The sequence below is a fragment of the Drosophila hydei genome, unplaced genomic scaffold (assembly GCF_003285905.1).
Source record: "Drosophila hydei strain 15085-1641.00,03,60 unplaced genomic scaffold, DhydRS2 tig00008144-arrow-arrow-pilon, whole genome shotgun sequence".
NCBI lineage: Eukaryota > Metazoa > Arthropoda > Insecta > Diptera > Drosophilidae > Drosophila > Drosophila hydei.
Window position 1 is genome coordinate 749733 of NW_022045849.1, and position 257958 is coordinate 1007690.

General features: G+C 40.8%; 22 protein-coding genes and 1 non-coding gene across 36 annotated transcripts; 12 read left to right on the forward strand and 11 right to left on the reverse strand.

Annotated features, from left to right (window-relative positions):
* Nucleotides 1-6381: 6381 nt before the first annotated feature.
* On the forward strand, nt 6382-35853 carry LOC111596412 (tachykinin-like peptides receptor 99D). Of its 2 annotated transcripts, XM_023310623.2 has the most exons (11): nt 6382-6465; nt 20265-20544; nt 24378-24610; nt 28124-28298; nt 29322-29451; nt 29520-29608; nt 30671-30821; nt 31091-31287; nt 34766-34905; nt 34981-35046; nt 35111-35853. In XM_023310623.2, the coding sequence occupies exons 2-11, from the start codon at nt 20384-20386 to the stop codon at nt 35299-35301; spliced, it is 1533 nt and encodes a 510-aa protein (XP_023166391.2). In that variant the 5' UTR covers nt 6382-6465; nt 20265-20383; the 3' UTR covers nt 35302-35853. The 2 variants fall into 2 exon arrangements, with proteins under 2 accessions (XP_023166391.2, XP_023166392.2); XM_023310624.2 differs by lacking the exons at nt 30671-30821; nt 34766-34905; nt 34981-35046; nt 35111-35853 and having other exon boundaries at nt 31091-31190.
* A 4936-nt stretch (nt 35854-40789) lies between these two features.
* Nucleotides 40790-53380, reverse strand: LOC111598234 (vacuolar protein sorting-associated protein 13B). Of its 3 annotated transcripts, none has more exons than XM_023313395.2 (15): nt 51927-53368; nt 50421-51792; nt 49599-50335; nt 49341-49542; nt 48512-49140; nt 47992-48452; nt 46604-47923; nt 46383-46539; nt 46091-46315; nt 44916-45958; nt 44490-44855; nt 43671-44432; nt 43124-43611; nt 41125-43058; nt 40790-41057 (listed from the first exon to the last, which is right to left on the reverse strand). In XM_023313395.2, exons 1-15 carry the CDS (start codon nt 53205-53207, stop codon nt 40836-40838), a joined length of 11199 nt encoding a protein of 3732 aa, XP_023169163.2. In that variant the 5' UTR covers nt 53208-53368; the 3' UTR covers nt 40790-40835. The 3 variants fall into 3 exon arrangements, with proteins under 3 accessions (XP_023169163.2, XP_023169164.2, XP_023169165.2); XM_023313396.2 differs by lacking the exon at nt 51927-53368 and having other exon boundaries at nt 50421-51443; nt 51502-51701; XM_023313397.2 differs by lacking the exons at nt 40790-41057; nt 41125-43058; nt 43124-43611; ... (8 more) ...; nt 49341-49542; nt 49599-50335 and having other exon boundaries at nt 51313-51443; nt 51502-51792; nt 51927-53380.
* Nucleotides 53381-53385: 5 nt separating this feature from the next.
* On the forward strand, nt 53386-54973 carry LOC111598236 (translation initiation factor eIF-2B subunit alpha). The gene is made up of 6 exons (XM_023313400.2): nt 53386-53455; nt 53636-53738; nt 53797-53898; nt 53961-54327; nt 54386-54656; nt 54722-54973. Exons 2-6 carry the CDS (start codon nt 53705-53707, stop codon nt 54866-54868), a joined length of 921 nt encoding a protein of 306 aa, XP_023169168.1. The 5' UTR covers nt 53386-53455; nt 53636-53704; the 3' UTR covers nt 54869-54973.
* Nucleotides 54974-55029: 56 nt separating this feature from the next.
* LOC111598238 lies at nt 55030-55517 on the reverse strand. Its single transcript, XM_023313402.1, has 2 exons — nt 55359-55517; nt 55030-55293 (listed from the first exon to the last, which is right to left on the reverse strand). The coding sequence occupies exons 1-2, from the start codon at nt 55503-55505 to the stop codon at nt 55048-55050; spliced, it is 393 nt and encodes a 130-aa protein (XP_023169170.1). The 5' UTR covers nt 55506-55517; the 3' UTR covers nt 55030-55047.
* Nucleotides 55504-56208, reverse strand: LOC111598237. The gene is made up of 2 exons (XM_023313401.2): nt 55859-56208; nt 55504-55797 (listed from the first exon to the last, which is right to left on the reverse strand). Exons 1-2 carry the CDS (start codon nt 56088-56090, stop codon nt 55520-55522), a joined length of 510 nt encoding a protein of 169 aa, XP_023169169.2. The 5' UTR covers nt 56091-56208; the 3' UTR covers nt 55504-55519.
* A 129-nt stretch (nt 56209-56337) lies between these two features.
* LOC111598235 (conserved oligomeric Golgi complex subunit 7) lies at nt 56338-59066 on the forward strand. Its single transcript, XM_023313398.2, has 3 exons — nt 56338-56482; nt 56560-57202; nt 57258-59066. Exons 2-3 carry the CDS (start codon nt 56747-56749, stop codon nt 59064-59066), a joined length of 2265 nt encoding a protein of 754 aa, XP_023169166.2. The 5' UTR covers nt 56338-56482; nt 56560-56746.
* Nucleotides 59067-59159: 93 nt separating this feature from the next.
* On the reverse strand, nt 59160-65625 carry LOC111598232. Its single transcript, XM_023313394.2, has 2 exons — nt 65067-65625; nt 59160-65013 (listed from the first exon to the last, which is right to left on the reverse strand). Exons 1-2 carry the CDS (start codon nt 65503-65505, stop codon nt 59183-59185), a joined length of 6270 nt encoding a protein of 2089 aa, XP_023169162.2. The 5' UTR covers nt 65506-65625; the 3' UTR covers nt 59160-59182.
* A 1829-nt stretch (nt 65626-67454) lies between these two features.
* Nucleotides 67455-81978, forward strand: LOC111599848 (broad-complex core protein isoforms 1/2/3/4/5). The gene is made up of 3 exons (XM_030225819.1): nt 67455-67724; nt 77301-78227; nt 81088-81978. The coding sequence occupies exons 1-3, from the start codon at nt 67520-67522 to the stop codon at nt 81729-81731; spliced, it is 1776 nt and encodes a 591-aa protein (XP_030081679.1). The 5' UTR covers nt 67455-67519; the 3' UTR covers nt 81732-81978.
* Nucleotides 81979-82037: 59 nt separating this feature from the next.
* On the reverse strand, nt 82038-83428 carry LOC111600024 (26S proteasome non-ATPase regulatory subunit 6). The gene has a single exon (XM_023315941.2). The coding sequence runs from the start codon at nt 83295-83297 to the stop codon at nt 82128-82130; it is 1170 nt and encodes a 389-aa protein (XP_023171709.1). The 5' UTR covers nt 83298-83428; the 3' UTR covers nt 82038-82127.
* A 142-nt stretch (nt 83429-83570) lies between these two features.
* On the forward strand, nt 83571-85321 carry LOC111600018 (AP-2 complex subunit mu). Its single transcript, XM_023315929.2, has 3 exons — nt 83571-83812; nt 83881-84319; nt 84380-85321. Exons 1-3 carry the CDS (start codon nt 83636-83638, stop codon nt 85075-85077), a joined length of 1314 nt encoding a protein of 437 aa, XP_023171697.1. The 5' UTR covers nt 83571-83635; the 3' UTR covers nt 85078-85321.
* Nucleotides 85322-86325: 1004 nt separating this feature from the next.
* LOC111600039 (protein D3) lies at nt 86326-87481 on the forward strand. Its single transcript, XM_023315966.2, has 3 exons — nt 86326-86538; nt 86679-87114; nt 87177-87481. Exons 2-3 carry the CDS (start codon nt 86714-86716, stop codon nt 87313-87315), a joined length of 540 nt encoding a protein of 179 aa, XP_023171734.2. The 5' UTR covers nt 86326-86538; nt 86679-86713; the 3' UTR covers nt 87316-87481.
* Nucleotides 87482-87551: 70 nt separating this feature from the next.
* LOC111600049 (protein D3-like) lies at nt 87552-88203 on the forward strand. Its single transcript, XM_023315978.2, has 2 exons — nt 87552-87997; nt 88059-88203. The coding sequence occupies exons 1-2, from the start codon at nt 87603-87605 to the stop codon at nt 88192-88194; spliced, it is 531 nt and encodes a 176-aa protein (XP_023171746.1). The 5' UTR covers nt 87552-87602; the 3' UTR covers nt 88195-88203.
* Nucleotides 88204-88205: 2 nt separating this feature from the next.
* LOC111600033 (valacyclovir hydrolase) lies at nt 88206-89250 on the reverse strand. Its single transcript, XM_023315953.2, has one exon. It carries the CDS (start codon nt 89130-89132, stop codon nt 88281-88283), a length of 852 nt encoding a protein of 283 aa, XP_023171721.1. The 5' UTR covers nt 89133-89250; the 3' UTR covers nt 88206-88280.
* Nucleotides 89251-91240: 1990 nt separating this feature from the next.
* LOC111599724 (neurexin-1) lies at nt 91241-107282 on the forward strand. 6 transcript variants are annotated; one of them, XM_023315472.2, is made up of 13 exons: nt 91241-93059; nt 93493-93966; nt 94026-94337; nt 94398-94514; nt 94571-94955; nt 95022-95392; nt 95464-95584; nt 99804-99951; nt 100016-100773; nt 100848-101198; nt 101263-101498; nt 102835-103177; nt 105248-107282. In XM_023315472.2, exons 1-13 carry the CDS (start codon nt 92115-92117, stop codon nt 106276-106278), a joined length of 5592 nt encoding a protein of 1863 aa, XP_023171240.2. In that variant the 5' UTR covers nt 91241-92114; the 3' UTR covers nt 106279-107282. The 6 variants fall into 6 exon arrangements, with proteins under 6 accessions (XP_023171240.2, XP_023171258.2, XP_023171274.2 ...); XM_023315490.2 differs by having other exon boundaries at nt 102856-103177; XM_023315506.2 differs by having other exon boundaries at nt 101263-101453; nt 102856-103177.
* Nucleotides 107283-110330: 3048 nt separating this feature from the next.
* On the forward strand, nt 110331-111214 carry LOC111599893 (probable prefoldin subunit 5). Its single transcript, XM_023315719.2, has 3 exons — nt 110331-110551; nt 110705-110914; nt 110975-111214. Exons 1-3 carry the CDS (start codon nt 110453-110455, stop codon nt 111173-111175), a joined length of 510 nt encoding a protein of 169 aa, XP_023171487.1. The 5' UTR covers nt 110331-110452; the 3' UTR covers nt 111176-111214.
* Nucleotides 111215-111232: 18 nt separating this feature from the next.
* On the reverse strand, nt 111233-112194 carry LOC111599884. The gene is made up of 3 exons (XM_023315707.2): nt 111885-112194; nt 111397-111819; nt 111233-111337 (listed from the first exon to the last, which is right to left on the reverse strand). Exons 1-3 carry the CDS (start codon nt 112098-112100, stop codon nt 111269-111271), a joined length of 708 nt encoding a protein of 235 aa, XP_023171475.1. The 5' UTR covers nt 112101-112194; the 3' UTR covers nt 111233-111268.
* Nucleotides 112195-112328: 134 nt separating this feature from the next.
* On the reverse strand, nt 112329-114718 carry LOC111599876 (T-complex protein 1 subunit alpha). Its single transcript, XM_023315694.2, has 4 exons — nt 114532-114718; nt 114132-114285; nt 113185-114075; nt 112329-113118 (listed from the first exon to the last, which is right to left on the reverse strand). Exons 1-4 carry the CDS (start codon nt 114602-114604, stop codon nt 112563-112565), a joined length of 1674 nt encoding a protein of 557 aa, XP_023171462.1. The 5' UTR covers nt 114605-114718; the 3' UTR covers nt 112329-112562.
* Nucleotides 114719-115005: 287 nt separating this feature from the next.
* Nucleotides 115006-117229, forward strand: LOC111599839 (origin recognition complex subunit 2). The gene is made up of 3 exons (XM_023315637.2): nt 115006-115591; nt 115651-116499; nt 116609-117229. Exons 1-3 carry the CDS (start codon nt 115132-115134, stop codon nt 117043-117045), a joined length of 1746 nt encoding a protein of 581 aa, XP_023171405.2. The 5' UTR covers nt 115006-115131; the 3' UTR covers nt 117046-117229.
* A 1622-nt stretch (nt 117230-118851) lies between these two features.
* Nucleotides 118852-166543, reverse strand: LOC111600083 (protein roadkill). Of its 3 annotated transcripts, XM_023316044.2 has the most exons (9): nt 166081-166543; nt 165154-165260; nt 121242-121392; nt 120440-120561; nt 120191-120352; nt 119813-120108; nt 119555-119733; nt 119293-119435; nt 118852-119223 (listed from the first exon to the last, which is right to left on the reverse strand). In XM_023316044.2, exons 3-9 carry the CDS (start codon nt 121317-121319, stop codon nt 119079-119081), a joined length of 1125 nt encoding a protein of 374 aa, XP_023171812.1. In that variant the 5' UTR covers nt 121320-121392; nt 165154-165260; nt 166081-166543; the 3' UTR covers nt 118852-119078. The 3 variants fall into 3 exon arrangements, with proteins under 3 accessions (XP_023171812.1, XP_023171794.2, XP_023171801.1); XM_023316026.2 differs by lacking the exons at nt 165154-165260; nt 166081-166543 and adding an exon at nt 127935-129202; XM_023316033.2 differs by lacking the exons at nt 165154-165260; nt 166081-166543 and adding an exon at nt 121531-121826.
* A 139-nt stretch (nt 166544-166682) lies between these two features.
* LOC111600096 (dnaJ homolog subfamily B member 12) lies at nt 166683-168677 on the forward strand. The gene is made up of 7 exons (XM_023316059.2): nt 166683-167055; nt 167126-167329; nt 167398-167560; nt 167627-168023; nt 168083-168195; nt 168265-168428; nt 168489-168677. Exons 2-7 carry the CDS (start codon nt 167197-167199, stop codon nt 168599-168601), a joined length of 1083 nt encoding a protein of 360 aa, XP_023171827.1. The 5' UTR covers nt 166683-167055; nt 167126-167196; the 3' UTR covers nt 168602-168677.
* Nucleotides 168678-169341: 664 nt separating this feature from the next.
* LOC111599854 (huntingtin-interacting protein K) lies at nt 169342-170216 on the reverse strand. The gene is made up of 3 exons (XM_023315676.2): nt 169780-170216; nt 169606-169713; nt 169342-169539 (listed from the first exon to the last, which is right to left on the reverse strand). The coding sequence occupies exons 1-3, from the start codon at nt 169951-169953 to the stop codon at nt 169441-169443; spliced, it is 381 nt and encodes a 126-aa protein (XP_023171444.1). The 5' UTR covers nt 169954-170216; the 3' UTR covers nt 169342-169440.
* Nucleotides 170217-179174: 8958 nt separating this feature from the next.
* Trnas-gcu lies at nt 179175-179256 on the reverse strand. The gene has a single exon. It is a non-coding gene; the product is annotated as a tRNA-Ser (tRNA).
* Nucleotides 179257-187941: 8685 nt separating this feature from the next.
* LOC111599783 (forkhead box protein O) lies at nt 187942-235154 on the forward strand. Of its 4 annotated transcripts, none has more exons than XM_023315574.2 (11): nt 187942-188032; nt 189059-189528; nt 197600-197872; nt 197956-198170; nt 224277-224569; nt 225864-226091; nt 226265-226523; nt 226585-226771; nt 226870-226985; nt 227687-228220; nt 235119-235154. In XM_023315574.2, the coding sequence occupies exons 3-10, from the start codon at nt 197668-197670 to the stop codon at nt 228053-228055; spliced, it is 1872 nt and encodes a 623-aa protein (XP_023171342.1). In that variant the 5' UTR covers nt 187942-188032; nt 189059-189528; nt 197600-197667; the 3' UTR covers nt 228056-228220; nt 235119-235154. The 4 variants fall into 4 exon arrangements, with proteins under 4 accessions (XP_023171342.1, XP_023171334.1, XP_023171326.1 ...); XM_023315566.2 differs by having other exon boundaries at nt 187951-188199; XM_023315558.2 differs by having other exon boundaries at nt 187951-188192.
* Nucleotides 235155-257958: the final 22804 nt, after the last annotated feature.

Below are 257958 nucleotides of genomic sequence, written 5' to 3' on the forward strand. Positions count from 1 at the left end.
ATAAAAACAGCAATTAAAAAAGAATTTATTAAACCTTTTTAAATTTCTTTTTTAAATATTTTTTGAATTATTTTACTTCTAGCTTTTCAGATTTCCCTCGTAGCGGAATATGCATTGTTTGACTCGGATAAATTTCTCCTCCTGCTCTTCATAATTTTTTTCTTTTACTTTCTCCAATATTTTTTGGACTCTTCCCAAAGGCTTTTATTTATTATTTTTAAAATATAATAAAAAATGACAAAAAATATATAAAAACTTTTTTATTTTTTATTTTTAACATGTCCTTAAACATTTTTAATTTTCTGAAATATTATCAATAAGTATTTTTCAACTCAAAAAATTAAAATAAAAATTCGTTTATTTTTGTACTATTCTTGAATATTTTTTTTAAACATTTTTCGGCTTACCTTCAAATTTATTTGATTCAATTCTTATTTATTTTTCAGATATCTTAAATTTTTATTTCTAGCATTTCTTCAAAAGGGGTTTTAACTTCTTTATCAAACACAAACATATATATATATATATATATATATATATATCATGTTTATATATATCATGTATCATACAGAGAGAGAACTTTTAGCTAGAAGTCTCTAAGCTTTCTCAAGATTTTGATTTTGTTTCTTGTTTCCTTTTTTAGCATTAAGAACTTACCAAATATATAGTGATTAGTAGAGTAGAGTAGAGCAAGCAAAAGTGTAGGGTATACAATATTCGGCCTTTGACATATTCCCGTTATCTTTCAACTTGTTTTATTTGGTTTTAAATTTGAAAACTTTGCACTTCAATTTGGAGTTTTGCATGCAAATATTAAGTAGAACAAGCAGCAACTGTGGCAGCAGCTAAACAGAGAGAGAGAGGGAGATAGAGAGAGAGAGAGTGAGACAGACACAGGGTCACAGTTGGTGGCTTGTGTGGCATTTGGTAATTCGCATTGATTCGCAGCGGCTGGCATATGGAGTCTAAGCTTGATTGGATGCTTAGACTTTGGGGCTGGGGGCTAAGATAAATGGCGCACATTATACACACGCACACACACTATGTGTGGCTGTGTCTGTGACATAAATATGGTTTAACAGTTCAAGGTTAAGCTTGAGACTTGCGCTGCAACGAAACGCAACAAGCGCACGCTGCTCGGTGTCCCTGAGTCACAAAAGTCACGTAGACGCATAATTAACAGGAGCCAGCATAAAGTATGCTTCAGGCAGCCAGCGGTGGCAAGGATAAAGGATACACCTGGCTGCCAGGCAGCCAGGCGGCGAGCTTGGCAGCCAGATTACAGCTTACAGCGTTGTCCCCCAAAAGGTTTACTCCGGCATATGCGCACGCGAGCTGAAAAATTAACAGCGCCATACGGCGACACCTTTATTTTTCACTTACACACACCCACACACATACACACACACAGTCATGTGTGTGTATTGCCGAAAAAGTTTTCGTGTTGCGCCTTCATTTGGTATTTGATTTGCTGCTTCCCTTTTTTCTATGCGCCGAGCTCAAGGGAAGTGCCTGAACAGGGTATATGGGCTGTGGGAAAATGTATGTAACATGCCTGAAGAAGGCGTGGCCGAAGTCATATATATATATTAAATATAGGCTTGATTAGGTGTAACTGTCTATCTGACTGTCTTTCAGACTGTCCCTCCGACTGTCTCTCTGAATCTCCTTCTTACTATTCGTCCGACTGTCCTTCCTACTGTTCCTCCGACTGTGCCTCCAATTCTCGGTCCGATTGTCCCTCCGACTGTCTATCTGACTGTCTTTCCGACTGTCCTTCTTACTATTCGTCCGACTGTCCTTCCTACTGTTCCTCCGACTGTCCCTCCAACCCTTCGTCCGATTATCCCTCCGACTGTCTGTCCGACTGTCCTTCCTACTGTTCCTCCGACTGTCCCTCCAATTCTCGGTCCGATTGTCCCTCCCATTGTACGTCTAACTGTCTGCATCTAACTTTCTGTGTCCGTTCCACTATCCATTCCGCCATCCATCCCTCCGACTCTTCCACTGTCCATACATGACTCGAAGAATCTCAGCGCAGTGCAGGGCATCAACTCGTCATGCACACCCGACTAGAGCACTCCAAATTGTTTGTTTTGGCACAGCTTTTACTTTTTACGAGCCACGCCGCTCTCCAGCCGCCGCCACGCCACCTCTCTGGAACTAAGGCAAACTTTATGGTTTATGGAAATTGAACCTTTGCTAATGAAGCTGCAGCAAAAATTGAGAGTGGCAGAAGGGGATCAACAGAAGCGAGCGCCCTCTTATTGACACCGATGCATATTTTAATAAAGTTTCCTCACTTGGTCCTGTTTATGCCTTCATGCAGTTTATTAGCCGTAAATCAAAGTGTTTCGGAGTTTTCAAATCGCACCTGCACACCTGGGCACACTCAGCCCACCTGCCCGCCTCGGAAAACTAACAGATGGCGACTTTAATAGCCGACTGGTTGCCAGGCAGCTAAGTCCCGGCCAAATATAAGCAGCTTTTGCCTAAATCGAAGGTTGCTAGGCCATGCTCTAGGCGGGTATGCTCGACTGGGCCGCACCCTGAGCCCAGTGAAGAGGCTTGCTATATATATCTGGGCGAAAGGCTCAAGCTGCTTAAGTCTGAAATTATCCTTATCTAGAGACCAAATTTTATCCCTTAGCTTGTTTAATCTTCGAGTTAAGCTAAGAACTAGACATCAATGTCCATTTGATCGGTATTACGTAAATAGATTGAGTATTATGAATAAGACATTCAAATGCATGTTGGTTAGATAGAGTTAGCTCCTCTCTAAGCATATGCCAAGCTAGTGTGTAGACCAGCCTCGCTGTGGGGGCATATGAATAGAAATTTTCAAAAGTGAAACAATCTTACTATGGCTACACTAGTTAATAGTCTACATATCAAATTGCATGTTTCTATCTTCAGTAGTCTTCGAGCTATGTACAAAGAATCAAAACTCAAAATCGAATTTTGTCGATGTTAGATTGACAAATGTGCTGTTATCGATAACAAATAATTATTAGGTCTTTCAATCTATGATATATATATAGATGTATACATTTCGAGCTATTCCTGACTCATTTTCTTCATTATCATTTTGTGATCCCACTCGTATGTGTTGGTATAGAGTCTGGTATTTCAAAAGTGAAATATTCTTAGTAAGCCTACGATACACAAGAGGCTACATACCAATTTTCATATACCTATCTCCAATAGTTTTCCAGTTATGTGCAAAAAATGAACTCCAAATTGAAATATCGATAGACAGACTGTCAGACATAGCTTAGTTAATGAACTCATTAGGCAATCATGCGTCACAAATATATTTCCCTGCTAACCGTTACGTGCATACCCAAGATAACAATATACCCCTTGCTGTTCGCGTATGTCTCGAGGGCATCTAAAATAAAACGGAAACAACAGATTATTATGAAAGTTGTTATTAATTTGATTAAATCTGGGGTAATGAAACGCGTTGGCATTGAATTTAATTGTAAACATATTCTATATTAAATTACTGCCGAATTTCGCTGAATTTCACTGAATTTCACTAAATTTCGGACTAAGTACTTTATTTATGAGTGCTGAGAGGAGCGCAACAGGATATCCTGTTCCAAATTAAATTTTTATTATTTTATGATTTACGTAAGTCTCTATGAAAGGCCATCAGGCACAGAAGCCAGGCCAAGCGACAAGCCTGCCCATCAATCAAAAACATGTTGAGCTGTCCCTGTCACGTCACACCCTGTCGCTATTTAGCACCCAAAAAGGAAAAAACAAAGGCGAATTGCCGTGCTCCAGTGGGGAGTGCACGACTAAGATACCTCACTGAGGTCTGCTTAAAGCTGTTGCTTAGACTTACATACTCTAGTTAGTCTTACATTCTATGAGACTAGTCTGATTGAACTTGGCTTCTAGTTGTTTGATCTTAATGAAAATTTCCCAGCGTAATTCTGACATTCGGGCGTTTGCGTATACCAAAGCTCAAGTCTCTAGTATATGAAATGCGCTTTGAATTTTAATTATTTGAGAAATGGGCGCGGTATACCAAATCTGAAACACTTCTACTCTGTCTATTCCTTAGCGTAAGCTACAAAGTACATTTAAAGTCTCTAGTTATTGTGGTCTTCAATTTATGCTTAAAGAACTAAATTTAAATATCGATATTTATCGATATTGAGCAAATGGAATGAGTTATCCATAAAAGTGATGAATGTGTGCTAAGCTAATACTATACTTATAATAGATAATAATAATATTTATAGATAAACAGACGGAGGAGCTTATCAACTGAGATAAATTAGCTAATCGATATATTATATATTATATATATACATATATATCAATATTTAATAAATTTTTTATCTGCTTTCGCCTAGAACCAATACACCTTGCAATGCCATATTTAATGAGCTCAGGGTATAAAAATGCTTAAAATTTTCCAAACAGATTATCATTAAGGACACTGATAAATGGAGTGGGTGGTGGGAGGGGGCAGGTTCAGGGCTGAGGGGTGGAGCAGTGCGAAGGCCAGTGCCATTACTGTTGATTAAATATGGGTCATCAGCGCAGCGCTGCAGAGCATCTGCCAGCAAGTAGCTAGGGGCAAGCTGCTAGCTTGACATTGCGCATACGCCACGTGCGCTGCATGAGATTTTGCACTTAAGTTGCAACTCGCAAAAAGTGCATATTGGGGCAGGTGATGTGGCGTGACCAAATGATTGATGATTGATGTATTGATGGATTGGACACTGTCAATGCGTCGACGAATTTGTCTTCTCAGCAGCCCAATCAGTGCCAGCCACGCGGCTGCAATGCGTTTTTCATCTCAGCCAGCACATTAAAAGCGCCTCAGGCAAGGCCACACACATCCAGTTCGAACTACTCGACGATTTCTGATTAGAACTCTGAATGTTTTCTTTATACTCTCTACTTGCTCGAAGGCTGGGTATATTGGTTCAACTGTGCACATATATCGCTGTTCATTGGGACCTATGGGATATTATAAATGGTACATAATACATTTGGTATATGATGTATGGTACACTTGAGAATGGTACATTTGCAAAATGTTATCAATGGTACATTGTATTAATGATGCTCTATAAAAGGTACACTTTTTAGTGCGATGTGTTTACGATGGTACATTTCGAATAGTAAATGCTTAGGTACGTTAAATACATGGCAACTTATGAATGGTACATGGAATGGTATACAATATATATGAATATTGAGGCACAATTTGTATATAGTAAATGCTGCGTATATATGGTGTGCATACATATAGATACATTGTCTTGTTTTAGGGTACATTTAATAGCCAGGAAACTTAAGGTACTTTATGAATTATTATTATTTAGATCCCTATTTGAGAGACTGTGAGAAGAAGTAACTAAAGGCGCACGCAAATTGAAGAACGAATAATTGTTAAGGCCTCGCCGAGCTGAATACAGGGTAGCTACACATCTTGAAGCGAAAAGTATTCTGTTTTTTTTTGTATTCTCATATGCTTTAATGTTGCTTACCTAAGGCATTTTTGGCTGTAGCCGCGCATCTGCAGCTGCCTTTTGCCAATGACACAAGACATTTGGTGCCGCCAGCAAAAGCAACAAACTCTTACACACGCGAACATAGAGATAGTTACACACACACATGCATATACAGCAAGCAGAAGCGCCGCATGTGGTTAGCAATTTGAATTTGCCTTTTGCTGCTTTTCACACGTGCTGGCGTGCTCTGTTTACGAATGTGCGTATGAAAACAGAGAGAGCGCAAAAAGCGTGCAGAGCTGAGCAAAGCGCAGACGCAGGCCAAAAAGTAGTAGGCAATGTGCGTGCAGCACGGCAACACTGTTCAAGTGTAACGGCATTCATTTGCATTTGGCATTACATATATGCAGTTCTTTTTAGTACTATTTATAGGCAAAATGAATTAGTATGTTGCGTTAGCGTGCTGGGCGGTAAGAAAGGGAAATTTCACTAAGTCTTTTGTTGGACAATTATTTGCCATAAAATTCCCAACAGCAGCAGCAGTAGCAGCAGCAGCAACAAGCGACAGCAAATAGTTAGCAACAAGCTGTCTCTGCCGCTGCCTCTGCTCGCCGTTCGCTGCTTGCTGCGCTGCTTCGTCTGCCTTGGCAGCATACCGAGCGCTGGCACTGTACGAGCATTGGGGCAGCGTTGGCGTTCGCAGTTTCATGGAAAACTCGCGCGCGAACAGTTCGAAAAGTCGGTAGACGCGTCTTATGGGAAAATGTACTTGACCAAGGAAAATGCCGGCGGCAACATTTCTCGAAACGTAATTCCATTTTTCAAATATTAAAAAAACAAACCTAAATTAAACATTTAAATAGTGTGTGAAAATTTGTTTATTTAATTTCTGGCTATAAAAATTACCAAAAAATCCCAAAAAAATAAGCAAAATAACCAAATTTATAAATAAAAAATGTGTTTAGCTTTCAAAGCAAGTTTTACGGTAAGTAAACGGAAAACCCGAGAAGAAAAACGAAAATTCATCACACAAAAAAATTAAACAAATTGGAAAAGAAAACTAAAAATATTTTTGTTTTTTTGCTGCGCAAATATTTTTATAGTAAATTTGAGGCAACCTGTACAGTGAAGCCTTCAGCAAGCTTTGCTAAACACTTCACAGAATTTGTTATTTGAGCAGCTTAAATTACACAAATAAAACTGACAATTCAAATGCAAAATTTAAATGAAAACGTAAAAAATATTCCAGCTCTCGACCCGACAGGAAGTGCCTAATAATGCATCCATAATCCACTCAAATTACTAGATAAATAATAACTGAGTTATTCAAAGATACAAAAAAATGTTGCAAAAGTTCAGCTCAGTGGAATTTTCACAGTTTCAGTTTTAGTTTCAGTTTCAATTTTCAGATTCTCAATCTGGTGTTCTCTTGCTCTTCCACTCGATTTGCCTTCCAATCGAGTGTAAAATCACCTGAAGCGAGCATCGAATATTAGATACGCCCCATCGCATCCTTGGATTCCTGTGGCTTCCCTTAATTGAGTGCAATTAGAAGAGAAATCAAGTGAGAAAATCGTCATTGAATTCTTTAACTTTTCAATTGACGAGCTCAAGTATTGATGAAGCCTGATAGGGGGAGCGAAAAGTGGGTATATTGGTTGAATTATACTCGTTCACGTTATCAAAAGACAGCATAGTTGCTATGTCACACTCAATCGAAGATTGAGTATTGAAACCGAAGAGTATTTCGAATTGACAGACTGAAAAGTGGGCATTTTGCATCGCTATGCTCGTTCGAGATGTAAAAGGAGAGTATTCGTTCTATGATGATCGTTTATTTTGAGCAGGAAAAGTATATAGGTATTGTGTTAAGAGTGAAAATCTGCATTGATTAACAGTTATTATACTACACTTGCGCCCATTGAGTATGCTAAGAGTATATTCATTTTACAATACTCGCTCAAAAAGAGAGCATATTTGTGTCCATTTGCTCGTTCACTGAGAGCGAAGAGATTTTGAAGGTTTTATTCCATTTCAGTGAAATGTCAAAACTGAGCATATTCATTTTCTGATACTCGCTCGAGCTGTGCCAGCGGAGTATATTGATTGTGTTGCTTTATCTATGTGGAATTCGAACTCCGATGACTCATATCTATCTCTAGATAGATATGCCCTCTATCGCTAAAGTGTTTCTCCGTTTCTGTTGCCACGCCCACTGGCCGCATGTGCATATTGAGTTTAGCTAAGCGCAGCTTTTTATTAGCCCTAATTGATGTGTAAATTCCGCGTTGGAAATAGTTTTCATTGGCGATAATTGCTCTATAATCATAGAGCTTGCCAAAAAGCTTACTGAAAGCGAAAAATAATGTAAAGCGGGCATAGCTGACTGCCTGTGTGCCACGCCCATAGATGTAGGCGTAGAATTCCATTTATAGATCTGACTGTGAAGGAGTCGAACTTGTATTCAAAGTTTTAATCATGGAGCTGGGCAATGTCGATTACAGTTGCCGTTAGCTGCTAAAGAGGCGAGTGCAGAGCAAGGCGGAGGTGCTAGAAAGCCAATATACTCACTTAACCATTTGTGAACAAATCTATGAAAATAGTGAAATTTGTTTCAAGTGAATTCAAATCAGTTTGAAATTTCAGGCAAATTGAACTCAAAATTAAAGTGTTTCTGTGAGTGGGTGTGTGTAGGTGTGTATGTGTGTGTGTGTGTGTGTGAGTCTTTTTCTATATATTTGAATTCTTGGTTTCGCGGAACGTTGAGGCAAAGCAATGGCATTGTCAATGGCAATGGCAATGGCAATGCCTTGCGCTACTTTCGCTAAGCCTTCTTAGCTCGTCAGCTGGAAGAGCTTCATCATAATTACAGTTGAAAAGGCGCCGCTGGAGCTTTAGGCTTGTTGCCTCACATCTGCTCGTTCCGATGCATAGACCCATTGCCTGTGCCAGTTGTTGGCGCTTCCAGCAGCTTTGGCAGCAGATGGAAGTTTCCCAAGGACAATTTCATATATATCGATATGCCACGCCCCTTTGAACACCTCATATAGTCCAAGTGTTTAACTGTGCTTAGAGTCAACTGGGAGCTGTCTACAAAAGTTGCCCCTAAAATAAGGGAAGCCGTGGAGAGTGCTTGCAGCTTACCACGTTCCCAAAGGCATTGATCTATATAGTGTATAGGCCAAGTCGGCTGTTATCTATATGCAGTATATCATATATGAAGTAGATATTATATGAAGTAAGTATTCCAAATTTCAAGTCTCCAACTGCAATTGCAGCGCAAAGGAAGTTATTCAAGGTGTGAGCGCTGGGCGCAGCTCGATCTCTGCTTTCCATGTCCCATGTCCTGTGTGTGTGCGTGTGTGTTTGTGTGTGTTTATTCTAGCTGACTTTTAGTGGCAACAAATCTCGTAAAACAATCAGAGAACAAGCCAGCAGCAGTCGCTCGTCTGCGCTCTAAATATTTAATGTGCTAAATGAGGGCCGTTTGCTTTGATTCCTTTTTGCAGAGGCAACTGAGCCAGTGGAACCACTGCGCACCACAAAACCACACACAGCCGAGCCACTAAACCACTCAACCGTGAACTATGGCTTCATTTAGGCAAAGCAGGCGGAGGGACCAATAGGCCAAACAAGCAGCAAGCCAACCAGGCAACCAGCCAGCGGACGAACCTAATGTGCATTGCAGTGGGGTCTGACCGACTGCTTGATACGCGCGCCTAGTACAAGCACAGCGTGATTGAGCTAAGATATATTTGTGTAGCTCTAGAGGAGTTCTATAACTGGGCCAGAGCCAGGCCTCTATCTAAGGGCGTGAGCATATAATCTGTGGGAGAGGTCGAAGGTGATTCCAGCTCTAAGCACGGCCTATCGTCAGCCATAAATAACTGAACAACAATATACCCGCTTTACCCTAGCCGCGAGCGGGCATCAAAACCACGAGCAGCTGAGCGCAAACGGAAATGCTTTCAACACGAATTGCTTTTTGGGCACCTAGTCGTGTGTCCATTGGTTGAATTTAATGCCTATGCCTCGGCCACTGGCTCGGCCACAGCCACGAAATACTTTCAGCAGATATTCAGTCAGCGGAAAGGTCCTTAAACGAATTAGAATGAATGCCGTATCGTGTGCTCGTATTTTCTGCTGCTGTCATGCATCAAAACATTTAATTAAATTGAAACTGAAACAGAAGCAGAAACTGAAGCAGCAGCTCAAGCCGAACCAGAAGCTTGAGCGACCCAAAAGGCAGGCAGAGCCGCACGAGTGGAGCCCGCTCCGTATGCATTTCAATGAAACCCTAAACAACTCTCTAAATCATGTGCATATATTTCAACGAATCCAGCTAGCTGCTCTTTTCATTATGCCCAGCAGCAGTTGGCGCTGTTCGAGTGGGGTATATCAGCTGTACATTTCTATTTGGTATCGATAACAAATCGATTTTAAGACTTGCTCTCTTTAACATAACTTGACAACTGAAAACGCTTAACTAACTTCCCCTATTTGATTGCATATCATCATTTATCTTTTAATTTGTCGCCTGTTCTCTTAATTGTAATATCGATAAAAATCGATTTTGGCATATGGCTTATTAAGCATAATTTGAGGTAGTACAAATTCAGACATTTATTCCTTCTTTCCTCACCATTGTCTATTATGTATCTATCTAATCCTCTTCTAGTTTTTTTCTATTATCGATAAGAATCGATACCAAATTCTTTGTTAGGCATAATTAAAGTCTTATGCATATTTAGAGCCTTCTTCCTGCTTTCCTCATCAGTGTTTATCATTCTTCTTTTGTCTTTATCATTTGTTGATCAATAGTTTTGCTCTTTATTTAAATATCGATAAAAATCGACTTAGAGCTTGGTTTGTTTAGCATTGCGCCATCTACCTTCTCATGAGTTGCCCGTTGTTTGCACAACATTTCTTTATCAATATGTTTTGTTTCTAGTTATTATAAGTTATCGATAAAAACCGATAATAAACATTTTTATTATTGATTTGAATATAAGTTCTTTTTCTTACTTCAACCTTACTCTTTATTTGCTTAACATTTCTTTTTTTTTCTATGAATGTCTTCTCTTTCCTTTAGATAATATCGATAAAAATCGATTTAGGTAATAGTTTTCTTAGCATAATTCAAAGGTAATTCCAATTTGGGCAAGTTTCAATCACGAGGTATCTGCCCATCTGGCATTGACAGCGAGAGCTCAGTTATTCGCTTTATTATTGAGTTTTCAAGTTTTGAAATGCCCGGATAGCAGCTCAGCAGCTCAGAAGCCGTTCATTGGCCCCCACTCCATTGACTTCTTATACGCCGCCGCCCACGCACCAGCTGCGGGCAGGCAGCCCGTGATGCGATGGTGACAAGTGCCTGGCGGGTGCTCGTTGCTTGCACTTGTTACTTGAGATCTGCGTCTGGATTGGCTTTGTGCCTCAATTTACACATAATTGCAATAAATTGATTCCGCTGGGCTTGGCCAAAGGCACGAGACCCGCTCCAGGCAAACTGGCGAAATATTTATTGCGTCCCACACACACAGAGGCACAAAGACCGCAGCTTCTTGAATATAATGTAATGCTATCGGCTACCCAGTTTACCCATAAATATCTATTGGCTTCTTCATAAACTCAAAGGCGATAAGATAACGCATGGAATAAAGCTTAACGAGAGCCTTTCTCTCTTCTTTATGCATAACATACATATGCAGAGGCAGTTTATTTGCTCCGTACAACGGGTCGTATGCGTGCTTTCACAATATTTATTTCGCTTAACTTTCCTGGTTATAGTTTCTGTGCCACAAGAGCTGTCAGCGGCAATTAAATAGAGTTTGGCAAATGAAGAGCGATGAGTGTGGGAGTTGGAGTTGGATTTGTCATTAGAAATCAATTGGGACTGGAATACCCTTAGTTGGGGAGCCCATGTTAAGCTGAATTCCCTAGAGATATTTTCAAGGGGAGTTGTTTGATATGGTAATTGAATTGCCACACATTCACTAGGTATAAACATTAGGATAATCGTGGGTGTATCCCAACAAAATTACTCAGAAACACAAAAGGCTCAATGCAAACGAAATCGAAACCCGAAATCTGATTTCATTCATGTGGCAAACCGAATTGAGGGGAAAACCACTCAATTTTCAATTTCCTTTGAGGTTTGTTTCCGGGAAAAATGGAAATAGAAAGAGTGAGAGAGAGCAAGAGAGGCAGAGAGCAAGGAAGAAACTAGCTTGAAGAGAGCACAAAGAGCAGGCAAAGATAAAGAATGTGATCGAAAATAAGGAAATCGAAATGTGTCTATGGAAATAGAGAGAGAGAGAGAGAGAGAGAGAGAGAGAGAGAGAGAGAGAGAGAGAGAGAGAGAGAGAGAGAGAGAGAGAGAGAGGGAAAGAGAGAGGGAAAGAGAGACAAGAAAGGAAAAGTGAGTGAAACTGAGACAGAGGGAGGTAAAGTGGAGGAGAGAAGGATATAGAGAACGAATGACAGAAAGATAGAGGAAGAGGGAGAGGGAAATAAAGGCAAAGCGAGAGAGAGAGAGAGAGAAAGAAAGGGAGATTGATGTATAGACAGAGAGAGAGAGAGGGGGAGAGAGATAGAGAGAGATAGAGAGAGAGAGAGAGAGAGAGAAATAAAGACAGATATAGAGAGAGTGCTAAAAACTGCGATAAAAATGAGATACCTAAAGAGAGTGAGATTGAGAGAGTGGGATGTAGAGAAAGAAGGACAAGGAGAAAGAAAAGAGAGAAAAACATAGATAAAAAGAGAAAGACAGAGAGAGAGAGTGAGAGAGAGAATATATGAGAAACAGAGAGGGAAAGAGAGACAGAGAAAGAAGTGAAAGAGACTGAGATAAAAAGATAGATATGGAAAAGTAGATACAGAGTGAGAGGAGAGAAAAGGGAATGAGATACAAATAAAGAGATAGAGACAGAGATAGAGAGCAGACGTGACTGGATTTTCTTAGCAGAGCGAGAGAGAGAGAGAGAAAGAGAGAGAGAGAGACACAGAAGAGGATTGAGTGACTCAGACTAAAAGATATTGATAGATAGAAAGAAGTCTGAGAGAGAGAGAGAGGGGCAGGGTAGCCCCGGCTATGTGAATCATCACCTCTTCATGATTTGAGCACTTTCAGACATCAGTGTAATCCCCTTTTTAACGTGTTCAACAACGAGGCGAAGAGACTATAATTGACAGCTCGAAAACTTGCATAGTTCGACTTTTAGAGCAGCTTAGATTGAATCGCATTTAAAGCTAATCCTCTCTAGTTGTTAAGCTGGAACTTTGTTGGCCTGCCCCGAGGCGAGGCACCTCAACTTCTGGGCAACTTCGGATTGACTTAACCGTTTGGGGCAAGAATTTCGGGCAACATTTCGTGGCAGCTGTGTCGGGTGAGCTCGACGTCTGCTGCGCGAGCTATTTCTATATTTAGTCGCTAAATCGCTGTCTAATCGCGTCTCGGCACATGCGTTAAGTAGTCCTTGATTGCCTATGCTGGGCGCGTACGCTCGATGCTTTAATTTCAAATATTTTAATACACACGCAAACAAATTAAAATCGCATAAACAATTTATCTCGCCCACGCAGCCAGCGCGAATCATAACAGAAACACATTGCTGCTCGTTTTCAATGCCCGCTCGCCAAGTGGCCAGAGCGAGTATATTCGCTTGAGCACTGAAGCAGCTGCAATTGACCAAGCTGAATCGAAAGGAAATTGCCAGCCAGTTGATGTTGCTCGCTTGGGCTACTTAAGGCGAGCATATTGGCTTTCTGCATAGTTAGTTGAGATCATCATTGCCAATAAGTGAAAAGCGACTTTTAATACCCGCTCTGCATGGAAACTACGAGTATATTGGCGTCTTGCATAGCTGAAAGGTTTCCAGATAGCTTTATTGCAACTATAAACAAGCATATAATTTATGGGAGCAGAGCAGAAAGATATTGCCAACAACTTTTGATGCCCGCTCAGCCTGGGAAAACGGGTATATTGGCTTCTTGCGTACCTGAAACGTTGTAGCTGTACTTGAGCGAGCAAATAATTGTTAAGTTCAGATCAGAAGTAGAGTGTCAACGACTTCTGATGCTCGCTCATTAAGCGAAGACGTGTATATTAGTTAAGCGAGTGCTGCAATTTCTGTTCCTTTTCTACACACATTCACACTAACGGCAGTTTGGCCAAGAAACCTCTTATCAATTAAGTTTTGAGCGAGTATTCGGCAGTCGTTGACGCGCAACTTACTAACCTTTTTCATGCCATTTTGTTGCCACAAACATTTATTTAACCGTACACATTTACATATATAGATATATATAGATGCATATATATATTTACATTTATCTGGAGTCTGTGCGTGTTTGTCTGCTTTGCTGGCCATTTTTATTTATATTGGCATTTGCGGCTATTGTTAAAATCTTTTTGGCTTGGCTTTTTGTTAGGTGCGAAAGCAGGCAAATAAACGTAAATAAATACTTTGGCCTGAGCTCACGGAGCTCATTAAAAAATCATTTTGATGAATTTTATGCGAATAATTTCTGTCTTCCTCTCACTCTTTCTCCTCTCGCTTCCTGCGCAGTTGAGGCAAGGCATTTGGCCAATTTGGCATTAAAATTAATTTTATTTAAATATGTTGCACATGCTTTCCGTTTTTTATGTGTGTGCGTGTGTATGTGTGGCAAATTAAAAAACATGCTTAGGCCTTGGCAATTACAATTTCAAGTTCATTTTATATGCCACTGTGTGCTAAATGCCTAAACAAAAGCCGCATCCAAAATTAAAAGCAAAAGTGTTTTGCTCTGCTCCTTCTGCTCCTCTTTCGCCTCTCTCTCCCTCTCTCGCTCTCTGCTGTTCAAGTTAAAGCAGCTGACCATGCCCACAAATGTGGGCGCTGCACATTTTTACATTAAATTGTTTTAGAACTTTGCCCAAGGCACGGGGTGGGTAGCACACACAGACAGAGAATGAGCGCAGCGGAGAAGGAGAGAGGCAGAGTGGGTGTGGGAGCGAGAAAGCGAAACCAAACGCGAAGAGAGAGAGCAAAGGCGGACAGCCAGCAAGAGCCTAAAAAGTAAACCAGCATAGCGCAGAGTTATTGACATACAAACACATGTAAGCACATGCACACACAAACACACACGCAAAGCTAACATCGTAGACACAGCTACACACACACAGACAGTCGTCGCCTTGCTAACATCATAGGCACAGTTAGACAGCTACAATGGCGCAACTCTCTTATATTATTATTATTCCTTTATTCTTCATATACCCTAACCCCATGTAGAGTGGTTCACAAAAAGGTATATTCGTGGCAATAGACAGAAGGCATAAAAAAGCAACATTGCTTTTTATTACTACTGTAATAATATTATTTCTATATTATTTTCAATTTGACATAATTTTAGCAAAGCTTGAGCCTAAAGAAAGGTCAGCGATAAATTCAGTTAATGTCCAAATAGACAAAAGTTTTTAGTACATACATAATCTGCCCGCATAGAGCCAAACAACGACTTTAAACAACAGAATAGAGCGACCAAAAATGTTGAAATAGAGCATTACTGACTGCATAATGCTCGCTTAAGTTTAAATTAGGTATACATCAAGTAAGCTATATACAATGATATGGCAGAAGAAAACGTTTATTATTAAGATCTAGTTTTTAAAGTATAAAACTAGCTTCATTTTTTCACCTAAGTTGTATTATCTCATGATTTGTAATTCATATACAACAATATATATGACTCTAGCAAACAAATGGACTCTTTTGATATTTGCTGAGCGAGCATCAAGTGTTAGGAACGTGACAGCTTCGCCATTTTTCAAGTGCGGCCAGCAGAAATAAAATGAAATTCAATTTTTGTGCGGCAATTGCTGAAAAGTGGAAGAAGCAGAAAGAGAGAAAATAATGTTAGCCGCAACATCAGTCAAACAGGGCGTGGACAGTGGGCGGCTAAAGTTATGACTCGCCTGCACTTTTCTTCAATACTCTAGCACGCTGCGCAAAGCGAGCATATTGGTTTTGTGTACATTCTGAAAGGCTGTTGAATTGCCCTCTTTTGAAGCTAGAGTTTTGAAATTTCTCTTTGCTCTTGGTGTTAAGATGATTTGTATATGATGAAAATGAAAATTGTATCTGAACGAGTATTATGCAGTCAGTTGCACTCGATTGCAATTGTTTGACCTTTTTTTTGTTGCCCATTTCGACAAATATTTTTTGCGCAAATATTTTGAGTCTATTTCGCGAGTTATTTCCTCTTAGCTCGACTCTGGCAACACTCTGGAACCCCATCTATCTCCCTCTATCTCTTACCCTATTGTATCTGCCCTCTCTTTCTATGTCTCCCCTACAATTGAGGCAATGCAGTTCCGGGCTGTCCGACTGCCTGCCAATTATAGCCAACATTCTTTTGAAGTTTGTTTACATTTCATTAAGACTGCGCCGCAACTGCAGCCACGCCCACCTTTAACAACTGGCCACGCCCCGCCCGCGCCGCCTTACAGCTGCTCTGTCAACAGCATATAAAATATTGCCATATGTTCCGTATAGACACAGATCCGATTCCCGTTGTTGCTGTGAGCGCCGTCAACTCGTTGGCTAATTGATTTTTGCATAGTTCCCACAAACAGTATTTGGCCCGGCAAACGTCATTCCGTTAATTGATGGACTCCCCATGGATGACGTTGACAAAATGGCCGAGCAGAGGGCATATTGGGTGTTGCGGAAATGTAAATAACGTGTGGAAGCGGAAGAGACTGAGCTCATAAAGTCTATTACGGATCACATAAGCAAAGTCTGTCTATGGGTAAATCTCTGCCCGCCTCTCTGTTCGTCTCTGTTTCTCGGGAACTACAATAGCTAGAAACTTTGAACTTTGAATATTTATATATTACTTAAGATAATTATATTTTTTCAATAACTCATTGCATTGCCTGATATCGATAAATATCGATATTGTTTTTTGGTTTTTTCAATATAACTTGAAGATTATTGAAGCTAGAGATATAAAATTTCGTATGTATGATTTAGTTCTATATATAAAATTTTTTTTAAAATTAGATTTGATATATCACTTTTTATTTACTGCATAATTGAAAAACAGTAGCGTATTTCAAATAGTAGCAACTTGAGCTTTAGTATGCTCATACATTTCGATGTCATAAATACACTCCAAAAATTTCATTACGATCATACACCTAGAAGCCAAGTTCCATGAGGCTAATAGTCATAGTATGGGTTCTGCGGTCTAGAGGCTGCAGAAAGTGCACAGTAGATGGCGCATGTGTGTTTGTGTATGCATACAAGGAGCTTAAAACAAGATTTAGGCTTAGGCAAGTTTCTAGGGCGTCTCCTAGTCAGGCACTGCCGACTAGAAGGCTTTTAACTTATTTCACAATTGAAAGAAAGAAAATTGTAGTTGGAAAATTCTGTTTGACATGTTAGAGGCAGAGTTAAAAGCTGCGCGCTTAATTTGTCGAATTTTTATTGACTGCTGCAGCATTCTTTCGTGGCAAGTGGCATGTGGCATGTGGCAGATGGCAAGTGGCATGTGGCAAGTGTGGCAAGGGCCAGCAATTGTCTCAATCTGTCAGAGCCAGCCTCAAACTGTTTTTCTTTTAGTTATCAGAGAAAACAAGTTCAGCTGTAATTCGAGATTTGGGTTTGGGGCCACAAGAAGAGAAGTGAAAAGCAATTTGCCTTACGCGTTGTCACAAACACACAAAGGAGCAGAAGAAGAAGAAGATGACGAAGAAGTAGCGGCTGGAGTGGGTGAAAATAAATAAATAGCTACAGGTGAGTTAATCTAGCTCTGGGGACACGTTGAAAGAACGTTTTCGGAGAATTGAATTAGTTTCGTTTTTTGTTTCAATCTGAGAGACCTCTCGCTGTTACCGCTATATATATATATTTGTATATATGTATATATGTATTTATTTATTTTTATATTGTGTCACAAACAAATTGAAAATTTTTATATTTAATGGCAACAAAGAAACAGGTGTAGTACATACAGGTGTATATATGGCAGAAATAAAGTTCTTAAATAGAAATTCAAGCATTATTTAGGGAAAAAGCTGAAATGTCTGATATGATGTATATCTATATATATCAATATAGCTGTATCTATATATCTATATATCTATTTATCTATATATCTATGTATCTATATATCTATATATCTATATATCTATATATTTATATATCTATATATCTATATATCTATATATCTATATATCTATATATCTATATATCTATATATCTATATATCTATATATCTATATAACTATATATCTGTATATTTATGTATCTATATATCTATATATCTATGTATCTATATAACTATATATCTATTTATCTATGTATCTATGTATCTATATATATATCTATATATATATGTTGTCTATATGCATTTAATTGACATCTGATATAGATAAAGAAATTTTTATTATATGTGCCATATCATATATCTACATCCGTTCCACTAGTTAGCCTGCTAAGCAGCATAACATCTGCTTGTTTGGATCATTTGCATGTACGAGAGTTGTTTGAAAATTATCCGGATAAAAATAAAGATAAATTGCTATCTGTATATATACATGATCAGTTTCAATTATTAAGTCGACTTAGGCCTCCAGCTGTTTGTCCAAGTCTTTACTCTCTATGATAGAGATATCAGAGTAGATGATAAAGATACTTCCAAGGTATATGAAGACTGTCTCTCTGTCTGTTGTCTCTTAGTAGGGTTGACTCGATTCTAACTTGCTTAGATTATGTCTGTGCATGATGAACAGCTGCGGCGATCTAGTCAATGTATGTGTATCTAGAAGTTTGCCTGCTTACGTATGTGATAAGAGCTCTACAATTATACATCTCTTGCTATTGATCAATTGAGAACATATCGATAACCTATCGACAAGGTAATCAATGTATGTTTTATAATTTTACAATTCTTGCTATCGATAACTCAGTCGATAATCTATCGACTAATGTTCTATAAATTTACAATTGTCGTCATCGATAGCTTATCGATAACTGATCCATAAATCAATCAATGCATGACTATCTAACGATCGTATATTGAATAGCCAAAACTGTTAAGGCATATGCGAGGGTAGTTTCTAACGTTATCAACTTCAGCCTGATGAAAAATAATTTTTCAATAATATTAATATTTTAGCTGGAAATCAAATTTCACTTCGATCTATAGATAAGCTTCTCAGACCCACTGTGCCGTGGGCATACCAAAGTCAGCTGCTCGCTCAATCGATCTTCATTCTTTAGTCACTTCTCTAATGCCAGTCAGGTTGCTATTAGAAGTGGTTTGCTCTGATAAGAAATGTACTTGATTTGATTAGATATCGTTGAACTGCTGAAATGTTTTGTGTGTTTAGTTTAGACAAACGTTTGCCATGAAAGAAACTCGATTTAAATAAAGTTCAAGTAAATTCTGTACATGAGCAGAAAAATAAATAATGAGCCACTGGATGAGCCCAGCTTTACAATGGGGCCCTAATTAAGTTTCCATTCACCTGGTCTGCTCTGGTCTGGGCTCTGCTCTGCTCACAACTTTTAATTGCCTTTGATGTGCGAAAGTTTTGTGTTAATTTAAAAGTTGCTGCGTTCAATGCAAATTGGTTTCGTTTTGCCTATTAAAGCAGGGCCCCGCCCACATGCGATGCGCGCCTTAAAGTCCTCTGGCATTCAATGTCAAACGGACCGCAAAAACCGCAAATGAGGCAAAAACCTTCGGCAAACACAAATCACAATCAATTTGAAAACCTTTGACAGGAGTCCAAAACCAAAAAAACTCGCCAATTTTTTAGAACTGACAAACTTTTTGGCCCAGCAACTGGCGATAAGCAAACAGAAGATATCGACCAAAAATATTAAGGAAAACACAAATCAAATCAAAGGAGTCTTGGGGTGTGCACGACCACGTCATACTCGTTCAAGCTCGAAAGTTTATAGTTTTGGAGTTAGTTAGTTCAATACGCAAGGGTAATGTGAGAAACCAATATACCTCTTTTGCAGCGCGAAGAACTATAATGTAACTTAAAGACTCTCTTTTTCACTCTATTTTTCCTTTCTCACACTCGAATATACTTTCTTCTTCCAAGAGCGCGCATTGTGAAACCAATATACTCGCTTTTCACATCATGAAAATGCAGTTAGTCAATTGAAAAGCTTCGCAATTAGCTTAATAATTCGATATAATAAACAACTCGAACGAGTATTACTTAACTTATATGCCCACTTTTCAGTCTGTCAATTCGAAATACTCTTCGGTTTCAATATTCAATCTTTGATTGAGTGTCATATAGCGAATATGCTGTCTTTTGATAACGTGAACGAGTATAATGCAACCAATATACCCACTCTTCGCTCCCCCTATCAGGCTTCATCAATACTTGAGCTCGTCAATTGAAAAGTTAAAGAATTCAATGACGATTTTCTCACTTGATTTCTCTTCTAATTGCACTCAATTAAGGGAAGCCACAGGAATCCAAGGATGCGGTGGGGCGTATCTAATATTCGATGCTCGCTTCAGACGATTTTACACTCGATTGGCACTCAAATCGAGTGGAAGAGCAAGACAAGAGAAATTTGAAAATTCTGCGACAGAGAAATTAACACGCTGCACAGCTGACTTAGCTTTTGATATATGTATGAGGGAACGAGACTGGGAGACTCTTGACATAAGGAATATGCTCGCCTTCGCTGCCTGAGCGAGCAACACAGATAAGCCCGAAACTCGGAAATTAGTTAAATGTATTATTCTTTGCTCTTGCAGGCATCGCAGCGCACATAAATGGAATCCAAATAAGAGGCATCCCAGAAAGGGACACGCAACATTAGTGAACGCAAACAAAGGCCAAAGGACAACAGCCACGACAACAACAAATAGACGAAATGGACAACAATGAGGAGCTGATGGACAGCAGCTACACTTGGAGCAATTGGAGCACTTATGCTCCAGCTCTGCTCTACACTGCGCTGAATAGCGTCCTGTTGGAGGGCAATCAGACGCCATCATCGAAGCAACTCGATCTGAGCAACAATCTGAGCAGAATGTAAGTGTCTAGTCGGGTATGCACGACTAGCAGATGCCCTGTCTTGTGCAGAAACACTGCTGCTGTGTCTTGCTTCTGACATACATAGAAAGGCGTGAATAGACACACACACACATTTATACACACACAATCACGCACTTATTCTATGGGCAGTGCTCTACGCTATGTGAAATAGCCTGATGTAACTTGGGCTCTGGTAGTGCGATCTTAATGAAATTTTTAGAGCATAATTGTAGCATTCAGTTGTATGAGCATACCAAAGCTCAAGTCTCTGCTAGTTGGAATTTTTGAATTACTTTCAATTATTATGACTTTTAAGATGGGCATCTAAAATTTCAGTTAGGCACAATGTATGAATTTATTACATAAGCTCACATACCAAATTTGATTTCAGTAGCTTGAAAGCTCTCAAAGTTATGCTACAAAAACTATTTCGATAAATCGATATTTATCGATATCTCGAAAATGAAGTGTGTCATCGCAAATACAGTAATAAGCAACACACTGTATTCTAAATGTGAAGTATCTCACTGTTGTAGTTGACGAAGAGATAGTTAGTCTCTAGTTAGACTCAGCTTAACCCACTGATCAGGAATAAATATCGATTTTAAGGCTCACATATCTTCATAGCAGTGCCAATATGCCCTGTTTGTCTGTAGTGTGCATAGCGCAATGTCTAATTATGATACAAATTGAATTAATGCCGAGCACACGCACAACATTCGACTCCAAATGAGGAGCGGACACGGTTCGAACTCATGCCCTAGATTTTGCTAGCGAATTTGAGCTTCAGTTCGGCTTTCGCCTTCCTTGGCTTTGTCTGTGTGTGTGTGCGTCGCCAACCATGCATATCTAATGATGCCTCATTGCGGCATCCATTCAGCGGTTCACTCACTCACCCACTCACCCACTCACACTCAGTCAATCAATCATTCAGTCAGTCAGTCAGTCAGTCAGTCATTCAGTCATTCACTCACTCGAGCATTTCCAGCTTTGGCTTTTTATTTCCGTTTCAAATACATTTCATTGATGGGCAAACATATACAAATACATCTGTATACATATATATAAAATACATTTCACATCTATCAATGTGTGCGTGCCCCGTCTCCTTCTCCGTCTTCTTCTTCTTCTGCTTTATGTGCCCTGTCGCACACTTAGAGCATTCCCAGTGGTAAGAAGGTCATATGTTTTACCATCAAGTAGATTTCATTTTCAATTTTTTGCAACCAGTTAAAGTATTGCTCTGGGCCGCTCAACTACGAAGGTGGGCAGCTCGAACCACTATGGTGGGCGTGGTGAGGCACTTCTTTAACCTTTTTAGAGCCTCGCATGTGTGGTATTGTTAAAGTAAATCATTTATATTCATTTGCCTTGGTTTATGGCTAAGCAATTGCCTTGGGCCTGCTAAGTTTGAGCCACAAGCATTCTTAGCCTCACTAACTGTACCTATGTACCTGATAACTGTACCTATGTGACTAATATATTGCATAACTATTTCTACTCATTTGATTTTTCAGCCACTAAAGTGGACAAAGAACTCTTTGCTTTACCTTCTCCATTATTCATCTGTCGAATACTCATTTTATTTTAGCCGTACCTTAAGGATTGCTCTTTGAGTTCTATTCAACCAACTCTCATTCATTCACCTCAAATCTGATATAGTTAGAGCTACTGCGAAGTGTGAAGCACTCTTGCATAAGACCGAAGACAATAATCTTTAATCTATGCTATAACAACTAAGACAATCATCATCATATCTTAGTTTACAGTTATACTTATATCATATTCAATTTATATGAATGAATTTCTGTTTGCTGCTGGGTATTTCAAAGTCGTGCATTCCTCTCATGCGACACTTTATATATTTTTTAACGACGATGACGACGACAGACGGCTTACTGCAGCACAAAATTTGTTGATTCCCCCAAGACACACTCACACACACACACACTCATGCACACTCATACACACACATACACTCACACTCGCATGCACAGGGAGCTGAATATGATAGTCCTTTATGGAGTATTACTTCCAAATAATTGCTGCGTTTGACGTACCTCAAGCATGTTCACAGCGTAGTCCATGGACAACTCAACTGGGTTCAATGACAGACTTTAAGTATAAAATGTATCTTTGGCAACTGCTTTTAGCTTCTTCCTCTTCCTCTTCTTCTCTTTCGTCTTCAATGTTTTCCTACTTTAGAAAAGTTTATTTTTTGTTTGGCTTTTCCAGCGCGTTGGCAGGCTTAATGCAAAATAAAGATGCAAAAACAAGCGAAATTAAAACAAGAAAAAAGATTTCAGGAATGTTTCGCATTTTCATTTCGTGTACGCATAAAATTGGCTTAAAATGTTCCCATAAACTTGCAAAAATATGTCTAAAATCTTGAGTGAAAGAATGCTGAAGAGGTGGAAGAGCGAGAGAGAGAGAGAGAGGGAGGTAGAGGAAGAGGGAGAGACAGGTTTCAAAAAAAGGGATATAAAGACAACTAAGCAATATCAAGAAAACTCCTCACTCCACAATGGAGCTCCATGTATTGCTATATATATCTCACAATTCCAATCCAAGTTCTTTCAAATACAAGGTATAGTTTAGTGCAGCACTCCCCCATGCAGCATGCAACATGCTCACTTGACATTTTCCTGTGCCTGCGGCTGCTGCTTCAAAATTGTTTTCTTTATAATTTCTTTACTTTTGATCAAGTTTTATTTTGTTTTTCTTTTTCTGGGTTACCCATAAAAATCGATAATCCTCTTTGCAACAGGCCAATAAACAAGTCAGTGGCTGGGGCGAGGGCGGTCACAGAGTATGCGGCGCATAGAAATTTGAATAGTCCAACGATGATGAAAAATTTTTTTAATTCTCTTGATACGACGAGCGAACGGACTAATGACTGGCGACAGCAGATGGCTACTGACTGGGCGCAGTCACGCCCACTTTCGCTTCAAATGTCATCAGAGGGAGAGGGGAGAGGGGAGGGGGCAGGGAGTGAGCTCACATATTAAATTACATGTACGCGTGGGGCTGCTAACGAGCCGAGTTTAACATGGGGCCCGATTTACGGACGTTGACAGCCCGTTGATGGCCCTGCAACAGCCTGCGAGGCCTCTTAAAACAAAACCACTAAATCTATGTGTCTATGTGTCCCTGTGTGTGTGTATCCGTGTGTGTGTGCCGCCTATTTAAACACTTCGAAACACACGCATACGCCCACACACGCTCTAAATAAACAATCAGAAAAGCAGAATATTAACAAATAAGAATTAGCCAAGCGATCTCAACTGACTGCTTAATACTCGCCCAAAGCCGTTTCGAGTAGATCAACAGCTATTGCTGCAAATCTGAATAGTTTCTATATAGATCCAATGATTATGAGAAAATACTGATCCATTTAAATATTCTAGCCTCAAACTGTCGTTTCTGTAATCCCCCCATTTTTCACGCCTCCCAAATTGCATAGCCTAAACTTCTCAATAGCATAAAACCCATATACTCACACTTTTCACTTCCAGTGAGCGAGTATAAAGAGATGGCGACGAGTGGGAGTCGTAAACCAGTCTGAACCTGAGCTTTTATGAATAACAACAAACCGACAAGGATTTGTTAACGCACGCACAATTACATACGCCTAATATCCTGCCAACAGGCACACACACACGCACACCCACATAGACATAGAAGCGTCAAGGGAGCGACCCACTTGGCACTCGCTACGTCTCCGGCTTGGCACACACATAATCTTCATGTCACTAATTCAACATTGTTTCTAACACAACTCTACTTCCTCCCCTCTCTCTCACTTTCTCTTCCCTCTGTCTCTTCCGCAGTGTACCTACAAGTATAACGGGCCTTCCTGTCAGCGATGCTTTGGACATGCTTATCGATGAGGACGGCGCTGCGCCAGTTGCCTCGTTCGCCTTCGTAATGCCCTGGTGGCGTCAGGTGCTCTGGAGCATACTCTTTGGCGGCATGGTCATTGTGGCAACTGGCGGCAATTTGATTGTTGTCTGGATTGTGCTGACCACCAAGCGTATGCGCACCGTTACAAACTACTTTATAGGTGAGTCTACGGGCCGTACGCGCTATCAGGTATGCATCACGCATACGCCATGTCGAACCCAAACAAGAGCTTCAACTATCTTGCTTTTCCTTTTTTGGCCGTAATTGAATGAGCTCTCAATTTAAGCCGAAAATTCGTGGCGCGTGCCAATGCACAGTTAATTCAATTATTTGCTTTATAAACTTCGCGCTGCACTTGCGGCACTGCAGCAAAATGTTTTAATGTGGCTTCCGAGGGCTTCAAAGGGCTGCATCAGTTTTTTCTTCTTATTTTTGTCCTGTCATATTCAATTTATTTTAAATTCATGCTCAAGTTCTTTCGACTTTTTGAAATGTATTTTTAGCGCCAATTAAAAGTCGGAAAAATATGAAGTGAAAAGTCATTCATCATATTCATAACGGCTGAATGATTGATTGACTGCATGATAGCAAATGAATGCACAGTTATATCTGCTTTATAATAGTATTTAATATTTAGTAAATTATTTAATTATATTTATTATTTAGCCTTGCTTGCAGCAATTGCTCCGTGTGCCTCATTTTATTTGAATCTTAATTACATTTTAAAGAACACTTCAAACCTAAGGTTACGCACTTGAAGTGTTTCGCCTACCACGCTCTCTCCCTCTCTCTCTCTCGCTCTCACTCGTACTTGTCTATTAATAATGATATTACTGACATTGCTCTTTCATTTTGAGTGGCTCTAAATGAAAGATTGCAGACTTCGCTGTCTCTCTCTGTCATGCATATGCATGCAAGCCGAGCTGTTTATATTATATGCAAAAAGTCGGTATGTTTTGCATGTCTGTCTGTCCCACTGGCATTGCCGAAACCATTAAAAACAAAGCGCATAAAAATGCAGGCAACCCCCGACCAACAACAACAAGCAGCAAACAATGACAACAACAAGAACTACGACTAACCCTGGCCAGATGCTGTCAGTTGACTGCCTTCCGACTATTGTCATACACACACATCCATACTTACATACTTACACATACACAGTGCACAAGCAAAAGCCCGCCGGCCTCATGCATGCACAACTTGACAATAAAAAGAAAAATGCAAACGCATTCAAATGTTGACTTCTAAATACCCTTGCACGCACATAAATGAAGTGGGTTGCATGTAAAACATAGTGCAAATGTTGTAAAACCGAATCTTCATTTGTGCTTTTCTTTTTTTAACAGCACGTCCTCCTTGCCTATAAAGAGGAATCGAAATAGAATTAGAAATACTCTTAATTGCGCGAGTCAATTAACTGTGGTGTCCTTGTATGCAATATTTTAACATACAGCGTATTTGCTGCATGCACAATCCCTTCTTCAACAGCTGCTAGGCTTTGCTCTCCTTCATTCGTTTGATCGTTGCTCTTATACGCACACTACATACAATACAGAGCGAGACAGCAGTATTGGTGCAGCCAATGTAAGTAAGCTGTCTTGCTCTCGCTAGGCGACTTCACGCCTTCAACTAATGCACTGTAAGGCAAATATAACGGTAAAACAATGACTTGACAAAAACAGAGCCAAGTAAAGAGAAATAGCATGAAATAGAATGAAATAACCACAAATGCAATGTAGTTGAGTGATATATGTATATAAATGGCCGATTTCATATCATGTTTTATCAGCTGTGCTTTATGCTCGTTCAAAAGTGTATCAAAAGGCAAACTAGTTGCATTGTCAGCCATAAGAACGTCTCTCACTTCCTCTTTCTCTCTCTCTTTCTCCTACCCGTTTTTCTCAACTGACCTAGCTTGAAAGTTGACTTACTAGCAAAATGTCTTCGGAACGGATGTTACCCCCTTTCACCCCCAGGGCATGGGCATCCAGCCAAGCCAGCTGTTATCTCTGAGCGCAATGATTATTATTATGTAAACGAAATGCCTTGAGGTCTCAGATGGCTTTGGCAGCTATTACAAAATTTGCATTTCTAAATAGACATTTCGCCGTTATTATTAGTTTAGCAAACTTCTGCTGCTTCTGAACAAATAAATTCCCAGTCACGCAACCTTTGCTGATAAGATGCCAGGTCTGTCTATGATTTGCAGTATCTTTTTCATACGCTTCGCCTGCCCGTGTTCATTCGGCATTGTTATTATGTCTTGATTAATTAAAACGATGCGCAATCGATATCAAAAAACATGGTCCAGGACAGCCTCTGCGTCGCCATCTTGAGTCGAGCGTGTGCCACATCGTTAGCCAAATTCGACACGTTTGTAGGCGTGACAAGAACTATACGGTAAAACAATGTCCATTGTTATTGTTATTGTTGGTTCGGGTGTTGCTTTTTATGCTTATTTCTGACACTGCTTATCTACATAGATAATGAAAAGTAAACAATGGCAACAGAAACATGCCAAAATAATTTTTATCTTTTTCTTTTTACCTTTTTCATACTCGCTTACCAAGTGAAAAGAAAGTATATTAGTTTCGTATCATCTGTAGATTGGTCCATTCCAATTGTAGTTAATAGGGGTAAACTGAATTTTTTTCTATATAAGATTAACTAGTTTTAATTGGCCTACTCTTTAGATGGACCTCTTCAGATAAGCCTACAAAACACATATGTTTAAATGACCGTAAACGAGTATTGTGTAGTCGACTGCGCCTCATTGTAATGATCCTACTTGTTATGTTTTCTGTCTGTGTGGGAGAGAGAGGGAGTGGAGGACGGTCTCCCATTGGAGAGCGACTGTGGTTATAGCCCACGCTGTTGTTAGTGATTCATTGGCATGTAAATCGTTAGACACTCACAAACCGAAATACAATAACAAATGTGCCAAGTAATAAATGTTGGCCGACACACGTACACAGAGGCAGACACAGTCAGACACACACACACACACGCACAGACAGCGAGGCAGACAAATGGCCGTTGTTCCATTTGCAGCCTCCATTTAATTATGCGCTGCCTGATCCCATCTTCCCCCCAAAGTCGATTGCACTGGCTTTCACACTAATTATAAATGTACAACGCATAAACAAACAAAAAATGGGTTACTTAAATTAGCTGGGCTCTTTCTCTGTTACCTTCTTATGCTCTTGCGCAAAGGGTACTTTAGTTAGCAACTTCAGTATGTAACGTCTACTGAAAGATCTTGTCATTGTCATTGTCATTGTCATTGTCATTGTCATTGTCATTGTCATTGTCATTGTCATTGTCATTGTCATTGTCATTGTCATTGTCATTGTCATTGTCATTGTCATTGTCATTGTCATTGTCATTGTCATTGTCATTGTCATTGTCATTGTCATTGTCATTGTCATTGTCATTGTCATTGTCATTGTCATTGTCATTGTCATTGTCATTGTCATTGTCATCATTAAATCTATAAGAGTGTTAACTATTCAGCAGTTGCCTCGGCTGTTCAGTCCCATGTTTACCTTGAGATATTTTTTCTGGCCATTCTTTATTTGCCATTTGGATTTTGGTTTGTTGGCTTTGTCACCTGATATTGTTGTTGAACGCACTTTTTGTGGACTTCTTGTCTGTTTGCTTGTGCTTGCAGTGAACCTCTCCATAGCCGATGCGATGGTCTCCAGTCTGAACGTGACCTTCAACTATTACTATATGCTGGACAGCGATTGGATATTTGGGGAGTTCTACTGCAAGGTATCGCAGTTCATTGCAATGCTCAGCATCTGTGCCTCGGTCTTCACTCTAATGGCCATATCAATCGACAGGTAAGTGAGGCATCATACCATGTATGTACATACATACCTTTGCACATATCTATGTACACAGCACATAATCAACAGCTTGAAAATGTGTTTGGCTTGTTTTGGACGCCGAACCCTTATCAATCTTGACTCTGTGAACCCATGGCAAAATCCTGCTCAATTTAATATTAGATATGAAAATCTGCAGCCCTCTCAGCGTACACAGATACTTACATACATATACATATCTTGTCTTCGACATGTTCAGCCGATGGGGTTACGACCGTGTAACTTGTCGCTTGTTCAATTTGGGTTAACCAAAGCGATGCCATCATTCATCCCCGATTAGCGTGCGGCACGTTTAAAGCAGAAACGAATTTCCCAACCTTAAACTCTTTGCGTAGCTCATCAAATTTCTGACAAGCACCTGTCATCCATTGACGCAATCAAATGCAATCAATTTATTGCGATATTCCCAAAAATGTACAAATAGAACAGTCATAGAACAGTCATTTATTTCTCATTTAATTTTATGGGTAAACAAATTTGTGATTTAAATATATAAAAAGGTATGAAAGGCAAATGCGGGGGGTCAAATAATCACCAGATGTGGAAACTACATCTCATTAGGGGGCTAACCTGACGATTTTAATTTGCAAAGTTAATTGAAGTTTTCGGCTTTGAGGGATAATAGAGATTTCTCGATACGAGCAAAATATTCGAATAGCAGATACACTACACATTCCATTAGAGCATTGGCATTCGCATTATCATTAGCATTGTCATTAGCTAAGCCATTCCTATACTTCCATTTACTGGTTCGAGCGCCATCTTTCACCCCATTGACTAGCATCTCACCTCACGTCGGTCTTAATTCCATTTGGATTTACTCTTTGGCCGTGTTTTCTGATATGAACTGTCAGAAGAGTGTCCATAGTTTCAGGCACAGCACGATAATGCGATGTTCGCTAAGTGTACTCGCACACCTAGACATAATCGGCTTACGGCCCACTTAGATTTGATTATTAATGGGCGTCGCCCTTGCAGGTATGTGGCAATTATGAAGCCGTTGCAGCCGCGGATGAGCAAACGTCGCAATTTGGCCATCGCAGCTATCATTTGGCTCTCCTCGACGCTCATCTCCTGTCCCATGCTGCTGTTCTTCAAAACGGAGGAGGTATACACAGCAACTCACCTTCACTCACTTTTAATATTAATGAATCCACTTTATTAAATGCTGCACAGGTGCCGGTGACCATGGAGAACAAGACACGCATCGTTTGCTTCTCAGAGTGGCCCGATGGACAAACGAATCACTCCAAACAGGAGCACATGTAAGTCAATGAGTGCCTCTGTGTGTGGGTGTGGGTGTGTGTGTGAGTGTGAGTGAGTGTGAGTGTGCAGAAGCAAACGAGCGCATTTTGTTACATGGGAAACGTCAGGAGCTATAAATCGACAAATTTGCGATGCGCACTGCAGCGGACAAAATCTGTGCTATCAGATTATAATGGATGAAATGCGCAGCTCGGCATGGCTCGAAATTTGCAGCCAAGCAATAAAAACCGTCACGCACAGCAAATAAAAAAAGTGCGGCAGTAGCCGACTGCCAAATACCCAACAAGTTGCAACAATCTGAAGAATCACGTATTAAAAGAGAGCGAGAAAGACGGAGGGATGATGAGGGAGAGAGAGAGGGAGCGAAGGAAATATTGCTAGAGGGAGAAAAAGCTTGTGGCAGAGAGTGAGGGAGAGAGAGAGATAGAGTGAGAAAGGGAGCTACCAGAAAGAGTCCAGTAACGAGACTAACAAAGCAAGTTAAGGAAAACTCACATTTATAATTCTGAACGATGTCTCTCAGCGATTTGAGTAAGCTTATAATGAGAAATTCTCTAGAGGAATACTAAAGAGTCTGAAACATTCAAGGTTTAAGCTTAAGAGCTTAAAGTATAGCAGCAGAGAGACGTATAAACAAACGGATAAGTCAACAAGCTTCCATGCAGCCATCAGTTGCACGCTCTTCCTCAGCCTGTCGGATAAATATGCTCAGAAAATAATAATATACCCTTTGTTTGGATTCTCATTTGGTATAGGAGCATCAGCCCTGGGGCTACGCTCATAAAAGACATGCAACTCTTTACAGTCGTTTGGCATGGTATATGTGACAAATTTGAAAGCAAATATGGGCAATCAAATAGGAGCTGGCACGCCTCAATGCATTCCGGGCATGCGAGACCATTAAATTGAGTTTTCAGTCATAAAAAAGGACAGAGGGTGCTAACAGCACAATGTAGAACCCAACTGGGATGTGTGTGTGGAAGTTGTAGACCATTTGATGAAATGCTCAAAGTGCTTAAGGCTTATCTTACTCATCTATTTGTCTATCTCCATTTGTCCAGCTACAATATACTGATACTGATACTCACCTACTTTCTGCCCATCGTCTCGATGACTGTCACCTACTCGCGCGTGGGCATTGAGCTCTGGGGCTCGAAGACAATTGGCGAGTATACGCCTAGGCAAGTGGAGAATGTGCGCAGCAAGCGCAGGGTAAGTCGCATCCCTCGCAGCGAGGGCAAGGGGTAGCTCGCACCTCCTTGCACCACACACGGACATCCCTTCCCACACCCACACACACACACACACGCACACTCGCACAGCTTGACATGCATAAGCATTCATTAATTTGAATACTGACCCAGCTCACGCCCCTCTCACATTCTTAACGTCATTAGCATCGTCATTATCACCGTCGTCATCATCATTGTACTTATTCAATTTTTGCTTATGTATATTTGAAATTTCAATTTTCCGCTTAGGTGGTCAAAATGATGATTGTGGTCGTCCTTATATTCGGCTTCTGCTGGCTGCCGTTCCACACCTACTTTATAGTCACATCCTGTTATCCGGCGATTACTGAAGCGCCATTCATTCAGGAGCTCTACTTGGTTATCTACTGGCTGGCCATGAGCAACTCCATGTACAATCCGATTATATATTGCTGGATGAATTCCCGGTAAGTACGAGCAACAGCTCCAATTTTACCATCAATTCCTATCTAGTCCTCGTCCTCGTCCCATCCCCGTCCACGTCCACGTCAACGTCCCTTCGAACTCATTGCAAATTATGTAATTTGCGTCGAGTAGGGCGTTATGTACGCTCGTGTGTTTGCCGTCGTTTTCCTTTGACGCAATCCACGCAGCTGGGTCCTGGAAAGTCACTTAGTCGCAGTTGGTCGTTTAGCTCGTTATCCAGAAATGAAGCGCGTCCATCATCATCATCGTCATTATAGGCGTCATGATTAACATCAATATCATTGACATTAACATTAACTTTCCCGTCACCTTGACTCATCCCACAGCATATTGGAGTTCTCTACAAGCGAGGGTAGTTCCGCTACCAAAAATCTAAAACTATATTTAATGCCAGCCATTATGCTTGAGGCGAATGTCCAATTGAAAGTTTTGCGCAGGGAATTTCAATTCCGACTGAAGGCTATTAGAATTGGTCTCTCAAAAAGGCTTAGGGATCGCACTTAGACTTTTTTTGAGTATCCATTCTTTAGCAAGAATTGTGCTCTTCTTATAACACATCTTGAGCCTTTAGTTCTTTGATGAGGAGTATTATTCTCTAGCTAAGTGTTCCATGTTCATTATATCTTTCTTCCATTACTTTTCTATTCCATTTATTTCAACTCCGTCTTATTCCAATTCCATTTCATTCTATTTTATTTTATTGTAATTCCATTGAGTACCATTTCCATTTTGTACCAATTCCATTTTATTCCAATTTCATTTCACTGTCAAATATATTATATTTAAATTCAGTTTTATTCCAATTTCATTTCGTACCAATTCCAATTAATTCCGACTTCATTTCACTATTATATCTCATATATTTAAATTCATTTTATTCCAATTCCATTTCCTTCCAATTTCATTTCACTGTCAAATATATTATATTTAAATTCAGTTTTATTCCAATTTCATTTCGTACCAATTCCATTTAATTCCGACTTCATTTCACTATTATATCTAATATATTTAAATTCATTTTATTCCAATTCCATTTCCTTCCAATTTCATTTCACTGTCAAATATATTATATTTAAATTCAGTTTTATTCCAATTTCATTTCGTACCAATTCCAATTAATTCCGACTTCATTTCACTATTATATCTCATATATTTAAATTCATTTTATTCCAATTCCATTTCCTTCCAATTTCATTTCACTGTCAAATATATTATATTTAAATTCAGTTTTATTCCAATTTCATTTCGTACCAATTCCATTTAATTCCGACTTCATTTCACTATTATATCTAATATATTTAAATTCATTTTATTCCAATTCCATTTCCTTCCAATTTCATTTCACTGTCAAATATATTATATTTAAATTCAGTTTTATTCCAATTCCATTTCGTACCAATTCCATTTAATTCCGACTTCATTTCACTATTATATCTAATATATTTAAATTCATTTTATTCCAATACCATTCCGATTCCATTTCATTTCAATATGACATGACTACTTATATGACTACTTGAGTCTCTAGCCCATTCTACTCATATGAAATATTTCAATACATATTAAATGTTTTTGGATTATGCGATAAAAAGAACTTGTCTTATGAAATATATTCACTATTTGCAATGCAAAGATTAGATTTGAAATAATCAGTTCATAGATAAGCAAAGTTACTCAACTATTATTGAAGTAACTTTGCTGTGTCAGTGGCTCATCAGAACTTTCGACTGCTTAAGACATGTAGGAACTCATCTAGTTGAGCTACTTTAATTATAGGAAGCCTCGCCTGTACATACAGGTGTATCTACACACACACACATGCACACATGCACACACACTGATGCACATTCGTACGTATGGTAGGTTCGTTTTCGTTTTCACAAATTGACTGTTGATGTTCTGTCGCGTCCGTGCGCCACATCCGGTTGGGGGAAAGCGTAACTGATTGCAATTAATTTGGCCCAGTCAACATGCCAATGACTGTTGCCACCGTCCGAGCTGTGGCAGGGGGAGGGGCGGGGAGCGCACAAAAGTTAAGCGCCAATAGTTCGACACGTGGAACTACGACCCCAGTTCCGGCGACGGGAGCTTTGCTGAGTCGGCGACGCCCTTATGTAAATGATGAGCGCCATCAAGGTGTTGTTTCCTTTCGCTTTCTTCTTCTTTATTATTATTGCAGTTGGTTGTTAACGGGTTGTTGCTCGATCCATACCTATACGAAGCATAGAGCTAACACACTGAAATACCAGAGCATAAATCAAGTTATTTGACATGTTTCAAGGCTTGGTTTGTGTTACTCTGACTCTGGCTCTGGCTCTGGCTCTGGCTCTGGCTCTGGCTCTGGCTTTTGCTACCAAATCATTCCAAGGGCGAAAGATTCGGTTGCAGGTGCAAATTCTCAACTTGACATAGTTGACAGACAGCATATACGAAACGTAACTGGCTAGGCAATACCCTGTAAAGTGCTAATTGTGGATTAGAAATACAAATGGAAGTGCTCGACTAGCAGAAGATAAGCTCTAATACATATATACTATATCATAAGAAGATTTTAACAAATAGACGCACCTTCTAGAACGCCTTTAGGATAACGTTTTATTGTCCCAATTCCATTTTTATATCTTGTTTTGAGTGTTGTTCTAATTCCATTTCATTCCAAAACCAGTGCATCTGAACGCTATTATTTTTCAATTCCATTTCATTCCAATTCCATTTCATTCCAATTCCATTTCATTCCATTTCGAATATATTCCGATTTCTTTTCATTTCCCTTCGATTCCAATTCTGTTGTATTCCAATTTCAGTTCATTTGAATTTTTTTCATACAAATTAAATATTTACTGTTTCTATTTTATTCCAAATCCACTCAATTTCTATTAAATGTATATATTTCAATTTCATTTCATTCCAATCAGTTTAAATTGTTTTTCATTCAAATTTGTTCTGTTTTTATTTTATTCGAATTGCACTCAATTTCAATACCATTTAATTCAATTCCATTATATTCCATTTTAATTTCATTCCATTCATTTTCAATTCCATATCATTTGAATTAAATTTGCATTCCAATCCCATTATATCATCCCTCTCTTGTCCACATAATAGCAATAAACACCCTGTTCCATTGTATCCAGGGTATTGAAACGAAACAACTAAAAATGTATGCAAAATGATAGGATTAGAAAATAGAGTCAGTTAGAGAGATAGAGCGATGACATAAGTGAATGGAATGCATTGCAGTTGTCCGTGCTAAATCGAGCGGGGAATGGGAATGAGAGCTACAAGGGCAGAAGGACAATTCCATTTGAGGATTGTTGTCGTGCAGCTCAATAACATTTTTGCTTAACGAGCTGTCGAGGCTTTGATGCTCTTTGATGGTTGTTAGTCTGCCATCAATATTCATATTTCATTTGTAATTGAATGCGATGTTTCCCCTTGTTTTCTTTTCTCTGATTGCAGCTTTCGCTATGGCTTCAAGATGGTCTTTCGCTGGTGTCCGTTTGTCAATGTGGGCGCCGAGTCGCTGAATCGGCGTGAGAATCTAACGTCGCGCTACTCCTGCTCCGGCTCACCAGATCACAATCGCATCAAACGGAATGGTATGCTAATGCACACACTAATGAGTCTCCCTCTCTCTCTCTCTAGCTCGTTCTCTAATGTGCTCCCCTTTGCAGACACACAGAAATCCATTCTCTATACCTGTCCCAGCTCGCCCAAGTCGCATCGCGCCTCGCATTGTGGTAAGCAGACGTGCGCCTGGCAAGGGGCTTTTCAGTTCATTGACATATGCCTCTGCTTTGACAGGTGTGCTGCGCAATTCGATGCCGCGTGCAGGTGAGAAGAGCAGCAGCAGTGGTGGTGGCGGCATCAGGACTAACGCACGTGCCCACAGATCGCCCTATCAACAGGAGCTGCAAGAGCGCTGGACCAGCGATAAGTCGAGCAGTTCCCTCAATTCGGCAACGGAATGCCGCACCACACAGCTGCTCTCCTGACAGCCAGTGCCCGCAACGGCCGAGCAGAGCTTGGAGCTGCAGATGCAGATTGTTGGCACCTCCAACAGCTACAACAACAACTACAGGCGCATCAATAGTGGCGCCCCACCGACGACAGCCGACGACAAGACTTGGCTCTAGATTTCATGCTCCTCTTATTAAGTCTCGAATTTATCCTTAGTGAATGACATAACATAATTAATCGAAACAAAAACAGTTAGCTAGCTGCATCCCATCTCAATATCTCAGCGACCCACGGAGCGTATGAGTAACATTTGAAATAGTAGTATACTAGATGGCGCTGCACAGATCTAAGCAGCTTGTGAATGGGAATCGCTATGTGGCGCTAGGTGGCGCCAGCTCAGCAAAGCTGTCGTATTGATCTTAAGAGCTACTACTGCCCACACAGGACGTGTAAGTTAGCTGTTGCTAGATATCTCCGCTAGATGGCGCTAATAACATGCGAAAACCTCGCTTCCTTTTCATATCCTATTACGAATATTTATAATATAATTGCGGCTTAATTAAATGCATATATTATCACAGTGAGTGTTAAATACAACAATTTTGATGATCTATATGTGTAAATGATATATAAATAAATATAAATAAGGTGTTCAAAGTCGAACTCGAATGCGATTTCAAGCAAATGAAGACTTTTCACAGTTCTTTACCCACATAATCACTGTACATAAGTTAAGGCGAAAGTTTCTGTACATATACTTAAGTTCGTTTGCCCCCTCGCTGTGAATTGTTAATAAAGCATCTTACTCAAGAGCCTAAAACCCACATATATTGCATTAACTATTTATACAATAGGGAGTTACACACACACACACACGCGCGCACACACAGAGATTGTATAATGCGCAACAGATTGATGAAATCTCAACCGATTAGCTATGCTCAGCTTTGAGCCCAGTTTGTCTGTCAAAAGATGAGAAAAAATCATATGTAAATATAAATAATTCCTTTGCCCAGCGGGCAAAACAACGTTTTGGCAACGTTGCAAAAAAATCTTTAACATACTTAAGGCATACGCACCCTATACCCTATGCGCACACACACACATGTGCTAGATAGACACCTTGAAGCTGTTTTCATGCTCGCTTAAAGCGAGAGCATATTCGTTTTCAACTATGTTCGTTTGCGACTATTGCTAGAGACTTGCAATTCTCGTTTGAGTTACTCGCCAACAGAGGGCGCGGCAAAGCGAACAAGTGGTTGACTGTCGATGGCCATGCAGCTAAGCTGAGCACTATATAATCAATGTATAGCTTTAATATAGGTAAGTCACTTTGGACGGCTTGACATATCGAGCTGGAGCTATATCTTCGTCATAAGCTCAACAAGCTGGTGTTGTGTTCTACAAATAAGTACAATAATGTATATAATATATATATATATATGTATTTCAATCTACTCACGCTTCTTGAGGGCGTGGCATATTAGTATAAATCTATAACTCAGTCAACAAAAAGTTTTGCTTATAGATAAACCTATGCATCATATACTTCGCCTACATTGAAGGCGTGTCACAAGGTAAAATATGAAATATTTTGTTGTTGAGCGCGTATGGGGCAGTCGTTAATGCTCAACTTTTGAGCTCTTGTTGTTGCTCTATAAATTTTTGATAAGTAACAAATTTTTGAATAAATTGCATTTGCCTTTATTTACTTTATGTGTGTGTGCTAGTGTGTGTGTGTGTGTGAGTGTGCCTGAGTGAGTGTGTCAAAGTAATTGAGCAGCTGAGCTCGCCTCGTGCGCCAATGCCAACGCCAGCGAAATCGCTTGAGGCCTGCGCCACTAATATTTGCATAGATGTGCGCACACAATATATGTCTCTTATGAATTTCCAAATACACCCATACACACACACACACACACACACAGACACAGGCATATGGCAAAGTAAATATATAGCAAAAATCATGCACTTACGCTGAGCGAAACGAATTTGTCGATTTCACATGTCCTTGCGGCGCCCCCCAACGCCCCAACGCACCAACGCCTCCTCCCCCTACTCCCACACAGCTTACATAGAGCATAAATATCGAACATATTGCCAGCTGTCATAACAATTTATTAATAAAGCCTTCATCGCTTCAAGCTAATTACAAATCTGAAACGTTGCAGCTCAAAATGCATAATAAATTTTGTAATTTTGTAATTTTGCACTTTGCGCTTTAAGCGAATTTTCATTTGCAGCTAGAAATGCATTAGCCTTAAAGCAAATTGAAGCCTTACTATGAATTCAATTTAATCTACTTATGCAATTAAGCTTCTGGCTGCCCAAAGAGCAGCCGAAGCATAGTATATTTGTATCTAGACTCAATTACTTTGAGCTACTTCAACAGCAAGAATATGATATTATTTCTATGACACACATATGTGTAAGGACAGCTCGTAGCAGCAAAAGGATTTAAGCCAAAAGCTGTTAAATCATGTTTTGGTAAGTCTTAAAAGAGTCTGCAGCAACTTGACTGCAAAGCTATAAGCCAGAGCTTAGCCTACAAATCTTTAGTGTTCGGCATTTGCAAAAGGGCTCAACTGCCGCAGCTGCGGCTCTATCATTAAAACTGCTTTTAATTAGTCGTGCATAAAGACTGCCTGCAAAAGAAACAAGTAAAAAGGGAAGTGCCTGACTCTGAGATACCTGGCCATAACCTGGTACAACACACACCTGATCAAGTCTATATATACATTACGGCTTCTGCCACGCCTTCTTCGGCTTTCACAACACATTTTCTGTTGTCACTGCTATCTTTCACTGTAACAGCCAAAAGGCTAGCTTTTTTGGCGGGGATGGTGGGGATGGCCTTACGCTAGTTGACACGCTCGTCAATGGGCCTAGATCTATCTACCATATACTTTTGATCTTGTCTTAACTATACGACATGTATCTAATCCACGTTAAGTAATAGCAGTGCCTGTTTGCCAGATCCTAGTATTTCTCATATCTTAATAGATTAAAAGACGAGAGTACCAGCCCAAACCATCAAGTCTCCAGCCGCCATTGGTCGGACGAATAGCAAGTTGAACAATGCACGAAATATACCTACTCCGTTCACTTCAAGAGCGAGTATATACTAGCTATACTACATACAACTCCCAAAGCCTTTTTATTATAGATCAAATACGACTGTTGAGTTAGACGTTCAGCTGACTTTGGCCAAACTGAAACGTGCCTTTGCCTTTGGGCAAGTCTGTAAAGTTGAAGTTGAGGATTATAAGAATTCTAAAATGAGATTTTGAAGAGCAGAAATAGTACTTTCCGAGACATTCTCGGTACATTTGGCAAACCTTTTTTAACTCGACTTTACAGTAGTTTAGGTATAGGCCTAAACACAGACTTTATGAACATTTTGAGAACTGGAACAAAACAAACATCCTGAAACATATATAACCTTCTGTTATCAACCGTCAGGCATTAACTGCTCTAATTGAACCTAAGCAACTTGAAATGTTAATCACGAACGTTTCAACAAGACTCACAATGGTCGAGTGAAACGTCATTCACAACTCCATTTTGACCACACAATGCTGCTCGAATTCATCGGACGCGATTATTCTCTCGCTCTCTCACTCTAAGCCTGCCTCAAGACGCAGGCCGTGAGTGGGTTCAAATAACGTCAAATCGCCTTTGAGCAGCTGGCGCCTGGCTGCTTGACCGTCTCAAGGTCAGCGTCAAGACAAAAGGTGCTCCTGTCGAGCCATAACTGAATTGATTCTGTTTCTTTTTTGTTTATTTTCACACATTTGCTTTATATTTATATAAATAAAAATCACTTTGCAAATCGAATTTGTGGCCTTTTGTATAGCTACGGAAAACTGTACAGGTCTACGTATATATTTTTATACAAATATTTCTATAATTCTTAAATTGCTGCAGCTGCCTTAACATAAGCAAGCCAATCTCCCACTCCCCCACACACACTGCTTTGTACAACGTTCAACTCAAAGGCAAAACGTCTGCGGCTGACACAATTCGTTGCCTACTTTTAAGCGCAGCGCAAGTGCAAGCTCACACACACGCGCACGCACACACACACACACATTCGCGCGCGCTCTGAGGCGGAACCGGAAGACAAAGGCAAGAGGCAAAAGTTTTGGTGCGAATGGCGGGCAAATGCACAGAGCTCCTTAAAAAAAACAATTGATGGCCAGATCTAATGTGCTTATAAGCAAAGGCAAGGCAAGCACATGTCACTGTGTATGTGTGTGTGTGTGAGTGTGTGAGTGCATATGTGTGTGTTTATAGAAATACATTAAATAGGCCAACTTTTGTAAAGTTTCTAATATGAGTAATGTTGGCCGCATGTATGCCGCAGACACACACACAGGCACACACACACACTCAGCCACCCACACACAGAGAGCCAACGAGCGAGCACGCGAGTGGTGCAAAGTGGTTTTTGGGTTTGGCTGGCGCAGCTATAATTGAATCCTACGGTTATGCAGCCGCGTAGCTTTGCACATTGCAGCGTAACTGTGAACCCAACCGCCAAGCAAATTATATTTTAAGCGAAAAAAAATGGGAAGCAATTTGCTGCGGGTGGATGCTGTGGCTGCGGGTGGTGCCAAGAACATTTTACAGCTTTGCTGCTGCTGCTGTTGCTGCTGCCATTGGCTTGTTTGGCTCTGTTTAATATACTAAATAAGTTCCTGCCTTGCATCGAGTCGCCGCGCCCTTCGCATTGCTTGGCCCCACTGATTGTGGGTATTCCTGCCGCCGGACGGCAAATAGTTTTATTGCTCTTCTTAGCTAAAAAGAAATCGAATTTCATTAAATTGAATTTCTACGGCATTGGCATGCACGTTCAGTGTCCAACCCACAGCCTGAATACGACTCGTACTAGCAGCACGTGAGCGGAAATTCCAAAACAACATCATAAACTTGAGCGCTTAATATCAAAGACAGGTATATTCATGCAGGTAAGCGGCTGACAGATATGGGTAAAGTTCAAATTGTCCAAATTCTCCAAGCTCCATGATTGATGCACACAAATTGTGGATTCAGCATAGCTCGCAGCAGCATCCCAGCATTCTTCCCCTTGAAGCCATCGAAGCTGCGTAACCAGTCATAGCTGAGGGTCTCATTGCTCACCAGCAGATCGTAGGAGTTGAGCTGATTGGAGGTTGAGTCGCTGCTGTAGGTAGCGTATCCAGTTTCAGAATCGAGCTGAAGACAAAGATGCGTCCCACGTAGTTCCAGGCTGGAATGCCCTCACCTCTTTATGATTCATTTATAAATATATTTAATAATTTTGTTTTGAATTTTACAAAAAGTTCAACCAGTTTCGAAGTTGCATTGAATTTAGTAGTGTCTTCATTTGGTGTTTGGCATAAAATACTAGCGGAATGACAAGTTCCACAACAATATGAGCTGGGCATTGGAATAAATATGTACATATATATACATAAATATATAAAATATAATTATATACATGTATACATATATATATATATATATATATATATATATACATATATATGTATAGTAATACATGGGAAGCCTATGGCCACTCGTTGGTTCACTGTGTTTGGCTGATGACCTTGAGATAGTGTATAAGATGCTGGCCAATGTTAGGTTTGATATAGAAGATGCACTGCGTCTGGCGGCGCAGATGAGTGTCCCGAGCCTGATCCTGGTCGTGCAGCTGCAGCAGGTCGCTCAACGAATCATTGCACGTGGGTCCGTGGACACGCGAGGCATTCAGAAAGCTAATGATGCGTTCGTTGGTGAACTTCATTTGCTGCGTGGATTAAACGGAAGAAGATTTGAGTAATATGACTTGAGCTAGGTTGGTAATGGATGCTTACGCCTTCCAGGTCATCGGATTGCTCTGGCTTCAGACTCAGGTACAGTTTGGAGGGGTCCTCGCGATCTGCCAGCACGTCGAGCTTTAGCACAGATGAGATGAACTTCAGATCGTCGCACTTGAGCTCCATTATCACCAGCACTGTGGACGTCAAATATAGCAAGGCTGGCTGCAGTTGATCCTTTAGCAAGAGCGTGATCTCGTGGAAGAATAACAACTGATCGCTGCTCAGCCTTTCGTGCAGGAAACGCCAGATGCGATAGGAGCTGGTGTGCAAGGCCACGTTGCGTGTCACGCTCGGCTCCACCTGCAGGGGCATGGTATTGAAGCCCACCGTATGCAGGACGCCCTGCCCGGTTAGTGACAACATTTCGGCAGCTCCACTGATGGGTTTGGTCAGAGCACCGACAATACCTTTGGTTAGACCCGTCAGCACGCCCACAGAGCTGCGTGCCTCCAATGTGTGATGGGCCAAGCCTCCAACGGCGCCTAGCAGGCTGATGCCCAGTCCGGTCAAGCCTAAGGTCAGACCATCGGCAAAGCCCTGGGGACGTGCACGGCGTCGAGCCTCTGTCAACTCCATGTGCTCCGCATCCAGCGTGAATCTATCCAGATTGCGTGCCACCGAGTCGGCCAGCTTGGTCACCGAGTTGACTGTGCCCGCCGTAACATTGCGCAGCAGCGAGGCCGAGCCTTGGGTAATGCCCACTAGAAAGCCCCACGGGCCACGAAACAGACCTTGCACGGGCATCGAAATGAAGTCGCGCAGGCCTGTGGTAAAGGAACGCGCCAATCCACTGGGACTGCCCAAAATCTCCAGCGAACCCACCACCCAGCCAGCGCCGAAAATAGCTCCGCTCAGATAGTGCACGCCCAGAGATTGGCCAAAGCGCAGGGGCACGGTGAGTATCTGCTGGCGCTCGTAGCGGGAGAACGATAGTGGCGAGTGGTCCAAGGCGATATAAACACGCGACGATGTGTGCACCGAGAGCAGCAGGCTGAGCGGCTCCACGATGAAGCTATGCAGACGCAGGGGCTCGGCAATGTACAATGCCTGAGCAACAACTTGCTCTGGCAACCAGACCTGGCCCGCCTCCAACTGTAGGCGCTTGCACTCCGGATGCGAGGTATGGATGCAATTGGAGGGCGCACACTCGACCAGCGTGTCCAGCAGCTGATTCAGATAAGCATCCTCGATGTAGACACGCAACGGCTGCAGCTTACAGCACACAGCCTGCAACTGCCTCTCATCCTGGTAGAGGACAAATGTCAGCTCTGAAATTTCAGCAGACGCCGCCTGACTCCTGTACAGCTCATCTAGTTCGTAAACCGGAGGCAGGCAGTTGCTGCGCTTGTACAATTTCTGTGCGCACAGCAGCACCGGGAAGTCATATTTGCCATTCGAATACAGCTGATTGTCGACCTGCAAATTGGGCAGCTGCAGATGGAGTTCGCGCCGTTCATCATCGTCGTCGTAGGCGATCATCACATCATCTGCGTACATGTTGCAGACCTCAGTCTTTAGAGAGTCTCGCTGTCGATCGTTTGTGTGCAGGCTGAAGACAAAGCTCTTGATGAACAAGCGAAAGGAAAGCTGAAGATTCGTTTCGCACTCCTCGCTCAAGTGAATGCAATCAATATTTTCGAGCTCCAGTTGCTTTTCGGCCCCATCCACTGAGTCCGACTCCTGTACAAGGGTCTCCTGCAGTAAGGGTTGCGTGGCCTCAGGCTCTTTCAGACGCGAGCGCAAATCCTTGACAGAAAACTCCAACTGCTGCGCTATATAGTAGATGTTGAAGCGTATCACTCGATGCTTATCGCAGATCACGACCTTGATATCGCCATGGTTGGGCACATGTATGAACTTCTTCCACGACTTGTCCATGCGTATGGGCTTCGACCAGCTGATCTTGTGCTTGCCACAGGCCACCAAGTCTGCAAATCAGAGAGGGATAACGAGCTAAGTCAAGAACTAAGCTTGTTTGTGGCCTAAATCTTACCAGTGTAGAGAGCTAGGGATAGATTGCACATGGTAAACTCCACGCCTGGAAAGTTGTCATACATTTGCGGCGGTGTATAATAGCATCGGCTATATGGCTCGATCAGCTGATTCCATTCGAAGTGCTTGCCCGAGAACTCAGGTGAGGTGCAACTGACATTGCTGTTGCCCGAGGCGCTGGTCTGAGCCACAATGAATTTTACATTTGTATTATTGTTGATGATTATCGCAGGCGCCGAGTCCGTGAACACATTCAAATAGTATACATTGTCCTTTTCGATGAGTGTGCTCATTAGGGGTATGGAATCTTTGCCATCCTGTATGTTAAAGCAGCGCCGCGTGAAGGGCATTGTCAGCGGTATGGGTATGGAGGTCCTCTCTTTCCCATTGACGGCAAAGCAAACGAAGTACTCAAATGCCGTATCACAGGTGTGCCTCGATTTGAACGCATTCAGATCGAGGAATTTCTCAATGGTGGCGCCAATGTTGCTGTTAAAGAAGAAGAAACAATTAGCTAAAGTAGACAGGTAAGTGTGTGCTGCCCTTACGAATCTTGCCTTTCCTGCACGGGTTTGAGTCTACGACTCATCGTATCGAACTGCAGCGAATTGACCTCGCCGCGTCCACAGGTTTCCTTATGGTCCATGGTCAGTGGCAGAGCAGTCAGCGTTAAGTTCGTAAAGTTAGCTATCACATATTTGGATCGCAGCTTGAAAATACGTCGTCCATCGTCAAGCTTAAAGTCGAGCAGCAAACGCATCACCTCGTTGTTGCGCACTAAGACTATGTCCACATAAGAATTGGCACGCAATAGCACATGACGCTTCGACCCGCTGGGCACTGAGCTCGCCTGGCCTTGTTGCTCCACACAAATGGCCATCGAAGATACCCAATTGGAGCCAAAGGGCGCATCGAGGGTGAAGTGGCTGCTAAGCACAGGCAACATTTCCAAACAGCTTGCACGTATCTTATGACGTACACCAGCCGCGACTAGGCAGATGCTGACATCCAGATTTGTATCATTGATGAACATGGCCCATGGGGCTATCTCCAGGCCCAAGGTGCAGGAGAACTCACGCGTGGCCTGCGCTCGATACTGAACATCCATCATACTAAGCAGCTCATGAGGACGCTGCACGCGCAGCTCCTCAGCATCATTCAATGGCCATTTGGATCTGATACTCCTGTCCAGTCGGTCCAACGTCGATTCGATGGTCCAATCCGCTGGATTGTAATGGAAGAACTTATGCCAATCCATGGACTTCAACATGAAAGTATATTCACTTTTAGAAGCGGAACCCAAGGCAGAACTAAAGGGAATTGAGAGAAGCATTAGGCATTATAAGTGAAAGATGTGTTAAACCTACGGATAATCAAACTTCACACAATGTTCCGTGGAATGGGTTGTGGCCGTATTTAGTGCTACACGACCGCCTTCGCCGGCAATGGCAAATTGGTCCTGATTGCTGCTCTCTGTTGCCTGCAGCTCACAACTAAGCAAATTGCAGATCTCGAATATGGGCCAGATGCTAACAAGAATGCGCTGCGGCTTAAAGTCATCAACATCGACGCCAGTGCCACAAACGACATCTTCCCTCAGGATGCGCACCCATAGGCTGACGAATTGCTGCGCCGTGTGGGTGGGCACCTTAACGAGCCAGGGCAAGCTGTTGTTCTGCTTGAGCGGTATATCGCCAGTGCGTCCTTTGGCATTCTGCGAGCTCAGCTTGAGTCTGGGAAAGAGAACTTCATTTAGAACTGAAAACTTGGTTTATCTATGCCCACTGACGTACCTCATGTTAACTTGTTCATTGCGCTGCACCTGCTGATAGAACGATATGCGACCTTTGGCCACTAGCAGATGCGGCAATGCGTTCGTAGCTTGTTCATCCAACTGCTTGCCCTCAGTGCGAAACTCAGTGAGCAGCTCGAATGGCACCATGCTCACGAGCTCAATCTGTCCCTTGACCAGTATATAGATCTGTGTGGTCGACAGCTTGCTCAGTTTTATGGTAATGCAATGCTGGCCAACACGCAGATGATGCACACGATGCTCATCTTCAAACTTCAGGGCAATGGCCAGTGATTCGCTGCTGTCCAGCTTATGCGATTCCAAATCTTCGATATAGAACATCAACTCCTGGCCACAGCCATCGTTGCTGAAGTAATAGGGACGCAGTTCCTGTGGCAGCACGGTGATGCGTTCGCTGGTGCCCGTCTGGCCGAAGACAAAGTGCGTTTGCATGCGATTGACAATGACACACCTGGGCATCAAGGTGTGCACATCGCGCTGCTGCTGCAGCTGCTCCAGCCAATGCTGCTTGGAGCAGAGCAGCGTGTGTATCACACAGGGGCCGCAATTGAAGCGCAGCTTGTCCAGCAGCAGGTTGGCATGCAGCACACGTTGCTTTCCATCAAATCGCAAATAGCTATGAAAGCTCATTGGCTCCATGATGTCCATCATGTTGAGCGATCCGTAGTCCAGGCACTTGATCCTGCTGCGAAAGTCCAGCTCGGCGCTGTAACTGTCGCGTGTGTAAATCGTCGAATGCAGTTGCAAGTCATCCATGTTGACGCTGAGAAAGGTCTGCGTTATGTTTGTGGTGCGTCGCAGAAAGTATTTCTGAAGCGGCGCAGGCAGCACATTCGATGCATCCGGCTGGTTAAGAAAGTTCAACTCCACATACTGACAGCTGAGCAGCAGCTGAAGCTTGGGCACCAGCTCCACCTGAAAGATGGTATCGATGCGCATGCAGCCAACCAAAACCTTTGGATTCAATATGAAATCACGGTTCGCGCCGCCTTTATGCTGCTGCATCACGTGACCGCTGTCGATCTGAAAGAAGAAGACTACTTTAGCACCCATTGAACAGACCGAAGGAGGCGTGGCGTGAGAGCGACTGCGCTATGCCTAGAATGGCAGCAGAAACAGCTCTACGCACACTTCAGGGTATCTCGTACTGCTCACCGAATGCATATCATCATCCTCCTCAGGCACAAAGCAGGTTCCATCCACAGAGACCAGCGACTGCATGATAACCACACGCCAAATGGTGGCGGTTATATTGCGATCCGGCGGTACCAGCTGCTTGGTGTCAATCTCCGAGAGCTCGAAGTCGCAGTAATGCAAAAAGGTTTCGTGTGTCTCACTAAAGTACTCCATGCGGCACTTTATATGAATGGGATTATCGATCTAGCGAGACGAACAAAGCAATTAACTAACTTGGGCAGAGGAAACACACATTTGCAGCTCAACCTACGGGCATTGGCACGGGGTAGATATGCAAACGGCTCATCTGACGCGGCTGTGGATAGCGCCAGCAAATGATGCCGTAGTTCTTCTTGATTATCTGCACCTGGTAGGGCATGGGCAGCACAGTGTCTGTGATCAGATCGACAAACTGGAAGGCGCCAGCGCTGTTAGAAGACAAATGTTTTAAATTAAATAATATAAGTATTTACAATTTACTGGAACACAAACCGTAAATCGTCCTGATAGAATTCCATCTTGGTTTTCGGCGTCGTCTTGGAGCGCACGATCTGTTCCTGGGATGGCGTGTACTTTAAAAGTTCACATGGAGATACCTTTGGTGGTTGACCGAGCATCGGACGATTTTGTAGAAACTGCTGCCATTGCTCATTAATATGTTGCTTGATCTTATCGAGTCCTGTTTGGGCTTGGCGCAGATACAAAATGTTCTCAATGCTCGCATCCACATGAAGGACATTCAGCTTGAGTGTGACGCTGCTCAGCAGCTGATCGCACCACGTCTCGCTGAGCAGATCGGCCGAGAGCCGCATGAGTATCGGATGCAACAATATCTTGTCGCCCACCTGCACATAGACGCAGCCCAGTGTCGACTTGACAGCAGCCTTCTGTGGTCGTGCAGCGAACTTGATGTGCGCATTGACGTCCAGGCAGACGGCGCTGCAGTTGTAGCTCTGCTCGTCATCATAGAACTTGATTGTGATGCGATCACAAGCCATGTGTAAGCGATCCGCATTGAAGCATTGCAACTTCAGCTGCTGCAACGGTGTCGCGCGCACCACAGGTCGTTCGCTGCGCTGTGGAAAATAGGGCGTGGCACTGAGCATCGAATAGATGCGAATCAAATCACTCGATAACATTTTGATGCTGCTCTCGCACAGACTCAACACCATCGGCTTGCGCAACTCAACGTCCAATTCCAACTGCTCAAAGCGATCCATTTGCGTGCGCACTGTCAGCAAGGGAGGAGGTATGCCCGAGCTATCCAGCGTTCCGGGCTGCGTATCAAATAGAGGCGCGCTGAACTGTTCACTCGAAGCTGCATCGCTCTCTGTATTCGACTTGGCCAAATAAATGTTGAAATTGAAAATTGAAGCTTGGGTAATGCCACCGCGTGGCGTTTGCGCAGCCATAAAACTGGGCTGCGACACGGTGACCAATAGAAGCGGCTGCAGCTTAAGCTGTCCCTGCTCCTCGAGCACATCATAGATCCGCAGCTCAAACTTGCCCGCCACAAAAGAAACGCTGCGTGGATAGATTGGCTTATGCCTGAACATTTTCTGTGATTCCAGCTGCGGAAACTGCAGAGGTCCACAGGTGGTCATTCCATACTTGGGCATGTTAATGCCAGAGTCGCTCTGACAGGAACCCAACATGATGTCGCTGCTGCTCTTGGTATCCAAAAATCTTTCTTTATCGCTACGCTGTGATGCACGTGATCCTTTGCCAAGCCTGTCTTTAGAACAGAAGCAGATATAATTAGCTGAATCTTTAGCCGCCGGACAGGTATTCGAACAGTGCTGCTCCACGATGCTAAGAAACAATCATTTTATAGTAGGTGGCATAATATAAAGGGGCGTGATCGACCCTGATCGACTTACCTGCGCCAGCGCTGCACGTGATTAAGAATGCCAGAAATCATATGAATCTGATGCGTATTCAGCGTGGCCAAAAAGTCTGTGACACAGTTGAACTCGACACTCTCGCCACAGATTAGAAAACGTTCGTAGCTGATGGCGGGCGCATAAACAATGATGAAGTCGAAGTCCTTGAATATGTCCATGTGCTCAAGCTCTGTGGATTGCGATTGCTTGTTCCATTCCAGGGCCGGATTGCAGTGCGTATCGGACAGCGTCTTCTCCAAACGAAACTTTTGAGTTTGCAGCCAATTGCCAGAGGATAATGAAATCTTGCGTACACTCAACTCGTACTGACGGTCCTCGACCAAAGCACCTGGCGTGCAAAGCATGTTCATCTCGGCTGCTTTATTGTAGATATCCTGGCGGATTGGCTGACGCACTAAAGGATTCTCCACACTTGGCGTTAGCTTAATGCTCTCGATCTGCAAAGAATATAAAATCAAATATAAACTCATTCTAAAGTATATCCTCGTTAACTTACCCTCAACAGCAATACGCTGCAGCACCTCTTATCCGTCTCGACAGGCACATAGATATAGATGCCCTTGCTGTTTAGATGCACTATGGGCAGATCCTGTACAGTTCTCAGACAATCCTGTGCTGCTTGCTTTGGAGGCGCTGCCTCCTCTTTAGGCGCAGAGCTGCAGAGCAAATCAACGAGCTCGCATTGCGACAAAAACAATTCGGAAATACGATCCACATGCAATATCATTTCTATCGGCTGCACCTCAATCAGCAGCTCTGAGATTGTGCGACGTTTATTGTGCAGATTGCGAGCACCAATCTTCGAGTGTAGGTCCTGCAGGTTGACCGTTGTAATCACAACATTAAACAGTGGCAAATTAGTGCTATCTCCGAGCATCTTGATGTGGAAATCATCCATGAGTCTCCAGTCGCCCGGGTCTAAGGCTTCGTAGAAGTTGAGGCTCACGTTCTCCAGTTTGGTGGTGATCTTTGTGAAGTCCTCATGTCTGTCCACATTCAGCAGCAGATCCTCTAGGCTTAACACCAGTTTCCGTAGCATCTGATCTCTACAGCTCTCCACTTCCAAGGAGATGCGCGGTATAGTCCATTGACAGAAAAATATCAAAATAGCCTTGGACTTGGGATCTACAAAAGCAAAGCGCAACACGAATTATAAACAGAGCTGAGTTATCTAGTCGGGAGTACCCGACTAGAAAATACCCGACGGACGGACGGACTGATAAACAGACATGTATACCATATGGGTTAAGTCGTGCATCGCCTATCTATCACATACATTGGCACAATGGATTCAGGGTACTATGTTGTCTCAAGTCTTAGCTCACCATGACTCTTAGCCATTGGCTCCACATTGGCATTGAGCTCGAGGAATTCCTTCAAGATGCCATAATTCTGTGCGCTGCCCGTGTAGATTTCTAAATTGCATTTGCGTTCCGTTTCACTGGATTGGCATGGTCGGCCTTTCAACGAACTTAACGAATTGATGACGGCATTCACAATTGTAAAATGCTCAAGCAAAACCTTTAACTGTAAATTGAAATACTTTAAGTTATTAGATCAATCAAGATTACTTAGCGACCTACGTGACATCCAAAGATATTTATTGGAGACATATCTACGTGGACATTGATTGAATATGTGCTGGACAACTGAGGATCCACCACTTGATCTGATTTCTTAGAGTCGAGGTCGTCTTCATTTTTCTTTTTCGTTTCATTAGTCGGCTTGTGAGACAAAGACAAGGCAACTGTTGTGCGCACGGGGCTCACAATAATATCCGCTGTTTTTGACGGGAGATGAAAGTCGACGGAGAAGTCATTCGCCTCCATTAGCCAATAGCACTGCTCCACCTCTTTATTCACATTGATCAGGTTGCGTATATTGCCCTGCACCACTTCGTCGCCGTTGCTGGACTTGATCCTGAGACGGGACAACCGAATGGTTGTGTACTCCACATGCAAGTCCTTGCTGCTTCGGCGCAGCATGACGCCACACACATCAAGGTTCACTTTTCTCAGCTCGAACACCACAACAATTGTACTCAATCGGTTGATCAGTTGAGCCAGACTCATGGAATCCACGTCAGCGTTTGTGTCGCTTTTCGCCACTGATTTGGCTGGTTCCGTGTGCGTGACGGGCTTCTCATCGCGCTCGGAGCTCGCGTGTATTGTCTCCGCCGGATTTGAGATCTTACGGCTGTTCGAGCGGCTAGCGCGACGCACATTCACTTCACTCTGCGTCAACTTTGGCACTGAAGTCATCGATGCGTAAGACGGAAATCGTTCCGATTGACTAAAACTATCAAAGTCGGCTTCCGAATCTAAAGCAAGCAAAACAACGTTAAGATGTTATTATTCTAATCCATTTAAGTGATTTCAAAATAAACTAGAAGACTTGACACTTACCATTTTCAACGCATTGCTCGGGATTGGCGAACGAGTTGAGGAACTGTATCAGATAGATGTCTAGAGTTATGCGAAAGCTATCTATCCAGGTACATATTGCAGTAGCTGGCATCACTTGGCTATCGGAGCTCGATGTCTGCAGCGGGAGTTGAAGCTGAAATTCCAGCCATTTGTTATTGCTCCCCTTGCTGGTCGATATGATCACGTTGCGTACATTCATCATGGTGTGATAAACATCGGTGTTTAGGTTACGCAGCGAAAACAACATCGCCAGATGCGTCTGATATTTGAGATAGTCAAGCTGCACTTTGGTAATCAACGTTTGCAGCTTGATCACATCGGCGGAGGCATTTGCCTGGGCAACCATTTTAGCCAATGCGGCCAATTGAGCTCCATTGTAGTCCAAGATCAAGGGTACGATGTTGCTCAGTATCACAAGTTCACGCTTGGAGAACTCCACGTTAATTAGCTCCGTTTGTACTTCAGCCTGTTGCGTGGGAGCCGTATTGAATCTCTCATCGTTAGGCAGAAGCAAGTTCTTGAAGTCCAGCTGCATGCTGGGTATATTCAGGAGCTTAGCCTGTCCCATTGCCGGCGTGGTATTCAGAGCCACCATCGTCACATTTTTCACATTGAATTTGAAAATATTGTAACAGGAATCAATTAACTCTCGCGGCTTCTCCTGCAGCTGTGTCATCAGCTGCACAAGACGCTTGGGATTCGCTGGAGTCGAAACAGAACCCTCGGCCAATGACAAGGTCAGCTGTAAATAGGGCAGTAGGGACTGATTGACAGTGATGGCTAAACGATGTTGGTTGGATGGCGTAGAGCTCTCGGCACTCTGCTGCCTTGGATACAGCTTCACAGTCATGTCACGCAGCTCGATCTTGTAGTTACAGGTGGGCATAAAACCGATCAGATACTCCAAATCCGCATAGGTCATATACTGGTTGTTGCCCGACTCGTTTTGGTCATTTCTCACTGGACTGCTGCTGGTGCTGCTGCTGTCTTTGGTTGGGGTTTCTGCAGTATATCCTGTATAGTCGTAAGGACGTAATAAATCACTAATTACATTTTTAACCTGTACAAGTGACTGCGAAAAGTGGAATGTGATGCCAGCAGACAGCACTCGATACTTCATGCGCAGACCCAGATCTCTCAGTTGCCCCTCCGCCGACTTTTGCTTCCTCAACGGCTTCGGTACACGACATTCGACAATGTCAATGGCGAGTACCGGACTCCGAAAGAGCATATAATCGTCGGTGTGGCGTGCGAAGTAATCGTCATGATTGTAGCTACACCAGACGCGATCCGCAGACTTGTACTGATCATCAAAGAGACTCTTGTCCACAAATGCCCGTACGTTATTGTTCTAAAAGCGAAAGAGCCAACAAATCAGACTTGAGTTGAAGAAGAGTGTTATAAGTATCTAGTTTGTGTAGTTAGCGAGATCGGACAGGGACAGGGAGACAGCAATGAAACGTTGCGGCTCGCTTTGCAACTAACCTGCTTGGTATTCACCAGATTTTGATCGATGGGATCCTCGCTGCGATAGATTCCCAATGGCTCCATGCTTATGCTGGACAAGCCCGCTCTCATATTGGTCCAGTTGTTCTCCTTCAGCTGCGATCGTTCATAGTAAATGCCGCCCAGACTGAGGCGCACGATTGGCGTATAACGAATGCGTTTTATGCCGCCCATGGCCTGATCGTTGATTAGCTCAGAGTTCTTGAGCTGAAAATTGAACTCCTCGGCATAGATACCCACATCGAACACATGACCAACTGGTTCCGCGGAGTTCGAGGTGTTTTCGTCAGAGTTAACCAATAGACTCCAAGCATTCCAAAACATGGAACCGGACGCTTCGTTGGGGGACGCGACATTTGCGTTAGCGCTACTTGACGATGTCACCGGTTGTTCCAGGTTAAAGACGTTCTCCTCCTCCTCAGGAACACTGGGCTTCAGTTCCATTAGCAGATTAACCAATTTCATGATCATGGGCAGCTGCAGCGAAGACACATTGATGTCCAGGGATTTGGTGAAGACACCAATGCGCTTGGTACTCGACGTGCTTACAGTGTTGATATTATGTTTCAGCAGCACACGTAGCTCCAATGTGCAACGATAGAGTATGGGCTCCTGGCAAACCTCAATACGTCCAGCCGTATTCCGTTTGTCCAGGCAAATGGTTAAGTCAGAGATTTGGAGCAGCTTGCGCAAATAAACCATCACCGGATGAACTTCTACCATGGCTGGCTGCCAACTCTCGTCGGCAGCGCTGAAGTTCAAGTACTGCACATTCATGGAGACGACAATGTCATCGTCCACATACTTCAATATGATATTGTGACATTGCAAATTGATGTTGTTGATGATCTTGTTGACAACAGACGATGTAGTGGGGGCTCCACCTGGCTGCTGTGGCTCGTCGCCTTCTGCTGAATTGCGCCTACGACGCTGTTCCTCCAGCAGTGAGGCACGTCTCTGCTTACTCTCCTCATTGGGCAGTTTGGCAACAAATTCAATTGTATTTATCTCAATGCGCACTGGCTCCGAAGTTAGCTTTGTCCAGGGCACTTGGATGGAGAGTTCGTGTATGTGGCCGGATACGAGTTCAATGGGTAGATTCAGCTCCTCCTCCAGGACGTCGAGTCGTAGATCTAAGTTGTGAAATGATGCCTCGCCCTCCCATAGCGATACCTGTGCATCTTCATCGCGTATGTTTTTAACATATTTCGCCACGTAGTTAAGCAAAATTGGTGTAATAAAGGACTCTAATTTAAACATTATCGCGTTGCCCAACGACGACAATTACACGATGATAATGCGCATTAACCAAACCTGCCTAGTTAATTGAACGTTTTCCTTTTAAATTTAATGCACATTTCGTTAATTTTGTTACGTTTATTATGCCGAAAAGCAAAATAAAAACAAAATAACATTTGCTATACTATTCAATTGTTTACTGTTGAGCACCGGCATACAGTGTTGGCTAATGCCGTAAACTGCCTGCGTTGCAGCACTATTTCTACAATGTAGGTTATTTAAATAGAACATTTAAAAACAATTTTTGATTATAAACTGTCTGAATTGATGTATTTAATAAGTTCTTAAATATATTCCTAACTTAGATATTTATATATTCTTATCTTAACATAACTAATCTGTTTTGGAACTTATTTACAACCTTATTTACAACCTGTCGTTACGTGTAGCTAGGCGCAATCAGCTGTTCGAATCACAATTGTTGACAACGCGGAACAGTTTAATATTTACTCTCAAAAATGCCACAAATTACAAAGTCTAACGAAGAATTTGGTAAGCAACAGGTAATTTGTATGTATTTCTTTCATATTCATCTTTTTCTGTTTCACAGATGTGGTCAAATACTTTCTACAGCTGCTCGACGATGATAAGGACATGTCATCTGGCATAGCGGCCATTAAAACGCTGCTCATGATCTTGGAAAAGAAACAATGTAAGCAAATATATTTCAGAAACATTTTCATTATTAAAAATGTATTTATTACGCATTCACAGTTGGCACCATACACATTTTGCATACTACAATGCGTGAGGCAGTGGCTGCCATGCGAAACACTGATCTGTCCATAGCAGCGATTGTGTCGGCGGGTGAGCTCTTCTGCCGTTTTATAACACTTAGCTTGGACGACAAGCATATGGAGGAGTGTCGTCAAATTATGTTAAACCGGGGCAAAATCTTTTTGACCAAGCTACAAAATTCGCGTCAGGTGATTTCACAACAGGCACAACGTTTCATCAGCGATGGCTGTCGAATCCTCACACACTCTCGATCACGTGTCGTCCTTAAAGCTCTGATAGCTGCATCACAAAACAAAAAGACATTTCATGTATTTGTAACGCAAGGCGGCATAGGGAACTCAGGGCAAGTACACAAACGAGAATATCGTTCGTCATTTAATAGAACCCTCTATTTTCATTAGGGAGGAGATGGTGCAGGATTTGCAAGCTGCTGGTATTGATTGCACGCTTATACTGGACTCGGCGACTGGCTATGTTATGGAATCGGTTGATTTTGTTATGGTTGGTGCTGAGGCAATCGTTGAAAGCGGCGGCATTATCAATCGCATCGGCTCGTATACAATGGGCTTGTGTGCTCGCGAAATGAAGAAACCCTTCTATGTACTCTCCGAGAGCTTCAAGTTCTCTCGCCTGTATCCATTAAATCAAAGAGATTTACCCAACGAGTACAAGGTAAGTCGAGACTTAAAGATTGCTCTGAAGAGCTTTTGCTATTTAATATCTTTTCTGGTTTTTAGTACTCGCGTAAGCATTTGAATGATATTTCAAAGGTGCATCCACTGGTCGATTATACGCCGCCTGCCTATATCACGCTGTTATTTACGGATTTGGGTATCTTGACACCATCTGCGGTTAGCGACGAATTGATCAAATTGTATATGTAAAGGTGGGCTAATAAAACGACATGTGACTCTGATCTACTTTCAAAATTGTGATTATACCGAAATATGTATACATAAATACGTTATAATATTGGCAATTGATGCGTATACTAAGCTAGTTACTCAATGTACAGGTTACTCTTAAAATTTATATATATGTGTATATATATTCGACGTGTTAGCTAAAAGCGCAATTCGTTTGCCGAGTAAGCATCAAGATCATTCTCAATGCCATACTCGGAGCCCAACTCATCATAGATATCTACGCTATAGTGAGACGTATCACTATTATCATCTCCGATCGTGTACTCGCTATTGTACTCCTCGAGATCATCCGTATAAACTTCGCTTTCGTCTTCCATTGCATAAGCGCCATGTGCCAATTGTTCCTCGAGGCCATCCCCGGGTTCTTCTAGATCGCTAGCATTCTGTAAGAGTAAATGTATACATTGAGTCAAACTAACTTTAATGTTAAAGTTAAGATTTCTGTTACCACTTGACCCGTTTGTATATTAATCTCGATCTGTAGGCGTATGTCCATGACCAGAAAAGCTGTTGTCACCAGCAGAGGTATGGTTAGACGACTCTTCCAAGCCAAATCAGTGAGGAACAGAAACACATTGCCAAACGTAGTATCCATTGTATATATATATATTAGTTTTGCTCTTCCTGCTCGGTTTGATGCTCCTCATCTACCTCGAGCTCGTCGTACTTAACAATCTGCAATGTTTCGCCTACTGTTACCGCCTGAACGGGCAGCAGATGACGGTGCAGTCGACCGCTTTCGATGGGCGTATCAAATTCAAGCAATTGCTCAAAAGTTGGCTCTGGCACAACGCTTGAGGCTAGAAGCGAGCGCATGCAATCCTGCTTCTTCGCCTGCAGCGAGTCCAACAGTTTTGTTCCCCTTTGAACTTTCTGCAGTTTTCGCTCTGCACATTAAGAAGTCACGATTAATATAATGCAGTTAGATAAATGTGTAGATATACTCACCTAACAATTGCAAGTAGTTTGCCGAATCTGGCAGCGGCTCAATTGGTTGTGAGCCTGTAACATTACTCTCCTTTATGCTTACGTCGAAATCCGTCCGTATTTTGGTGTCTCCTTTATTTATGGTAGTTGCGAAATTATCCTCAAATTTTTCAATCACTTTGCTATTTCCGTTTTCTCCTTGTTTGATGCTATTGTTTGTCACTTGCCAGGGATCGTCTTGGCAAACTGACATGTTTCACTTACTAAAAACGTTAACATCAGCTTTTAATCAAATCGTTATTGTAAATCGTTGTTGTTTTCACAAACGAAGTATCAGAGAATACATAAGTTAGAGATGAGCGCGTGTTGGTTTTTCCTAACACGATCTGATTTCAGGAATAAGAAAACACCAACGACATGGCATGCGCTGTTAATAGTTATATAAACAATATTTTTAAAATTGTATGTTTTATTAGAATTATATAAATATACCTCCTAAATAACAGTAATTTAAAATCTACAATTACGTGTCACGAAGAAAAGTACAATACGCGGTTTGTCGGAACTTACTTTGCTTGAGGCATTTTACCAACACTGCCAAATAAACAGCTATGCTCAAGAGGCTTAGGGACTTAACAACATTCCGTAAATTGCATTTCATATGGTTTCATACGATAGTACTTACAAAAATAATATTGCTAAAGTTTTATTATATTACACAGGGAACCTATAACTTGTATTAAGTAGCTTTGGTTTTCATATTGGCTACTGACGAAAGCTGACAGCTCCGTAAATCATATAGCACAACAACTGTTCAGCATTTACCAACACCACAAATTAAACAGCTGTGTGATCTAAGAACCTTTAAATTGAAAACATTCCTTAAACTGAATTAAATACACTTTTAAAATGGACATATCGGCGCTTTCAGAGCCAGTTGAATTTTCAGCCGCCGATTGGATTAATGCAAATTATAAGAAGTATACTGAAGAGAATAATAAAAAAGAGAGTGCCACTGCTACATCATTCATACAAAGCTACGTGGCTAAGCTGCAGCTGTATGTGCAGCAGGTTAACTATGCTGTCGAAGAATCTAGCCAGCAGGTTGTGGCCAGCATGCCACGCATTGCCAAGGAGGCTGCCACACTTCAGAGTGATGTGGCATTGTTGCAGCAAAAGATGAGCGCGATGCGTCAGGAAGTGGCGGCCGTTCAGGAAGAAACCGGCGACTGCATGGCTACCTTAGAGCGTTTGAATAGTTTGCAAAGCAAATTGCAGGCGGCCAAGGAATCTTTGCAAGAGTCGGATGGTTGGGGCAATCTGCTCTCCGAACTGGAAGACTGCTTTGAACGAAATGATATGAAGGTAACTCAAGTCTTACAGAATCAATGGAACAGCTATTTAAGATCTTTCGTTGCAGGGCGTTTGCGATAAGCTGCGAGCGCTGCAGAAGTCGCTGCAGGCTCAGGAACAGCTGCCTGGTCATGCCGAACGTCAAACGCAGGTGGAGGATTTCAAGAACCGCTTGGAGGCCATGGCATCACCTAGCCTAGTTCAATGCTTTGCTGAATCAAATCTGGAGCAGGCACAGCGTCATGTGCAAATTTTCAGCAGCATTCAGCGCTTGCCACAGCTGCAGCAGTACTATCGAGCTGTTCAAAAGAATGTGCTGCAACAGCAATGGAAGCAAACGCTCGAGCTGCAGGTCAGCGAATCACCCCAGCAGCACTTCCTTACACTCTTCTACGATCAGCTTTTGGAGCATTGCCAACGCCAATTGAAATGGTGTGTGCAGCTCTTTGCAGATGAATCGATAGACGTGGCTCAGTCCCAACCATTTTTGGTCATTGCCGAGCTGTTGCCAGCTCTGCAGCCAACACGCGATGCCCATATTTTGCAGCTGCTGAAGAGTTCCAATGAGCGACTAGAGCTGTTGGCACAATATTCTCAGGCCAACCAGAATTTCGTTTTGCATCTGAACTCGATGCTGAAGCAGTCGACAATTAGCTTGCCTGCCGAGCTGCATGGCCAGCTGGCTGAGGCGGTGTTTGAATACTTTCACAAGTTCATACAACAATATCCACGTCTGGAAGAGACTCAGCTGTCCACACAAGTTGATCGCTTGCTCTCGAATCAGTCGACGCCCAGTGATGCAGTGCGTCATCTGGAGGACAGCACTCGCAAGCTCTACGAGTGGCTGCAGCAGGCTTGCACACGCTGTGAGGCTATAACCAATGATTTAGCTCTGTGTAGGCTGATTACGGTGCTCAATGGCATATTCAAGCGGCAACTGGAGAACTTTAACCGCACCCAGCGCCAGCTCAGCCTCAGTCTGGGTAGCAGCAATAGCGAAGGCACAGCGCGCAGCGAGAATTGGGCGCTTCTGCAGTACACGATGTCCCAGCTGCAGTGTTTGACCGATTTCCAGTTGCAGCTGCATCAGTTCGAACAGCTGCTTCATTTGCGCATGAGCAGCTTAGCCAACAGGTTGCAGCAACCAGCGAGTGGACAGGAAATCAGCATCTATCAGACCTGTGAACGTGCTATGCACCAGCAGCTGCTCTCTACCATTGCCGATTACCAGCAGAAGAGGAGCGAGGCAACAACTGCTACTAGTTCCGATAGCCTGGGAATCTTTCCACAGATCTATGCCACACTGAAAACTTATCTGGAAGAAACGCACGATATTACGTTGAATATATTGCTGCAGCCCATCGAGGCGCACCTGGCGCATATACGTCCGCCCGTGGAGGCCTACTCGAGTTCATCAGGCATCAATATGCCCGCGTTTAGCTACGCTCCACAAGAGAGCATCACACAAATTGGCCAATATCTGCTAACGCTGCCCCAGCATCTGGAGCCGCTATTGCTGTCGCCATCAGCACTCCTGAAGCAAGCTCTCGAACTCTGCAACATTAAGTATACACAGGCTATACCCTGCGCTGATGTTCTGCTCTCTCTGGTCGTTGAGCAATGCTGTGTAATGTATCAGGCTCAAATATTGCAAATCAAATCGTTGCCAGCCTCGTCGGCCACACAGCTCAGCGTAGACATTGAATACCTATCCAACGTGCTCGAGGAACTGGGCTTAACAATCAATCTGCAGCTGTCGCAGATTCTAACTTTGTTGAAGGCTGCACCCGACCAGTATCTCAACCTAAGCTCCGGCTGTGAGCCGCGTCTGGTGGCTGCCATACGACAAATGAGAAATATTATATCCTCGCAATAATTAAATATATAATATAATATAATGTACAAAGTATTTATATATATATATTCAAAAGCATATATTACATTATTATTAACACTTTAACATCGTTGTTTAGATTTAACTATAAAAGGCCACTAAGAAGCCGGGGCCTGGACTGGATCTGGCAATGCCGGTTGCCGGTTGTGCGATTGCCACCAGTCGCTGACGTACTGCCGCAGACTGGATAGAGCTAACACCGAATGGGTATCCAGCTTTTCATCATTGGCCAATTGATCGCAGTACTCGGAGCGGGAACTGGCATAGGTGCCGCCAAAGCTGCGCAAGTAGCGTATACTTTCTGTGTGTTCCGGCCAGTGACGAGATACGCAGTCGAGCAACAACTCCAGCTGCTGGCCAGACAGTGCTCGGTACTGGCCACTGGAGGCGGCGGCGGTCTTTTGCAGTACATTGAGCAGACGTGCCAGACCGGGTACGGAGACGCGCGGCGAGACCAACGGCAGCAGCTGCAACACCAGACGTTGCACGCGCAACTGAACATGCGTGTAGTCTGGCAACTCGGATTCGCTGGCGGCCACAGCATACCAGAGATTATTGACAATGCTAATGATGCCCTCAATGATGTCGAACTGATGGAACTGTGTGTCGCGTATGACACCCATTAGCCAGGATAGAATGCCTACATGCTCCATCATAATCTTCACAGCGCCAGGTATTTTCACGCACGTGGACAGCACAGAGAGCAGCAGCAGATTGGTGTCGAGTGTGGCCAAATTGGAGCCATAGAAGCTGAGCAGCACCTTGAATGTGTTCGTGGAAACGAGCAGAAAGAGATCAGCGCTGCATTTGATGCCATTGCTCAGCAGCTGGACAATGAACTCTCTATACTGCTGATGCTCCGGCTCCTGGGAGTAGAAGAATATATTGAATTCGGGTATGGTCTGAAAGTTAAAACTCTGCTTCAGCTGCAAATACATCATGAGTCGCTTGTACAGCAGGTGCGAGGGATCTGTGCTTATGTTAAAGCTGTGTGCGATGAACAGCACGGGAATCAAAGGCACACGAGGTGTTCCACCATGCACACGACGCTGAGCCAGCCAAGAGTCACGCAGCTCGCCCAGACCCGATTGTATGTTGTCGTAAGCCTGCGTCCACAAGGGTTTCTCATAGAACTTGGATAGCTCGAAGTGGGTTCGATACCTCTGCTGACAACAGGCGGCAGCCAGTCTCATATCCTTATCCAAGGACGACAAAGCGCAAAAGCTGACAGCGAGTAATCCATTCTGTACAGGCCACTGCGCCCGCACCGCTGACTCCGGTGCAAAGCAGTGCATCATCAAGGGCAGCATAAAGGCTGGATCATAGCAGTGTTCGTAGATCTCCTCGCGCTTGGGACACAATCGACGCAAATGTTGCTCGAACTGCTTGCAACCCTGCTCGATGCGCTGCTCGAGCAGATTATCACCGAACCTCTGCGATTTGGTTGCGGGATTAAGGAACTGCAATTCAGGCAACTGTTTACTGGCATGTAGCATACGCCAGACGGGGAAGTTCTCAATGGTATATTGACAGGATGGACGCACAATTAGAGCCAACACCTGCGACACGTTCGTCTCGTGCTGCTGCAGCTTGGCACGCTCATCCTCGTCAACGGCACGCAATGCATAGTGAGCCACTGCACTCTCGCCCCAGATAAACGGACGATACTGCGCCAAGCCCACATCGAAGCGTTCATAGTGCTCCAGCAGTGCCAAAGCATAGCGATCGGCGGGGGTTAAACGTGCATGATAGGCGCCCAGGATGACGGGTATATGAGCACTATGCAGAGCAGTCGGTGCCTTCCTCGCCAACGTCTCTAGCAGCTGCAACAAATGTGTCTTTACCTCGGTCAGCTCACCCAGCAAATGATCGTAGCAGCACGAATGTGTGCATGCCATCTCATATAGTAGACCGGCATCTGCACTCTCTCCCGCCACTTCATCGTAATCCTGGTAGAGCTGATCGCATAGATAGGCCAACAACTTGAGCAGCAGTCCATTGATGTGCGCCTGTTCGGGCGTACGATGCTGTTCCTCTGGCATGTGCATGGCCTGCTTCAGACAGCTGCGACAAAAGTTGAGCCAATGGGAAGCTGTCAACAGGCGGCTCCAATCCAACTGCTGTTGCTCCAGTTGAGGCAGTCGCTGCCACCAATCGTAGCAATGGAATGCCAACTGCTCCAATTTGTCCAGTTGCACACTTTGCTTCTTCAAATCAAGCGCCAGCATTTGCACATTCAAATTGACATAGCTGACAAAGATGTTGGACTGCTGCACTGCATCCTTGCTGCTTGCATATGCCTGATTGTAAATCTCGTTGAGGACACGCATTTGGAAGAGCTCAACTGCATCGAATTTCAATTGCTTCTGACAGTAATCCAGGCACTCGGATTTGGGCATGCATTTGGCAATGAGCGATGCACTCGCTGTTGCATGCTCACGGTAGATCAGAGCTGCCTTTTGCGGCTTCTCGATGCTCTTGAGTATGCCATTCTTGTAGCTTTGATAGCAACGCTGCAGCAGCGACTGTTCCAGCTGATAGCCGCGCTTAAAAACAACATCCAACAATGGATAAATCAACTCCTTTTGCTCCACATGCTCCGGCAGCAGCTGAGCAAATGTCGTAGCCAGCTGCGCATTCCGTTCCAGAAGCAGACAAGCAAGTCGAATGGCTGATTTGCTTAGCTTGCGATTCGATGTGGAGAAGAAGCTCTTGAAGAATTGTTCATTGCAACCAGCTAGATGATGATGCTGTCTGCTTAGGAACTCCAATAGCGCTGACTCTAGCTGCTCCAGTTGTTCGGCGAGTTGAACTCTTTCACAGAATTCACCATAATAGCTCTGCAGCTGCAACATGGACTGACTGCAATCGATGGGCTGCTCAAGCTGAGCCAGACGTCTCAATAGACGCAGCATAAGCTCATAGTAATGGTTCGTCTTGCCGGTAGCCATGAAGTAATCCTTCGCCTGCAGCTTGCTGGTGAGCAACCGCAACATTTCGGCACATTCGCTGGCGGTCAGCTCAAAGGCATCCACAAGGCCAACACATTCAAGCAGTTGAGCCGGTTGTGCAGCGGATTGCAGGGCTGCGGGATCATTTAGCGCTATTTCCAAGCCAATCACCAGCTGCTGTCTGTAGTAGCTAGTGTAGCTATCAAATTTCTCCAGGCTACGACAATGTTCGGCCAGCCGACGCAGGCAGCTCACATAATGCAGCTGCGTCTCGCTTGTCTCGCTGAGCAGGTGAGTTGCGCGCAGTTGACTTAGTCGAATGCTATAGATGTAATGCAGCAAGCGTTGTGTATGCGACTCCTCCTGCTGCTCCTTCTCCAGCTCATCTTGTACCTTCACTTGCTGCCCACCATCTAGCTGCTTGGCTATTTGCAGCAGTCGAATCAAGCATTCTGCTATCAATTGCGCTTGCTGTGCCTTCAGCTGTTTGCTCTCAACCAGCTGACAGAGCATAAACAGCAAATCGTGTGCATAGATCATATTACGATGTGGATTCCGCAGACTAAGCTGCAGCAGCACTTTGTTTCCATCCTCTAGCTGCAGCTCAAAGTGCTCGCTATCTGTAGCTGCCGGCTTGAATATGTGATCAAAGGATTCAGTTGAAGACTCCAGCACTGCCCGCTGCAATTGGGCCAATTGTGGCCAATGGTTAGCAATGCCAGCAGGCAATTTGGCAACCTGGTCGACCTGCATATATGATTCATGCTCCGAGAGCTGTGTGCTGTATAACTGCTGCACCTGCTCCGGTTTCGTGTGATAGTGATAGAGCAACACAAAAACCAACTCCACATAGGCATCATACGGCGGTTCGATGTCAACGCCCTGCAACAGCAACGGCATCATTTTACTCAGTGTCAATGTCTCCACGTACGCCTGGACCGTTTGACCTTGTTCGATTTGCTTGAATAGCTTGCGCAGATTCTCCACATTGCTGGCCAGCTCGGCTGCATTCTGTGTGGGCAGTTGCTCCACCTCTGCCAGATCCAGTGAAAGTATGGTTAGCAAAATGCTGGTCACATTATCCACAGTTTGACCATCGAAGCCAATTAATGCCTCCAGCCAAATATCAATCTCATAGCTAGATGAATCGAACATGCCCGTGTTCTGCAGCAGACTGTGCAACAGCTCGCCAGCCTCAGTCTTAACAGCCAAATCGTCGTCCTGCATATAGGCCTTGATAAAGGATCGGAACACCTTCTCGAACAGCTCCTCCTGTGGATGCAGCGAACGTGGAAAGAGCAACAAAATCGTTTTTATCGACTTCAGCTCCAGCTTAATCTTTTGAACCTTGCTCAAGAGTTCAGTTTGATTCTCGCTCTGCTCGACCGCCTCATCAAAGTTCGTCTCATACAATGGACGCAACACATCCAAATAATCAAGAATTTGACTCGTTTTGTGAACGAATGCACGATTCTCTTTGCACATGATCAAAATCAACTCTAGGGTCACCGACAGATGATCCAGTACATTCACTCCTGGTGACGCTCGCTCCTGAATACTCAGGAAAAGTGAGTACAGTATACCCTCGATAGGGGGGAAATTGATAAGCAAATGATTGAGTAGCTCAAACTTAAATTTACGCAACGAATTGCCCGCACGTTTCGACTGTTCCTTCAGCGCAACGGCGCTCACATAGTTACTGTACTGCGTCATCATGGCCAGAAGCAAACGATTCACAGATATTCTTACTTGGAAATCCTTGCTCCGAAGCATATTCTTGCCTACAATGTGCAGCAACGCCTCGGTGGGCAAGCACACCTCCTTGATCCAATAACTAAAGTCAGTTAATGTCATCTTATCCATGGCGACAGACAGAGCGCTCGATGGCACAGCTTCAATGATACTGGCTAACATTTCAATGCCACTTGGTAAATCAGACGCTGCCAAACGTATGGGATTTACAATTGAAGAGAAATTTCGTACAGTATGCCTGCACAGATCTGGACAGGCTTGCAGCGTCTTCAATATAAGCTCCTTCTTAAGCGGATCGTTATATGGACGATAAAGTGTGCCCAGAATTTTGCCTTGCAGCTTGTTGTGTTTCTGGCGATAATTGGTCATCGCATCAAAGCTGATGCCATGCTTGCGAGAGGTGAAGAGCAGCAGAAGCAACCGATGCACAGCTGCTGCTACAGCTTCGCGTCCCTCTGGAACAGAACTGCCTGCTGTTTCGCCTTCCTTGCGTCCACCACTATACCAGGCAACAAGTCCTTGAGGGCCTTCCCAATCGTAGAGGCGTCGCAAATGTTTGCAGCACTCCAAATCGAAAACATGCACCTTCTTTGTCTTCAATATGTTGGGATTCTCTAGAACATATTGGCGCAATGTGTTGAGCACGACACAGGCAGTCACCTGATCATCATAGACGAGACCCTTGACCAGCTCTCGTATTAGATGAGCTCGATCGAGAATGTTGCGAATGAGCAGCGCATTGCCATCCACCAGAAAGGAGAGCACAAAGTGTATATACGCTTTACGTACTGTATCCTCGTTTTTGTAATCGTGCTTCGAATGTGAGAGCATCTCACCCATTGTCTTCACGTTGGAGAGTATGTCATAGGAGCTGAGTACCTGACGGCCTAGCTGCGAGTCCACGCAAACAATTGCAGTCAGCAATTTGAGTGCATTGCGACGATGACTCAACTGTGCCGATTGCAACAATTGCTCCAACAGCGAGCCGTGAGCTTTGAGAAAATATCTGCCAGCATGCGCAGCCGATTCCATGTGTTCCTTTTGATTCGTGAGTATTTCCATTATGATGCGCTGCAGAGCCTCACAAAGGTAGCCCAAATGGAGAACGTTGGTCTTGTCGATGCGATTGAAAGCTTCGGCTAGCTCCAACGGCTTGCCACGCTTCTCAATATACTTGGCCACAATCTTTGGACGGATTTGGCACATATATAGGAAGTGCCGCAACTCTATAAAAATGTTAAGTCAGTCGAGTACTCACAAAATCTCAATCATAACATACCTGTTATAAAATTATTGCCAAGCAATTTGTTTCGAAAATTCATCATTTTGAAATCATTGAGAAATCGCAGAGGTTTCTCTTCTGGCTCAATGCCCGAATCGGGACTAATCTCTGCTTCATCTGTTCTTTCATATTCTTCCTCTTGGTCTTCTTGGCCTTCTTGTAGATTAGTGCTTTCTTCCAGTTCCTCGTCTGGCTTATCTACCTGTTGTGTGTGTTTGCTCTTCTTTTTCTTTTTTGTTGTTTCTTTTTCTTCTCCATGCGGTTCTTCTTCTGGCAGCTCCTTCGTTGGCTCAACATGTTTCCTGTCTTTTGCCTTTCGTTTTGGCGTGTCAGACTCCTTTTGCACCTTTTTGGGTACCGCTATTTCGGCATCGTCGACTTGGTCTACGGCCGCAGCTTCATGTTTTCTTTTTCGTTTATTCGTTTGTATGGCCATCTTTATGTGACTTTTGCATCAATTTTTATAAATAAAAAATGAGAATTGATAAAAACTCTTAACAAAAATAAAACACACTTGCGGCATGCACGTGTAGTGCTATATGAATGCGCACTGCGTACCGGTTACTCTACATAAGTATTTTAAAGTATTTAAGCCACAGCTTGTGGTAAAAGTGTTGTAAAACGTTTGCTGACGAGCCAAAAATTATATGTTGAATTCATTTAATGATTATTGCCTCCTGCATGCCAGTTACTTTCCATAAGCGCTTAATCATATCATTGTGGTTGTTGTTTTTATTGTCATGTGCACTTTAAAGCAAGAGTTTTGGTCAAAGTGTTGAACAACGTTTGGGGCGCTCATACTTAAAATATTTTGAATATATATTGAATTTACAATTATTTATTACAGCATTTCTCACATAAACATTAACAACTATTATACGTAGTTGTTCAGATTTGAAATGTGAAATTTAATATAAATATAAGTTAAGTGCACAACAAACACATATTTCTCGTATCCACATCTATTATGCAGTTCATATAGGTATAGGACTAATCCTCTTCAAGTGCTCTATTATTAACTCCTCCTCCGCCTAGCGAAGAAATGCCGGAATTATTGTTTGCCACTGTTGGAAATTCTGGTAATGTCGTGGTTCGCTGCTTCGCTGGCGCTGGTGGCACTGTTGGCAAATCAACCGATTTACGATTACCTAAATTAAATTACAAAGAATAAAACAGAATGTAATCATAAAAACTATGAAAATGTTTGGATATGCTTACTACAACAACCACCCATTTTAATAGAGAGATTATCAAATATCGCGTGTACCCGCAGCAGTTGAACGATTTTAAAGCACTAAATTAAAGAAATCAACCGGTGACCAATTGACATTGGTATCTATGAACGTATGAATGTATATATATAATTAACGTGCAAGCCATCCACGGCTTTCTGATAAGAAGCTCTTTGTTTTTGTTTAAAATATAAAGTGGGTTATTACGGCAACGTTATCTTCTGAGTCAGTCGCATTGGCCACATAGAAACATATTTTGGCTCTACGATTTCAGGGCACTAGCCAAGTCGACCTCAACCAATATATGTCGCTGAATTTACAAATTTTAGATAAGCTCTTATCAATCAGCACTGTTGGCGGTTTATAATTTTATAGCTTCGTCGGAGAATGTATCGGAAATCGATCAAAAAAATCGAATAATTGCCAAAAGTAGGTAATACTAGTAAGTAAATGTTTTTATAATCTTAAAAAGCTAAAATATTTTAATATCGCATTAGGATTATTTGAATTTTTAATTGCATATGTGAGAAATATTATTTTGTTCACAATTTGAAATGTAATTAGCCCGCCACGTTCTTTTTTCGGTTTTACAACACTATCGGTGCAACAGCTGTTTTGCTTATGCGCATGTTCTTCAGTTTCTCTCTCGCTCACTCTGTCTCTCTATCGCAACGAAACGTAAACAGCGTCCGCTGCCATTTCACGCTTTTCTGATAAAAATGTTTTAAATCAAAAAGTGTTAATTAAAACCGAAATCAAAGTCAATGTGGCTGTCGTCGCAGACGGTTCGTGTTCGTGCGCGTGAACCTCAATAATAAACAAAACGCTTGCAGCATCTGTTCAAAATCCAAATAGTACTCGGATCTTCTTAGAGTTTCGCTTGCGACGGCATTTGGCGCTCGTGAGCGTGCTTTTGCACACATACATACGTACAAATATATATATATTTTTGTGTTTATGTTCTATCTGACATTCTGTGGCATCTCAGTTGTGAATGTCAGCCACAAAGTGAACGAGCCAACAAATCACGGCCCAAAGCAAATAAACAAGAATCATTAAAAAAGAAAAGAAAAACAGACTCTAGCTCCCGCTCGCGATTTCTCTGCATTTAAGCAAAATAATTGCAGCTAACAATACAATTAACATATATATAAATATATTTATTTATATATATACATATATAACACTTGCTAGCTTGCTGGCTGGCGGGCGAGCGCCATGGATGATGAGTTTAAGCTTTGCTGGAAGAACTTCCAGGACAATATTGCTAGCGGTTTCCAGAACCTGTACGACCGCGGCGATCTAGTGGACGTCACGTTGGCCTGCGACGGAAAGCTACTGCAGGCGCACAAAATCGTCCTGGCCATATGCAGTCCATATTTCCAAGAGATATTCACGACCAATCCCTGCCAACATCCAATCAGTAAGTAAACCAATCGAACCCCCTCTCTCAGACTCCCCCACTCCTTTTCTCATCCGTTGCTGACGTTCACCTCACAAGTTGTTGCTGTTGTTCTTTTTTTTTGCGCTGCTCCCATTTGCTAAGCTGTTGTTTGCCGAAAATGTTCACGCGGCGGCGTCCAAGCTGTGGAATGTACAGTAGATGCTCCACTGAACTGGAATCTAATTCATAATTTTAACATACCCAACCAGAATTCCAATCAGCAATCTTTTGTTAAATATTAGTTCTGCAATTGTAACATAATTTGTCGCACCTAAACAAGGATTCGAGGTGGAATTCCGGATTCTATTGTCTCTTAATCAAAAGACTTTCAGCGCTGTTTAGCAAGTATATCCTATTTTCGAAAAAATAAATCATAATCGTAAAAGTTCCAATTAACATGCTGCTAACGAAATCTTATTAGCACCTTATATTTCGATCATGCGAAGAATCTATCAATGGCTTAGCATATAAAGATAGTTATTGCAGCTTACTCTTCGAATTTGGCTAAACTCTAGACATTGTTCGTTGTAGCTTGCATTTACTGTACTTGTTTTACGTGTTATCGACAGGGTGGAAATTTTATCGCCGTCCACCTGTCAGTTTATCTAAGCACGCCCGTCACTTGTCAAATGGCAGCCCAAGCAGCGCTCGTCGATATAAATCAACTTTATAATAAATTCGATGTCACATTTGGGAGTTAACAAGAAACCAACTGTGCTACATATATGTATAGATATATGTCTATGTGTTCATATGCTTGCTACACTATTTTGCTCCAGTGATAAATCAAAAATCAAAAAGCCATTGCTGATAATCTTTCATGGTTAGCTGTCGCCACGTTGTCTCTCGATGCAGCTAGTTCGTAGTTGTGACTCCCCCACATCCACATCCATAAATGTCCGTATAGACGTCTTCATACCATCCACACTCACGTTCCACACTCACATTGCCAATTTATATTCCACATTCAAATCAACATTGGCACCCATCGAATCCATTGCCACGTTATCTCTTCACAGTGAACAATCTTTTGCTCTATTTTAAATTCACATTCGTATCCACATTCCTATCTTCATCCCCGTTGATAACTGTCCCAGATATTAGATCAATCTATTCCCATCCTCATTCACTTTAACTGCCACATCGAAACTCACATATTCATTGCCATCCACATTCCATATCTCACATATCCCACTCGTCCATATCCATATGCTTATTCCATTCCCATTCAAATTCCACATCGTTCCATCCACAATCCCATACCACACTCTCTTTCCACATCCACACTGGCAGCTGTCGCCATATTGTCTCTAGATGCGCATTGTGTCTTCGTAGTACCCACTCCTGCACAGCCACACCGATATCCACACTCGCACCCACACCCCTTTGTCATGCATATGCACATGCATCACACGTTGCTCGTGCTCCGCTTGTGATAAGGCTGGCCGTTTGTCCACTTGAAGCACTTGGGTACGTTGCTGACCTCATCAACTGTGGATCCAATGCTTAACTCACTTCAACCTAGATATTGGTGCATGGACTCTGGAATTGTTCATATGGATATCATATCGCCTGCCCGCCCAACTGCCAATGGTTAGGTTTGGGCTGTGGGGGCTCGGGCTTCGGGGTTGGGGTTGAGCTTGGGGTCTGCCTGACTCGTTCGCTTGTTCTACACGCCTGCTGCACGGTGGCTTTATCAGATCAAGCGGCAATAAACAACAGTATTTTATCTTTCAAGTAGCTGTAGAAATATGCTACCTAACTATAATAATAACAGCAACAACACCTACAGTAACTAGTTCATTCAGCCCGACTGAGAGATACCCTGAAGTTTCATTCTTCAATAAATTCAATTTCATTGTGGAATTCCTAGAAATCGTGGAGAATTATAAAGATGTTATTATAATGTTATTAATCGATAACTATCGATCAAATTGAGGTGCATTCAGTTTAACAGAGCTAGCTAGCAAATAAAGGGTTCAACTCTTTCAGACGCTTTCCTCTAGCTCTTAAATCTAAAATCGATAAATACATCGAATTTTAAAATATCGATTAATAATCCAATTGTTAATAAACCCATTTTGTATTTAACTCTTAATGTCAACTAATTCGTCAGATAAGCTCTAATTAATTTTATAATTAATGTATTTAATTTATGTAATTTATCGATATTTATCGACCCATTTTTTCGTTCCAATAACTTAAGTCCAGTTATCATTATAAATCAATAAACCAAGCAACTGTAAATTGATCGATTTCACAACTATCGGTTCATTTAAACTAAAAATAAATATCGTAAACTAAACCCTTATATGCCTTGCTCAACTTTCGTTAGGTGTTAAAACCAATCAATAATTATCGATCGAGTGTTTATCGATACATTTTGAAACTCATATAGATTTGTTGTCCTTTTTGGTTACCCATTTGGCATGCGCGAAAGGGTATCGGAAACTAGGGAATGGAACAGTACTAGAAGTATTATTATTATTTTCAAAGATAAAGAATATTAATATAGGCTATAAATAATGCTATGGGCTACAAATTATTATAAATAAACCAAGTCATAATACAACAACAAACACAACAACAACAGCAATGAGCCAAAGGTGCTAACAAGCCAAATGATTTGGTGTCTGTTGTTGTTGTTGTTGGTTGTTGCTCCTGCGTGTTACACTTAAATAACAACAAACAGCAACAACAACTACAACAACAATAACTTGTACAACAACAAAAAGTCAAACATTTTATCTTTTTATCGCGCCCAACAATCATTTATTGCCCAACGAGCAACATTAGGCGAGCAACTGGTTGCCCGCTCCCTGGCTGTCCCCGTTGTCTCCCTTTGCCCGGCTGCCACTTCTAACGGCACTTCTGTCCGTCTGCCTATGCTAGAGATGAGTACGTGCCGTGTTGCCTGGCGTGACACGAATGTGCTCACATTATATTTGTGCAGGAACTAAAGACAAAGGCAGCTGATGTATGTAGAAGAGTGAATTTATCGATCAGTCATGTGCCCAAGACGCGCTCTATTTTAGAGCAAGTGGACTTTTATACTTGCTCAACAAATCCAGATGTAAAATTATTGCTTTTCTATGCTGCATAGGTAAGCTTTGCTTAGTCTTTTTGAGCAACTCCCTTAACGATTTCGCTTCCCAATCAGGCTTAGAGTAATAACTGATCAAACGAGAAGGCACTCGACTATATCCATTAAAGACTTTTGTTGTACTGTACAAAACCAATATACTCTTTTTGAACTCCACACTAACGAGCATACGAAATTTATAGAGAAATAGTTTCGACACGCTTCCGTCCCTAGCTGAAAAAGGCACTTGAAGACTTTTTCGAGATATTGATTAGGGTTGCTCTGACTCTTGAGTTGGTAACCAAAGCGATATGAATTGCTATATTGATATAACCATTGTTGTTGTTCCAGTTGCTGTCGTCGTTGTTGTTGTTGTTGTTGTTGCCGTGTTGCCGATCGATATATACAAAATACTTAAGACGCAGGCATACATATATACACATATATGGCCATTCATGGAGGTAGGCACTTCTAACGTAATATCTACGCCATTTTGTTGGCCTCGTACAACGTTAATCCTCGTATATTATCTTCTCCTTCCTCTTCCCCAAGTTTTGTTTCGATTTCGTTTAAGTTTTATTATTGGCATAAACAGCAATAAGTATCAGCTTGAGTGTTTATCAGCTTATGCCAGGTATATGTGCCTGGTTCTCTTTTGGTATCATTTGAAATCGTAAAATAAGATTTTTGACTTATGGCCATTTGATCAGATAAGACGCATAGACGCCTACTGTATGCCATATGTGCTCTATTGCCACTTAATAAACCCACTACCAGTCCCTCTGTCTCTCGACAAGCAGATACTCTAGAATACAATGAGAAAATGGGGAGGAGTTATACAAGAATTAGGCCATTTTTCAGCTGAAAAGACTTAAGTGGAGTCTATATACCAAATTTGGTAACTCTACGATAAAAAAATGTTGATATCGATTTTAAACGATTTCCTCTTAATGAAAATTGTTATCGATTTACTTGAAACACTATATAAAACGTTCCTCTGTTATATATTCTTATACCACAATTATTGATTATTTTACCAATGATTTATTATCGATTTCATGTTAGTTGGTTAGTTATCGATCAACACATTATCGATTAAAACATGTCAAAGTGCATGGAGTACAACTTTTTAGTTTCGAGTTGATTTATCAAATTATCTATTTTGCTACAATCGATTCTTATCGTTCTCACCATAAGAGTTATCGATCGAACTTCAAACTTCACTTCAAGCATTTGTAACTTATACTTTTATATTATAATCAAGAATATATATATATATATATATATATATAGATCTATAAATATTCAGGGCTTCATCGCACGTAGTCTTAGGCCAAACCAATATGCGCGGATTGGGCAACTTTCAATGGCTTCAGGGTATAGGAGTAAGTAAACCTAAACCAATTACAGACGCTAGACGATAGCCACAGTGTTTCCTCTTCAAGTGCTCCAGCGATCGGAGCTGCGGCTGTTGCTGATATTAGCTGCAATAAATGTAGATAATAGAATATCGACCGAGTGAACTTGTCGTAAATATCAAACTCAAATTTTTATTTTTATTGCCATCCATTCTAGCCAGTAAGCTGTAGCCGGTAGCAGGGGCGGCGTATTCAGGAAGCCGTACGTTTCTAATGGGGGTAGTAAAAAAAAAACTCCATAAATAATTGATAAAGAGATAAAGGTCGAAAGAAATAATAATAATATTTAAGAGTAAAAATCTGTATATTAAACTCTTCTTCTGGAAAAGTTCTAAGTCAAATTAAACTTTAAGGCCAATACACAAAATAGTTCTGTAACCAATTTGAGCTAGCTATAAGGCTACATAACACATCCATAATATACATATTTCAGTTGGAACAGCTACAGCTATCATGCATTCAACTCTTGAAGACGCCTTTCTCTAGCTCTTTAATCTGAAATATATCAACAAATCGATACAATGGAATCGATTATAATTGTCCCGGTAATAGTCTTAAAATTTCGCTGTAAAGTCTTTGAATTAATCTTCTCTTCTGAGAACTCCTCTAACAATGTGCTCTATGTGTAAATCTAGACGATTATCAAATATTTCTCTTGAGCCAAGTGCTTCCTTTGTTTGAGTTCTATATAAAATTCTTTCTTTTCTTCTTCTTCCATAGAGCTCTAATATCCAATTATTTTTCTCTTCAGAAATCTCAAACTTCCAATATAAAAATCTTATTATTTCTCCAAATATCAATATTAAAAAATGCATCCTTTTCATTCAAGTATTTAATCTGCTTTTTAGTAGTATAAATTATTGCATATAGATATATTTATTGTCTTTCATTCAGTACGTAATCGCCTAATTGTAATTCAACAACTATTTGTTATACTTCACAAGGTACGCCTCTGTCTGGCAGGTGTCATTGCTGACGTATACGAGCCAGGAGCACTTTTTATAAGTGTATCATATAACTAATATCAGACTTTGACTTTGAAGCATTTGCAAAGGTTCTTTGGGTTTTTTATTGACCTCTTCTATTGACCAAACACAATTTTTAATTTATGAGTCAAAAGTCGGTAGCAGAAATAAATAGATTTAGATTTAGATTTAGTTATCGGTCCCATTAATTCCTTTGGCTAATGCCCAAAGAGACAGAGAACTGGTAGAAAAGTAAGAATATTGAATAGTTACGTATATTAAAGAAACAATATATATTAATTATATTCTCTCTTTAATATGTTCTCTTCTAACTTAATAAATAAATTATTTATATATTCATTTTTAAGGCCCCATTTCACACATTATCTCCGAAAACATCTTAGTATTTTTCAGTCTTTCTGTTTAAATTAGTTACATAAAAGTAAATTTCCCTATAGAAAAAATTTAAATGGCAATTATAATGGAGCCTTTCAAAATAGTTTTTCATACACAAACTGCCCTAAGATGCAAATACAAATTGGAATCCAATAGAAGATATACAAGAAATAGACTAACAAGTAAATCAAATTGTTTGAATTCCAATTGGATTATATTCCGTATAAATATCCTAGTTGGGATACGTGCTATGTGTAGATCGTGATCAGGCGGTCGTCGCGTTCCCTAATCAGATTGTACTATTTATGTGACTAGCAGTAACACTACGAATGTCCGACTAATATGGCGTTAACTGATAACATGTATATTATTAATGTTTGTGCGCTGACAGCCCACTCCAATTCCAGTTCGAAATAGAAAAGAAACGAAACAAAACGAAGCCAAACGAAACGAAATCAATTGCCGTTCTGATTCGATAAACATTTATCATAATCATAAAATAAAAGTGTTTTTTCCTATATTGAGTCGATCGACTGCAATCTTATTGGTCGCTCGCCAAAAGTGGGCGTGTGCTCTAGACAATGGGTGGGAACAGAACTACTTGCCATAGCTATGCATATATACATATATATCGTATTCACAGTCCTGTTGGAGAGTGCGCATTCGTTTAGCTGCTGCTGCGGCTGCTGCCGCTGCTGCTGCTTCGCTTGGACGATCTGCCTTATAGCTATGCGATATCAGCAAAGATCAACTTGGGTTCAGTTTCATAAAACAGAAATGAAATGACAACGACATCTCTATATATATATACGTACACACACACAGAGTATATATGCAGCATACACAATTGACGATCGTTGATCGTGCCCGAATTGTCACTTGGTTTTTGGGTTGCTTCGATCTCGCCGCTTATCAACAGCATACTCTATGCGTATTTATCACATTTTCCGTGAACTTTAGACAAAGTTTATCTACAGATTCGTTAGCGCTATACAAATATCAATAATATATTTGAGTCCGAGTCTGACTCTGTGTGTGTGTAAGACCCGATCATGCTGTGTGTGTAAAGAGATCTTTGTATTCCAGTTTGTATATTCATCTATAATTGTTATGTAGCATCAGATATTCTAAAGATCACTCACAGATAGCTGGATCACTCACAGATCGATTGATCGATTATAAACTCTGTGCTCTAGTCGGGTGTGCACGACTAGAAGATATCCTCATTCACTCACACCCACAGAATATACATGCATTGCGATTCCTCTGCTTACACCTCCCACTTTAGTTCTAGCTGTAGGATCTTCAGGAAAGTTTTAGAGCACAAACATGTTTACATATACCAAAGCTAAAGTATCTGCTATTTGAAATAAAAGGGTAATGCGGAAGGTATACCAAACATGAAATAATTCAAAGTCTTCAAGTGATGGGCCAGTTCTAAAATCGATATCGAAAGGGCATAAGTTATCGATTGATATACCAGAATTTCCAATATTCAGTTTCATAGTTGGATAGACTGAATGGGTTATCCTTACCATTACTGGCTGTTGCCCAAAAAGCGAATATACCCTTTCAATCCAATTGAGGGCATAGGAAAGTGTTTTAATCTAAGTTTACATTTGATTAGTTGCATTTTCCGAGCGTATCTAACTAAGGATCAGCCGTCAAGCTCATGCATAACTGTATATAAACATACATATATACTCATATAGATGGCAACTAGATCGATCGATTGAGGGTTATTATCTCCACTTATATATATATATATATATATTGCTCGGATTTTGATCTTTGCGTTACTTACAAACACGGACGTGGCGACGCATAAATACGAATAGCAGATAGCAATGAGATGGGATGGGATAGATGACGGCTTGGCTTGCCATAGTCGACACGAGATTAAGCAACAGATCAACAAATGACAGACCAAGTATATATGTATATATAGAAATTGTTATTGAGAACAAGAGATAATATTGTGTTTATTTTTAATTTATTTAACTAGATGTTGCTAGCAGCTTATTATGAGCTGATGGGCCATAGTGGTTCGCGTTGGTTAGTTGGTAGATAATAATGAACATGACATGATATGACATGACTGAGGGCTCTACTGAACTAGGCTTAAGCCAATATAAAGTTGGTTAAGAGAATTCAATTCATATTACATAAGGATCTTCTTTTGGCATACCTTGCCACTTGAAGTTAAAAGGGGATATTGGTTTGATCTAATATATATATATATATAATATATATATATATATATATATATATATATATATATATATATATATATATATATATAAGATATAAGACATTTAAATAGAAAAATAATATATCTCTTAAGTTTTAATAGGTAGGCTCAAAAAAAATATAGAGCGCTTTTTCGAACATTTTATAAATAGTTTTCTGCTGTTTTCTGCAGTCAGTAGCACCCGACTCCAATGTTCCTAATTTTTTTTTTCGATTATTAAAATTATGAATCATCTGTTGAATAAGAATAGATCTGTTTTACATTTTCAAGTTAAAGACTCGATTTGTATGTTCTAATGCTTCTCCTTAGTCAGCATTCACTGTACTCTTCCTACATGAAATCAAATATGATATACAGAGATTTCCGATTTGATTTGGCATATTTTATGCTGAACCGTGGGTCAAACTCCCTATGTGGACCACTGTGCCGCTTCAACGGAAATCGAACTCGAAAACATATTGAAATATTCAAACCGTTTCAGCGAACCGTTTCGTCAGGCAGCGGCGATAATATGGGATGCTATTTATTTACTTAGTTATTGCTGCGCACTTCTTCTTCCTCTTGTTGTTGTTGTTGTTCGCCTGCTGTTGAGTGTTTTTTATTATATATTTTATATTTAAGTTTTCAGTATTCTTATCATAGCTGTTTATAGCTGTGTTTTTTTTTCTTTTTTCGTTTTTATGTATTGATTTAGTATTTGAACGTTTCGATGATAACATCTCCACTATGAATGTGACCTCCTTTCCAAGCTGATCATTTTTTTCTTTTTGTCGTACACGTACACACACACTCGCACACATATAGAGCGTAATATATAATTAGAAAAAATTCCAGTGTCAAAATATAAAACTCGATTCGTCGCTGCGACTCCTGTGCACACTGGATTAGCATTGGCAATTTAGCCACATTTTACAGTTAGATCAGTAGGCAGTCAAGAACAAAAGCGGAAGGAATGAAATTTGAACTTGATCTTCCTGAATACTGTGCACAGCACAAGCTTCTGTGATCAGATCATGAGCATTTTGGATAGTTCTTCCCATTCCCCACTAATTTCCAATAGCACAGTCTTAAACTTTGGTATACACCTACATTGGCATGTCAGTATTACGCTCTGAAAATTTCATAAATAACGATCAGTCAGAACCTGAGTTTAATCAAGCTGTATCTCATAATGTAGAGGTTGTAGCGGTGCAAATAAAGCCGTGCTTATCATACATACACTGAGTGAGTGGAAATATACAAGCAGTCTAGTCTCCATCAAGGAGGTCAAGGTATCGCATAGTCAAGCATAGCCGAACTCTCCTGCAAGTTTTAACGAACTCTATCTACATCTAATTTATGTTTCTTGTAGAAGATCTGTTGAGTTTTCCCATATCTCATTAATTTTTTATATTTATCTCTAAATCTCTTATCCCTATCTCTCTCTCTCTCTCTCCTCCACAGTCATACTCAAAGATGTGAGCTTTAACATTATGTGCGAGCTGCTGGAGTTCATGTACCAAGGCGTTGTTAACGTCAAGCACACGGAGCTGCAATCCTTTATGAAAATTGGCCAACTGCTGCAGATCAAGGGACTAGCGACCAATTCGAACAGTCCGCCTGGGTCCAATGTGTCCGAGAAGTCGGCTGGCCAAGTGGCAAATGCCGCCGCTGGCGCCGGTGATGAGCCCAACAGCACTCAAAGCAACAGCAGCAACAACAACAATAACAACAATAGCAGCAGCAAATCTGATGCAGAACAGATTGAGCCAAAGAGCAACTCGCGTACACCCACAGCCTCGCCGAGCACCTGTCGAACGGATGCCAATCACCTGTCGTACATGCAGAGCAAGAGATCAGCGCCCGCAGACTTCAGCAGCGATTCGCTGTCGATTTATTCGCGCAAGCAGCTGCGCCGATCTGTGGATGGCATTGATAACGCGGATAGCGGCAGCATGGAGCATTCATTGAATGCGGAGGAGTTCTTTATGCCGCCCATACCACACATATCGATGGTGGAGCCGCGCTACGATCTGGGCAGCCTGAAGCGCGAGGGCGAGGGTCATCATAGCAGCGTTGGCAGCGCTGCCGGCACGAGTAGTAGCTCGGCATCCTCCTCGACGGCGATGGGCACGCTGCGTAATCCGTTTGTGCCCGCTTTCAATTTGGACTACAATAACTTCTACAAGGCAACGGGCAATAGTGGGTCGGCCAGCAACAGTTCCAGCAATTTGCCAGGCAGCAGCAACAACAACAACAGCAACAACAATGGAGGCAACAATAATAACGGTAGCAGCCTGGGCATTGGGCAAACCACTGAGTATCCAAATGAGCTGTATATGCCCAGCGATTACTCCAAGAACTTTGCCAACCACATGGACATACCGTCAAGTAGGTGAACACAGCTTCAACCATAACATTCATGTTTATATAAACATAATTTCTGTTGCATGTTTGCTTCGCTTTGACTTTGAGTTTCCATACGCTTGGCTCACATATTTGAACATCATATCATCAATACTCCATGTCTTGCAATTTACTAATCCACAGGGATGGAAACCGATGAACTCGATGTTGAGCATATCATTTATGTAGACCGCACGAGTTGTGTTTCAAAAACTGTTGTGACTTTTTAAATTTCGCGCGCAACGTAGATTCGATGTTCGTTAGAGATGTCCTTTGGCGGTTTTATGTTATTGCACAAATCGATGAGTATCGGAGCAAATATCAAACGCAATGCATATTCGATATTCGTCAGAGTTAGAGATGTCCTTGGGGAATATTTGCCGATCACAGAATTTGCAACACAACCAAATATCGAAAAATGTCATATTTCGCGCGCCACTTATATCGATATTCGTTAGAGATGGAAAGCGTTAAATCCTCTGCTATCATAAAACAAAAAGTCTGATGACCGAAGTGAATTTATGTTGCGCGTGTAATTTTAAAGCAAATTTGAAGTTTAAACAAGGGCCTGGACGTAACCATGTGGTTTCCATCTCTAGCCTAACCACAGCCTTGCTGCCTGAATTGATTTAATATGCTTTTACCCATTGCCTAATCCCTCAAAAAAAAAAAACAAATCCAAATTGTACATAACATTTGTTTAGGCATTAAGCATTGTTTTTTTTTTATTATTATTTTATATGCCTATGCCCACTGCCTAAACCTACCGAATTCGAATTGTTAGCCTTTCTCTCTCTCTCTCTCTCGCTCCTCTTGTACATAACATTCGTAAAGCATTTGTTTGTTTTTGGAAAGATATGCCCCCAACTAATCTCTGCCACAATTGTACGTATACTTAATATTTATTGCGAACGCTGCAACTCCGGATCAGATGGGAGCAACATGGTCATGTTGTCCACCACGTCGTTGCTGCACGGCAATTGCGTTTTTAATCGCAACAACACCGTCGCCACACAGCAGGGCATGAAGACCTATTGGCTGTGCAAGTCCTATCGGATCAGCATGTGTCGAGCGCGCTGCATCACGCATCTGGGCAGGATTATATCCGCTACGGGCGTACACAATCATATGCCACATATGCGAGGCGGCAGCAGTGCCAACAACAGCAGCAGCAGCAGCAACAACAACAACAACAACAGCAGCAGCAGTAGCAGCGGGGGCAATTTAGTTACTGTTACGCCCAATCCCAATCCTGGCCAGATCAGCTACGATGTCACGCCCACAACTAGTGTCTTGGAAATGAATCATCATGGCTCAGCGGGACGATTAGGTGGTAATCCGTACGCCAATCAGACAGCACCAACAGCAGCTGGAGCAGCCCTGCCCATTGGCCCTCATCATCACCATCATCATCATCCGCATCATCATCATCAACAGCAGCAGCAGCAACAACAACAACAGCAACAGCAGCAGCAGCAGCAGCAGCATCATCATCAGCTGACGCAGGCATTGCCTAATCTCCTAGTGCAGCATCACAATATGGATCAGCATGGCATGACAGCGGGGCCGCCGCCTCCGCCACCACCTCAGCCACCACCACCGCCGCCGCCAGCAACAGCAGCCGCAGCAGCAGCCGCTGCCGCCGCCGCTGCCGCAGCATCCCACAGCGTCATACAGAACATGATGCACAGCAATCCGAATCTGATGCACTTGCCACAGCACTCACAGCACTCGCCACACTTGGAACTGGGAGCATCTGGCTCAGCGCTGCTGCCTCTAGCCGACCAGAGTCCACAGTCGAATAGGAGCAATCACTCCGCCTCCATGCATGCCAACGAATCGCCACTGGGCATGAAGAGTCCACCTCCAACAGCCAGTCAAATGGACGCAGCTGAGCAGCAGCAGCAACGGCAGCACGTGGATATCAATGCCAGTGCAGATGGCTCGGCGGAGAGTGCTCAAGTCATCGACTCCATAACGATATCGCCCGGCAGTGGACACAATTTCAAGATCGAGAACATCTAAAGGAACTAGTTCATAAGTTGATGATAATTTATTGCGGCTGGAAGCCGCTTAGTTAGTCTGTTTAGATGAAATTCATTGATTTAATTTTCGTTTATTTGTATGTATGTATATATACTATGTGCATATGTATGTACCGAATGTAAAATGCAAAAATGAAACTTACTTTCGAATATCGAACCCTTTTCCTCTCGATCTGAACTGATCTCTTCGAAGAGCTGACAATTTGTGGAGCAAGGCACGTTTTCTCATTGTCTAAACTAAGATCGGTTTGACTTAATGTTAATTATATTAACTGTCAGTTAAGTGTAGCCTAATCTATGACAGCTAAACTAGCTGCCAGTTAAGCTTTTTGATTATTCATAATGTCAAAGTTAAAGTAACTTCAAGTTAAATGTGTATGAAATGAACTATCCTAATGTCAGCTCAGCTAACTGCTAGTTAAACATTTTGATTCTAAAATAAGTCGAAGTTTGATAAACCTACTTCAAGTCGAAAACGTTATGAACAGTTAAGACTTAGCCTAATGTCAGCTAAGCTAACTGTAAGTTAAATATTCAAATACTTAAATGAATTGTAATTAAGAGATCCTGTCATAAGATTAGCTTAGACAAATGAGAAAACCGTGCCTTAAGATAGATTTAAGCAGCCAGGTAAGTCATAACTCATGGTAACTGCATGAGACTTTAATAATGGGGCTCATTTGTGAATGTCCAGTCATCAATCAGTCATACAATCACACACACACACACACTCACACATAGACAGCACACACACACACCTGCACATACTTTCAATGCTGGCAATCTTGTGTATATTATAGTCGCACCTGGCGAGCATTGGTTCCAAGGCAAGCTCGAGTTTATGCTGAGCCAGCGCGGCAAGCCGCTGCTGGTCCACGACGGGCACACGTTTGGCATTCAGTACGTGCGCAAGGATAAGAAATATTGGCAGTGCAATTTGTCGCGCAAATTCAACTGCAAGGCACGGGTGACGACAACGGACACCGGCGAGATTATCGTGACGAACAACGAGCATTGCCACACGGAGATACGTCAGCACTTGCGCAAGGATTATCAACGTAACAAGGTCATGATGAATGCTTTGATCAATTTGAGCACGAATCGTTTGGCTGAGATGCGGCGTCACAATTTGGCCGGATTGAGTTCGTTGCCAGGTATGGGTATGGTATCGAGTGCGCCAATCATTGATGAGGTTGTGCAGAATCTGCATGATCTGGCCAAGGCATCGGCTGAAGCAAGCCAGCAGCAGCAACAGCAGCGGGCCACTGAGGCGCTTAAATATGAGAACGACGAGCCGCTAGACTGTGGCATGCGAAATTCCGCTGCTTTAGAGGATATGGCACGTAGTTTTATTAGCAGCAACAAGCAAAGCCCAAATAATGACAATGACCTAACCAAAGAGCACAATTGGTCGTGCAAAAATGAGGGCGCTGATGTTCACTGATAGCGTACGATTCAAATTGTTGAAGAGCGCGCCAATGCAACGTTGCATTTTCGATACCGATAACAGCGGGCGCAATTTTCGATAAGCAAGCGCCATCTAGCGCATTTAGATGCCAATTTAAAAAATAAATACAAAACAAATTAAGTACAAACAGAAAGCATGCAATAATACTCAAATATATAAAAAAAGACGATACCAAAATAAATTCCAAAGAATTTAGTTAATAAACTACATTTGATTAGCGAATTTAAGAAAAAAATATACATTTTCTGTTAACTACATCAAGACAAACATGAAGTCGTATCGTTTTATGTTATATTAGTTTTACATTGTAATAACTTGAATTTTTAATAAAATTTTATATTTTCTTGGGTGTGTATGAGTATGATTATGAACTTAAATATTAATCACACGGCTAAGCTTCTGTATACGATTCAGCAGTAGATCACCCTGCTTAATGGTCGCCTGATACTGCCAATTCTTGTTATCCGGTCGATTGGTCTCCACAATTCCGCCGACTCGATCAACCTTGGCATGTAAACGTCCAGCTGCGATAAATCGTGCCAGTTCCTGATCGATGTAGTCGACAGTGACGCCAAACGACTCGGCCATATACTGAAGCGTTAGCGAACGATAGGACTCCAGCAGTTGTGTATAGCCCAAAATGCGCATCTCTCGGACATAGTAACGATAGTGGGGATGAACCAGATAATCAGCACGCAACTGCTTCTCCACTTGTGCTAAATTCACGTAGAACTGCTCATACTGGCAGTTGAAGAGGGAGAATAAGAACTGCTTGACGTCAGGCAGGCCGTGCAGAACCTCTTGAATCTCAGAGCCCTTTACTACCTTCTCGCGCAGCTCGTTGCGCGGCAACGCAATCATGGCCACATAAACGGTGTAGCGCACGAAGGTCGGATAGTCCATAAGCTCGTATGAGGTGAAGGTGCTGACGGTGTCCAGGAAGAAGGTGGCCGCTGCCTTGAAATCGCGCACAGCAACCGAATAAATACCCTGATATACTTTCAAGCGATTGCGGCGATCCCAGTCCCCGCCCTCCTCAATCAAATACTTGGCCTTGTCGATGTTACGTGTGATTAGGTCGTGATCTAAATAGAACAGACCCAGACGAATTAGGTGGAAGACAATGTCCAATCGGTGACCTAATGACACGGTCTTTTCGTACGTCTTGCGGAAAGCTGTCTCAGCGGCGGCCTTGTCACCGATACGACACAAGTATTCAGATTTTTTCAGATTGGCTTCGCGTACCTCCATCTCGCCTAAATTCTTTTCAGCATCCTCAATAGCAGCGTCCAACTGCTCGATTGCAATGCGGTTCTGTTCGCGCATACGTGCCAGCATATCCTTGTCCACAGTCCAATTCAGCTCTGTACAGATGTGTTCATACCATGGAGCCATATTATCGGCCCGAATATCGTCGAGCAGTTTGGTCTTGAGTGCTGCATCTTGTTTGTGTTCGGAAAGCGTGAGAAGGAACTTTGTTTGTGCCAGCTCCAGGTTGGGGTTCTTCTCCAGGCCCTGCTCCTCAAGGTTTTCAGTGGGCATTTTGTTTACTTTGACGTCTCGATTGAATTAAACAAGGAAATAATTTCCAATTGAAGATGAACTATGTTTTTGTCAAAGCCGCAGAGTCATGTACTACCTAAAGTTGGCTGCGCTATATTCAACAGTGTTGGAAAATTACGCCGCTATCATCGATAAAAGCGATACAAAGTTGCTTATCGAACTGAAAAAAGGGGGAGTGCGAGAGCAATTGATTTTTTGTGAGGAAAAGTGATAGTGGGCCCCAAATTTGTGGAAAATTTTTGATTTTCCACCCAATAGCCTAAACTAGAGTACTAATTTTTTAATAAGGTTCGGTCGCGCGATTAGAAGACGCAACAATGATTGGTGGTTTGTTCGTTTACAACCACAAGGGCGAGGTACTCATATCCCGAGTTTACCGCGATGACATCGGTCGCAACGCCGTGGACGCTTTTCGAGTAAATGTTATCCATGCCCGGCAGCAGGTGCGGTCGCCAGTGACGAACATTGCCAGAACCAGCTTCTTTCACATTAAGGTATGTGCCACGTCAACCGGATATAAAAGATCGTTGGCTTTAATCAGTGCTTCCCGTTTTTTTTGTAGCGTGCCAACATTTGGCTGGCTGCTGTGACCAAGCAAAATGTGAATGCTGCCATGGTATTTGAGTTTTTGCTAAAGATCATTGAGGTGATGCAGTCGTACTTTGGCAAGATATCCGAAGAGAACATCAAGAATAACTTTGTGCTCATCTATGAGCTGCTCGACGAAATATTGGACTTTGGTTATCCGCAAAACACCGACTCGGGCACCCTGAAAACGTTCATCACACAGCAGGGCATCAAGTCGGCCACCAAAGAGGAGCAAATGCAAATAACTTCCCAGGTTACAGGCCAAATTGGATGGCGACGAGAGGGCATTAAGTATCGACGAAACGAACTGTTCCTCGATGTGCTGGAGTATGTGAATCTGCTAATGAGCCCGCAGGGTCAAGTGCTGTCAGCTCATGTGGCTGGCAAAGTGGTCATGAAATCCTATTTGTCCGGTAAGTTATGAAATATCCCACCAATATAGCTACTTAATATTTATTAATCTTATTTCTCAGGCATGCCCGAATGCAAGTTTGGCATCAATGACAAAATCGTTATGGAATCGAAGGGTCGAGGCCTCTCCGGTAATTCGGAGGCGGAAACCTCGCGCTCTGGCAAGCCGGTGGTTGTAATTGACGATTGTCAGTTCCATCAATGCGTCAAGCTGAGCAAATTCGAGACGGAGCATTCGATTAGCTTCATACCGCCGGACGGTGAATTCGAGCTAATGCGCTATCGCACAACAAAAGACATTTCGCTGCCATTCCGAGTTATACCCTTGGTCCGGGAAGTGGGCCGCACCAAGATGGAGGTAAAGGTGGTGCTCAAATCGAATTTCAAGCCCTCTCTGCTTGGCCAGAAGATCGAAGTGAAGATTCCCACTCCACTCAACACTTCGGGCGTACAATTGATTTGCCTCAAGGGCAAGGCCAAGTACAAGGCATCGGAGAATGCAATTGTTTGGAAAATAAAGCGTATGGCGGGCATGAAGGAGACGCAGCTCTCGGCGGAAATTGAACTACTGGAAACGGATACCAAAAAGAAATGGACGCGCCCACCCATCTCCATGAACTTTGAGGTGCCATTTGCGCCATCGGGCTTCAAGGTGCGCTACCTAAAAGTTTTCGAACCGAAGCTCAACTACTCCGATCACGATGTGGTGAAATGGGTGCGTTACATTGGCCGCAGCGGTCTCTACGAAACCCGTTGCTAAACGTATCCCACGATGTTGTTTTGAATTGAAAAAGCATAAAAAGTAAACACAAATAAGAGAATTGAATGTTAAAGCCAATATATATTGTTATTGGAATTTAGCTCGATCCAAATTGAACAAATGTCGTCTCGTATTCCAAATTAAGTTCTTCAACAATGGGCAAATAGTTAGTCCCAACCTATATATACAGATATAAAGCATATATAGTAGCGCAACGGACACACATACACATATTATACATACCATTATATATATATATGCAATATATATATTATTATTATTATTTACACTATCAATATAATTTTAATCCTATTGTTTATCCACGCCTTGGCGCGTCTCAAATCTCACGCTAAAATTATGTTTTGCTGCTCCTAACTATGATTTGTATTATTATATTAAAAAGTTTCTCTTTTTTATGAACATTTAATGTAGACCAAAATCTGTCAGTCAAAGCTAATTGATATTAATATTCAAAGTGTTAATACTATTCGAATTGTTTAATAAATAAATAGCATACATATACATATACATATATAAATATAATCAAAGTAATAAACAGCTAGCCGCTTCTCTTATGACTAATTGAAAGATATAGTTTAGCTTTTCGGACACATAATAAATGTTAAGATATGTGCCACAGCTGGACTTATATTTCATATATATGTAGACTCTGCCCAGCTGAAGTTAATTAACAATTCGCTGATAAACACACACAAATGACATATCGCCTGACTCTGGGGATACTTTGTCAGTGTATATGTGCACCGATATCTTTAACTGGCCTTTAAAATATATATATATACACGAATGTGTCTTTCGTGCTTTAGTTGGGCAAACCCGACCAGCAAATGCCCTGTAGCCCATTACAAGCAGCTACAGGTGAACACGGCTTCTATATTTATATATAAAATGAGAAGCATCCAGCATTTCTAATTTATCTCATAGAATATTAAAAGCTATCGATTATATTATCGATATGCGCCTAGTACGCGAAAGGAAGCTGCTCTCTGTTCGCTCATATAGTATTAAGCCTTCGGCTCTTATACAAACGAATAAACAAGCAATAACGACACTTTTTGGAAAGTTCTTATACAAGTCAACAGTTATCCTCTTCTTATACAGGCCAATGGGAATATAGGATGGAAGAGTTTTATGTAAGGTATCAAGTCTCGTGATCTAATACGCTTATACAAACACGATCAAGAATCTATATATATAACTGCCTGTTACATTCACTTCCTCAGAACCTATATACCCCATTTACTAGTTTGATTGTGGTTTTAGGGTCTAATTAGATAGTGTGTGCGTGCACGGTGCTTGGCTCTTGGCTGTTGTCGCTTTACACAATAAATGGAAAACTTTCGTTGACCAAAGTTCACTTTTGATTTATACAGAGACAGTAGTTATCGTTATTTATAGTAGTCACCAGGCCTGCAGTATTGGATTTCAAGTTCGTTTCTGGTAAGATATTAATTAATTAGAATATATATGTCATTGACACACACACACCCATATATATATATATATACATATGTATGTATGTATTCATGAGGAATTGCGCCTAATCTCTCGACTGAATCATCGTATTACACATTTAACAGCATTGATAGCAACGGAAATCAGTTAAAGAAGAAGCATGAATGCTCTAGTTCCCGATGTGGTGGATGAGGCGCCACCGAAGGACAAGCTAAAGGTCAACTATGCAGCGGAACTGGCTGTCAAAGAGGGCAACGAGCTGACGCCCTTACAGGTGAAAGATGAGCCGCAAGTGTCCTGGGACACCTCGGCGGACGATAAGGAGCAGCTGCATACTTTGCTAATGGTCGATCCCGATGCACCCAGTCGCAAGGAGCCCAAGTTCCGTGAGATCTTGCACTGGGCCGTTGTCAATATACCCGGCAATCAATTGAGCAAGGGACAAACTCTGGCTGAATACATTGGTTCCGGTCCGCCTGAGGGCACCGGATTGCATCGCTATATATTTCTGCTCTATCGCCAAAGCCAGAAGATTGAGGAGACGCTGCACATAGATAAGCGGTATTTATATATATACTTAGATTAGGTTTACTGATTATATAACCGGATATACCCATTCGCAGCACCCGCCAAGGTCGCCTCAACTTTAGTGCTCGAGCCTTTGCTGGCAAGTATGGCCTGGGCAAGCCCATAGCTGGCAACTTCTATGAGGCCCAGTACGACGACTATGTGCCCATACGGAACAAGGAGTTTTCTGCTTGAACAGGTGTTCACTATTTACTGCCGTAGTCATCTTTCTTAATAAATTGAAGCATTGAGTGCACTTATCACGGCTGCTATCAGTTGGCCGAGTCAGTCGACTCGACTCGTCTTTATCTTTATCTTTATCTAGAACGCATTTGGGCAAAAAAGTGCACGAAAATAAAATATTGATTACGCCGAGGCACACGTTGACTTGGCCGGGATCGATAAATAGCGCACGCTTTGTCATTGGCAGGCAGAGTCACTGCGTTAACGCCAGACAGAGCATAACCAGCAAGAAGAGCAACATGGACACCAGCGGTATTATTCCCGACATTATCGATGACAAGCCAAAGGCTCGTGTTACCGTCACCTATCCATCCGGTGCTCAGGTCGATTTGGGCAAGGAACTAACACCTACACAGGTGAAGGATCAGCCCACCGTTAGCTGGGATGCCGAAGCTGGCGCCTCGTATACTCTGCTCATGGTTGATCCTGATGCACCCAGCCGCAGCGATCCCAAGATGCGTGAAGTGCTCCACTGGGCTGTGATCAACATTCCCGGCAACAAGGTCGCCGACGGTCAAGTCCTGGCTGAATACGTGGGCGCCGGCCCAGCTGAGGGCAGCGGTCTGCATCGCTATGTCTTCTTCGTCTTCAAGCAGAACGACAAGATCACCAGCGACAAGTTCATCAGCAAGACGTAAGTGAATCCGCAATGCTCGACATTGGATACAGATAATATAGAATCCGTTATTCTTTAGCACTCTGGAGGGTCGTCTCAATGTGAAGATCCGTGACTACGTGGCCAAGTATAACTTCGGCATCCCTGTGGCCGGCAACTTCTTCCAGGCTCAGTATGATGACTACGTGCCCACCATCCGTGCCCTGATCAAATAAGCAACACACTCTTGTTCTCTGTAAATCATGAATTAATAAATCTTTATACTATTTGTTCATAAGCAAAAAATCAACTCTTCTCTCTCTTATTCCTTGCCCCTGAAGAAGTCGGCGACCAGCTTATTGAACTCCTCGGCATAGCGCAGATGTATATTGTGTTTGCCATCGGGGAATTCGTGGTAAAGCGCTTTGGGCAGTCGTTGCTTCAGCCAGGGCACATGCTCTGCGGCAATCATTGGATCCTTTTTGCCATGCAATATGAAGATGGGAGCCTTCACTTGCTCCACTTCGCTGCGGCAAAAGTCGCCTTCGCGTTGCGTGTAAAATTCACAAGCGGCATCCACCCACTCGCCCCATAGTTGGGCGAAACGCTCGACGCCGTACACCTGTTCCATGGGCTCTCGCATACGTGGCGACCATTTGGCTACGTCCCGTATCGCTTGCAGTGACTGTACCTCATCTTTGTTTAGATAGGCACCGGCACCCCAAATGGCCAGCTTCTCTACAGCATCGGTGTGTCGGCCGGCGAGGATTAGCGCAGTTATGCCGCCATCGCTCCAACCTAAGACAGAGAACTTGGGTCGGTTCAGTGCACGCATTAGCTTGACAGCCGCCTCTGCATCCTCGCGAAAGAACTCCAGCCCGAACTTCCTTTGCGGAGGTACCGATTTCCCATAGCCGGGCGGATCCCAAGCAATGATCGTATGATCTGGCAACAGCTTGGGCAGCTGTTCGATCTGTGGCTTAAAATCTGTCCAAGCGGAGCCCAAGGCGCCCGGCATTAAGAGTAAACTGCGAGGGCCGGTGCCACACTCGACAATGTGCAAGTCACCTGTGTCGGGCACCTGAACTTTGCGCTCCGTGTGGGCGCGTCTGCAAGCCATTCCAGGCAAGAGGCGACCAGCCGCCAGACGACTAAGTCGAGTGCCTACGATCATTACGTAATCGAGCTGTTATCAAAGGAATAAGCGTTAGTCAAATTGTCTTTATCGAGTACCCTCTAAATCAGCGCGTTTGCCTATTGTTTCTGTCAATAAACACACACATACATCTGCACACGTCTTGTAAAGTGCTCGATAATAAATCTCAAAGAAATCGCACAGCTGTAAACGTCAGAGCACAACAATCGGCTTTTAGGGTAGCGGGCAGAAGAGAGGGACGACAAGCTGTTGTTCAGCTGTAACAGTGTTTTCCATTTTACAACACTGATGCTATAACCTAGAGCTGTTATTAACAGCAAATATTTGATTGATTTATTAATTGTTAAAGTTTATAATAACAACATTATAAAATAAACTAATGATATTAAATATAATCAAAAATTATGAATTATTAATTAATATTATTATTTTATTTCCTTGCCGTATATAGCGAACAAAATTGAAATAATGTTTGTATTTGAACCCAACGGCTAAAATGCATAGCTGTTATTCAACATTTTGGTTTGCTTATTAAACAGCTCGTAAGTATTCAATGCATTTGCTTTGCGGATAATAAGATCCATAAATATTAATTTCCATTCGTAAAAATATGCAAAATTTTAAATACCTATTATATCCTTAAATTCCAGAAAGTAAAAAAAAACTGACATTATTAAGTGCAGAGTTAAAAAATGCCATAATTCCATTTTTCCCTTTCCCCAGGACTTTAGGGACTTTTAAATTCTCATAGCACAGCACACTCAGCTGTGTCCTCTATCATATGAAATACCCTGTGTCTGCAAACGTTTCAAAGCTTCTTGCTAGGCATTCCTCAACAGTCGCTGCATCACGTTGCAGCAGTCAAAACGGACAACGCGTTTTCATGTACGGGACTCTGCTTAACATTGTTCGCTTACTGGAAAAAATTTTATAATTAAATTCTAAAAATACCCTGCAGTTAGTGCGTAATGGTTAGTGCGTGATTCTTGTGTAGAGTGACATTAATACTGATGCACATTCCTACATGCGCGAAAATACACACGCACACACATACCAAGGCAATCTCGTCGGCCTTGCAAGAATCGTGTGAAATTGCATATTATAAGCGCTTCACCTAACTGTTCCCCTTTACACTAACGCGTGCGGTCAACAATATCCCACAAACTCACACACACACACAGACGCATATGCACACACACATTAACTTATGCACAGTTGCAAATGCAAATCGAATTTGACGCCGAGCTGTCGAAGTTGTGAAGTGTGTAATAAATGTCAAGGCATTTACACGGGTCGTCCTAGACGTTCCTGTATAAGTATATATGCATGTGCATATTTATATATATATATGTATATATGTATATTCTGTCCCTTCTAATACGCTTCGAGTGGTGCAGGTTATGAACCTGCGTGTTCTGCGCTCATTACGCATGTGTGAGTGTATGTGTGTGTGCGTGTGTGTTCAGATATATGTATGTTAGTAGTACGCATATGCATGGCTCGTCGAAGCAAGCGAGCTTTTAATTTTTGGCATTCTGATGCCCTACACACAACAGACAAGACTGATATGTAGTCTACTTCTGGGGGCGAACAATAGTACGGTGAAAAGTTGACTTCGCGAAGTTAATAGCAATTGTTTCTGTCATAAATGGTACACATTTCAGTTATAACTTAGTGTACATTTAAGCCAACAAAATTAATTGTTATTTGAGGGCTTTACAGTACGCAGGTAGCGTATACAAAATGTTGGTTATGCCGTCAGCTGGCAAACAGTAAATTCGCAGTCGGAGCTTTTGTTATCCATTGGAAATGCTGTGAAGGAATTGAGTTTGAAATTGCAGTTCAGTCTTGTCGTGAATGCAGCGCAGATCGATATTAAAACCTGAAGCAGCGGGAAGCTGAATTAGGCGAAAAGAAATTCGACATATAATTGTATGCCCGTTTTGGGTAAAATAAAGTGCAAATCCTTATCATTAATTCTAAATCAATATTCCTAAAGCGAAATTTAAATTGTTAAAACCTAGTGAAAATTCAGAAAAGTGCGTGCGAGTGTAGTGAACAGTTGTGTAAGCAAATCCAGTGCTTAAATCAAATGAGTTTAAAGCTAAAATCAATAGTGAAATCAATCAGATAAGCGTAGATTAATATATATATATATTGCTTAAATCGTCCATAGATTTCCAAATTCTGATTTGGCATTCAAAATCTTCGCCTACGTAAAGTGAAAATTTTCCGATTTTTAGTATGTACATGTACGTTGAGGCGCTTGTGGGCGCCATAGCTGTTAAAACGGGTGGAGGGGGTGTCCGGCGAGCTTTTTCCACCCCTACGCCTAGCCACCTATTATGCTGCTGCTGCTAACGGTACTCGAACACGAATAAACTGTCGAAATAATAAAGAAATGTGCACGCTTATCAGTAATTTGTCAACCAATACGCAAATGAAGTGTACAAAATGTCAAAAACTCAAAGAAAACCACAATCAAAAAGTAAAAAACATCAATTCAAGTGAATTCTAAGTGACGGTAACAGTTCAGTAACAGTTGAGTAACAGCCGCAGCCAACATTACGCGCTACGAGCTTTTTTTCTCTCTCTCTCTCTCTCTCTATCTATCTGTCGCTCTTTGCAACTGGAAAAAGTTCAATGAAAGTTCGAAGCGCGGATAAAATTCCAATGCGTTTCGGCCTCCTATAGTAATAGTACACACCAATACAAGGACAAACACAAAGCAGAAATAGAAACAGAAACAGAAACAGGAAAGCTGACTCTCAAGGACTGGAATACAACGTGTATACGCGAAGCGCAGCGCAGAGCAAGACGACATTTACGTTTTACGCGCGCAACTCTGTGTGTGCGTGTGTGTAAGTGCGCTAGTGTGTTAGTGTGTTAGTGTGTTAGTGTGTGTGTGAATGAGCGCGCGCCAAGTGCAACATATCAAAGTTTAAGTTATATACATACACACGTCTACATCATCCTCACACAGACTATGCACTTGAGACAATGACAGACCACAGCATTGATTACGCCCACAAAATGGACGCCGCTGAGGAGGTACTGTCGCAACTCGAGAATAATAATAATAGTACTAATAATAGTAGCACTCGTTTGCTGCCTGCGCCCATCAAGGCCTGCTCCTCCACCTCCGATTTGCTGTTTAATAAGGCGCGAAGACGTCGGAGAGAACTGGATGAACGGCACTCGCAGCTCAGTCCACGTCCACAGTCAGGTGCTCAGCCTCGTCCTTGCCAACGACCGCTTGTAATGGTCGAATATCGTCGCTCATATCGAGTACTGATCGTAACGGCGCTACTGGTTAGTCTGGTGACTAGCTTCATAACGATTAGCGCTGGCTTTCAGCTGGACGGCTCGCAGAGTTCGTTCTACACCTTTCGCAAATGGTACACTGGTCTGAATGGCACCTTGGAGCTGGAGTTCAAGACGGAGCAGCCAAATGGTCTCGTCCTTTACACAGATGATGGTGGCACCTATGACTTCTTTGAGCTGAAACTTGTTGAGGGTGCACTGCGTCTGCGCTACAATCTGGGCGGAGGGGCACAGATCATTACAGTGGGACGTGAGCTGCATGATGGACACTGGCACAAGGTTCAAGTGCTGCGAAATGATGATCAGACCTCGCTAATCGTCGACGGCGTCTCTCAGCAACGCTCTACCAAGGGCAAGGAGTTCCAGTTTGGCAAATTCGCAAGCAACTCGGATGTATATGTGGGTGGCATGCCGAATTGGTATAGCAGCAAGCTCGCCTTGCTAGCTCTGCCCAGCGTCATCTTCGAGCCACGTTTTCGCGGCGCCATTCGCAATCTCGTCTATGCGGATCAGCCAGGTGGCACCACCCGAAGGCAGGAGATGAAACAGCCGCGTGACATCAAGTGCGGCGATGCGCCCTGTGACCATGGAGAGATGCCTACCCGGGAGAGAGGGTTGAGGGTAAGTGATTGAGTGTCAAACACTTTAGTTCCGCAGCATGTGGCAGAAATTTTAGGAATCATTTTAGTCCTTGAAAATGGACTTAATGTTCGGTTAACTAACTTTACTATGGGAGACAGACAGAAAGACTAACGACTAGACAGAGAGGACAGATGAACGGAGCAGACGGGAAAGAAAGATAAAGATAAAGGGACTGATAGGTTGACAGACAGACGGAGGGACCGACGGAAAGACGGACAAACGAAATGACAGGCGGACTGCGGACGAAAAGCCTAGCGTTAGGATGAAGAGTCAGTCATATGGACAGATGAACGGTAATATCTAAAGCTCGTACTGAATGGAAGTATAGATAATTCAATGTTCACAAAGCGAACTCCTAAACACTTCTATCTGGGAAAGATCTCTTAAGTAGCATGCTAATTAATTCCCTTAGGGCGTTCGAGGGAATACGACGGATGCGTGCGAGCGCAACGATCCCTGCCAGCACGGTGGGATATGTATATCAACTGATTCGGGCCCGATATGCGAGTGTCGCAATCTGGAATACGATGGCCAGTATTGTGAGAAGGAGAAGGCGCCATCGGAGGCAACGTTCCGCGGTACACAGTTCCTCTCGTACGACTTGGGCCAGACAGGCGCTGAGCCCATAGTCAGTGCCCAGGATGCAATTTCGTTTTACTTTCGCACCCGTCAACCGAATGGACTACTCTTCTATACGGGCCATGGCACTGACTATTTGAATCTGGCGCTGCGCGATGGTGGCGTGTCGCTGACTATGGGCCTGGCCAATGGCAAGCAGGAGATGCACATAAAGCCAGCCAAGGTGCGTTTCGATGATCATCAGTGGCACAAGGTGACAGTCCATCGGCGCATTCAGGAAATCTCGTCCATAACCAGCTTCTGTCGAGTGAGTATTAGCGGGGATTACCCTAGTGGGCAGCGATCTAATGAGCGCTTCATACGCAGCTCGTCACTGTTGTGGATGACGTGTATACGGACCACTCGCATATTGCCGGCAAGTTCACCATGCTCTCCTCCTCGCGTGTTTATGTCGGCGGCGCCGTCAATCCTCGAGCTTTGCTTGGCGCTCGTGTGCACAACAACTTTGTGGGTTGTCTGCGCAAGGTGGAGTTCTCGGCGGACACATTGAACCTGAATCTGATCGATCTGGCCAAGTCCGGCTCCAAGTTGATTCAAGTGGCGGGCAATGTGGAGTATCAGTGCCCCAGTGGCGATCCACAGGATCCGGTTACTTTCACCACGCGTGAATCCCATTTGGTGGGTGAATATGGAAGATGCTCTGCCGTTGAGGACTGATTCAGTATGTCTCTCTTATAGGTCTTGCCACCATGGGAGACGGGCAAGCAGAGCGCCATTAGCTTCAAATTTCGCACCAAGGAGCCCAATGGCATCATCATTCTGGCCACCGGCTCCAAGCAGCCACGTGCTAAAAACGTAAGTCTAAGACTTTTAGATGAGTTTTTTTGATTGATGCAACTTCTGCGTTGCAGCCCGTATTGATTGCCATCGAACTGCTCAATGGCCACATCTATATACATCTGGATCTGGGCTCGGGCGCCTCCAAGGTACGCGCCTCGAGGCGTCGCGTCGACGATGGCGATTGGCATGATCTTATCTTGCGCCGCAATGGTCGTGATGCCAAGGTGAGTGTGGATGGTGTGTGGAATGATTTCCGTACACCTGGCGATGGCACCATACTCGAGCTGGACGGGCATATGTACGTGGGTGGCGTTGGTCCGGCTTACAACAGTGTTGCCTGGCCAGCGGCCATTTGGACGGCAACGTTGCGACAGGGATTTGTTGGCTGCTTGCGTGACCTGGTGCTCAGCGGCAAGGCGATCGATATAGCAGCCTTTGCACGCGTCCAAGATTCAGGTGAGTGTGTCGTGACAATTAGCATGTATAGTTAGCTAGAATACTAACACGAAATGTGCTTGACAGCCTCGGTGAAGCCCTCGTGCCATGTGCAGGGCAATGTGTGCGGCGGCAATCCCTGCCTGAATGGCGGCACCTGTTTGGAGGGCTGGAATCGACCCATTTGCGACTGCTCAGCCACGCTCTACGGCGGACCCACCTGCGGCAGGGAGCTGGCCACGTTGGCTTTCAATGGCAGCCAACATATGACCATTTGGCTGGCCAATGGCCAGGGCACCAAGACCCAAACGGAGGAGCTGGTCATACGCTTTAAGACATCTCGTCCGGCCGGCCTGCTACTCCTAACGAGTGCCGAGTCCAATTCACCGGATCGTCTAGAGATCGCACTCGTAGCAGGTCGCATACGCGCCAGCGTGAGGCTCAGCGATCGAGAGAAGGTAGAGATTATAAACAAAAAGCAAACAGTCCAATAATGTCAACTAATCCAACGCATCTATATACCCTGTAGAACTTGCTCGCTGGCCAATCGGTGCTCAATGACAACAATTGGCACACGATTCGATTCTCGCGCAGAGCCTCGAATCTGCGATTACAAGTTGACGGGGCTCCCCCCGTCAGGGGTATGTTATGTATGTATCAACAGCACCATCTAACGCCCTACTACGTGTCGTGCCGTGTCGTTTTTTTCTTTTTTTTTGGAAGGATACTCCCAAGAAATCTCGAGTCCCCCTAAAACCCAACTTGATTAGTTTCGCATTGAGGTGCCTAAATCAGAGCAGCCCGAATCAGAATCAGTGCATTACTGCAGTTAGTTATATATATGTATATATACAAACGATCTACCTGTTTCAACAGTTCCACACTGTACCTGTCCCGGCCCCTCCTTCTTGTTACCCTTTTGCTTAAAGGTGTGTGCAGGTGCTAGAATTCAGTTAAAACAAAAAAGTTAGCAGCGGTTTTTTTTTCGTTTAATTCTGAAACTTTCAATTTTTGCTTTGAGAGTTATTTTTTGTTTAACTACACACACACACACACAGACAAGAGTATATACGTACATACACAAATGCCAAAATGGTTAAGAAAATCTTGAAAGATATACATATATATCATGAATACATCCGTTTGCTTTTCCAACATTTCTTTGTTGTTCATCTTGCATACACACACTCACACTCTCTCTCACACACACAGCCATTTTGCTCATACAAACATTCATACAATAGCCGATATTTGCTCATAACACGTGTACGCATCACAGATCACCGTTACACCATTACATACATATGTACGCCTCTTTCACGTAATTACGTAACGTTTAACATTAACTTAACGTAACTTCTCACTACGTTTACGTTGCCGTATTCTGATTTCAATTTCAACTTCAATTCGAACTTGAATTTGTTGAGAAGATTCGCAATATGAACTACTAAAATAATACTAAAAAATACTTTTAAAATACTTTGCCAGTTCTCATCATTCATTAAAAATAATAATTTTGTTCGACTCTCGTTAGTTTGTTTTTGAGACTTTTTCAAAACATCTTGATGTTGTGTTTTCATTTGCGATTTCCCCTCTATTACTACTACTCTCTGCCATCTAAGTATTTTGTTTGATTTTCCAAAATTAACTCAAAAACCAAAATCAAATTTAAACAGCGACAGTTAAAAAGCTATCTATATATATATATATGTGCATACATATAAGCATTCTATATGTATGTGTGTATTGTGTATAAATCGAAGAATGAAAAATGAAAAATAAATTAACCTTCAGGTGTACAGTTACAGTTAGAGTTACAGTTACAGCTGCTAAACTCGCATTGTATGTTATGTATATGAAATATGAAAAAGTGATGATTGTCTTGTAAATTGTTATGTCCTTGAAAATAATAATAATACTATACATATATTGAGTACTTATAGATGTTCAAATGAATATTATCAAATTTATATTTTCCTGATGTTGAGCTTTCTCTCTCTCTCTCTCTCTCTCTTTTGTTTTGTTTTATCGTTTTATTATCAAGCATTGTATAACTATTATAATTTATACTTTTATAATTAATTTGTTCTTTTCAGTTTTTTCTGTATTATTTTGATGTAAATATCAAGATTTGTACTTACAGGCAAAACTAAGTATAAGCTAAAAAACAGTGAAAGTGTGGTATGTGAACAGAGTGCTCTATTTTTTTTTAATTTGAGGCGCGTGTTTCATATATATATATCTTAAAACTATATATATACAAGCATAACAACAGCAACAGCAACAGCTATATTCTTATCACAATCTGTGATCTAAATGACCTTTTCTATTTCAAAATGCAAACAGAAACCAGAAAATGAAAAATGAAAAATAATTTCAATTCTTTTAGGCGAGAGAGCAAAAAAATCGACACGCAAGAAACTCGGTGAAGCATTTTTTTGCCGAATCGCTCGATAAAAGTCGCAAGCGTGACGGCGAAACAAAAACAAAAAGAAAAACAAGAAAAAGCACAAAAAAACAATAAAAATGTTTAAGGGAAATGGGCGAATGGGCGAAAGGAAAGTGAAAAACGCACGCGATCTGCGACTTATTGAGACGAGAAGGCAAAACAATGCTTGGAAGCACCCAGGGCTGTAATTTTGCACCATTTAATATGTAATTAGCTTTGTGTTAAGTAAACTAACTAAACTATGTACTCGTTAACAACAACAATAACAACAACCACAGCAACTGCAATAGCAATAGCAACAACTACGCAACCAAAAGTGTCCAAACATACAAATTAGTTTCTCGCTGTGTGGCACTTGGCCATAGGCCTAACACACATTTGCTGTTATGCACACGCACACACGCGCATGCAAAGATTTGCTGTTAAGCGCACACACACACGCGCACACGCACGTTCAACGACTAATTTTGCACACACTCACACACACAGAAATACGCGCGTCAAGCGTTTGCATGTGCGCACCCGAAAAATATGTATAGGAAATACTAAGTAAAGCAAAAGAAAAAAATGGCCAATGAATCGCATGACTTGCTGTACATGCCGCTAGCTACGGATCTCTTTCTCTCTCTCTTTGTAACTCTCTCTCTCATATTCTGTTACTCTTTCTGCCTGCAAAAGCGCAGCTTAACATGTATGTATGTGATGGAGCCGCAATAGCTGCACAACTTGTATCCCACTCATAAAGCTCTAAATACATTTCACGCTCATCTACTCTTGCGCTCTCTTCTTCTCTCGCTCTCTTTCAAAGTTTGCATGCTTCAGATATCAATTGTCATCTAGAGTCGGGCTCACGCATCATTGAGGCAATAAATGCACCATTATTAGCTAATTGTAGTCAACCTATAGGTAACACGCACACATGCAAACACACACACACTCACCTACACACATACTGTCATTAACAACATTAACAATTTATACAAGATATACAAGATTTGAGTATTAATCGATGTTTAGTTTAAATGTCGTTCGAAAAAATTAAGCAAAATTATTATTATTTTTTTCATTATTATTTTTGATTTTTTAAAGGTTTTTTTTTTTGGGTTTGGAGTGTAGGTAAAATTAAATAAAAAAAAATTATGTTTTACGTAAACTTTGATTATTCTTATTAAGCAATTTGCACCTCTAACAAATCAAATGTCACCGCTACGTAAAGTTATCGTAATCGTAATCGTATACGTAACCAAAAATGTATCTCACACACCAAAAACCAGATGCTGATCAACACACACACATATATATATATATACGTATACGTTTGTATGTATGTGGGTGTGTGGGTAGATATATGTATGTATCTATATATCAGCAAGCGCACCCTAACTAATTAACTACCTATTCTATCTAACTAACTACACCAAACAATTTAGCTCCTTATTTTTGATATTCGTTCACGAAGGGAAAAGGGATTATATTGGATTTGTGCTATGTCCGTCTTGAAGTCCCTCTGCCTGTCCGCTATGGAAGCTACGAGCAAGAGAATATTTTGGATACGATCTAACTACCAGAGTCTTAGAGCTGCAATGGTCAAGCTTTGCAGTTGGATCATCAATAGACCTACAAGTTATATATATATCAGACAGTTATATATTGCAAATCGAAAAAACGTGAGCGAGTATTATGTAGTCGGTTGCACCCGACTCGTTCTTGCTGGTTCAAGCAGAGAAGCAAGATCAAACATTTCTTTTTCTATCAGAATATCTCCACACACACACACACACACACACACACACATACAACACATACGCTCACCTACTATATGTATAGATACTATATATATATACATATAGTAAATGATATAACTATCGTAACTGCACTTTTCTCTTAGTATGTACCCAAAAAGCTGCATCGACAATTGTTTAGCCCACTGTCAAGTGACACCAACTAAAACTAAAACATAACTTAACTGCTTGATATGATTTTTGAATCAAATTTAGCTCTATGTCTACTAAATGCATACCTCAATATATGAATATATATACTATATATATATGCATATATATACTCAACTATATGCCTCTATATAACTACTCTCTATCCTACTTACTCTATATTTGAATACATATGCCGTATGTGCTTCTTGTAACATTCGTTTGTCACCAACAACAATTATCTAATACAACAACTACTATACTCAATTAACCAATATATATCCTTATCTCGTATACGTATATATTGGTTATATTTATATTATATATATATATACATCCTATACATATGTATGCCTATATCAACAAAATGTTAACGGTACTTTGCCTAGTCTAAATACTAAACTATTAGAGCAAGTCCCTATCCGACCCCCATAGTATCCGAGAACCTCCTGAGGTTTATCAATCTCTGCTGTATTCTTCCAAACACAGCTGAGACCATATTGGGTAGACATAGCACCATGGAGATACGCTCAATACATCTGGGTGGGCTGTTCCATGCCGAGGAGGAGATACAGATGACCTCGACCATGCCCAACTTTGTTGGCCAAATGCAGGGCTTCATATTCAATGGACAGCGGTAAGCAGTTTAGATCTATCTAAAGAAAGTCGGAAACATGAACAAAATTCTCTGCTTCACTTAGCTATCTGGATATAGTGAAGTCCCTGGGACCCGAGTTATCAGCTTTGCCCAGTGCCACCTTCAAGTTGACAGCTCGATTTGTTAACTCGCCGGCTGGACAGCCCTATCATGCGGCCACGTTTAGATCGAAACACTCCTACGTGGGTCTGGCCATGCTGAAGGCCTACACCAGCATTTCGATAGACTTCCGCTTCAAGACCGTCGAGCCGAATGGCCTGCTGATCTTCAATGGAGGGCGACGCAATGATTTTGTGGCCGTGGAGCTGGTCAATGGGCATATACACTACAACTTCGATCTGGGCGACGGGCCAATCACGATGCGCGATAAGTCGCGGATTCATATGAATGATAATCGATGGCACCAGGTTAGCATACGACGGCCTGGTCCCAAGACCCACACCTTGACCGTGGACGATTCGTTTGAGATTATCACATTGACTGGAAATAATATGCATCTCGAGCTGGCGGGCATTTTGTATATTGGTGGCGTATTCAAGGACATGTACTCCAAGTTACCAGGATCTATATCTTCGCGCTCCGGCTTTGAGGGCTGCTTGGCGTCGTTGGATCTGGGTGATGCTTCGCCCTCGCTAACAAGCGATGCTGTTGTGCCCAGCTCCCTGGTGGTCAGCGGCTGTGAGGGACCCACCAAGTGCAGCCAGAATGCGTGTGCGAATCGTGGACTCTGTGTCCAACAATGGAATACCTATGCCTGCGAATGTGACATGACTTCCTACACGGGACCCACCTGCTATGATGGTGAGTGATCGTTGCACAACATCCGTTGACTTTCGAATAGAGTAGACTTGATTAATCCTCTTCACATCATATAGAGTCCATTGCCTATGAGTTCGGCAGCAACAAGGGCATGGTGCAGTACAACTATCCGGAGAGCGCTCAGTCCGACACCGAAGAGGATAACATTGCGTTGGGCTTCATAACGACCAAGCCAGATGCTGTGCTGCTGCGTGTGGAGAGTGCCACGACGCAGGACTATATGGAACTGGAGATAGTTGAGGGCAACATCTTTATGGTCTACAACATTGGCAGCGTGGACTTGCCGCTGGGCGAGATCGGCACCAAGGTGAATGACAATGCCTACCATGTGGTGCGCTTCTCACGCAAGGGCGGCAATGCAACCCTCCAGCTGGACGACTACAACGTGCAGACGCTGACGCCGCAGGGTGAGCTCGAAATGAAAGCCAACTGAAGTCCACTTAACTATGATACTTGACGTCTGTTTGGCAGCCCATCACTCCACGGTCTTCAATACCATGTCGAACATACAAGTTGGCGGCAAATTTAGTCGCAATGGTCGCACGAGGATCGAGCGTCCTTTTGCTGGTGTCATTGCCGGTTTGTCGGTGAATAAGCTGCGCATATTGGACTTGGCTGTCGAACGTGATCCACACATCACAATTCGCGGAGATGTGCAATTGGTAACTGGAGTATTAGATAGAAATGATCTGCAGAGAATGCAGCAGGTTAGGGAATTTATTTGAAATTTTATTTCAATTCCTTCTCTCAACTTTTACAACGTTTTTCAAGTATTTTTCTCATCATCGTAACAAAAGTCTTATTCCAAATTCTTACTTTTGTAATCAATAACAAAAAACCAAAACTAAATCCAAATATTGTAAATTAATCAGCTTTAATTCATTGTGTGAACCACATTTAAGCCAGATTTCGCAGATTCTCTATATATATATTTGTATATATGAAAAGAAAACTTTAGCTTCTCTTGATTTTTTGGAAAAATTTGGTTCCACATTGAAGATTAAAACTAAAAACTAAAAGTATTAGCCAACTAAATGTTTAAGCTAGTGTAAATGCCTTATTTGTCCTTATTTTCATATACATTATATATATATTTTTAATTTTCCCATTATTTCTGTCAGCGTGTTCGACATTAATCTTAACGTAACGCTTATTGTTAACAGCACCAGCTAAAAAAAACCAAAAATAACCCACTGCAATTGCCACTAACCTGAGCTATCAGTTATTCGTACATATATAGCTATATATATATGTATTATATATACTACATACTATATTATATAGCACATACTTATACTATATATAACATTTACCATATGCAGTTAGATATCTCTCCTTTTGTTTGCACTGTAACTGCGCACTAATGCTGCATGACTCTACACATACATTGACCCAGCACTAAACACTCAATTACACAAATACATGCATACACACACACACGCACACAATAATACACCTAGAGAAGAATCACAACATTTTGTTTCATATGAAACAGATGGGCTACTAAAATATTGTGGCATAAATAAGTTCGATGTAACGGATCCAAAGGATTCACTCAAGTAACTCATGAACGATAACTAATTCCACTCACTCAAATGAACAATTCGTATTTTCCAAGTACTTGTTCTGTTCGTTAAGTTCGATTTAACGAAACTTCATCATGTAATGTGATAATGTAAATGACAGATCTATCGTACACAAGCGATGCTCCTTGCTCAGTCACGTATTCATTTATGAACGATACTTTTAGTTCAGCTATGGATCTACAACGTCGTTCCTGAACTTGAAAATGGAATGCTGAAAACGGATCTAGTAAATGAATTGGCTCCAAATTCATATTTGAGCTAACCCAACTCTAATACAAATTAATGAGTTATCGATATTTCCTGTGCGAGACACAGCTTAAAGTGAACTTTTTCTCTGAGTGTACGCGGCTTACAGTTAGTCACATAAAGAAACTAATGCACCTACTCGTAATCTACTGCTCAGTTAACAATCAACATACATATGTATGTGTGTTTGGATCAACTGAGGTAAAATTAGACTTTGAACTCTACTCGACAGACGCCGGCGAGTGGCTATCCGGGCGCCATAGATGATCTGATCTTCTCGGGAGCCGGATCCGGTTGTCGCGGCGATGATGAGGATGAATGTACGCCGCCCTTCGAGTCGGGCAGCGGAGATGACTTGATAACACCCGTCTATGTGCCGCCCACCAAGCAGACAACAACCACTCAGCAGGGCAACTCGCTAGGCAGCAACAACAACACGAACAACAACAATGGCACAGAGCGCGCCTGCGATGACGAGGATTGCGTGCATGGATCCGGGGACTATGGCGAAACTACGGAACAGTTCACATCATCGAGCACGGCCAAAGGTGCAGGTGAGTGGAAGACAGAGTCTCTCTTTAAACCAGTTGCCTTCATTTTGTTGGCCAGTGTGGTGTCATTTTGTCATTGACATTTGCATCACACAGACACAGACACAGACACAGACACAAGCACACACACGCACACAGTCACACACACTGAGACACACATGTGACATAATTAGCTAGCCAAAACTGTATTGTTCAAGTACATATAATATATATTTAGAAACCTATATACTCGTATGTAGAACGTTTCATGTTTCAAATCTGGGTTCTTTTTGCCTTACGCCTAGTACACACATGCATACATATATGAATATATATACATATATATGTATACATACATACGTAAATTTTGTATTTTAGTTGTTCTCGTTAACGATCTTGTTCGCTGGGTTTATGCGCGCCTTGAACTATGCTACGCTTTTTGAAAACGCTTTGACTACACATACACACACACACGCATACTTACATACATACAAACATACATACAAAGAAACAATTCAACACACATTGAAATGGCTCTACTTAAAAGAGAACTGAAACCTATCCAAAAAAAAGGTAAATTGGCAACACTGTTACACAAACACTCATACACACATACATACGCATACGCATACGCATACACACCAACACACTCAACAGACATTGATCAGGCTCAAAAAACGACTCGAAACTCTTCAAATCAACTTTCACTCAACTCGTGTCATCTCTCAGCCTCAGCCTCAGCCTCAGCCTTCAGTCACAGCCTCAGTTTCAGTTTCAGTTTCAATTCAGCGTTCCACTCCATCCACTCAATTGCTGATGATGAATTTGAACTGACAATGAGTACGCCTTATGTGTCTCTTTCAGAATGTGAACAGGTCTTCATATTTCTGACTCTGATTGCGCCTTGGATACTTTGTAAATTTTGAATAATGCAAAAAGCAACACAATGCAATGCAAACCACACATAGGCTAAGCTCCTAAGCACTTAGACAGTGTCTAACTACTTGTATGAATATATATCTATATCTATACATATATATATATTTAGCATATACATATGCATATGTATTATATGTAACTGAGCAATACCACCAACAACAGCAACAACAAATCGAACAACAACAACAACAACTACAATTAATCCAACAAATAAAACAACACATTAAAAAGCGTTGGGCGGGTTCAAGGAAGAGAAACTTTGATTGATGCATTATCAGCTCCAATTAGAACATATCCAATTAGAAAAGCAATTCTGTAAGTTAAATTCAATTCAGAAAAGTTTTGACGAGGACAAATGTATGCACATAAATATCAAATGTGTATGCGTGTGCAGTAATGTATGTATACGTATAAAAATAAAAGATACATATGTATGTGTGCATATACTACTATGAAGAAGAGCATTATTTAACGATAGTATTTTTGCATAGCAAACTTACGCATACACACACGCACACACACACTTGTATAGGTGACTGTCAGTACAAGCAATAGACAAGAGAGAAGGCTATTTAACGAAAGTATTTTTGCATATTAAACTTACACATACTTACAAATATCTATATACATGTATAAATGAAATGAAATGAGTGCGAGCGCAAAGAGAGAACTAGTCAACGAACGTATTTTTGCATAGTCAACTTACACATATAGATAAATGTGAGTGGGAGCAAATGAGAGGGAGGGAGTATTTAACGAAAGTATTTTTGCATACTTCAATACACACATCTATGCGTGCGAGCGAGGGGCAGTGAGTGAATATAATGTATTTTTGCATAGTTAACTTACATATTACATACATACATACAAATGTAAAGCTTACCAAAGTACCTAATGTACGTTTAGTTATATTCCAATTGTACATATCAGAAATTCGATGCACAGCAACAGCCGCAGCAGCCGCAGCAGCAGCAGCAGCAACATATCTCTCAATATCAATTATGACGCTCTTTAAATTTATGTTCAATAAATAATGAAAACTAAATTCAATCTTTATTGGGGCGGGCACAACACACACCCGCACACCCACACAGAGCACACATACGCAGAGTATTCCTAAAGTAGATACTAAAAACCGCTGCTAACCACTTGCAGAGTCCAATAACGAGCTGGTGACCGCCTCAACCACTGGACGCAGCGATCTAACCACCGAGCAGCAACACAGCAGCAGCAGCAGCAGCAGCAGCGGCGGTGGCAGCAGCACCACCTATGTAACCACCATATCCAGTGCAGGCAGCGGCAGCGGCAGCAGCACATCAGGCAGTCAACCAAGCAGCACCGCCACCTTGGGCACCACCACACAGCGCATTAGCAGCAGCAGCACCACCACCAGCTCGACCACAACAACCACGTCAGCGACAACAACGAGCAGCAGCACCACCAGCACCACACCATTCCCAGAGCTGCCAGCCACTGAGCGAGAGACGACGCCCGATAGCTACGCGCCGATAGGTGGCGCTGGCAGCAATCGAGATCACGAGCGTATGCAGCTGCCTGACGAGCATCAGCTGCCGCCGATGCCGCCACCACTGCCACCACAGCCAGACCCACCACCGTACGGACCCTATGGCGGCAACACCTACACCAGCAACGTGAACAGCGGCAGCTATCGACCCAAGGGCGGCAAAGGCGGGCGCATCAACTCGATCGAGGAGGAGCGCACGGCCATGATCATTGGCATTGTGGCGGGCATCCTGATAGCCGTCATACTCGTCATACTGCTCGTGCTCTGGCTCAAGTCCAACGGCGATCGCGGCTACAAGACGGAGAGCGAAAAGGCCGCCGCCTACGGCTCGCACAATCCGAACGCTGCGCTGCTGGGAAACAGCAGCACCAACGGCTCCTATCACCAGCAGCGGCAGCACCACCAGGCAGCAGGCGGGCAGCACCACAGCCAACAGCAGCAGCAGCACCAGCAGCAGCAGCACCAGCAGCAGCAGCACCACAATCTGAACGGACACAGCAGCAGCGGCGGCGGCGGCGGCGGTGGCGGAGGCGGTGGCATGATGTCCAGTGGCAGCGGCTCCCTTGGCTACGGCAGCGACGGACGGCCACAGATGGCGGGCCTCGTCCAGCCCAAGGCCAAGAAACGTGACTCCAAGGATGTCAAGGAGTGGTATGTGTAAGGCCCAATGCCACGAGCGAGAACCAGCGTCAAATTAGCAATATAAACAGATACACACACACACACACACACACACACACACACACACACACACACACACACACACACACACACTAATACACACACACAAAAAGCTTTAATGCCAAGCTAAAGGTTGATCTCCTCTCACTCTCCACATATGTGTAGCGAGGTGTGTTCAAAGAGTTTGTTTTCATATTCGATTTTCGCATCACACGCTAAAACGTTGCAATCCGGCATCAACGACTGCATGTAATACTCGTTCAAAGCCTCAATGCTTGCCAGAGGGCGTCAGCAGAGCTGCAGCTCGATAGCCGTAAAAGATATGCCACGCCTTGCCAGTGGACTTTGTCCAGCTGAGACCGCATATATGCCTTCTGTATCAAATTCAGATGTGCAACAAAACCTATATGCCCCTTAGCGGCACCAACTGAACGAGTATTTATGAGACGACCTCGAGGCGTGCGAAGGGCAGGAAATGATGGACGGTGAAGCGAAGCCACGCATTAGATTGATTATGTTTATGCACACACACACACACACACACACACACACACACACACACTCACACATATATATACATATATAAATAATAATATTTTAGCGGCATATGCATAAGTTTTAAAGGGCAAAACTTACTTAAAACAAAATTAACACAAAATATTAAATTCAGCAAATGGAAAATTATTGCCTAAGAAATTATAAAGCTTCAAACTAAAGACTTGCTAAAAGAAAAATCCAAAAAAAAGAGAAGAAGAAGAGGAGGCGGACGTGGAGGAGGATGAATCACACTATATATATATATACTATATAGGTATACAAGCATTATATCATTTTGTTATAACTAATTACGCCACTAGCCAATCAAATAACTGTGTAAAATATTTCGCTAAAGAGATCCGAAGTTGGCCCCATTGAAACAAACGAAAACTGCAAATGAAAATTGTTTAGCGAATATCAATGTAAACGTAATTTAAATATTATAAAGCCCAATATACAATATATGACAAAAGATATATGATATATGATATATGATATATGATAACATATATATAATGTTCTGTAAGCAGTTTCTGTTTGTTACAAAATGTGGTGCTGTAATCTAACTATATATATATGTACCAAATATATATATTATGAAAGATATCATACAAATAATACTGCTAGCGACAAGAAAACTCTGCTTAAGTTCGATTCTCTCAATTGTAACTGGCTTTAATTGACTTCAAGCAATCAATTTTGTAGTGCAACAACTTTTCTCTTTTTTAGTGTGCAGCAATACAAAATATTGAACTTGAAATTGAAATTGAATTTGAAGTGGTAATTGAAGATGAAATTGAAACTGAAAAATGTAATTGAAAATAAAATTTAATTCCAATTGAAATAGAAATTGAAGTTGAAACTTAAATTGAAAAATGAAAGTTGAGAAATTGTATTAAAATTTTAATTCAGATTGAAATTGAAATTGAAATTATAATCGTAAAATAGAAATCCAAATTCAAATTTGTCACTAAAAACTTCTCATTTAAATTGAAAATTTGAAATTAAAATAGAACTTCAATTCACTTTCAAATTCAAATCCAAATACAACTCAAATTTAAATTATAATTAATATAGAAATTGTTATTGAAACTAAAATTGACAAATTCAAGCTGAAATTCAAATATGCAAAATTCAAATTTAAATTCAATTTCAAATTTAAATTCGAATTAAAATAGAAAAATTGAAATGAAATTTGAGTTAAAAGCAAAAAATGAACCCCAAACTATATACTTTGAATATGTATATGTATTTGAGACTATATATTGTCATAGAACACCTATGCAATATGAACTCTGACATATCAATTAAAAAGACACCAACACACACACACAGACATGGACACCAACACACACACACACACAACACTGGACACTGAAGCGAACCTACCTAGCTTTCTTTACAAATGCTATCCAATTGTGAGCAAAATTACTTTACAGCTGAAAGAGAAGAAGAGGAAAGGGAAACGGAAACGGAAACGGTAACGGTTATGGCAATGGAAACAAGCAACAATTTTACAGTATTAGAGCCGCTTTGTGCATATTTTTCGAGGCTTACGTGACGTATACGCAATCAGCAGCAGCTAAAACAACTATCAATAAGACAAACACACACACACAGTTACACACACACACACTCACCTAGACGAAACTTCATTCCAAGCACAATTTGTAGAGAACTTTTCGTTTCTGTAATTTTTCTGCTGCTATTTGTATAAGAATTTTGTGTAACTTTATTTTGATAAATATAGTCAAAATCACATACTTTACATATGTACTTATATATATATATTGCAGTTATACAACACACACAGACACACACACACACACATACACACATAGACACGCGCTTAGCTAAATCAATTTCCCATTCATTTCTCTCTCTTTGAATTGATTATATAACAATATCGAAAGTATATATACTTCAGATATATGTACATTTGACTCCAAAAACTTATATACATATATATATCGCATTTCAACAAATTTTTGATATATTTTTTGAGTTATGGAAACTTGAGCAAACAAAAACAACTAGAAAATCTAGGGAAAATATAAGAAAACTTACACTTAGAACAATTTAAACACTCTACAGTGCACACATACATATATACTCCACACCTTATATATATATATGTATGTATGTATGTATCTATACAACATATATACACACACGAACAAGAATATAATGTCCAATGGAACCTAATTATTATTATGATTATGTATTACGTCCCTTCGATCTGATAACATAATTACGATTCCCACTTAAATAATGACAACTTTCTCTCTCTATATACATATACCCACATATATGTGTATATGTATTTATATATATATATATTCACAATGTTAATGCTGCACAAGAAAAACTCTCTGCATTTAAAGTAAAACACACAACATTTTTTTTATGTTTTTCAATTTTCATTTCAAGTTTTTGCCTTGCGATTATTGAAAGAAAAACTATTGAAGATTAATTGTTTATGAACAATATAAAGAATAAACAAAAGCAACAAGAACAACAACAACAATACAACTATCAAATTGAATTAAACAATAAAATGTTATGTATGATAAACACAAAACCATAAATGATAAGTGGGTCAAGGCAGCAAGTACAGTTAGTTTAATGAGTAACAGTAAATTAGTTAAAGCATGTAATAGTTGAATGGTCGATTCGATAAATAGGAACAGATTAACAGATGCGTACGAAATGCAAACCAATGTATCAATACAACTTAAACTTATATCTATTTAGGCTTAATATCATTGTTATCTAATATAAATATATATATATATATATATATACGAAATTAACACACTCAAACCCACACACTCAGACACAGACACACACACAAACACATATACCCAGTATATAGCGACAAAGAATATGTATATGAACAATGTGTAACGGCTATATTATATAGCAAATCGTAACGTGTATTTAGACGTACATGTAGCGGCAGTGATTGTTAATGAAATGGCTTTGTTTTATGTTAGATTTTATAATTTATGAAATGGAAATAACGGTATAAAATTGCATACAAACACAGAATGACTGACAAAACACAAGAAATTATAACATTGCATATAATAAATAAAATACAAATATAAAAAGGTCGTTAATTTTTTAAATAAGAATTCAGCATCACTAACCAACACTGGAGAGTGTCTGCTAACAGGACAACATTCCAGCTTTCATTACATTATGTCTCTGTTATTAACTGGAAACAACGTCTGTTAGGTGTAAGTGTGTCCATGTTTCTCAATTGGGACTAATCATACCCACTGTTAAATGACTGAGATTGCCCCTGCTAGTGAACAGTGCCGAGAAATGTTATATTGAATTAAATTCGAAATTAAAATCTATATTAGGACAGACAAAACTAAGTAATAATTAGTAATTAGTAACTCTAATTAGACACACCTCGTTGAACAGTATGTAAATAATGTTAAATGTCTGGTTGCTAACATGTGATATTTGTCATCGATGAGCTGGTTCAGTTCCGTGAGTCGTGCTATCGAGCGTATTCCAAAAGCTATAATACAACACTGCGCGATTTGCGTGTGACTATTAAAATAAAATTTACGCTTTTTAAGTTATAAGTTTAAGCACAAATTATGGCTGGAACTGCAAATGCTGCGGCAAAGACCGAGATGATTGATCTCACCAAGCTCAGTCCGGACCAATTAATGCAAATCAAACAAGAGTTCGAGCAGGTGAGTGTGTGCCAGTCGCGCGTGTGGGTGTTGCTCACCACCATCGTGTCTCTCACTCGTTCACTTAGGAGATGGAGAGAGACGGACGGGAGGGCGTTGCAATGCCGCAGCAGTTGCACATGTTAATAATAATTGCAATTATTTGATGTTTAGGAAATGACCAACATACAGGATTCGCTATCCACTTTGCACAGCTGCAAAGCAAAATACGCCGGCTCTAAAGACGCCCTCGAGGCCTTTCAGCCAGATTGGGAGAATCGCCAAATACTCGTTCCTCTGACAAGCAGCATGTATGTGCCGGGTCGCATAAAGGACTTGAACAACTTTATCATAGACATCGGCACCGGCTACTACATCGAGAAGGTGACTACAAAATGCAGTTCCAATTCCATTTACGCTTTGCTAACAAATGGCATTTTATAGGATCTGCAAGGCTCCAAGGATTACTTCAAGCGACGCGTTGAGTATGTCCAGGAGCAGATTGAAAAGATCGAGAAGATACATTTGCAAAAGACGCGTTTTCTTAATTCTGTGATGGGTGTGCTGGAGATGAAGCAGGCAGCAGCCGTGAAAATGATTCAGCAGCAACAACAACAACAGCAGCAGGGCAAGCAGAGCGCCTAGACGTGCGCCTGGACAAATCTGATTAAATTATTGAACTTCTAAAAGAATATTTGTGCATTTAATTTAACATATGTAGTTTATTAAATTGTTCAACTACTTTTTGGCCTCGGCCAATGCGACAGTCAGCACCTGTAACTTTTGTTCATAGGCTGCTTTCAAATCCTGCGGACAAAGATGGTAATAATAGTTATTGAAGCATCAGTTAGGAAGCCTGAACTCACCTTAAAGATTTTGGACTGTGTGTCGTATTCTGCGCGCAGCTTGTCGTATACTGATTTCGATATCAGCAGTTTCTTTTCGGTGATCGCGCACTTATCCTGCTCGGCCTTGATCCACAGTTGGCTCTTCTCCAGGCGCGCCTGGGTGTGTTCGCACTCTGTCGTCTTCAGCTGGAGCATATCTTTGGTCACTTGCAGCACATCCTTGACGGACTCGACTTGCTCCTTGAGCACAGCTATCTGTTGCTCCTGCTGTTTGTTCACTTTGGTCTTTTCGAAGAGCAATGTCTTGGCTTTGAGCAGCAGCTCCTCCTGTTCTTGTCGAGATTTCGGTGCGTCTGTTCCACCAAGCATCACCGATTGCTTTAGCGACTGTTCCAAATTGGCCACCCGCTTCTGCAGGCGCTCATTCTCACAGCGCGCATCCTAATTAAACGTGATTTCGCCTTCAAATCAGACCCCAATCAAAATACTGATTTTTCGAAACTAACCTCAAAATCTTTGCGCAGCGCTCCAATTCTTTTGCGAGACTCCTCGATCAGCGCCTGTTTCTCGCTCTCCAATGTGAATACCATGTCGAGCAGCTCATTTTGTGGCTGCGCCGCTGGCTGATCGACTTGCTCATCCTGCCCAGCATCTGCAGCCACAGGCACAGCCACCGTTTCGTTATTATTCACATCGCCTTCCGCAATGTTGTTTGCAGACATTTCTTCTATTATTTTTTAGTTTTTCTACAATTTTATTAAAATTATTCCACGCGCTGCTTTTACGTTTTGCTTTGGCATATTGTGTTTTCCTTTTGTATTTATAGACAAAATAGATGCATGCGCTATTAATAGACTCTCCCAATTTGCTCTCGCTCTCTCACTCCGTCTCTCAGAATTCTCAGTGCCGTATACTCAGTTGAAAAACGCGGATAAACATTTAGTTTTCAATTTAGTTTTGTATACGCCGCAGCATATTCAGATGTTTCGTTTATTATGCATTTTACGTGAATGAGGAAGGCTTGAAGAAATGGATGCGGGGTTAATACAAATCGCAGTTAGCACAAAGAAAAAACAATTAAATTGTTGTTACAATTATTATAAATGGGGTGGCGCGAAAGTTTGCAGTGAGTTTTCCATAAGATTAAGTGTCTAAACAAATAGAAGAGGTGACAAGAGATCGGCTTAACCGTCTAGCTCGCCAGCGGCGCAGGCATCGCCGTAGCTCTTGCCGCTCTTGTCCTCGGGATTCAGTTTGATCATGTCGTCAATACGCAAGATGGTAATCGCTGCCTCTGTGGCGAACTTCAGCGATTTTATCTTCGACATGGCTGGCTCCAGCACACCCGACTTCTTGTTGTCGCGCACGACACCCTCAATCAGATCCAAGCCAGTCCACTTGAGGTCGCCATGCTTGGAGTTGGTTTGGCTGGAGTTGTGGTAGGAGCGCAGCTTGGCTACCAAATCGGTGGCATCCTTGGCTGCGTTAACAGACAAGGTTTTGGGAATGACCAACATGGATTTGGCAAACTCGGCTATTGCCAGCTGCTCCCGCGATGACAGCGATGTAGCAAAGTTTTCTAGGTAGATGGACAAAGCGGCCTCCACGCAGCCACCACCAGCAACGACTTTTTTGCTCTCCAGCACACGCTTCACCACGCAAAGAGCATCGTGCACGGAACGCTCCATTTCATCACAGTAGAAGTCGTTAGGACCACGCAAAATTATGGAAGCAGCAGCACTGTAAACACATATACAGAAAATTTATATAAATTTATCGGCTTATGTTTCTTTGATGTCTTCTTACCGTGCTTTGGTGCCCTTGATGAGAATGAGTTCGTCATCGCAAATGCGCTCTTGAGCCACCTCAGCTGCTTCGCCCACCATTGATGCATCGAAGCTCTCTTCGCCGTCCATGTTTGTCAGCGAGGTAAGGAATGCAGCACCAGTTGCCTTGGCAATGATTTTCAGATCGCTCTTCTTAACGCGGCGCACAGCCATGGCGCCTGCCTCAACGAAGTACTTCATGCACAGATCATCCACACCGCCACTGGAGAGGACAACGTTGACGCCGGTGCCCAGAATCATGTTGATGCGCTCCTTGGTGATATCCAGCTCACGTGCGCGAATGGCCTCCAGTTTGTCGGGATCATTGATCAATACTTGAACGCCCATCTTCATCTTGGTCTTCTGCAGCGAAAAGTCCAGGCAGGCAATTTTTGCGTTAACTACTTTTTTAGGCATTTGCTGTGAGGCCAGGGTGCAATTCAAGGCATATCCGGGAATCAGCACCGATTCGCGTGCCGACTTGCCATGTGCCTTCAGCACGTTTATGGCTTTGATAGAGTACGCTGCCTGTCCCTTGGGATCGGTGATCTTAACAGCTTGAGCTGCATCCACAACCATGGTGGAAAAGAAATCGGCATCGGCGCCAATGATCTTGGAGCTCATTGAAGTCTTTGCGATGTTAATGAGTGAGTCACGGCTAAGCTCGTCCACTGGTGCAGTCAGGTGCTCTGAAATATATTTGCACGCTTCCTTGCAGGCAATACGGTAACCAGAGATAATGGAAGTAGGATGAATTTTCTGCTTGACCAATTCGTCGGCGTTTTTCAGCAATTCAGCGGCCAATATAACAACGGATGTGGTACCATCGCCAACCTCCTCATCCTGCAGCTGAGCCAGCTCCACTAGCACCCTGTAATGTCAATGTCTGTTTCACTCAAAATGATTGAAAAGAGTTAATTAACTTACTTTGCTGCTGGATGCTCCACCTCGAGCAGACGGAGAATAGTTGCTCCATCATTGGTAATTGTAACATCGCCAATATCATCAACCAACATTTTATCCAAGCCAACAGGGCCCAACGAGCTCTTGACAATATTCGATATGGACAGCGCTGCCATAACTGTAAATAAGAGTCATATTAGAGTCACGAATGACTGTCCTAACCTCACTTTAAGCTAGACACTGTCTCATATTATATTCATATTGTTGAATTGTCTCACACATATAAATATAAAATACGAAAACATTACTAACAACTTCTAGAATATTCTTCGCTACCATCTGGGGGTCTTATAGGCAACGTGCTTCTGTCCCGGCAACTTTATTTCGATGGTTGCAGCTGTTGCTGCATTCTACGATTTCTTACCGTTCTGTGTGCGCACAGAAGCGCCGGACTGCCGCGTGCCAGCGATGGATAAGGGACTTGCCAATGTCGACATATTTCGTCTGTATTATGCGAGTTTTAATAAAAATTTTTATAAAAATTAAACACACACTGCTACTGCTCTCAGTGAAAAATTGCCGCACGCTAAACCGCCTGACTCACAGTTAGTGATGTATTTCTGCTCGATATATCGATATCAGACAGTCAATTATTATCTGAAAGTTCATTTGAATATATGTTTTAATTGATGATAAAATAAATGTTAATTAGTACACAAAATATTTAAAAGAAATGTATGTATATTTGTATCATTTAAAATTTAATTTAATTTCATAATTTTTTTAAATAAAAATTGGCGCTTTATGAAAATTCAAATTTCTTCAGGGCTGCAAAATGCGCTAAATGAACTAAGAAGAGATTTAATTTAAGTGAGCTAAGTAATCGATAGCCAACGATCTTCAAAGGAAACTTATTATTCGATATGTTATTTACAAAACCGCGCCAAAAACAACAAAAATCTTATTTATATTTTAATTTTTACTAAACCTCTTTTGTTAATAGTGCAGTAACAACATATGTAAAATGAGCACGACACCAAAAAAAATACAATCAGCTGCCATTGATTCAAGTACCACTGAGCCTGAGGAGCAGCCACGCACACGACGCTCCACACGCAGACCAAGCCCCACAAAAAAGTATAAAGAGTACAGGGACAAGTCCGGAGGTCAGCGAGTTGTCAACTATGCTGAGGAGGAGTCTCAGTCAGAAGAAGATGAAGATGAAGAGAATGTGGGTGCTGCAAAGCCAAATACCCGAGATATACAGCTAATACAGGCCGACTACAATGTGGCGGGGACTAGCTTATTTGGCTTCAATACGCCCAAGAAGCGCGATGCTATGGCACTAGCTGCACTCAATGCTACGCCCTGCACTCCGAAGACACCAAAGACGCCGCGCCTGGGTCTCAAGACCCCAGACACGAAGCGCAAAAAGGCAGATCAGCCCAAGACGCCGGCACATGTGAGAACGCGGGTGAAACAACGTACGTGGCACGAATTCAAAATCATTGCTAACTTACAAATATATTATATATTACTATAGAGATAGCCAAAATTGTGGCTGACTCCGATGACGATTTCTCCGCGGACAGTGACTTCCATCCAGGCGACGACGATTCCTCGAGTAGCAGCAGCAGCAGCAGCAGTGAAGGCGGTGCCAGTTCTGACAACGACGGCGCCGACGATGAGTCGAAGACGCCATCTAAGGCTCGTCGAGCCATAGTTGTGCCTGTGCTGCCGAAGACGCCGTCGGCCGCCCGCCAGCGACAGTCGGCGCGTGTGAAGAGATCGAACGAGTTTGTGCCCGAGAGTGATGGCTACTTTCATTCTCATGCCAGCAGCAAGATTCTCACGTCGGATCATACGCTAGATCGCCTGAAGAATCCGCGATTAGCCGCTGATCGTTTGTTTACTCTGCTGGCCGACATGAAAGCATCCCCAGAGCACGAGATGGCCATCAATGCCATTATGGAAGAGTATCGCTCGTACTTTGCCAAATGGATGTGCATTCTAAACGAAGGATTCAATATTCTGCTTTATGGCCTCGGCTCGAAGCGACAGTTGCTGCAATCCTTTCATCGTGACATACTCGCCCAGCAAACCGTACTGGTCATCAATGGCTTCTTCCCCAGTTTGACACTGAAAGATGTCTTGGATAGTATTACTAGCGAGATTCTAGATGCTGGCCCAAGTCCAGCCAATGCCCACGAGGCCGTCGACATGATCGAAGAGGAGTTTGCACTCATACCAGAAGCACATCTCTATTTGATTGTTCACAATCTAGACGGTGCTATGCTCCGTAATGTGAAATCTCAAGCCATTCTCTCCAGATTGGCACGCGTGCCCAACATTCATCTATTGGCCTCCATAGATCACATCAATACACCTTTGCGTAAGTAGGCATAGTTGATGCCTGCCTTGGCGCGGGTATCCCCTAGTCGGATATTCCTCTTCCCTTTCGTTGTTGATTTCTAATCCCTTTCTTTGACATTTCTTTCTAGTTTGGGATCAGAACAAGCTAAGCAACTTTAACTTCTCCTGGTGGGATTGCACCACCATGCTGCCCTACACAGATGAGACGGCCTTTGAGAACTCATTGCTGGTGCAGAATTCTGGCGAACTGGCGCTGTCTTCGCTGCGCAGCGTCTTCTCCTCGCTGACATCAAATTCGCGCGGCATCTACATGCTGATTGTCAAGTTTCAGCTGAAGAACAAGGGCAATGCCAACTATCAGGGCATGCCCTTCAAGGACTTGTACTGGAGTTGTCGCGAGGCCTTTCTGGTTAGCTCCGATTTGGCACTGCGCGCCCAACTGACTGAGTTTCTGGATCACAAGCTGGTCAAGTCGAAGCGCAGTGTCGACGGCTCCGAGCAGCTGAACATACCGATTGATGCGTCGCTCCTGCAGCAGTTTCTCGACGAGCAGGAGAAGAAATAGTCGCAACATATTTAGAACATATTAATTTATTATCTAATTTGTTAAATACAATTACAATATGTCACTTTAAAAATGGTTTCTTCTCCTTCGCTTTGTTCGCCCGTGTTGTAACGTCCCTGACCCCGCCCCAGTTTTACTATAAAGTTCTATTACATATGCATATATATATATGTATATATATGTGTGTGTTTATACATATATATATATATATAAGTACTCGTACTCGTTTCCCAGTTGCTTTCTTCAATTGTTTATTGTTTTCTACACATTTAGATTGGCATGCATAAAAATGTTGTCTCCTTAGTAGCTTTAATATGTTTTGCATTTTGATATTGACTAAACAAACTTTTGCACAGCAATGCGCCGTCTCAATCAATCAAGCAATCAATTTCAATTAAATTCTTATGCTGTGCAAAAACATTGTTCAAATTTATATTGTGCATTTGTATTGGAATCAAAAATAACTATTGCTAAATGTATTTACAAATTTTGTTGTTGTTCTTTCTATCTGGATGCAGCAGAGCTAAGTTGGGGTTTGCTTGATTTCTTGATCTTAACAAAATTTGAATATTATTTATTTATAGTTTATTTGTTGGGTTATCACTTTTTAGTTTATTCGTTCGTTCGTTCGTTTGTTTGTTCCTTTGTTTTGCTGAAAAAAGAAGAAAGTCTTGACTAGACTCGAGTCAGCTATATATCTATATATATGTATATATATCTAACCTTGATCCAGTAAAACTTGTTGCTGTTGCTGTTTTTGCTTACTATACACAGAGTGCTACAATTTGCTTTTATTTACGATCTTTTTGAAGTTGTTTTCTTTTAAGAGTTTTTGTTTGTGGTTTGTTTTTTACAAGAAATAAAGAAGATTGCATTAAATACTTAAAAACAAAAAAAAAACATTAAAGTTTATTGTTTTTTGTTTAACGAAAAGAGAAGAGGTTTACAATTTGTTGTCTGTTGTTATTGCTGTGGTGTTGGTGTTGCTGTTGTTGTTGTTGTTTAGTTACATACAAAAATAAAAAGTTTGAATGCTTCTATTGAATTGAATTAGCAGAGTTTACATATACACAATATATAAATCAACTTCATTATCATATCCGTATCATTATGCATTAGTCATACTCATCGAATATACATCACAATCAAAGTGTACGCTTTGTAATATAATAATATAGTTATATAATAATAATAATAATCATAATAATAATTATAATAGTTATGCAATTTATTATTTTTCGTTTTTGTTTATATTTGCCTTTCTTTTCGTTACATCATCATAATCTTCTTATGCACACTTTTTATTCTTATTGATTTTGTGTTGTTTTCTCTCTTTTTGTGTTTTTTGCTTGGTTTTTTCCTTTTAGTTTTATATTTATATATTTATTTTACTTTTACTTTAAATTGTTTTTCCTTTTTTGTTTTTGTTTTCTGTTTTTTTTTGTAATTTCATCTTAAAATTAAGCATTAATCATAAATCATAAATCAACAAAATAAAAATATTACATTTATCAAGCATTTGAATATTAAATTACTCGATATTGAAACAATAAACGGCATATAGAATGCTTGTTGTTGTGGCTCAGGCCAGTTGTAGTTGTTGTTGTTGTGGTTGTTGCTGTAGTAGTTGTTGTTATTTGTTTTGCTCCTATTGTTGATGTTGTTGTTTCAGTGTTGATCAAAAAATTCATATGCGAGCAACATTTTAAATATATTTTACAAATGTTGTTATTTATGTTGTTGTTGTTAATAGTAGTATTTGAAATCTTGATCAAATTATAAATTTGCATGCAAGTTTTAAAATGGTTGTTGTTATGAATATGATTTATTGTTGCTCTCGTTGTTGTAGCATAGCATATGAATCTCTTGATCAAATTAACAATTTGTTTGCAACTTTTAAAATCTACTTTACAATTGTTGTTGTTATTATTATTGTTATTATTGTAGGTATTGTTGTTGTTGTTGTTGTTGTTGGTGCTGCTTCTTGTTGCTGTTACATTTAGTGTTACATGTTTAGCTGCTGGATTAAGGTTTCAGCTCATTTTCACGCGTTTCCTTGGTGGTCCAATTGGTGGGATTTGTTGTGTTGCGAGCGCACGAAATGCCTCCGCTATCAAATGTGAATGTGTCGTAATCATATTTTGCCAGCCAGAGGTTTCCATCACATCGGTGGCATGACTGCAAGTGAGGCAACAAGGACAACAATGAATTGATATGACAATGTTAAGGCAAGTTGTGAGTACTTACGTATTAATGAAATCTATCGTTTGTGCTTTCAATTGATCCGCACTATGGAGATCAGCTAATATTAACGTTTCGGCTGCTGTTTCAACAGAGAGATTGACGCACAGCGCCTCCTCACACATCACTTTCAGCTTTTCGAGTGCGTACTGTAACAGAGATATACACAACAATTAGTTATAATGGATATAGGTAGGATAACAAATTCAGCTGCGTGAGCTCTTTTAGCATTCATTATTCAGCAATTCAGCACGAATGAAATCCTCACCTTATCAGCAGCCGCTAAGAGATCATCAGCCATTTTTTCTAGATTGGACGCCTTGCCCGTGTATATGAATCGTAGCATCTCTTTGAGCACCTCATGATCCACATCGGTTATGGCGACACGATTCAGCTTACGCTCCTCCATTTCGTGCTCAAACATGGCAGCAAAGACATCGCTGCGCGCTTTATAGAAGGAAGAGCAAAGGAAAAGGTATATTAGCATTATTTTAGATCATATGAGAGGTGTATTCTCTATATTTACCTGCCAATATGGCTTTGTGCGCTTGAAATTCTCGACCGCCCACTGAGAGCGTGACATCGCTAAACTTCTCATTGTCGAAGAGATTGCCAAGATCTTCAGAGAGCTTGCACTCGGGCACTTTGAACTGCACTATATTGGATTGTCCCGAGATATTAACGCTATCCGCCACAACGCTCACCTCGCAGAAAATGGTCAGCTTGTCCTCTGGCAACAAGCCATTGGCCTCGTCTAACAGAAAATCGCGGCGTATAAATTTCTTAAAGCCCCAATCTTTGCCCTGAACAAAACGATATGCGCTGCAAATGAATAGCGAAAAGCAAAGATATAGTAGACGATTCGTAAAATAATATTTGATCTGAAATCAAGTAAGTTACTTACCGTTGGGATTCCATGGCCTTGGTTTCCTCACGTTTTGCATTTAATATGGAAAATTTGAACTTGGCTCTGACTTCAGATTTGTTACACGATACTAACAGTAAATATAATGATAAGTAATCCTTGCTCTCCTCATCTAAACCCTTGGGATTTACCCGTAAACACCTAAGGAACGATGGAATATCAAATTAGTTATAGTTTAAAGTTATATATATATATATTTATATATTATATATATCTGATTTTACTTACCATTTCAGTTTGTCATTAGCACCCGCTGAGAATGTGGAAGATTTGAGAACTTCGCCCATTTCTTCCCGACAAAAACTAAAGTTATTTATGGTCCACATATAACTAAATTTAACCACTTTGACCTGTAAATGTTATGAAAAGAAGAATCGATCGTTAGATATGAAATGAATCGAATTTTGATTTAATAAGACCTGCTTATATATCGGGCTACTCTCTTATATAGTTGGGTTCCCTTAAATTTTGTTGGTTTGTTTCTTATTTTTGATCATTCATTATCATTGATCATTCATTATCAATTAATCAATCAATCAAAACTCTTTTTATAACTTATTATTTGGAAATCGTTTGATTTTCAATCAATCAAACCTCAATCAGTCAATCAAAATTGTGTTTTTATGTTTAATTTTCTCATATAAATTAGCTCTAATATCAGCTCTAATATTTGCTTCTGGACTTTACATTGATCTTCAATCATTCAATCCCTCAATGCTCATATGATGACTATACTAACTAGCATATAGTCCATATATTAGACAAACTCTGTTATGGGTCAATGAATTCCATTCGCATTTGGTTTCAGTTGCTATTTGGCTTTAAGAGCACACCTGCGTAACGAGCGGAAATGCAGTTTCCACAAAAGTGGATTCAGTTTACACAGCTGAAATACGAGCAGCGAGCAGAGATATTAAGGAAAATCCATAGGAATGCAAAACTGAAACTTAATCCCAGGCAGATGAGCAAGGAGTACAAAGGCATAAGGGAATCGATAAACGGCAATCGTTAATCGGGTGTTGGGCCTTACCTGCGTATAACACCAGTTCTCAGCGACTGGCGTATTTACTTCCGGCAGGGGCGGCGAGGGTACACGACTGACCGCCATTGTGCTACTGGATGCGTGCAGGTTCGAGGTGACTCTAGCTGTTTGGCTTGCCTGACATTCGTTAACCGGCAATCTGCAAAAAGAAAGAGAGAGAGAGAGAGTGAGTAAAGTGTGGTTAGATTGAATTGCAAGTCTATATATAAAGTGAAAATATATTTATGCATATTTATATGTGTATATATTTAGTTTGATAGTTAAAAGAATGGAGCACCTTGGCTCTTGCAGTATCTCCATGATGCTGCGCTCGAACTCAATCTTGACGAAACGACTATCGGATCTGGAGTGTCTGGCCAAAAGATTGAGCAGCTTTAGCAGCAAAGAGTTCTCCAGCTTGAACACACACACAAGCGCACACAGAAAAAAAAGAAATGTAACTAGATTTTCTATTTAAAATAAATTATAACAGGATAGAGACAAGACACACGGGGCACAAGAACGGAACTGAGACGAGTACACGGAAATCACAAAGTAAAATGCGCCAAAATGTGCAGTGCGCATAATTGTGAGTAAGACGAGCGCGCAAAAATGAGCATTAACCGTTATTGAGTAGGAGAGTGAGAGCGAGCACTAAGCAGTGAGTGTGCTCACTGAAGAGCTTTTGAGCTACGATTGCCCGACTTAAGGAGTGCGAGGAGAGCGCGTATACAGTTATAGCTGTTAGCGACTGATGAGCGATGTAGACACGACTGTTCTGCCAAAGCGGCAAATTGTAACTAAACACTGAAACTGGTGTGTGGGCTGCCAAAAGAAATATAAAATCTGAGACGGCCAAGACGGATGCGTCACAGGATGCAAAGACAAGAATAAGTCACAAGCAGAGCCTGCAGATGACAGCAAACAATAGACCAAAAATTGTAGCCAAGAGTGGAAAATTGACAGAAAACAATGGGCGAGAGAGAGAGAGCATAAGCAAGAGAGAGGGAGGATCTGCTACAGCAACACAAATAACAAAGAGACCTAGGCGCAGATGCAGCAACATTTTCATATACAATTAAGCAAAGAAAACACGGAAAATCTATACAAGGCTGAATGAGGCAGCACCAACAACTGAGATTTTTCTAAGAGTTGCCACAAATGTTCGCTGCTCAGCTGCCTCTGTTGCCACTGCTGCTGCTGCTGTGCCGTGGCCATCAGAATTGCTTGAAAAGGACCTTCAATGCGCCTGTGTGTGACAGCGCGTGCGTGTGTTAAAAGGTTGAGGCGAATTTTATCAAGGTGAACAAACCGTAAAACAGCATCGGAAACAGTTGCCAGCAGCAACCAGCAGAAACAACAACGAACTTAACAAGCAGCTGCGCGGCAGCGCAGTCAACGTCGACGTCGATGTCGACGTCAATCATGCGGGGCAGTCAACCGCCGAGTCGTCGTCGTCGTCGTCGGGCTTAGTACCTTCAAGTAGCTTTATACAATTTTTAGTGAGTGTGCTTTAATGTTAATGACATTGATTTGGCATTGAACGAAACACGCACACACAAACAGAAACAAACACCTGCTCAGCACAAGCTGCCTACCGTCTGTCTCTCTTACGCTTTTTGCGCTCTCTTTTGTGCTTGCTGCTGCTTTACTGCTGCTGCTGAAGGGCCAGAGTCGAAACTTTTTGTTTATTATGATGACATTGGAAACGTTTAGCTCAAACATGGTTTGGCGGCAAGGCAAAGCCCATGGCGCACAAGTTCGTAGTTAAGGTTAAACGTTGTGTGGTGGGGGGCGTAAAGCCAAGCCAAAGTGATTTTCGGGCAGCCACAGTGCACAGTTAAAGCTCAAGATGATTAATGAGTTACAGCAATCGTCAAGAACTCCCAGCGTGTGAGCAATGACTCAGCACTTGAGCTATTTAGGCTGGACCCAAACTACTTAACGAATAAAAATGTAAGCTGCATTAAAATGGAATTGTAGAGGAAAGCAAATAGTTATAGCAAATATAGCAAATAGTTGTATTTAATAAATGCTTGTCAAAAAGTTAATTTTGAATAAGATATGTTTATATATTAAAATTAAATTTGAAAAATTTTATAAAAGTAGCCTTAAATGTGTATATACTATATATATATGTATATATAATATATTGAGTGTTCACTGTACTCAGTCCAGCTGCTTATTTCTAGGTCCAGCCTTTCCATGCCTTTTGTCTATACGCTGCCGCTGCTGTAGTCGCGGTCGCGGTCGCCGTCGCTGTCGCCGTTACCGCCGCCGCCATGGACAGCTGAATCGAATGCATTTGGTCATGGACACGCTGCCAAGGCAGCACCTTGTGATCTTAAACGTTGCACAGAATGCATCCATTCAATTGTGTGGGCACAACACAGCAGGCCAGAAAGAGATAAAGCGAATTTATGACAAAGAGCAGCACGTGTTAAGCTGCGCATTATAAATCGGCTTAGCTGTCAGGCAAAGAGAGAGAGAGAGTAGGAGAAGGCAAAGGCGAACGAAGGAGTAGAATGTGAAAAGGCAAACAACAGAGAAAAGCGAACATATTTGGGGTCTTTGCAGCTGGCTGTCTGACTTGCTGTCTGGTTGCCTTTCTTGTAAATGAAAATCGCGCCAAATTGAGCAACTTTTCACCAATTTTCCGCCAAAACAAAAGTCGCTTGTTATATAATTGAAGTCGAAACACATTTCCGGCAACTTTTCATTAGCATTTAAATGAAATTTGATAGAAAGAAAAAAGCCTCAGCAGCAAACAACGAACAAACGAATGTCGACAACAAAAGGCAGGCCAATAATAAAAATGGTGAAAATTTTCATTTTTACAACAAATTATCGCATGAGTTTTCACTCGACTGGTGGTTGTTGTTGCTGTTGCTGTTGTTGGCGTTTTCACCAACAGCAACAACAACAACAAAACATAAAAAGAAACAACAAACAGAGGCGGCGGCAGAAAATGCTCCTTTCACTCGCCCAACAACAACAGCAACAAATGAGTCGAGTGAAAAACGTTTTGAAGAAAAGGAAATGCTTTTCATTTTACACACACACATACAGGCATACATATAAAGGCGATTCAAAGATAAATTTAACAACAGCACAGAAACGAGCTGGCAATTTAATTTAAATAATGTGATCTTCCATGCCAATGTAAATGATTTAAAAAAAGAAAAGAGAAACTACTCTTAGCGCCTGCTCATCTCTTCACTTCCGCCACTAAATGCAGTAGCAACAATAATAACGACAACAACAACAACAATGGCCAGCCACCCACCCATTGGCTCATGCAATTTCTCTTCGACTACGCCTTGCGCATTTATGCTCTTCGTCATCATACATATACATAAGCAAGTTAGTACACATGTGTGTATGCATGTGTGTATTTATTTCGGGGGGCCGAGATGTCAACACTTGAACGCATATCAATTTTGTAAACTCCCACGCTCAAGTTTCGTTTTATCGCTAAGTTTCGTTTCGTTTCGCTACGTTTCTTATTTTTGTTGTTGTTGTTGTTATTGCTTATTGTCTTTGTGTGAAGTCAGTCGTTAATTTTGTTGCGTTGCGTTGCGTCCATTTGCCTTTTACGAACGCAGCACAGCGCAGCGCAGTCGAGCCAAAGGCCGACCCATAAGGAGAAAGCTCCTCAGCCTCTCTCTCTTTCTCGCTCCCTCTGCAGTTTTGCTTGCAGTTTTCGTGAAAGTCGCTGCCAATAGCAGCTGCTGTGGCTACTGTTGTTGTTGTTGTGGTTGTTATATAAAATGTATAAAAATCATTAAAGTAGAGTGAAATTTGTAAATTTTGTACTTTTTTTGCAAACGATTGCAATTATGCATTTGTTTATTGTTATTAAAAATCAAATCTCTGCTATAACGGTGAAAGGCTGCGATTCGTTTAACAAAGCTTTACAGTCACATCTTCGTCGTGGAGAAGGAAAGGCGAAAATTTGCTGCGTTCTATTTCCAAAATGAACCTATTTTCTGTTTATTTTCTTAGAGGCGCTTTATCTAGATAAGGAAAATATAGTTGTAGTAGTTATGTAGATGGGGTCTTGCTCAATTTTTGACACTTTGTCAGGCCGCATTGCAACATAAATGAAAGTTTACACTAGTTTTGCTTTAATAACGAATAATGACAAAGGGAAAACATATTTCCGTTACGTAAGCATTACAAGCAGCATTGAAATGAGCTGTTGACGGCTGCGCCGTTGCTTGGCCTGTATTTATTTGTATGGCGCGCACTGTAAGCGCGCAGGCGTGTAGGCGTCAAAGGCAGACGTCAGCAGCGGCTGCGGCTGCGGCAGCGACAGAGAATTTCACCCGACCGCAGTGTAACCGAAGCCAGGCGACGTAAAACGAGAGCAAATCACTATTAGGCACGAATAACGACGAAACAACGACAGCGCTTTATGTAATCGTCCGCACAGTAACAACAAAAACACGCGCTATGCTTGCGGCGAAAAAAACTTGTTTGATGACGTAGCTCACAGTCAAAGCTCAGCTTACATGCGGCCTCACTGCTCGGTCGCTCTCTCTCTCTCCCTCGCTATCTTGCTCTCATGCTGAGGCTTGCTTTCAGTCAGCACGTTGCCCGTCGCGCTCTGCGACGAGCGCGTGGCGTTTGTATTGTATAATAGTAAAAATGCTTAATTATCATTAAGCGTACGTCATTAGCAAACATCATTAATGTGTTGAGCCATGATATGAAATCAATAAATTAATAAACATTTTGTGCCCAATTTTTTACACTGCACAAGAGTTTGGGGCCAAACTTGGTCTGTCTATTATTATTATTGTTGTTGTTGTTGCCGCTGCTTGGCTTGTTTGCATTTTGCCGCTTTTACCATTTCTCTGCACTTTCTAAACAAATTGTGCGGCGACTGCGACGAAGCGAAAGAAACGACGACAAGAAATTGGCTTTCATGCGTTTTCACATTTTGTTTTTGTCGTGCTTTCATTTTTGTTGTTGCTGTTGCTGCCGGATTTCTACTTGCGCCTCTCTCTCTTTCTCTATCTCGCTCTTTCGCTCTTTGAATATCTTTTTATTGGCTTAGAAATTTATTTTTTTGCTGTAGAGATTTGTTCTAAATTCAAAATGTGAAAGAGGCGATGCTGTTTGGCTTGGGTGAAATGCCTTAAGCAAAGTGAAAACCAAAAATAATAAAAAAAAACATTTGTAGCAATGATTTTATTGATTGGAGCAGAGTAGAGTTCAAGCAACTCGCAGCGAATCACTCAGCCACAGCGGCTAGGCAACATGCTGCTGCAGCAATCGATGTCTGCCGTAGTTAATTAATTTAATTTTTGAAAGTTTTGCAGTCTTTTACTTTTTATTAAATAATTTATTAACTACGTACATCTACTTATGGATATTAAAATGAGAAAGTTGCTGCTTTGACTTCAAAACGTTTTCCGATTTTAATTCTTTTTTGGCAATGACAACAATTGTCAAAGGCTTAGCAACTTGTTGCAGCAACATGTCACTTGGGAGTGATATTTTCAAAGCGAACAGAGGATCAACAAATGCACCACAGCAATTACATAAGCATAAGCTCTACACATGTGTCAGCGAATGAGCCGAGTCTGACCCTTGCAGCAGGCGCACTGAAGCAAACTTCCCGTTCCGTTTGCGCAGATGGCGTGCAAAAAAATATAATTAAACCGCGATTCGGTCATTTTATGTTTATTGTCCATTTACGAAAATCAAAGCAAAGACACGACTCGACATGATGTACGCTAATGACTCTACAAGTCTTTCGTCAAGTCAAAGAGAGTGAGAGAACGCAGGAACGCATACTGAGTGGCAGTGTAGTGAGAGCACATGGCAGGCGAGCGTGCAAGAGTGGGAGTGCGATAGGGATATATGAGTGTACGCTCCCTTTCTCCCTCTGCCGCACTCGTGCTATATGAATCACTTCAATAAAGGGAAATATAAATAAAAAATCGCTATCGCTGCTTCAGGGCCTATCGACCGATTCGCCGTCGCGACATACCCAAGGCTAATTAAAAGCAACAAGTGCATGTAAGAAGCAGAACTCAATCAGCAATACATATGTATGTATGTGTAATGCGAGCCAGACAGCTGTTTAGTGTTTCTTCTGTTAAACACCCTGCACCCCGCCACAGCCCTTTTCTACCATTTCATTTCCATTGCGCTTACCAACACTGGCATCAACTGCCTCAATCTTTCGTTCACTCAAGTCGCTAAGGTCAAAGCGTTAACCAATTAAAAGTGGGTTACGCCGAGGTTGCAAACCAAACTAGCACACACACAAACACAGAGACGTATATGTATATGTGTGTATGTGTGGTAAATTGCAAGTCATCGGAATTAACACAGCAAGTAATGTTGGTAAATGCACTGAAAATTTGTTAAACAAAGTATTTTGCTGATTGTTGTTTCTCGCTAGTCAAGGATGCGCGCTAAGCATTGCCAGTGTTGTATAACTACAGTGAGAGCGCGAACTAGTCGAATATTTTCGCATATTTTTATGTAACATTTAATTTTTTATTTTTTCATTTTCAATATTTATTTTTTTAGTTTAGTTTTCACTGCAGCTAAATAAATTCAGTTTGCGTTTGTTAATTCAAAATTACATTACGACTCTGTTCCATTTCCATTCGTTTTACTTGTACTTTACCACCCCCATGCGTACATATATTTATGCACATGACTGTATAAGAGTTTATTTACCTTTTATCACAGAAATTTGCAGCGGCGTTACAAAACTCCTTCGAATTGGGGCATTTAACTAATAATACTAGGCACAGTGGAGATTGTTGTTGTTGCTGATTGTTGCTGTGATGATGGTGTTGGTGTTGGTGTTGATGTTGATGATGCTGTTGCTGCTGGAGGTGTTGCTGGTTGCTGTGGCTTTGATGTTGCTGCTGTGCAGGATGAGCGCAATTAAAATGTTGCTGCTGATAGTGCGATGAGGAGGCAGACGGAGAGGCAGAAGAAGAACTGGAGCTATTGCTCGCTGAGGACGAGGCTGAGTTGGGGCTGCTGCTGCTGCTGCTGCTACCGCTACTGCTGCTGCTGTGTTGATGATGCTGCTGCTGATTGAGATGCCGACGTATCGATTGATTAATGCGATTCGTAATTGAATTGGTCAAAGCGGAATGATGGCTATGCAGATGATGATGCGGCGACAGAGAGCTGGAGCTGCTGCAGCTGGCGGTGGATGAAGTGGGTCCGAATAGACGGCTGGCAATGATGCTGTTGCTGCTGCTGCTGCTGCTGCTGCCGCTGTTACCGTTGTAGTGCCTGTTGCCGGCACAGGCGCTGCTGCAATTGTTGCTGGAGGAGGAGGAACTTTGTGCGCGCGTCAAAATGTTTTGTAAATTGCTGTTGCTGCTGGTGCTGCTGTTGTTGTTGCTGTTGTTGTTGTTGCTGAAAGCAGCCTGCAATATGCTGCTGGGTGTTGCCAAATGTTGCGCCAGTGTTGCTGTGCCACTTCTTGTTGCTGCTGCTGCTGCTGCTGCTGCAGTTGCTCCACTTTCGTAATTCAGGTGACCCAAATGTTGTTGCAAAACTGAAGTTGCTGCCGCTTGTTGCTGCTGCTGCTGCGGCGATGGTGGCGGCGGTGGTGTTGGTGTTGGTGTTGGCGTGTTAACAGCAACAGCGTGTGGGTGCTGCGGCAACGTTGACGTCGACGTCGACGCTGGCGTCGTCGTCAGCGACGATCTGCGCAGTAATACTGGAGGCGTTGATATCAATTGCTGCAAGCGGCTGCAGTTGCTGCTGCTGCTCGATGCAGGCGTCTCTGCCAACGCGCTGCTCAATGCGCTGGCAGCGGCAACATTTTGCGTTCCACTTTGACAGCAACAATTATCACTTGAAATTTGTTGCTGCTGTTGCTGTTGTTGCTGCTGTTCCAAATTCACATCGACAAGATTTTCATTTTGATAGATTTCGTGCAGATTTCGCTTTTTTTTTATTTTCACATAAGGCTCATACATTTTATTATTGAAAATTTGCTCAATTATAATTCTTATTATTATTGTTGTTGTTGTTTTTCTAATTTATTTTAATTTGCTTAGAAATTTGTTATGTATTCACATTGATTAACACAAAAGCACAAATCACATGTATAAAAATTAATTATTTTTTTATTAAATTTTCTGTGACTTTATTTTTTCAACCGTTCGCCGTTGAATTACTTTACATTTGTTTTAAAATTTCACAAAAATTTAATAATGCATTTTAGTTGCAACACTTTTGATTGAAACCCTGTTGTTGTTGCTGTAGCAGCTGCTAATTTGGCCGTCAACTGCTTTTTTGACGCACACAATTGAACACGAACCACAACCGCTTCGCTTGAAAGTTTGCGGAGAACTGAACTAAGTGTAGCCAACTGAGCAACGGTTCGGGTGACTGCTGTCGACGTCTCTGCTCGCAGCTTGCTGTTCGCTGCCTGCTGCCTGCTGCTGCTGAGTGAGCGGGCTGTCCGATTTCAATGCTCGGTGAATTTTTGGTGTCGACGCCAACAGCGCTGCTCGCAGCGTTTCATTTTTCGTTTCGTTTCACTATGTAACAAAATCGACGCTGCAGCAGTACGTCGTCGTACTGTGTCGAAATGTACACATACACATATATTTAGACTAGTGCAGAGCACATACAGCTACACCTACACTCTCCACGGTTAGTCAAGTGAGAGGCGTTGGTGGGGCGCTTTGTGTGAGGTCGATTAGCGTATGGGAAAGGAAGCAAAGTCGGCGGCGACACTGAAAAACCACTGAGCGCAACTGCGGAGAGAGTGCGCCAGCTAGCAAGCGACCGAGCGAGCGAGTGAGAGAGCGAGAGCTAGCTGAGGGCCAACGGCAGCTGATAATTGTATGTATTCAAGTGTGCGTGTGAGTGTGTGAGGCTGATGACGAGGGCGAGGCGAACGAGGCCATGGCATGATGATGGCTGATGGGACAGCCAGGCCAAGCTGGAGGTCCTTCCAGCAGATAAGCCTTAATCATTTAGTCACAGAGCCAGCAGCTCTTCAATTGAACCGACGCGATGGCCTTGCTGCTGCTGCTGTTGGCCGTTGTTGTTGCTGTTGCGGCTTGCTTATCGGCGCTTCCTACTTTACATCAAAGTGCGCGACGGCTTCAGCTTCGATTACACATATCGTTTATGCTCTTTCCCTGTGCCGCGCTCTTACGTTAACTCAAGTGACTATGCTTTTGGGGGTGTATAATGCATTACGTTACGTTACGTTACGTTAAGCTATGTGTATAAAGGGAAAAGAGCACTATGTTATTTATATCATTAGTAACTATAATTCCAACTCGAATATGAAAATTTGTAGTTCGCAAAAAGAGAAAAGAATTTTTCTCTTAGTTTAGGCTACCTTTTGTTTTCTGCAAGTGTATATATTTATGTATATAGGCATAGGTAGATACATATATACTCTTAACTATGTATAAGCCCAGGGGCGTTGTCGGCAACGCATGTCACGTCGTTTGCAGTCGTCGTCGCCGTCGCCGTCATCGTCGTCTTCTTCTTAGTTTTCGTCTTCGTCTTCATCCGTTGTCGTGGCCCACCCAAATAGAAGCAGCCAGCCGGCTCATCACTTAACTCCATGCTCTCTCTTTCGTTCGCTCTCTCTTTGCGTTGCCCACTCAACACATTCGTTTCATTTATGGCGTGCAAATTAGCATCGGCCGCAGGGGCCTCGTGTGTGTTCGCATGTCCTTTAGCCCGGGCCACACATCAACTACTACAACAACAATGATGATGATGACAGCTACTGTAAATGTTTGTATGTATGCGTATGAGTATGCGTAGCGACTGTCAATCTGTTGCCCATCAGTCGGGTCTGGGCATCATTTGAATGTGTGAAAATTTGACAGTTATGCGTCGTTTGCTTTGAAGTTGCAAAGGCCGAAAACTCGAAACTAGAAACTCGAAAGCCGAAAGCCGAACAGCGCTGTTGGTGTTGAAAGTTGGGCGAGAGTTGCGATTGCTTTGAGTTATCGATGGGAAGGAGACAGCGGTGGTTCAGCAGATGGAAAAGTGCTTAGCGCTGACAGACTCTGACACTGGCTCTGGCTCTGAAATTGGCTAATTTCAACTGTCGAGCAAATTCAATTAGGAAAGCCATTTTGCGTGTCTGTCGTCTTTAAGGTTCTTTCAATTAAAACATAGTTTTTTTTCATTTTTACATCTATACATAAATTAGATTCTCATCAACGTACAAACCATCACTTCCCACACAGCAAACGCGCCTTATTGGGCGAGAGCGACTCAAGTTCAGTTTGATTATTCATATATATATAATATTAAAGGCCATTCCACGTCCATTGGCCTTTGACCACTTCCTTCAATAGCGGAAATAACATAACTGGTTCACCTTTCGATGCGATTCGGTTTGATGTTGAGCTAGAGCCCCGCCTCCCCCTTCAATGCTTATCGATTATTATTATCGACTTTCACAAAGCTGAAGAGCTAGCTTCTATTAATCGATTTTCTATAAGCTGTTAATAGAAATTCCTATCGCACTGTGTGAGTGTGTGTGTGTGCAAAAGCGCATGCACATGATTTACTTGACACTAATTTCCATAAATAAAACAAAAAGTTCAATAAAAACGAAACACCTACCACCCTACCCTCCTCTCTCTGTCTATCTCCCTCTCTCTCTCTCCTATCCACGCTCTGTTAGCGCTTCAATGAATGGATGGCTCTCTGACAATAACCCAATTTTCACTAGCAACAAAGCAAAATACTAATACACACATAATGCACACAAGTGTGTGTGTTTTCAACGCGTGTATGACGACCAAGGCAGGCAGCGGCGCTGACATCGACGGCGACCGCAACGTCATCTCATTCGAATTCGAAATCTCATTCTGATTCTCATTCTCATGGTTCATCGTCACCTTCTTCTATATTTGTCAATATTTAAAACTAAAGTAGAGTTTGAAGCTTTTGTAAGCTGCCAGCTGCCAACTGCCAGCTGCGACGCGGGCATTGCGTGGGCAGCGATGCCAGTGACGAAAGTGTGAATTGATTTTATTGGCTACGAGAGTTGCTTTAACTGCTGATCGATGCGTCTTAAAATAAACACACACGCATGTGGAACGAGTTGGACAGGCTTCAAATCCACACATCTGAGATTGTAAAAAAGAGAGAGACAGAGGGGGGTAGACAAATTGACACAAATGGAGTTGTAAGCGCGTCCAAATACATTCACACAACGCGAGAGCTGCCCAAATGCCGTGGGATAACTTAACTTCCGCACTCGTGCCGAGGAATGGAGTGAAACTCTGAGATTTTTTTTTCTATTTTTTTTTTCGTAATCACTTTGCACACAACAGCAATTGCCGTTTCGGTTGCAGCTTTTTACTTTGCTTTTTTTGCTTAGTTTTTGTTGTGTTTCGTCTCGTTTCGTTTCGTTTCTATTAATTTAGATTTGAAATTTTTCATAATATCTTGTGGTTGATCCATGTAACGAAATGAGTGAGATTGGAGCGTGCGCTATTTTCCGCATTTCACACACACACAAAGATGTATTTAAGTCGATTTGTAAGTGAATTTTGTTGTCGTCATCAATTGACTTAATTCGAACTTTCCAACAAAGATTTCGAATTACGAATTTTCGATTTCCATTTACCTTTTAGCATACGCATAAAATTTAGTAATGTTTTTTTCTCTTTCTTTTTTGCTTGTCTGTCACGCGCCCATTGAAACTAGTTCAGCGATAATTCATAAAGAGTTTATTTATTATTTTGATTCGATGTTTTTTCCTCTTCCTCTTCTTCATTTCTTAATTTTATTTTATGTTTACTGTTTCTGTTTCTTTCTTTTTCTGGTTTTTAGTTTTCGTAACCAGGTTTTAGGCTGGCCAAAGTGGGGGAAAAGTGTCGAAAAAATGCGTGTCGAGTCTCGACTTGGCCTTGGTTTGTTATGGTTTATGCTGCTTTCGTCGATTATACAATAATATCCGACCCGACCCAGTGGAAATAAGTCGCTCGTCTCTTTCGCTGGCTACTCATGCGAGTAGCGGGTATGATAGACTTGTCATGCGATTTGTTCACCTATATTTAAACATATTAGCTTACGTCTCATTATGTCTTTTCCCATGTATCATATAACTTGGGTTTGCCTTAAGTCACATTTCGTTTTTCACTGGTTTTTCTTACGGTATTGTCATACGTTCTTTGAATTAGTTTATCATATCCATTATCTAAATATCTCTTACTATTCTATTACGTTTCTTTATCTGAAACTTCTCCATTTGTCTTACGTATTCCGTAGAAGACTTTTGTTCCTTAAACCATTTCCTGCTCCTGTCCTACGGCCATTCGATCTATAGAATGTTGCGCTTTGTTTGTTGAACTGCAAAATTTTACAGCTCGAGCTGAAGACGATTTGTCAAAGCGAGTCTTAAGTCAGGTTCAACGCCTGATCTTATCAGTCATTTGGGCAGCGAGCGAGAACACCCAGGCTGGACCGTAAGATGTCAAAACAACAATCGTTAATTTGATTGTCCTCTCGCTTGTGTCGCTGGGTGGGCAAAAAGGACATCGAATGATACTTTTTGATTGTAGAAGCAAAAGAAGAAGAAGAAGACGACAATGCAGCATCCAGTCAAAATCTGTGCAGCTTGACAAATGCAATTGCTGAAGTCTTCACCCGCTGGCAGACTCTAACCACAAAGTAGGGTCTCGTTCTTCTTCGCATAGGACAATGGCTGTAGGGCTGGTAATGGACTTCCCACGGCGTTTGTTTACGCTCATTAAACGTCAAAAGGTGCCACTGGCAGAGCAGCTGATGCTGTTGCACCTGTAAATGGATTGCTGCGTGTGTGGTCCGTCTCCTGTGTCATATATGGTCTTTACTTCTTACATACACTGAGAGAAATTATTTGCACTTTAACTTGATTGTGAAATAAAATGTATGAAAACTGATATGAAATAGATGAAATTCGAGTTTTAAATTCATTTGAATTTAATTTTCGAATTTCGAATTTTGATTTCTGTTAAATACTATCGAAAAATTTCTAATTTAATTTTTGAATCTTTTCAAATTTCGAATTAAAATTTTGTTTTTTTTTACCGACTTTATGGTATATATTTCTAATTCAATGAATTTTTAGAATTAAAAGAATCCACTTTCGGATTTAATTTCGAGCTTTGATTTCTGCAAAACTATTTTCTTTATATCATTATAAATTATTTTTGATCAAACTTTTGCTACTCATTCATAAAGCTTAATATATGCGTTTAAAAATCAATATGCACACAAATTTCTCCAAGTGTTTCTAACAATTACGGCTCAATGGCAAATAATTCAATCTACGCTCTTTTACTCTTTTGACGACTCCTCGGATATCGTGATGGATGTGCGAGTGAGCTGGAGCAACATGCAAAGAACACACACAGGCAGCCACATACATACATACATACATAGACTTTGTAGTTGTGGCTAGGCTAATTTGAAGTGCGTGCGTGTGAGTGTGTGCGAGTGGCTTTGTGTGTGGCCCAGCCGAACAGGCGTGCGGGCTTGGTCAGGTAGCTGCGAGATGAGCTGCGGCGTAGGATACGTCTGTGCAGCAGACCGAAAAGGAAACCCCTTCCCAGTTTATAATACATCTTTTTGTTTCTTTAATAATTTAAATAAAGAAAAAAAACTAAATGCCACCAAAGATGTGCGGTTCTTTGTATATATCTATATATATATAAGTGTGTGTGTCAAGCGCAGACGCAGAGCCTAAACAATCACGAACACACACATGCATTTACACACACACGCGCACTCACAGAGTCATGAGAGTCGACCTCGGCCTCGGCGCTGCCAGCAGAGCGATGAGTGGAGGAGCCACACACGAATTTGTTTTTTCTTCTTCTTTACTTACTTTTCGAACAGCAGCGTTGGTGGCCGACGCGTCGCGACGTCGCTGCCGCCAAGAATAAGGAAAAAGAGCAAGAAGAAACAGAAGTCGCAGCGGCAGTAGAATATTTCAAGAAAGCCGCTGCACGCTTCATTTGCTTTCATTCGAAATGCTCTATACCAATTGATAGGGTCTAACATAGAGAGCGTATATTACAACAAATTTATGCAATTGTTAAATTAGAGTAGGGAGAGAAAGTTCAAGAAAACATGCAACATTTTAAATTCACATTCAGTATCTTTTCATATTTCCCTATAAAGCTATAGGAGTGTAGGGTATTTCTTAGTCGTTAGCACATAACTAGCAAATTCTTACTCATTGTTGTTCTCATTTTTATTGCCTTTTGTTTGCTTTGGCTTAATTGTTTTTCGGTTGTCATCGTTTGTTTTGCTCTAGCCTCGCCTCCCTCTCTCTTCCTCTTTTCCCATTCCAGATGTCACTTCCAGCCGCATCCTTAGTTTAATTTGATTTTAATTTCATTTTCTTTGTGCGACCTTTGGGTAGGTCATAAAAATAAAACGCCATCTATAGGTTTTTTATGGCTTCTTATCTGGTAATTAGTTGTGTATCTAATAGCTACAGGTTGTTGTTGTTGATGAGGCTTAACATGATTTTGGTGGGACTTAAGGATGTTTAGTGAGTGAGTGAGAGTGTCTAATGGGGGACAGAGTTGGATACCATGTATAAGTCAAGTACAGGATGACATGAGATATAAGGGAAAGTAAAGTTTTTAAGCCATTGACTCTGTTTTGGTAGAGTATTCACTATACCTATATGATCTAAGCACAACTGTACCTTGATCTAAGTACTTCATATTCAACGCAGCAAAAGGGTGACATTTCATGGTGGGCTCTAAACTTAAAAGCAAACTTTCAAAACGAGCCGCTAATCAGGTAGAGACCAAAATAGGTTTACTCCATACATAGGTATATATGTTAAAACCTCGAAACTGAGCAGACAAACAAACGCACAAAGAAACCCAGCGTCAAGGCCCAGTTAAGAGACAACAAACAAACAAACAGACAAACTTTGGATTGGAGAGTTGGCCCCAAAAACGTGGACCAAATGAAGACAAATTGATAATAAACATAAATGTCTTATAATGCAAGAGTGAAAACTTTGCGCGCTCAAAATAAATTCAAAAGTCGAATTACATCAAAAGGAAGGAGAAAAAGAAATAACCCAGACAGATGAACATTGAAATAAAAATAAATACGAAAAAAGCAATAGCAGCAGGCGGCTGTTACGTCCAAATAGTAACGTAGTTATCACTCTTATACAGACTATGCGTGTGTCTCTTATACGGTGTATGTGTGTGAGTAATTAAGCGAAATTAGGGCGGCCCAAAAGGCGCACGCCAAACAAGATGGAAGCGCAACAGTCGAAAACTTATTAAGCACCATTTTTTGATATACCCTGTAAGCTATAGTTATGTATGGGCTGTGATGTTTGAAAGAGCTACTATTAAAAGCTTCAAGCAGCCAGCAGTTAGAGCATAAGAATTCTTAAATACAATTTATAATCTAAAGATAAATTTGATTTAAATCGTAAAAATTGTAATTTTACAGGATATTTTTAAGTCAGCTACTTTGTGTATGCTTTGTTCTCAATTGCTGAAGTTACAGTTTTTAAGTTTTTTTTCTTTTCTGTTGAGTGTGCTATGCAAGCATACATACATATGGTTTATATCTGTGTATCTGTATGTGTGTGAAATACGCATACAAAAAAGAAAGCCACAAAGCGATGGCAAATTTGAGGAGTTCAATCAGCAGCGGCAACTAAACCAAGACGACGAGTTGCTGTTGTTGTTTATACTGCTGCTGCTGCTGTTTCGCTTATTACGTCGCCTGCGCCGGCGAGGCCTGTGGCGCGCAGTCGTGCCCCCTTTTTTTTGGCCATGTGACGTCGCCGCCGCCACCGCTGATGCTGACGTCGCTGCCGACGTTAGCGCTTGCACAAAAACGTGTCGCGCTTGTTATGTAACCGTTCACAACGAGGCGGCGAGTCGCAGTGAACGTCGTCGACGTCGACGCCGACGCCGACGCTGGCTACGGTTTGTCATTTGGCTCTAGACGTTTTCTTTTATTTATTTCTTTATTTATTCATTTTTTTCGTGTATGCCAAATTTTGGTGTTGCCAAAAAGCAGTTACCAAAAAAAAAAAAAACAAAATATATGCCGTATGCAACTGCCACAACAGCAGCCACAGCAATGGAAACTGTGGGCGCTGCAATTCGTTTACTTTACGTTTGCGTTTGCGTTGCTCTCGCTCTTCCGCTCCCTCTCCCTCTCACTCACCGTCACTCGCTTTCCAGCCGCTCTATTGCTGAGCTGCGCTTGTTTATAATTTGCTGCGCTTTTTAAGCGCTTTGGCATGAAAAAGAGGTGAAACTAATTTTTTTTGTGTCTTTGGTATTTGTTTGGGAGTGTGTGGCAGCTAGACTTGTTGTTGCTGCTGGTGTGGAAATCCCTCGGTGTGTGTTTATGTAATATGTATTTCGTCTTGGATTTTTGGTGCCTAGGCTGCAGCTAGTGGGCGCTGCCACATATACATAGATATCTATGCATGTGTGCATATAAATGTCACTCAACTTAAGCTTTGGCTTCCATTGGAAACAATTCCAGTTCAATCCTTGGCAATTAAGCTTAGATTGCACAACGCTCGCTGCAGACGACAATTGAAATTAGAAAGGCTGCAAATTTTTTGTTTCTCCTCTTTTTTGGAGATCAAAATGAAAACAAAGGCAGAGGCAGCAACAGCGTCTGCTTGTGGCTTTAGTTGTTGTTGCTTTTGTTGTTGGCGTGAAAGGTGAAAGGTGTAGATAATCGGCAATAGCAGCAAACAACAACAACAGCAAAGAGAGTTTGACTCATGTGAGAGCGGCTAGTGAAAGAGAGGGAGAGAGAGAGAGAGAGATTGCTGTGCAAGCCTGCGCACGTGTATGTGTGTGTGTATGTGTCTTATGTGAGAGCTGGCAAGATTTTTGTGCATGCTGCTCTGCATGTATGTGCGTGTGTGTGTGTGTGTTTGGCTCATGTGAGAGCTGGTGAGATTTTTGTGCATGCCTGGCCTGCCAGCCTCTGCATGTGTGTGTGTGTGTGTTTGTGTGCACAATACAAAAATCGCGGGTGGTTTCATTTTGTCTTTTGTTTTAATACAAATCTCCACTCGACAAATTTTGAAACTCTCTTTTTTTTGGGGTGTTACGAATTCAAGTGAAATCGTCCCGCAAAACGTAAAAGGTAAAAAGTGCATGATATTTTTTTATTTTTTCATGTATCTTTTTTTTTATTTTTTTTTGGGTGTTTGTTTTGGATCGCGCATAGTTCCGGCATTGTTTGGATTTGCCCAGCCAGCTGGATATGCAGGCGAGATTTAAATTGATTGGCCAAAACGAAAGGAAATTGAATTCCAAATGGAGTGCAGATGAAAGATGAATTAGGTGGGGGAGGGCTAAGGGGCAGGGCATAATGAAAGTAGCTGTTGTTGTTGCTGCTGCTGCTTTCGTTCATTTCCAATACACTGCTATAATTGCCAACTGTTCTACTTGAATGCCAACTGTTATACTAGTGAATCTAAACAAATATGCACATTTATCTTAAGTAGCAACTGTTCTACTGGCAGTGATTGAATGCCAACTGTTATACATGATAAGAGTGAATTTCAGTTGTTTTTATATATCTGTTATATGAATATAATCTAAGTAAAGCGATATACTAACTGCTCTGTCAACTGTTATATATATAACTGTCATATGCGTGCAGCTGTTCTATATTCAAATGATCTGTTATATAGAGGAATGTTATATAAAGTAATACATTAACTGTTATATGCAAATGGGTAATGCAATATACTGTTATATATTAATGTTAAGTACTAAGTGTTATACATGAAACAGAGCTGACATATTATATATATTATATTTCTTACATAAGATTCATGTTTATAAGGATTCGACACAATGGTAAAAGCTGTTATACAAGCTAGCCAACTGTTATACGCACTGCACACACTATCGTTGATGCATTGTTGAAACTGAAAGACATGAATATGTGATTGGCAGAGTCATGGAACTGACAGTTCCACCCCCAACTCCAGCCTCCTGCGAGCCCCACTTGGCGTGTGTGCCGCGCCGCCTTTGGCCGTGCCATTACCTTTCCAATTCCCCCATTAGGCCCAGCAACTGGCAAACAAAATGGAAATGAACTTTGAATTCAAATTTTTCGACTTGCGACGGCCATCAAAAAAGGGGGGAAGCTGGACAAAAAGTGCTCATTGTTTTGCATAAGTTGAATGAAAGAGAAAATACTCGAAAATGAAAAAGAAAAAAGCAGATCACCTTTCGTTTTTCACGCTGCTGAGAAAGTCATTAAGTGAATGCTCCGAATGCTCCCCCCATGCCACAAATTAGAGTTCAAATTAAGTGATTATTATTATCTCCAGCGCTCAGGCGGGGGCCACTCACTCCGATTTCGATTCCGACCCTGACTCCGAATTTGAATTTCACAGCATTGATTTCGACGGCATCCACAACACAACTCAAACGCCACAACTCCGATTTGAGGCTGTTCGGAGTCAGTTCCGAAGGCGACTGCGACTGCGACTGCAATTCCATTAGGTTCGACTTGGACTTCGAATCTAACTCCAGATGTGTTTTCAACTATGTTTCCGAATTTGACTCCCCTACCCCCATGGACTTCAACTCCGACTGTGGCACAAATTTCAACTCCAAATCGAAAAAAATCTATTTCGGTTCAACTTCGCCTCCGGTTCTAGCTCCAATTGTGCTCTCAGTGCTGATTCTGAATTCCGAATCTGACTCCGAATTTGACTTCAGCCTTGCTTCCAGGCCTGACTTCGACTTCGCCTCAAAAGTCAACTATATGGCAACTGCGTCTTCGAGTCCGAATCGTTTCCGAATTTGATTTTGGCTTCTTCTTGAGCTCGTTTCGATGTTAGATTTCAAATCCGATTTCTACTTGGATGCTAACTCAGATTTAAAACAGACTTCGATTGAAAATTGGACTCAATCCAACCTCGACTTCGATTTCCACTCCTACTCTTCCAAATACTCCCTCTCCCACTCCGCAGCTCCAGCTGCGTCTCTGTACAGATTTGACTCCGAACTCCAAGATCGTTAACTGTTCTACATTATCTATGCACTTCTCATAAAGATACTTTTGGATACTTTCAAATTCGGATTGCACAATTCAAAGTCTCAGAAAAATCATTTTTCACGTCAATTGGAAGCAGTTGCAAAAGTTGTTGAGCAAAAGCCCAAAACGACAATTTGCGTTCAACTTTCCACAGACGTCGCCGCCGTTGTAGTTGCAGTCGACGTCGGCAGCGGCAGCGGCTGTGGCAGCGACAGCGACGGCTGTTATGTCATAGCGACGTAGCGACACCGGGAGCTGCGATTTCCCTCAAGTGAAACTGTGCAGCAACTTTTTGAAATTTTTTTTTTTTTGGAAAGCCGCGACGCTTCATGAAGCTGACGCTGTCGCTGTCGCTACTGCTGCTGCAGAGCGTAGGCCTCGGCAACAACAACAACGGGAGCAACACTTACAACAATAGCAACAACAATAACAATGAAACGAAATCGAAAGTCTGCGCATCCGCAATTAAAACAAAAACTTTTGACCGCGTCTAAAAACGCCCGCAAAACGCGCGTTTTTTCCGTTGTTTCTCTTTGACCTCATTTAGAGCGCAGCTCTTTAACAATAGATGGCGCTAATGTCAACAGCTATAACTGACCAAACTCAATGATCCAGAATCGAGAGCGCTCGTCCTCATTTTGAGTGCAGCTATTAAGCAATAGATGGCGCTGCTGAAATGTGCAGCTCCGCAGCTTGAATTATGTGAAATACAGTAAAGCTTCGTTAAGTAGAAAAGCGGAAACCATGATCTCATCAGAGCCGACAAAATTTTAGGGTATACGAAAAAAAATTGTCAAAAAATTAATTTTACTGCAGGAATTTTCAACTGGTTTTGGCTTTGTTTTCTTTTTTGAATTCTTTGAGCGTTTTTTTTTTGTTGGTGTCGATTTAAATGAATAATTGCAGCAGGCTCTTGAAATGGGTCGATCGTAACGATCGATGGATCACTCGAGCTGCACAATTTAAATAAATTATAATTACTCACGTCCAGGATTTGGTATTTCAGCTGTGGAAAGCCTTTAAAGGTGTTTTTACATACCTGCAAAGGGAGAAAGAAGGTTAAAAATATTTATTAATTGCATTTGAGGCATGAACTGAAAGTCTAAAGTGACTAAGAAGAGTGAATGAAAACATACAGCGAGTGTAAATAGGCGACAATGCCTGACTTATAGATACCCTAACTGTAACTACAAACTTCAGACACATACACATATACACACACACACACACACATACAGCTCTATAAAAAGATTTGTACTTCTGCTCGTTGAACTAATCTATTCTATAAATAGACTCATATTTCTTCTGCTGCTTCTGTCTGTAACATACATCGACACAAAACCCATATACCCCACTTTAAGCACAGTTTCGGTTTAATTTTAATGTTTCCCAACACTGAAAAAGGCCTATAGAAATTGTGTTTAATGTCTTGTGCACATGTCGTAAAAATGTCAAACAATTTTGAAACATTTTTGAAAACGTAAAATTGATAAGCGATAAATCGAAATTCGACTGGGCTATAAATATAAACATGACACGAAACAAAGTGAAATTGGAACAAAGTTCGAAATCCATGTCGAAATCTACAACTGGGAAGTTAACAAAGGCGTGTGTGTGTGTGTGTCTGTGTGTGTGAGTTGAGGGTAGCTGTGATATTAATCCAGCCATAAATCAACTGTCACGTCAAGAGTTGACATGGGACATGGCTCTGTTTGCTGGGCCTATGACTCGCTTCTTCTTCTTCTTTGTCGCAAAGCCCATGTCTTATTTCCAATGCGACAAGCGTAGCTAGCGCGTTGTCTTGCTGTTAGGGTCAACTCATCTAAAGCCACTCCCAAGCTCAGCTAAGAGACGAGCCGTATCAACGCGCTGCTGGCAATGAGCCAAGTTATGTAGCCGCTTTTCTTGTTGTTGTTGCTGTGGTCGGACCTCTTCAAATACATATATATGTACATATAGAAAAACGACAAATATGTGTGCTTTATGGGTTGTACAAGACCAGAAGATATGCTAAGCAAACATCCTAGGCTACAGGCCTACAATGGGCAGGTATCTAAAATTGCAAATACGTAGAGATAGCATCTTTATTACTAGCACCAAATTAGACGTCCCTAACTTTTGTAATTCTCTTGTTATGCTAGAAAAACCAATTCGAATTATCGATATTTATCGCTTCTCAGCAAGTGACAACTACACATAAGCCACCTACTCATCATGAGCACATATGTAGCCAATAAGCTGTACTAACTTCTAAAGTATTCGAGCTGTGCTTCAAAAACTTAAGTACAAGAATCGATATTTATCGATATTAGGAATGTTTGCTGAGTTATAATAACTAAATGATAAACTTACAGTTTATATCGCATACTAGCCTAGATACTACCAGTTTAAAGTCTCTGGCTGTTGTAGTTGCTGAGTTTGATTGGACGTATGTGTAGGTGGAAAGAGATGAAGATATCTGCTTAAGTATCTTAAGTATCTAGCAGCACTTATGTGACTATCTTTTTCAACATCCATCCAATTATTCGTCTACATACGTTTCTCAGCTCAACCACGCCTTCCTCTAGCCCTCACATTCATGACAGCATCACTTGCCAGCCAATATACCCCACTGTAGAAGCCACTGCAATGGGTATTTAGCTCGAGTTGAAACAATAAATACATTGGCACGCATTTTTATCCATTGCCGCGCCGAAGGCAATGCCCATGTTGATGCTGCTGCTGCTGGGGCTGCTGCTGCCGACGTCTCTAACAGCCGCTGCCGCTGAGGCTAGTTTCACGGCCAGCATCTGCTGGCCCCGCCCCCTCGCTGCTTCAGCTACATGGGCCCCCTTAATATAGGCATATATTTTGCAGAGCTCGAAGTGAAAAGCCGGCTTGCTTTGCCTTGTCAAGTGCTTTGTTGCTGTGGCTGTTGCTGCTGCTGTTGTCGCTTTGTTTCACACAAATTTGACGGCAATGGCCGCGCAACAACAACAACAACAACAACAACTGACAAACAAACAACAACCACAATTTGCGTTTTGAGAGACAGCTGAAAAAAATGTTTTCTGCGCCGCTTGGCAACAATTTGAAGTCAATTAAAGCAGAGACTAAGCCATAGAAGAGTTCACTAAACGAGGGTAGACCGAACAGTTTCTAATAGGTGCAGTTGGACCAGCATTGAAATTGAATTATCGATCGAAATGTAGAAAGTTATCGATAACAATTTACATCAAGCTAAAGCTAGAAATGCTAAGGCATTAGACTTAGTTGGGCCTAATAGACTGTCTATAACTAAATTGAGTTTATAGAGAGCGGGAAGAGAAGAGTGGGTAGACAGGGAAAAGAGAGAGGAAGAAGAGATAGTGCAAAGATATCGTAAATTGTAAATTATAAAAAAAAAAAAAGAAAACGAAATTCGTTTAAAGGAGAAATCATTAAACGAGGGCTCAAGCCAAAGACTAAAGCCAGATATACTCCTACAACAACAACAGCAACAACAACAACAACAACAACAACAACAACTTGGCTCAATTGAGCTCGAGTTATATTTATGACAGTTGCTGTTGCTTTTAGTTTCGCTGCTGCTGCTTTCCCATTTTGCATGTGACAATCGCAAAATGCAAATTTTGTGCAGCGAAGCGTTTTGCTAGCGCTTAAATTCGCGCGGGAAAGTCGCGTTGTAGCCGGCGGGAACTAGCTCAGTTCAATTGAATCACTGAACTTATAGCACAATAGTTCGACGCATAAAAGAATCATTTGGTTCTATTGAGCCTTTCAGTGGTTCAGTGCACAATGCGCTCTGTTGAGCTGGTTCATAACTCCAACCCAATCGTGTGCTTCGTTCATGAACTGTTGAACTAACGGAACTAGTGGTTCATTTTGGTTCGTGCATCATATTGAGCTGTAAGACTCCAATGTTATTCTTTGCTTTGTGGTTCCAGTGCCACTTAAGGCACGATCATCGTCCATCGTCATTGTGCTCCTTGGCGACTCCGACTCCTCAGTTCCAATTAGGGCAAATAATGAAGGCCCAAATGCGGATGGCCCGCAATTTGCAGCCGACCTTTGCATGCAACCTGCCTTAATCTGTTCGTGTGTGGATGGATTTGTAGCTGAGGATGTAGCTGTATCTGTGTTTCCTTCTGTATGTGCACAGTTGTGTGTATTTGTATCTGTGTAAATGTATCTAAACTTCCATCCGTATCTGTATCTGTAATTGCATGTGTATCTGTATCTTTCTTTGTATCTCTCAATGTATCTATATCTTTGTCTATCTATGTGTCTGAAATTGTATCTGTATCTGAATTTCTATTTATATCTTTCTTTGTATCTGTGCCTCTATTCGTATCTACATCTATACTTGTATCTGTATCTGTATTTATACTTTCATATGTATCTGAATCTTTATTTGCATGTGCACCTGTGTCCACATCTGCATACGTATCTGTATCTGCAATTTAATTTGTATCTGTGCCTGTATGTGTATCTGTATCTAAGTCTCCTTTTGTATGTGTATCTGTATCTATAAGAATTGCCAGCTATATCTATCTTTGTATCCGTATCCGTATCTGTGTCTGTATCTATATTTCTATTCATTTCTATATCTCTCCTTTCTGTATCTGTATCTGCACAAGTATCTTCATATGTATCTGCATCTCAATTTGTATCTTTATCTATTTATTTTACTGTATGTAAACCTAATTTTGGATCTAAATCTGCATCTACTATGATTCTATGTCTATCTTAGTTTCTGTTACTGCATCTGCATCTGTTATCCATATATCTATCTGCTAGTGTATCTGTATCTGTATGTTTGACCTACTTCTGGCAGTTGTAAAAATTCAATAACAAAAAATGGAAAATTAACTGAGCCAAAGACAGAGTCAGAGCCAGAGCCAGAGACAGCGCCGGAGTCAGCCGACAGCATTGATAAGAAACCCAACAAAAAGCTGAAATTGAATCAAGGCTGCAGCAGTTCGGCACGATTTCTACTTTTGGCTGCCCTTCGCTGTGGCTCAGCTACAGTCAGACAGTCAGACAGACAGACAGACACAGAAACAGAAACAGAAAGCCAAAAGCCAAGGAGGAGTCTCTTACAAACCAACTGCTTGCACCCATTTCCATTTGCCCATTTCCCCATATACGAAACGTGAGTGCCCCAACCCCCGCCCCCGCCCCTGGCCTACCCTAGCCAAGAGGCGATGCGTGTGCGTACGTGATGCAATCAAAATGTTATTAATAACGCAATAAACTAAAGTAAAGTAACCATCATTTCGACCATTAAAAAGCACACATTTTGCGCTACGTGCCGAGCCGTAAAAAGCAACAGAAAAAAAACCAAAAAAGCTAAAAAAAAAAAAGGCAAATGCAAACCCAAACCGTAACCGAAAACCCAAATCCAACAACAATACTTAAACCTTAAAAAAAAGAAGAAGCAGCAGCAGTTGGCTAAATGTCATGTTCAAGTTTATGGCTGTGATGCGACTACAGTAGTAACTGCTATATGCGAACAGTTTAGGGAGATAGAAGAGGGAGCACGTGTAAAGGATTGCTAAAGTATTCTATTCACTCTACCACCCATAGAATAGGGCTTAAAGGGCTATATTGACACAGCAGGAGGCGTGGCATGATGCCGAATAAACCGAATCAATCAGCTAGATACATAAAGTTCAATAATTGGTAATGGAACTATTTTGTTCTCATCTCTAGTTCCTTATTGAATCACTCAAAACTTTATAGTTCACTGAACTTTTATCATTTTTAGTTCATTTGATCAGTTTAGAGCGGAACCATATGATTCAAAAAGTTCATCTTTAGCTCAGCATTCAATAGTTCACTCAGAAATAGACATTGATCATGCCGGAACTATATGGTTCATTGACTATTATGCTTAATTCTTAGTTCATTATTCCATTACGAACAAATTCGCATCATAAATACAGCAAATAGTTCGCAGAGCATTTATCATTGCTAGTTCTTTTGGTCATTTACAACACTTATTTGCAACAATTTTCTCTATGTGCAGTGTTGTAAAACGCATGTGTAAAAAACAATATTTGAATAATCAGTGTCAAGTTCTGAACTCGCAAATTCTTTAGAATCTGTCACCAAGGTGTTAAAATGAAGCAGAGATATTCACCAATTTGTTTACCTTTGCTTACCTGCTTTGCAGCTAACTGAGCGAATGGGGTATATTAGCTCTGAGTGTCCATCTACCGTCTATAATATATAAATTGTTATTTTAGACTCTACTGATCTCCACTACATAAACCCCTCTAATATTAATGTTCATCTGTTTGAGAATCCATTTTAGTTCCTCTTTGCACTGTGAACGAGTATTAGCAGTCGAGGCCGCCCGCTTGCTTTGACAACTACAAAGTAAACGCTACATCTATCACTATTAACTTTTAGCTACACAAATATTGATCTATCTAACGTCTATTTATATATGGAACTAGAATTTGTACCTAACCAAGCAAAGCCTCACGGAAACTTTCGTATGCCGAAATTCCATCCTTCTATTTTTTTATTGTTTTAATGAACTGAGTTGGTTTTTTGTTGTTGACCCTGAACCCAAAGTAAGTTTTCTTCTTTCTGCTTTCGGGCAATGTTTGCTATAGAATGTTTGTGCCATGCCCAGAGGACTGACGTTCGGTCGTTCGTTCGTTCGCTTAACGCGTCTTCGCTTTGAAATGGGCGAGAAGTATTTGAACTCATTTGACTCTTGACGTTTTGCCGACGCTTTTTGTTGGCCTTATTGAAATTTGTCATAATTTCGTTGGCTTTAGACGGCATAATTAACGAGCTGCGTGTCTGTCTGTCCCATAATTATGAATGTTAGAAGGCAAGACGTATGGATATATACATATATATATATATATTTGGTAGTCTTAGTATCTGTCTCGAGTGTGAATCGTTTTGGGGCGCATTAAACGTGCGATGAGCTCTCCCAAGGTTTTAGGGCAATTTCGGGTCCCGATTTTGTTTTGGTAGCGCCCGAGGCAAAGCGGGTTCTTCTACTGCCTGGCCTTGAGGAGAGCAGTGGATTCTTTTTCTTATTCGTTTTCTTCTTCTTCGTACACGAAATGAGCAATAAAAAAAACTCATGCTGGACGTTTAAGTGCCAAAATTTGCATATTTCTGCGAGATAATTGTGACAAGATACAGATGGAAGACAGTAAAACTAGGGGAAAAAACCCGATTTAAGTAAAAGTAAAACAAAGAATGTTTCATTTCCAGGGTGGCAAACTATTATCCATGCTGTCAGCCTGACATGATGTGCCATTCCAGACGTTCCATTACTATGATAACACCATAAATAAGCAAACTTTATTTCAATGGAAATTGCTATAAGTGATAGAGGGCATGCTGTCTCATTCCATTCGTTTCATTGGCATATCATGTTATTGATCTTTGCTTACATCTTGTGAGATTTCCAATGTGACAAATTGTTAACTATGGTGTTATGATGACAATCTGTGCCATTCCAGATGTTCCATTGATACAAATGAAAAGCATAAATTAGCTGACTGTATAAAGTTATAATTTATTTCATTTTTAATTTCTAAAATACGTTGCTAGTATAACATGTGTTCCATATAAGTTAATTTAATATGAAGAGTATATAATTCGTATATGTGTTTACATTTATAAAAAATTAAATAGACAAATAAACCTGCTGTTCCATTCCAAGCGTTTCAATACCCAATATACAATCAATAAATATACAATCAATAATATGCAGATACAATCAATAAATATGCAGATAATATCCGCTACATAAAACATCACGTATCAAAGCACGCTTTCAGCTTGCCATGTGTGCCATTCCAATGTTTCAACAGCATTTTAATAATCACACTTGGTAAGTAACTTTATCCCAATTTTAAGATAAATTACAAAAAGCTTCAGTCAAATATAATAAGCTACGCTGTGCCATTCCATTCGTTCCGTCTGCAGATTAATAGCTTGCAAATGTACACGATAAGCTTTCATATCTTGTAAGCGCTTATTAAATATTGTAAATGACATGGAATCACAACGATTTAACAGCCTCGTCGCGATTAAGATAGCATCGGGCATTGTTCGTGCCAAGTTGAGATGAGCGCTGAGCTGCGAGATGGATCTTCCTTAAAATATCTTCTTTATATGTTTTTTTATGACAAAAAGCGACATGAGAACACAGAGGACAAGCAGCCCGCATCAAGTCAAATAAAGTCAATTGAAGTTGCACACAATGGCAGACATACAACAACAACAACAACAACAACATCGGCAACGGGAAAAAAGTGAAGGCAACAACAACAAAGCGCAGACACAGAGACAGCGGCGAAAAGCAGATCAACATAAAATGAAAATAAATCAAAATGTAAAAAAAATAAACAAAATTTTTTTTTTGCATAAAAAGCAAACCAAGCGGTAGTGAAACAAAAAAAAACTCGGCCGCTGAAGATGCCAAATGAAACTTTTCACCATTTTGCATAACAATTTGTATCTTTCAGTGGAGCGCGTTAAAGCAATACAACAACAGCGACAACAATAACGACACAAGGGGCCAACTTTTACTCGCTGTTGCTTAACTTTAAATTTGTGTGCTGCAGAGGGAGAGGTACGGCAGACAAACGAACGGAGGCCATAAAAAAAGGGATTGGGTTTGAGTGTTGAGCTAGGGCTTGAGCTTGAGCTTGAGCACCAGGAGAAGCAGGAGCTGGAGCAGAAGCAAGCAGCATTGCATGCCAGATGCAAAACACACACACACACATCTGTGTGTGCTTGTGTGTGTGCACTAAATGTGTGGAAAAGGCGGTGGCTACGAAATTAACTCAAACTGTCGACAGCCCAAAGAGAACGTCAACGATGACGCTGATGAGCACGAGGACGAGGACGAGGACGAGGACGAGAGCAAGAACGAGAGCGAGGACGCAGCGTGTAACTAAAACGATGCAGACGATACACAGCAGGCCATTATACCCATCTCCCTCTCGCCCTTCGCGCCGACAAAGCTCGTTTCAATTTAAATGCAACTGACATTAAATTTACTACTTTGGCGACTACTGTGCAAGATAGCGACAGAGAGAGGAGAGAGCAAGAGCGCAGCGACCAAAGACGTGATAAAAAGGGGGTTGGTGTCTGCTGTTTTCAACAGTTGCATATGGGAGAGCAAAGCATGCATGTGTGCGTGTTGCTTTTTTTTTGCAAGCTACTCGAAACGAAGTTGAAACGGGCCGAGCTGCAATCAGCTGCAGGGAGAGCAGGAGAGGGCGAGCGGAGTGAGTGGCCTGTGCAGACATTGTTGTCGCTGTCTGGTAAACTAAATTTAATGAACTGGCGCAGCCATAAAACGAAACTTAACGGCAATGGGCTACAGTGTGGCTGTAGGAGTAGAGAGTAGCAAAAGCCGATTGGACAGAAGAGAGAAGCAGGAAGAGCAAGTTGAACAGTGGAGCGCAAGTGAGCAGCAGGCTTAGCAAAAGAGAAGGCGCGACAGCAGGCGTCGTTTTTTTAAATTAATAAACTTATTGTGTTATTATATTTTCAATTATATATATATATATGCCTTTTTTAATTTTATTATATTAACATAAATATAAAATTATTGAAATATACATATGTCTTTTATCTATATTTTCTCATTTTAATTCCAATTATCTTTGCACCACTGTCCGCAGCCTATGCTCAAAACCATTTAACATGTCGAATTGTGCAATAAGCAAAGCAGAGCTAAGAAAAAAAATGATTTACAAATGCAAATTTTATTATTTGTAACAAGAACCAGCCTTTAATATTCAAGTTATAGACGTTTAAATACCCTATAAATAATATTGTTAAAATATCCTTTCTGTTCACTCTATCTAAGACTGTAAAGCTCCCGACTTTCGTATATTATTATATGAGAACTGTAATTTTTCGCTACTCTCAAGTTTTCCCCTTAGTATATTAATTTCCTTCTCTTTGAGATCCATAACTTGATTTCCCAAATGTGGGCGTATTTCCTGAACAAAAGGAAAAGCTCACGAAATGTCGCCAGATTTTGGAGATTGTCACAATGCAGCTGCACTCGGGCAATTGAGATAAAAGTTGCCAAGCGACAAGAGACAAGCGACAGGCGACGGGCGACGACTGTCATTTGTTATTGTCTTTTGGTCAGGGAGCGTGGGGCAAGGAGGCGCGGCACCACCCACATGTGGCTGTAGCTCACTTTATATGAGCTATGCAGCATTTAGCGCCAACAGGAAGAGAAAGTAATGCAAGCCAGTTGAAATGGGAATTGGACTTGGAGTTGGTGTTGGTCTTGGAGTTGGAGTTGAACTCACTCTCTCGCTCTCACTTCATAAATTTCAATCTGAAGCAGCAAGGTGTCAAGTTAATGCCAAGCTGAGGACGCAGCAGCAGCAGACGCCAATTGAATGACAGTTGCCACCTTGAGCCACGCTGCTGCTGCTGGTGCTACTGCAGCTGTTGTTGGCCAATGCCAAGCTGAAGAGCTTTCATTTGCCGCAGTCAACAGCGCAGTCAACAGCGCAGTCAACGTCGCTGCCGACGTCACAATTGGCAGCTGCGGCATTTGAGGCTGGCTGGCTGCCTGGCGCTTCAACTCTTTGAAAGCAAATTTCATTTCTTCATTTGATTTCGTTTCGTTTCGTTTCGTATCGTTTCGCCTCTTGCTGCAATACTTTCATTACTTTCATTTGGAGTGAAAGATACTCACGTTGACTTAAGCTTAAGCGTGCGGTTGGCCCAGCATGCGACCATACGCTCCCCTCCCCTGCACTCTCTCTCACTCTTCCTCGCTCTCTCCCCTGTGTTTCGCCATTTTCATTTCATTTTGTCAGTGAAAAGGACCAATTTCAATTTGTTTAACGACTCAACGACGGCTTTCCAATAGCCACGAAAATATATTGTGGCTAATTACGTGCACTAGTGTGTGTTTATCTCTGTGTGTGTTTGTGTCAGCTGTAGTTACTCCACGCACACACACACATAAACAGGAAGTGGCAGCTACTTTTACTCGTATTTAAAACACGTTAACAGCTTTGCATTTGCAATTAGCTGTGATTGCCTTGGAAATTAGATTATAAATAATAAAATAAAAATAGACACTAGTAAAAAATAATAATAAAATTTAATTAATATTAAAAATTAACATAAAATTGAAAATACATAATTAAAATAATAATAATAAAAAATAATAATAATAATAATAATAAAAATAATACAAAAGCAAAATTGAATATAAAAAAAATAAAAATATTTTTTAGTATTTTTTATAGAAAAAAAATATTAAAATTGTAAAAATTATTTAATTGCACTCTAATAAAATGTTTTTTCACTTATCTTAAATATACAAGTTTCATATTGACTTTTAACTTGACGTAAATGAAATGGGATCTAGTTCTTAGACTTACAGACAGAAGTAATAATAAATAATAATAAGAAAAAAAGCCAGTATACTCGTTCCAACTCAGCGAACGAGTATCAAATTTGTCATTAAAATCTCTAAAGCTAAGTAGCTGCGACATTTCATCTACTTTCAGGTACTTTGAAACCTCTTCAACTCTTGAGTACCCCTTGCTTTCGCCCTTGACTCGCCCCACCCTCTCGTTAGCCCCCTCGCGCCATTAGCGCGTGTACTTTCTAAGGCGACTATCAAATTTCACAGCCAAACAAATAAAAGTGAGTGTTAAGTTCTTATCAAACGATAGGCTAAAGACAAGCAGAAGCTGAAGCCGACGAACTTTGGTGAAAGCTGCCGATTAGCTGCCACAATTTTCACGCTTTTCCGGAGAAGAAGAAAAAAAAAAAACAATTTACAGAACTGATTTACTATGCAAATTAAAAGCCAACCAACTTGGGAGATCACAAAGTTGAAGAGGCAGAAGGAGAAACCCAGTCACAGCATAGGAAAAACCTTTTCTGAAATGATTAACTGTAATTAGTAAGAAAAAAGGGGCGGGGCACGGCGCGGCGTGGCATAATGACGAAGACAAACGAGATCAAAATGTGCAGATAGCCTAAGAAGAAGAAGAGTCAGAAGCAGAAGCACAAACTGCCAGGCAAATGCGATATAATAGAAGCGATTAACAACAATAAAATGTAAAATACAAAAAAAAAACAGAAAAATTAAAATAAAACTGAAAAAAAGAAGAAACAGATGATGACGAGCTTGTCGGATAAAACTTTTGAATAGAGCTGCTACTCGACTACTGAATACCCTCTCAAAAACAACTAGTTAACATATATACTATATAGTTAACATATATACTATATATAAAGATACTAATAGGTTTAGAAAGAGAGAGAGTGAGATAGACTAAAAGAGACAGAGCTGGAGTAAGAGGTGAAGTAAGAGATAGAGGAAGACAGAGATTAAGACGGAAAGTCAGAGCTTACGAAAAATAAATATATAGAGAGAATAATAAAAAGGAAGAGAATCAGTCAAATATCTCTCAACTGTTATGCTCATGCTATACCATATGTATATGTAAACAGCCAAAAAGGCCTCGCTAACAAGATGTTACATATTGCTAGGCAAAGCAGTGATGCCCTACGCCAACGTAGGGTGCAAGTGCAAACGAGAGAGGTAAAGGGAGACGGGCTAGGGCATTAGGTAGCTGCTGCCAGACACAGATACAGATACAGATACAGATAGAAACCGCAACAGCGAAGCAGCCATAGCAGAGCATATGTAGTTATTGCTCTTGAGATACATTTTTGGACACGAAGCGGAAACACGGCCGACCACAAACAGAAAAAGAAGACGAAGAAGAAGAAGCGGCAGCAGCAGCAGCAGCACCAGCGGCAGATATACAACAAAAGAATGAAGGCGAGCAGACAAGACCAACGTACAGACAGACAGACAGACAGAGCGAGTTAACTCTTTGGCTACATAATAAATATTTAATGCGAAGATCTACAGATGTCGAGACAGAGAGAGAGAGAAAGATGAGAGCAGCATTTGCTTGCTATCTTAAAGATACAAATTACAAGAGGTAGACATTGAGATTGAGGCCTAAGCGAACATTATCATTGTTGTTGTTGTTGTTGCTGCTGTTGTCGAGTGGAGGGCAATAAATAAACACACACACAGAAGCAGCAGCGGTCGGCGGCGGCGGCAGCAGCAGCATGAAAATGATTAAAAGTGCTTCTTAAAGAGCATGTCTGGTCGAGTGTAAGTGGAGGAAGTGGCAACCGAAGGTAGACGGCCTCATGGTCAACGGGGCGGTGCCAACTCTCGGGCAGCGAAACGAATTGGAATTGAAACAAACGAGGCTACCCTTGAACATTCAGGCAGGCAGCCAGCCAGCAACCAGGCGGTGGCGACGACTCAACAAGCCAACAACAACCAGGCAACTTATGCAAAGCACATGCCTTGCAAACAACGACAATGGCATCAGAGTGTCCTTGTGAAGAGTGCTCAACAGACAGATACCCTGTAAATCATTTCTTAGCTATTTACAAACTAAAATTCCGTTTGAAAATGACAAGTTTTCGACTGTCCCATTTCTTAACATGATATTTAAATCAATAACTTTTGTTGAATATCGATATATATCGATTATAAGAAACTTTACCATTAAAGCCAATACAATAAAGTTTACATGCTAAAAGTGTTGGCTTACTTCTATAATTCATATTTATACTTCAAGAATGCAATTTAAGAACTTTTGCTGAATATCGATATTTATCGATTATGAATAGTGGACATGGAACAGATATGAAAAATGGAATTTTATGTTTCTTTACAATATTTAATGTCTAGCTCTTACCTATAGTGCCATTATATATAGCTTTTGCCAGGTATCGATATCTATCGATTACTAGCAAATGGCAATTTAGAGAATAGAACATGAATGGCCACACATAGACTTTGTCAGTGATTTAAAGCGACAACTTGTACTGCTCGTTGATTGCATAAAGTCGTATATACCTTGTTTACTATGCTATTATAGGGTGTGTTTAAAGAAAAACAGCCGCTGCTTTATCGCCTGTCATCATTTTTGTCACGCACATTGCCTTTTGAAGGCTGCTCCTTGCATTTATTTTATTTTGCTTCGCTTGTCGTCTTCCATTCAATTTGCAATGAAACCAAATGGAATGGAACACATAAAGTATTGGCTTGCACAGGGAAACAAAATTAAATGGAGGTTGAAAAATTGTTTTGTAGAAAACGTGATCCACTCAATTTGCAGTGCAACAAAATGGAATGGAACAAAAGGCAAGTGTAGTTTTGCTAAATGAAATTTAACAGAAAACAAATCTAATTTAAAGTTAAACAAAATGGAATGGAACGCTAGGTAGGTGAAATGTATTGGCCCTCATCTGCCCAATGTATTCAATTTGCAGTGCAACAAAATGGAATGGAACGCACGAGGCAACGTCCCATAAATCATCGTTATTACGTCGAGGAGCTGTTCTCTTGCTTTAAACGCATTGTTCGTGCTGAAATTCAAGTCGTCTTCAGCTTTCGGTCTTCAGTCTCTCAATCTTGCCCCTTTTGCCTGCTCTACTTGAATTATAACCCAGTTTCCAGTTTTCAGTTTTACTTTTCTCTCAACAGATTTTCGCTTTGGCCTCTGCTGTTGCTTTTTTTTGGTTTATTTCAATGAGCAATGCTCATTGTCAGATAATTATCAAGCAATGTGAATATATATATATATATATATATATATATAAGTGTGTGTATGTATTATTTTGTTTATTTATGTAAAGCCCTGACCTGAAAGGCCAGTTTATTTGCTTTGCTATGGGCTATATGTGATACACTTATAGATATACATACATTTATACATTACGCTATATTTATGGGCATGGGCAAACATGCAAAGCATTTTAGACCATATAAATCGATATTGGACAATGGCAATTACTGATAATGGGTCGCTAGCTCAGCTATCGCTTATAATTATCATTAATGCGCGCACACAGTCAAACACACTCACACACACACACACACACACCACGCACACGCACACATGTCAACTGCCACACCTTGGTGAACTCAACTTCCTTTGCTGTAATAATCCAAATTCTGATGACCCTGAAAATACTAATGATATATATTTACACGATATACATATAAACGATATATACATATATACGATATTCATATATACTTTATATATATACGATATTCATACATGCGATATACATATACATACATTATATACACATCTATACGATATGTAACTAATGTAAGGGCAACAACAGCGACTGAGAAATTGTTTTTGTTGTTGACCCTCAGACAGTAGACTCATTCAAGGATACGCTGATGTCGACGTCGACGTCGCCGTCGCCGTCGCCGTTGACGCTGACTACGCACCAAAGGTTAAAGGTACCAACAGCAACAACAACAGCGAGAGTTGCCACAAGGTTGTAATGAAGCGCGGTCCGTTGGCGTGTCAGCCAGTTGGGCTAAGCAGAACAAACAGGCAACCAGACGATGATAAAACAACTAAAAGTGCTCTAGGCGGATGAGCACGACTAGCAAATACCCCGACAGCAGCTGCTACAATCATGCTAAAGTTCCTTTGGATATAGTTTCTGATCTGTCTAAGCAACCCACTCAATAAAAAATGTCTCAATTGAACTTGGATGCTAGATTAACGATCCTCATAACATTCTCAGCGCTTAGTCCTTATATCAACGGCCACGCCTTCTTCTGTCGGGTACATATATTGGCAAAGTCAATATACCTCTGTTGAAAACATTTAATTAATGAGTTCTGGGCAGCGCGTAAATTACAAGCCACAATAACGAGAGACAGCAAAAAGCTCGAGCTGGAAGCCGAGGAATTGGAGAGGGCAGCCAATTCGGTTAAGTGCATTTGGCCGGGTTAGCAACAAGCGGCGAACAAAGCTAATGAAAATATTTAATAATAGCCATAATCGTCAAATAGAGGCACAGTTTATTCAAGGCAATGAAACGGAACGGAATGGAACGATAAATAGAATAAGCGTCGGCCAGGGATGAGGGGTTCGATTCTATGGCCCTGACAATAGCCAAATTGCTATATCAAGCTGTATTAATTGATATGAGAGGGAGAAAGAGAAAGACTTGAAGAGAGATAGAGATAAGGATAAGGATAAGGATAGAGATAGAGATATAGAGAGGTAGAGAGAGGAAGAGAGAAACAGAGAGAGGGAGAAAGCTAGAAACAAACCGAAATTCCCGAAAGAATCCGAATCTAAAAATACACATAGTTCAGATATCAGCCGATACACTAGCTTAAGTCATTCAAAGTTCAAGATGTTTGGGCTTTGGAATTAATTCAATTGTTTAGAATTTTCGAAAACTTTCAAATGTAAATTGGATTTGGCGATTCGAAAATCTGTCTAAAAATACTCAAGCAACCAAGGTCACATAATTCTAGATATTTAAATTGATACAGAATTGGGGAAACAAAAAGGTATATAAAAAACATAAACCTTGAGAAGAACAAGCTAAAATCGACTGAAAGATTTAAAAGGTTGATTTCCCAATCGAAATTCTCATACAAATCCGAATCCAAATATTCCCCTTTAATCGAGTCAAATATGATAAATTTGTAATTCGAAAAAGTTATGTAAGAGTGAAGCAACAGATGCTTAGCTGTCGAGGCTATGCGCATACTTTCGGCTCAGCTCTGCGATCGTAAATATGTTCTCTCATTAACCAATAACGAGAGATCTCAAGGATTCGCTCGTCTAATGAATTTGTTTGTTGAGCGTATTCAGCATTTGCCCCTAACTCCTACGACTCCCTCCCCTCCCAGCAATGCTTAGCAACAGCAACAAGCACAGATTTTTCGTTTTTTTTTTTTTGTCGAATAGAATTTGGGTCAAGTTTCAGTTTTATTGCCCTCGAGCATAGTCAAAAGAGAGGCAGCTGTGTTCCCTATATATATATATATCTGATTAAATCATAAATTATGCAAATATATATACATATAACTGGTCAACAGGAAGCGTAGCGAGTGGGCGTCGCGGTTTGGAGACACGTAAAGGTAAGGTTTTGAGTTGCCCAAACTGGGTCAGAGTTGCCAGCCAGTCGAAAAAAATCAGCAACAACAATGACTGAAAAGCGGCGCGGAAGAGGAATTACAACAATGCTGTCATTGGACACAAGTTTTGGACTATGCCGAATCACATGGCGTATGCGTAATATGCGAAATTTCTTTGAAACGCAGCTGCTGCCCAAAAGGTCAAGCTGACGCCGACGACGACGCTGACGTTGGCGTCAATCATTCACAGCGACACTGACGGCAACATTGAGAGAGACTCCATAGCTAGCCCCCTCTCTTTCTCTCTCTCTCTCGCTCTGTGTGAGCTAGCCGAGTGCGGGGCAATTAGCGCGCAATTGACCTACATTGAGGCAGCATTAATGGTGTCAATAGTAAACGAGACTGACGACACGACGCTCACGCTGACTGCGACGCAACAGCAGCAACAGCAGCAGCAGCAGCAGCGGCTGAGAAACGAACAAAATGTTGAATGTTGAATATTTATGCAAGGCTTTGGGCGAGGGGGCAGGGCAAAGGGTCATCATTCCAAGTGCAACAGATTCACATTAAACAGGGCATCGATGCATTACATCACTTCTTCATAGCAGAGCAGGAAACATCGTCATCATCAAATTGATACTGAAACTTCAGAGAAATGCAGTTTTGAAAATGCTGTAATACAGGAATTTTTTAATCATTTCACGGGACTAAGTGGAAAATTTGTGGAAAAAAATACAGAAAGAGAAAGAGATGGACTGCACTGAAATAGAATGTAAGAGAGAGGGTGAGAGAGAAAAAGAGATAGAAAGAAAGAGAGATACAAATAGAGAACGAGAGGCAGTGAGATCTTGAAAGAGTAAAACAAACGCTTAGCTTTTCTATATCAAATTCTCTCTCTTCCTGTCTTGCTCTTGCTCTTTGCGTCATTTCATATCGAGTCAAAGCTGCCTTGCTCACAGCTTAAGGACAGCCAGAGAAACAAAGAAAGCAAGAGGCACATACATAGAAGCAAAAGAGATCTTAAGATCTTTCTTTCCGTTTTGTACTCTCGCTCAATGCTACTTGCTTAAAAGTTAAGCTTGCTCGCTCCATCCCTCTCTCTCCCTACTCTGCTCTATGCAACACCCCGTCTCACGACAAATTACCCTATGCTCAACTGCCAGTGGGAGGTGTGAAAATTACAAATGCTTTGGTCAAACAATGACGCGCACTGTGCATACGATTTGAATGACAGACAATTGCCAAGCAATCGACCACGCCTCCTCACGCCCTGCCCTCCTTCGATTGCTGAAGAGTGCGAGCAGCCAGCTGCGTAGCAGCAGCAGCATGTAAGTTGTATACGATAAATGAGAAATGAGGTTACCTACTTTTTAAGAAGGTCAATACAACCCAAAACAAACGAGCGTGGCAACGTAACGCAACGCAACGGGCAGAGCAGAGCAGCGTAGAGCAGCGCGCCAAACGTAACGCTGACGTTGTCGTACAAGCTCCCAACTTACTCATACACACACACACATACACACAGTCATATATAGCTGTGCCTCTGCTGTTAAGTTTAAATAAGTGTCAGCCGTTTTGCTCAGCAAAGCTCAGTGACCATGTGAGCAGCAAGCACCAAGCAGCGAGCAGCGACGTCAGCATACCCCACAAACATATTACAGCAAACGTTTTCAATGAAAACAAAAGTAGTACACGCTGCTTGCGCTGACGTTGACGTAGTCGTCGATGCCAGCGTCAGCGCTGCGCACAGCTGTAAGTTGCCACCTGGTGACGAATTCGCCGCCAAGATTTTGTGGCCGCATGGAGGGCAACTGAGCTGTCGCTGTCGCTGCTGACGTCGCCTCGACTTTAGCGTTGGCGTTGGCGTTGCCGAGGGCGCGGCTGACGCGAACGCTTGTAACGAGGCTAAGCGAGCGCAGCAGCAACAATTTGTATGTATGTATGGCAGCGCCAGCGCCAACGCCTCTGTCGACGTCGCAGTTGCTTGCATTTTTGTCGTTGCTGCCGCTGCTGCTGCTGCGTTTGTCGCGCTGTCTGCTTTTAGCCTCCACCTCCTTTTGCGCTATGCATTGTTTTACAGTATTATTGTATTTTACATTTGTTGTTGCTGTTTTTGTTGTTGTTTGACCGTTTTGAAGCTGCTTGCATTTAAATTAATGTTTCAACTTTGTTGTTGCTTCTTGACTAAGTTCTAACTGTAATTGTGTTTGCGTTTAATGCCTTTGAGCATATTTATAAATGTGTATACATGTGCGTGTGTGTAAGCATAGGGAGAGAGGTCAAATACCCAATCACATTTCACGCGTCTTGTTAGACAACTCAGGCGTGGGTGGCGCGTACGTAATTCACTTCAGCTATCTTTGTTATTGTTGCGATATGATAACTACCGTTATTTTTAGCTTTACACATCAGATACCCTACAAGTTCTCAAAACATGTCAATAGGTGACAGCTGGGGCAACCTTGGACAATAAACACACACGCACCGAGAGGTGTCGCTGCGATAAGTGGAATACATATATAGTTCACATTGCCCTGAAAAAACTGATATATAATTGTACCTTCAGATAATGGAGCTAGTTTATTGACAGGTATAAATGAAATTTTTGATTTGCTATTAGCTATTTTCTACTAACTATTATATAGTAGATTTATGAAAAAAAGCACATAATATATAGAAGAGATTGCTCTATTTTCAGCTCAGATAGTAGATAAATTAATACATGTGTTTAGTACGTGTGTATGTATTGTTCACTTGAAGCTCATTGAAAATTATCAAAGGCAAATTACGCAAAAACCGTAGAGCAAAACGACCTTATCGTATAAATTAACTTTATGTGCAACAACAACAACTAACAAAACGCGCATTTGTAACCTATGATTACGGCACAGACCTGAACACGTGCTGTTGTATTTATCTATCTAACTATTTATCTTTGTGTATGTGTGTGTGTGCATATGTTCAAGTATGTTTGCCTATACGTAATTACGAAAACCTTAGCAGAATTACAAAAGCTTGCTCACTTCCTAGTGCACACACGCAAACAAACACACGCGCACTCACACACGCGCACATCAAGAACAAGAGAATTGAAAATTATCAGCAGCGACAGCAGCAGCAGCAGCAGCAACAACAAAAACAGCACCAGTGATTGGTTTGACTCTTAAGGCACTCACACATGTCAAACTCTCTCGGCCGATGTCGACATCGTATGTGTGGCGCCATCCTTCTCACATCTCTTTTACACCGCGCCCCCTTGCACTCACGCCCACAGCTAATAGCATAGCATCAAAAGCAATCGTATATAGAAACGGTACAACACGAGCCTTGTGCTCGCTCGCTTACTCTCTTCCGTATGTTCGCTCGCTCACTCGCTGCTCTCCTGCTGCTGTCTACTTTCTCTCTATAAATAGTTGAAATCGAGTTCCAGCTACAAATTTAATGCAAAATACCTAACGAAAAGCGTGAAAGTGACGCAGTCTAAGCAAAACACATGACGTCGGGTCACCGTTCACCTTGAAGCTAAGAGAGAGTCGCTTTTTGTCCCTAGGAAAGTCTAATTTCGATCTCTCACTCTCTCTCTTCCACTCTCTTGTTAATTGTGTAAGCTAGTTGAGTGTCGTCTGTCCCTAGGAAAATGTAATTATGATTTCGTTTGTTTACACATGTATCGATTGCGAGCAATCTCGTTCTCTCTCTCTATTGGCCTCTCTCTTGCTATTAGACATGGCAAAGGTTGCAATTACAATTACAATTGTTGCAATGAATTTTCATGGCAAGGAAATTTCATTTCATTCCATTTCATGATAACGATCAGCCATAGCTGCTAGCGGGGTCAGTTGTATTTAGATATTTAGCTGTCATATGTGATTGTAATTGTAGTTGTTGTTGTTGGTGCGCTTGAGCATAACGGTAATAACGTCTAAGCACGACATTGCCCATGAATTCAAATACATACATACATCAATATGTCTATGTATGTGTGTGTACAGGCGTACGTGTCTGTATGTATGTTTGTCTGCTTATATAAGTATATATGTGCCTGACTATGTGTATGTATGTGTGTGTATATGAATATGAATATGTATCTTAAAGATAATGAAAATTTATAAGCAAATAAGTTTACTCCTAATCTTTGAATGATTAAAATATGTACATACATAAATTTATATATATGAATATAAATACAGAAATGCTTCTTGCAACTAGGTAATTCTGGTTGGAATTGGCGAGTAAAGCTTAAACATTTAGCCATTTGAGCTAGCTAGATGTTCATTATATGGAACACTTACTGTACCATAGAGCTACTATTACGTATTTGAAAACGTTTGCTTACCTGGCTAAGGCCATTCTAACATGAGAAAGCCCTCCGTGAGGCAACGCAATTGCATCCACTTTGAAAGATTTTTCTTGACACAGCACGAAACCAAATACAATAATTTTTCTACTTATTTATTTATAAATTGTTAGTTCACTGCACTTGAATTTGGTTTTTGTATTGGAATTTTTAAAAATGTTTAGCCTTTTCAATTTGCTGCCAAATTTTCTTTTTCTAGTTTTCTAGTTTTCAATTTTAGTTTAGCTGAACAAATAGATAGAGAGAGCACACACAGAGATAGATATAGACCCAACGTATTTTTTAAACAATAAACGCCTTAAAGTACGCTTTGTTTTTTATCGGAAAAACTGCGAACTGCAACAACAACAATAACCAACAGAAGAGATCATCATCCGCCAAAATTGTCAGAAACACACACATATATACAGCCACACATACATGTATAAAAAATTTATCACATTCAATTCAGGGTGTACGTGTGTCACCACATTTATGGCCAAGTTGAAACACCCGTCTACGTGATATTTGTGCGTGAAATTGTTGAAGAGCGCAACAAAGTAAAAAAGCCATAGCCACATAGCCAAATCAGCAGCAGCAGCAAATAAAAACACTCACACATATCCACTCATACATAAAAGAAGGGTGAAGAAACCAGCAAACAATGTTCAATGCCATCGACCAAAAGTAAAAACAACAACAAGCAGATGATTCGAAACGACAAAAAATACTCAGTCAACTTATCAGCATTGTCTGATAAGCAACGAAATTAAACAAAGGCAAGCAACTGACAACGGCAACGGCAACAGCAACAGAGAGAACTTAAACTGTAAAAACAATAAAAAACAGTAGCAACAACAACAACAGCAACAGCAATTCCACTAGCAATTGCTGACTCTGCTACGTCCATTTGCACATGGCCCGGCAAAAGGATTGATATAAGCAAAAACAAAAATAGCAAAGGAAAAAAACCGTTAGCTTTAGCTCATACGCACATATCGCACACTACAAGCCCTTGTATACAACTAACGTAAGTGCGCTTTAAAACATAACTTCATATAAGTTTTTTTATTTTTTTATTGTATTTTACAACTAATAAAACTTCTTTATAAATCTGTTCTATTAAGAATTTCTGATTGACATCTATACGTCACAGAATTGAGCATAAAATGCTTAAGCCTTTAGGAATGAAAAGGGTATTAGAACAAAATCAATAACTGTGCACTGGGCACAGGCGAGGTCAACATTGACACCCAGGCAACCAGAGATGAGCAAAAATGTAGAGATGAGCGCCTTTTACCCATAACCAAAGACAAGCGAAGCGAGGGCAGAAATTCGTTTGGAACGTCTTTGCAATCCATTTAGAATAGATTCTTAGGTGCACAGTGCACAGAGCACAGAGCGAACCAAAGGAAACTTAATGTGAATGTGAATCAGCAACAACAATAACACCAACGACCAGCAATGAGAAGTGCAAACAAGCAGAAAGACAGAGAGAGAGAGAGAAAAAACTACTAACTAAATTCCACAGTCATGAGAGTATACAAGGTTCTTCCTATATCAGTCGATTTGATTTCAATGTGTGTGTATACATATATATAATACACATATGTGTAGTTCGTGTGTACGAGAGTATACAAAAATAAAAAATACAATAAAAGCTAAAACTAAAGCACAAAGAAAAGCCAAAAACATGCGCAGAAATAAAAAGCTTGCGTTTACTTTTGACTTTGCACCGAAGCTTAAGCGCTCACTTGCTCACACAGCCACCCGCTCACTCAGGCTCTCGCTCTTGCTCACTCACACACTCACTCATTTGTGTACAAGCAATGAGGCAAAACCTGCACCGGCGAGGGTCGTTTGATAGCAGTAAATAGCGGTGGGTGTCTTGTCTGTTTAACTATAGAGCGCGCCAAGCATATGACCTCAGAGGAGAGTACGCAAAATAGGAGAGCGCAAACGAGCGAGCCAGCGAGTGCGTGAGTGAGAGCGCGTCTAAGCTTGTTAAGTGCGTGCTCATTTATAAACAATAAACAAAATAGTGGCGCACATGTTTTTAATTGAATTTTACTTTTGTATGGCCAGCAAGGCGAATTCAAAACATATGTTATGTGTGCGAGAGAGACGAATAGAATTATACAAATATACGTTTATATATGCGGGCAAGAGAACATATACATGTTTACTTATATATTAGATGAGGGAGAGAGACAGAGCGTGAGCGTGCTCGAGAATTTCAATGCTGACTGCAATAGCTGTTGTTGTTGGCAGAATTTATATTTATTGCTAACAAATTTTTGCAAATCTGGCAACGCTTTTGAGACAAGCAATCTCTACTTTTAATTAGAACTGTTTTTATCCAAAATGGAAATGTGATTTGCGTCACCAGATAGAGAGAAAAAGAGAGCAGCGCATAGAGAGCAAGAACAAAGATGAGTTAAGCGTTATTGCTCTTGAGTGCGTTTCGGTAAAGCCGCCTGTCATCATTTGATGTACCTATATAGTTGTTGTTATTATTGTTGTGGTATTTGTTTTATTGACTGTGTGTACTTGAAGGTCTTTGCCTAAATGACCTCAAGCAACCAAAAATTCAAGAGTATAAGTAAAAATGTGGTCGCACTCAGATTGAGGAAGTTGTCTCTGTAGTTCTCGTTGCTCTTGTTGTTGTTGTTGTTGTAAAGCTCTCCGTTTATTCGCTTTTTGTGTGTTTAATTGCGCGTATTTCTTGTTTCAAGCTAGTAAATATTTTATTTTTTTTGAGGTCATAAAAAAGCCAACAAGGGGCAAGGCACACGCGTGCTGGTCACGCTATGGGCCGGCAGTTACAAATTAATTGAAATATGTAAAACTACACCCGAACTTTTCAAACACCCACGGACACACACACACCTTGGCACTATGGCAAACTTAAATCAGCTTCTTCAACGCGTAATTTTAAATAGTTTGTAGCCAATGTTTAACAATTAGACGCGTTCTACGAGACAGCGATACAAAAAGCACAAACTTCACGCTACGCGCAGCAGCTGACGACTGAGGGAGCTTTTTTCTTGACTTTTTGCCTGACAGTGGTGTGTGTGCGCGCGTGTGTGTGTTCATATTTTGCCGCTACCTTTTGACTTTGCATTGTATTTGTTTGCATTGGCACTGAGCTTTTTGCGTTTACGCTCTCAGCTGTCATCGTAGAGTAACGAGAAGTTTGTCACAGCCGGATGATAGATGAAGCTTTTGCCTAGTAGTATAAGTGTGTGTATCTTCACATTTTGCCGCTACATTTGTACTTTTGCTCAGCATTTGTTTTGCTTTTGCGTCGAGCTTTTTTGTGTTTTCGCTCTCAGCTGTCAACTTAAAGTAACGAGCAGTTGGCAAACAGGGAGTAAGAAGGATTATGCTATATTTAAAAAGCTGCTTAGATTTAACCACGGTTAAGAGCTCAAGGTTTAATCATATACAGGAAGTCATCTAAAGAAAATACAAATATACATAGAAAGCTCACATTGGGGAAACATCTTTAGCCGGTATCACGAATCGATAACTGGTGCAATCCAAACAACTTTATTAATGAGATAACTCACCTGCTTCTTTAACTATTGACAGCCAACGATGTCCCGAAATCGAGCAAACCTATTTGAACGTCGATTGTTGTGTAAACAGCAAACAAGAACAAGTGTTCCAGCAGAATCTGTAAATATATAAAGAATAATGGAATATAGTGATTGCGGATCGATTAAAAACTGCATTCGAATAACCTTTCGTTATGCTTGTGTGAATTTAACGAAATCATTTAACGAGCAGCAAAATTAACAAATTAAATATGCGCAAATCGGTCTTTGACTTTTTACCGCGACTGTTGTTATTGTTGCCGTTGTTCCCTTTGTGCTTGCATTTATTCGCCTCAGAATTAAAAAAAGTTTCAAAAAACACAAAAAGTAAATCAGCCAAAAATAAACAACTCGGAGTATATTCAACTTCAGAATACCCTTTAGGTAATATGAATGTAACAGCAACAAACAAATATAAATAAAGTCATTTTCATATAATAAATTCGATTTAGTACTTTAAAAAATTATTAATAAAATATTTCATAATATATATATTTTTTATGTGCATTTTCATCTAAGGAACCATGTTAGTTAAATTTCATCAAAATAGTTTCCAAACAAAATAAAAACATTGTCGTGTTTCTTATCGATTAATGTTTTTTCTATCGATAGATCTTATCTTGGAATCATGTTTTCACGCCCGATATATTTATTAGGGTACAATAAAAACAATGAAGCAATGCACTAAATGGGGAAAGGGGAGGCAAAGTTGAATTCGATTAATTTGCAGGCCGCTGCATGGAGGCAAAAAAATTTGGGTCTCTGTATTTACAGAAAATACACACCCACACATATCGTACGACAGTGGTATGCAGTGTAATTTTGCCTATATGTATATGCACACATGCATATATTTATATATATGCATAAATACACCTAAAGAATCACACACATACGCACCTTTTGAAGATAGTTATTTTTCTTAATTGCGTACTGTCAATTCGATTTATATAAGTCGACGCAATACACACAATTCGCTGAGCATTTGTTGTGTTAACAAATGAATATAGATTTTAATGCACTTTTCGATATTGACAACACAATATGGCGATATTGCTTCTTTCACTTTTTTCAGGCCAACTTGTGTGAACTGCGCCACACACACGCACACATGTACACACGTTCGACGACGACGACGACGGGGACTACGTTGGGCCGAAATGCATCGGTTATTGCACTGCACTTGACTATATATTTACTACGCGTTATTTGGTGGCTATTGCATTGCAGATACCGTGCACATTCTATTATTATTTTGTAATATTATAAATAAATACGAGACGAATTAAGCCAGCGAACGCGCTGCGCTTTTCATTCCATGCTGCGGCGCTCACAAACACACACACACACACACACTCACGCACACAAATAAATACGTTCGACAATGTGAGTGGGCGCAATGCGGCGATCTGGCATCACCATTGATCAAAGCAGCACTGTAAAACAGCTGTCAAAAGTGAATTATTTGTAATCGACACAGGAAATAATGCTTATCATAACTCGATTAGTAAAAACATACAAAAAATGTACTTCATTATGTTCAGGGCCTTTTGATTTTACGCAATAAATACCTTTAAATTCAGTATGCTTATCTAACAATTTAAACCTCGACTAGCTATGGTGGCACGTCGATAGATCGATAATTTCTTTTGCAAACTGATGAAAAAGTCAACGAAACGCAGTAAAATCAATTAAATTAGAGAGTTGAGCTGGCCTTTAGACAATATATTTATATATATTTATATATATGAATATATAAAAAAACAGAAACTGGGTTATTAACAGGCCAGGCAGCTCATGTGCACTAGAACATTAAACAAATAATTAGTGGCAACAACTACTACAAAAGAGCACGAGCAGGCTGTGTGTGTGCGTGTGAGTGTATAAAACTTTGTATATATATATATATAGATATATTTATGTTAGTGTACTCACACACGCATAGATCTTAACTATTTATTGCACTCTCGCCCTGTGTGCGCGCTGACCACGTATTCCCAAGTACCTACAGCAGCGATGGATAGCAACAAAGGTGAGGCACAGCGTTGTATTGACCTGGCCGAGCAGGCATACGCTGAAGGAAAGATCGAGCGGGCTGAAAAGTTTTTGATAAAAGCAGAAAAACTGTTTCCTACGGAAAAGGCTAAGCGTGAGTAAAGCAAATTTACACTTATCTAAATTTGCACTGTAATCGTAAAACTTGACGAAACTTTGTAGAGCTGTTGGCCAAGGTGAAAAGTTCGCCGGGCAATGGAAAGGAACGTCCAGCTGCTGCTGCAGATGCGGACTCTGGTCCGCGTAAGCGTGTGAACTCAGATTCCAGACCCCATGCACCGGAATATACGAATGACCAGATTGAGGCAGTACGCAAGGTCAAAAAGTATGTCGACTAAATGTAACTCACACCCAAAATATCTTTAATAACCTTTTGTTCATGCTTGAACAGGTGTAAGGACTACTATGAGGTGCTTGGTGTCAGTAAGACAGCCACAGACTCGGAGATTAAGAAAGCGTACAAAAAACTCGCCTTGCAACTGCACCCAGACAAGAACAAGGCACCCGGCTCTGTGGAGGCATTCAAAACGTTGGGCAATGCTGCGGGCGTTTTAACCGATGTGGAGAAGCGCAAGAACTACGATCTATATGGCATTAACGATTCGCAAAACGGTCACGGCACTCGTGGCCACCATGGCCACAGCCAGCATTATAATGATTATGGCGGCTTCCAAGCGAATATGAGTCCCGAGGATATATTTAATATGTTCTTCGAAAATGGATTCTCACAACAAAATGTCTACATGCGGCAGCAGCGACGCCGGCATCAGGCACGTGACGACAGAGACGTACGTGAAAAATAAACAAAAAATAATTATATAATTAAATAATGGGAACTTGCTTGCAGACGAACAATTCATCAGCCTTGATCAACTTGCTACCCATTTTATTGCTCATCGGCTTGTCCATGATGTCCTCCTTTTTTATATCAGATCCCATGTATAGTTTAACGCCTTCACAGTGAGTACTATATGGATATATTGGCGATATAGATGAGCTTTTTAATTTAAACGTTTTGTCTTCTTTCAGTAAATACTCGGTGAAGCGCGAGACAAATGGTCTGAAAATTCCCTATTATGTAAAGGATAATTTCTATTCGGAATATCAAGGCTCAGTTGCTCGTTTGGAAGAATCGGTAGAAGAAGATTTTGTCAATCATTTGAAACACTCTTGCAGTCGAGAGCGAAATTATCGTAAGATTGAAAAAAAATGAAGTTTTTTCCATGAATAGAAATTGAAATTTGTACTTACAGGTGACTCGATGTTGGCTAAGGCTCGCACGTTTGGCGATCGGGATCTGTATCGGAAGGCTCAAAACATAAATACCCCATCGTGCGAGAATCTGCAAAAGTATATAATCACATGATTTCAATATCCGCAATACACTCGCAATCAAATTTATACGTGATTTAAACAATTTTTCGTTTTTGATTCTAGTTTTTTTACTTGTTATAAAATATGATTTTGTCTAAATAATTTGTTATGCATCCGCTTTTTACACACATACATATACACATGCACACACACACATAAACACACACACTTCAAATCAAATTTAACATATTTGCGCATAGTTTTAATGAGAAACATCAGCTGCCTCTCTCTCGACCTAAGTAGATGGAAAAATCTCGCAAGCAAAGCAACAATTTATTAGCTTAGAAGATTTCTTTCTTCTATATATATTGTACAACAGTAAAGCTCTGTTTGTTGCGGCAGAGCTTTCACTGTATATGTAGGTTTACTTTATGTAAGTGAAAAAGTTATAACTATGGTAAAATCCTATTTAGAGCGTGTTTCGGTATTACTGTTCCATCTGATTCATTGTCTATGCATAAAATAACCATTGTACTACAGTAAAGCTTTCTTGAAAGCTAATAGGGAAGCTTTACTGTACATGCAATTCCTTTTTGTATTTGGCAGATCCAAATTTACTACACTAAACAGTCTCTAAGGTTGCTTACGTTAGGAGAGAGGTTTCACTGTACTTGCTGGTTCATTAGTCAAATGTTTTGGTTGAGAAGCCAAATAATGGATAATAAATAATAAAGAAACTAAATATGGGTTAGTTCACACATAAATAAACATATATAAAAATCTATATTCCACTTGATTGATTTGATTTTTCTTTACTAGTATTATAAATGTACAAATAAAGCAGTGTTTTGCTAAGTAAAGGAAACGGCGCTCCATTGCTCCAGGCTCTCTTCAACTGCTGATGATGGCCTCTAGGGCGGCAACGACATCGCCGCTTTGTTCCCTTAGCACCTTTTCCGCCTGGGCCTTAGTGACGAGCAGCTCGTTCATCTGTAGTTGGGATAAGCGCCAAATAAGCGGAACTATTGCAAAAAGGAGGCGTGTCCGTGTACTTACAATCAGTTCAATGTCCTCCTTCTTCACCTGCACCTTTTGCAGCTCCTTCTCCTTGGCCACCCTCAGCTCGTTTTCTTTGCTGCGCTGATTGCCAAACTGTTCCACTGCCTGCAATTGATCAATTAAGTGTTAGTTCAGTTTACATCTCAATAAACAATTTATGTTTCAATTTACACTCGATATATTCGCGGCTGAGATTTCCTTCTCTTCGGCGTAGTCTGTCACACGTTCTAAGTCGGCGGCGCCGCCATCGTGACGCGTTTGCTTCTTTTGCTTGATGTCATCATCCTGGCCATCTTCCTCGACTTCTGTGCCATTGACCTCAACCTCCGGCTCTGTTTCGGCCATTGCTGCTGTTTATTTTTACTTCAATTTACTGGAATATTTAATTTTGCTTGGCGTAGCCTCGTGCGAATAGCTTTTCTTTACATTGGTTTTTTCAACACTGAAAATTACGATAGCAATACTAATCGACTGGCCGCCACGTGTGCCAGTGTTGTAATTATTCACTTAACGAAACAAGTCAAATAATTGGTGAGTGTCTTGGATTAAGCAAAGAACTCCTGTTCTTATTGCCAGTATGAATTTTTAGTTTTATGAGGAGTCGTTTGTCTCACAAATTGAAAATATGAATGATGTTAATTATATTTAATGTTATATTTAAACAAATCAATTGACACTTAACGCAACTCTAGTCATGCAGACTTATCGAAAAAGTTTAGGCTCTGTTGTGTGTCTTACCTATAATTGAAGCATAGTTCATTTTCCAAATACGATTTTCAGCTGTATAAAGAGTTGATTGTTAAACTGATTGGACAGCTTGTAATACGGAAATTTAACCAAAAGTTTTAATAGTATGTTTTATTTATTTTCTATGCTGCACACTCAAACAGAACGTTGGTGTGTTTCTTGGCTATGGCCAGAAGGCAGTTTCAGTTGTTTCCAATATGATTTTTGGCTTTGGGATGAGTTGGTTGCGTGTCGTGACACGAAAATTCAAATTAATGCGATTCAGCACGAAAATTAAGCTACAAGTTTAATAAAAGCCTAATATTGATGTTGTTTTTCGAGAAAAACAAAAATCATAATAAATACTGATTATATACTTATAATAATATTCATATAAATTATATGGCTCATTATTTAAAGCGAGATGACAGAAAAGTTTCCCCTTTTTGCCATTTTTTAAAGCATAGCATATGTAAAACCGCAAAACTAATTAAAAATAACTCGAGCATAAAGTTCACACTTATATATTATATAATTTTTTTATCCACTTTTCCTACATAAACTGAATTTTGTTTCTGTGCAAATTTCATTGCGGTCAAAATGTTAATTATAAGTTTCAGAGCAGAAAATAATGAGATTGTGTCGCAACTGCAGAGAAATTCGCAAAGGCGCAAAATCCTTGAACAGTCGATGCCGTTTCCTAGTCGCTCGCTGCGGGCGTCCTGGTCAAGCCACGCCACACCACACCACGCCACGCCATGTCGTGTCGTGCCGTGTCCTGTTCCTAGTCTCCTCTAGTCACTGTCCTGTTGACATAATCGTTTGCCATCATGATTAATTTAATTGTCACTTTGATGCAAGCGACTTTCGACCCGGCACCAAAATCAAGATTAATTAACATCTCGACCATGGGCGGTCAACATCATTTGTTAGTGTAATACACCACATATGGCTGCTCTGTCTGTGTGTGTGTCTATATGCGTGTGTGTGGGTCCAGTACAATTTTAACTTAATTCGATTGCGCTGGCTCTCTTCAGCGCATTTCTGCTTCAACTCCAACTCCAACTTCAATTTTTAATTCAGTTGCAACTGAAGCAGAACTTTCAATTCCCAGTTGCCAAAAAGATGTCGCGTGCTGTTGGCCGTGGCTGAATGCAACATTTTTTATGCAGCACACGCTTGCGGCCAAAAAAAAATTGTTTGCGACAATATTCAGCATGTGCATATGCATACACTGCGAGAATTGAAAAATTTTAAAATTCAGCTTAGGGCTAAACTTAGATTTTAGAAAAAATAATAATGAAAAATTTAAAAAATATTAATAAAAACACTTAATATAGCTATATTAAAATAGTTAATCAGGTGGTACCTTCTGCTTACCCATTAGTAAAAATGTCCTCTTTCTTGGGTTGCCTCCTACCTACCAGACGATATTCCTTCTTAATCTACAAGATTAATTTGTTCTAAAAAATGTATCTTCATTCCGAAACTTTCAAGCTTAAAATCCACAAAAAGTATTATTTATGAACCTCTTACAATAATAAATATTTCCTAATAAGATTTTTTTGTAAATTACAAAAATCATGGAAATTTCTTTAGTAAAAGTAATAAAGCTAAATTACAATTTCTTCCAGTGTATATATCGTTTTGTGCGTCAGTGTGTGTGTGTGTTTGTGTGTGTGTGACGCAACAAGTCGCTCATTTAAAATGTTTGTGCCAGGCCAGGCTTCCAGTTGGCAGCTGATTCGCTACGCTCTGCGTTGCCAATTGCCAATTGGAAATTAAATTATGCCGCTAATTAGCAATGGCAAACACCGCACACACACGCGCACATCCACACACACACGCGCGCACTCACGCCATGCACGCATACATAAATTATGTTGGCAATTTTGGGGCTCATTGTGGTTTTTGTCTGCACAAATTTCGCATTCGGCTCATTGCATATTTTCAGGCTCAACTTCCATTTCCACTTCCTACCGTTTGCAACTCTCTCTACATTGCCATTTCCCGTTACTTGTTCATGTTTGCATGTGCCACTGAGCGCAAAAATTCACACAGTAAATTTTGGCTTTTGCATTTCTCGATGGCGGTGGCAACGCTCCGTGAGCGAGGAGTGAGTGCAAACTCAGACTCTACACGTCAACGCCAACGCCAACGGCACTTGGCCGCGTGATCCAATTGAGCTACATTGTTTTTTTATTGAGCGGCAAGAGAGCGAAAGAGAGAGAGAAGAGGAGAGCACGAGCGTGACCGTGAGTTGAGTGTTGGTTTATATTTGTTTGCATTTTGTGTGGTTAAGTTCATCTTTTTTGACATTTGTTTCGCACTGTGCTATAAAGTGTCTCTAGATAGGGTTGTGCTGTATTGTGGCTGGATACATTTTACAGCTAGAAGAGCTTTAAAATTAAGCTGAAAAAGCTTCAGCACTTTACACTTGTCAAACTTGTTTGCATGTATGCGTTTGAGTGGGCACAATATGTGTGTATATAAGTGTGTATGTAAGGATATATGTATGTATGTAAATTTGTAGCTTTTGCTCTCATATATCTTACAATAGAATACGACTTAACACCTCCCACTTTCTCTACTCTGTATCTTTATATCTCTCTCTAGCAGTCTCCTTCTCTCTTTGTCCCGTCTCTCCGTCTCTCTGTGTCTCTCTATATCTGTGTCTTATCTCTTCCTTGTTCTCTTCTTCCTACGCCACATTTGCTATCTACATCCTTCGTTCTTTTGGTTACCTTATCGATATATATATATGCCTTATCTACACCTTAAATAACCACAGCAAAATGAACCCAATTGCCGTATTGATTGATATATATTGAATTCGATTGAGCGTAGGTCCATCTGTATCTCATAATCTGCCTACGTCATAGTTTGCATTCAGCACATTTGTAAAATCTCATTTCGAGCCGTTTCATCACAGAGATTGAAGTTCTGTTTGGTGAAGGATGCAACGACACGTGCATGTATGCGTGTGTGTGTTTGTGTGACAATCGATTTATGATTGCATGTCCTTGCGGCATGTCCTCCGACTGATGGCCAATGCCATTTGCCCAGTCGAAATGCAGTCAATAAATAAATTTGCATAGCAAATAAATTAAGAAAATGCAATTTTCAAGAACTGTCAAGCATAGGCGAGTCGAGCAGAAAGCGTATTTGCATATGTGATATGGGATGTGGGATGTGGAATATGGGATATAGGATATGGAACATAACAGAGTACATGAAACATGGAACATTGGAGATGGAACATGGAACATGGAACATGGAACATGGAACATGGAACATGGAACATTTAACATGGAACATGGAACATGGAACATGGAACATATAACATGGAACATGGAACATGGAATATGGAATATGCAATATGCAATATGGAATATGAATTATGGAATATGAGTAGCTTACATAGGGAACACAAAATATGAACTAAAAAGCCAAGCACTTTAATAGCCTTTAGCGTGTCCTTTGCATGCATAATTGGTCAGCAGCTCAATTACGCTAATAACACTCCAGCAGCGCGGCTTGAATGCTTCACATGCTTCCACTTCAGTGACTATCGAATGGGTGTAATCGATGGACTCATCCTTGTCCTGTGGAAATGCCACTGCCAAACTTTGGTTTATTCGCAAATTGTCCAAAAATAATTGAGCCATTGAAGGCGCTCGAATGGTCAGCAAACTTGTAACAGTAACTGATACAAGAAACTTGCTCCTTTCGTCCCCAGAAAGGATGTTACAGAAAGGATGGCCAAGAGGACTTTTTCTGTGTATATGTGTGCATGTGTGTGTGTTTGCGTGTGTGGCGACCTATTGACGACCTTTATCGCACTGTACATAAACCATAATCGCAATTGGCAAGTGGCCGCCACTCGAGATCTCCAATGCAAGGCATTGTCATGCTTGGCAGGAGCTGGACACACACACATGTACGCACACAGTGAGAGAGCGAGTTACACTGGACAGCAGCAGTGTAACGCATAGAACGGAAGCGCTGCTCATTCATTTAAAACTTGTCTGCAAGTTGCCAAGTTCCCATGCCGATGCAGCCCACGCCCAGCAATAGAGAGGAGTGTGAGCAGAGAGTGTGAGAGAGAGCGAGAAGGTGCACAGCATGTGTGAGTGTGTGCGTACGTGTATTGTAAAGTTGTTTCTTCCGATTTCACACACACATGCATAGTAAGTGCATGTGTATGTGTGTGTGGTTGAGCATTGTAAAATCTTTTCTGCACACATACACTCATAGATCTGTATAGAGTGTAGGTGCAAGCACACTCGAGCTTATGTGTATGTGTGTGTGTTTCGTTAAGTCGTTTCTTTCAGTCAGCCCCGCTCCGCTTCCCCTTCGCTCACTCTTTCGTTCTGTTTGCCTCGCACTCCTTTTGGCATTTTGCAACTTTTGCGTTTAACAATTTCGCTTCCTTCCGCTGGGCTAAACCTGGCGCCAGGTTGTCGTCGAAATTTGTTTTAATCGTCATCTTTGCCATCCTACGTAAGCGCTTTCCACTTTGGCAAATTCCCTTCCTTTTTTCTAGCTGCCCAAGGTTCGTTGACGTTCCCGTTTAGAGTTTATCGTAAGTTTTCAAGTGGTGCGAGCGGGGAGGGGGAACTGCTTCGCTTATCGATGGCCCGTTCAATATTTTATTAGTGTCCTTAGCAGCGAGAGGACTCACAGCAAATGGGCGCCACATCCGTGTACCTTTAGTTCAAAGTACTTGGGTTAAGTTTTCTGCATGCCTTCGCCTTCGTCTTCGCCTTTGCCTTTGATTTCTTATTCTTGGGCTAGCAATAAATTTTTATTTCCATGTAGCTGCCCCATCCGCCTGCCCAAATCGGCCATTTAGCTTGAGCTTAGCTAATGGCCCTGTCTAACATTTAGTGGCTGCCGCCGTTTACATAAGCTCAGCTAAGCAATTGAATGGCGCATAAATTACGTGCAAATTGTTGGCCTATATATGTATATATTGGGGAATTAGGAGAGCATAGCTATTGAAAACTTCGTTATATGAAACTTATATTAATTAAACTTTAAGTAATTGCAGCGCTTGAAAGCTTTAAGCAAATACGATTGAAATTGAACTACATGCGCTGAACTATTGACTATATATATTTATTTATATATACAAGATTATTTCGACAGATTGCCATAATCTAAATATAGATACAATAATAAATATGTAATAAAAATAAATATTTTATAAAATATAAATTTATTTGTAATTTTAGTTTCATTTTTTTTTTCTTAATTTTAATTTTAATTTTTTTTATTTTTTAAAATGAAATTTAATATTTTGCCTTATTAAAAAATATATACATTTTCAGTTTCAATATTCCTAGCTTTTAGTGTATGTTTATCTTGCAGTGTAGCAACCAGAAATGAGAAAAACTTTTCGAACTCTTTCGTTACAGATCTTATAAACATTTCGATAGCTCTTATCAGAAAGCTGTTGCATCTCGCTCCCTCCCCCTGTTAAACTAGCCTTAAGTGATGGCTTTATGGCTTTAGCTATAGCTATAGCTATAGCTGTAGTTACAATAAAAACTGTCTGCTATTGTCTGTAGCACTTTTACACATTTAACTCTAAACGTTATTATTGTCGCCTGACGGTCTCCACAATTTGGCGTAATGTGTAATATTTCTTCTTTATAACCCACCGACGCATCCGCCATACTCTACTCCACTCTACTTACAAGGTACAAAAGGGATACGCGCTGCTTGGAGTTGGGGTTTATCGCTGCTGCTGTTGCTGCTTATGATAATAAAATATGAAGAGAAAAAAGTTCTGCATACTTCCGAGCGTCTTTCTTTGGAGTAATGTAAATCAATGAGCACATGCGGATATCCGTGCATATATATCACTTTATTCATATACATATAATTTAAATGCGGGGCTGAAAGGGGAAGCTTTCCATTAACTGGAACGGAAAAAAAATTATTTCCACAGCACTATAATTCAATTGGAGATATAAGAAAAGTTATACCAAAAAAATAAAATGGCGCCAAATTAGTTTTTTGCTCAAAATCAATTAAAATAGATTTAGCTCAATGGCAACTTGAAGAGGTATGTCCCAGAGCTGAGCGCAAGAAATATTTCTCATTTCAGCGCTTTAACTCAAAAATGACTTTAAGTGAAGTTTCCACTCAAATGCAATAAATAAAAACTCAATGACTTTGGGAGGGGAAAGCATAGAGCTCTGATCCACACCAATCCTCCCTCACACTCTCTCGGTCTTTCTGCTCTCAATAATTATTTTTAGCAGCGCTTCAACTTAATGTGAATGTGAAGAAAAAAACAAATTGCGCTCAACTCAACTGCAACTAATCATACAGAAGTGAGAGGGAGACAGCCTGACGCGCAAGGAAGAGCTGAGAGGCAATTCTAATCCGTTTTCAAGTGTTCTCTCTGTCTTTCACATACAAATCACTACTGCATAACTTCAACTCAATTGTAAGGCAAAAAAAAACAACAAATTTTCGCTCAACTGAAACTAATTAAAAGAATTTTAGCTTCAAGTGCGAGAATGGTAGGAATTGAAAAGAGCTGACAGGTGTTGGACGCAGGAAAAAAAGAGGAAAAAAGAAGTATCCATTCGAGGCCATACATCATTTTAACAATCAATCAATTTAAGCACATTTAATCCACACGAAATCATGTTACATGCGGCAGCAGTTGGAGTGGAAGACAAAGAGTGCAAGGGGAAGTGGGATCTGGGAGCTGGAAGTTGGGAGCTGGGGACGGGCCAGAGTTCAGGGCTGCTCGCTTGACTTGAACCAACTGCAAAAATCTTGTGATATTAATCAGTCTATTAGACACGATTTGTTCCACTGTCGACTTGGCGCACGATTATTCAATCAGAGCCCGGCCAAATAGCCGCACAGTTGGTTGCTCAGACCCGTACCCTGCCCCGCCCCCTGACTCTCAGTTTGAGTCATTTGGTCTATGTGTGTGTGTGTGCATTCATATGTGTATATGTGTAAAAGCCTGTCGTGTGTCCAGTGCCGCCGGGTCAATTCACAGAGCTCAGGGCCGCACCACGTTTGAACGTTTGAACGTTTGAACGTTTGAAGGGCCAACAGCATAAAGAGCATAGCGAGCAGCGTCTCGTATGATTGCATTTCGGATCAGCTTAGTGTGTGACCTTGACTACCGCAATAACCTGAAAGACTTTAAACATAAAAATACACTTATGCACGTGAAAATGTTTAACGAGCTTTTACTGCTGGCATTACATATATACATACATACATACATGCATACATATGTTTATCTTTTGCCTATAAAGAGTCTTTGTTCGATGCTTCTTCAAGGTCTCTCCATTGCTCTGCCTCTCTCGCTCGCTCTTCTTCTTGGCCTCTCTGTGTCTTTCTCTCTCTCTCTCTCTCTCTCTCTCTCTCTCTCTCTTTTTAGCTTACTGTATCTCTATCTCCATTTATCTCTGACCCTCTTTGCCTTCCCTCTTATCTCTTTTATCTCTCTCTTACTATCTCTCTCTCTCTCCATAGCTCTCTTTACCGCCCATATCTCTTAGTTATCGCCCTTCTATTCGATTTTCATAAACTCAAGCCACACTTTAAGGATTCACATACCCATTATGGATAATTTCATCATAGATGCCACATCATAAGTATTCCATATATGACTCCATCTCTCCATCTCCTTCTCCATCTGGAGTAATTCAATTTTAAATACATCCAGAGCCACATCTATTCATGCACTGGACAACACTGTGGAGACTGTTCGAAGAGGAGATAAACTCAAGGATGAGCAGAGTCCATGATGTTTATAGTTTTTTAGTTCAATTTTTTTTTGTTTTCTTTTTTGCTGTTTTTGTTGATATCATAAACTTTTTTATGAAGTCGGTCAAAATGGCCAGCGATAGAAAACGCATCAAAATTTATGGCAACGGGAAGTCTTTAGAGGCGAGTGTTCTGATGTATGATATATACACTAGATATATGTGTATATATATAGACTCGATATATGTATATCTGTGGCGCTTAAAGAGCTTCTGAAACTGAGCAGCGCATAAAAGTGGAAAGACAAGCGTAATTGAGCAGCATTTGCATATTGAAGTTGCCACAACTCGACTCGACTCGACTCGGCTCGGCACGGCGACACAATATCCTTGCAGACGCCAAGGATAACGCACATTGTATGACTTATGGCCAACACTAACCCCACTGCAACCGCCAACCGTCAGCTCGTGTAGTTTTTCAATTTCATCATTTTGAGCAGCAAAGCCTCCCCTGCCCCATGCAACCCCAGTCACATCTACAACCACCCCACCCTCGCATCCTTTCCATCCCGTCAGCTGTTGGCGTCGCCTTGCAAAGATTTATTTTTATCGCCTACGATTTCCATTCAATCCAATTCATTTCTTTCGCTTTTTCATGCTCGCTCGCGCACTGTAAAAGCGGGCATACTGGCTTTGCTCAGTTTACTGCTTCTCCCATTCATTTGTTGCGCTGAACGAGTATTGAGCAGTCAGCTACACCCGTTTGGCAATTTCTTTCTTATATTTTTTGCATCTTTGCCGAGCACAAAATTTGCTTTGACTTTGATTTTTCTTTTTGGCCACAAGTGCTGCGGGTGGCATTTGGTTGGAGAAAACTATTTGACATTTTCCGCGCAGAGCCAGTGCCAGCTATATTTACCATTTTCCATTTTCATCAGCGAAATTTTGAGCTATAGTTCCAATTGGAGGCAAGACTGTTTGCTGTCATAAATAAATCTGGCAAGGGCTGCATCTAAGCAATTGTTTTGGCCAGGTGCAACACTTAAAGTGAAAAAACCAAAAAAAAAAAATAATGAAAAAAGACAAATTCCTCGACGAGGATGGGATTCGAACCCACGCGTGCAGAGCACATTGGATTAGCAGTCCAACGCCTTAACCTCTCGGCCACCTCGTCGCTGTGATTGGCGTCAGCGAACGACGCTTCTTCAACTATGGGAGAGAGTGGGAGAGCTAGAGAGAGTTATAATGTGCCAAATTTGCTGTTGCATGCGAACTTTTTTCTTTTTGGCAAGTTTTGCATTTTTAAGCAGCAAGATATAAACAGAGTTTTTATAAGAGAGCAAGCTAAGTCTTATAATCTATTTTTAGTTTATGCTGACAGCGAACTGCAAATCGAACCACAAAAAGCAATTTAAATTAATTTTTTACGAGTGCTATATTTAAGCATATTAAGCCATAAAATGCCATAAAGAGCCAGGCACCAAGGAGCAGGATGAAGTTATGAGCAAAAGTCGAAAAAAGCATCCTGAAATTGACTCTGGCACTTTTATGAAGGGGCGCGCGTGTAGTTTTACGATCAGCTGCTGCTCACTATCGGGTTAACTGAGCATAAAATCAGAAAAGGCGTCAGCAACGGCATCGGCAACGGCAACGGCATCGGCTTAAATGCTTTACGACCCTTACCACGCCCTCTTGCGCTCGTTTGCTGGTACTAAATGTCGCACATAAAAGTCAAACGCATAAAAAACAAACAAACAAAGTGCCGAAAGAGTTTTGATGAATGTTGCTGGCTCCAAGGCGTTGCGGCAAAGGATTATAAATGTCGCGGTAACTGTATGTGTATGTTTGTGTGATATAGTTATTTATAGAACAAAGCAAATTAGGCATTTGTCAACGCACTTCATGCAATTACAACATACCCATGGTGGGTGGCAATATTCACCTCACTGCATATGATTAGCGTCATCTCGCTCTAACTAATATAATTCCCAACTAAAGTAATAATAATTGTACAATTCAATTCCATAGCTTCTCATACGAGCATATAATGAGAGGGTATGGTGAGGTAGCTTAGTTATTTATTGTGAATTCAACTTAAGCTTCAGCTTTATCAGAACAAAGCGACGGATTCGGTTAAGCGCTGCGCTAATTGACCATAAATCAGGTCCGTAGCACTTGCAAATTTACAGTTCTCGGATACTTTGTGCTTTTACAGAAATTCTTTGCGCCAAACTTTGCTAATACAAATTGCATCGACAGCCAAGCGGAAGTTGAGCTGCACAAAAAAAAATAGAAAGAAAAAAGAAAAAACTATTTCCAGCCGGCGACAAAGTGGTCAACATGCCGCAAACTTTGTTAGCGAGCTGCTGCTGCTGTTGCTGCTGCCAAAAGGACGAAAGGCAGCCTGGCAGCGACTCAGTGGGCGGCTATGCCGATGGGCGCGACTAAAAGTTGTACGCGCTATTGCAGAATTCTTCTAAAACATTTTTAAACAATTTAGCACAAGAATTAAAAATCGCAAACGCCGCGCAACATGCCAAAGTTGAGGCAACAGAAATAAAAGGGGAAAACGAAGAAGCAGCGAAAAGTTTTTGGATGCTATAAATTATCATCCATGGGGCGGCTTGGTCTGTGGGTTAGTTGGGGGATATACCTTTGGCACGTTCGGCACTTTTTTAAGCGGATTTTCATCTCGTGCCTTTTGCGTTTCTTTTGCTAATGCCAGCGCCGTAGACTTTTGGCGCCAATCGTTTTGACTTGTACAAATTGCTGTGTCGACATCGACACACACACGCGCGTACATACAAACTTACAAGCACACACACACAGACAGACAGACGCACCCGCACGCACCGTTCTGGCAGAACTTCTTCCTTTCTGTTCTCACCTACTCCGCTCTCTTCGCCTCTGCTTACTCTGTTGCTGTGTCCTCTGCTCACTCTTCTTCTCCTTTTTTTGTGCTGTGTGTCGTCTAGTTGTACCTTTTGACCTGGGCTCGTCTACTCTGCTCACTCCCCGCTCTGTTCTCACTCTCTCTCTCTCCACCTCTGTTCCTTTTGTGCTATGTGTCGTCGAGTTGTATCGTTTGGCCTGCCCTTTTGGCACTAATGGATTATCTAAGCCTTTTAGTGGCTATTGGTTGCCTGGGATACGGTATCCTGACATCAGTTGGCCTGGATTCCATCTACAAATGGAGGAGAAATATAAATAAAATATAAATATATCTGTTATTATCTATTATGTGGTTCTCTTTTTTTGCCAACATATTTAAGCGATTTAAATTTTTTTACTCCTCGAGAGTCGACTTGTCAATGCTCTGTAAAACTTAAAAAATGTATATGGACTTTAATTGATTAATTTATTATGCAAATATTTTTTTGTGTCATCATTATTTCAGTTTATTTTTAAAATATTGTTATATAAAATATATTTTTAAAAATTTAGAGAAAATACTTAAAACTTAGAAAGTAAACAAACGAAATTTCGTACAAATTTACGTACATTTAGAAAGTATTATTTAATTCTCAAATATAACTCCCAATAATTGTGTACTGTTAGTAGCGTAGCTCCGATACCGTTATTCATCACAATCAGGCCAGACTATGATCGCATTCCTTGAGGGAAGGAGCGCTATCAACAAAGCGCCAGACACAAACCGGCACAAATGTCATCACTGCATATATTCACCGATATGCCGTTATATTTATAAATTAATACGTACTTCTCTATATGTGGGGAGGGGTGGGCGCGAGGTCGGTTGGACTGCACTTCAATCGCAAATATCTATAATTACTACAAAAGAGCTGCTGGCAACAGCAAGTGCGTGTGTGTCTACGCATACATTGTCATTGCTTGTTACAATTACAGTTACAATTACAGCAACAGTCATAAATTGAGAAGTGCATAAAGCCTAAATACAGACTTGGCACACATACGTACACATGCATGTGTGTGTGTACATGCATAATCAGCAAGGCCGAGAAATGTGAGAGACGATTGCTACGGTCCTCCATACCCCATTTTGCATTTGCTTGTTCTCTTCCTCTCTCCATCTCTCTCTTGCGCGCTCTCTGCTCTGGTGCGTTCACAAAAGTATTCTTAGTAATCAAAGGCATGCACACACACACGCATACACTCGTGCATGCATGTACGGGGCAATATTACGGAGATAATGCAAGTGTCGAACGAAACAAAAATTTTCCAATAGCTGCGACGGCGACTGCGACTGCAGCAGCGGCAGTGACTGACGCCCATTGCGACAGGTTCAATGTAACCATGAAATTTGCAGCTGCATCAGCAGCCACGTGCATATTGGCAATCGGGCAGCATATGTGGAACATAAATAAGCCTGTAAGTAAGCTATGAGCTTTTGGTAAGACTCTAAAATGTCGGTTCATAAAGAAACTAAAGTAAAATGTAAAAAAACGGGTTTTTCTTAGAATATAAAAAACTTTGCTGCATTTTTGAGCAGAACATTGACGTTTGGCAAGGAGTAACTGTTGAAAATTCTTGACTACAAAAATATAACAATAAAAAATATAGACTCCATAAACTCCATTTGGTATAAACATTTACGAATTTGTCACATGAGAAATAGCAGATTTGGGTGTACATGTACATATATAGAGGAAAAATATATATGAAGTTAGATATTTGTTAAAATATACCGAAAATTCTACGATAACTGTCGTATAACCTATTTTATAAACCAAATCATTTTGCCTTATGATTTTGGACTCTTTGACAGCTATATGGCTAAGACGTATCAGTTAGAGTTTTAATAATGGATTTCTGATACCATCAGATCTTGAAAATGCTTTAAGCTGCCTTTTTATAGAACATGAAGGGTGTTTTCTAAGAGTGTTTATTGATGTTGGCTAAACAGATTAGTATTTCAACAGATTAGTGGAGATTTTAATCTCTGATAGAGATTCCAGGTTTTCTTGCTGTTCTATATGAAATGCTCTTCAAAATTTCGAAGTAACTCTCTGGCTCCCGGGTTTTCTATCTGGTCTGTGAGAAATACTCTTCGCTGTATTTCTTGCTGTCTCTTGCATAATCATAATATTGACATATATCTAACATAGAGTATTAATTTTTTCTGTTAGATCTTCCTCTTTGCTGATAGTTCGCAGAAATTTGAGCATAATTAACAGTTTTTATCTTGTTTTCTAATGGCTTAAATAGGTCAGTTAGCCAGCCAGATGTTAAATTTAGCAAAACCAACAACTCTCTGTTTCTCTCTCTCTCTCTCTCTCTCTTTCTCTTTCTATCATCCTTTCTCTTGACGCCCACATAGGCGTTGTTCAATTTGCTAATGGCTAACCGTTAGAGGGGGAATGAGGGACACTTGTTGATATGGCAGCGCCTTGAAGCTGATGATGTTTCGTAATTTGGAATGATTATTATGCTGCGCATTGTGGCGTGTTATATCTACCTATGGTATTGGCCAGCAACTGCTGTGAGCATAAGTGCTTAAGCGATGACACGAAGGATTACGACGATGGGGCTCGACATAACGGCACAATACAAGCTGCTAACCTTAACAGACATAGCGCTACCTGCGTATACAAAATATAGCTGTGAATGTGTGCGTGTGTGTAGGCCCAAGGACACGCCGCTAGGCAGCAGAAACCACCCCTATACAAAACCCGTCGGCATAAGTTCAGCTGAGCGGAGTCCAAAGCCCGACGGTTGCTGGCCCTGTGAACGAGGCGCCTAGGCCGCGGAAGGCGTTCGCCTCGGCAGCTGCCCAACCAGGAGGCTCGGCCTGGCACCAACCAGGCAACAATTAAGCGCCACGAACGGACCTATGGGAACAAAGGACGAGCTGCGCAGACTCCTGGATCTGGTCGAAGCAAGCCGGCAGAGCCACACCCACCGACAGCCTGGAGGTGATATTAACCAACAGTTAACGGCCGACAGCGGCCGACCGCAGCTGCAGCCATCCGACCCACAGCCGAAACGAATGTGTGTCAAGACAGTCAAATGCCCCGGCCCGGTGGCGTATACGTATTACCATTACCTGTCATAGGCAAGACTTTGGCAAAGTTGTCCATCTCTGTCGTGTGCGCATAGTAGAGCAGCGAGTGCAAGCGAGTCAGTCAGCGGGCGAATGCATTTCGGGGGTTGAGTGAGACGAACGAACGAAGCTGCGAAAAGTTTGTCGTAAGAAGAAGAGTGCACGCAACGAAAAGCCGAGAGAAAGTAAGTAGCTGCCTGCTGCCCCGAGAGAGCAAACGTTCGCGTGCGTGTGCGTGTGCACGCATGTGTATGTGCGAGTAGCAGAGAACATTTGTGGAGTGTAAGTAAAAAATCATACAAGTGGTCATGTGGAACATAATGGCTGTGGTAATCAGCAAAAAAAGCTTAATAGGTTGTACTAGATTAATTTGTTTAGCTGTAATGTATACTCTTTAGCTAACACAAGTGCACACACGTATACACATGCACACTTATGTAGTTATGTAAATGAATTGGAGAGAAGCACCGCATTTCTTTTATTCACATTAATTGGGCACCCATAGCTCATAGCTCCATCTCACTCTACCTTGCTAGCGTTAACTCTTTGCGTTATTTTATGTTCACAGTTCTATTTGCTTTCGTTCTTCCAGCAGCAACATGCGATTGTTTTTTTTCTCGTTTTTTCGTTAGTATTTTAAACGACGCAATTGACGCCGACATCGCAGTCGCAGTCGGCGGCACAAGCCACGTTTTTGCGCTACTTTTACTTGTATGTATATGTTAGGTGTGTGTGTGTGTAGCTGTGCGTGTCATTTCATACCACATTAGGTAAGGTTAGGTTTTTAATTTTGTTTTCTAACTTCATGCCGCTTTGTAGCTGGCACTTTGCCAGATACTTATATATATATATATATATATAAGTATGTATATATATATGGGTATGTGTTTGTATTTCTGGTTTAGCTTCATATTTTTTTGTGGGCGCCATTCTTCACTGATCGCGCGCACGCTTTTCTCTCTTTTCTCGCTTTGAACTCCAGTCAAAGTGCTCTGGTTTGTTTACAAAATATAAAAAAACTTTTCGAGTATTTGTGTTTTATTTCCGCTTTCTTTGCTTTTGTTTTTGTTTTTTTTTTTTTGTTTTCATTGCTGCCGGTACGTAACCTGTTTGCTGCACTCTCTGCGGTCTCTGCCAGCGGATCGTCATCGTTGTTGCCCCCAACCCAAATATTTTCGCACAGCATGTGGTTTTCTTCAATTCACATGGCATATGTATGTACGTACAAACACACACACACGCATATATACGCTCATGTGTGTGTTTATGTGCATGTATAAGTATATTTTTATACGCTTCGCTCTTTTGCCTATTTTTTTTTGTTATGCGCGCTCTACGCCTTGTCTATTTTCGCTATTCTGCTCTGCTATGAACTTGAGAGACCACGTGGTTTTTTGTGTTGGCGAAACGCCAGTTCGTTTCAGTTTGCGGCTGTTGTGGATGCCAAGCCTAAGCTTGTGGATGCCATTCCGCAAGAGCGCCACGCTCTTTTTACTTTTATCTTAATATCTTGTAGCTGTAGCCCGTCTTCTAGCGGCATCAGGAAGTGCTTCATCAAATTTACATACACACACATGCAAACACACAGCTACAGACATGTGTGGTTGCCTTTGTGTGTGCGTGTCCCGTTGCCATTTGCATATTAAGAGACGTCATCAGCGAACGCTGCGAGAATTTCCAGTTTCCATAGACTCAAACTAAGTCGCACTTTCATTGACGCCGTTAGCTGCACAGCGGGCGGAGGGGACTGTGGTTTGAATTACAAATTTTCTCTCAATTGCGTCAATTCTTGAGTCGTGCGCTGATGTGTGATTGCATCAATTACATACGGCGCTTAATTAATCACCTCTCATTAGTTCAGTTAAAGATAATGAATTACGTAACATAGTAGCCATTGCTAAGTGTGCGGGACTCGAATAAGAAAGAGTTTATTCAATATTGGTAACTCCTATATTTCGCATATATAAGAGTAATAAATTTAATATTCCTGCTTATTTCGCATTCAGCACACACACACACAAACACACTTACACGCAAAGACGTACCAAATAACCAATCTATATTCCAGTTTAGACACCATCCAGCCAACAAATTGTTAGTACCCGTATTCAAATTCGATACGCCACACACTCAAACACAAACACACAAACACACGCACACGGAGACAGACACTGAGAGCAAACATTCTATATACAGTCAGGGCTACGTCTATTCTACCGTTGCCCCTCTCATCGCATTCCAGCCACAGTCGACGAAGCTATTAAACAGAAATTATAATTTTTTGAAGGCCACTTGACGCGGCTGATATCATTACTCCCATCTAGTTCCAATTGAGCCGACGTCGCGCTAATTTTTTACTACGTCGTCAATTGTGGAATGAAGCTTTGGACCTGGCTCTGTTGGCAGAGGCAGCGACAGTGGCGCATGCGCTGTGGAAGGTAACGTGGGCGCAGCATTGGCTACGCTTTAAACGCCACTTGCTGTCCGCCCATTATGCTTGTGACGTCACAAAAGCTGTCAAAAGTCAAGCTCTCCCCGAAGCCTGAGCTAATTTTAGCTACAACTGCGCGACGCCAGCGTTTACGCCTTCCAAACTGGAAAATTAGACAAGCGACAACGCAACGTAACTGATATGTATGTATGCAGGATAAATAATCTGTCAAAGGTTGTTCATAGTTCTGGCTTATAATAAACGAAAGAGATATACAGAAAATATAATAAAGTTATTAGCCGGTTGTGAATCGCAAATTAGCATATTAAACTTCCAATATTTTTGACAATATTTTTAATTAGCATGTGCTTTATTTAAGTTAACAGCATTTTGAACTGGTTCACAAACTGGTTCAACTCTAAAGCGCAAGTTCATAGCATCAATTTCAAAAATGAGCAAGAAACTTTGGAATTCTAAAAGAAGTCTAGCATAGAATCAATGTGGAAGACGAAGAAGCTGAACATAACATAACAGTTAACGAATAGAACGAAAAATTGATAACTGACGCATAAATTGACATCGAGCACAGCCTCGAGCACTTTCGTATATGCATCTGTATCGGAGTCTGGGACATAAACCGCTAAGCCTTACTTAAGCTCGAACGTCTAGACTTCATTAGCAGCGTAATTTGTGGAATTTATGTGGCAGCCACATTAACAACTCAAATGTCCGAGCAAATGCACGAACCAGTCTATGCGACGGAACTGGCTGCTAATAAAATTCGTGTTATGAATGCGCGTGCCTAGCAAACATTTTTTTATTTATTTTGTTTGTTTGTTGTTCGACTGCAAATTTTCGGTAAATTTCCCACAGCGACTGCGACGCGCGCGCAGATAACAGCATTTGGCCCATTTGCCACTTATCAGCGGCGTGCTGGAAATTTGTTGGAACTGATCGCTTCCACATTCAAATCGTCGCCAAAGAAGGTGGCAGGCAAAACAAACTAGAAAACTATTCATTTATACAAGCATACACACACACACATACACATACAATGGTCTTTGTTACTCAATTGCTGCGTGTGTGTGTGTGTGAGTGCTGGTATGTGTTGTAAAAATATGTGAGCGCCAAAATACAAAACGTGCATTTTTGTGGAACTCAAATGTGGATTTCAAAACATTCACATATACACAAATACACACATGCACGAAACTAACAAATGAGAGAGCTTTGTCTCTCAGCGTTCAACATCTGTATAGCCCACACCACCAGCACAGCCACAAGCGCGAGAGACGTGCCGGGCGGGCGCGCTGGCTGGCTAGTGGCTAGCTGTTCGTGTCGCTTCGTCGTTGTCGCTGTCGCCGACGACGACGACGCTGTCGTTTTGCCGCTGCTTCGTTTTGTAGCGTTTCGTATACCAATCAGTTGTCAGTTCGCATCCAACTAGAAAGCAGTTAACGAGCAGAGTCCGTTGCGTTTGCGGTTAAAAGCCACGAGGTCGATCAGCGTTAAGCGCGCTACTTAACCCCAACGTCACCAAATTCTTTCGAGCCCAAAACCGATACGGTTGATCACGTGTTTCCCCTCTTCCCTCGCCCTGACCCACCCCCCGCAACAATTGTATTCATTGCTATGCAAACGATGAGTGAACTCAAAAGTAAAGAGTTGAGCAAAATTCAATATCAAAACATTTTCATGTGAAAAAGTGAACACAGCATAAATCAAAATACACACAAACATACACACACAAATACAAACCCACAAGAGCAATAATAATAAAAAGAAGAAATAGTGTTTGAAGAATGCGTAGTAAGAAATTGGAAGAAAAAAAAAACAAAATACCGTAGCAAAGGCTGGAGTGATCTTTTCTCATTGGAGCTTTTTCGTTTTTTTTTATATTTTGGAAATTTACTGCTGCCGGCAGCTACGCACACACTAACACACACACACACACACACACACACACACACACACACACTAGTGCAAAATCAAAATAGCTGCTCAAATTCAAATTTGAGCAAAGCAAAAAAAAAAAACAAAAAAAAAACAGTAAACGTGCTTATATGAGTGTATATACATACATATACATATAAATTTTTCCATTTGAACTTTAAACACACACACGTACATACATACAAAATTGTGTGTTCTATCTACATAAGCTTTTGTACAGATGTTTGTGTATGTGATCCTTAGTGTGTGTGCTTGTGCCGTCGACGTCAACTGCGCCGCACGCTTTCATTGAATTCTTATACGAATTCCAATTAATTTCTGTATGCGTCCAATTGGCATGAATTGGTGACGTGACGCGATCTCACGCTCACTCTCTCTTTTGATGCCACTCTCTCGCTCTCTCTCTATGCGCTTCTCTCTTTTCGCAAAGCAACGCGCGCGCTCTTTTATACGTATTTACATTTCTACATAAATTGCTCTTGTTATTGCTCTTGTTTTTTTTTTTTGGTGTTTTCTTCTTCTTTTCTTTATTCGTTAAGTAAATATCATTTTTAATTTGTATGCTTATAGCTCAAGCAACAGCAAAAGCCGCCCACAAAATAACAACAACAACAAGTGTATAAATACTTATGCAAGTGTGAGCAACTAAATACATACATACGTCCATACATTCATACATATATGCTTATCGATATACATACTCGTGCGTGCGTGTATGTGTGGGTGAGAGAGAGCAAGAAATTATGCCAGTTAGCCTTAACACAAGAAAAAAAACGAAGCTAAATAATAATAATAATTAATACACAAAACCGGCACAAGTTTTGCTCAGAATAACAACAACAAATGCAACGTGTATTTAATTAGTAAATAAATGCACTATAAAGCGACTGACGTAAAAGTGTTGACAAAGAATAATAATAACAAAAACAGTGCATAATATCAGCTAATAACAACAGCAGAACAACAAAACAACAAACTCAAAAGGAACGATAACAACAAGCAGCAAAGCTTTGACACAACTTCCTATTGGCTCGATATAGGTAAATACTTAAATATGTACATATATTCTAATAAGAGAATGCACACATTCAAGATTTGTGTTCAATTAACGGCTTTAAGGCTTGTCACCAAGGGAGCTAAAAGTCTTATAGTCATATTCATTTAAAAGCGCACTCCATAATAATAATTAATAATAATAATTAGATTTTTTGCTGCTGTTGAGTATTCTCCAATAGAAATGTTCTCATACCCTAATATTAATTTGCATTTACATTCTAATAAGAGTTTTTCCAATTAATGGTAGTTTTGCTTCTGCATATTCAATCAATAGTATTCCAATTGGTCAGCTAGATACCTTGCTGCAGCGCTTTCATTTTGATAGTATTCGAATTCTGATTTGAATATAAATAATACTTAACCAAATGCCAGCATTTAAAAGTTTTGTTATCTAATTCGAATATTTGTAAATACGTATTTATGTTTATAACTCCAATTGGAGAGGCAGCAATTCAGTGGACTGCAGCGCTTCGATTTTGATTAGTGAACATTTTGTTTGAAAGCTCAGTGCAGAGATCTTAATTAGAGCACGCCTGATAATGTGTCTATAAATAGCATGCGTCGCTGATAGCGAAGACTATAGCGCGTGTCGCCTCGCTCTCTCGCTGCTGTTTCCCGCTCCCCCCACTCCCTGTCCCTGTTCTCATTTGCTCTTGCCCGTTTTACCCTTCCAATCGTTTGTCTGGTATATTAGTTACACTTCAAAGCTTTGAAAGAATTTGATTTGAGTTCGTAAAAGTTGCAAAATATTCTAAATTAAATATCAAAATTTTCTGTTTTACTTAAATATTGAAAGTTTCTGTTGTATTTGAATATTTGACCGAAAACTTTTGAGCTTTAGCTCTTCAAAATTGAGGGAGTTCTTTATATTTCTATTCAGAAACATACTAAATTTAACAGAGTTTGTATTGTATTGTTTTTTTTCGCTTCTAGTATTAAATTTCTAGTTTAAGTTGTCCTTTTTTTGTAATCTCTCTTAATATTGACATTGAAGTATGATTAAGCTCTAATGATTTTATTAAATGGGTCGATTAAAACACTGATCAGTGGAGTCTGATAAGAACGAAAGAGAGTGAAAGAGACAGGGAGAGAGAGAGAGATAAGTATTGAGCGAGCTTATATAAATGTTTATGTAAATGCTTTATCTATAGCTGCTGGTGGTATCTATGAGTGTGTATATGTGCGTATGTGTGTGTGTATTTATGACTGTTTTACCAGTTGCTGATATCTTGAGTGTTTGGTGAGCGGGTTTTAATAGATTGTGTTTGAGATAGTGTCTGGTAGAAAAGGTTTGCCAAATAAAGCTATTTTTTCCAAACGAAAATAAAATGAGAATTGAGGGAAACATTTTATTCATTGTTAAAAAAAGAAAATAATTGTAATAAATAATAATAATTGTAATAATAAATATATTTATAAATATTTTGTACTATAATTAAATTCCAATTATTAATACTGATATAATGCTTAAATAACTGAAATGCAAAGCATCTGTAAAGAATTCGCTCTTATCTAGAAATATCTATTTATTAATTTATTGATTGATCACATCGCAGGCAATTTTTCCTTCAACTTGAAATCGACTTTGATTTATATAGGAAAAAAAGAAAAAATGAATAAATAAATAAATATAGTATAAATGATCGCCGACTCTTATTTGCAATTATAAGCTCCCGCTGCCCCTCTCTGGGTGTGGAAGGCGCGTGTTTCTCTCTTCGACCTTCCCAAATGGCACGTGTAAAGCGTCGCACAAGTGCGAAAGAGCCGGCACATTGCACTTCCAATAAGCTTTTATTTGAATGCGCTTCCGCGATAATCGAGTTAATAAATTTGCAGTAACGCCTATGCGACAGCGAAGATGCTCTGCGCCTATGCGCATAGTCAAATAACTCAATTAATCGAATCGATGTGCCGCGTCTGGCAGAGAGCGTAGCGCAAACCACAATGAGCCTCTCTTCTGCTGCTTTCCTTGCATTCCAGTTCGGATCAAAGTCGGTGGAGGGTGGGTTTAAGTGCTTACAACTTTGTTGCAGAAAGAGATACAGAGAGAGAGAGAGAGAGAGAGCGCGTGAAAGCGGGCTGAAGAGAGCGGACAAGTGCAGTGGGCGCATGCAGTGAGTGTCAAGATGATTTACTTAAGACCAGCAGCTAATGAAAACTAATGACAGAATCATGCAAACTAGCACACACACACACGCACATGTACATGTGTAAGTGCAAGTAAGTGAATTGGCATAAATACTGTGCGAAAGAGGGAGATGGCAAATGGCTCTTGGAACTTACGATTAATACAAAAATGCTAGCATTGTCAGCATTGTGCTAGGCTTTATGGCAGGGAATACCTTGCGATTGATAAGGCTTATATATATATGAATATACATATGTATGCATCATGTAGACAATGTGGAGTTGTGCCTATGCTGGACTTTTACTGGCCATAGGCACATGGCAACGGCCCAGACAATGTGAATGTATTTATGTCTTATCACACTATGAGTGTGTGTCTGCGATATGAACGTGCAGTGTGTGTGTGATAAAGAGGGGACATTTTAAGTGCATCAAGTACAAAAGATATGTGAAGTGTCTACATTATAATTTATAAATAAATAATAAATTATGAAAAATTAATGCAATTTATATTGAATTATGATTAGATGTGAATCTTAAGAAACTCAAATTTAATGTTTAATAATTTTCATATTTATTTTAAATAGTTTTTAAGTAGGTTAAGAAATAACTTGTTAAGCTAGAAGAACAAATACGAACCGGTTCACTTTGGAACTGGTTCTCAAAAAGAACAAATATATTATATATACGTAATTTTATCCATCAAGTTCGAACTGGTGCCCTGATGAACTGGTTCACCAAGAAAACAAATCTTTGCTAGAGCTTCAAATGCGAACTGGTTCACTATGCTAGATCGTCGCTTCTGACATCTTCGTCTAAATTCCTGGGAAAGTTCGATTTCACTCTCGCCCAATGAAGGGAAAAAGGTCGTTCGATCAAGTGTGATCAGCCAGACGCTGGTTCAGCATCATTTACATGTGATTTGGAGTTGGGTGACCAGTTAAGGTGGCTGCTGCTGGCTTTTGCTGACCAGCTGTCAGTTATTTTTGATTATCTCTCTTTCGCTCTATCTCTTTTTCTCTTTCTGTCTTACACTTGAGATGGCGTCTTTAAAGCAAAGCCAACGCTGACATACTTTGCTTAATAATCCTGTTTGACAAGTTATGCCAGGCATTCGTCTCTCTCTCTCTCTCTCTGTGTGTGTGTGGACTCGTTCTCTTACTTCCACGTAACTGAACCTGGGCCATGTGCGCGAGGGGCTGAGCTTCATGCATAATATATATACGATCACATGAGTCGAGTCGAGTCGAGTCGGATCATTCGAGCATCGTTCGTTAGGAAGTTTGAAACCATCTGCTGGAGGTAGAAAAAGAGTTGCGATTTACTCTGATAAGCAGCAGATAAATTTGTTCTTTCAGATGTTCGTTTTTTGCTTATCAAACTTTATTTGAGTGTGTGTGTGTGTGCGTGTGTGCATGTGTGTAATCTTAGTATTCATATTCTCAAGCATAGCAAAAGAGAGTTGGAGAGTGCAAGAGAGACGGAGTGAGTGAGAAGGAGAGAGTGTCTCTCTCTACTGCTAGTTAAATTACGTAACAAAATTTGGTTTTTTGGTAATTTTTTTTTCATGCTCTTTGTGTTTGCGTCCTTCTTTGTTTTGCTTGCATTATACTTGGTCTACGTGTATGCAGGCATAGGAACTATGAGTGGAATGTTCTTTAAGGGCCATTGAGTGGATGGAATTAGATATATATATTGTATTTAGTATTTAGTTTATATACATTTGTTTATATTCAACATAGCGGTATATAGGCTATACAACATATCTTTCTCTGTCTCAATCAATCAGCTAATGCTGAGACAGGGTCTATTGATATAAAAAAGTTTCATCAAACTGTAACTCAGACATGGGGTTAACTATAGCAAGACCAGACATAAATTTCTATACTTATATAACTCTAGAGCTATATGAGATTATTTTCTACGTCTGCAGGGTAACTGCTAGTCGTTCAGTGCCCACTGGATACACTCCTACTTGTTCGCTGTCGCCGCAAACTTTTGCTTTCTTTTGTTTGTTTGACATTGAAAATGCCAAAATTGAAAATTCTTTCTGGGAATTTCTCATTTTTTCGCTTTTTCTTTCTTTCTATTTTTTGACAAATTCGGGCATTCGATCATCTGTTGTGTAATGGCGCAGATATAGAACTATATAGTATGTACGAAAATATCAGATGCTAATTTCGCTCGCCCACACTTTTTGTTTTTGTTTTTGTTGTCTTCTTTGATTCTCTTTTCGTTCTATTTGCGGCCCACTTTAAGCAACGAATCTGACTCATGTTCAGGTAGTAATATTGCCAGATATCTATATATATACCTATTTTTTATATATATTTTATATGTTCTTTATATTGCCTATTGAACAGGTTCTAGATTTTTTTGTCTTGGTTCTTTGTCCGTTGTAAATAAACAAAACTAAAAACATTTATTTTATTTTTATAGAAAATTGATTATGATTTGCATGATAATGATGATGCTGGGAATATTACAAAAATATTTCTATGACGCAGCGAGATCAGCTCATCACCAGCATCTTCGAAATTCTAAGTTTAATCGAAGTTTTTTCCTTCTGTTTTTGTTTTCGATTTTACGTTTGTTGTTCTCAAATATATTTTATACGCAATACCTAAACAGATATATAGTATATTAATATATATATAGCATATAGTAATCACGTTTTCAAATTTAATTTCTGCGAAATTCTTTGATAAGGCAAAAGCAGGGCATATTGGTTTTGCTAAGACTAAGACTAAGAAGCTGAGATTTGGCTGTTTGTCTGTATAAGAGTATTGAAGTATAAGATTATGATTATAAGAGTTGTCTGAATGATAATATTAGTGTTACATTATGTGTAGAAGAGCTTTTTGTACAAGAGTAGAGTGCAAGAACTTTCTGTATATGAGTATAAGAGTTGTTTTTATAAAAGTGGTGGATTATAAGATTATGAGTATTAGAACTGTATTTATATGCGTCGTACGATAGTGAGAATACGTGTAGGATAAACTAGGGTATTAGAGTTTAAGATAGTAGGTATAAGATCTTAATAGTATAAGTAAGATAAATGCAAGCGTCGCTTTCAAAGACCTTAGATCAAGTTGGTTTCACCAGATCGATAACTTTTTTAATTAAAATCAATAAAACTCGATAACAGATGCAACTTTTTAAGACTTATTGTGCATATTTATGTACTTCTACTGGTTTATATATATATATATATATATGTATAGGGTAACTGCCAGTCGTGTGTTGCCATCGACTGCACTCTCACTGGCAGCAACAAGTAGCCATTGGGCTGCGCTGGGCTCTTCTCGCTTATGCGACGCAATTTTTCGCATTTGATGTACATACATACATACATATGTATGGATGTATGTATGTGTGTAGGTGTGTACATCACTCTGATCTATTTTTGAATGGTTAGGCAATTGTAAATGCCTAATGCAGGTGCAGCTAAAAATAGTTAACAGAGCGACAATTAAAATGTTGACAAATTATTATTAAATATATTACCTTACATACGTACGTACATAGGTATGTTTGTATGTAAAATTGTGTTCGCTGTACGTTTTTACGTTTTGTTATTTCTGTTTTCGCCACTTTTTCGCACTGTGTCTAAGGTCAGTTTGAGGTGCAGTTCAGCTCTGCTGGTTTTTCCAGCTGTTAAAAGTGTGAAAATGAAAATGAAAATGTAAAATCTAATTTCCAATACAAAAACACATTATTCACAGTTAGGAATTAGTTCAAGTTCAAAATATTTTGTTGGAATTCATTTGGAAATTTCACAAGTTTTTTTGGTAGCTGAAGATTCTACACAGGTAGAATCCAAGCACACAAGTTCTCTCTGCTTCTGCACCTCTCTCTCTCTCTCTCTCTTTCGTATACACAAGGCGTATACTTAACAAGAACAACCTTTTTTTAGTTTGTTTCACTTCCGTATTCTGTGCTCTGCGCTGCCTCAAGGTATTTCTCTGTCGCCATAGCCATTGCCAGCGTTGCCTCCTACATGCTCAAACACACGTATACACACACACACTCACACACACACAGACAGCCACATAGACTTAGGCCTATGCGAACTTAAAACCAAATCAAAAGAAATGTTAAGCAGCAAAAAAAGTAAATGAAAATAAACTATAAAAAAGCAAGCAAGAGTAATATAGAAGGGGTATGCACGACTAGTAGATAAGCTGCAGCAATCCATATATGTATGTATAGATATATATATAAATTTTAAATCGATTTAATGGTAATAGAAAAATTCATAGATAATTCGCAATCGACTTAAGTTGGCTATGTTATATAAAAGGAGTCTCTTAAACTCATACTCTGATACTCTTGCTACGTATACAGACAGCCAGACGAACAAATGCAGCAAATGTGGCTCTTGACCCTGCTGAATATTATATAGAAATATTTATAGTAGTTGCTTTGAGTTCTACCTTCTGCCTCTTACAAAGCTTACAACAAACAATATACCCAGTTTGATAAACAAAAGCTTTGTGACGATCCACGGACGTTGTTTTGTGCCTCATTCGTTAAAATTTCATAGCTTCATGCGTGTTTACGTGCGTGTGTGTGTGCGCGCTCTTTGTTTGCTTAGTGCGTGAGAGCGGCTCACACACAGTTGAAATTAGCTTACAAAGCGCTTAAAGAGTGTGCTCTTGCTCGTGCTCTTGTGTGCTGTGGGCGTCTGATATTGTAGGCAATTTAAGAGAGTCGCAAACTGAATAAAAATTGAGTTCAAAGCTTTTGCTGATAAGCGAACAATCGCAGGCACATTTTTTGGGGGTAAAATAAAGATGAGAAGGGCAACGAAGAGCAGAGAGAGTGTGAATGAGGAGAGAGATAACAGCATTTGAAATTCGTGCAAAGTTCGTCAAGCTGCAGTCAATCTTTAGTTGGCTTATCAGCGTGCTCATGCAGACAGCGCGGCCAGTGTCAATAGACTTTTGATAATACAGACATACAAACAGATATAGATATATAAATTTTTTTTATATATATTTCTACATTTATATATGAAACATTTAAATCGATAGAAAAATTTTATTTCATTTTTCGAGCCTTTTTTTATTTATTCTGATAATAATATATCTGTCTCTCTCTCTGGCTGTCTGGCTATGGCATGCCAAATGTACTTACTATAACCGCATTATATATCATGCACATTTCTAATAATGTTAAATTGAGGAATGCATTCTAGACTAGATCAATTGCATTATCATCAGTTCCATTGTCAGTTCTGGTCGCGCGAGATTCTATGTGATTGCACACAGAAATATATATATATATATAAATATATATATATATATATATATATATATATATGAAGACCTCATTCCTCTATGCGAGTTAATCTGTTAATCTGTATATGAATATAATTGTGTTTATATATATGAAACTCGACATTTGGTATATATAGTGTTATATATAGTGTTGTATATAAGTATTCTTTGAATTTGGGGTCGATTGAAGCTTTCTAAAATAATAGTTTCAGATATATAGAACATTTAGTGTATTGAGAAAATTCTGTATATTCCTAAGATTCGGACCATGAAGTTTCAGCTGGGCTCAGGGTATCTCCCAGTCAGTCACTCCCGTCTAGAGCCTAGACTTGTTTCATGCATGTTTTCAATATGTTGCAGGTCTGTGGATATTGCCATGCTAATCATGACTGAGTATTATAATTAAATGCCCGTCCCGAAGCAGTCAGAGCTCATTTGGGCCATTAGACGTAAAAGCTAGTTCGTGTTCTCGTATAATGATAAAATGATTTAATGGAATTTGCAAACGAAGGCAATTGACATTAGCAGATCAATTGAATGGGTGGGTTTGGAGGGGGTGGAGAATTCATTTGATAAAAGCTCAATTTAGCTGCAATTCAATTGAAACTAACTCACGCTATTGCCGTCTCTTTCTTACCGTTGGCAGCTTTGAGTTGGGCGAGCTGTGAGAGAAAAGCCAGAAAGCTGCAACTCCCGGACGAACTGTTTGCCATTATGGAAGGCTTTGCACAGGAATGGCCAAATGTGCCTCGCTCCGATAACGGCTTGCATATGGATCAACTGGTTGGGGACTTGCCCACAGACGGGGGCTTCGAGCCCCAAACACGCGCCCGCTCCAACACTTGGCCTTGTCCACGGCCCGAGCCAGTCGACGAGCTGGACAGCACCAAAGCTAGCAATCAGCAGCTGGCAAACGGTGGTAAGTCTCCCTCTCTCTCTCACTCAACTCTCTCTCTCTCTCTTTGTTACTCACTCAATGACTTCACTCGATTCGCACTCCAGATCCACAGCTGGCCATGCAGAACGCTAATGCGGCCAAAAAGAACTCATCCCGTCGCAATGCCTGGGGCAATCTGTCCTATGCCGATCTCATAACGCATGCCATAGGCTCTGCCACCGACAAGCGCCTGACTCTGAGTCAAATCTACGAGTGGATGGTGCAGAATGTTTCATACTTTAAGGACAAAGGCGACTCGAATAGCAGCGCCGGCTGGAAGGTGAGTGCTATGATACTTTTATATTTCTCTAGTTCATTTAGTTCAGGACTTCTTGAACTATATTGGTTATTTGATGCACAAGTTCATAAGCAATGCATCATGTATAACGTGTTCTGAAAATTATTAGTCATTATAAAATATATTGTTCATAAGAACTAGTTCATTTGGTTCATCATGTCATAAACTAGCTCATGGTGATAAATTCTAAGTCGATCATGAATAGCGTATTATGACTAATATTGTTAATGTTATGAACTAGTTCATTTAGTTCAGCAGTTGAGCAATATCTACTGGTTCGACATCGTCATACTTCCACTAATTTTGTTGTACAGTCGCTCATTATAAACAGTTGAATAGTTCAGAAGAACTAATTCATGAATAGCTAACTGTTTGTTGGACTGAGCGTTTAATTTCGTTCTTGATCAATAGTTCATTTCAATATGAACTTATTCTCTTAATTCCGAACAACTCAGTTTGTTTGCTTTCACTGAATCAAAGTTCACACTATGAGTTCGCATAATGCCATTTTAGCTATTACAAAACATAAACTAGTTTCTATTATTTGACTTGTTCCAACATACGATTCCGGTTCCGGTTCACTATTATTGCGTGCTTTTTGCAGCAAACAAAGAAATTGGTCAAGTTCATGGCCAAAGAGAGTGAATGATGAGGAGCGACGGAGACAGCATTCATGTGTCATGATTCTCTTTTCTTCTTTCTTTCACATTTATTTTGCGTTGTTTGCTTTGCTTTACTTGTTGTATTCTGTTTTTTTTTTTTAATTTTTCGTTTATTATGTGTGCTTCTCTCTTTGTGTGTGTGTCTGTGGCCGTGTGTCGGTCAGTGGCCAACGTCGTCATCGTCGTTTGCTGTGTTTGCATTGCTGTTGCCACTTGTTGTGCATGTTACTTAATAAATACATGAAATATTACACATGTTCGTTTCGTTTACCATTTCTCTCTCTCTGTCTCTCTCTTTCACTCTCCCTCTGTGTATTGTGGTCCATGGCAGCTGCAATTAATGCGCTTTTATCTTTCCTTTTAAGTGGCCAAAACGTTTTTTACGTTTTGTTTACATTCTTTCATACGTAAATAGAAGAGCAGTTAAATTCACACGGGAAGACAGCCATTAGCATACATACATTACAGACATATTCATTCAAACGAAAGAAGCAGTGCAGTCATACACGCTCGTAGAGAGTTTCGTGCGTAGGCCAATAGAACAGTTAAATACACACGCACACAGACGTGTGTATGTAAATAGAGAAGAGACTCAATTCCTCACTCACACACACACGTAATAAGTAGAGTAATTTCAGCTCTCACACACGCATGCAAATAGTAGAACAGTTACACAGACTTTCAGTCTCTTTCACACATGAATAGTGCAGCATTACACTAACTCTCTCGCGCTCTCACAGGCAGAGAGAGGCGTTGATCCAAGTTTCGATGCTCTGCAGACTTTCGCTTTCTCTTTAAGTTTTACTTTTCCTTTTGCTGACCTATCGAAATAGCAAATCAGCTAACGAATTTGAATTCTTATGAAATGTTATCTATAATAGATGTTTATATAGATATATATATCTGTATACAGTAATTATTGCCAGCTATCAAATAAGCTCTGGGTCAATGACATTTATTCAAATTATTCTATAAGTTCTCTTTAACGTTTGGGCAATTTCAATTTAATATAAGTAACTTATTTGTATAAGACCTTTTATAAGTTAAAATAAAATCAGATTGGTTAAGTCGTCAATAGTTATTTTAAACTTCAGTCAAGTAGGAAGTCTTATCATTTTTCCATAGAATTCGTACTCGAAATAGAGTTCCAATTCGAATTGGCATTCGCACGTTGCGCAGTGCGTCATGCACGTGATTCGACTCACTTCCCCCAGTTTTCGCTCTAGACTGTTTGTCGTACTGCTCTGTATTTTAACACCTTAAATATAATCTGATGATCGAGCGATATATGATATATATATATATATATGTATATACATAAAAGCTATATGTATATAAAGTATAAAGCTATATTTACTCATTTCATATATTCTGATGATGTTGGCCTTAGGAAGACGAGTTTTGTTATTGTTTATAATTGTGACTATTGGAGACTTCGTCGATTGTTCGATTGGTCGGATGTTCTCTTTGGCTATCTAAGTGTCGTTATGATCCCTTTTCTTTCTGCCGATTACGCGGCACAATATAAAAAGCCTGATAAAGTAAATGCCACGTACACTAAAACCACAACGACTATTGATGTGTGAGCGTGATTCGTGTTCTATGGAAAATTGAACGAAACTGCTGATTGGGCAAAGAAAGTACACAGTTTGCATTGAAATATGAGTCGAATGAACGCCAAAAAGTGAAGTGAACAACAAGCACAGCAAAACAGCAACGACTACTACTAATTAGTAATACAACCACTACTACTGCTATCTAATACTAATATTGCTACTACTTAGTATACTACTATCACTACTACCTACTACTACTGCTATTGCCACCTACCACCACTACGGCTACTACTTATTATACTACTAGTAATAGTACTGCTACTACTACTACTACTACTACTACTACTACTACTTCTACTACTGCTACTATTACTACGTTTTGCTAGTTTACATTTTTATCAGTGCACAACTGGAATTGCACACATTTCTATTTATAGTGCTGCCTATTTCCAGTCTGTGCTCTACGAGTCTTTTGGCTAATTTATGCAGCACGTAGGAATTGTCAGTGGACAGTTGCTTCCTTTTGGATCTGCTCCTAGTCTCTCTGCCCTGCTGCTTTCCTTGTCTCCTTCGCTGCGCTCGCCTTCTCTCACCCACTCGCTCTCTTCCTACTACTTCTCCCTTTCTCTTCTACTTGCGCGTTCTGCCATCCTGCAGGCCTCAGCTCGCGACCATTCCTCCTCCTTCTCTCACTGACCACCGCGCGCTCTCTCCCCTTCCTCTCCTTCTCTTCTTTCGTATGCTGCCATATTGCAACACCTTCGCACCAGCCACTTCCTCTTCAATAACAAAAAGTACTAAAATGACATTTGTGGAATTTTAAATTTGTCTTCGCGGTCTGTGGCAACGTTCAACGTGGTCTCCGCTTAAGCCAAGTGAAGCACAGTGGGGCGAATACACGAAAAGCTTAGCAAAATAAAAATAGTTGATCAAATGAATAAATTTGTTTGCACTATTTCCTTTGATATACTTGAGGTTATATTTAGATTTTTTTAAGGAATATATGTTCATAGCGCCCACTGTGCAACGATTGGCCATTGAACCTGTGCCAAGTTTTGTTAGTGTTCGTCAATGAGTTTTTTTTATATTTTGCTTGAAAAAAAAAATAAATGAAAAAACTTGCACGTATGTTCTGAGGGGTATATAAATATAAATTTATATATATAAGTGTATACCTGTGTATATGTACATATATATTATTTCTTTATTGGCGTTGATTCTAAGTGTTGATATATATATATATATATATATATATATATATATATATATATATATATATATATATATATATATATATATTTTTGGCTCAATATTTTATAGTTTTTATAATTGAATTGTTGTAATTGCAAGAGCAAAATTTATAGATATGTAATTTCAATTCCTTTTTCTATTTGTCTTGCTATTCCGCCCTCGCTCTCTATCTATTGTTCCTTATCATTGCAATTTCCTATTAATCTATATTATCAGCTGATTTTAAGCTTTAGTTGAAGTGTATGTGACATTAGTTTTTATCAGTGTAAGTCGCGGGGGGGGGGGATCTCTTATGTAGCTATAATTACTATTATATCATTAGAAGAGTGCTTTAGCTAACGGTGCTTGTCCACATTCCTATATGTAAGTTACTAAAGACCAATCAAAGTTCATAAATGTAAATAAAAATGCAATAAAACGTAACCCCCTGTTCTTAGCCCGCTCCGCTCCACCTGCCCCTCTTAAGTAATTCCATTCATTAACTGCGTTTAACCAATGTCGTTTGCGTAATCAATTTGACACTTGGAGCAGGCACTTGTCAGGCGCAGGGTGTAGATGCGAGGGGCGTGGCCATGTGCCGAGTCGAACTGCGTCTTAGTAAAAACTGCAAAAAAAGTGAAAAAATGCAGCTGCCGCGCTCTTGCATATTTTATCAAATGGCAACACAATAAAGCGAGATAGCATGCAAACAAGAAACAACAAACACAAAACAGAGAACTCAAAAAACAAGAGAGAGAGAGAGTCGTAGCGGCCTGATGGAAACAAGAACAAAAAAGAGAGCAGCTCGCAATCAAAAATATTTTGCTCGCTATTTAACTATCGCAGCTCCATTTATGTATTTAGCGGCGCATTTTGTAAAACAATAACAAAAAACAAGAAAATAATAACAAGTTCGGAACACAATGAAAACAATAATCTGTGTGTGTGCAAAGTCGCAAAGCAGAAGGAAAAAAATAAATTTTTGTTTTCTCTTACATTTGGCAAATACAATAAAATGAAACGTGCAAATACTGAAATAATTGTGCACGATGGAAGGAAAGAGCAAGCGAGAGGAAGAGAGGGGGAGAGTACAACAAATGATACCGCGAGATCTGCCGCTCACTCTCTGGCAAGTGCGTTCTAAATACAAGCGAACAAACATCTCGCATCTATAATACTTATTTATAAATAAATATTAACCTTTTTTTTTTTTTTTTTTTTTTTTTTTTTTTCGTTTTTATTTCTTTATTTTGTTGCAGCTTATTGTCTTAGACTCTATAGCGCATTTAGCTCTAAACCTTAACTAATGGGAGGGCAGATATGCCAATTATTCTGCACTTGTAGCTACTATCTTAATTAGTTCTAATATTGTCTAGAGGATGCAATCTCTTCAGTCTTCGCCTATTGTTGTTTATAGCCAGGTTGCTTGCGAGATGGTTAGGATGCGCTGCAAGTCTGTCCGCGTATCTTGAACTGTGTCGCCCAATGAGTTCAGCAACTGTGGGAATTGCTAAATCCCTATGTAAGACTGAGTTTCTTACAAACCAGCTGGCTCCAGTCCATCTGCGTAGTGCTTTATTCTGCAGGGTCTGAATTTTGTTCCTTGTAGTCTTCGCCGAGGAGCCCCATAGAGAGATACCATATACGAAGGTTGGGACAACTATTGCCTTGTAGATGGCGGCCTTGCTGCTGTAAGACAACTTGCTTGAAGCTCTCAGCATCCAGTCGAGGGTTTTTAGCTTGCTTTTGCATTTTGAGGTTACTTGACTTATGTGCGCTTTAAAAGTCAGCCTTCTGTCAAGAGTGATACCAAGGTACTTTACTTTTGAGGCTTTGGGAATAGTGGGCCCCAATGCAACGCTTGGGCAATCTCCTCTTCTAGTGGCGAAGGTAGTATGTACAGACTTTTGTGCATTAATGGTGATACACCACCGTTTTGCCCAGCGTCCGAAAGAGTCCAGATATTTTTGTAGTGAGTCTGAAGCTTCTTGCGCAGATACGTGACGTGATAAGATGGCGGTGTCATCTGCATAGGTCGCTATGAGTACTGCATCTGTACTTCCTATATTTGGCTCGGGAGTTGGCATATCTCCTGTGAATAAAGTATAAAGTGTTGGGCCTAGAACACTACCCTGTGGTACTCCAGCCATAATTGGTCTAGTCAAGGATACTGTTTGCCCCCTTGACACTTGGAAGGTTCTTCCAATAAGGTATGAGGATAGCAACGCGAAAAATGGGGCTGGAAGGGTGGTCCTCACTTTCTGCAGCAGTCCCAGGTGCCAAACTCGATCAAACGCCTGTTTGATGTCTAAAAAGACGGCAGAGCAGTACATCTTTTCTTCAAAGGCTCCAAGGATATGGTGCACAACTCTGTGAACCTGTTCCGGTGTTCCATGCTGTCTCCTGAAGCCAAACTGATGGTTTGGAATGGCCTCCTGGCGTCCCAGATGTGTCAGTACTCGTTCCAGAAATATTCTTTCGAATATTTTGGAGAGTACTGGCAACAGGCTAATTGGTCTGTACGACTCAATTTCTCCCACGGGTTTGCCAGGCTTAGGAATCATCACAATCACGGCGCGCTTCCAGCAGGCTGGAAAGTGCCGGATGCGGAGCATGGCGTTGTACACCATAGTTATGTAGTCTATGGTGGAGTCAGGCAGTGCTCTAAGGACTCTGCCGTTTATTAGATCATATCCAGGGGATTTTTTTGCCTTCACTCTTCTGATGTGTTCAAGAACCTCTTCTTTTGTACATCCAGTTATCTGGTCTTCAGCTGGGAGGGGCGAGAGAACGATGTCTTCTGTTGCTTCGATTTCTGAGGCCTCTGCGGTAATCACCGGCGTGAATTGGTCTTGAAGGTGGTTTGCAAAAGCCTCAGCTTGAGCTTCGTCTCCAATGTGCCAGGAACCAGAAATGCTCCGAATGGGATGACGTCGTATTGGCTGCCGTTTGAGCTTTCTTGTAAATTTCCATAATTGAAACTCTGCGTCAGTGGGCGATTCAGCTCGTACCAGCGCATCGCTGATACACCTCTTTTGAAGCAGGGCGAGAGCAGCTTTAAGATGCCTCGTGGCTTCGTTGTACATGGATTTGGCATCAGGCGTGCGTAATCTTAACCAGCGTCTCCTGGCCCATCTTTTGTGTATTAGTAGGTGTTGGGCCTCCAAGGTGAGGGGGATGTTGTACGGAGACTGTTGTCTTGTTTGGCAAGATGGTGGGGCGGCTTGGTGCGCAGCTTTGACTATTTCTTCCTGCAGTTTGTTTGCTGCGTAGTCCACGTCTTCAGGAGTGTTAAGTTCCATTTCTATGTGCAAAGAGTAATGGAGCTCGCGCCTAAAGACTCCTAAATCTGATCCTGCTGGCAGTAGTTGTTTCCTAATGGGCAAGGGCTGTGGCTGCGCGTGGATTGTGACTATTAGTGGCAGGTGGTCAGAGGATAGGTCCAAGGATTCTTCAATGGTCAATTGCCGGTCACAGATGCCTTTGTAGACAGCGAAGTCGATTGCCGAGGGCCTGTGTCCATTAATTGGGTAACGGGTGGGGGCTCCAGTCGCCAATATGCTGAATTGTAAGTTTTGAATCGCCTCAAATATGACTTCTCCGCGACGATTCGCACTATTGCTTCCCCAAAATGGGTGCCATCCATTCCAGTCGCCGCCGATGAGGGTCTTATTCAACCTTTGGCCTAGAACCTGTTCCATGTGATGATCACACAGACCAGTGTTTGGCGGAAGATAAATTGACGCAACTTCGATCGCTCCAATAGACGTAGGCAGGGTGATGGCTGAGACCTGCATTGTTGCGTTGCAAATTGGCAGTAAAGGTGTATGCGGTATTGTTGCTCGTATGAGGATTGAGGATCCACCAAAGCAGTTTGCTCCTTCACCATGAGCCTGATAGTGTTCGTATCCGAAAATTTGTGTAGTGGGGCACTCATGAGTTTCTGTTATTAACATTATATCTATGTTTTCTTGTGAGAGAAACGCAGCCAGTTCCTGAGTCTTGTTTCTCAGGCCATTGGCGTTCCAGATACCCACACGTAAAGCCATTATTTGTAGGCAAGCTTGGTTATGATGGCCATTAAACTGTTTAGCATGGTTGCTTGTTGGGATTGTACTTCTCGCATCGCTTTGAGCTCGGCATTAATTGCGTCAAACTGACGTTGTTGTTGCTGAAGCATTTCAGTGAACAAAGTGTCACTTGTGGTATTCTTATTTGACGGTCCACCTCTAGCGGCCTGTGCGTAAGAAACACCACTAATAGGCGTTGCAAAGCTCGTGGCTTGGGTAATGCTCCGGGGCCTTGTAATTTCGGAAGCAGTACTCGGACCCGTAGACGGTGTTTGTGTGGGACTCCTTTTTTGTGCTGGGGATTGCAATTTGCGCAACCGCTTGTATACTTGGCAGCCCTTATAGTTGGCTGGGTGCTGTAACTCACAGTGCACACAAGTTGGTGCCTGGTCCTTTTCGCGGGTGCAGTCTTTGGATGCGTGTTTCCCGGCGCAACGCACACATCTGGGAGCTTTGTGGCAGTAGCGTTGTGTGTGTCCAAATTCTTGACAGCGATGGCATTGTGTCAGGTCGTTGTATCTTCTTGGCAGTTCCACTGTGCAGCGTTGCCTGCAGACAACTCGAATGTCCAAAATTTCTTTGTTGTTGGGGGCCTGAGCCACGTCAACAAAAAATATATTTAGCGGTGTTTTGTCCATACGGCTCAGTGGGTTGTGCACATTTGTAATTGTGTGGCCTTTGGTTTCCAATTCCTTTTTAATTAGTGTTGTATCAGTGCTGGAGTGAAGCCCTTTGAACACGACTCTATATGGTTTGTCCTCCTTAAGCTGGTAGCAGTGGAACTCCAATTCCAGCTTAGTAAAGTGGTCTATAACTCTGCGATAGTCCTCACTGCATTGGGTTAATACACCTATGTTATTCTTCTTTGGCTTAATTACGTATGATTTAGCATCAATTACTTTATCTATTATCTGTTGAAGTAGGGCCACAGACTTGATGTTTGGACACCATATGGGGGGCGGACGAGGTTTCGGAGTAGTTTGCTGGTCGGTCAATACTGGGGCTTCTGGAGCTACAGGTGATTCGCTGTAGTCTTCATCTTCTTCTACGAGCAGTGAAAATCGATTTTCTGATATTTTTTTTTTTTTTTTTTTTTTTCGTTTTTATTTCTTTATTTTGTTGCAGCTTATTGTCTTAGACTCTATAGCGCATTTAGCTCTAAACCTTAACTAATGGGAGGGCAGATATGCCAATTATTCTGCACTTGTAGCTACTATCTTAATTAGTTCTAATATTGTCTAGAGGATGCAATCTCTTCAGTCTTCGCCTATTGTTGTTTATAGCCAGGTTGCTTGCGAGATGGTTAGGATGCGCTGCAAGTCTGTCCGCGTATCTTGAACTGTGTCGCCCAATGAGTTCAGCAACTGTGGGAATTGCTAAATCCCTATGTAAGACTGAGTTTCTTACAAACCAGCTGGCTCCAGTCCATCTGCGTAGTGCTTTATTCTGCAGGGTCTGAATTTTGTTCCTTGTAGTCTTCGCCGAGGAGCCCCATAGAGAGATACCATATACGAAGGTTGGGACAACTATTGCCTTGTAGATGGCGGCCTTGCTGCTGTAAGACAACTTGCTTGAAGCTCTCAGCATCCAGTCGAGGGTTTTTAGCTTGCTTTTGCATTTTGAGGTTACTTGACTTATGTGCGCTTTAAAAGTCAGCCTTCTGTCAAGAGTGATACCAAGGTACTTTACTTTTGAGGCTTTGGGAATAGTGGGCCCCAATGCAACGCTTGGGCAATCTCCTCTTCTAGTGGCGAAGGTAGTATGTACAGACTTTTGTGCATTAATGGTGATACACCACCGTTTTGCCCAGCGTCCGAAAGAGTCCAGATATTTTTGTAGTGAGTCTGAAGCTTCTTGCGCAGATACGTGACGTGATAAGATGGCGGTGTCATCTGCATAGGTCGCTATGAGTACTGCATCTGTACTTCCTATATTTGGCTCGGGAGTTGGCATATCTCCTGTGAATAAAGTATAAAGTGTTGGGCCTAGAACACTACCCTGTGGTACTCCAGCCATAATTGGTCTAGTCAAGGATACTGTTTGCCCCCTTGACACTTGGAAGGTTCTTCCAATAAGGTATGAGGATAGCAACGCGAAAAATGGGGCTGGAAGGGTGGTCCTCACTTTCTGCAGCAGTCCCAGGTGCCAAACTCGATCAAACGCCTGTTTGATGTCTAAAAAGACGGCAGAGCAGTACATCTTTTCTTCAAAGGCTCCAAGGATATGGTGCACAACTCTGTGAACCTGTTCCGGTGTTCCATGCTGTCTCCTGAAGCCAAACTGATGGTTTGGAATGGCCTCCTGGCGTCCCAGATGTGTCAGTACTCGTTCCAGAAATATTCTTTCGAATATTTTGGAGAGTACTGGCAACAGGCTAATTGGTCTGTACGACTCAATTTCTCCCACGGGTTTGCCAGGCTTAGGAATCATCACAATCACGGCGCGCTTCCAGCAGGCTGGAAAGTGCCGGATGCGGAGCATGGCGTTGTACACCATAGTTATGTAGTCTATGGTGGAGTCAGGCAGTGCTCTAAGGACTCTGCCGTTTATTAGATCATATCCAGGGGATTTTTTTGCCTTCACTCTTCTGATGTGTTCAAGAACCTCTTCTTTTGTACATCCAGTTATCTGGTCTTCAGCTGGGAGGGGCGAGAGAACGATGTCTTCTGTTGCTTCGATTTCTGAGGCCTCTGCGGTAATCACCGGCGTGAATTGGTCTTGAAGGTGGTTTGCAAAAGCCTCAGCTTGAGCTTCGTCTCCAATGTGCCAGGAACCAGAAATGCTCCGAATGGGATGACGTCGTATTGGCTGCCGTTTGAGCTTTCTTGTAAATTTCCATAATTGAAACTCTGCGTCAGTGGGCGATTCAGCTCGTACCAGCGCATCGCTGATACACCTCTTTTGAAGCAGGGCGAGAGCAGCTTTAAGATGCCTCGTGGCTTCGTTGTACATGGATTTGGCATCAGGCGTGCGTAATCTTAACCAGCGTCTCCTGGCCCATCTTTTGTGTATTAGTAGGTGTTGGGCCTCCAAGGTGAGGGGGATGTTGTACGGAGACTGTTGTCTTGTTTGGCAAGATGGTGGGGCGGCTTGGTGCGCAGCTTTGACTATTTCTTCCTGCAGTTTGTTTGCTGCGTAGTCCACGTCTTCAGGAGTGTTAAGTTCCATTTCTATGTGCAAAGAGTAATGGAGCTCGCGCCTAAAGACTCCTAAATCTGATCCTGCTGGCAGTAGTTGTTTCCTAATGGGCAAGGGCTGTGGCTGCGCGTGGATTGTGACTATTAGTGGCAGGTGGTCAGAGGATAGGTCCAAGGATTCTTCAATGGTCAATTGCCGGTCACAGATGCCTTTGTAGACAGCGAAGTCGATTGCCGAGGGCCTGTGTCCATTAATTGGGTAACGGGTGGGGGCTCCAGTCGCCAATATGCTGAATTGTAAGTTTTGAATCGCCTCAAATATGACTTCTCCGCGACGATTCGCACTATTGCTTCCCCAAAATGGGTGCCATCCATTCCAGTCGCCGCCGATGAGGGTCTTATTCAACCTTTGGCCTAGAACCTGTTCCATGTGATGATCACACAGACCAGTGTTTGGCGGAAGATAAATTGACGCAACTTCGATCGCTCCAATAGACGTAGGCAGGGTGATGGCTGAGACCTGCATTGTTGCGTTGCAAATTGGCAGTAAAGGTGTATGCGGTATTGTTGCTCGTATGAGGATTGAGGATCCACCAAAGCAGTTTGCTCCTTCACCATGAGCCTGATAGTGTTCGTATCCGAAAATTTGTGTAGTGGGGCACTCATGAGTTTCTGTTATTAACATTATATCTATGTTTTCTTGTGAGAGAAACGCAGCCAGTTCCTGAGTCTTGTTTCTCAGGCCATTGGCGTTCCAGATACCCACACGTAAAGCCATTATTTGTAGGCAAGCTTGGTTATGATGGCCATTAAACTGTTTAGCATGGTTGCTTGTTGGGATTGTACTTCTCGCATCGCTTTGAGCTCGGCATTAATTGCGTCAAACTGACGTTGTTGTTGCTGAAGCATTTCAGTGAACAAAGTGTCACTTGTGGTATTCTTATTTGACGGTCCACCTCTAGCGGCCTGTGCGTAAGAAACACCACTAATAGGCGTTGCAAAGCTCGTGGCTTGGGTAATGCTCCGGGGCCTTGTAATTTCGGAAGCAGTACTCGGACCCGTAGACGGTGTTTGTGTGGGACTCCTTTTTTGTGCTGGGGATTGCAATTTGCGCAACCGCTTGTATACTTGGCAGCCCTTATAGTTGGCTGGGTGCTGTAACTCACAGTGCACACAAGTTGGTGCCTGGTCCTTTTCGCGGGTGCAGTCTTTGGATGCGTGTTTCCCGGCGCAACGCACACATCTGGGAGCTTTGTGGCAGTAGCGTTGTGTGTGTCCAAATTCTTGACAGCGATGGCATTGTGTCAGGTCGTTGTATCTTCTTGGCAGTTCCACTGTGCAGCGTTGCCTGCAGACAACTCGAATGTCCAAAATTTCTTTGTTGTTGGGGGCCTGAGCCACGTCAACAAAAAATATATTTAGCGGTGTTTTGTCCATACGGCTCAGTGGGTTGTGCACATTTGTAATTGTGTGGCCTTTGGTTTCCAATTCCTTTTTAATTAGTGTTGTATCAGTGCTGGAGTGAAGCCCTTTGAACACGACTCTATATGGTTTGTCCTCCTTAAGCTGGTAGCAGTGGAACTCCAATTCCAGCTTAGTAAAGTGGTCTATAACTCTGCGATAGTCCTCACTGCATTGGGTTAATACACCTATGTTATTCTTCTTTGGCTTAATTACGTATGATTTAGCATCAATTACTTTATCTATTATCTGTTGAAGTAGGGCCACAGACTTGATGTTTGGACACCATATGGGGGGCGGACGAGGTTTCGGAGTAGTTTGCTGGTCGGTCAATACTGGGGCTTCTGGAGCTACAGGTGATTCGCTGTAGTCTTCATCTTCTTCTACGAGCAGTGAAAATCGATTTTCTGATATTAATGCTGCATTGCTGGTGCTTGGTTCGTCGAAGATGAGCCTTTTCTTGATGGTTTTTGGTGAATTTGGCTGTTTACGTTTCGTGTTTTTGTTGTTAGTGATGCCTTGCACGGAGGCGATATCTATTTTTGAGTTTATTGGCATGATGGAGGCTTGCCTATTTGCCATCACAACGTTAAGCTGGGCTTGCATTTCTGCATTTACCTTTACAGCTGTAGCGAGGTTATTGACATTAGATGTCATCGCGGATTGTGCTTTTGAGTGCAGGCGCACTCGCGCCAAGCGACGAAATTTCGTAAATTGCAATTAAAGCAATTGAGTTACGCGGAAGCAAGCGATAAGAAAACGCTGCGTGTGCGGTTTTTGTTGCTGTTGCGTTGAAGAATGCACCGCAAAGTTCTATTTTTAGAACTCTGCAGCAGTAGAGCTTAAGCGAAGGCTGTTCGAATTCACGTCTTTACAGGTCGAACGACTGATCGCGATGTTTCTGATATTAATGCTGCATTGCTGGTGCTTGGTTCGTCGAAGATGAGCCTTTTCTTGATGGTTTTTGGTGAATTTGGCTGTTTACGTTTCGTGTTTTTGTTGTTAGTGATGCCTTGCACGGAGGCGATATCTATTTTTGAGTTTATTGGCATGATGGAGGCTTGCCTATTTGCCATCACAACGTTAAGCTGGGCTTGCATTTCTGCATTTACCTTTACAGCTGTAGCGAGGTTATTGACATTAGATGTCATCGCGGATTGTGCTTTTGAGTGCAGGCGCACTCGCGCCAAGCGACGAAATTTCGTAAATTGCAATTAAAGCAATTGAGTTACGCGGAAGCAAGCGATAAGAAAACGCTGCGTGTGCGGTTTTTGTTGCTGTTGCGTTGAAGAATGCACCGCAAAGTTCTATTTTTAGAACTCTGCAGCAGTAGAGCTTAAGCGAAGGCTGTTCGAATTCACGTCTTTACAGGTCGAACGACTGATCGCGATTGAAAAATATTAACCTTGCACAAGCCCCTCTTGTCGAACTCTTCTGATCTTTATTTAGCTCGCTCACGCGCTCTCTGTTCCTCTTTACCAGGCTACCACATAGTTTTGTTGTTGTACGTTTTTTTCTCTCTTGCATTTGTTGTTGTTAATATGCTGCTGATATGTCGCAGTCGCTGTCGCTGTCGCCGTCGTCGTCGTCGTCGTCGCAACGAGTGGCTCGTCTAACTGTACCGGCAATTGCGTAGTAGACGGCTCGCCTGTCACACGCCCACTTCACGCTGTCGACAGCGACGTCAGCAGCAACCTCAGCAGCGACGTCAGCAGCATTGGCAATGGCGGCAACGGCGGCGATGGCGACGCGGAAGCAGCCGCGCCTCCGTTTTTATTGTGGGTTTTTTCTTTAAATTTTTTTTTGTGTTTGTTAGTTTTAGTTACAGTAATTTATTAACATTTTAATTGTTCTCATTAAATTAACTATCGTCACTAATTAAGCTTAAGCTATAAACTCGCATAGCAAATTGATTAACTTATCTAATCTTAATATATACGTATGTGCCGTTAAATCATAACTTTACAGTTACAAAGCGGCTGATTTTAAAATGGTTTGCAGATGAGAAATCGAAAATCGAAGTTAGAATCTCAGTTTTTGGGAGAAATATTAAGATTTTGATCGAATTGAGGTCAACATTGGAATTTGACTTTGGATTTCTTGAAAGTCTATTTATAGGAGGTAACTTTGCCAGTTGTTAATAGTTCTATATAAAAGAAACTCAGGTTAGCAATGAATGCCAATTCCTGGCTCAAACGAATTCCGTTCTCTCCATAGTTCAATGTTCTTTGGCGAATATTTGGGAAGTTTGGCGAAATCTGTGCGGATATATTTTGCATATCTATTTAGGGTCGTAAGACGCAATAGATTTTTATAGTCGTTTCTCATATTCTAATTGCGTCGCACTCAATTTTGTATTGTCCGAGGTTAGTGGCATTTGTTGCACTAGTTCGACTCGACTCGACTTGAAATGAAACGAAGCAGTGGAATTTTCAACGGAACGCACGAGTTTGTTGCACCAATTAACGCCAACGTCTGCTTTAGGCCGTAAAAACAAAATTTATTGTACTACTCGTTCAGAAAGTGGCATAAGTGGGGTATATTGGCTTGTTGGCCGTTTGAGTGTCTGCTAGTTAGATACATGTGGAATTTGTTATACATATATATATATAGAGTGTGCCGATTGCCCACGTATTTCTCCGCAGCTTAGGCTATAAATTCTGATAGGATCAATTCTCAAATCAATTTAGTTATTTTTGCAGCTTAAACGAGCATTGCGCAGTCAGCAGCGCCCAAATGCAACTGGGTCCCGGACTCGTTTCCACTTGGCACTCACCATAAAATGTAAAATAAAGCTACTTTTGAGTGTTGCACGATTTATGCGCCAAATATCGTTTCGCATTCTCAAGTGTCTGGCAGCCCCAGCCAGCATGACACACACACAAATGTTCATATATATATATATATGATATACATAAATATATATATAATCATATGAAGCGCGCAGTTTGCGTTTTTTTTTTGGGAGAATTACAAGGCCTCAATACAAAAGGGGGGAAAAGGCATTGAGTGGGTGTCACAAGCGATATTTGAGAACACTTAAACACACATCCTTAACGTGAATCTAAACAAAAGTGTTGAAAGGTGAATTGTTTTGCTACAGGTGTATGTTACAGGTGGCAGCAGGTGCTGCTGAGCCCATCGCATATTGATATAGTCGAGCTAGCACTAAACAGGACTGGATAAAAATATAAGTGGAAAAGTTATAAGACTATAAGAGTATAAAAGTACAACCGTATAAGAGTGTAGGAGTGAAAGAGTATTGGAGTATAAGAGTAAGCGAGTTATAAAGTTGAAGAGTTTATGAGTATAAGAGATTAGGAATATATAAGTGCAGGAATATAAGATTAAAATACTTCTTGAGCATAGGAGTATACGAGTTTGAGAGTATAAGAACTTGAAAGTATAAGAGCTCTAGTGACAAAGAAGAGTATATTTAATATACATAAAGTTGATGATAATATGACAGTGCGAGAATATAAGAGTATAGGATAAGCTTTCTATGAAGATCTAATAGAAGTGAGAATATAAAAAAAGAATATAAGAGTGTAAGATAGGCTTTCTATGAAGATCTAATAGAAGTGCAATCCGCGCTTGTATCGATAATTTTTTCAATTTTCATAAAATCAATTAATTTCATATCAAACTTCAGTTAATAAAGTTAAAGCTTTAAGATCTATAAACAAGAAATTCGATATTCAGAAAGATTTAGTTTATATTACACAAATATTGGGCATTCCACTTACGACTTGTCTCCCCTTCAGGTATACTAGACTGTTTGCATGTTGTGCCGCTTTGGCAATATAAGAGTTTTGCTGTCTATTACTAAGCTTAGAGAGCATTCTACACACATACAAAGACATATGAAGTATATGAAATAAAAGTTTGGCATTTAATGAACTTAAAAAAATGATAAATAATGCATTAGTTGAAGGCAAACGTACTTACAAACTCGTTTCGATACAAATAAGTAAGCGAGACGAAGAAGAAGAAGAATCAAATTAATGACAAAATAAATTAAAAATTTATTGAGAAATTATCCAATAGAACGAGGCGCTTGAAATTGCCACCAGCAATAAATAATAATGCAATAATAATCAAAAACCAAAAAAAAAAAACGACAGTAAAAATTTGGGAGAAATAACTGATCAAAGAAGAAGGAGAGTACGAGAGAAGGGGAAGGAGAGAGGGGCAGAGAGAGGGAGAGGGAGAGTGAGAAATAATAAAAACTTTGCTGCAAAAGATACAGTTTTATGTGTCTTTGTGTGTGTGTGTGTGTCATATGTGACGCTCTGTGCTGACCAACAGTGCCGCCATTTTAGCTTTTTTATGGCCAAATATAGCAATCTATTTGCTTAACAGAGAGACACTGCAGTTGTTTAGTTATAAACGTCAGTTTTGCGTATTAGAATAGGCTTTTGTAGACTTTTTATGCTAACTTTGGTAACTCTAGCTAATAATATATGAGATTTGTGCTAAAATAATTGATTAATTAATCGATATTAATTGCAATTTTAAAATATTCTCAACGAAATAAATAAATAAATAATTTCTCTAGACTATATAAGATGTTTCCTTGCTAAATTTGAGTCTTTTTTGTATAGGCCAAGAGTTGAAAGCCTAAAACAAGCTAAAATTCTTGGAAAATTTTGTCAATTTCACTTTTATATTGTTATATATTAGAGAGAAAACGGAAAAACTAATAGAATTAGCTTTAAGCTGTGTTTCTATGCTCGTTCAGTCTGTCAAAAGAGTATGTTGAAAGCATGCAAAGATTCTGGAGCCATTAAGAACTGTACAGTTAGACCTATAAGATCTATATCGATCCAAAGAAACGTGGCCCCATCGCATTTTGCAAATTTTCAATAAATTTAGCTAGTTTCTCGCTGAATCAGCGCTGAGGCAACACTAGCTAGGAGCTCTGCCCACCAGTTTGTCTGAGGATAATAAAATGTTATATTTTATGAACTTCACGCTAAACGTGTTGAAAACTTCCATCATAAGTGCAATTTGGTAGCGCTTCTGTCGCGTGGGCAGAGCTAACAGAAGGCGCTCATCAATTTGAATGGTTGAAGTCGCCGGGGCTGGCTAGTGGCTTTAAGCCCAACTCTTGCAACTACATGCTACAAAATGTTGCCACATAATCAATCAAGAGTTAAGCAGTGGCCAGCGGGCGCAGCTTAAGGATTTGTGCGGCGCATTGCGAGTTACTACTGTACTTAATGAATGTCATCAACTTCCATAAGCAGACAGACGAACGCACAAAACACACACACAAATGCTTGCCACAATTTGTGGCAAGCAGCTCAATTCAATACGCTAACATTTCGATTGCATACATGGGGCAATGTCCTCGACGTAGCACAAATTGTACATAATTTGGCTTGATTTTGTTGTTGTTGTTGTTGTTGTTGTAGCTACTTGAATGGGCAAAGTTTTTTCTTCAAATACCCTGAACACATGGAAGATGATCAAACGGGGTCGATTGGTCTTGTGGTTACGTATAGAAGAGACTGAACCTTGAAGCTTAATTTATGTATGCCCAATCATAAACGTCTGTCTATTCATGCCTCATTCTCGAGAACTACAAAAGCTAAAGACTTCAAATTTTAGATTTATCTTCGTGTATACCCAACACAGTTTAATGTTAATATTTTTTTCTGCTAAGTAAACTCATTTTCATGGTATCGATAACAATAGATAGTTGAATTTGTTTTTTAGAGCATAAGTCGAAAACTTTTAAAGCTAGATACATTAGATATGACAAGAAGATTTTTATAATATTATATGGATTGTTTAGCCTTTATTTATTGAAGAAAAACTCATTTTATACAGTACAGTCTTGTTCTTTGGTAAATAAACGCATTGCAATGTCCTTTTAATATACTGAAAATTTCATAAACATCGTAAAGTTAGAAGCCAAGTTTTATGAAACTGTTTCTCATAGTGGGTAGCTGTAGGAAGAACAAAAGCTTTACAGACTCAACAGCTTTGCTTAGCTTACAGGGTATCTCTTAGTCGAGCACAGTCTAGAGCTCTCCTACTTGTTGTGCTTGGCCCTTGGCTGATTGTATTGCAGAACCTTTTGGCCATTCAGTTTGCCATCGAGACAAAACGCGTGACACTTATGAACTGTTTATGGAGTGCACTACCAAAGGCAGACAGACTAACATCCTAAGCACACACCCACACACACCCACGCACACCCTTGTTAGCTGTTTCAGAATGAGTCTTCAGTTTTGTGGTTTTCTCTATTTTCTGCATTGCTTAAAGCTTCATGCAGGTGCAATCGATTCGCGCTGCAATTGGGCATTTGAGCGTACAGCTTCCGTTATAGTTCGTTTCCGTTATTTTTTTTATTTCCGTTAGGCGCTGCCGCTGGGGCGCCACTGCTCCTGCGATTAATCGCAAACTTTCCTTTTTGGCTTGGCTTTGTCGCCAACTCAAATTCATAAAACTTTGCAAAGATACCACAAACTGAGAGTAGTAGGAGGGTTCTAATCGAGCATGCCCGACTGGCAGATACCTAAGTACATTCTATACATTCAGAAACCTCATTGGATATGATAAGTTATCGATCTTCAATGTGGAAACGAGGCATTCAAAATGCAAGTCCTTTTCTGTCTACCTTTTATGAATCTATCGTTATCGATGAGTATCTCTTATATTTAGTATCTTATACGTTTATACTGGTAGACTATTATGCTGCTCTTATGCTCTTATAATCTCATATTGCTATTCAATTGTAGTGCTGTTATGCTCTTATACTCTTGTACACTAATACTGCACACTTAAACACTCTTATACTTTAATATTCGAATATTTTTATAAGCTTATATTTACATACTCTTATACACTTATACTTTTAAATTCATTAACTCTTACTTTTGCACTATTCTACTCTGAAACTCTTATACGAGCTATCCGACTCAAACTCTTGTACACATTTACTTAACTATCATTCGCCTCTTAAACTCTTATATTAACTTATAACATTAAATATATATGTTATACATATATTCGTATACTCTTGGGGTCTTATACTGTAAACATACTGTAAATACTGTCTTATACTGTAATATTGACTCACTCTTCTACATTTAAAATCTTCTAGTGTCAAGCTCTTATACTATCTCTTATACTCGCAGACCCTTTCTCAGAAGAGCCTAGCCTGCCACGTCTTTCTTCGCCTTTTGCATACATTCTAATAGACGCAATCTACCCCGCTTACCCATTACTTACTCACTAGGCATATATCTACTTACACATATATACATACATACATGTGTGCATGTATGTGTGCATATACAGACACGAAAAACTTTTGCTTTTGATATCATGGCCGTATCATCACATCATCATTGGCTCGATAATGCTGCTAGTTTTATGTACGCATATCTTAACAATATTTGTCCAACTTTTTAATGTTGGGGGCGAAGCAGACGGATGGCTGGCTGGCAGGATGAAGGGAGGGAGGGAGAGTTGGATATTCCATATCAGCATCATCGGCCAATTTGATAGTCAGCAGTTGAGCACGAACTTTTTCAGGCCTCAAATCATATTTTGATACAATAAAATTGCGCAAATATTGATTTAGCTTGTGCCTTAAAGAGGCTTCAGTGGCTATGCGGGGCTTTAACTCTTTCCAGTTGTAGGACTGACTGTCTGTATGAACATCCAATTGGACTAGGTCATTTTTTGTGCGATTATCTAATCAGCTTTCATTACATATCAATGGGAAAGCATAGATATATTAAGGTCGATATAATGTGGCATTAGTCACGATGAGGCCTATGGCTTGCTAATGATAAATGGCCCACCGACTAATGGCAGGTGTCAAAAGCACATTTAATGGCAATTGGAAATTGGAAATGCAAATGTTGGTGTTGTTGCTGATGGCATGATTGCGTGATATTTGTACGCAGCCAAGCAATAAACACAAAAGTCCGATTTCAGAGAGCCTCTGTGTGAAGTCAGGAGCTGAAAGATCGGGTAGAAGAGTGAAAGGCTCGACTGTGAGATACCCTAATCTGATGTTTGAAAGCAAAGCAGAGATATGGCCAGAAAATTTGTAGTTTTTAAACAATTTTTGATCACTTTTAAAGATATTGATTTAAGTGTATCAAAAAAGGAATGTTGCTAAGTTGTATATATAATAGGCTTATATATATACCAAATTGTGCGACTTTAGCTTGAATAGTTTTCGAGTAATGCTTAAAAAACCATTTGAAAGTATCGATATTTATCGATATTTCGGAAATTAGTGGATTTATCATTATGGTTTTTACTGCTTAAGTTATCTCTGTCTATATATTCCTCACTTTAAGCCTCTAGCTCTTGCAGTTGCCGAGTTCAATGAGTTCAAACTAGATGAACTCAGTTGAAATTCAAGCAAATACATATTTTATTCCAGATTTGCCTACTTTTGCTTATAAGCCCACCAATATACCCCCTTCTTAAATCACTTTCGAGCGGTATAAGAAATGTTTAAACAATTAATTAGACTGAAGTAAACATAAACATGCGAGCGAACGCTGCTCCAGACGGAGGCCTTCAGCTTTGTGTTGTTCTTTCTTTTTTTATCTAATGGATACAGAAGAATTTGTTTAGTCTTCGGGGCAAAGTGTTTACAGCTTTTGGTTAAAACAATTCAATTCAGGCAAATGAAATACCAAAAAAGTGAAAATAATGCGAACGTGGGCGTGGCCAGCTGAAGTATAGCCCATTAAATTTTTAAATGCATTGAACTTGTCTCGATTAGGGAACTGGTCTATATAGCGTGCACAATAAGAGGCGAGGGAAGGGGGCGGTTGGGTGCTCACCTGGAGGGCCAGGCATGCAGTGTCGTTTCAAAATTTATATCTCAATTTCACATCTAAATGCGAATAATCTTTTTTTCGCTCTCTTTTTCTCTTTGTTGAGTTCAGCGCGTTGGGTTCATTTGATTTGTGTGTGAGAATGGCTGCAGCTGTTTAGCATTCGAGCGCGATTTCTTTATTATTATTTTGTACTTTTATACACACAGACAGACGGACAGACTGATATATATACACGTATATATGTTCCCATATAGATATGCATCTGCACCTTTTTATTCTGTTGCTACTCGAAACTGGCATTTGCTTTCGGGTGTTCCCCATTGACAGCAATTTGCCACTGCGTATAATTTTCGTATGCCATATTATTCATTAGCATTTGATATATGGCTATATAGATCTATATATAGATATATATATATATATATATATATATACTAAGCGAAACCCGATATCAGTTAGTTGTTTAATTGCTGTGCTTAAACTTATTTTCGTAATTGTTTAAATATATCTTTGAGTCAGCTTTGTGGCTTGAGTGCGTTGCATGTTGCAGGGGCGCACTTAGTGCCACATGCCGTCATTTGTGAATATGAAATATGCAGATTTAATGTTTGGGATGAAGGCGCATTACGTATAACTGCGTCATGCGGGGCATCTCAGTATAAGAGTGGGTTGTTACTACCCCTGGCTGAGCAGTCCTTTTCTAGATTTACCAAAAATTCAATTGAGAGCGTATGCATGACTAGCAGATACCCTGAGTCTTAAGCTAAGCTAATGTTTTAAGCATTCTAGACTACAACTGATGCCAACACGCACTTAAGTGCAATTATTATATAGCTGCTTACTATGAAAAGTATTCTGATTGAGCTTGGCTTCGAGCTCTGAGATGTTAATGAAATTTCGAGAGCATAAGTTTGACACTGAAAGCTGTGTGTATACCATTAAGCAGATCTTTATATTTAAAAATGCAATTTTTATACCCATTGAAAATGCGAAATCAGGGCATAATGGTCTTTTAGTTAAACTTTTTAGACTTTGAAGGAAGATATATAAAAAAGAAATATATAGAATTTGTATATTCATATCCTTAGCCTACACATCAATTTTAGTTCCTCCAGCTTTTATAGTATTCGAGTTATGTAAGAGAAAGCATAGGAAAAAAAGTAATATTTTTCGATATTAAAAATATATGAAGAGATATTCACTTGAAATGGTTACTATTTGGCATATACAATAATATATATAATAAATTTAAAGTGTCTAGCGATGTTAGTTGGCGAGGTTGATGGGTTCATAGAGTCAGCAATGGAGTTGGTCACATCTCCTTCTGGCTCGAGCAAACTGCATCTACCCCATTTGCAGCCTCGTCAATGGGCATGGAAATGGTTATGAATGAGTATTTGGGTGAAATGAAGCGCGCTTGGATAGACTTAATATGTTGTAGTGCGCGCCTGCGACCCCAAACAGAGGCCGGCTTCGGCGCTGGACCAATTACTCTTATAAATTATAGAGAAATGAATCAGAGCGCTGCGCTGCCCGACTAATAAATAAAGCAGAAGAAGAAAGAACTGTGCCCTAATAAATGTAATTGGCATCGGCAGCTTTCACTATTTCTGCATAACTGGGTCAAATCGTGAGGGCCGGGCCGGGCCGGGCAGATGCCAGGCAACCGATTTGCCCTGGAATGATGTTTCATTGTAATTCACGCTCGCTGCACATTAATTGTGTGTGTGTACACAAAAGGACATGCGACTCCGTGTGCGAATATCCTTGGCGACAAATGGACTTGTGCTCATATATGTATTAAATTTCCATTTCTGAATTTCGCCTATTTGCGTGTTGTTGCAAGCAAATTCAATGAAGCCATCGAGCTGGCATTTCATGTAGTTTCTGCTTTTCTTTTATTTATATCCTCCATCTGCTTAGGCTGGGTATATTGGTGTTGCTTGGCATATCAGAAAGACTTTCAATTGAGTTGAGGGTATAGGAGTATAAGACTGTAAAAGTATGAAGATTGTTCAGTATGCTTAAATCATTGACAGCCTCTTCTAATTCCATGAAATCTATGGAAAATCGCATCACATTTTAGATATGTGAGCATAGGAAGAGGCTTAGTTCATAAATTTGTCAAATTGAAGTTGAACTTCTTCTACTTTGTGCTTTTTCCTTTGCCCAACAGAGTGCGTCTGGTGTAGGTATCTGTTAGTCGATCACTCGCGACTACAGCTCGCCTTGTTTTCCTTCCTTTCTGATTTGCTGCCTTTCAGGCCAGGCTCTTTCTTTTCATATTTGTGTGCTGATTGGGCGCGGGGGCAGTTTGCCTCGAGTGTGACCCACATACGCATTGTAAGGCCTCTCCGGCTCCCACTGCCACTGCCACTGGCACTCCTACTCCCAGCCAGGATGTAATGCAGCTCCCTTGGCAACTTCCTCGGCTGCCTTTAGTACTTGGGCCATGTCTAAGGCTCGATTCTCTCGGCGTGTGGTCGCAGTCTTTTTTTCTCTGCAAGTCTCAAAGTCTTTTCTCTATATATGAGCAGAATATCTACCAAAATTTTATAGCGCCAATTAGCTAGATGAATTGAATTTTTTCTGTCTTTTCTTTCTGCTCGCAGTCATTCGGCCAGATTCAAGTTTATGAATATTCAATGAAGTGTGTGCCATAAATTATAAATGCCATTTGTTAGCGTGGCTCGTGTAGGTTTTTATGGCATTAAAGTCAAGTTGACAGCCGAATCGTGCCTGACGCCGCCTCACGCCGTGACACGAAGTGCCCATGAGCTGCTCTAACTTTAATCGAATTACATCTTTGAATTTAAGAATTTTGCATTTAAGATTTGCCATTCGATGCACTCAGGAATACTTTGAGATGAGTTCTAGATAGTATCTCTGGGGACCTTAAAGAAAAGGCCTTAATTTTCTAAGATTTTATATTTATATTTTTTACATATTTATATATCTATAGATCTATAGATGAAATACCCTTAAATTTATACCAATTTAATGAGAGTCCAAACGAGCATTTCCCAAAGCCAATATGCTCCCTTGCCACGGGCATAATAAATATGGGAGTTAAGCAACGCTTAAGCCTTTAGCCTTTAGCCTTTAGCCTTTAGCCTTTAGCCTTATCCTTTGGATATGTCGCAACTTAATTTGAGCTAATTTATGCATGTTTATGCTCAACTAGAATGTTGCCTGTCCAGATAATTTGATCTGGGCGTATTAGCATAATAAAAACGTTAAGCTCTTTAAATTATATGGCACAAGTGAAGCCAAAGGATGGCGCGGGGTCGGGCACTTAAGGCATTTAAATAAAAATGATAACTTTATGCAAGAAAGCAACTTCAAGAAAGGGTAAAGTGACAAATGAGTGTGGCTCTGTGTGTGTGTGTGTGTGTGGGAGTGTGAGACTAAAACCGAAATGTCATTACGATGTAGCCAGGAGACGCCAACAGGACGCCAAGTAAAAGTTTTTGACTCGCAAAAAAAAGTATTAGAAGGTCTCTGCGCCCAGCCGGTGTTGCTGCTGCTGCTGCTGCTGTCTGCCCCTAACTGGCAGTCAGTCGTCTGCTGTCTGTTGTCTGTGCACAGGTTTAGTTTAGCCACCCACACACATGTGTGTGTGTGTATGTGTGTGGGGCAAAACGGTGATAAATGGCGCCAATGTGCCGACTGAAGTCGCGACGCATCGCAATTTGAATCGAAGTTGAGTTTTGTTGGGAATCTGCGGCTCTGGCTCTGACTGTGCTTTTACAGTTAGTTTGGTTTTGTAATGCTACATTTAGTTTTGGATACCACGTATCACCAGAGCGCGTTCTCTTTGCATATTTTCTCATTTTGTAATGCTCGCTTTGTTGGTGAAACGAGTATATTGGGTTAGGTGTGCTTGCCAGCTAGAGCTGATTGAAGTTTGACTGAATTTTATAGACTTGTGTAGCCCATAAGGGGCGTGGCCAATTCGGGTATCTATATATATGCAATATATGTAATATATATCTATAGATATATAAATATATATCTATAAGTCTTGCAATGTAAATGATATTATTTGAGTCAGAGACTTGGAATATAAGAAATATATGAGTGTATATAAATTTGTAGAGCTATGCTCACTGTGGGCGTGGCAAAAGGCAAATAGTCTGACCTCTATGGAGCAAGAAGACATATAGCCACGTCTACTGCTGCCTATGTGATGAATTACTATATAAAGTTTGTACTATATAAAGTTTCCATGCTCAAGAGATACTTGAACTCAGATTTGTTCACATAAACCAAGAGCTCATAAGACTATCTGGGTTTTATGGGCTTAACTGTAATCTTTATAGTTGAAACTTGCAAAATGTGAGGAGAGTCTAAAGACTTATTAAAAGTTAAAGCACCATATCAAGGGGGGCGTGGCTGATAACTACAATAGCAGCTTTACGCGTTCAGGGTATTTGCTAGTCGGACACTGCCGCCTAGAACACACTCCCTCCCTCTCTCTCTCTCTCTCTCTCTCTGTCCACTCTTCTGCTCGCCAATGTAATCGATGACAAATCCACACTAAAATGTGTTTGATTATTTTATTTTTTGGTTTGTAATTGTTCTAGGTTTGCACCTGAGCAGCGGGAGTGAGAGAGCTAGAGATAGGGGGGAGAGGGAGAGGGAGAGGGAAGGCGTCGAGATTGGCAGGTCGATGCTAGTCTCGCCGTTTAGTTCGTTCTGTGTGGCTCGTCGATTTTGCTGTCATTACGTTGCGCATGACGATATTTATGACTATTGTTATAAAATATGAATTGACAGCTTAAGCGACAGGCAACAGCAACGGCAACGGCAACGGCGACGGCAACGAGGCAGAACGACGACAGCCAAGTGAAGACGTCTTCCAATTAGAGCGCGTTCTCGCTCTCTCTATGTGTGTAGGAAAAACCATAAAAATGTCGTCAGACAATTGAATGGCAAACCGGGAAAAGGAAACGTAGCACAAGACCTTAGCCCCCAGCCAGCTCCCTGTACGCGCCTTGACAGGAAGTTAACGCAATTGCTTACAAATTGTCGTTACATCAGCAGCGCGTCTTGAATTGAATTGCTTAGATCTGCGATTCCTGCGCATCGAGGAGCGAAGTCGAGGCAGCTTAACTAATTTTTGGTCTTTCCATATCATTTTGCTCTTGCAGAATTCCATCAGGCACAATTTGTCGCTGCACAATCGCTTCATGCGCGTGCAGAACGAGGGAACTGGCAAATCATCCTGGTGGATGCTCAATCCGGAGGCAAAGCCGGGCAAATCGGTGAGACGCCGCGCCGCCTCCATGGAGACGTCGCGCTACGAGAAGCGCCGCGGCCGGGCCAAAAAGCGCGTCGAGGCCCTGCGACAGGGCGGCGTTGTCGGTCTCAACGATGCCACGCCCTCGCCCAGCAGCAGCGTCAGCGAGGGACTCGATCACTTTCCAGAGAGTCCACTGCACAGGTAACTATTGAAGCCGACTCGTAGCTAGCACACAGCAAACAGCAAACAGTAGCTTAGATTTCTAGTTAAGAATGCAGTTCATTAAGTAGCTTGGACTTTTTATTCACTTTTATTCAATTTTATCTAGAATTTAAGTCATTTTTAATATATTTTTAGTCATATATGATTTGTAGAGATAATTTAGAAATTAAAAAAAAATATGCGAATATGAGAAAGATGGATTTGGCTGTGTATATAGCTGACTATATATAGTATATATGCTATGTATACTATGCTATGTATACTATACTATATATATGCATATTAAGCAGCTGCGAAAAGAAAAATAGCACCAGTTCACAAAGTCTCCCAGGCTTCCTATTTGCTAGTAGAAACTTGTGAAGTAGATCAGCTGTCTCTTAAAAGTAATACAATTCAACAAGATAATTTAACACTTATATATTTTGCATAGCAGATAGAGCGGACAATAGATTTCTAAGGCAGCTGCAGTCGAAAAAACACGCGTGGGAGTTATCGATAGTTGTTGAAATATAGTTATCGACAAGAGTATCACTTTGGTTAGTGTACAAAGACATTATTGAGGATAGCAGATAGAGCGGACAATAGATTTCTAATACTAAGCAAGGCAGCTGCAGTCGAGACAACATGCGTAGGAGTTATCGATAGTTGCTGAAATATAGTTATCGACAAGAGTATCACTTTTGTGAGTGTACGAAGACATTATTGAGCAGCTGTTGACATAACTAGATTATATATAACTATATAGTATATATATAATTATGCAGTGATATAAACTCAATTGATTTTTGGCAGCTGTAAGATTCATTTTATCTTTTATTTAATTTAGGCAAAATTTACTGAATTGTTAAAATTCCACATTCAAATTGCATTTGCTTCTCAGCTTAGCTAGTGGTGCTATTATATATTTCGCAGCAATTTGCTTGACTTGGCTTGAAACTCATTGACTAACTGCATGTTAAAGTAGCTTAGACTCTTCTTAAACCTTGCTGCTCTAATGTAGTTGTTATTTAAGTAGATTTGAATGCTGGCTTATATAAATAAATAAATAAATATGATGGCAAAAGCTTTCGAGTTGCTTAACTAAATATTTGATTAAGGCTAATTTATTTGATTTTTGTTCGAAGAGGCTTAGCAAATTAAGATCTATCTACATACATATTATTATTATATTATTTTCTTTGAATTAATTTATTTGAAATTTTTGATTTTGTTTTTTTTTTGTGTTCTTCCCGCTTTTTTTCTTTACATTTATCAATATCGTTTTGCGGTTCAGCGGCAGCTACCAATTGTCGCCAGACTTTCGTCAACGCGCCTCATCGAATGCCAGTTCCTGTGGCCGTTTGAGCCCCATTCGCGCATTGGAGCTGGAGCCAGATTGGGGCTTCCAGGTTGACTATCAAAATACGACATTGACGCAAGCGCAGGCCCAGGTGCTTGATCAATTGGCTGGCTCCATGGCGGATGAGCTGAAACTACATCCCGATTTGTTGCAACAGCAAGGGTCAGTTTTATTTATGGTTCTGTGTGTGTGTGCGTGAGACTTTTATGTTGCCTCTTGAATGCATTGCATGTGCTCTATAGCTATAAACTCTGGTCTTGCTTCTGTTGAACTGCTCTATAAAGTCAAAGTTTGTTTGTTTCTTTTGCAACCCAACGATCGTACGGCTGGAGCAGGTTCAGTGCCGCCTCGGGTCTGCCCACACAGCCGCCACCGCCATACCAGCCGCCACAGCATCCGCAGCATACACAGGGCTATGCGCTCAATGGACCCGTCTCGGCGAGCAACTATGGCTCGCTGCAAGCCCAGCAACAGCAGCAGCAGCAGCAGCAGCAACAGCAGCAACAACAGCAGCAGCAGCAGCAGCAACAGCCACAGTGCCTGCTGCATCGTTCGCTCAATTGCAGCTGCCTGCACAGTGCACCTGTGCGAGATGTAAGTGGCCGAGCGACAAGATTAACATAGATCAATCTCTGATAATTTCCACTTGATGCAGGGCCTCTCACCCAACTCAGTTACCACCACAATGTCGCCTGCGTATCCCAATAGCGAGCCCTCCTCGGACTCTCTGAACACATATAGCAATGTGCTGCTCGAAGCCGCTGCAGAGAATGCTGCATTGCTCGTGCAGCAACAGCAACAGCAGCAGCAGCAGCAGCAGCAGCTTGCTGCTGGCCTGGAGGGTAAGTGTTTTGACGTCTCTATTGAAGTTGGCTCTGTGTAGCAAAAGTTTCCCTTTCGTCTATTCCTCTATTTGTTCTATGTGCCTCTGCTTGAACAGATAATAACTGCGCCTCTACTTTGATAGGGCAATGCCTGGAGGCGCTGAACAGTGAACCAATTGACGAATTTAATCTGGAAAACTTTCAGGGTGGCCTCGAGTGCAATGTTGAAGAGGTAAGTGCAAGTGTGAGACGGCAGTCGGAAAATCTTGATCAAAAGCCAAGTTTCTTAAAAAAAGTTGCATGCTTTTTAATATTCCACATATTCAGTGGAATATCTCGATCATTTGCTGAAAGTTTCAATGAAATCCGATAAGTAACAGCGAAGTTATTGAAAGAAACATCTGATCAATTTGACTAAATTACGTCTCAAGCGACAAAGTTTGCTCTATGCGTGTGCACACACACATGCAAATGAATTTGTTCTATGTGTGTGCACACACACATGCAAATGCTTTTGCTATACATATGCACATGCATTCATTCTTTGCATACACATGCAAATGCTTTAGTTCTAAGCAAGTGCACACACACAAATGCAAAATCAAGCAGGCCTTTTGGAATTCTATAAATAGAATTGAAGTGGCGATTGAATTGTGTTTACATTGTCAGCTGTTGCTCTAGTTAGGCAATCGCTCAGTATAACGGTGTCGCTCATGGTGGCGTTGATTGAGGTGGAGCCTGCAATGTTTGTAGTTGCAGGTTCGAATCTGGATGGGTAGCAAATACTCATTTTTGAAATTTTTAAAATTAGGGTTAACTCATTATTTTAATTTTTTTTTTTTAAATTAGGAGCATATTTTTTGTTTATTACAAAATCACTTTATTTGCATAATTTAAACTAGCTTGAACTTACTTTACGCTATTCTCTTGTAGCTGCTGCAGCAGGAGATGTGCTATGATGGACTGCTGGATATAAATATACCGTTAGCTGCGGTCAATACGAATGCTACGAATGTGATCTTAACCAATAATAGTACAAATAGCAGTGGCAGCAACAGCAACAACAGCGTCGCTGGCAATAGCAGTGCAAACGTTCAACTAAATCAATTGCAGGCGCAGCTGCAACTACAACAGCAGCAACAACAGCAGCAGCAGCAACAGCAGCAGCAGCAACAGTTGCTGCTCAGCAACAACAATAACAACAACAACAACAGTCTGGACACAGCGAGCGCAAATCTTAATGCACGTGTACAGTATACACAGCCTAGCGTGGTCACCTCGCCACCATCGTGGGTGCATTAGACGAAGATTTTCCGATCGAAATCGTTTGCCTAAGCTAAGGACAATATATTGTATACACTTTAATCTACTAGAAGGATGGCAAGGAGCATGCAGCAGGAGAAGGAGGATGAGGAGAAGGAGAAGCAGGAGGAGTAGCTGCAGCTAGCTGCCTTTACAGTTTACAAAGTAAGTAGAGCAACTCACAACGTCCTCTCGCGCTCCCACTCTCTCTTCGATTCTGTTTCCAATTTGCATCAAGTTTTAAAAGCAATTCAATGTGACAGTTATGCATAAATTATGTTAATAATGTAAAACATTATGAATATGCAAAAAAAAAGAAAGAAAAGAAAAAGGAAGCTGAAAAGCCACCCCAAAAAAGTGAAGAAAACTCACGCTTCAACACAAATTTCTTTTCACTCTGATTTCCTACAGTTTTCTCTTTATAAGCAGAGCTTTACATATATATATAGATATCTCCTTATATATATATTTATATACAAATCGCCTTAGTTCAGTCCATTTGATTGCTACCTTCTCTCCATGAATCTTTCATGGCCATTTCATTGCCATTTCTGGATTCCTGCCTTACTGCTAACTGCTGACTGCTGAATTCCCGTCCGACGCTACTTGAGGGCAATTACACGCGTTCAATTATCATAATACAATGTCAAGTGCGCCTCACTGACTCCCACACGCGGCAGCAAGGGCGCTCAAGGCACGACTGCCAGATACCCTAAGTTCGATAGAGGCCAAAAATTGACCAAATTTGATGACTCTTTAAAGTCTTTTGTTTTTAATGTCTTATACTGTCATAGAGCTACTCTAATGCTCTTATACTCATGTAATTATTTATTCTATTACTCTCATACTCTTTCAACCTTTCGTGCTTATACAATTATGCTTACATATTACTCTTATACTCTTGTATTATATGCACTTATATGATGCTTTCATGTCTTTTGAGTATGCATACTCCTATAATCTTATATTCTTAAACTTATACGCATACTAATACTCTTGAACTCTATTCTTTACTCACATTAGGAAATATTTAGACTGATATACTCAAAGATTCCCAGATCTTACAGTATAAGACTTCGAAATGATGAGACTATATAAGACTATAAAATTATTAGAGTATAATTGTATGCTCTTATACAGTAATAATCGAAGTCGTGTTAAGCTCTTAAACTCTTATGCTCCTACAGTCTTATACTTCAATAGAGGTTTACAGTCTTATACTCAACTGCTTACTTTAATACTTTCATACTCTTGCACTCTTATACTGCTCTAATCTTATACTCTTCTTGTTGCATGCTCCAATAATCTAATACTCTTACACTCTTATACTCCTGTAGTCCTACACATTGAATCGCCTTTAAGTTCTTCTCAAGTATTTTGTACTCTGCATCCATTGGATGCTCAATGCACTTGGCCAGCAACAATATACCCAGCGTTTTGCGTAGGCTTAGGGTATAAAATGAAAACAGGATGAATACACGTTTAAAGTATTTAGGTCGGTTTTTGTTTTTGGCTTTTTCTTTTTGAGTATTTTTCAATTTGGCACTTTAAGGGCGGCGCGTGCTTGAAAATTATAGGAAATTAAGTCAATTTACGGGAGTCATAAAATATGTAAAAGCTGCTAGCGAGCAGCGCTGACTGTGGCCGTTGGCGTTCAAGTGTCCTTATGCCAGGACTACGCTTCACCTCAGCTCACCTGGCGCCCCTCACACCACGTGTAATGGCCGCGCTAATTTGGTTGGCCAAGCGGCCCGAGGCTTCGCTCGGCAGGTCCTTTAGCGACCGCGGCGCAAATTCGTCAAGGCAACCTGAGCCTGTGTCTGTGTGGGTGTGCGTGTGTGTGTGTGGCACAGCAAATGCTGAAAAATTAATTACGTCCTTAGGGTGACTTATGCACGTCGCAAGTTGTCCCTAATACCGGCTGCCGCCTCGGCTGTTGTTTACCTGTTTCTACCTGTTTGCCTCGCTCAAATCAAGTGTGTTAAGTGCAGCTAATATTGAAAAATTACTTTGCATCGTCTTTTTTTTCGATTTGAGCTTTTTGGCTTGCATGCTTTAAGCCCTTCAGTTTGTTAAACTTGAGAGATTTGGCTGGTTTTGCTGAGCATCTATCTTGAAGATACTAAGTCAGCTTGTCAGAGAGTATTAGAACAGTCGAGCAAGCTCAGTTTTGTGAAACGAGATTTGTTAGAGTATGTTTTGACGCTTACACAAAGTGGCTGGCTGAGATAAATCTCTTGCTCATATCATTATTTTTATTGGTAGGGTGTATGCACAGTCGAGCATGCACTTAAGCTAATTGAATTCATCTGTGGTTCATAGCTATAGGGTATTTGCATAGTCGAGCATGCCCGTTTATTGGTCGAGTGTGAAATTAAAGTTTCTACAGCTCACTTCTTAAGCCTAAAGTATTTCTCTTAAATATTTCTATACAATAACTTTTCAATTGTAGAGTATATGCATAGTCGAGCATACCCGCTAATGCTGTGGCAGCATTAGTCATTTTCTTAGCTGAGGCAGCTTCAACTTAACCTCAAATAACTCTTAAATATTCATTTATATTAAATTTGTTCACTTTTTATTGGTAGCGTGTGTGCATAGTCGAGCATGCCCGTTTGTGGCACTCACTTTCATTATTTCCATCATTTCTTTCCTTTCCACAATGTCAGTTAAGCTGTCAGTGTGCATTTTTGCTTTGTGCCTAAGTTGCTGGCTGGGGCAAGGGCAGCAAATGGGGCGACAAAAAACCCAAAGAAATGCCATGAAAAACTTTTGAAAACGTAGCGCCAACCCTCGGCCCCCCGATACCCGCCTAGCTGCAATACGCACAAATTGAATTCCACATTAAGTTTTGTAAGCCAACAATTAGAAAACAGCAAAGCGACCAGAAAAAAGCGATTCTACAAGACTTCAAGTTGCCAAGGCAGAGCTGGAGAGAGGGAGGGGCAGGGGTAAGGTAGTCAGTGGCAGGACAAAGTTGTAACTTTGTCAAGTTGTGGCGCCAATCGTGTGATGTGCTAATAAAATAAAATCAAATCGTCTTTGTCACGGAAATCGGGGGGAAAAGCGGGAAAATTGTTCGAAATTTATGCCAAGTGCAAAAAACTTTTGTGTTTGGCTGCCGCCGCCGCTGCTGCTGCTGCTGCTGGTGTTGCTGCTTCATTTGAGTGAATAATTTGAATTGCAAGCGCAGGCATTGGGAGCTAGATTTACATTTTTTCCATTTAAACATCTTTCACTTTTATAATTTTGACAGCAGCAGCAGCAGCAGCAGCAGAGGCAAACTGACTCAATATAGAAAATTTAGAATTTTCCATTTTTTTTTTCGATTTTTTTTATTATGCAAATGCCTTAGCGTTGACTCTCTGCATATCTAATGACCTCCAGAGTAGGCACTCTGCTCAGGTAATGTCTAATAAGCCGCCCGCGCGACACATGTCAATAGAAGCGGCTGAGCGAGTTGCCATTGTGAAATTGCAAAATGTCGGAAATCACAATTTGCTGCGGCTGCTGCCTCGGCCTAGCTCCTTGTCGTCCTCATCATTGACTCCGACTTGACACATAATAAAGTCGCACAACTTATGGCTGCAGCAGCTGCCACAGAGAGAGGGAGAGACAGAAAATGGGAGTGGCAATTCAGGGGCAGAGACATCTCTTTTCCACGCTCTCAGCGCGATTTGCCCTCCGGTTGCCCCGGTGAAAGCGCGCGTGAAATACAAAAGAATTTTAGGGCAATTTATTAGTTGAAAAGCAGCCGCAGCAGCAAAAAAAAAACAAGCATCTGGCATGACCGACTGCGTAATACTCGGCAAAGTTTTAGAAATATCTGTAGCGCAGAGTCGAGCTCTAAACTTAAGGAAGCTATGAGCCTAGTTTCTTAGAACATATCAACTACTCCTGCAAGGGTTTCCTAGTTTATCAGCCAAGTCTCTAGCTTCAATAGCGACTCAATAAATAGAGCATTTTGTACATCTAGAGTCGAACTGACATAACTATGTAGGTATAGTATTTCGACAGATATTTAGAATATGAAAAATTTGAAATTTGCAGCTTAAATGACAGAACTAATATACTCCCTTTCAGCTGCTTCACTGAGTATTAAAACGAAAACCAAAATGCGCGATTTCTGTTACTTTGCCTTATATTTTTTTCTGTGTTTTTCAGATGCGAGAGTTTGATATTGTAGGCCTTGTTCAGGGCTATGCCTAGGCAACGTTGACCCAAAAGTTTTTTCTATTCATTTTTCTCTTCAGTTCCTGAACCCATGGCAATAAACAGGATATACTCTTTCCTGTGGGTGTGTGTGCAACAAGCAGAAGAAGGAGAAGGATATAGAGTATATAAATATACCAGATCAGGATAATTGATGCTGATGTTGCTCCGTAGAAATGTGTAGACTCTGAGGGTATAGGTGCTTAAGGCTACTTGAGAATAATTGTATAAGAGTATGCAACTAAAAGAGTATAAGTGTGGAAGTGTATATGAAAAAGTGTAGTATAGGAGTATAAGACTATGGGGCTAACAGTGTATAAGACTATGTGTGCATGAAAGTATAAATGTATGAGTATAAGACTAGTATAAGAGTGTGAAAGTATGAGCGTATAACACTGCAAGAGTGTGGATTACAGGAATTTAAGAAATATAAGAGTATAGGACTACAAGGGTATGCGAGTATAAGAATAAAATATAGAGTATGATGCCCGAATATACAAATAGAAGAGTAAATATTATGCGAGTATAAGAGCATATAAGTATAGCAGTATAAGAGTATTAAAGGATAAGAGTTAAGGACTATTGGAGGAGAAGAGTCGATAAATCGATAAATCGATAAATCTAAGCTGAACTGAGTCTACAAATATGATATATCTAAAGTATTTAAATATATAGAGGGTAATTCATACTTTGGCTACTGCCTCCCATTGCCCTTAAAGTCAGGGTAACTTGCAGTCGTGCACCCCCAACTAAATGGCTGAAACTTGTATTTTTTGTTGGTCTTCTCGAGGCATCTTCCGCAGGTGTTGCAACTTGTCCGCAAACTCGCTAAATAATTCAGGAAGTCAACTTTGTGTAGCCAGCGACAAGTTTTTGGCCAAGTCTATTTGCTGCTGCTGCTGCTGCTGCTGCCTTTTTCTATTGTAATTTTTTCGGGCACATTTGATTAAAATTTAATGCGCGCGCATCATTAATAAATGTCTGGGGAATTTTTTGCTCGACTTGCGGAATAAATTGAATTAGCCGCTGTCCCTCGAGGCTTCGAGCGGCCAATTCAACTCGCGCTCAGTGTAAGGAAAAAACTGATTATGCCTAAGCCAAGGTGACAGACCAACTAATTGACAGCCAAAAATGTTTCAAGCGACAATTGAAATGGTGTGTTTAAGCGATGTGCAGAGCTAAGTGTGTGTGTGTGGGTGGATGTGTGCGGAGGTGTGTGTGTGTGTGCGTGTGTGCGTGGGTCGACCGCAAGCACTTTTACACACACTTAACTCGGCTCTGGCAGTCTTGAGTGCCAGCAGTTGCCAGAAGGAGGTGTTGAAAAGGCTGCCAAGACACAGACACACACACACACACACCCACACACACATGTGCATGCAGCGAGTGCGTGCGAGTGAGACAGCAAAAGGGCTTTTGCACAAGCTGCTTTTGAGAGCCTTAAGCATTTCACACACGGCGAACACTTGTTACACTTGTTGCATGAACAAAGGATAATGATGTGTCAGACAAGAGAGGGCACACACACACACACGCACACGCACACACGCTGGCAACTTGTTTGTAATAAGTAATAAAGCAAACAGGCCACGCGCGCTGGTAATAAAGTTGCAAGGCCTGCAGCGCTTACTCAAGGTGCTGGCAAACAGTTAAGCAACTGTGTGTGTGTGTGTGTGTGTGTCAAATGCAAATATGCCAAGAGGCGTGGCAACTAATCACAGCCAAGTGTAGCTGAGGCAATAAACTTATTTGATGACGCCCATAAGTAGGCAATACTTTTTTTCATACTCTTTGCTTGAGGGGCGCGCACATAAAATTCAATTGCTGCTTATAACGATTTGCAGGAATATATCTATAGCTGTATATATATGCACATACAACCTAAAGGCGACACTAATAAAATGACTGATAAGCATAAAGCTTTGATTTTTATGCTCTAGCTGCCGCTGCCCTTAAAATTTATTGTTATAGCCGCGCCGCGCCGCTCCGAGCAGCTAAATTCTCGTTTTCAAATGTTTAGCACTTTCCATTTTCGTTTTTATAACACCATTTGATGCCCTGGCAGAGGCCTCTTTTGCTAGTTTTTGCCAATTTGCATAAAAATTGGCAAAAGCAGAAAAAAATGTGTAGCCATTGAGGCTTATGGCCACAGCCTCGCCCGCCCCACACCCCTCTCTCTCTCGCCCTCTCTCCCTCTCTCACAACATTTGCTTATCGCTTATGAATATTTTGACGCCAGCCAAGTCAAATGTCAAATGCCGAAATGAATAAATTAGCGCCCTCATTTTGCGAACGCTGGACAATTTTTGCCCAAACAGGCTCTGATTGTGATTGCGACTTGATGAAGTGTGGATTGCTCTTTGGCGGACTGCCTCTAGGAGGAGGAGGAGAAGAAGAAGAACTAGTTGGAGTGACAACTATATAGTGGGATGAGCGAAACTAAGTGTTAATCACACGAAGGCTGCTTCCATATGCAGAGCTTAAGATATGAGCACACATGCGCCATCTATTGCTCAGTTTATGCAGTCTCTCTAGAGTCTTCTGCAAGAAAAACTAGCCAAGAGTGGGGCATGAATAGGGAGTGTTAGACTTGGAATAATCTGGAAAATTGCAAAGAGCGAGCTGAATAGCCATACTATATAGTACTATATACTATATAAAATAAACACAATTTTTAATTTTTGTTTAGTGGGGGAAACTTGTGACAAATGGAAAATATTTATTATCTGAAAATTTATTACATACTATTACATGCTTGCACAGAACTAATATACCCTATCTAAGAATATTCTCAATGAATTTTCCCTTTTATTCACTCAACTAATTCAAACTCTTTAAATTTGTTTCATTGCAGGATTTATCTGGTCGCTTCTAATTTAAAATATATGCAAACGCACGCACAGACACACACACACACATACAAAACATACATACGTATAGCATATATATACACATATATATGTAGATTTATATATCTAGAGAGAAACGTACCATAGCAACTAATATCCAATGTTTAGCGCTTACAATTAGTAGAATTCTCTGTGCATTACAAAAGAAAAAGAAGAAGAAAAACGAAAATAACAAATTTATTGAGAAGAAAATCATTTGAAAAATTACCTTGAAATTTCTTTGAAAGAAATTTCAATTGCATTCATAAAAGAATTAAATTTATATATATATAATATATATATAGAAAAGCATAAAAGGAGAAACCATTGCAAATATTGATAGTTCGTAAGTCTTTTGTATATATTAATTTTAATAACCTTAGCGTCAAGTGAAACACAAACAAATAACAAATGAAAAAGCGTAAAACGTACATAAAATAGAGAAACAACAAACTTTTAAACAAAATTTAACAAAACTTAACAAAATATTCAGCTAAAAGTAAGAGAAAACTAAGGAAAATAATTAGCGCAAATTGCAGGAGCGAAACAAATAATAGCACCAGCGGGACATGCATAACAAATTCATTTTCTATTGCTACATTTTTATAAAATACAAGAAAAACTTTACATAATAAAACATTATCAATTTAATGGGGCTTATTCTAATTTTGTTCATGCTGGTGCTATTATTTTTTTCGCAGCTGCAATTATAGTGTGGAAACAAATAATAGCACCAGTCAGGCAATTAAATAAAAAACGTCATATTTTCTTAATTTTCATGTAATTATATTTAAAATATCAAATAATATTCTGAATTTGGTTGTATATTCATAATTTGTGAGTGGTGCTATTATATTTTTCGCAGCAGGAAAGAAATAATAGCACCAGTAAGACACGCTCTTGCTCATCAAAAAAATTCATTTTATTTTTTAAATTTGTTTATAAATTAATAGGAAAATGTTAAATATTATTGTAAGCTTTATAGCATTAACATATTTTGCGCGTGGTGGTGCTATTATATATTTCGCAGCAGTTACTCTGCAGCAACAAATAATAGCAGCACCGTGGCAACTTTTCAAATCAAATTAGTTCTTGTGACTGTTGGTGCTATTATGATTTGTGTAACTGTAATTCTATAATTTTCGCTTATTTAATTGATACACCCACACCCACACATATGTACGTATAACTGTAAATGTATAAACTCTTGTAGAATGCTTAAAATGAAAGTCTATAAATTGTGTGTTTGTAGACTTCTGCAAATGGAATATGAATATGAATATGAATATGACTATATATACGTAATATTCTCTCTGGTACTGCTCTGTATATAATTTCAAGAAAATGTTCATTTTTGGTGTAACCCCAACTAAAACTGTGCGCTATAAACGTTTGTTTCTAATAGTTTCTAGTGCTATAAAAAGTTAATCAAAATAAGAAGAGAACAAGAAGAAAAAGAAAAAGATAAACACACAAAACAAATTGAATGTAATTCATAAAATCTAGACTTAAGTATATGTAAATGTAAATGTTGCTAGGCAAAAGAACTAAACAAAAAGAAGAAAAAAACAACAAACAAAAAATAAGAATATATATATACATATATATATATATATATATTTATTTATATATATATATAGTATATATATTATATACCTAACTATAGCTATATCTATTGCGCATATTTGTGTACTATTATGGGCTAAATGTTAATTATTAATTAGATTGTACAATTCAAATTGTAGTTTATAATATTTAAAACAATTACAACAAATATACGTATAGATAACGATGATAATAAAAAACAAAAACAAAAAGTTTTATTACTTATTCATACTCATTATAAGGGAGTATATTGGTTTTGTAGAATGTTCATTCGTCTAAGACTTGATATTTCGAAGTTGAAGGCGCATGACTGCTACATGCTTATTTGTAATTGAGATTCCATTTATGGGGCTTACAGTTGAAGCCAATAATAATTTGGTTTGTCCTACATTTTTTATGTTTTCGAATCTTTTATACAAAAAGAAAACTCTGAAAAAGATGGCAAAAATCTATATTTCAGATATTCACATTGAAGAAATTTCAAATATGGAAGACATGTCAAAATTTGGATTCTTTATAAATGTGAGAAAATAATCACAAATTCAGAAGCAATTAAATTTTGCTAGATTTGAGCTGCTTTAGCCCGCAACGATGAAGAAGCTATTGCCTCAGTATGTTGTGCAGGTATTGTGCTGCACTATGCGCCATCTGTTGGCTGGTAGTATCAACAGAGCTTCATTTAACAGAAAGCTTTGGTGCTGTTTGTTTCATTGACTATCACACATAGATGGCGCCATAAAAGCTTTCAGCTATTTTGTTAAGGCCCTTTTTAGGCTTTCAACTGTCGTTGTTTGTCGTTTCTTGCTGTTGCTTAAAACTTTTTGCAACTTTTTACTTAATAGCTTTAAGATAATTACTTTTACTTCTTACTTTCATTCTACTGCTAGCTGCTTCATTAAGAATTTGCTTTTAGTTTAAGTAGATGGCGAAAGCTTTAATTCAATTAAATATTGTGCAATTATCTGGTTAAGACATCAGTTAGCTGCTGCTGCCATTGCTGCTCGATACGTTAAGCTCTCATTTACACAGACTGTGCCTGCGTCTGCCATAAGCCATAAAATGGCTTTGTTTGCGGGCATTACATAATGTTTTATATCTGATGAGCCAAATCAACAGGTGTTGCGGTTCAATAACCCACAGCAGGCAGAGTCAAGAAGCTGCCAAGAAGCTGCCAAGACGCTGCCAAGACACTGCTAAGATGCCAAGGGGCGTGCTATGGATTTGTGTGTATGTGTGAAGTAATTCAATGGATGCGTGGCAGGCACAGCGGGAGCAAGGCAAAGAGAGTGGGGGAGCGCACGAGAGAGTCAGAGTCAGAGTCAGAGTCAGTCCTGTTGCGTAATCAACGTCCTTTGCAGGCAACGCACGTTTCATGTTTTTTTTTCTTCCTTCGCTCATGTTTGCCCGTGGACAATTCAAGTCGCTACGCCTTGGCTCCACAATAGTTGTGTGTGTGTGTGTGCGTGTGTTTGTGTGTGTGTGCGCGTGCAGCAATTTGAACCGGATCTGCGTGGACTTATGACCCAAGTCTAAGTCAGCTCGTCCGGAGTTCGCTGTCCGTGTCAAGACGGAAGTCTGCGCTGTCGCTTGATTCGCTTTTGGAAATCATTTCGTACTTTCAACACTTTCCAGCTTGGCCTTAATTTGCGTTTGCTGCTGCTGCTCATCATAAATGCAAAAACCGAAATAAATTCCTTTGGCTGGCAAATTCTTGACCTCAGCCAAAAAGTCTTGCAGCCAAGTCAGCCGCAATTTGAGCTAAATTTAATTGAAACCCTTCGCTCGGCTCATGCATATTTATGACTGCTCGACCCTGGCCGGGCTCCAAGCTGCCCAAATGAAGTCTTGGCACACTTCAATCGCTTATTGAGCAACAGTTGCTCGCTGCCCTTTGTTGAGCTGCTGCTCCACAGGCAACTGCGACTGCCTGAAACTAAGTTGCAGCCTGACAAACTCAATTTTCCATACAGCGCCCATCCTTGCCATTATGCTAATGCGAGGCACAGGCTGCAGCTAGCTAGAACAACTAAGAATGCTGCAGTCGAGCGGCACTAACTGCGTGATACACGCTCGATACGACTCGGTGAGTGAAGCTTAGAATCTACAGCTCTTTCTGTGGAGCAGTTCGATAGAAGATCTATGATTGAAGCAGCAATAAGTTGGACTTGAGCGAGTGAAGGAGTTGCTTGCGTGAGTTAAATTCTCTGTGCTTTTTAGAAGAGCACGGGCAGAGTTATGACACTAGACTGTACAGATGCACTCTCTATTGTCCATGCGTCGGCCAAGTCCATGAGTCGGGCAGTTAGCTTTTTATTATCACAAGACTATAGTCAATGCTGAAGGTGCTCATATTGAGCCAAAGTGAGTTGATTCTACATTTTTATTTATTTTTATGCATTCTTTGAATATTCTACCACATTTGTATATCACACATTTGCATAAACACGGTATATTGGTTGGGTTGTCCAGTAAAAAATGAGTTCTAAGATGAATTATACATATATATTCTTACTCAGCAGGACAAGCTCAGCTTATCTTGATCTCACAGTTTATATGTTGGTCTGTCTGCTTGTCCGTCCTTACGCTAGGACCACTGGCCGTCTCTCTGTCCGTACTTCTCTTTGCATCTCTAGCGGACTATCTGTTTGGCTTTCCGTCCATCTGTTTGACCCTCTGTCTCTTCTACTGCTTGGCGCTTGCTCCGTTTGTCCGTCTACTTCTGGGTCTAACCGTCACTCTTTCTGTCTGTATTTCTCATAGTAAGCTAACTATCTATATACTATATAACTCTGACTATAACTGTATATTTGCAGCTGTAGCTGATATGTTCTCTAAATTTATACAACTCTCCAGGCTCATAGGAGCTTGAGCCTTGCCAAAGTCATCGTAACTCAACGCAACTTGTCACACTCTCAGGCTAGAGACAGCTTATTAGCAAACATACATATATCATAATGTACCCTTTAAGGTGGTGTGCATAGAAGGGTTTGGGGTAAGTCTCGAAGAACTGAAGTGCAGAAGGATTTCGTGTGAACAGCGATTGATCACGACTCAGTCGGAGCTAAGTTCAAGGAGAAAGCGAAAAGTCAAACTTGAAGTGCCCAAAGGACGATTTTTATATACTTAAATAGGGTTTCAATTCCATAACCTGTTGAGTATCCTTTAGTTATTGAAGATGTTGCTCATCATGCTCAACCTGGCAGCAGCAAAAAGCATCAATATCGCAAGAGTTTGCTGTTCCAAAGTTTTTCGCCGCGAGATGTGATACGAACATATATCAAATTGAGAGGCTCTAGTCAAAGCCCATAAGCTCTACTCGCACTTGCTGAGCGAGTATTGTGCTGCGCCTTGGTTGTGGCGTCTCCTGTTGCTGCACAATTGTCAAGGCTCGGCCAAGGTGAGCTGCTTTCGCCTTTTTGCGAATTGCCAATAAAACAAAAAAAACTAAGAAGGGGACGCTCGCAGCTCGCAGCTCGCAGCTGGCGTTGCTTATCGCGCTGACTTTTTGCTTCCGGTCGCACACGTCGGACAGGACGACGACGAGGACGAGGACGAGGCGACGTTCGCTTTCCTGTCGTCGTATAACAAGTTGAGGCAGCTCAGCCTCGTCGCTCTTCAACAAATTGTTGCGCTGTCGCTGCATAAACATTTCACTCTCTCTCTCTCTCCCTCTCTCTCACACGCACTCTGTCTGTTGCCCTCTCGCTCTAACTCTCTCGCGTTGCCGCTCTCTCGCTCTGCCGTTGCTTGCTCGGAAATTGCGCATACGCCGTGTGCGTCGGCATTAAAAAAGCGTTTTGCAATCCACTGTGCAACGCAGTCGCTTGTTGTTTGCCAACTGTTCTAACTGTTATACGCAGCGTATGACAGTGTGCCTGTTGAAATTTCAGCCACGGCACGCACAGTTCGTCGACAGTTCTCGCTCTGGTGGCACGTCGCCGCGCGCTAACAACAAAAATCTAAACACCAACAAAATTAGCAGCAGCAGCCGTAGCCGCAGCAGCAGCAGCAGTCACAAAACAACAAAAAACGGGCCAATTGCAACGTTGTACGATTAAGTCTCTGTCGGACCAAGTTGGGTTGCGTTGAGTGTTAAGCGCGCTTCTGATCTAATCTCGTCTCGAGCTGAGCTGAGCCGCAGCTCAAGCGAAACTGAAGTTGACTTGCGATCAGCAACTAGCCGAGTGAGTGTGTGTGTGTGTGTGCGACTCTGTGTGTGTGTGATTAGTGCAAGCAACAGTTATTCACAGTGCTAGCTGAACTGCGTGTGTGTGTGGAGCTTCCTTGCGTTAGGATTCACGCACGGCCAAGCGGCATAAAATGATAAGTAAGTGAAAAGTTTTTGAGACTTGCGATTTGTGCTGCCATTTGCTGATTATGCTAATCAACGTGCAGCATTTACAAGACGACACGTGCCACTTGCCACATGCCACATGCCGCATGCCACATGCCACTTGCCACTTGCCACTTACCACATGCCACATGTCACACATGTCCTGTTTGCATTGCCTCTCATACATTTGCTCTGCCTCTGCTGTCTTTTGTTGTTGCCGCCGCTGCTGCTGCTGCATTACCGTTAAACGCCACTTAATGTGCTTTATATTTACTTTATACAGTTAGTGTTACGCTTCGGCTTCTTCCTCTTCTCCTACATCTTTTATTTGCAAGTTTTTTCGCTGCTGCTGCGCCAAACATTTGACAAGTGCACAAAGCAGCCTCACACTCCAACTCCACTCCACACTCAGGCACACACACGCACACACACACAGACAGACAGTCAGACAGTTACTATATATTGTTGGCTAAGTGCGAAATAGAGAAATTGTTTTGGCATTGCATAAAAACGTTGGAGAAATAGTTTTTGCTGCGTTCAAGAAGTGACAAGAGAGCATATTAGTTTTTTTGTGCCAAATTTGTCCATCTGTATGTCTGAATACACGCTGGCGATAGATAGAGCAGACACTCTATATACTCTGTCTATTCTATATACTCTAAATACTCTATAAATTCCTTACACTCTATGCAGTATATATAGTCTATATACTCTTTATACTCTATATACTCTATATACTCTATATACTCTATATACTCTATATACTCTATATACTCTATATACTTTATATACTCTATATAATTTATATACTCTATATACTCTAATACTCTATATACTCTATACATTCTATATAGTCTATATACTATATTCTGTCTAATCATCGTCTTCTATAGTTTGAAGAATTTTTGGAAATGTCTCTTAAAGGCGTGGCAAATAAAGGAGTTACCATATCTTTTACCATATTACAGACTTGGGAATGTAAAATATATAAGCCTATATCTCATTCAAAACTGTTAAAACTTGAAGCTAGAATCCCACGATTTGACAAGTGAGTAACTGCTGATCTGCTCTAGAGATGCAGCTGCTCTACAGATTTATGAGGTGATATATGCATTCGTATATATGTGTACATATCATGGAGGCATGGCAAGTGGGCAACAAGTCTAGCTACTATAGTCTAATAGTTCAATCACAGTTGAATCACAGTTCAATCACGCTTCAATCTCAGTTCAATCACTAATCTCCAGCTAGATCTAAAAAACAACTCGTTCAAGCATGAACACTTGAAAGGCTCTCGTGCTAGCTAAAGAAGGAAGTTCTTTTCAATGCAGGAAGAGTCCTTCGAAGACGTTTTCGACTGTCAACATAACAACATTTAGTTTTGCAACCCAATCACCTGAGTATTGTATCTCAAACACATTTGCTTTGACAAGCTTGCAGCTATTTCTTGACCCGAACAAGTATTCAGCAGTCGATGTAGCCGAGCTGCAATGCTCTGCCGTGCAAACTTGGTCAGCAGTGAGCAAGGAAAAGAATTTTCCGCAAAAAGAAAACATTAATTCATGTAGGAAAAACTTGTTGCAAATCTAGCCGAAGCAGCTGCAGGCGTAGCAGACGCTAGAGCAGCGCACAGAAAGGTGCTGCAAAGGTGTGTGATAAACGGTTTTTATCTTTCGTTTCTTTGGCAACAGACCTTTGGCTGGGTACATAGATCAACAGCATTTGAAATGCTAACAGAAGCAGCTTTAACTGTATTTACATATAAGAGGGACAGAGAGATACATATATAGCTTTGCATTTCAGTATCTTCGTATCTTGTATCTTTGTATCTTTAGCCCAGCAGCACACCAAAACGCACAATTATAACTTATTTCCTTTTAAGCAGCCAACGGATTTACGAGGCTTAGCAACACGTGCGTTGAGTCAATCAACTCGCTGCTTAAGTCGACCTCTCTCTCTCCCTTTTCCCCCCCCCCTCTCTCTCTCTCTCTCTGTTAGATAAGTGTGCATTGATTTCCATAAGCGCCAAGCCGAGGCCTCGTAAAAACTTGACGGAAGCTGTTGTAGCCCAAATGCAGAGCTAATGAAACACAGTGCAGCAAAGCGTTTCAAAATCTTTCAACTCAGCCCCAACAACACCCTGTTAACAACCCTAACCCGCGCGTGTGTGTGTGTGTGTGTGTGTGTGTACATTTTTATGACTCCTGTTGCCGACATTTTTTGTGTCTTTTCACTTTACGTTTGTGCCTTATTTTCATACGCCTCATCAAAGGCCAAGTGTTTGCAACAGGCCTTCTTTTTGAATTTGAGATTGTATAAAGGATATAGTGTATATGGTAAGTGGAGTACACAAATACAGGATATAGTATATTTGTGGCCTATATGGACTAACAGCTTTGAAAGCTAAGTTCTTTGGCTAAGAAACTAGGCAAATGTTCATTGACTTGACTTGGATTTTTAATAGTCTTTGCTTCAGTGTCATCATCAATCATCATCAACAACTTAGATAGCTCATCTTAGACAAATTATCTTAGATAACTTTTCTAAGTTAACACATTTTGGACGGAACATCTGCTAGTCCTGACTCTTCTTATAGTAAAGATATCTTAGATAGTCCACTTTAAAGGCAACACATCTTAGAGCTAAGTTATCTAAGCTAATTCCACTATCCATCTCATAAATTTATCTCAGATAACTCATCGAAGACATTTTATCTTACACAGTCCACATTAGAGTCAACTTAGAGCTAATCTTAGCTAACTCATATTTGAATCAATTCATCTTAGATAACTCAGCTAAGACAATCTATCTAGTCTACTTAGAGTTCATCCTTGATTAAGATGAGTGACCTATGACTCATCTTAGTTGCAGTCAACTTAACTTAGGAAACTCAGCTTAGACAAGTCTTCCAAGATAGCTCAGCTAATCAGAGAGCTGAGCCACATGAGCAATCGAATCAACAACAAATTTTGTAGTTTTAATAACTAAAGTGGAATGATTCGTGGAGTATTTTTGCAAAACTCCGATGTGAATGGGTTTCTCTTTATACCCAACTTACAACTTGAGAAAAGTGAGTTTGAAACCAGTTAAAGAAGACTCCCAAAAATATGAATGGGTTTGTGAGGGATTAGTAAACTATGATTATATGATATATATATTATATATATATGATTATATGATATATATATTATATATAGTATCTATTTAGTAACACTTACATCATCTGACACAGCAGCTAAGGTACTCTATGTTGTCTTTATATGCAGTCTTTATCGATCCATCACAATATTGCATATAATAATAGGAATTCAGCATCAACGCTTTACTAAAATAAACTTATTCTTAATCAGAGTTATTAAGATAGGTACTTATGTAGTCAAAAACCAGATGAGCCTCCATAAGAATTGCCTATAAAACAGGGTATCTTCAAGTCAACATTTCGTTTTGTTTTCAACTCGCTTTTATTTGACATTCGTTTTTTGTATATGACTTTTTGGCACTCTCTATATATTCTCATCATCGTGTTGTTGTTGTTGTTGTGGGGACAAACGACGCAGCCCCACAATGGCAGGCAAATGAAATTTGTTGAGATTTACGCATATATTGCACGAAAATGGTATTCGTACCGAATCAGAGAGAGGGAGAGTGAGAGAGAGAGTGGACTGAAAGGAATAAACAGTTAAGAACGTGGTCAGGCATAGCTGACTGTCAAATGCCCGTTGAAGGTCTCTAGAGAGAGCGAGACTCAAGCGGGATGCACTTGCAGCTCTGATCCCCTGAGCCAGTTGCCACGCCTGCGAAGCTCTACTCAAACATGAGCATCAAGTCTCTGGGTGCAAAACCAATATACTCGTTTGGCAGCGCGAAGTTTGAAAACTCAATTGCGGCTTTTTATGCGTAATTCTTTGGTCTTTGTCGTCAGTGCAGAACGTTTGTTCGGTTCGTTGTTTTCGTGATATTATTTTTTAATTTATCTTTTATATTCAGGCTTAGGCGCAGCTCCAGCGTTGCTGCTCTGCAGCTTTTATGGAGCACTCGCCTCAGACAATATGTTTAATGGGACTGTTTTATGAAAATTTGCTAGATTTTTTTTATGAAAATTGATTCAAATGTGACTGATAGAGCGAGGGAGGGAGCAGCCAGAGAGAGCGAGACAGACAGCAGTGGCTTATGTTAATGAGTACTTAGAAGCCGTAAATGGCAAAACAAACGAAGATGGAAGTCAAATCCAGTTGAGGGGCTGGGGAGGAGGATCCAGCAGCAGCAGCAGCAGCAGCAGGACTTGGGCCCAGGCTAAACTGCTTTGCCTTCGCGTTTAATTAACAATTTAAACCTTAATTTCATCAATATTTTAGCAACTTGGCCGAGGTGAGCAAAGAAGGCAGCCGGACAGCCGGCAAGCTGCTCGCCCAGTGCAAACAGCCAGCAATTGCTTGGCTAAAGGCTTGAGCAGGGTTTTGGGCCATCAAGTGGAGGTGGGAGCGCGAGCAGCAGTAAGTGGAGCTGGCTCAGCAGCTGCTGTTAAAGTTAGACAACGTCTTGCCTGAAATCGAAGCGAATTGAAACGAAATTGAATTAAATTGAATTTGTAGTTGCCTACAGCCGAGGCAACGACATCGATATCCTTTTATCAGCATATCGTTCTATAGCATTCCTAAGTTCTTGTCCGTATATTAACTGAGCAGGGTATATCGACTGTATGTCTGTGTTTGCGGCAGACAGCAGGAGAGAGTGGCCAACTCAGGAAGCTAATCTAGTCGATTGAGCCATGGCTGGCTGTACGTCTCTTTGTCGCTAAACTAAAGCTGGAAACTTGAGTTTCAGTGTAATCGATAAAAATCGATATTCCATCTTGGTTTTTCGGACTGTCGTGTGTCTGTCTGTAGTTGAAGCTTAAGTGGCTGGCTCTGTGCAGGCTGTTGAGGGTATCTTCTAGTCGTTCACTTTCGCCTTTTCCTTGCAAGTTAGACGTCACGTCCATATTTTAGCTGAGCAAATGCCACGCCCCATTGTGCGACCGCCTTCGGAGGGCACTTTGTCATGTCAGCCGCAACGAAAAATTGAAAATAAAAAATGGTTTCCCACATTCGCATTTTGTTATCACTTGAATAAAATGGCAAAGCTTGTAAGCAGCAGCGCCCCAAAATACACAAAGAACTATTTATTATAAATGTATACGTAGATATGTATATGTATAAATATATATTTATATATATATGCGAGTGTATACAATAAGTGTGTGTGGCTAGAGAGGAGGAGCTTAGTGGACTATAAGAAGAATAGTAGGAAATTGTTATACTATATGCATATAGCCACAAGTTGTTTATATATCAATACATTAGAGTGGAGGAGAGTGTAGAGAGGGGCAGGTAGAGAGAGTGGGAGAGAGAGAGATAAAAAGATAGAGCGAGAGGCAAGCGGCTTATGCTAATGCTGTGAAATCTATTGTCAAACGAGTGAGAGTGTTGCAGTCGGGCAGCAGCGACTGCACAATACTTGTGCATGGCACAACAACATTTTAATTACTCATAGTATATCTCAAGAGAGACTGCACTAATTTTAATGTCAAACTATGCAGCTCTATGCAATATTTTCAATTTGCTCAAGTTTAAGTTATAATTAAATAAAAATAATATATTTTTTAAAAAAATAAAATAGGTTTTATTAAATAGAATTTAATGACATAAATGCTTAAATATAATTTGAGCTATATAGTTGGTGAATATATATCGATATCAATAAATTAATAGAGCATGTCAGCAGTAACTAAAATTATTATCATTATTAACGGCCACGCCTTTAATGGGTGTACATAGAAAAACTATATCCTTTTATACGGTGCTGGGCTACAGTAGCATCTACTACAAATTTCAAGCGTCTAGCAGCTTGTCTGAGATCTGCCATGCTCCCAGCGCATAGGAAAGATCTTAATAATTTCAATGCAGAGGAACATACCCAAATTTCAGTCAGTAAAGGCAGACGTGCAGACAGCAAGACAAGCCAATATACCCTCCTTTCACATGCTGAACGTGTATAGTGAGCAAGCAGTGCAAGGACTTTAATCAGCTTTGCACCTACTTAATGTGTTTCGACTTTAAATAATCCAAGTTTTAATTATGTTTCAATAAAACTATTTCCGAATGCAGTTTTCCGCTAAGCCGCTTGTTCCTTATTAAAATGAAGCTCAATTTGCTGCTTGCAATGCGCGCTGCTAATTACACATGTGCACACTCATCCACACACACTCGCACACACACAGGCAACACCACAATGGCGTGCATCATGTGGTCTTTGTGTGACGCTTACACTTCAATTGCCTCTTCAAAGCCCAATTAGCCCCGTTGCCATTAACGTTTCGATTGCTTCGCACAATTTCGGGAATTCCAACTATTTTCGAGCATTTCTGCTTAAAATTGTATTTGAATACTCTGTTATTAGAGTGGCAAGTGGGCAGCTTGGGCAGTAAAAAATAAATTTGATTTTCAGCTTGAACTTGGCCTAAGCTGATTTGGTTGAAGCAATTGATTTCGGATTTTAGCAGCTGTAGAGCTGAAAGTTTTAGTAAATTTGAAATGGAATTTGACTCAAATTTGTTTAATAACTCAGCAACTCCCTTAAATTGGCTTTCCAGTGGCTGTTTGATGGGAAAATCTAACACAAGCATCTGCCATTTATCACTTATGAACATAACTCGAATGCAGAATCAGTCCAAGTTGTGTCTGAGCTATGCAAGCTTAGAATGTTAGTCTGAGCAGCAGTCTATTAGCTCCGGGTATTTGCGAGTCAGGCACTCCTTAGTTGTTATTCTGTTCGATGTAATAATTTGTGTGCAAATGCATTCTGCGGCATTTGCCAGCTGTGATTTATGGAGCAGCAAATGAAAAATGTAATTGGGTTCTGTGGCAGCTCCGCCCCTCCTTGCCGGCCTCTGCTTCTCTTCTCTCTTCTGAGTCACTGCTTGCAGCATTGTTGAAATATTGCGGTTCAGCTCAGCAGCACCTCGTCAGGAGCGAAACCCGCTTGGGTTATGCAGCAGCAATTATAATTGCAATCCACGAGCTGTGCTTGGCTGTGCTGCCTGTAAGCCACACCAAACGGATGGAACTCAATTTGGATGGCCAAGGCCAGGATAACCAATGTGCCTGACAGCTAGCATGTAATTAATAGTCAGTGGCCTTTGTGGAAGGCGTGCTGCCAGCTGCCAACTACCAACTACCAACTGTTGACTGGAGCTATCAGTGAAGGAAATCAGAGGCAACATCTGAAGTGCCAACTGCAGTGCTCAGTGAAAAGTCACGTAGAAACTGTTGAAAACACATCGTAAAAGTTTCAAGTTGTTGTCGCTGCAAAAGCACACATATGTCTATGAGTGTGTGTGTGTTTAGAAAAAAAGGGTTGGCAAACCCTTTGGTCTGCTGCGCCCTCGGCATTTGCGTAACGCTCGTAAAAACTGTGTGCGTATGACGTGCAAATTTTCAAAGCTGTTTCATACGCACGCTGCATAGACGTGGGAAGGAGGCGACAGCACATCATATTTTATGAGGGAAAGGGTCCGGTGTAAGTGCTGCGCTGTGTTAATGAAGTTAATGCATGTACACACACACACACAGAGAGAGAGAGAGAGGGCGAGAGAGAGAGAGCGCGCGCTGTGATGGCCGCCAAATTGCAGAGCGATGGCGATAAAAGTTTGTACATTGCCGCCTCGTTACGTGCAGCGAGTGTTGAATCCATTTCGTAGAATAATTAACTTTACACACAGTATACACCGACAAACACACTCACACACCTGCAGAGTAGGTTGCAATGGATGTTGTCCTTAAATCAAGCATGAAATGGATTTTGTGTAGAGCAAATGCTTAACAGCTGTGAGCGTCAAATCTTTTGTATGCAAATAGAAGAAGCAGGAAGAATACTGTTTGAAATGGTGAAAAGAAGCGGTTGAGAGATAAGGAAGAGCAGAGCGAGGAGCAGAGGGAGTGAGAGAGAAGGAGAGAAAGGGAGTAAGGTAGAGCGGGTTATGGAAGCAAGGAGAGGTTTGCCATTGCAAATTGATTAAAAAATGTAAGAAAGAGAAAATAAAGGATGGAGGGGAAGAGTGAGAGAGAGAGAGAGAGAGAGAGAGAGAGAGAGAGAGTGGGAGAGTATAAGTGCTGACAGTCAAAAAAGTCCTTGAGAAAGTTGAGTGTGAATAGAGAAAAGAAGTGAGTCTGTGTGAGAGAGATAGAGACATGCACAAAAGAGAAAGGGAAAGGGAAATAGACGTATGGAGAGGCAGCAAGAAGCAGAGAGCTGGAGAAATGATGGGACAAACAGAGATACAGAGAGAAATAGAACGCAAGATATACGGATAAAGAGGAATATGCAGACAGAAGAAAAGAGATAGGAAAAGAAAATCTCTCGCGAGGGAAAAATTGATAAAGATAGAAAATGCGAGAAGCTGCAGCAGAGACAGTGCGAGAAATCCAAGAGAAAATGGAGAGGCAGAGAGAAAGATACAGATCGAAAGAGGCAGAAAAAAAGGAGTTGGAGAGGAAGAGACAAAAATAGAGAGAGAGAGAGAGAGAGGTCCAGAGGGAGAGAGATTGGTATGCTGATGTATCTAGAGCCGCAGAGATAGAGAGAATGAGAGAATAGTGAATATAGGGATTAAGAAAGGAGAGAAAGTGAGAAACAGAGAGCTATGGACATTGATAACAAGCCACAGTATGACAGAGACAGAGACAGAGCGAAAGAGAGGAGAGACAAAATGCACGCATTCCGAATCTCAGGCATTACCAAAGAGCTCTCGCTTGAAGACAGCAAAGGCGTGAAATTGGAAAACAAAATTGTGTGAAAAGTTGCGAAGAAGAGTGAAAGTGGATAATAGCCCAACTGCTGGCACTTCGAATTGAATGCGTGACAGAGCAGCCCTCGCTTGGTTGCAGCAAAAGAGTTGGTGGCAAAGTAGAGGAAATAGTTGTGGAATGGCAGAGCGAGTGGAGGGGGAGGGGCATAGGTAAATGCGACTAGGTGCAAGCAGTCCAAATTGCATGCGTTACTAAACAGCCCTCGTTTGCAGACGCCGCCTCGCCGCCGCCCTGTCGCCGCTCTGCTTTGCTCCATTCTCTCGCCTTGTTCGTGTCCAGCGACGCATGCAACACATTCAGCAAATTCAATTAACCTGTTTGCAGGATGCCAGTGCCAGCGAGGCGACAGAGTGAGTGAGAGTGAGCGAGAGAATGGCGTCCAATTGTTGGCCAACTGGCAGCAGCTGAGCCAAACAAACTAAGCCTTGCAGTTAATCTAGAACTACAACTGATGCCACACGCTGGCGCTGCAACTGCCACTGCCACTGCCTGTGCATGATTATTCTATGTTATTTTTAATAAACGTAAATTATTTACAGCTGAGCGCATAGCTGCCCCGCCCACGCGTCTCAACACTCTTTGCTTAGACTCCGCTGACATTTGCATAAACTTATTTGCCCCAAGTTTCACATTTCACATCTCACACACGGCCAAACTGGACAATAAAAATATTTTTGCTCAATTTAAATTAAATTTTAATTAAAACAATAACATTTACATGACGATCCACTGTTTGTTGTGGTGCCTTTGCCATGCTCGCCCAAGCAGTGCTAGCAGAGTCTATTGGCTTTGGGCAGGGCTCGTCTAACTGCTTTGTAGATGCTCAAATGTGACTATATCTCTTATGGAGTGCCCTTTGGGGGCGTGGCAAGTTGGGAATTTATCACAAGTTTCAGCATGAAAATGTCAGAGACAACAGACGTTATTGAAGCTAGCTAAGTGGATGCATTTCTATTTCTGATATGAAATAGATACGCCCTTTAAAGGCGTGGCACATAGAAAAAAATGTTTATATACATATGCATACTTCTTAGAGTTTTGACAGCCAGCAGTCCAATAATTTGAGTGAGCTTAAGCTTCGCTTATAGATGGCTCAGCCCACACGTCGCTTGGTCGCTTCCATAGCCTAAGCGCTGGCATCGCTCAGCTTTGCCAGTGACTTGCGCTCTAAAGAGATCTATGACTGCTATGCTGTGCTCAATGTGATCCAGGAACTTGGCCAACATCGAACGGGTATTAGGCAGTCAGTCACTTGGGACTGTAATGTTCTTAGTTGCTTTTGTGTTGAGTTTATTTGCACGTGAAACTTAAATAAACAAGCTGCTCATAATGGCCAGGTCGTCAGGCAGCTCACACAGCACAGCACACGCACACGCACACAACTGCACACGCACACAACGTGCAACGTCGCTTATTTAAGCCGGAAGCAATACAGTTTGGTGCTGCCCCTGCCCTGAACTCAGTCTACCTGGCAGGCTAACGGTTCATGCGTGAGCGAAGCGTTTATCGACACGCACACACGCACAGCTTCACACGCTGCAGAAAGCCTTCAATCAACTCAGAGTCGGCCGCAGCATTTGACAATAAAATGAAAAATGCTGTTGCTGCTGCTGTTGCTGTGCAACACAAAAGGAAAAGCATCGACACACGGCAGCGTTTCCTTTGAGTTTTTATTTGAAATATTTGCAGCTCGGCCCGGTGGCTGTGTTCGTGCCACATGTTGCGCGCTCAAGCACGCCCACAAGCCCCAACCAGCTTTCACTCCTGACTCAATTTCGTGTCCCATTTTGTAATCGATTTTCGGCAACAGCGACAGCAGCATTAACTTTAAAGCATCTGCCACATGCCACATGCCACATGCCACATGCCACATGCTGTGCCCCTTTGTGTGTCTCCCTATCTCTGTGTCTGTGTCCTTGTTGATGTGCCTGCTTATGACGCGCTCTGTCGCTTAATCCACAAAGCGAAGCGTTTCAATTGTTTGCTACTAATTGAACAATCGACTCAAGTGTTGAAACTTCCCATTTCATATTTATTTTTATATTTTATTTAACAAATTAAGCTTCAAATTTAATGTTAGCTGCATCCCATTTCATATTTATTTTTATATTTTATTTAACAAATTAAGCTTAATTTTTAATGTGAGCTGCACAGCGAAGCGACTGCTAGAGCTGAGGGTCTCCTGGCCTTGTTTGAACTGAAGTTGAATTCTTTTTACTCTGAGTTTAGGCTTAGGCTTAGGCTTGGGCAGCAACTTGTCGGTGTGTTGATGCATGGGTTTCAGCAAAGGATTACTTTGTGTTCAAGTAAATTATTGATTTTTCTTACGTCTAGCCTGACCAAGCGCCTCGAGTTTAAAATTCGAAGTGTTTTATTACTGCTCTATAAAAAGAGAGCCTGAGGCAGCTTATATATCCACTCTTACGACGTTATTTTTCAATGATAGGGGTACTTTTCTTAAGTACAATCTGACATACAAATGCTTGACATGGCCAACTCTCCAGCAGCTCATCTCAGTGTGCTGATAGATCTTATTTCCGGCATGGCCATGCCCGACCTCAAGTCGCACCTTCTACATGATCTTCAGTGTTAACTAATATTGAATTTTTGAATATTTGAATTTTTTGAAAATCCACAAAGCTTTCAAGTGGCAGCAAGAACTCACATTTCATTTGCAATTGAATGTAAAAAGCGTAAAAATTTGTATATAAAAAGTTTTTCATGGGCACGCTCATAATTTACCATTAGTTAAGACTATTGACGCCATATATTTTTTGTATTTTTATTTACAGTTTCACTTATTATTACTTTTCTAATAATTATTCATTTTGCGTTTAAAAATGCTTTAAATTTGTCAATCTTAAGAACAAGTTTTCTGAGCGCTCCATTTTTGAGGTTCTAAATTTATGTAGAATTTACAAGCTTACAGCACAGTTAAGTCATATACAATTTGACTTAGTTTTTTATTTTCTGCAACTCTAATGATCACTTTATTAGATTCATTCAATTTCAATTGATTTTATTAGAATTTGAATGTTTGCCACGCAGCTTGCCGCAAGACTGCGTCGTTCCCTTCTAGCGCACAAAAGTAGGCAATGATTTTTAAAACTCAATTTATGTGTATTAAAATGAAGTAAATGAAATTTGCAAATGTAATTGAAATAAAATATGTTAAATTGAGTGTCACTTTGCGAGGGAATTGAATACATTTAAAAATGTATAAATGTAATCGTGCTGCATTAACTATGCACAGGTTGGCTCGCTCGCATATGAATGAATGAAAAAAGCACAAAGAAATTCAGTTTTATTTGTATTCAAAGAGAAATCACATATTTTATTATTACTAATAGTATTTCATTATTATTACTTACACATAACTCTGATAGATTATGTGAACCTTGTTATAAATGAGCGCTCACGGAGCCAGCAGCAGAGCTGAGTTTTCTTATCTGCAATTTGCAGTTTCTGTTTACTTTCTAGGAAATTGTAGCTTTTGTGAATTTAAACAGGTAACCTCAAGTGTTACCTGTGGAGCACTTCTGATGGCACATGAAGTTCATAAATCAAACGGCTCTTGAGCTGTGAGTGTGAGATTCACTCGAGCTAGCTTTCCCTTCTCTCTCCCTCACTATGTGTGTGTGTGAGCTGTCATAAAAGACAAAAGAGGAGCCACAAATATTTTCAAGCGTTGCGCGTTGCCTGTGCATAAAACTTGTTGAATTATTTTTGTGTGGCGAGTGGCTGCAAAATTGAAGCGAGGCTACAGCATTTCTGGCAGCAGCAGCAGCAGCAGAAAATGGAATTTTTATTATTATTGCAAATTAAAAAAGTTTACATTGGCTTAACTATGACAACGCCCCGGCAGGCCAGCAACTATGTAAAAGCCAAGTTTGGAATGTGCCAGGCACTCAACAAAAATTATAGCAAAAGTATTTTGAAGCGAGCGCCGCAAGCAACGAATTCCAGCTACAAACTACCACAGCCAAAATCCTTAAATAGGCTGTAGGCTCACCTGCATTCACCTTGATTGTCGCGCTTTTTATGACAAATTAAATAGCGTCTGCCAACTGTGCGACGAAGCGTGATTATGAGAGCTGCCAACATGCAGCTATCAAAATTAATGCATAATAATAGAAAGTAATAGAAAGTAGATTAGCAGAGAGTGATCGACTTGCAGTTACCCTTTCGGTAGAAGAGGGAAGAATAGACATAGATAGATAAATCAGAATGACAAGTTGTGTGTATATAGCTAGTTCTGTCTGCTCGCATTTCCGTCTGCTTCTAACTCAGCTCAAAATAAGTGTAAATTCTCGCTCGAAAAGGTCTCAAGAGCTCTGCTGGAGTTGTCTCTCGAGTGACTTTTGGGTATAAAAGGGCGTCGCAGCAGCTGTGGGCGATCAGTCAAGTTCATGACCTGGACTGGGTCAGTCGCTGTGTGGTGCAAATGGTGTATAAATTTAAGTTTTTTTGTTAAATTGTTAAGTTTAAATAATTTGTATTTATTTAATAAGCATTGCATTTGTTTAAATAAATATAATTAAGGTGTTTTGTTTAAATGTTAAATATATATAATTTTAGTATTTTAGAAATGTTTACTTATTATTTATAAACACTAATGGTTATAATAATAATTAAGTTCCTTGTAATGTTCATTAGCCATAATGATTATTCGGAATGCTGATCATTTATGTTCATGATGATTGCTAGTAATTATCATTAACGATAATGATCATTAGCAATCTGATGTTTTCTTGATCATTATTGTAATGCTAATTAAGATACGATTCGAATAACCATGCTGTCTTATTGTCTATTAAATTGTTAATTACTAAATTTACTATTGTTATATATTTAATAAACAATTTTCTGCCTTGTGATATAGTTATGTTACTTGCATAGTGTGCAGAAAATCTCTTCTCTTAATTTTTACTTTATTATATATTTAAATATCTACAAACACACATATGTATATATATTTATATTTAAAAATATTTAAAAACAAGAATATATAAATTATTATATATATAAAAATATATTTAATATATTAATTTGTTATGTGATTGTGATTGATATTTAATATATTAAGATCAATTACAATAACATTGACAAATGTTTGCAAAATTGTCAATTGTCTCTCTTTATAAATAGAAAAATGTCTAAAATAAATTTAAAAAAATAGTAAAAAGTCAGAAAAAAATTAGAAAATAGAAAAAAAGCTATATTTATTATATACCTATATATAATGTTTGTATATACTTATATTAAATGCCTTGTGTCTTTTTTGTGCTCAACGATAAATATTAAAAACCACAGATAGGACTAGAATCAGTGTATTTCCTAGTCGGGCACCCCGACTAGAGCTTCCTTACTTGTTTTTTATTAAGTTTGTTGATAAAAAGGTTTGAGTATTCAAATTGCATGAAGACTAAAAAGGTATTGAATTTTTTTAAATTTTTCTTTAATTTTAGAATTAACTTTCTTGAAATGAATTCATATTCGAAATGGGTTTGGGCCATAAAAGCCATTTAGTTGTTGAACCGTGAGGAGTCAGCGTTTTAATAGCTTCGCTGCTTTGCAGAGCTTAGCTGTATCTGAAGTTAAAGTTTCGAGGGTCTACTAGGCAGAAGCAGGTGATGATATTGTTGTTGTTATTGTTATTGTTATTGTGCTGGCTCATTGAAATGAAAAAATTGACATGTTCAAAGGCTGTGACCAGGGCATATGGCAAATGCCATAACGGCGACTGTTAAGGAAGCGGAAAAGGAAAACGGGGCGAAATGGCAAAATGAAATGGCGAAGGCAACAAAGAGGAAACTCGCATTTTCCACTTGCTCAGCAGTAATTCAACAACAACGACAACAACAACAGCAATAATAGAAGCATTGCCAATGCCAAGACATTATTCATGTTGCCTGTCTACCATTTTGGCATTATTGATAGAGTGAGTTGAGCAATTGATTAAAAAACGTTGCCTGGCTCGCTCTCTCTTTATGAATAACTGACGATGTCGAGTCCTACAGACAAATGAAGCACAATACGAACACACACACACACAGAGACAAGGCTTGTGGCATGCTTTGATCTATGTAGGCAAAGCCATCAGCTAACAATTTGATGCTTTAATCCGGACCTGGTTGCCTGATCTAGCTGGCTTGGCCAGACAGAACTGAACCATGAGATTCATTGGGTTTGACGTCGATTTTTTCCCATGAAAATTTTATATAAGCGGGTATATAGGTTTTGCTTTGGTGAAGGAAGAAGTCATGAGGAAAACATAATACTTTTTTTAAATGATTCATCCACTCTACATAACTCTCTAAATTAGTATAAAAAATTACTTTTTATGATTCAGAATTAATTATTTGACTCATAGTCAAACTTTGGTGTCATATTCATGACCCAAATTAATATATATTTTTATTCATATGAGCAACAATGTGTGTAACAGAAGCTCAGCCCTTTGGGCAGGGTATTCGCTAGTCATGCTCAGGCCGTACTCTTATTTGTTGTGTTCTCTTTTTGTTTCCTTAGCTGCCTTTCACTGTTGTGTGGTGTCATTCGTGTGTCTCTCTCCTTTCTGGTGTCATATTATGGAAATTCAAATCCGTACCGATTAGAGGCAACATGTGGAAGACTGAGTTTCGTCCTTCCACACACATACACTCATCCTCTCTCTCCGTCTCTCTCTCTCTTGCTGCGTTGCTCTCTTTCTATTTCTATTCCGCTTGCATAGGAATTAGAGCACTCAACCTTGATATTCTGGTGCACAGCTGAGCTGAGCCAGGAGCTTTACAAGTATACCTACCTACAGATGCGACCTCTGCTATTGACTGGGCAAATGAGCAAATCAGCTTGTTGCTTCGCTTCAATAAATGAAAACGGAAGCTGCACAACTTTTCGTGGTAAGACTCTCTCTCACTCTCTCTCGTCCCATGCTCGACGCTCTGAGTCAGGCATTTGCTTATTAGAAGCCATGGCATGACATTTAAATGGAATTGTATTTGAGCTCACCTTGAGCACACTCCCTGGCCCACTCTGTCGAGTGGCAAGTGCCATTTGCCGTGGTTTCTCTGCTGAAACCTCATTTGCTTTTGTGGTAGACCGACGGATGCGACGGATGCACAACATAATTAAATAGCAGGAAAACTAGTTTACTCCATCAGCCTCACTCAATAGTCGCTGCACTTGACTTGCAATTGCCAAGCCAATAGCAAGCTGATTCGATTCTGTTAAGTTAATCAACTCACCATATTGCCAATGCTACCTGTTGAGGTCTGTTTGCTCCGCAGTGCAGGACTCTAATATCATTTTATTATTATTGATTTAGATTTCCACTTGAGCGGGGCTGTGCAAGGGTATGCAATAGGTGTAAGAGAGAGTGGGAAAGACAGAGGCTTGCGGGTGACTCCATAACTAACAGCTCAATCAATGCAGATGGATCTGGCTGCTGCTCAACTATTCCTTCACTTGAACATGTCAATCTCGACATCGGAAAAAGCAAAATATTGATAATTTCAAATGTTTATTCAGATAGACTAAGCGCGGTATAAAACAAACATTTTATATTGATATCTCATCGCATTTAATTAATATCGATAAATATCGATTTTTTCATTTAGTGCTTGACACATAACTCGAATACTATAAAAGCGAGAGACGTCAAAATGGATATGTAGATGCAGATTTTCAGATGGAATGTGAGGAATATGAAATTTTCTACTTTAGCAGGATTATAAATATAATATGAATATTTCCCTATAGATGCAAGTTTTACATAACAGAGTCTGACTAGTTGCGTAGACTCATGTAGATGTCATAGATGTCATGGACTGGAAATTTGATTAAGATTGTTCAACGAGAAGCCCAGTTCAATCAGTCTATTTCTCATAGTTGGAGGTTGTGGAACCAGCAGAGCCACGGTACGGTTAGAAGTTCACATTCTTACTATATATATACATGTATATACATATATATATGCATGCATATAGAGGAGTCCTGGAATGTTTGTAAAAACAGTTCATT

Coding starts and splice junctions, on each gene's coding strand:
- LOC111596412 (XM_023310623.2), top strand. CDS start 20,384: ATGGACAACAATGAGGAGCTGATGGACAGCAGCTACACTTGGAGCAAT. Junction 28,299..29,321: donor ATGGCCATATCAATCGACAG/GTAAGTGAGGCA, acceptor TCGCCCTTGCAG/GTATGTGGCAATTATGAAGC. Junction 29,609..30,670: donor CACTCCAAACAGGAGCACAT/GTAAGTCAATGA, acceptor CCATTTGTCCAG/CTACAATATACTGATACTGA.
- LOC111598234 (XM_023313395.2), bottom strand. CDS start 53,207: ATGTTTAAATTAGAGTCCTTTATTACACCAATTTTGCTTAACTACGTG. Junction 45,959..46,090: donor AGGATGATGATATGCATTCG/GTGAGCAGTACG, acceptor TTCTTCTTTCAG/ATCGACAGCGGTCACGTGAT. Junction 44,856..44,915: donor AATGAACAAGTTAACATGAG/GTACGTCAGTGG, acceptor TCTCTTTCCCAG/ACTCAAGCTGAGCTCGCAGA.
- LOC111598236 (XM_023313400.2), top strand. CDS start 53,705: ATGCCACAAATTACAAAGTCTAACGAAGAATTTG. Junction 53,739..53,796: donor AAAGTCTAACGAAGAATTTG/GTAAGCAACAGG, acceptor TCTGTTTCACAG/ATGTGGTCAAATACTTTCTA. Junction 53,899..53,960: donor GATCTTGGAAAAGAAACAAT/GTAAGCAAATAT, acceptor ACGCATTCACAG/TTGGCACCATACACATTTTG.
- LOC111598238 (XM_023313402.1), bottom strand. CDS start 55,505: ATGGATACTACGTTTGGCAATGTGTTTCTGTTCCTCACTGATTTGGCT. Junction 55,294..55,358: donor ATATACAAACGGGTCAAGTG/GTAACAGAAATC, acceptor TTACTCTTACAG/AATGCTAGCGATCTAGAAGA.
- LOC111598237 (XM_023313401.2), bottom strand. CDS start 56,090: ATGTCAGTTTGCCAAGACGATCCCTGGCAAGTGACAAACAATAGCATC. Junction 55,798..55,858: donor AAACTACTTGCAATTGTTAG/GTGAGTATATCT, acceptor CTTAATGTGCAG/AGCGAAAACTGCAGAAAGTT.
- LOC111598235 (XM_023313398.2), top strand. CDS start 56,747: ATGGACATATCGGCGCTTTCAGAGCCAGTTGAATTTTCAGCCGCCGAT. Junction 57,203..57,257: donor TTGAACGAAATGATATGAAG/GTAACTCAAGTC, acceptor CTTTCGTTGCAG/GGCGTTTGCGATAAGCTGCG.
- LOC111598232 (XM_023313394.2), bottom strand. CDS start 65,505: ATGGCCATACAAACGAATAAACGAAAAAGAAAACATGAAGCTGCGGCC. Junction 65,014..65,066: donor TGGCAATAATTTTATAACAG/GTATGTTATGAT, acceptor ACATTTTTATAG/AGTTGCGGCACTTCCTATAT.
- LOC111599848 (XM_030225819.1), top strand. CDS start 67,520: ATGGATGATGAGTTTAAGCTTTGCTGGAAGAACTTCCAGGACAATATT. Junction 67,725..77,300: donor TCCCTGCCAACATCCAATCA/GTAAGTAAACCA, acceptor TCTCCTCCACAG/TCATACTCAAAGATGTGAGC. Junction 78,228..81,087: donor CCACATGGACATACCGTCAA/GTAGGTGAACAC, acceptor TGTATATTATAG/TCGCACCTGGCGAGCATTGG.
- LOC111600024 (XM_023315941.2), bottom strand. CDS start 83,297: ATGCCCACTGAAAACCTTGAGGAGCAGGGCCTGGAGAAGAACCCCAAC.
- LOC111600018 (XM_023315929.2), top strand. CDS start 83,636: ATGATTGGTGGTTTGTTCGTTTACAACCACAAGGGCGAGGTACTCATA. Junction 83,813..83,880: donor CCAGCTTCTTTCACATTAAG/GTATGTGCCACG, acceptor TTTTTTTTGTAG/CGTGCCAACATTTGGCTGGC. Junction 84,320..84,379: donor CATGAAATCCTATTTGTCCG/GTAAGTTATGAA, acceptor CTTATTTCTCAG/GCATGCCCGAATGCAAGTTT.
- LOC111600039 (XM_023315966.2), top strand. CDS start 86,714: ATGAATGCTCTAGTTCCCGATGTGGTGGATGAGGCGCCACCGAAGGAC. Junction 87,115..87,176: donor ACGCTGCACATAGATAAGCG/GTATTTATATAT, acceptor ACCCATTCGCAG/CACCCGCCAAGGTCGCCTCA.
- LOC111600049 (XM_023315978.2), top strand. CDS start 87,603: ATGGACACCAGCGGTATTATTCCCGACATTATCGATGACAAGCCAAAG. Junction 87,998..88,058: donor GACAAGTTCATCAGCAAGAC/GTAAGTGAATCC, acceptor GTTATTCTTTAG/CACTCTGGAGGGTCGTCTCA.
- LOC111600033 (XM_023315953.2), bottom strand. CDS start 89,132: ATGATCGTAGGCACTCGACTTAGTCGTCTGGCGGCTGGTCGCCTCTTG.
- LOC111599724 (XM_023315472.2), top strand. CDS start 92,115: ATGACAGACCACAGCATTGATTACGCCCACAAAATGGACGCCGCTGAG. Junction 94,338..94,397: donor CCACGCGTGAATCCCATTTG/GTGGGTGAATAT, acceptor TCTCTCTTATAG/GTCTTGCCACCATGGGAGAC. Junction 95,585..99,803: donor CCCCGTCAGGGGTATGTTAT/GTATGTATCAAC, acceptor TTCCAAACACAG/CTGAGACCATATTGGGTAGA.
- LOC111599893 (XM_023315719.2), top strand. CDS start 110,453: ATGGCTGGAACTGCAAATGCTGCGGCAAAGACCGAGATGATTGATCTC. Junction 110,552..110,704: donor TCAAACAAGAGTTCGAGCAG/GTGAGTGTGTGC, acceptor TTTGATGTTTAG/GAAATGACCAACATACAGGA. Junction 110,915..110,974: donor CCGGCTACTACATCGAGAAG/GTGACTACAAAA, acceptor GGCATTTTATAG/GATCTGCAAGGCTCCAAGGA.
- LOC111599884 (XM_023315707.2), bottom strand. CDS start 112,100: ATGTCTGCAAACAACATTGCGGAAGGCGATGTGAATAATAACGAAACG. Junction 111,820..111,884: donor CGCTGCGCAAAGATTTTGAG/GTTAGTTTCGAA, acceptor ACGTTTAATTAG/GATGCGCGCTGTGAGAATGA. Junction 111,338..111,396: donor CACAGTCCAAAATCTTTAAG/GTGAGTTCAGGC, acceptor CTTTGTCCGCAG/GATTTGAAAGCAGCCTATGA.
- LOC111599876 (XM_023315694.2), bottom strand. CDS start 114,604: ATGTCGACATTGGCAAGTCCCTTATCCATCGCTGGCACGCGGCAGTCC. Junction 114,286..114,531: donor TTCTGTGCGCACACAGAACG/GTAAGAAATCGT, acceptor TCTTATTTACAG/TTATGGCAGCGCTGTCCATA. Junction 113,119..113,184: donor ATCAAGGGCACCAAAGCACG/GTAAGAAGACAT, acceptor ATGTGTTTACAG/TGCTGCTGCTTCCATAATTT.
- LOC111599839 (XM_023315637.2), top strand. CDS start 115,132: ATGAGCACGACACCAAAAAAAATACAATCAGCTGCCATTGATTCAAGT. Junction 115,592..115,650: donor GAGAACGCGGGTGAAACAAC/GTACGTGGCACG, acceptor ATATTACTATAG/AGATAGCCAAAATTGTGGCT. Junction 116,500..116,608: donor TCACATCAATACACCTTTGC/GTAAGTAGGCAT, acceptor ATTTCTTTCTAG/TTTGGGATCAGAACAAGCTA.
- LOC111600083 (XM_023316026.2), bottom strand. CDS start 129,202: ATGTATGAGCCTTATGTGAAAATAAAAAAAAAGCGAAATCTGCACGAA. Junction 119,734..119,812: donor GCACAAAGCCATATTGGCAG/GTAAATATAGAG, acceptor CCTTCTATAAAG/CGCGCAGCGATGTCTTTGCT. Junction 119,436..119,554: donor TCTTAGCGGCTGCTGATAAG/GTGAGGATTTCA, acceptor TCTCTGTTACAG/TACGCACTCGAAAAGCTGAA.
- LOC111600096 (XM_023316059.2), top strand. CDS start 167,197: ATGGATAGCAACAAAGGTGAGGCACAGCGTTGTATTGACCTGGCCGAG. Junction 168,196..168,264: donor TATAGTTTAACGCCTTCACA/GTGAGTACTATA, acceptor GTCTTCTTTCAG/TAAATACTCGGTGAAGCGCG. Junction 168,429..168,488: donor CAGTCGAGAGCGAAATTATC/GTAAGATTGAAA, acceptor TTGTACTTACAG/GTGACTCGATGTTGGCTAAG.
- LOC111599854 (XM_023315676.2), bottom strand. CDS start 169,953: ATGGCCGAAACAGAGCCGGAGGTTGAGGTCAATGGCACAGAAGTCGAG. Junction 169,714..169,779: donor CAGCCGCGAATATATCGAGT/GTAAATTGAAAC, acceptor GATCAATTGCAG/GCAGTGGAACAGTTTGGCAA. Junction 169,540..169,605: donor AGGAGGACATTGAACTGATT/GTAAGTACACGG, acceptor TCCCAACTACAG/ATGAACGAGCTGCTCGTCAC.
- LOC111599783 (XM_023315574.2), top strand. CDS start 197,668: ATGGAAGGCTTTGCACAGGAATGGCCAAATGTGCCTCGCTCCGATAAC. Junction 224,570..225,863: donor CCAGAGAGTCCACTGCACAG/GTAACTATTGAA, acceptor TTTGCGGTTCAG/CGGCAGCTACCAATTGTCGC. Junction 226,092..226,264: donor GATTTGTTGCAACAGCAAGG/GTCAGTTTTATT, acceptor CGGCTGGAGCAG/GTTCAGTGCCGCCTCGGGTC.